The following is a 281595-nucleotide window of genomic DNA, read 5'->3' as shown; positions in this document are numbered from 1 at the left end:
AACCCAGTTTTCGGTTAACTGGTTTTTAAAAGAGGCCGGTTTAACCGATCCAGAAAAGAAGAAAAAATAAAATAAAAATGACAAAAACAGAAGCAGTGTGAGGAGTAACGAAACGCTGAACTGACTCACTACGTCACTATAAAGTGCTGGCATAAAATTCAAGTGACTGAAACTGTTTTGATTTTAACCAATAAATTAAAAAACCGAAAAAGGCGGTACTCCGGATTTGAGCAAGGCGACCCAAGGGCTCGTAATAGTAGCCACATCGTACCGTAATTAACAGGCGTACAGAAAAAATTTGAGTGAATAGCCCCTCGATGCGCTTTAACTGTTGTAAAATTATTACTTAAATTTTTTAACTTCTGTTATAATTATAATAGTGTGACACGAACGGAAAACGTGAGTGAGTACCCCCACGATGCGCATCCTTTAACAGTGGTAAAACGATATACCAGAAAACACCAATCCAGTCTTGGAAATAAGGATTTTTTTGAAACTAGTCCTCGGGACCAGTGACCCCCCGAGTCTACAATATTAAACTGGTCCTTGGGACCAGTGACCCTATCCCTAATTAATTTTTTACTAATCCTGATAAAAAATTAACGGAGTATTTCGTTGACGTACAGCCCACTCGATCACGCTTCACGGGCTATAGAAGCGAAATACACATTTTGAGTCAAAAATTAGCTTTTAACATAGCCGTCTATAGGAGGAACAGTTTTTTTGGCCCTAATTTTGAAAATATTGGCTCAAATCTTTTGAAATTTTAATGAGATGTGCAAAATTGAGTTTGGTATTTTGTGCAAAGTTGCAAATGTTTCTCTCTCATAGATTTTTGTAAAAACATTAAAACAAAAATTAACCACAATTTAAGGGCTCAGTCTCAAACGGTTTAAAATTGTTTCCTTCAATTTCACTTGTTCGAATCTCTTGAAATTTTAGTGAGAGGCGTATTGAAAGGTTTTAAATTATCGTGTAAAGTTTCGAAGTTTTAAAACGAATAGTTGTTTTCCTAAAAATTCCCTAAGCAACTAAGTAGGTGGTAGGATTATGCACAAACAAAATTTTAATGACTTTTTAGGAAATTAATTGTTCGTTTAAAAACTTTGAAACTTTGTATCATAATTTAAAACCCTTTAATATGCCTCTCACTAAAATTTCAAGAGATTTGAACCATTAGTTTCAAAATTGGAGCTAAAAAAACTGTGTTCCTCCCATAGCCAGCCATGTTAAAAGCTGAATCCTTGGATTTTTCAAGCTAAAAAGCAAAAAATTCCCGATACGCGCTTTTACGTAGGAAAATAATTGTTTGGAGGGGCTTCTATAGCGTGTGAAGCCAAAGCGTGATCGAGTGGGCTATGGTTGTTGCAAGGAAGGCAAGAATGAGAACCAGTCAAGGCTAGGAGTCTATATCCGTGGAGTAGAAACTTATAATGACTTGAATTTTTAAACTGGTCCCTCCTCAATTTTCATTGAAGTTCTCAATTAATAAACTGGTCCCTAGGACCAGTAACCCCTAGATTTCGAATAAAAAAACTGGTCCGAGCAATTAATAAACTGGTTTTGGACCTGTGGACTTGTGCTATTTCCAAGACTGCGTGACCAATCCGCCTTATTCCCTTTCGCCGGAAGTTAGGCTTAGCTCGGGATTCATGGGGGTGAGTAACGGGAAGAAATTGGTCTGTCGTCCGCTACAGTACATATTTTTGGCTTATGTAGCAGACGACAGACGAATTTCTTCCCGTTACTCACCCCATGAATCCCGAGCTAAGCCTAACTTCCGGCGAAAGGGAATAAGGTGGATTAAAATAAGTACTGAAGATCAGAGTGAATAGCCCCTCGATGCCCTAACAAAAAATTATAACCCTTTTAATCCTTTACTTACGTTATAATTGTAATATCTGACAGTGTTCGTACGGGGTGTGATTTTAGTCGGGGTCGGGGAGTAAAAAACCCCCGAAAAACCGGGTCGGGTCGGGTCAGGTCGGGGTTTATTGAAAAAAAAAAATATATATATTTTCAAAATTTTATGCTTTTAATTGAAAAAGAATTGCAATCAGAAGATAAATCATAAACCTTCAGTTTCTGCCTCTATTTCCGTTGAAACCAAAGCTGCCAATGTAAAACTAAAACTTATCCTAAAATCAAGAAGAGAATCAACCAGGGCGAGTCGAAAATGCGTGTCTCGTTTGAACAGGGGTGATAGCCAGGAAGCTTATAATTTTGCCCTTTCTGTATTGGTTCTCGTTATCGAACGTTTTTAACGTTTTATAATTGTATTGTTTATAAAGTTAAGTTGGTAACTTGGTCCAAACTCCAAATTCCAAAACCCGACTATTAAAAAAAACCCGACTTCAAAATTGGCCACCCCGACCCGATCGGGGTCGGGGTTCAAAACCCGGGGATCCCCGACTTGTCGGGTCGGGGACCCCGTACGATCACTGATTATCTGAGGCCCCAAGCTAGTACCTTCTTTTAAAACTCTTCTCGATTTTTGGAGAAATAGACGTAACTTCCAATAATAAACACCGCCTTAAAACCAAAGAAGAGGGAAATTTCCCTCCTCTTTGTTAAAACCATTCTAAATATAACGTCGGTATATACTTCCTTTTGCTTCTTAAAAATCCCCCTCGATTTCTTTGAATTTTTTAATAGGGGAGCGAGATAAAAAGCGTGAAACCCTTGTTGTCGACGGGTGACAGGAATTTTAAAGGGACTATTTAACCGTCCATTTAAATTAAGGCAATACCATAATCCACTCTCTCGCTTTAAATATATCGAGCAAACGTAAAACACAATGTTTAACTTTACTAGGCTAGTACAAATAAATCCTTTCTTAAACTTACTGTTATAATTCCCTTCCTTCTAAAATACACGAACGAAAAATACCCCCTCACCACAATTCTCTCCCATTCACTCTCCCTTCAATGACGATCGAAAATTTTTATACTGTCTAAGGCAGTTCTCTTTCACGATGCCGCCATCACCACCACCACAGCCAACAACAGGCCAGGTCAAACTAAGACCCACATCGTAGATGTTCATCATACGATGAGGCTAAAAACGGTTTTTGGTTAAATCGGGCTGTTTTTTATATCCCTAATATAAATATTGGTGTCTTTAAATATCAGGATATAAAATTCAGTAAAATCAACTGTAGATAAAATAGTTTAGTCTTATAACCAACTAAATAAGAGAGAATTTCTGTATTATTAATTTTGGCAAGAAATAAATTACCGATGAAAATAACTATGCATTTTAATGAATACAGAAACAAATAAAAAAATTGGAACTTACCTATACCAGGCCTTGTTTCAACATCGGCACCATTCTGCATAAGACTAAATTCGCATGCTACATACAAGGGACTAAACCTGTCACACTCTAATGGATTGACGTCACTTCCGGCTTCTATTAGCTTTTTGACGATTTCGGTATAACCAAACCGGCAAGCCAAGTACAAAGGCGAAAAGAATCCACGGGAGCTATCAGATTCCCACCATTCAACTTTTTCGTTTTGTCTTTCCCGATACTGAACTAAAAGCTTTAACAGACTTTGGTTATCTTTGGATAAAACGTCGATAAAGTTGCTGAGTGTGTCAAGTTGACCTTCGCGGATTAGTACGTGTAGAACGGTTTCTTTCGAGGCATTGTGGCAAGCTGGTGGATTTGTGGGATAATTTTCATCTAAAACTTTTACGTAACTTTGTAAAATCTTCTCAGTTTCCTCGCATTTTTTGCCATTTCGAACAAGCACATCAAGGAAATTTCGAACCACTGCAAATTCCTTTTTTAACATTATTTCTCGAGTCAAAATTGACAATTTATTCCAGGCGCCTGCGTTTTTTTCCGTATTTTTAGCTAGGTTCAAAAGGTAATCCACTACGAAATATTCAGCAAAGGTTCGATGTATAAACGTCAGATTTCCAATATAAACTCCGACCTTTAAAAGTGAATCCTCAAGTAGGCCTTCTTCGTCCTCAAATTCGGGATAATCCAATTCTTCATTTAAGTTTTCAGACAATAAAAGTTGAAGAGCGTATTGTCTGTGATTCTGAAGTATTAGTTTTTCCGCAATTTCTTGTGCGTTGGTCAAAGGTACGTTACCGTCCGTCGAGGCACTTTTTTGAGTATAGTAAATTTCTATTTTACTTTTGATAAAATTTTCGTATAAATCCATTAACGATACGTTGCCAATAATTGCGGATTGATTATTTGAAATGTTACGGAGCATATATGACGCTAATAATCTGCATTGTAATGGTACTCCCATGAAACGTCTTTCGTTATCTTTTATAGATTTGGATAAATTGTCAATTGATGTTGAGACGTATTTGTTCATATCTTCAAGCGTTCCCGGGAATTTTATATTCACAATATTAAATTGTTTTTGCAAATATTTAACAATGAACTCCACTTGATCTTCTTTCGAAAATGGTACCATAGTATGGGCCCAAGTGCTCAAACAATCTTCCAACTGTTCCTTGGTATATGGCCTAGTTGATATTATAATTTTCTCGACACGAGTTTTCGTCAACGCTTCTAGAATTTTTACAACCTGGCTATCATAAGTCGGACTAATTTCGTCAAATCCGTCGAAAAGTAACACCAGTCTCCCGTAATTGGTTAACGAATTTTCGAACAACTTTTTTTCAAATGGGTTTTTCAATGTCGTGTTTTCGCTGCCAGGTAAGATATATTTCAGCATAAAATCCGATAACTCTTTCGGATTGGCGATGGAAATTTCCTCTTCTTCTAGCGTTTTTAAAGTCTTGGTGCACTCGTTTAAGTTGACTCTAATTACCCAATAATTTGGATATTTAAGTTTGATTTTTTGTCCCAATAAAGAAAGCACGGTTGATTTTCCCATCCCAGGAGTGTCGGAAATAATCAGTGATTTGCCGGATTTTTCAATCAAGGTTTCTTCAGAATAGGAAGAACTCTGATCTTCGACCAAGTACTTTTGTAAATAATCCAGTGTACCACGTGACTTGTACAAAATTAACTTTGAATTTGAATCATACTTTAACCAATGAATGTTCTTATTTGGATATTGTTCGCATAACAGTTGAAAATCCTCATCCTCCGTTATTTGAACGCAGTTTTCTTGATTTGCGAAACGCGGATCGTTTAGAGCTATTAATTCGGAAGAGTCTATTTTGTTTAAACATTCTTTATCAATAACATCTTTTAGTTGGAACTCTCGTTGAATATAATAATCCTCGACGTCACCCAGACTCTCGAGCTCCTTTCCGACAGTTATGTCTTTATTTTTAATCAAATTAACCAGAATTTCGCCTTTCAGAACATCTTCAAATTGAAAAATATCCTCTTCGAAAATGAGATCTTTCAAACTCGAGTTTTCATTTTCTTGAAATTTGATTACTTTTCTCTTCATTAGATCTTCCTGAGCTTCAGTGGTCAACTCGCCCCACGTGATTCCGCCATGTTTTATCACGTGCTCTATCTTCAAATCTTGGTTATTCCCATCCGTTATTAAAACTAATTTGATATTTGTTTTAGTATATTTAATTTCGTCTCGCAAATCTTGTAGAAATTTCCAACGTTCGGTATTCGAGCCGAGTTCGCCATCGCATTCGATTAATATTATCGTTTCTCCCAAATTTTCGTGTTTTAAAAATTCCTTCAAAGTGAAGAAAGTTTCCGTTGTTAATAAACTTTGCAATTCAAAGGCCAAAATTAAATTATTTCCCTGTGAACTTGGAATTGTCGTCAGAGCCTTTGCCATAGCGATATCGGTTCCGTACTGAGCCTGAATTTGACACACTTTGTCTGGTTTATTTTCGAAAAATCTTATTAAAGCATGCCAAGGACCTTTGGAGTCTCCGACCTTTAATTTGATTAAATCGTTGATTTGTTTTCGGTATGTTTGAGATAGGTCGAAGTAAGTCGTTTTCCTGACTTCAAAATCGGTTAAGGCAACTTCGGCTTTCTCATTTAATTTGGGATAAAGTCGAAGCAAGCATTTAACGTATGGCACAAGTTGACGGATATCCGAATCAGTGTCGCATTTAACGATATCACCTTGAAGACATAATTGTTCTAATTTACGTTTTATCTTGTCTTGTAATTGATCTGAAATTTGACTGTAGTCAAAAATTCTATTCGGGATTATTTTCAATTGCTGGAAACGCTGCAAAAACTTCAATTCCGAATCGGTGAAAACTCTGGAGTGAAATTCATTTTTCGCAACAGGTTTCAATTGATAGCGAACTTTTATTGTTTTGTGGACTTTTGAATCAGTTCCATCGGTTATTGTTACCTCTACCGCCACTTCCTCGGGATTTGGGTCAAATTTCGTTGTTTTGGCCCAATCGAAAAAATTGGAGTATTCGTTACCTAAAAGTGACTTCCGGATTTTCCAAACTGTGCAGAAATTCCACATATGGACTCCAATTTTGGGCCAATCAACCACTTCCATTATTTCAACCCATGATGAATTTTCCAATGTTTTTAAGATCCCGTCAATACTGTGAGAACTTAACGTGTAACTTATATACTCCTCGGATTTAATTTCAGGAAAAATTCGGTACAATTTTCCAACGTGCAAATTGCAACAGTTGACAAAATTTGGTGACGAGATATAGGTCGTTATGTCCAGGCGATCTACGTCGACTATTTTCCCATCATATCGCACGTCAAAATCACTGGCCATTTGTAGCAACATATTTCTGCAACCTGGGCTATCAAAAACTTCAGTGCGCGTGTGGTAACCTTTGTAAGTCGCGCCTGCATCTTCTTGGTTTCGAATTTGGCTGAAAAATCTTCTTTGACGCTTGAAGAACTTGACGAAATACGTCGATTCTTCAACCACCATCAAGTACTTGAGTGAAAATGTCGTTATTTGGGCCAACCAACCTCCCAGGGAATGTCCCGTGAAATATATTTCGAATTTGACGTTGTATTCTTTCTCAACTGAACAAACGGCTTCGTAGACTTTGTGCGTAAATGTGCAAGCTGCGTTCATCTGTTTAACATATTGATTCCTGACGATTCCATTTACATCGGCTCTTAGCGCGTCAAAGTTTAAGATATCGGTTCCTCTGTGGGCTATGGCAATTCTGCGTTGCTCTGGATGCCAAAATGCGGCGCCAAAATATCCCCAGATTGCACCCTTGAGCGCCTTACTTTTAGCTGTTGTAAGAAGTTTCCAATCTTCAGGTATGTCTTCTTCAGTTTTATTCTTTTCCAAGTCTTTGTAGGCCTTTGCTGCGAATAGTGCGAGTGTTTTACGATCCAAGAAAGCGGTGACGTTGTCCAGCTGTTCTTCTTTAGAGCTTTGCTCTTTTGTCGTTCCAGCTTTGAGGTCGTTCAGAAAATTGTCGTTGCTTAATTTTAATTCTTCGTCAAAAATTATTTTGTCGCAATAGATTGGTAAGGGATTTCTCGCTTTTGAATCTGACGCTGTTAAAGAATCCCGATTCAATGTATTTAGATATTTAAAATAATACCATGGTCATCTAATCTCGATGGTCATAGCAAGGAGAATAAAAAGATATTAGGGAAAGCATTTTTTTTTTCACTCTATTAAAAATAAATTGTCTTTGAAAGTTCAAAGGAAAAGGTTTTCAATTGTTTTTAAATTTAAGTAGTTCAAATTTAAAAACAATTATAAAATATCGATTCTATTAATATACAACTTTTTCTAAAAAAAAATTTATATTATTTTTATTATTGTTTTAACTTTAAAAACTAAACAAGGTAAAAGAAACTACAAGACGCTCTTTACCTAAAACGTAAGTGGAGGGAGTTTCCTACCCTCACCATTGTAAGCGACAGTTTTCGCACTATGACCACCTAGCTTAAAGGACTATGAAACTACATTCGGAGCGAATTATAAAATATCCTACCTGGCCCTGCCATTGTAGAATTTATTAATTTTTCCCAGAAACTCGAAAACCAAACACGGCAAGCTTATGTTATAATTTTACACTACAAAAAAAGAAGAGAAAAACATGTAAATTCATTGAAAACTAAATTAAAAGAGAATAAACATGTTTCAATTTAAAATAGTAATGAGATCACTCACGTGACGTGGAATTATTCTATCCAAATTCTTCACCCGCCATTAATGGAGTGCAATTTCTATTGGTTAAGAACTATACATCAACATGACGTCGTTAATTGTAAATCATGTTTCAAATACTGAAATCTAAACTTACTTTTTATCTTGCTAATCCTTTTCACGAACAATCTCCGGAATCTTGAATATTACGCGTTCATATTAGCGAAAGAACAGAGCAGATTAAAATAACTTTTAACAATCTTTAAAATGTTCTTACTGAACGATCTACATCTATTTCAATTAATTTTAAGCAATTAAACTAAATATTCCGAATTTAGCGTTAATTTCCTGTAATAAGGATATGGACACGACTGAACTAATTTAATCTTTTAAAGTCCTTATCCGCTTGCCAAACTTCACTTCATTGTGAAATAAAATCAGCTGAGGTTTGTCACGCGGTGAAACTTACCTTAAAAGGTACAAAAGAAGATAAAACTATAATTTGATTTTATCACGAGGAGATAGCAACGGTCTAATCCAATTAAAAAGAACAATGAATGTATTGTTACTAAGGCAAAAAAAAATAATTGTCTTTGACATTTGAAAAAGTATGGCACAAGTTGCTAGCAATTCCCAAGAATAGCAAACAAAAGCAAACTTGACTGTTACACTTATTGTTGTTATGTTTCTTAAAGGGAGGGTGAAGTAGAAAATCAAGTGATTTTTTATCAATTCTTCTACTAATTATAAGGCCAGTCTGCATAGCCAAACATTCAGGAAATTCTTCCGAATGATTTTAAAATTCAAATTAGGTTCAGATTTTAAGGATAATTTTGAAGAAGGTCCTCTGGCCAATCGCGTAACGCCCTGCCTTTTTAGTAACAAAATTGTCGTGGCACGCTTCGTATTGAATGAAATTTGTCACAAGATTTGATAAAATTAAGCGCGCGACGTGATAATCGTGGCGCGAGACACGGAGCTTGCCACGAGAATTTTGTTAATAAAAAGGCAGGGCGTTACGCGATTGGCCGGAGGACCTTCTTCAAAATTATCCTTAAAATCTGAACCTAATTTGAATTTTAAAATCATTCGGAAGTATTTCCTGAATGTTTCACTATGCAGACTGGTCTTATAATTCTTAGGAGAATCGATAAAAAGTCACTTGATTTTCTACTTCACCCTCCCTTTAAAAAATTGCAATAAATATAGAATTAATATTATTTATTTAAAATTTAAATGTAGTACAATAGATCGTTAATGCTACCCCTTTGTACAGAATCAAGGATGGTTAAGAATGGAGCGGGAATAAGACGTCATAAAACATTAAACAAAGGATAATTAAGAATAGGGTGGAATTGAATAAGTCCTGTCCTATAACGAGATGACTTTATAGAAATAAAGAACTTACTCCAATACAACATATTGGCAACGATTCCCTTTAAATCGGCTGTTAGTACGGTAAAGTTGGTTATATTGCAATTCCTTTATGGGATATGACGATTTTGCCCCAAAATATCCCCCACCTTGTATTTATGAAGGCCCTGATCCTCGCGGTTGTAAGACTTGCAAAAGTTCTTGGTATTTATTTCCTTATCTTCCTCAACCCTTTCAGCGAATTGAGCAAGTGTGTACGCATCCGCAGGTCATTGTCCAACCGTTCTACGTTGGTCCCTGTTTCTTTAATCCTTCGAGATTTAAGGTTTTCGAGAAAATCGAAGTTTCTTAACACTAAGCCTTTGTCTAAAATTAATCTCTCATTTTAGGGTGGTGGAATGGAATGGGATTTCCCGCCTTTAAATCTGACGCTAATAATGAAATATATCGAGCAAAAGTAAAACACAATTCACAATGCTTGACCTTACCAGTACAATTAAATGCAATGCTTAAACTTACTATTATAATTCCCATCCTTTTAAAATACACGAACGAAAAATATCACCACCTCGCCACAATCCTCTCTCATTCACTCTCCCTTCAATGACGAACGAAAAATTTCATACTGCCAAAGGCGGTACTCTTTCACGACGACGACGCCAACAACAGGGCAGGTCAAACTAATACCCACATCGTAGATGTACATCATACAATGTGGATAAAAAACCCTACAGTCGCTAAAATTTCAACAACTTTCCAATTGATCCATGTCCAAAATGTTCAGTAACCAACCTTATGACCTTTCAACTACAATACCCGTAACATTTCTCGGAATTTAATTACTTAACCTTCACTCATTTTCTATAATCCTGAAACATCCCCAAGATTTTAGAACAAACAAATTTAATTACCGTCTAAAGGACGCCCAATATTTCAATCCAATTAAAATTGCAAATTAAATAATCAGAGAAATAATCTAAAAAATACTTACGGCGCAACAAACACACTTCGCCTGTCCCGTTGAACCACGCAAAACTGATCAAACCCTTAATCACTTCATGGGACGCTCGACGAGACAACCGCTAAATTCACCACAGAGAGACGACATTTCCCGCAAAAAATGCCCACACACAAATAAAGCGGGAAATTAAAGAATACCGCCAATTTGAGAGAGAAAAATTAATTACACCGAGAGCGGCAGCAAATGGACTTTGAAGTTTATCTTCAAGATATTCTTTATTCTTTAAGTCCACTAAACGCCAACTGGCTTTGTTGCGCAATTAAGTGTACCTAGTCATTGAAGGGAAAAGGAGGTTTACTTGGGTGGTGACAGAAGGGGGTGTATGAGGTCAAGTCACCACCGGGAGGGACAGACGGAACTGTCACCATGTGTCGTATGCCTCCAAACTTTGTCGCTCAGAAGTTTGGCTTACAGGAGCGCGTAACACTCCAGACAAATTCGAGATAATTAAGTACACGTGGCTTTGTGGCGCCACACGAGCGCCCGGGGTTAAAGTTCACTACAGAGAGATAGCGCCCTGATTTTTTAGAATGGTTAAAAAATAATTGGGTGGGATTAAAATTAGTCTTTGGAAATCCCCCGTTGTTATTTGAATAGGGGGGAGGAATTAGGTGAAAGAATAATAATGCCAAATATTGGTTCTTTTGTTCAAGGTTACCAAAGGTCAGGGAAAAATCCCGTAAAGAGTGCAACACTTCACGTGCTGCAAGTAAAAGCGTGAAAAATAAATGGCAGAAACGATTCAAATTGATATAAATTTATTAATGAAACATTTCGCGTAATTAATTTTCGTTTGTTAATATTGATTACAAGTTAAGCAAAAAAATAGTACAAAAGTAAATATAAACTAGGTACAGTTTCGATTGTGTATTAATTGTTTAAAGAAAACCCTAAAAGAAAATTTTCCACACAACATTTTCACGTAAACCATATTTGAAAGCAAGAATTTAATCAGAGTAGAATTTAATTTCAATTAACCTTGATTATATTAAGATTAACTAATTTTTATATAATAAAATTAATATCAAGAAATTTAAATTTATATTTGTGATTGTATCATTAGTTAACAAGGTTAATTTAAAAAGATAATATAGCGTTATGAAGAAATCATTAAATTTTGTATTGAAATATTTAAAGCCCATATTATAATAAAAATAAAGCATTGTATATGTATAATAAAAAAGATAGTACCAATTAAAAACCAAAATTAAATTTCGTATTCCATTTATTAATTTTAGAATTTAATACCAAAAATAATAGTACATAAATCAAAGAATGAAGTCGATATTCGTGTTTTAAACATTCAAAATATCTAGAAACAATTGAGAACTTTCGTCGGAAAATTTGTTTAATAAAACCCAATAAAATAAAAGTATATCTTTTAAAGTGAAATATTTTTTTCAAAAAGTACGATCTTAACTTAACCTAATCTAAACCTAGCCCAAGACTCACGCGCTTTCATTCTTTAATTATTATTAATGAAGACTTGGGATTTCTAAACGGCTTAGGTCAAAAGGTTCAGATAATTTCTTTTTACTAACCAAAACATTTTCAGTCAAACAAATTGCATTGCTTCTGACTAATTTAATTTGAAGGTGCTGAACACGAATATCGACTTAATTTTTAATTTAATTAAGTGCCCGGTAAACTGCACTTATACTCTTTCGCATAAGACCGAACCGCCATTTTAATTACGGGTTATTATTTTAAAATCGAATTATCATAAAGAAATCGTTTTCATGAAAATGAAAAATACACGAGTGGCTAAAAGTGCGCCTCTTCTTAGTTTTGAAAGAAACAAGAAGAACAATTTTGTGGAAAAGGTGTCAATAAACAAAGCTAATTAGGAATAATTTGGAATAAGTATCAATATTTAGGGGTAAAAACATGTCCAATTTAGTAATATTTTGGAAAAGGTAGAAATTTATTCAGTTGATAATATCAAAAACAGGCGCGCATTTAGTCGCTCATAAAAAACATGAACCAGTGAAAACTTTAACGGAAATTTCAGGTAACATAACAGATTAAACCTTAAAAGTCCGGCTTTTTTAAGAATATAAAAGGAATTCAATATTAAAAATTAATGAATAAACAATCTCTTATTACAATATGATAATTAGTACATTTAATTAGTCTTAAAAACTATCAAGGACTATTACGCCATTCCCCCGCCAATGCTGTAGTGACGTCTGCTAAATCGAACCTCTTACCCCTTACCTCTCTCAGCCTGTGAGACTTCAACTAATCCCATAACGGTAAGGGGTCTGGCTAGCAGACACCATGAACTAAACCAATGGCGGGGGAATGGCACAGTAGTCCTTGATAGTTTTTAATCATGACTAATTAAATGTAATAATTATCATATTTTAATAAGAGATAATTAATTTTAATATTTAATTCCTTTTATATTTAGAAAATGCAGCCGTTCTTTTAATTAAGGTATAATCAGTTATGTTACGTGAAACCTGGGCTTAAGAGTGAACTAAAAGGAAGGCTTTCAGGGCGGTAGTGTCTCGTGTAATCATGAGTTAATAATATGTTAGCTCCCTATAAGTTACTCAGGCAATTAATTTTTATACTCCAGCGTTTTCTCCCGCGCCGCCGGCTTCCCAATTATATGCGACGCTCTGCGGCCGCCACGTGAACGACAATCTTATTTACTCTTCTTTCCGGTTTTTCCCCGGAAGCACGTGTAGTGGAAGCTAGCCAATGATATCGGAGCTATTTAAGCAGCCGAATATTTCGCTCGGTTAAGAAAGCAGTGAAGTGTATTGGATTTAGCTTAGTTGTATAATTTTCTGGTTTCAAGTCACAATAACAACTCTTATCTTTAGAATTCTTTATCAATATCCGCAAATTGCATTGAGTTCCTGCATTTTTTTGTCTCAGGACTGACACAAACGCCATGATTTAATGTTAAATTGTTAAAACATAAACATTCACGACTAAAACACTCCCTTGGTGAAAAAGCAGCCGACGATTCGAGGTCGAGGAGCCGTACGAGCGGGGTTTTTTTCGACCAGAGAGAGCGCAACATTCGGATTTTTTTTTTCCCGCGCGGGCGAAATGAGAAGAAATCGCTGGATACATACGCCTATGGAGCCTGAGTAACTTATAGGGAGCTAACATAATATTCACTCATGATTACATCTATTTTTTAGTACCCGACAACCATTTTTCCTAGAATTGGGGGTAATGGGGGATATTCCCGGGAAATTTTACCGAATTTACTCCCCTTAGGACGGCCCTGATATTTTCCCAGAAATGGGGAAACTGTTTTTGAGGGTAATGGGGAAGATTCCCGGGAAATTTTACCGAATTTACTCCCCTTAGGACGGTCCTGGTCAATATGCCCACTAAGCAATTCCACTATAACATCATGTTTAAGTCGAAGTGCTATCTCTAATGGAGTTTTTTCTTTTTTATTTTCTAATTGGGGATTAGCGTGGTGTTCCAGTAACAATTTCACGACCTCAACGTGGCCCCCATAAGCGGCACAGTGCATTGGCGTTTCACCCCTGTCATTCTTTAAATCGCAATTAGCGCCGTGTTCCAGTAACAATTTCACGACATCAACTTGGCCCCCATAAGCGGCACAGTGCATTGGCGTTTCACCCCTGTCATTCTTTAAATCGCAATTAGCGCCGCGTTCCAGTAACAATTTCACGACATCAACTTGGCCCCCATAAGCGGCATAGTACATTGGCGTTTCACCCCTGTCACTCTTTAAATCGCAATTAGCGCCGCGTTCTATTAACAATGTCACGACATCAACGTGGCCCCCATAAGCGGCACAGTGCATTGGCGTTTCACCCCTGTCATTCTTTAAATCGCAATTAGCGCCGCGTTCCAGTAACAATTTCACGACATCAACGTGGCCCCTATCAGCGGCACAGTGCATTGGCGTTTCGCCCCGATCAGTCTTTAAATCGAAATTAGCACCGTGTTTCAGTAACAATTTCACGACGTCAATTTGCCCCTTGTATGAAACAAGGTGTAACGGGGTCTCTTTATCCTCAGAGTCTACACAGTTCACGTCAGCACCGGCATTTATTAAAATTTCTATAATTTTAACGTGGTTGTTTGAAGAGGCAGGGTGTTTTCGAGTCATGTCTAGTTAAAAAAAGAGAATGTATAACTAATCACGCACCGAAGTATAGCCAAGGTCAGGAGTTCATAATAACCCCCTTGTTATTTAATTTAACTGCGGAATTCTCACTCACACCATGACCAACTTAGATAACCTTCTTTCGGCGGTAGAAGGCCTGCCAGCTTTACCCGAGCCCCATGTTAAGAAACGACTAGCAAAAGCGCCCTTAATTCCGACTTTCGCCATTAGGTGCGTTACCAACCCAGTTTTCCTCGTAATGCTTTTTCTATGGGAAAAAAATTCGGAAGTGGACTCAGTTTTAGAGCATTTTTAATACATTTACCGATTTTTTCGTTTCCAAATTTTAAATGAGAAGTCAAGTAAGTTCTAATTTACATTTTGAGACCCATTTCATAATTTTCCGTCCGTTATTTGACGAATAATCACCATTCAAAGTTGGAGTTGTTTTTAAGGCGGACTCGCTGAGAAATGCCTTGGTCCAAAGGCGCCACTATACTTTAATGTAAACTTCCTTCAGACAAAGGCTTAATTCTAGACGGCGCATTTCTCCGCCTTAAAAACAACTCCAACTCTGAATGTTGATTACTCGCGAAATAACGGATGGAAAATTATGAAATCGTTCCCAAAATGTAAATTAGAACTTACTTGACTTCTCATTTAAAATTCGACCACGAAAAAAATCGGTAAATATATTTAAAACTCTCTGAAACAGAGTCCACTTCCAAAATATTTTTCTCATAGAAAAAGCATCACGAGGAAAACTGGGTTAATAGCGCACCTAACGGCGAAAGTCGGAACTAGAGGTACCGATTTGGCTAGTCGTTTTTTAACATGGGGCTCGAGTAAAGCTGGCAGGCCTTCTACCACCGGTAATCTAAGTTGGCCATACTCACACATATCACAACAAAACATTAATGACGATCATTTATATGTTTTGTATAAAACTAGAAACCATCGGATCGAAAAACCAACTTCTTAGCCAAGGCTTATTTTTCACCGCGCCGACAGACGCCGCGAAGCGAGTCATTTTCGCTCCCAAAATCACAAGATAAAAATAGTGCTAAACTTGAAGTAAGTTAATGCGCGTGGGCGCTAAAATTGGGGTATTATAAGACCAGCGTGCGTAGTGAAACATCCAGGAAATATCTCTGAATGATTATAAAATTCAAATTAGGTTGAGATTTCATGGATAATTTTAAATAAGGACCTCTGATCAATCACGTAACGCCCTGCCTTCTTGTTAACAAAATTCTCGTGGCACGCTCCATGCCAAATGAAATTTATCGCGAGATTTGATAAAATTTACGCGCGATATGATAATAATGGCGCGAGATGTAGAGCGTGCAACTGGGATTTTGTTAACAGGAAGGCAGGGCGTTACGCGATTGGTCAGAGGTCCTTATTTCAAATTATCCGTAAAATCTCAACCTAATTTGGATTTTAAAATCATTCAGAGGTATTTCCTGAATGTTTCACTATGCAGACTGGTCTTATAATTACCGATTGGCGGTTTTTTGGGCTTGTTTCCAATTTGATTTTGGCGGGTTCAAGGTTTTAAATCTGGCATCCCTGAGTGCTGGGCATAAAATAAAAAAGTGACTGAAACGTGAATAGTGATGCTGGAGAACAACGGAAAACGGGCCTTTTTTCAATTTTATAAACTCGAAAAAAAAAAAAACCATTTCGATTTTAACCAAAGAATTAAAAAACCGAGAAAGGCGGTGGTCCGGATTTGAAAAACGGTTTTCGGTTAAATCGGGCTGTTTTTGATATCCCTAATATAAATATTGGTGTCTTTAAATATAATTATATAAAATTGAGTAAAAACAATCAGTAGATAAAATATTTTAGTCTTATAACCAACTATATAAGAGAGAATTTCTGTATCATTAATTTTGGCAAGAAATAAATTACCGATGAAAAAACAATGTATTTTAATGGATGCAGAAACGAAAACATTGGAACTTACCTATATCAGGCCTTGTTTCAACATCGGCACCATTCTCCATAAGACTAAATTCGCATGCTGCATACAATGGACTAAATCTGTCACACTCTAGTGGATCGACGCCACTTCCGGCTTCTATTAGCTTTTTGACGATTTCGGTATAACCAAACCGGCAAGCCAAGTACAAAGGCGAAAAGAATCCAGCTGAGCCATCGGAATTCCACCGTTCAACTTTTTCGTCTTGTCTTTCCAGATACTGAACTAAAAGCTTTAACAGACTTTGGTTATCTTTGGATAAAATGTCGATCAAGTTGCTCAGTGTATCAAGTTGACCTTCGCGGATTAGTACGTGTAGAACGGTTTCTTTGGAGGCATTGTGGCACGCTGGTGGATTTGTGGGATAATTTTCATTTAAAAATTTGACGTAACTTTGTAATATCTTCTCAGTTTCCTCGGAATTTTTGGCATTTCGAATGAGACCATCGAGGAAGGTTCGAATCACTATAAATTCCTCTTTTAACAATATTTCTCGAGTCAAAATTGACAGCTTATTCCACTCGTCATCGTTTCTGTTCGTAATTTTAGCCAGGTACGAAAGGTAATCCACTACGAAATATTCAGCAAAGGTTCGATGTATATCTGTCAAATTTCCTATATAAACTCCCGCCTTTAAAAGTGAATCCTCAACTTGACCTTCTTCGTCCTCAAGTAGGCCTTCTTTGTCCTCAAGTTCAGGGTAATTAAATTCTTCATATACGTTTTCAGACAGTAAAAGTTGAAGAGCGTGTTGTCTGTGTTTCTGAAGTATTAGTGTTTTCATACTTTTTTGAGCACTGTTCGCAGCTACGTTACCGTCCGTCGAGGAAACCTTTTCGGTACCGTAAATTCCCATTTTACCATCAATGAAATTTGAATCGCAATTAGCGCCGCGTTCCAGTAACAATTTCACGACATCAACGTGGCCCCCATAAGCGGCACAGTGCATTGGCGTTTCACCACTGTCATTCTTTAAATCGCAATTAGCGCCGCGTTCCAGTAACAATTTCACGACATCAATGTGGTCCCCATAAGCGGCATGATGCATTGGCGTTTCACCCCAATAAGTCTTTAAATCGCAATTAGCGCCGCGTTCCAGTAACAATTTCACGACATCAGCGTGGCCACAAAAAGCGGCACAGTGCATTGGCGTTTCGCCCCGATCAGTCTTTAAATCGAAATTAGCACCGTGTTTCAGTAACAATTTCACGACGTCAATTTGCCCCTTGTATGAAACAAGGTGTAACGGGGTCTCTTTATCCTCAGAGTCTCCACAGTTCACGTCAGCACCGGCATTTATTAAAATTTCTATAATTTTAACGTGGTTGTTTGAAGAGGCAGGGTGTTTTCGAGTCATGTCTAGTTAAAAAAAGAGAATGTATAACTAATCACGCACCGAAGTATAGCCAAGGTCAGGAGTTCATAATAACCCCCTTGTTATTTAATTTAACTGCGGAATTCTCACTCACACCATGACCAACTTAGATAACCTTCTTTCGGCGGTAGAAGGCCTGCCAGCTTTACCCGAGCCCCATGTTAAGAAACGACTAGCAAAAGCGCCCTTAATTCCAACTTTCGCCATTAGGTGCGTTACCAACCCAGTTTTCCTCGTAATGCTTTTTCTATGGGAAAAAAATTCGGAAGTGGACTCAGTTTTAGAGCATTTTTAATACATTTACCGATTTTTTCGTTTCCAAATTTTAAATGAGAAGTCAAGTAAGTTCTAATTTACATTTTGAGACCCATTTCATAATTTTCCGTCCGTTATTTGACGAATAATCACCATTCAAAGTTGGAGTTGTTTTTAAGGCGGACTCGCTGAGAAATGCCTTGGTCCAAAGGCGCCACTATACTTTAATGTAAACTTCCTTCAGACAAAGGCTTAATTCTAGACGGCGCATTTCTCCGCCTTAAAAACAACTCCAACTCTGAATGTTGATTACTCGCGAAATAACGGATGGAAAATTATGAAATCGTTCCCAAAATGTAAATTAGAACTTACTTGACTTCTCATTTAAAATTCGACCACGAAAAAAATCGGTAAATATATTTAAAACTCTCTGAAACAGAGTCCACTTCCAAAATATTTTTCTCATAGAAAAAGCATCACGAGGAAAACTGGGTTAATAGCGCACCTAACGGCGAAAGTCGGAACTAGAGGTACCGATTTGGCTAGTCGTTTTTTAACATGGGGCTCGAGTAAAGCTGGCAGGCCTTCTACCACCGGTAATCTAAGTTGGCCATACTCACACATATCACAACAAAACATTAATGACGATCATTTATATGTTTTGTATAAAACTAGAAACCATCGGATCGAAAAACCAACTTCTTAGCCAAGGCTTATTTTTCACCGCGCCGACAGACGCCGCGAAGCGAGTCATTTTCGCTCCCAAAATCACAAGATAAAAATAGTGCTAAACTTGAAGTAAGTTAATGCGCGTGGGCGCTAAAATTGGGGTATTATAAGACCAGCGTGCGTAGTGAAACATCCAGGAAATATCTCTGAATGATTATAAAATTCAAATTAGGTTGAGATTTCATGGATAATTTTAAATAAGGACCTCTGATCAATCACGTAACGCCCTGCCTTCTTGTTAACAAAATTCTCGTGGCACGCTCCATGCCAAATGAAATTTATCGCGAGATTTGATAAAATTTACGCGCGATATGATAATAATGGCGCGAGATGTAGAGCGTGCAACTGGGATTTTGTTAACAGGAAGGCAGGGCGTTACGCGATTGGTCAGAGGTCCTTATTTCAAATTATCCGTAAAATCTCAACCTAATTTGGATTTTAAAATCATTCAGAGGTATTTCCTGAATGTTTCACTATGCAGACTGGTCTTATAATTACCGATTGGCGGTTTTTTGGGCTTGTTTCCAATTTGATTTTGGCGGGTTCAAGGTTTTAAATCTGGCATCCCTGAGTGCTGGGCATAAAATAAAAAAGTGACTGAAACGTGAATAGTGATGCTGGAGAACAACGGAAAACGGGCCTTTTTTCAATTTTATAAACTCGAAAAAAAAAAAAACCATTTCGATTTTAACCAAAGAATTAAAAAACCGAGAAAGGCGGTGGTCCGGATTTGAAAAACGGTTTTCGGTTAAATCGGGCTGTTTTTGATATCCCTAATATAAATATTGGTGTCTTTAAATATAATTATATAAAATTGAGTAAAAACAATCAGTAGATAAAATATTTTAGTCTTATAACCAACTATATAAGAGAGAATTTCTGTATCATTAATTTTGGCAAGAAATAAATTACCGATGAAAAAACAATGTATTTTAATGGATGCAGAAACGAAAACATTGGAACTTACCTATATCAGGCCTTGTTTCAACATCGGCACCATTCTCCATAAGACTAAATTCGCATGCTGCATACAATGGACTAAATCTGTCACACTCTAGTGGATCGACGCCACTTCCGGCTTCTATTAGCTTTTTGACGATTTCGGTATAACCAAACCGGCAAGCCAAGTACAAAGGCGAAAAGAATCCAGCTGAGCCATCGGAATTCCACCGTTCAACTTTTTCGTCTTGTCTTTCCAGATACTGAACTAAAAGCTTTAACAGACTTTGGTTATCTTTGGATAAAATGTCGATCAAGTTGCTCAGTGTATCAAGTTGACCTTCGCGGATTAGTACGTGTAGAACGGTTTCTTTGGAGGCATTGTGGCACGCTGGTGGATTTGTGGGATAATTTTCATTTAAAAATTTGACGTAACTTTGTAATATCTTCTCAGTTTCCTCGGAATTTTTGGCATTTCGAATGAGACCATCGAGGAAGGTTCGAATCACTATAAATTCCACTTTTAACAATATTTCTCGAGTCAAAATTGACAGCTTATTCCACTCGTCATCGTTTCTGTTCGTAATTTTAGCCAGATACGAAAGGTAATTCACTACGAAATATTCAGCAAAGGTTCGATGTATAAACGTCAGGTTTCCAATATAAATTCCCGCCTTTAAAAGCGAATTCTCAACTAGACCTTCTTCGTCCTCAGGTTCGGGGTAATTAAATTCTTCATATACGTTTTCAGGCAGTAAAAGTCGAAGAGCGTATTGTCTGTGTTTCTGAAGTATTAGTGTTTTCATAATTTTTAGCGCATTGGTCAAAGGTATGTTATCGTCTGTCGAGGAACCTTTTTGGGTATCGTAAATTCCCATTTTACCTTCAATGAAATTTTCGTATAAATCCATTAACGATACGCTGTCAATCATTGCCATTTGTCCATTTGAACTGTCACGGAGCATATATGACGCTAATAATCTGCATTGTAATGGGACTCCCATGAACTGTCTTTCGTTATCTTTTATAGAGTTGGATAAATTGTCAATTGATGTTAAGACGTAATTCTTCAAATCTTCTAGCGTTCCCGGGAATTCTATATTCGCAATATTATGATATTTTTGTAAATATTTTACAATGAACTCAACTTGATCTTCTTTCGAAAATGGGATCATAGTATGGGCCCAACAGCTGAAACAATTTTCCAACTGTTCCTTGGTGTATGGCCTAGTTGATATTATAATTTTCTCGACACGAGTTTTCATCAACGCTTCTAGAATTTTTATGACCTGCCTATCATAAGTCGGACTAATTTCGTCAAATCCGTCGAAAAGTAACACCAATCTCCCGTAATTGGTTAACGAATTTTCAAACAACTTTTCTTCAAACGGAGTTTCTAATTTCGTGTTTTCGCTGCCAGGTAAGATATATTTCAGCATAAAATCCGATAACTGTTTCGGATTTGCGATGGAAATTTCCTGTTCTTCTAGCGTTTTTAAAGTCTTTGTGCACTCGTTTAAGTTGACTCTAATTACCCAATAATCCGGATATTTAAGTTTGATTTTTTGTCCCAATACAGAAAGCACGGTTGATTTTCCCATCCCGGGAGTGTCGGAAATTATCAATGATTTGCCAGATTTTTCAATCAAGGTTTTTTCAGAATAGGAAGAACTCTGATCTTTGACCAAGTACTTTCGTAAATAATCCAGTTCACCACGTGACTTGTACAAAATTAACTTGGAATTTGAATCATACTTTAACCAATGAATGTTCTTCTTTGGATTTTCTTCGCATAAACGTTGAAAATCCTCATCTTCCGTTATTTGAGCGCAGTTTTCTTGATTTGAGAAACGCGGATCGTTTAGAGCTATTAATTCGGAAGAGTCTATTTTGTTTAAACATTTTTCATCAATAACTTCTTTTAGTTGGAACTCTCGTGGAATATAATAATCCTCGACGTCACCCAGACTCTGGAGCTCTTTTCCGACAGTTATGACTTTATTTTTAATCAAATTAACTAGAATTTCCCCTTTCAGAACTTCTTCATATTGAATAAAATCATCATCGAAAAAGAGATCTTTCAAACTCAAATTTTCTTTTCCTTGAAATTTGATTACTTTTCTCTTCATTAGATCTTGCTGAGTTTCAATGGTCAACTCGCCCCACTTGATTCCGTCATGTCCTATCACATGCTCAATCTTTAAATCTTGGTTATTCCCATCCGTTATTAAAACTAATTTGATATTAGTCTTAATAGATTTAATTTCGCCTCGCAAATCTTGTAGAAATTTCCAACGTTCGCTGTTCGAGCCGAGTTCGCCAGCGCATTCGATTAATATTATCGTTTCTCCCAAATTTTCGTGTTTTAAAAATTCCTTCAAAGTGAAGAAATTTTCCGTTGTTAATAAACTTTGCAATTCAAAGGCCAAAATTAAATAATTTCCTTGTGAACTTGGAATTGTCGTCAGAGCCTTTGCCATAGCGATATCGGTTCCGTACTGAGCCTGAATTTGACACACTTTGTCATGCTCATTCTCGAAAAATTTTAATAAAGCATGCCAAGGATCTTTGGTGTCTTCGACCTTTAATTTGATTAAATCGTTGATTTGTTTTCGGTATGTTTGGGATATGTCGTTGTAAATCTTTTTCCTGACTTCATAATCGGTTAAGGCATGTTTGGTTTTCTCACTTAATTCAGGATAAAGTCGAAGCAAGCACTTAACGTATGGTACAAGTTGACGGATATCCGAATCAGAGTCGCATTTAACGATATCACCTTGAAGACATAATTGTTTCAATTGACCTGAAATTTGAAAGGCAAAATTTCTTTTCTGGATTATTTCCAATTGCTGGAAACGCCGCAGAAACTTGAATTCCAAATCATTAAAAACTCTGGAGTGTAATTCATTTTTCGCAAAACGTTTCAATTGATAGCGAACTTTTATTGTTTTGTGGACTTTTGAATCAGTTCCATCGGTTATTGTTACCTCTACCGCCATTTCCTCGGGATTTGGGTCAAATTTCGTTGTTTTGGCAAAATGGAAAAAATTGGAGTATTCTTTACCCAAAATAGACTCTCGGATTTTCCAATCTGTGCAGAAACTCCACATATCGACTTCAATTTTGGGCCAATCGACCACTTCCATTATTTCAACCGATGATGAATCTTCCAATGTTTTTAAGATCCCGTCAATGCTGTGAGAACTTAAAGTGTGACTTATATAATTCTCGGATGTAATTTCTGGGAAAATTCGGTACAATTTTCCAACGTGCAACTTGCAACAGTTGACCAAATTCGGTGACGAGAGATAAGTCGTAATGTCCAAGCGATCTACGTCGACTATTTTCCCATCATATCGCACGTCAAAATCACTGGCCATTTGTAGCAACATATCTCTGCAACCTGGGCTATCAAAAACTTCAGTGCGCGCGTGGTAACCTCTGTAAGTCGCGCCTTTATCTTCTTGATTTCGAATTTGGCTGAAAAATCTTCTTTGACGCTTGAAGTACTTCATGACGAAATGCGGCGGTTCTTGGACCACCATCAAGTACTTGAGTGAAAATGTCGTTATTTGGGCTAACCAACCACCCAAGGAATGTCCGGTGAAATATATTTCGAATTGGACGTTGTAGTCGTTCTCAACTGACCGAACGGCTTCGTAGACTAGGTGCGTAAATGTGCAAGCGGCATTCATCTGTTTAACATATTGATTCAGAACAATACCCTTTACATCGGCTTTTAGAGCGTCTATGTTAAAGGTGTCGGTTCCTCTATGCGTTATGACAATTCTGCGATGTTCTGGATGCCAAAATGCAGAGCCAAAATATCCCCATGTCCTCTTAAGGAGCGCTAAACCGCTAGCGGTTGTAAGAAGTTGCCAACCTTGAGGTAGTTGCAAGCGTTCCTCGTAGTCCTTATCAGTATCCTCTTCCTTTCGGTCTTTGTAAGCACTGTTAGCGAATAGCGCAAGCGTGTAACGGTCCAGGAAAGGCAATACGCTCTCCAGCTGTTCTTCTTTAGCCCTGGTTTCTTTTGGTGTTTTAGTTTTGAGGTCGTTGAGAAAATTTTCGTTGCTGAATTCTAAGCTATCCTCGAACGTTAACTTGTATGAGCCCTCTTTAAATGTTAAATTGTCAATGTCGTTGTAAATCGTTTTCCTGACTTCATAATCGGTTAAGGCATCTTCGGTTTTCTCATTTAATTTGGGATAAAGTCGAAGCAAGCATTTAACGTATGGCACAAGTTGACGGATATCCGAATCAGGGGCGCCTCTAACGATATCACCTTGAAGACATAATTGTTCCAATTTACGTTTTATCTTGCCTTGTAATCGATCCAAAATTTGATGGTTGTCAAAAATTCTATTTGGGATTATTTTCAATTGCTGGAAAAGTTGCAAAAACTTTAATTCCGAATCAGTGAAAATGCTGACGTGGCATTCATTTTTCCCAACAGGTTTCGTTTGATAGCGAAAAACGATTGCTCTTTTTACTTCAAAACCAGTTCCATCGGTTATTGTTACATCTACCTTCATATCTTTGGGTTTTGGGTCAAATCTATTGATTTTTTTTGACCAATCCAAAAAATTGCCGTATCCTTTACGCAAAAGTAACTTCGGGATTTTCCAGAATGTACAACTATCCCACAAATCGAATTCAATTTTGGGCCAATCAACTACTTCGTTCATTTCAACCGATGATGTATTTTCCAATGTTTTTACAATTCTTTTAATGCTGTGAGACGACATCGTGTAGTCAACATAACTTTCGGTGTGGATTTCTGGAAAAATTCGGTATAATTTTCCAACGTGTAAATTGCAACAGTTGACAAAATTCGGTGACGAGAGATAGGTCGTTATGTCCAGGCGATCTACGTCGACTATTTTCCCATCATATCGCACGTCAAAGTCACTGGCCATTTGTAGCAACATATCTCTGCAACCTGGGCTATCAAAAACTTCAGTGTGCGCGTGGTAACCTTTGTAAATCGCGCCGACATCATCTTGGTTGGGAATTCGTCTGAAAAATCTTTTTGGTGGCTTGAAGTAATTCATGGGGAAATATGTCGGTTCTTCTTCCAACTTCAAGTACTTGAGGGAAAATGTCGTTACTTGGGCTAACCAACCACCCAAGGAATGTCCGGTGAAATATATTTCGAATTGGATGTTGCATTCTTGCTCAACTGAAGTGACAGCTTCGTAAACTTTGTGCGAAAACGTGCAAGCAGTGTTCATCTGTTCAACATATTTATTCCTAACGATATCCTTAAAAGTTGGTCTTATCGCGTCGTAGTTGGTTAATTTGGCTCCCCTGTGAGCTATGACAATTCTGCGTTCCTCTGGATGCCAAAATGCAGCGCCAAAATATCCCCATGCCATCTTAAGGAGCGCTGAACTTCTAGCGGTTGTAAGAAGTTCCCAACCTTGAGGTAGTTGCAAACGTTCCTCGTAGTCCTCTTCAGTTTCATTTTTCTTCTTGTCTTTGTAAGCCCTTTTAGCAAATAGCGCAAGCGTGTAACAATCCAGGAGAGGCAAAACGCTCTCCAGCTGTTCTTCTTTAGTCCTTGTTTCTTTTCTTGTTAGAGATTTGAGGTCGTTTCGAAAATCCTCGTTGCTTAATATTAAGCTTTGGTCACAAGTTAATTTGTCATAGCAGGGTTGTATGGGATTTCCCGCATTTGAATCTGACTCTGAGAAAGAGACCACATTCAACATTCTAATAAATTTATATACAGGGTGATTCTGATATGTATGCGTTCTTATAACCGTAGATTCCTTTGCAAAATTTGGAGTCTAAATTTCGTGAGCCGTTTTGCTCTAAACTGAATAGTTTCGGGTGTACCTCGTATCAGCGGTTCCCAGAACAGCAGTTCTCGAAATAGCAACCGCGATTCCAAAAAAAAAACAGCGGTGTTTTTCAAAATTGCTGTTTTAGAAATAGCGGCTGCTATTTTGGGAAATAGCAGTGTTTGTCTTGAGTTTTGAGCATTTCTTAACAATACAGTTATGTTCGTTGGTTTTTGATGTTAGCTTTTTCTGTGATCAGTAAGACTGAACTTGTCCGGGGAGTTCAAAATTAAGAGTAAAAAATTTTAAACCCCTGCAAGTTGGTAAAATAAACTTTGGAAAATTTAGAAATTTCATGTTGAGTCCGCTGCACGACAAAGCATTTAAATTTTAAACAACCGCTTAAACATTTACAATTCTTATACCAGGATAGAAAATTAATTCGAGAAAGCTTATTTTACTTCGGAAGTAAATAAATGTAAACAATATTTTTTTTGGAAAAGGCAAATTATGATTTGGGAAGTCAATGAAGAATAAACAACCATATTTTGGAAAAGGCGTAACATTGTTACATTAATTCCAAAATATTACTGACCTAACTCAAACCAAACAAAACAAAACCTTAAAAATCCAACCGAACCCAACTCAACCTGACCTGACCTAATACTATTCAGTTCAAATAATCAACTTTAACCTAACCAAATTATCCATATCTGACCTAATTCTATTTGAGTTCATATAACCCAGCCTACACCATAATAAACAAGTATCGTTTTTCGCATCCCTGCTCTTTAGAGGACTGCTGTAACCGTGCGCCGCGTTTACGAGAACCGCTGTGTCGGTAACTGCTGTAACGGGTAAACTGTCAATTTGGGAAACCGCTATTTAGGGAACCGCTGTTATGAGGACCGCTATTTTGGAATCCGCTCATACGGGAACCACTCATGTGAGGGCTTCCCACAGTTTCAGCCTTTAAACTTGGGCCCTAATACCTTGTTCAGACGAGGCGTAAAATCTTGGTTTAATAAGACATATCTTGTTTAATACTGTTGTTATTTTGAAAAAAAAAAAAAATATACAGATGGTAAACCAATTTTAGTTTAAAGGAATTAAGGTTTTCAGAAGAAAATCAGGATTTGTAACAATGCCTCTCACTACCTTTTCCAAACAATTAAGCTTTGGTTTTAAGTTTTAACGTGTCGTCTGAAGAGGGTATTAAACAAGTGATAAAGGAAAACTTTAAATGAGATATCATCGGTGATTGTCAAATTAAGAAGTTCTTGCAAATCATCATTCTAATTTCTACGTCAAAGCCTCAGCTGATAGGCAGCTACTGCTAGAGCTTTACACACGCTTCAGACGAAGCATAAAAAATATTTCAATACGTCAGAGTTTGTTTAAGTCGAGGAGGAGGATCAAATTAAGAGGCCAAACATGCAGGCTTTACTGTCAATAAAAGACCACAATTTTTAAAATTTCGGTGCACCAAAAAAAGGAAGTTTAAAAAAGGTCTTTAACGTCATATTAAATAAGTTACTCAAAATGCACCAGGGGCGAGCCAACATGAGCGAACATTTTCTACCAGAGCGGGGGCAAAGGCAAAATGACTGCCTAATGTTAAGTCCCATAGAGTTGAAAATTTGAGGGGGGCCTTCGCTGTCCCCGTGGTTGGCACGCCCCTGAAATGCGCACCATTAGTGTTGATGCATGCCTGAGCCCGACGTCGGAAAAGACTCTTGAACACTACAATCGTGCGGTTCGGGAATCGGGACTTTCTTAACGCAGAATACCCAGGAAGATGGATAGGGCGCACTGGACCAGTGCTATGGCCTCCCCGTTTTTCAGATTTAAACTCACTGGATTTTTTTCTTGTGGGGAACCATGAAGTCAATGGATTATTTTTCACCCGTGACAATCAGAGACGTTCCTTGGGAGAGCATTCAACATGCTACTAAGCAGTGTTCACGGGTCTTTTAGACCTCAGGCTCAGGCATGCATCAACGCAAATGGTGCGCATTTTGAGCAACTTATTTAATATGACGTTAAAGACCACTTTTCTATTTAATTTTTTGGTTACACTGAAATTAAGAAATTTCAAAAAATTCTGGTTTTTTATTGACAGTGGCCTCTTAATTTGATCCTCACAAAATAGCATCTCGACTTAAATAAACTCTGACGTTTTGAAATATTTTTTATGCTTCGTCTGAAGCGTGTGTAGAGCTCTAGCAGTAGCTGCCTATCAGCAGAGGCTTTGACGTAGAATGATAATTTGCAAGAACTTCTTAATTTGGCAATCACCGATGATATCTCGCTTAAAACTTTCCTTTACCTCTTGTTTAATACCCTCTTCAGTCGACACTCAAGGTAGTATTGTTACATATCCTGATTTTCTTCAGAAAACCTAAATTCCTTTAAACTAAAATTAGTTTACAATCGGTTTCCTTTTCAAAATAACAACAGTATGAAACAAGATGGCCCCGGTCAGATTAGAGCCCCATCGTTTGTAAGGCTCCATCTATCGAGAACATTCTATCTTCGGAATAGGTATTAGTTACCATTAATCCCCATCCATTTTAAATGATCAATAAATCCCTATCACATTTAAAAGCATCAATAAAAAACACCAATGAAAGAAAATCTTCATTATTGAATAGCCCCTCGACGCGTTGCTTTTAACAGTGCTAAAATGATTGCTCGGAACCACTAAATAACCCCTATTTCCAATCGGCAATGACTTTTTAGTGAGTAGCCCCTCGACGCGCTACATTTAACGTTTCTAAAATAATTACACATAAGTAACCCTTAAACAAATTCCCTTTTAAAATCACTTATAAAAATCCCTAATGAATGAAAATTACCGTTAGTGAATAGCTCCTCGACGCGTTGTCTTTAACAGTGCTAAGATGATTACCCGTAACCTCTAAGTATACCTTAATCCCAATTCAGTTTCAAATCGACGAGTGAGTAGCACCTCGATGATTAACTGTAATCCAGACATAACCCCTAATCCTCATCCAATTTAAATCACCAATGAATCCCTATCCCTTATAAAGCATTAATGAAAATCACCGATAAATCCCTAACCCTTTTAAAAGTATCAATGGAAATCACCAATTGAACGAAGATTTTCATTAGTGCATAGCCCTTCGACACCTTTAACAGTGCTAAAATGATAACCCGTAACATCTAAGTGGACCTTAACAGAAGAACAAAGTTTTAGTGATTATCTCCTCGATGAGTTACCTTTAACAGTGCCAAAATTATTAAACACGTAACGTTCAATTAATACACGCACTGAAAATTTAAGTTTACAACATATAGACTTATACCCACGCGTATTTATAAATGTTTAACATTGACTTATGTCCAGGAGCGTTTGAAAGAGAAAGAATTCGGTAAAACACCCAACTCGAGTTCTTTCTTTGTGTAAACCCCGTAGTTTTTATTTTATAGAAAGTTGTTCGGGTTCTTAGAATATTTATGGCTTGAAATGTGAGAAATTTTAAAGAGAGTATGAAATTGGCAATTTTATGTAGGGCAATATGACAAATTTGTGTGTTCACAAAAGACATACAGATACTAGTGTTTGTTCATTAATATTCTTACAGAGCATCCGCATTGTACTGTTATAGATAAATCATGAGCCTTTCTCCTTTAAATCACCAATGAATGAAAAATATCACCCTAACACAATTTATCCCTTTTCACTCTGTGTTAATTTATATGTGCAGAGTACATTCCCAATGCACTGTTATAGAAAAATCATAATTCTCTCCCTTTGAAAATCAATCACTCTTTTCATTCTACCATTAAAAAGACGAACAATACTTCTTCTTTTGCCCCTTCTACATCTTCAAACTAATACCCCCATCGTTAGATGTTCATCAAACGATGTGGCTAAAAAGCTATGTCTTATTAAACCAAGATTTTATGCCTCGTCTGAACAAGGTATTAGGGCCCAAGTTAAAGGCTGAAACTTATAGTACATGTTGGTATGATAAGACTATAACAGTTCACTCGTAATCAGTTACTTCACATCCATATTTCACTCAATGTCCAAACTGATACCATCGACATTCGGCAGTAAGCATAGATCTTCTATTTTATGTTCGTCAAGGGTACAATTTCAGTAGCAATGCAATGAATGCATGGTTCGGGAATATATTTTCACATTGAAGGGCGCGCCAACCCCAAAACCCGAGTAAAGAGAAAATATTTTAATTTGAAACGCTTTCAACAAATGGGCTTCGCCACAGCTGTCAATCAAATTAAACCAAAATTTGGGGGTTGTCTCAATCTAACCGGGTGAATTCTTTGACAATGCCCATATTGTTTCTTTCCGAATACTTCGAAGAGCCCGAAGAGGATCTTTTCTTAACTATAGGTCCAGACAAACTTGTTTTACGTCCATCCGAAGTCCGAAAACTGCTGTTATCTCACACCATAGCGCTAATGTACTTGCTTTCGCAATTCTTTCACATTAAGAGCTCCAAAGTGGTAGTGGATCTTTCCTTAATCGGTTTCTATCTATGCTTGTTTTTCGTGTAGCCGGGGTTAACTCACAAACACACACACAATCCATCAGCGCAAGGACTTGGTGTGATTACATAACCACACCTATATAGCTTAAAACCGATGTGAAGTAACTGATTACGAGTAAACTGTTTTAGTCTTATAATACCAACATGTAATAAACAAATTCAACTACTAGCAAATTTTAGACTGTCATATCATGGCCTTTGATTTAAAATTAATATGCAAAAGTGGTAATCCTTTCCTTTAAAATTTGTAATATGGTACAGTAGTACAGTATGATGCGTTTTCTAGGTGGTAAGCGCGAAATTTGGTTTCTATTTTTCAGCAGTTTTTTTTCGGAGAGCAAAGCGGTGGCCAATAGGAATTGTGAACTACAGTTTTCGCGCTAGGACCATCCAGCTTAAAGAACTATGAAACTAATATCTGTGCCCATTATATAATATTTCACCTGCCATTGTCTAATTTCTCAATTTCTCGCAGAAACTCGAAAAAACTACGGCAAGCTTATGTTATAATTTCACACTACCAAAAAAAAAAAATTCTGTGTAAACTAAGCTAAAAGCATAAGTCTATTATGTAAGGTCCCCATAAGTCTGAAACATAGTCAATTTAAGTCATTGACATTGGCAAATGCCCCTAATGAAGGAAGCAGGTAAGGATATTTCATCGCCCCCTGTTGGACACTGGAGGTACCACAAAGTGGTACTGATGTAATCGAATTTCGTACTGCGCATGTCTTAGGTTTAAAAATGGCGGCGGCCAGGAATGGAGCTGGGATGAATTTGACTAAAGTTATATTTAGTTTAAGAAGTGCATTTAATTAACACAGAAAGAGGTAGAATGTATTCAAGGTTAGTATAAAACCATTTGCACGAAAAGTATCTAGTGTTACCATAAGTCTATTATGTAAGGTCCCCATAAGTCAGAAACAAAGTCAATTTAAGTCAAGAGCAAATGCCCCTAATGAAGGAAGCAGGTAAGGAAATTTCATCGCCCCCTGTCGGACTCTGGAGGTACCACAAAGCGGAGCTGACGTAATCGAATTTCTTATTGCGCATGTCTTAGTCTTAAAGATTGAGTCGTTGTCAGGTTTAAAAATGGCGGCGGCCAGGAATTTAATTAACACATAAAGAGGTAGAATGTATTCAAGGTTAGTTGAAAACAATTTGCACGAAAAGTATCTAGTGTTACTATTAGATTATCTTCTTAACACCGCTAAAGATGTTCAATCTGAAGTTAGGCCTTGTCATTTAAAGGCATCAAGAAAAACTGCCAGATCCATTACTTCAGTCAGTTAACTGAAAGTGTTGCTTGTTTTCATCTTGTAACTTAACTTAACCCTCCACGTAAAGATAACAATGACCGCTTTTATTTGTCTCCGCCATTATATTTAAAGTATGTGACATGATTTTACCAAATAAACAGCAATGTAAACGGTACCCGCCGCCATTCCCCAATTGTTGAAAACGTTGAAAGTTCTATCCTAACTTCCGGTATAAGCAAACAGCCTAGGAATTATAGATGGCGCTTTTATCGTACCCGCCAAATTTTCAAAATGCTAATACGAGTACAATGCCGGTAGTATAGGACCTAATTGGGGACTCATACTTATGGGGACCTTACATAGACTTATGGTGTTACTATTTGATTATCTTCTAAACGCCGTTAAAGATGTTCAATCTGAACTTAAGCCTTGCCATTTGAAGTCTTATCAAGAAAAACTGCCAAATCTATTACCTCAGTCAGTTAAATGAAAGTGTAGCTTGTTTTCATCTTGTAACTTAACTTAATTCTCCACGTAAAGATGACAATGACCGCTTTTATTTGTCTCCGCCGTTATATTTAAAATATGTGACATGATTTTACCAAATAAACTGCAATGTAAACGATACCTTACATAATAGACTTATGCTAAAAGTGAAATGCGTGTTTCTATTTAAAGATGCATTAAAATCACTCACGTGACGTAGAATTATTCAAAACAAATTCTTCATCCGCCATTAATGGAGTGCAATTTCTATTGGTTAAGAACTAGGTATCAACATGACGTCGTTAATTATAAACAATGTTTCAAATATTGAAATCAAGACCTACCTTTTATCTTGCTAAGCCTTTGCACGAACAATCTCCGGAATCATTAGCCGTTTAGAATAGCGAAATAACAGCGCACATTAAAATAACTTTTAACCACAATTACAATGTTCTTACTGAACGATCTATATCTATTTCAACTAATTTTAAGCAATTAAACTAAATACTCCGAACTTAGCGTTAATTTGCGTTAACAAGACCTTGTACACGACTGAACTAATTTAATCTTTCTTTCAACGTCCTTATCAGCTTGCAAATTTCATATCATTGTGAAATAACATCAGCGAAGGTTAGTAACGCGGTGAAACCAGAAGTAAATAATGGTGAAACTTACCTTAAAGGGAGGGTGAAGTGGAAAATCAAGTGATTTTTTATCGATTCTTCTTCGAATGATAAGACCGGTCTGCACAGTGAAACATTCAGGAAATATCTCCGAATGATTTTAAAATTCAAATTAGGTTCCAATTTTAAGAATAATTTGAAGTATCCCCCTCCGACCAATCGCGTAACGTCCTGCCTTTTTATTAATAAAATTCTCGTGGCACGCTCCGTGTCGAATGAAATTTATCGCGAGATTTGATAAAATTAGGCGCGCGATGTGACAATCGTGGCGCGAGACATGGAGCGTGCCACGAGAATTTTGTTAACAAAAAGGCAGGGCGTTACGCGATTGGTCGGAGGGGGATACATCAAATTATTCATAAAATCGGAACCTAATTTGAATTTTAAAATCATTCGGTGGTATTTTTTGAATGTTTCACTATGCAGACTGGTCTTATAATTAGAAGAAGAATCGATAAAAAATCACTTAATTTTCTACTTCACCCTCCCTTTAAAAGGTAAAAATAAGATAAGACTATAACACGCAGAGTTTGGTTTTATCATGATTAGATAGCAACGGCATAATCCAATTAAAAACAGTTTCAACAATGAATTTCTTGTTACTTAGGCAATATATAAGCGGAGCCTCCGAAGTAGGCCCGTGCTTGTCGATTTTTATGTGGGGAAATATCCAGTTTCATCATTTCATCGAGGAAATATTTTCACCCTATGTGTGAACTAGATGGCGCTTTTATTACGTTGCGACCGGGGTCTTCCATAATTTATCGTTGATAATTTAGGGGCCAATTATAAAAAAAATTATGAAAGAGAAAGGTTGCACCCTTAAATTAACGTAATTTTTCTATTGAATACTTTGGTTGGATTGAGTGGACAACAAAATTAATTATGAGATTTTAACATTGTTGTTTTTTTAGTAAAACAAAACTTCTTTAAGTTACTAATTCACAGTTTTATTATACCATAAGAGGAATTTTTTCACCCCTTCATAACCTTAGCTTTTTTATCTTTTACTTCTTTGGCATGATTGTTTAATAAAGGTCTTCGGAATTTTAGCTCTCCGAGCCAAAAGGAGGACTACCTACTGCTACAAACTTATTTACCTACATTTAATTATTGCTCTTTATTGACAAACAATTGCAGAAGTTAAAATAAATGAATTAATAAAGCATTATTCATAGCGAATCTACAGTAAAGCAGACGACATTTATCATCCAATAAGCATATGTCTTGTACACACCGCAGTCCCCAGGTGTGTAACAAGAGACAGACAGAGAGACAGGTCTAAAATAGAACCTCTCCGTGACATACGTCACTCGGACAATACGTCGCAACAATTTAAAACCCTACCGAACTTTGTAGGAAAGCTATTTAAATGTACGTGGCGATCGGTTAGGGTTTGGAGAAAAGTCTAGCCTCCCAATGGCAGGGCTTTCACCAACGGATCAACCAATTGCGGCTTTTCTTGTCATTTACTGTGAATCAATCGCCTTATATAAGCTTAAAGGGATACTCTCAATTTTTTGGATTAGTATTAGATGGCGGCAGTTTTTTGTAGAAAAATGAGCCTAAAATTATGTGTGATACAAAAAATCTCGACTTAAAGCCTTACAAATTAAGAAAAGTACGTTAGATATTTTGGAATTCAAACCAACCGCGAAATACTAGCTATCTTGTTTTCCCCGATACGACGTCATAAAGGGGCTTTTGTTTCCTTTTTCATTGGTTGTTTGTAAATAGGAGAATATAGGGTACTCTAGACGACTGTATAGTAGTTTTCCCTTATACAGGGAAGCGTCGCATGTTTGAGAAGTCTTTTGTAAACATAATTTTGAGTTTTCGTGTTTATTCATTGTTCTCTTAACTCTTGGTTAAGTTGTAGAGTAAGGACGATAGCGTTTTGACCAAATTGTCCACAGGTAATGTCCAAAACACTACATTTTTTATGCTATTTTGGAAAAGGCTTAGGTTCCATGTATAATAACAAAAGTGGATGAGAGGAAAAGTATGAAAACGGCCAAAAGTCGCGAGTCATCAGAGTTTCGCCGTAGTTGACCGTTTTATTGGCGTAGCTATACTGGGCCTGTTCACTCCCTTAAAATAGGTCTTGTGTTAATTCGCGGTTACGCGGTTACCGTCGTCTGCTATTGTGTATGCTAGAACTTCCTCGATTTGAGTTTGTAGTCAGAAACAGTAGCTGGTAATGTTTTAAAAGGTATTTGAAGGTATAATATGGATTTAAGTAAGGTTATCGAAGCAATAGAAGAGCGCATAAAACTAGATACGTTTAAAACCAATCTCGGTAATTTAGCTATAGCGCGAGCAGCTTGCGTCGTGATGCGCGTGATCGATTGGGCTATGGTTAAACCAAGGAGCATAAATGTCTGAACTACTTTCAGTCGCGAGTTTGCAAGTCCATCAGTCACTAGTAAACTAAATAGTTATTGGCGAAACTTTGATGTCCGCGTTTTTTAACACAGGCTCTATGGCCATTGCCATACTTTCCCTCTCATCCACATTTGATAATAATGACATTTGTTTATTTAAGCGTAATGAATAATATAAAATTGGCGAAAATGCAAAATAGTAGAAAAACTACTTTTAGGTGTAATTCTACTGTATCTCCAAGTGAGAGGAGGATAGCGGGAGTAATGTAGATGTTTCGCTTGTGTTTTTGGCGAACGACTGTAGGGGGAGCAGTGATCGAAGCGTCGCCAAAAACAAAAACTAATACTTTTAAAAATCAATTAAAAATATTTAAGTCATTAAAACTATCAATTTATATATATATTTGAAACCGTAATTTTAGGTTCTATCTGATTTAAAAAAATGAAAGGTTTTCATTGAAAGATTGATTCTATCCCTTTAACTAATTTTAACGAGCTAAACCAATTAGGCTAAATTTAACGCGAAACCGTTGAGAAGACTACTGATAACCAAGCAGACGGACAATCTTAACAAGACTGAACCCCAAAAAGCTCTACGACGATTGCAAAATTATCTTGAACCTTTGGAACCACTTCACCTGAGCTTATCATCGTTTGATAGTTAGCAAGGACGTAATCCACTTGAAAAATCAAAATGCATTGTTACTAAGAGAAAAAATATCAATTAATAGAAGGAGTTTATAAAAGAGGGATGCCGCTCTGTATCCTCTTAATACGTTAGTTATGTAACCAGATAGATAATCTTAACAAGACTGAACTTCAAAAAGCTCTACGACGATTGTAATATTACCTTGAACACTTGAGACTACAACACCTGAGCTTATCATCGTGGAATATTTTGCAACTCGTAAGACAATCGTTATATTTCGTTCAAGTAACAAATTTTTAAGAACTTCCCTGTTGAAACTCTTTTCTATTAGATCATGCAATTGTTATCTCACTACGATAAAAGCAATCCCAAAGTGTCGTAGTTTTATCTTATTTTTAGGAAAATTTGGGTTACTAACCTCAGCTCAGGGATATTAGATGTTTTAAGAGGGATTCGAAGGGAGGGGGAATTGTTGACGCGTTATCGGCGTGTGAAGCGCAGTAGGGTAAACCGGATTTCTAGTTCGCCACATAGTTTGATGTACATCTAACGATGAGGGTATTAGTTTGGCTTGGTCCGAAGAAGAAGATGTATCGTTCGTCTTTTTAAAGGGAGAGTGAAAAGAGGGATTGAAAGGGAGAGAATTATGATTTGTCTATAACAGTGAATTGCGAATGTACTATGTACATATTAATGAACGCACTTAGAGTGAAAAGGGATAAATTGTGTTAAGGTGATATTTTTCATTCATTGGTGATTTTAAAGGAGAAAGGCTCATGATTTATCTATAACAGTACAATGCGGATGCACTGTAAAGATATTAATGAACAAACAGTAATGTCTGTATGTCTTTTATGAAAACACAAATTTGTCATAATTACCTTACCTATAATGAGAAATTTTATTCTCTCTTTAAAATTTTTCACACTTTAAGCCATTTCTATTCTAAGAATCTGAACAACTTTCATACAATAAAAAGTTCGGGATTCATTTAAGAAAGAACTCAAGTTGGGTGTTTTACCGAATTCTTTTTCTTTCAAAAGGTTTTGGTCCATATTAGAAATTTATAAGGTGCGATACGTATATATCGGTATATATCGGCATAAGCTTATGTTGTAATCACTAAAACTTTCATATTTGTAAGATGCGATAAGTACGCGTCGGCATAAGTTTATGTTGTTAAGTTCATTGAGCGTTATGCGTGTGATCATTTTAGCATTGTTAAAGGTAACTCATAATAATAATCACTAAAATGGATAATTACTACAACTAAACTTTCTCTTTCAAAGTCTATGTTAGAAATTTATAAGGTGCGATAAGTATGCATTGGCTTAAACCCAGGGTAGAAATTTATAACAAGCGATAAGTGTGCATCGGCATAAGCCTATGCTGTAAACTCATCGAGGGGATATTTTAAAAGAAAGTACTAGCGTGTGGCCCCGGATACTACAATTATTACGCAAGTAAATTTATTGAAGTAAGGATGAAGGGTTATAATTTTTTGATAGGGCATCGAGGGCTATTCACTCTGATTTTCTGTACTTCTTTTAATGGGTATTTTTTAAGCAAATTCATCGTGGTTTAGCCTTGATTATTTTTAGCCACATCGTAGAATACGATAGGCTCTAAGTTTGACCCGAGCCTTAGTAGTAGTAGTTGTGGCCGGAGTTTTCGCTTTCGTTATCGTTATTTTTAGCTTAAAAGGAACTCGATAGTACCTGAACCCACCCATAGGGGTTACTGGGCTCGGTTAGAGATTTAATTATAATTAAAATCTTTTCAGATCGCACCCGGGTCGCTCGCGCAGTAGTATGACACTCCATCACTGTACCATTGAGACTCGATAAGAACTTAGAGTTTTCATCTAAAGTGTCGGGGATGGGGGGAGGCACCTCTCTATCCGCGGGGTCGGATACTTTTGAATTTTTATCTGTGGGGTCGGCCACTTCTGAATTTTTTAGGGTCTTTGAATTTTTTTTTTTCTTTTTATTTATGTGCTAATTAAATAGATAACGATACATGGCTACTATTAAGGCCCAGCCCTTGGGCCATCTTGTTTTTAGTATCATTCAAGGTCAAATCAAGGATGATGGGAAATCTGAGAGAAATAGGCGCGCTAACTGTGAAACGGCTTGGGTCCGGTGGGACGCAAAAAATGGGGGAGGAATACTCCCGTTAAAATAACCCTCTGCCGCAGGCTCGTCGGAATGTACGTGAAAACGCTCGAGCTGCTCGTCCCTCTTAAACCATCTAATATCCCTACTCTACTGGTGTTATTTCACAATGATGTGAAATTTTACAAGTAGATAAGGACTTTGAATGATGCGCGTAGGGAACCATTTCTTCAATATGGACAAGAATGAACTAAAGCGGCCTTTTCACGCTCAATGTTTTGCACAAATTAAGTGGGGGACATTTATAAAATTCATCATCTTGTAAATTATTCTCAAGACTTCACTAATTGTGCAAATAAAAATCTATCATGATATTGAAAGCTCAATATGTAGAACAAAAATTTAAAATTTTATTGGACAAATATAATGATCAGATTCCACACGATTTATTCAATTATATTGAATATGGTTTATCACAATAAAAATGTTGATGTTGAGTCCATGGACCTTGTACAATTTTATTGACCAAACATAACATTTAAATCGTTAAACACACAGACATTAGTTTTAATCGAATGCGAAATATTGTTCGTATTTTGAATAACATTTTGAGCAATAAAAATTCACTCAATATATAGGTTCAGTTTCTTACGAAAATATTGTCCAAAATTTACCGCAATATTATTTTCCATTTCCTAAAACATATTGTAGCATTATATTTGAACTTTTCACAAAAATTAGTCTGGATAACGTTTTATTTATACTTTGTAACTTAAATAACGGGCCCCACGTTTTTTGCGCAAATTATTGAGCGTGTAGGGTGCCCTTAATTTTATCATTCAAAGTCCTTATCTGCTTGGAAAATTTCACTTCATTGTGAAATAACATCAGCCGAGTTTAGTAAGGGGGTGAAACTTACCATCAAAGCAACGCCGCCTGCACTATATAATATTGGCGGCGTTGTTTATATATGGAATAAAGTAATGGACTTTTGGTTTTATCATGAGGAGATTGCAACGGCATGATTCAATTAAAATGAGTTTCTTGTTACGAAGGAAAATATAAGAATTGTCGGGAATTTTTAAGAATAGGTCCAGGCGGCCAATTTGATTTTTTTTTCTTTTCTTTGAAAAAATAACGTGTAAGATAAAATATGACGCAAGAATTTTTGTCCGCAAATGTATATTAAAGCCCCAATTTTAAAAAGAAAAATTAAAAATGGCGGAAAATTTAATTAATAGGAGAATATTTTGGAAAAGGTGGCAGCTAATTAATAGGAGAATATTTTGGAAAAGGTGCCAGCTAATTAATAGGAGAATATTTTGGAAAAGGTGGCAGCTAATTAACAGGAGAATATTTTGGAAAAGGTGCCAGCTAATTTAAAAATGGCGGGGTATATTATCACAACCAAACCTGAACTAACCAAACCTAACCAAACCTAACCTAACCAAACCTAACCAAACCTAAGCCAACACCGGTACCCTCTAGTTATATATAGGTACTATATAGTAGGATGTATAAGATTTTAATATACATTTGCGGACAGAAATTCTTGCGTCATATTTTTTCTTACGCGTTATTCTTTCAAAAAAAGAAAAAAAAAATCAAATTGGCCGCCTGGACCTATTCTTAAAAATGAATGTCTTATGCCTCGATCAGATTTGAAAAAGTGTGACTAAGAATAGCAAATAAACGAAAACTTTAGTGTTATACTTATTGTTGTTGTGTTTCTTTTAAAATTAATAATATTGCAATAAATATAGTAATAATATAATAATATTATTACTATATTTATTGCAATATTATTATTTTTAAAAGAAACACTATTACATATCGTTCAATGGATCGTTAATACTACCCCGTTGTAAAGAAACAAGGATGGTTAAAACATGAGGAACTGAAACAGAATGTAGTCAAAAAAGTACTAAGGTAGGGAGGGCTTAGAGTAATCCTTGTTGTTAGCCAGGTCATGACCGCCGCATTACGGAAAGGCTTACGAGTTTCCATTAATTCTAAATCGCCGGCGCAGAATTCCAGCCATTGATGACTCGGGAGGTGAAGCGGATTTTGTTTGGCGCTCGTGCCCACCTTTGACTTCCTTAGTTTGAAGGAAAGACCTTTGTTATGTGACAAAGGGGCGGGAGTGAAATACTCCATAATGGCGCCGAGGGTGAAGCTATGCTCAAATTGCCAAGTCTTAAAACTATCAATTTATATAGTATATATTTGAAACCTTAATTTTAGGTTCTATCTGATTTAAAAAAATGAAAGGTTGTCATTAGTAGCCAAAAGATTGATTCTAACTCTTTAACTAATTTTAAACAGCTAAAACAATTACGCTAAATTTAACGCGAAACCGTTGAAAAGACTACCGATAACCAAGGACAATCTTAACAAGACGATTGTAAAATTACCTTGAACACTTGAGACTACAACACCTGAGCTTATCATCGTGGGATAGTTAGCAACTCGTAAGACAATCGCTATATTTCGTTCTAGTAACATTTTTTTAAGAACTTCCCTGTTGAAACTCTTTTCTATTAGATCATGCAATTGTTATCTCACTACGATAAAAGCAAACCCAGCGTGTTGCAGTTTTATCTTATTTTTAGGAAAATTTAGGTCAGGGATATTAGATGTTTAAATGTAGATGTAAAAATCAAAAAACAAAATCCTGCCTATATATAATATCACTTCAAACAACTTCCACGTAAAATATTCGGCAATACTTCAAAGGGAAAACCTACAGTCGCTAAAATTTCAACAACTTTCCAAGTGATCCGTGTCCTAAAATTTCAATGACTTATCAATGTCCCTAGGCCGTTAAATTTCAGTAACCAACCTTATAACCTTTGAACTACAATACCCATAACACTTCTCGGAAATTAATTGATTATACTTTACTCATTTTCCAAATACTCACGAAATATCTCCAGAGACGCTTACAGCAGAATAATTTTCAACGGTTCTATCTACGGCTTACATTATCTTCAATGTATTTTAATTTCCAAAAATTGTGGAAAAAGAGTTCGCATTATGTTTACCCCTGTAATTCACACTTCTCCTCTGGCTATTTCTGTATCGGTCTATAGCTATGTTTAAAATGATTTTAGGAATAACGTTTCTTAAAACGACTTAACTAGAATTAAGCTAAATTACTGACGATTAATATAACTAATATCAATTATATTTATTTAATTATTTAAGAAAAACCACTTAATTGGGTAGACAGCCCTCGTCTCGACTCGGAGAGGTTCTTTTTGGTTTCCCAACTCGTTTCTCTTTCCTTATCACTTAGAAAATCAACATAAATAAATCCTTGCAGTAACAAATTTCTCGTAATAGTACTATCCACATCGTACCGTACTTAACAGGCGTACAGAAAATTTGAGTGAATAGCCTCTCGATGCGCTACCATTATTTCTGGGTTTTTTAGCCAAAGTGGTAAAGCTACTTGTAGCGCATAGACCTATACACACTTATGACCGCGCATGAGCAGTTGCAATGTTTGGGGGCATGAGTTTTCCGCTTCTATGGAGTTAACGTGTAAACTAAATTATGATGGACGTGTGGGAGAACTTTTTGTAAATTAAAATTAAAATAAAATATATTATTGTAAAATGTCTTTCTAAAAGTTTTGTGACCTAAAAGAAAAACACTCCTTGTTCAAATTCTCTAGGAGAAGGGTCAACTCCAAATTTTACCGAGTAAAATAAAATATAGAACTTATTTTTGAAATAGATTCTTGTGGTGGATTGTTTCAGTCAGTCAGCCGCAAGAGAAAAAAATTAATAAGTCTCTCCCAAGAGCTGTTAAAGAATTATAACGCAAATTCACGCTTCTTCAAAAAAATTAATAGTGCGGAGCGATTAAAAAATAAATAATAAATTAAATGAAAAATATACAAGAAAAAATCTACAATACTGAACTTCAAAACCGTCCTCAATTTTTTTAACTATAACAAGTCGGGAAAACCAAAATATTACCTCTCCGTGTCGAGAAGATTAAATAACCTTAAGTATCCAATGAAAACGTCGACCTTTTTGCCCTCATCCTTTCCCGCGCTTTGCGCTTCCGCATTTCATCCTTACTCTCAACATTATCTTCCTCTATTTTACATATAAAAATCAAATACTCACAAAAAGAAGTGGCAAAAACCTGCTGGCTCTTTACAACCACTTAATTTGACTTGATATCCAATTTCCAACAACAATAATATACCGGTAGTTTAATTGACAACCTACTAGCATCGAAATTCTCATTAAGAATGGCTCCCGCGGATAAAAAACGGCAATTTTCAACTAGGTGGGCGTTATCTCATTAGATTTGAAAAATATCATTTGTCTTTTTTACCAATGCCTAACCGTTTGGATTTTTTAAAGCAATCTTAGCACCAAAAAATATTTTTGAATGAGGATAAAAAAGGTCTGTCCTCTCGTAATTTTTTAAGCTTTTCTCATGATTACTCTATACAACAGTAACAAGGAGTATAAACCCATTAGTGGAAGCAGTATTTTTTTCCCAAAACAATCTCGCTTATGTTTATGCAATGAATGAAATATATCACAATGCACGGGCCTTGATAGATATAGGAGGCAATGAAGGAAATATATCGCATGCACGGGCCTTGGTAGATATAGGAGGCAATAATAATCTCTCTCTTTGCACGAGAGGTTTATCTTTAATATTTAAATAAATATAATTATTTTTAATTATTTTAATCTTCAATAATTAACATTAATAATAGTTAAATCGTTTAAAATAAAGTTATACCTATTATCTTCTCAAACTTTGCTAATATTGACGTTTAAAGTGAAGGGTACCCCTCTTCCCGCTTTCTTCAAATTTTGGGGTATATATACGATTCGTTTCCATTATAATAGTAAGGAAAAACCGCAAATGCGAAAACATTTGGTAGCGATCCTACCTTAGGGAGGCTAGACGTTTCTCGTAACCCTAGCTGATCGCCGCGTATATCCTAAAACCAAACGATGATAATGGAGTAGAAGCCAATGATACAGATTGGTGTCTATGTGGAATAGACGGAAGACCAGTGGATGGTGGTGTTAGAAGGCAGTGTAAGTGCAGACGGGTGTCAATGTGGGATTGACAAAGAACAGAAGATGGTGGTGATTGGAAGCCAGTATGTACAGACTGGTGTCCACGTGGAATGGACGAAGACCAGAAGATGGTGGTGTGAGAACTCAAGTAGAGGAGCCATTTCCGTGACTGTGAAAGCAGTTCGGAAATGGCGAACACGTTTGCTCCGATACGCAAACTGCGAACGCGGTCACGTGGGTGTAACAACAGACAGACACACAGACAGACACACAGACACACAGACACGGCCGTTACAGAACCTCTCCTGGACTACGTCACACGGAGAGGTAAAAAGCTGTCACGCTTACCAGTTGCATTGTCCATGGAATCTCGTGCACTGCCTTTTCACGTACATCACAATATACTAACTAAATAACAAACTCGGTATCAGCGCATAACTCAGTGGGTAATTACATACACGGAGTAAAAATTTGCCTATTTTACTTCGGAGATCAGTTTTTAATCAATTGCCCATTTGTTTGCGCAGTTTAAAAGCAACTAAACTAGTTATAAAGTGTCCCCAATTCAAAGTGGTTTATATACTATATACACCTGATAAAAAAATTAACATAAATTAACAGTAATTTTATCTTTCCCTAAATTAGAGTTTGTCTTAGCAAGTCCACTTTTGTAACTTTGAATAATTATATAAAATTAACGGAAAGCGTTAGATAAGTTTTCTCCATGATTTTGAAATTTTATCAATTAAATCGATTAAGAATGGTTGTCTGAAAATTTCATTGAATTAATTTCGATTCAATTAATTTCGATTCAAATAATTTCGATAATTTCAATAGAATCAATACAAATCATTTCAATACAAATCATTTCAATACAATTCATTTCAATACAATTCATTTCAATACAATTCATTTCAATACAATTCATTTCAATACAATTCATTTCAATACAATTCATTTCAATACAATTCATTTCAATACAATTCATTTCAATACAATTCATTTCAATACAATTCATTTCAATACAATTCATTTCAATACAATTCATTTCAATACAAATCATTTCAATACAATTCATTTCAATACAAATCATTTCAATACAATTCATTTCAATACAAATCATTTCAATACAAATCATTTCAATACAAATCATTTCAATACAAATCATTTCAATTCAAGTAATTTCAATTCAATTAATTTCAATTCAATTAATTTCAATTCAATTAATTTCAATTCAATTAATTTCAATTCAATTAATTTCAATTCAATTAATTTCAATTCAATTAATTTCAATTCAATTAATTTCAATTCAATTAATTTCAATTCAATTAATTTCAATACAAATAATTTCAATTTCATTAATTACTTTCCCCGAAACATTTCTGACATTCTTTCACTTTATTAATCATCAACACCTACTTAGCAATTGAACTACATCGTTACGTCTATATTTCTTAGCTACGTCTAATGGCGTTTCACCACGGCTGTTCTTTAACTCTTGATTAGCGGACTGTTCTAGTAACAATTTCACGACATCAACGTGGCCCTCTTGAGCGGCAAGGTGCATTGAAGTTTCGCCTAGTTTAAATTTTATGTATAATTAAAGTACCGAAGTTAGCCAAAGCCCCTAGTTACTTGGGTAATTAATGCAGTTTGAACTGTCAAATGGATATTCATGGAAAATATTTAAGCGAATAATTAATTGTAAGATTTCAAGAAATTGAGGATGCTATACAGGGGAAGCAGAAACAAACTAAAACATCGGAACCCACCTATATCAGAACTTGCGTCAACTTCGGCACCATTTGAAAGTAAATTCTCAACAATCTGCGCATGACCCTGGACAGACGCTATTAACAATGGACTCCATTCGTTAAGACTACTTGCATTGACGTTACTTCCGGAATTCAAGAGTATTTTGACGATTTCAGTATAACCAAACTGGCAAGCCAAGTACAAAGGCGAGTAACCTAGGTTGGAGCAAAAGTCGGCATTAGCTTCATGACCATTCAATAACTCCTCGCATCGTACAAGCGAGGGGCTTATCACTCTCATAGTCTTTGTACACCGATTACGGATTATGCGTCATAATTTTAAAACTGTCGATGACAGAACTTTTAAAGATTACGCATACTCCATTTAGTACAGTCAACAATTACACTGAGTGACTGGTCCCTCGCGTACAAGGCTGTTTTACCATCTCTATCCTGATGCTGAACCAAAGAATGTAACAATTTTTGTTCATTTTCGTTTTGACTTTTGGATAAAGTGTCGATCAACTTGCTGAGTATATGAAGTTGCTTTTCGCGGATTAGAATGTGTAGCACGGTTTCTTTCGAGTCGTTACAGCACGCTGCCCAATTTTTCCCACAATTCGCATCTAGGTATTTGACGTAGCTTCGTAAAATGTTCACAGTTTCCTGAGAGTTTTCGCCGTCTCGAATAAGCCCATCGAGGAAGGTTCGAATTACTCCAAATTCAGTTTTCACCATAATTTCTCCAGTCAAAATTGACAATTTCTCCTTGGTGTCAGTATTTTTGGCTAGATGTAATAGGTAATCCAGTAAGAAGTATTCAGCGAAGACTCGATGTGTAAAAGTCGGGTTTTTTCCTATTTTATATACTAATCCCGCCTTTAAAACATTAGTGTCGACTTCGCCTTCTTCGTCCTCTGGGAATTCGAATTTTTCAAATACGTTTTTTGACAGTAAAAATTGAAGAGCGTATTGTATATGTTTGTTAGGTATTCCAGTTTTTTCATCCACGGCTATGTTATAACCATTGTCTTCAACCCAAACACCATCGTCCAAGGTGGTTTGGTCATCATCCAAGGTGGTTTGGTCATCATCCCTATTTAGAAGGCTAGCTATTTCACCTTCGACGAATTCTTTGTATAAATCCATTAACGATATCTTGCTAATCGGATGCCATTTATTTTTATTTTTCAAATTTTTACGGGAAATGTAATCGGCTAAAATTTTGCATTGTAATGGGAAACCCATAAGTTGTCTATCGTTATAGTTTATAGAGCTGGATAAAATGTCAATTGTTGTTGAGACATATTTATTCAAATCTTCAATCCTTCCCGGGAAATCTATATTCAGGATATTGAAATGTTTTTGCAAATAATTAACGATGAAATCCATTTGATCTTCTTTCGAAAATGGTACCATAGTATGGGCCCAAGTGCTCAAACAATTTTCTAACTGTTCCTTGGTATGTGGTCTAGTTGATATTACAATTTTCGAAACACGAGTCATCATCAACGCTCCCAGCATTTTTATAATCACGCATTCGTAACTCGGGCAAATTGCGTCAAATCCGTCGAAAATTAATACCAGTCCCTCGTAATTGGTTAACGAATTTTCGAATAGCTTTTCTTCAAACGGAGTCTCTAATTTCGTATTTTCGCTGCAAGGTAAGATATATTTCAGCATAAAATCCGATAAATCTTTATGATTTTCGAATGCCATTTCGTTAACGTTTGTCGTTTCTAAAGTCTTTGCGCACTCGTTTAAGTCGACTCTAATTACCCACAAATGAGGATATTTCGATTTCATTTTTGTGGCCAATGAGGAAAGCACGGTTGATTTTCCCATCCCGGGAGTGTCGGAAATTATCAATGATTTGTTGGAATTTTCTATCAAGGTATCTTCAGAACAGCTCTGATCTTCGACCAAGTACTTTCGTAAATAATCCAGCTTACCACGTGACTTGTACCAAATTAACTTTGAATTTGAGTCATACTTTAACCAATGAATGTTCTTCTTTGGATATTGTTCGCATAAACGTTGAAAATCCTCATCTTTCGTTACTTGAACGCAGTTTTCTTGATTTGCGAAACGCGGATCGTTTAGAGCTATTAATTCGGAAGAGTCTATGTTGTTTAAACATTCTTCATCAATAAACGGTTTTAATTTGAACTTTCGTGGAATATAATAACCCTCGAAGACATCCAACTTCTTTCCAACAACTATGGCTTCATCTTTAATCAAATTAACTATCGTTAATGAATCCAAAAATTGACTGAAGTCGACCTGGCCAAAGAAATATTCCAGATTGAATTCTTCTTTTCCTTGCAGTTCGATTACGCCTTTCTTCATTAAATCTTCCTGAGCTTTAGTGGTCAACTCGTCCCACGTGATTCCGTCATGTTTTATCACAGGCTCTATCAAATCTTGGTCATTTTCATTCGTTATTAAAATTAATTTAATATTAGATTTAAGTTTAATTGCTTCCCTCAAATCTTGTAGAAATTTCACACCCTCTGGGTTCGAGCTAAGTTCGCCAGCGCATTCGATTAATATTATGGTTTTTCCCAAATTTTCGTGTTTTAAAAATTCCATCAAATAGGGGTAAGTTTCCGTTGTTAATAAACTTTGCAAATCAAAGGTCAAAATTGAATCATTTTCTTGTGAACTTGGAATTGTCGTCAAAGCCTTTGCCATAGCGACATCGGTTCCGTACACTGGAAAAAATAGGAGTTTAAAATGGGTTTCAAAATGATTTAATGAACCATGAACGTGTTTAATTTAAATTTTAAGCCACTGCTGGTTTTAAGCCGTTGGTGGACTTTGAGGCTATTTCTACATGCTCTGATACGAAACCATTAATAACTTTACATCATAACAGTAAGTTTCTCACCACCGTCTATTTGAAAACCATTTCTTAAGTTCCTAGATATAGTCTGTTTGCAAGCCATATTCAAATGTCATATTTCTAGTTTCTCGCCATGGACAATTTACACACCATATTTAATCTCATTTTTATATAGATTAAATTAAAATAATCCAATTTTTTCTTATTATTCAAATAATTTGTATAGTAACATATTTTCTAGCTTAAAAGTACCTTAAAGGGCCAGAATAATTCAAAACGCACTTCTTAAATCCAATTTAATGAGATAGGGTGTATTTTTCTCTTTAAACGTTGCGCCGATTTTTATTTTTCGTTTGACATTTAAATTGCCGGATTCTCTCAACCGAGAACGCTGCGAGCTGGACTTAAAGGGAGGGTGAAGTGGAAAATCAAGTGATTTTTTATCGATTCTTCTTCTAATTATAAGACCATGCAGTCTGTATAGTGAAATATCCAGGAACTATATCTCCGAATGAATTTAACGTTCAAATTAAGTTCAGATTTTAAGGATAATTTGAAATTAAGACTTCCGACCAATCGCATAACGCCCTGCCTTTTTGTTAACAAAATTCTCGTGGCACGCTCCGTGTCGAATGAAATTTATCACGAGATTTGATAAAATTTGCTCGCGATGTGTCAATCGTGGCGCTAGACATGGAGCGTGCCACGATAATTTTATATAGCCAAAATGTGAAGTTTTATGATCATAAATTTAGGATGGTATTTAACGATAGATTTATTTTTAATGCAGTTTTTATAAACGGAATTAAAAACGCTTCTTTTATTTATTCATTGTTTTAACAAAAACACACTTGTTTTTATGCTTACGTCTTTCGTTACACTTTCCTATATCGATACTGATATTTCAATCGTCAAATCACAAGTTTAATAGCAAGCCTCTATTGTAACATAACATAACCTAACGAAACATAATGTAACTTAACACTTACATAACCCGACCTAACGTAACCCTAAAAACGTTGCGGAAATGGGTTATGGTAAAAAATGGTGAGTTAAAATTTCTATGTAAAAACTGATTCTCGAAAATGGTGCGAAAATGGGCATCCTCGATTTTGTGAAACAGAATTTTTCATTTTAAAAATTAGTTTATGCCCATTATTTTAACTACTTAAATTTAATTATTACTTATTTATTTTAGCTATTTAAATTTAATTATTTTAAGAATTAATTTATGTATTATTTTAATTATTTAAGTGCTGCAATGCTATTTTAAAAATTAGCTTATTTAATATATGTAATGCAATATTTAGCATTGCATATTTCGTTAAATTTTCACGTAGAATATCTAAAAATGCTCAAGCTCGCAATCCTCGCATACAAGCGGTTTTGATTAAGCTTTTTTAATTTTAACCTTGTAGAGGGGCCAGTCACTTAGCGTAATCAGTATAGACTGTAATAAAATGATTACGCTTTCTCTTCAATCAGAATAATTGATAAAATAATTCATGACAAACTATGGAATCGAGGTGGCAAAAGCCCAAAATTAAAAAAAATAAAACTTTTTTTCGAATTTCAAATTGTTAGCAGAGCCTTCGCCATAGCTATGTCGGTTCCATACCGAGTCTTAATTTGACATACTTGGTTAGTATTACTTTCGAAAAATTCTACCAAATCGCGCCAAGAAACGTTTGAATCTTTAGCCATTAATTTGATTATTCCATTTATTTTATTACGGTAAAATTGGTTCATGTCTTTGCAAATTTTTTCCCTATCTCCGGCTCGCAAACTTAATTCAGGATAAAGTCTAAGCACGGATTTAACATATGGCACAAGTTGACGGATATCCGACTCAGAGTCACATGTAACGATATCACCTTGAAGGCATAATTGTTGCAGTTTCTTCATTATCTCGCTTTGATCTTTCTTCTTCATGTCAAAAATGCTATTCTCGAGTACTTTCAATTGCTGTATAAACTTCAATTGCGAATCAGTGAACACGTTGGTGTAGCATTGGTTTTCCGGAATTCGTTTCGTTTTATATTCAGTTCCATCCCTTGACATATGTTGATCGTGTTCTATGTGAAATTCATTGGATAGGTTGGCAAATTTAAAAAAATTGTAATAGTCTTCACCGAAAGCTTTCCTTCTTTCATTCTTAAACAATAATCGTTTTCCATAAACGAAACCCTTAAATTTAATTTCGATCCAACGAACTACTTCAATTATACTATTAGGTATTGAATTTTTCAAGGATTCTAAAATTCCTTCAATGCTGTGAGACTGTTTTGTGTAAGAAAATTCGTCCACGCTTTTAATTTCTGGAAAAATTCGGTACAATTTTCCAACATGTTTATTGCAACAGTTGATGATATTTGGCGACGATACATGGTTGGTTATGTCCAGACGATGTAGTTGGATCTTTCTATCAGCATATCGAACGTCAAAATCATCTTCCATCTTTGCCAGCATATTCTTGCAACCTGGGCTATCAAAAACTTCAGTGTGTGCGTGGTAACCTTTGTAAGTCTTGTCTGCATCCTCTTGGTCTCGAATGTTGATGAAAATTTCATTTTCCATCTTCAAGTACTTGAGGGAAAATGTCGTCACTTGGGCTAACCAACCACCCAAGGAATGTCCAGTGAAATATATTTCAAATTGGACGTCGTATTTTTCCTCAACTGAACAGACAGCTTCGTAGACTAGGTGCGTAAACGTGCAAGCGGCGTTCATCTGTTTTACATATTGATTCTTAACGATTCCTTTTACATCGGTATATAATGCGTGAAAGTTGGTTAATGCGGTTCCTCTATGGGCTATAACAATTCTGCGTTCCTCTGGATGCCAAAATGCAGCGCCAAAATATCCCTCATCCCAGAGCATACCCGGTAAAAATCCCTCACTTTTGGCGGTTGTTAGAACTTCCCAGCCCAGAGGTAGTTCCAAACCTTTAAAGTAGTCACATTTTTTTTCACGTCCCAATAAATTCCCCAATAAACCCCAAACTGTTTTCACGAGCGTCATAATTAGGTCTATTCGAAAAAGTACCAAACGATCCTCTTCCATGTTACAATAAGCCTTTGCAGCGAATTTCGCAAATTGTAAACGATTCGGGAAGGCCGTTACGCTGTTTAGCTGATCTTCTCTAGACATTTCTTCTATTTCCATTCCAATTTTGAATAGATCTTCACGAAAATCTTCGTTGCTTAATACTAAGGTCTCGTCAAAAGTTATAGTATTTGCCGCGTTTGAATCTGACTCTGAGAAAGAAACCAGATTCAATATTGCTTATATTTAACATAATACCATGGTCTTTAAGCTAGATGGTCATAGTGAGGAGAACCAAAACGGAAAAATTTCATGTAAATACCCTTCCCTTTACTCGAATATGGTGATTATTATGAGCGTGAAAACGCGTCTTAATAGCCCATTCCATTAATTCCTGGCTTTCCTGCAGCAATACAAAAACACAGCTAGAGGCGGGGCCACTTTCTTGGGTTTGGATTATTTCCCTCGCGCCAAGTAGGACCGCTAGAGACAGTGCGAGTTGGCACGTGTAGGGAACTTTGGCACCGTCTGGCGTCGTTTCTTGGCGCATGAACGGTCAATTATAGAGGACTAGAATTCGCTAGCCTCACGTGGTACCGTACATTCTCACTCGAGAGAAGATACGCACGCGGTATTGGGGGGAAAACAATCATTGTCCATAGTCGTTGGTACCACGTGATATTTGGACCTTTTCATTCTCAGCGCTTAGCTTTTTTTTACCAAAGATCGGGAGTATCAAGAAGGGGATTTAAAGCTAGCAGCTTTAGCACGGCATTTTGGGAGTTGTCGCTTTTCTTTTTTATTTATTTGTTATATTTTCCTTCTAATATCCGGTTCACCGCGTTTCAACCAATAAGAGGACAGTGAAAGATGCGCGCAAAGCGAGTACATCCAGCCAAGCCCTCTACTCCCCTCTTTATACCCTCTTTGTTCTATACTCTCTTTGCGTCCACACTCCACACTCAGGGCCGGATTAAGCATTTTCGCACCCGGGGGCCGAGATAGTGTGCGCCCCCTTAAGTCGGAAAAAACGGAGCAGTAAATGTCGCTAAGGGGGAATAGTTTAACTCAATGCGCCAGTGCCCCCTCGCCCCCCCCCCCTTTAATCCGGCCCTGTCCACACTTGTACTAATGGGACTGAAAGTTCAACAAGGACCGTTGCCTACGCTATAATTGGAGGGAGCGTGCATAAATATAATGAGCGAAATATTTCAATAAAAAATAAAATTTTTCCTGCGTTTTAATGCTAATAAATTAATAATACGTAATTATTATTCAAATATTCTAATATTTATTATATATTTTTATTATTTTAGAAAAATTTATAATAATAATAATTTTTATTTTAATTGAAACTATTCATTTAGGCTATTGGTTTATGAGACGAAACATAAGCCTGTCGATTGTTTTTCATTTAAGAAGTAAACTTCTTGCAATTACCATTTAATTATTTATTCACACTTTTAAAATCTTTCGGATAGTGAATTAATAAATTAGTGTTTTTCTGATTTCAAGAAGATCCGAGGTGTCGCGAGCATGATTGTGTAACAACGGCCTAAAATATTTTTCTAGAATGTCCCAAACTCCCAATCCACGCCGAAACTGCTCCCTCGGGCCTAGAGATGTGAAATTACCGTAATTTTTCAAAATGGTAATTTACCGGGTAAATTACTGATAAAAATTTTGGAATAACAAAAATTACCGTAATTTATGGTATTTTATATTTTCACGGGCTTATTACCGCGGTAATTTACGTAATTTACCGGTAAATTACCATTTTAAAATTACGGTAAGATATAAATCGGTAATTTACGCGGTATTTGATTAACTACCGGTAATTTACGGACGGTAAATTACCGATTCACATCTCTAGTCGGGCCTCATTCCCACTGGGAGCTACTCGCCAGTGTCTCGCCCCTTTGCTCGCCCTTTCTAGCGCGGGAAACTAAGTATTTCAAATAATAGGACGTCACACAGGTCCTGCTAAAAGCGTTCCTGGTGGGGAAAACGACGAATTAAATTTCCAATTTTTTATTGCAAATTGGGTGCCGTACTCTATCGTGAAACGGTTTTCAAAATTCAAAGCAATATATTTTTAATTATTTTCATAATTTTTTTTTAACTTTGAACTGAGTAACAAACAAACAAAAAACGAGATGAGTCTGTTTACCCAGAATGTTAGTGGAAACGAAACATTTCCCTTCTTCCACCGCAAAGAGGCCCCACCCATTGCTGCGAACATGTTTCGGACTCGGACCGCCTAGCTTAAATAGTATCCGAGCATGTTATAAAATATCCTACCTTCTCCCATGGTACAATCACTTCGAAACTCAAAAACCCAGCTGACTTGACGTGAAAATATTCAATCCAAATTCTTCGCCCGGAGTAAAATTTCTATTCGTTCAGAACGGGGTATCATGATGACGTGACTCATTATACATTACGTTTCAAATATACCTACTTTTAATAATAAAAATCTTGCAGTCTTTTCACGAAATATATCCAGAATGTTGAATATCAGCCGTTGTAATTCGAATAGGCGAAAGATCCACCCGTAATATCGTAAGATAGTTCTTACTAACTTTTACCTGCTTAACTAATATTCTCAAGCCGGAGATTTTTTTTTTTTTTTTTTTTTTTTGGATTATCTAAAACGATTGAACTCAGGCCGCTTCGCCGCTCGTTATGAAATTTCATCGAAGAGTTACATTACATTACGGGAGCTTTTATCAGGAGATAGTAAAATCCTTGAAACTTGAGACATTATTACTTATGAATTAAGGTAGCCCGACTCGTTTTCAGGCTAGGAGGATTCATACCATTCAAGTAAGAATTTGTAACAAATTCTTAATTTGGCAATCACGGATGATATCTCATTTAAAACTTTTCTTTACCACTTGTTTAATGCCCTCTTCAGACAACACGTTAAAAACAAAGCTCGTTAGAAAAAGGCCTTGTTAGATATCGTGAGTTTCTTCGGGAAACCTGAATTGCGTTAAACCAGAAGTAAGATGAGACTAGAAGTAAAGAGCTCTTGCATTGGTAGTAGATCCTGGCACTAGTGAACAAATTTGAGGATTTTATTCGCCGCTTCCCACGCGCCTACAATAGAGAGAGAAAAAATTGGTCGAGTTCCAAAAACATTTCCTACCCCCCTTCCCCTCAACCTAAAGCCGCGGAATACGGACGCGGGTGCTTGAATCTAGTTGGGCCGTCTACCGCCGCGAGCGTCTCACGTTTTGGAAGGGAAATTCTGAAACCGCCACCAGAGGGCCAACCGTTGGTGTCTTATCAAGAATATTCACTTTCGCCGAGTGAAGAATTTTAGTAAACTCGATACTTCTAGTCCCTTATCTTATTTCTGGTTAAACTTAAATCGGTTTACAATTATATTTTTTTCTTTTTCAGAAGTAACAACAGTCTTATTAGACCAAGATTTTACGCCTCGTCTGAAGAGGGGTATTAGGGCCCAAATTCAAAGGGTGAAACGGTTTGGTTTAGAGTAAACAGCTCAGGAAATTTCGATTCCAAATTTTGCAATGAATCTATACTGTTATAAAGAACGCGTATATCTCTGAATCAGAGACCTGCACGGGCCGAATTTTTCAGGCCCGATTCGAGCCCGGCCCGGGATTTAGCATTTTGAAAATGTCCAAAACCCGGCCCGGGTCCAAGAATTTAGTCGGTTTTCCGGCCCGGCCCGTTACACGCATAAGCCAAGCTCGGCCCGGCCCGACGCATTGCGTGAATTGAACAGGCCCGACCCGTTACACGTAGTGCAGTTAATTTTATATTTTTTTTACATAACATCAATGAATTGAATTCATATTTGCTTTAGTGTCGTGTATTATTCATTTCTTTCAAAATTGCTCGTCACAACGTCACATTTGTTCTTAGAAGCTTATACTCATACAAATAATCTTTCATTTGAATTTCGGATTAAAGGAGAATCAAGTTCGACCCAGCCCGAATTTTGAAAAGCCCGACCCGGTCCGGCCCGGCCCCTTAATTTCCAAAATTTGAAAAGCCCGACCCGACCCGGTCCGGCCCGGCCCCTTAATTTCCAAAATTTGAAAAGCCCGACCCGACCCGGTCCGGCCCGGCCCCTTAATTTCCAAAATTTGAAAAGCCCGACCCGACCCGGTCCGGCCCGGCCCCTTAATTTCCAAAATTTGAAAAGCCCGACCCGACCCGGTCCGGCCCGGCCCCTTAATTTCCAAAATTTGAAAAGCCCGACCCGACCCGGTCCGGCCCGGCCCCTTAATTTCCAAAATTTGAAAAGCCCGACCCGACCCGGTCCGGCCCGGCCCCTTAATTTCCAAAATTTGAAAAGCCCGACCCGACCCGGTCCGGCCCGGCCCCATAATTTCCAAAATTTGAAAAGCCCGACTCGGTCCGGCCCGATAAAATTTTCAAATGTGGAAAGCCCGGCTCGGGTCGGGCCGAGCCGAGCTTGAGCTCTGAATCACCCTGTTCAAAAACGGAAGCCCTGTTATATACAGTATATTTGAATGTTTGATCTTTATGATCTACGTACTAACAGTTACTTTGCGAATTTAGCCTACCAAAGTGCATGGGTTATATCAATAACGGTAGGGGAAGGTTCATTAGAAGTGGTTTGGTGGTTGAACTTTTCCTCAACGTTGGGACGGAGGCAAAGCCCTAGACAAACTTTCCGTGAACTTTAGTGATTTCTAGGTGTTCTATTTTTCTTCAGTTTTTTTGGGAGAGCAAAGCGACGGCCAATAGATTGTGACCAACACTTTTCGCACTAGGACCATCCAGCTTAAAGAACTATATCTGTGCACATTATAAAATATCCCACCTAACATTGTAGAATTTCTTAATTTACCACGGAAACTCGAAAACCAACCAAGGAAAACGTATGTCATAATTTTACAAATTCATTGACAACCAAACTAAAAGTGAAATGCGTGTATATCTAAAAAAGCATTGAAATCGCTCACGTGACGTTCTTCATCCGCAATTAATGGAGTACAGCTTCTATTGGTTGGGAACTAGGTATCAACATGACTTGGTTAATTATAAACAATGCTTCAAATATTGAAATCAAAACCAACTTTTTATAAAAAAAAACTTTGCTGAGTCTTTTCACGAACAGTCTCTGGAATCTTGATGATTACGCGTTCAGATTAAAGAAAGAACAGAGCATATTAAAATAGCTTTTAACTGTCATTACTATGTTCTTAATAAACGCTCTATATCTACGCTATTTTCCTTCTATTTCAATTAATTTTGTGCAATTAAACTAAATATTCCAAATTTAGGGCGAAACCTCTAAAAGGTCTATGGATAACCAAGTAGCTGGATAATCTTAATATGACTAAACTAATTTTATCATTCAAAGACCTTATCTGCTTGCAATTTCTCATCACCAGAGGTTGGTATATAACGCGCTGAAACTTACCTTAAAAAAGGTAAAAATAAGATAAAACTGTAAGATGGTTTTTTATCATCGAGATAGCAACGTCATAACTAATTGCAGAAGTATATAATACTTCTCTTCGAGATAAGTATTCCACAAAGTGGGGTAAATGTAACGTCATTCTTCCCAACATCGGAACATTTGGAGCAAGGTTACTAAACCGAATCACATACGCGAAAAATAGTTCCCTCATTATTACTCTATTAGCGTTTAACTATTTGGCAAGGCGCGCTTGTGGATTTTTGTCCCACCCCAACACGACGTTTGTGTCTTCATTGCTGGGGATTTAGTGCCAAACAATTATAAAATTTGCCTTACGGTGCGATGCCCATCTGGAGTTTGATGAGTGGGAAAGCAAACAAAAAAGGTGAGCCTGGGAAGAATGACGTTACATAACTAAAGTATTAGGAGGATACAGAGTGTCATCCTTCTTCTATTATCCCCTTCTGCTAATTGTAAGAGTTGAAGTAATTTCTTGTTACTAAGACAAAATAAAACAAGACGACCCAAGGGCTGGGCACATAATTTTAGCCACATCGTACCTGATTTAACAGGTGTACAGAATATTTTAGTGAATAGCCCCATCGATGTGCTACCTTTAAGTGTGATATAATGATTACTAGTAACCCTAACTTCAATTCATATACTTCTGTTATAATTATAATAGTGTGACACAAATAGAAAACTTGAGTGATTACCCCCTCCACGCGCACCCTTTAACAGTGCAAAAACGATTAATCGTAACGCATAAGTAAACCCTTAATTGAAGTACAGAAAATCAGATTGATTGGTCCCACTATCTTTTACAGTGCTAAAATCATTACCCGTATCGTAAATCTGAGTCAATATCCCCTCGATGTGGTATCTTTAACTGTGCTAAAATGATTGCCCGTAATCTGTACATCAATATTTTACCGTCTTTTATAATTGTAATAGTGCGACACAAACAGAAAACTTGAGTGGGTAGCCCCACGATGCGCAGCCTTTAAAGTGCTAAAACAATTATCAGTAACGCATACCTAAACCTTATTTGGAGTACAGAAAATCTGAGTGATTAGCCCCTCGTTTGCCTGACTTAAAAAATAATTACCTGGGTCGTAATCGTAATCCTTACTTTCATAAATTTACTTATGTTAAAATTGTAATATATTATATATCGAGAAAACGTAAAACACAATTCACAATCATTAACCTCACTTGTAAGTGCTTAAACTTACTATTATAATCCCCATCCATGTAAAATACACGAACGAAAAATATCACCTCACCACAATCCTCTCCCATTCACTCTCCCTTCAAAGACGAACGAAACATTTTACACTACTACTACGACGAGAATGACCTAACACTTACGATATTACCAAAAGCAAATAAATAAAATAGAAAAAAGTACGATAAAAATAATCTATACAGGCACAGGGTGTTCTTTAAGCAATTTCGAGTCGAAAATGTTCTATGACATTTTGTCGTCCGGGCCACTGTTTTCGAGTTATAATTTGATGAGTGTTTGAGGGATTTTATTTTAGAAAACAAAAATAATTCGTGGATGTTTAGAAATAACATAAAAAATAGGTAAAAGTTAACGGTATAAGTGAACTAAATTAAGTTCTACAGTTGAACTAAAGATAAGAAAGAAATCCTTCCTATTGTTATCTACAGTTAGTCTTGCAACCCTGAGGCAAAAACCAGGAACTTATCCCATATTCCGTAGATATTGTGAAAGAGGAAATAATACTATAAAAGGGTCTGTAAGTTCCCCGGACAGTTGAATTATTTTTATTATTTTTTTTTTTTTTCAAATTGACGTCATAACCCCCCGGGGGGGGGGGGCTAGAAAAACGAAAGTCTTTCCTTCTTTCCACGAAAATAGTGTCAAGGCATTTTCCTATTTTTGTGTTATTCAGCCTTATCCGGCAGGTGGTACAATAAGGCCAATCACAGCGCCTTTGCTATTGCTACAGTCGACGGTTCTAGCAACAGCAGCGGGGTCTCGGACTCCCGGGAGTGGGGACTAGCGAAACACCGTTGTGGGGCGGCTAACAACCAATCACAAGAGATATTAACCCAGACGTAGGAACCGCTTCACGACCACAAAACAATTCCTCTTTGACGCGTTTTACATCAGCTTCTAACGTCTATAACAACGGGAAAAAAAATCAACAGTCCGACGACTGCTTTACAGTCCCTTTAAAGTCAAACTGGTTAATCCCCCTCCCCCAAGCAACCATTATGAGCTTTCATTTTGGCGGGAAAAAAGGGTGGTACATTTTCAAGTTAACCAAGAGCGTCTGTCTGTCTGGTCGTGGGTATTGTTATACGGTAAACGTCTAGACTGTCTTACACTCAAACTAAGAACAACAATCGAAACCAAAGCGCGATGGACCGCAAACCTGAAGGTAAATTAATTTGGTCAGTGGATTAATAATTTTACATGAATTTCATTTATTTTGGTTAAAACTCTACTAAAAGGAGGACCACTTCAAGGGCCGGTATGAATAGCACTTTTAATTAAAATTAAATAATTATTTAATTATTTAATTAGTTAATTATTATAATTATAATTAATTAAATATGATTAAAGGATATACTTAAAAACTTACGCAATTACTTTTATTTTATTTTTTTTTTTATTATTATTAAACCAGGAATACATAAAGCTAAATAGGAATCATTGTGTTCCCCCATAAATATATCCCTTGTTAATTTCTATGAATTCGGGTTTTGTGGGTATACCGGGCTTGAGAACTAAGTATCGCCTCACGTCTCTCATAATTCTGATGGCGTCTTTTTAATTTTACACGGAATTTTAATTCCGTTAAAATTTAAGAAAGGGCACCAAACCCCTGTCCCTGTGCCGGACGCGTCCGCGAAACGAACGCTTACGATGAGAGAGAGAGATCGCTAGCGTACGCGGTGGCGGTACGAAGCTCCGCGTAGAGAGAGAACTGCCTGCGGCCCAGGGCCGGAAATAAGAAAAATTTGTTATAGGACATGTGTCCAGTGACCCCCTGTTTGACTGGAAAATTTATAGGACATTGTCCACTGGAGTGTTCAAAAATGGTGTCGCTTCTCCATAGTCAAGGTATCAAAACTTCGGAAAATTTATAGGTCAAAGTGTCCAGTGACCCCCTTAGTTTTTAAAAATATTATGGGACATCTTAAAATTTTATTGGACAATGTCCAGTGTCCTGTGCTTATTTCCGGCCCTGTGCCTGCCTGGTATATTAGGGAGAGGGGGAAGAGGGAGAGGGGGCATCCCGCTCGGAGAGAGACGAAAGAAAGGTAGTTTAAATCTCGCGGGCTTTTTTGAGTGAAGGGAAACAAGATGATAATTTTCGTGCACTACTGCACTTTGTGCGCGTGATACATCAGAGATTATGCTGGATGGTTAGGTTAGGTTTCGTAAAATAGAGGGGACGCTTTACGGTCATAGTGATTTCTGGTTTAGGGGCAGGGTTGCCATATTGGGCTGGAAAGCCGCCAATTGGGCTTCTTCTCAAAAATATTGGCTTGAAATAAAAGGGTTGGCTGTTGGCTGGAAATTGGGCTTGTCGGGGTTTTTCTTTGGCTTTCTGTACTTAAAATACCGCCAATAGGGGAAGATCATTAGAATGCCCAAAAAACTGACAAATGGTGCTGTCAAACCTTTTGAGCGGCTTATAATTCATGATTAAATAAAATGATTTCATTTTGTTTTGCGTTTTAAAAATGGTGCCAGTATAGAATTTGCATTAAAATTTCTAAAAAAAAACTAATTTCAAATTTTCACGATAAATTTTTGGCTTGTTTTTGGGCTGGATAGTTTAGATCTTAGGCAGTTTTTGGGCTTCTTTTCGAAACACCGATTGGCGGTTTTTTGGGCTTGTTTCCAATTTGATTTTGGCGGGTTGAAGCTTTTCAATCTGGCATCCCTGTTTAGGGGATCCAGGGTTTTGTTTAAATACATTATTTGATTCGTATGGTTTTTAAAAATTATACTTTAGTGGGGTGCACAATTTAGTTTCATTAATATTATTTGAAATGTGACGTTATTAGAAATTAAAGGGATACACGATTGTGTTTCAGAAATGTTTTTAGTTGTACGATTTATTGGAGATCAACTATACGGGGGGTCACGTGAGCCGTGTAAAATTACTATTAAGGCCCAGCCCTTGGGCCATCTTGTTACTGTGATATTTTCATTGGTTGGTTGGGTAGCAACGCGAGTTCCAAGGCACGATCACTAGGTGCAACAGGCAGCGAGATAGATTATACATTCGCCAGGGTAAGATTCGTCATAGATAATGATTAGTCTAGCTAGCTCCTCCCACAAATAAAACTGCCTAGATACGTTAAGTGAAAATGGCTGGTTACACAATGATTCCAATTACCTTATGTATTCCTGAATCCTGGTTGAATTAAATATCGAAATTAAGATGGTATTACTAAGTAATTAATGGTGTAATTTTGCAGCAACACGTTAAAGCTCCTAACCCACCCACACCGGATAATACTGACAAAGAAGGGCAGAAGAAATCTAATTCAAATTAATAATTAAAGATAATTAAGTGGATTGTTAATCTCATTAATAAAATTGCATTAAAATTTGTTTGATTGTCTAAATTAAAATTAATTTAGTTAGAGTAATGGCGTCCTTGCAAAACTAGGTTCATCCTTCTAGATTAAGCGGTTTAGGCAAAGAGGGGGAGTTGAAGCTAGCACTGCAGCTTTGGCAACGCATTGTTTTTGAGTTCTCGCATTTCTTTTTTATTTATTTGTTATATTTTCCTCGGTTAACCGTATTTCGACCAATAAGAGGGCAGAGAAAGATTCGTGCGCACACCTGAGGCTTAGAGGGAAAACTTTCAAAGCGAGAACACCCCAGCCAAGCCTTCTACTCCCCCTCTTTCTATTCTCTTTGGTTTGGGTTAGGCCATGATTATCAGTCTGTCAGCTCGACTTCATGATAAAGTAAATTAACTTTTGAGGTAAATTAACACGACCTCGGCTTCCATATTTTAAAAATGGCCGCTAGTTAAGTAACTAAAAATGTCCCTTTACTTACAATTAGCAAATTATAAACAAAATAATTAAGTATTTATCAAACCTAAATTAATACGAATGAATACACAAACTAAGACTTCGAAATTTGGATAAAATCAGGGATAGATTTAATTTTAGAAGCAGGAATGGAGAACAGAGTAATCTAGACGCGCGTCAAAGTCCCGGACCCCCTTCCACGGGACGGGGGGGGGGGTATGAAAGAAGAGGCGGGTCATAGCGATAGAGGTAAAAAGGAATTACGTATTTTTCGCCGCCGTCCCCGTCAGCAACGTCATCAAAACTTAGTTTAAGTGAGCAGCCAATAAGATAATTTGAAATTTTCATTACGTGTAGGAGGGAGGGGGCTCTATACTGGGTGGTCTATGAGTCGGACTGAAGTAAATACGAACCGTTCTCCATTCCTACTTCTAAAATTACATCTATCTCTAATAAAATAAAATCCGGTAAATATGTTCAGCTGCGGTTTTATGCATGTACATTATATAACAATTTCATAGCGTTGAGCAACAACCAGTCACATCACATGACGGTTAGTCACGCATACGTTGGTATAGAAAAATAAGATAACACAATATAATACGCCGCGTATTCGCATCGCATATTTCAAGATAAGAAGTACACTTAAGAACTTCACAAACAAGTTTGGACGCGAAAACCATTTACAATTAATCACAAAAAAATGTAAGTATTGCCTGTGATTACAAAATCACGTGATTTTAAAATTGATGAGTCACGCTCAATAAAAATAATATTATATAAGATACGATTTAGTATTTATAAGAGACAAACTTATTTTTCAATAACAGAGATAGAGGAATCGTCTTGTTGAAATAACGTATTCAGCTATAACGGTTCGCAACATGAGTGTTCACGGTAAATTAAATGTTTTTCTTGATTTATTTATTTAATAATTAATTTGATCAGGGTTGTGTGCCCGATTTGAAATAATATTTAGGTCATAAAATTCCCAGATGACTTTAAAACTAGTTTTTCCATGATGATTTCCTTAATTTAATTTTCCCAAATAATTTTTTAAAATAAACAAATGTTAGTTGTCAATAATAATAAACAGCATGTTTGTTAATAATATTATTTGTTATTAAAAATTATTAACAACTCATAAATTTTTAAATTTCGTTTAAAAACATGTTTATTGCAAAGTTGTAATTTTCATAAACGCAAGATATTTTCCCAACTATAATCAAATTCCCTGACCTTGTAGGCCCTTTTGTTGCATTTTAAATTTCCCTGACCTTATAGGCCCCTCATTTTAAAATTTTCCTGACTCATAATTCCCTGACTTTTCCAGGTTTTCCCTGAACTATAGCAGCTCACCTTGCTAATTAAAATGAACGAATCTTAAATATTTTAATTAACTTTTCAGATTGTCCCACGTGTTCTCAAAGGTCATCACCATCTCCCAACGTTGCAACGGCACCCACCCCGCTTGACAATACTAATATGGAAGCGTGTGAATCAACACCACCCCAGGAAGATCCAATAATAGTTGAAGAACATCATGTAAATCTTAATCTTTCAATTTTTAGAAATAATTTTATCAAATGTAATATCAGGGATAGATTTAATTTTAGAAGTAGGAATGGAGAACGGTTAGTATTTACTTCAGTCCGACTCATAGCCCAGTAAAGAGCCCCTCCCTCCAACATGTAACGAACAGCTTAAATTATTTTATTGGCTCACTTATTAAACTACGTTTTGATGACGTTGCTGACGGGGACGGCGAAAAATATATAATTCCTTTTCACCTCTGTCGCTATGACCCGCCTCTTCTTTCATACCCCCGTCCCCTGGAAGGGGGTCCGGGACTTTGACGCGCGCCCAGATTACTCTGTTCTCCATTCCTACTTCTAAAATTAAATCTATCCCTTGTAATATTCAAAAATTAATTCTAATATTATATCTTCTATTTGATAGCGATGCAGACCACGTATGGGTGTAATTGCCGCAATGGGCCACGCCCTAAGACGCAAACACCATCACCACCATCATCATGAACACCATGGTCACGGTGGAAAACGCCATTTTATGAAGAAACACTTTCATGGTTTTGAGAAATTTAAATCCCATCATTGTGGAGGGCATTTTGACCACCATCATGGTGGACATCATAAATTACACCGTCGCCATCATGGGGGACATCACGGAGGACATCATGGTCACAAAAGAGGACCTCATGGTCACCATGGAGGACCACACCATGATTCGTGCGAACATGGACATGGACCTATTGGATGTCACTGATGTTAATTAATGATTTTACTAACCAATATATAATATTTTAACTATATTCAGCAAGTTTCTAATTAAAACCTGTACACTAGTTTTGTTTTTCTTTGTGTTCAATATGAACATAATATTGAAATTCACGTTATGTTATAATATAATATTGTAATATCGATTGTACTTCATGTGTTCTAATAATAATAACAACAACATTGTAATTTATGTTATAATAAAATATGTTTAAAATACTTATTGTTGATTAGATATTAACATAAGCTTATAAGATATGTTCCATAAGTATGACACTACCTATACGATTCGTAATGCTACTGAGAGACTTACAGCAGCTCGAGATAACTAGTTCTATAGAAGGAGAACGAGGGGGAGCGAGTCAATTGAAGTCCTAAGTACACTCGGAGGTGGTTAATTAATTTTGCAGCTAAGACCTATTCCATCTAGATCCTATTTAGTCTGCATTACTAAGCCCCCTTTGACAGCAGCGCCCCACTCACTCACCAGGCCTCCCTCGCTTTACCTCCTCGAATCTATGACCTACCTCACTCACTCACTTCAAAATTACAAGCCTTTCAGTTTGTCATAACCAGAGATTAATTAAACAAACTTATGGTAGGAACATATCTTATGAACTTATGATGTAATATACAGCTGTAAAACAGTATTTTTCAAATAGTTGCGCAACTTGTTGAAAATATCACATGATTATTAGTCTTTGTGTGTTATGGTACAGTTATACGAGGTGAAATAGAACGATATCACATCGGATAATAGCGAGTACAATTAGTTTCAGCTGCGATTAAAAATTTCTCCTGATAACGAAAACAATATATTCGAGATTTTAAAAGATATAATATAATTTCTTCATATAATAAAAGCGATAAATTATTACTCTTTCAGAATAACAATTAGTTTTGTGGCTGTTCCAACATACGAAAATTATTCGGATAAAAAACACCCAACTATGAGTTGTAAGTTAATATTTCTTAATAAAATTAATTTAACCATAATTACCTAAACAACCGTTATTAGTAAAATTAGTTTAATTGTAATTGTGTTACCAATCGTGTTAGTAAAATTAATTAAACCGCGATTATTTTTTCTTTATAAAATTAATTAAACTGCGATTATTTTTTCTTTATAAAATTAATTAAACTGCGATTATTTTTTCTTTATAAAATTAATTAAACTGCGATTATTTTTTCTTTATAAAATTAATTAAACTGCGATTATTTTTTCTTTATAAAATTAATTAAACTGCGATTATTTTTTCTTTATAAAATTAATTAAACTGCGATTATTTTTTCTTTATAAAATTAATTAAATTGCGATTATTTTTTCTTTATAAAATTAATTAAACTGCGATTATTTTTTCTTTATAAAATTAATTAAACTGCGATTATTTTTTCTTTATAAAATTAATTAAACTGCGATTATTTTTTCTTTATAAAATTAATTAAACTGCGATTATTTTTTCTTTATAAAATTAATTAAACTGCGATTAGTTTTTCTTTATAAAATTAATTAAACTGCGATTAGTTTTTCTTTATAAAATTAATTGAACTGTGATTAGTTTTTCTTTATAAAATTAATTGAACTGTGATTATTTTTTCCTATTAAAATTAATTAAACTGCGATTAGTTTTTCTTTATAAAATTAATTAAAATGCAATTATTTTTTCTTTATAAAATTAATTAAAATGCGATTATTTTTTCTTTATAAAATTAATTAAAATGCGATTATTTTTTCTTTATAAAATTAATTAAAATGCGATTATTTTTTCTTTAACCTAAACGTCCATTCTTTGTAAAATTAGTTTAATTGCAATTATGTTACCAATTATCTTATTAAAATTAATTAAACTATAACTGTTTTTTATTTTTCCCAGATTATCCAACTGGTCCCCAAAACCCACCGGGTGTGTATTACCCACCTCAACAGCCGCCCCATATTACGGTTGTACCTCCTCAGTACGGTGGTGCCACAGTGGTGGTACAAGAAACCAGACCACCTCAACAAAATACTATTATAGTTGAAGAACATCACCGTGTAAGTTCAATAACTCAGATAATTTTTAAAATTAGAAATTATAATTAATCGACAGATAGTGAGCAATACAAGTGTTGCCAGTTATGGTATATCAAGGTCTTTCCACTAATTTCGATTTATTTTCTGTAATTTCAATTACTCTTAATTATTATTCTAGAGACCACGTGTTGGTGTAGTCGGTGCAATTGCGGGTGCTATAAGCCACGCCCTAACACCGAACCATCATCACCATCATGGTGGGCATCATATTGCGCATCACAGCCCACCTAGACACCACCACAGTCCGCCTAGACACCACCACCAGCACCATCATAGCCCACCACGTCACCATCATGGTGGCCATCACGGGGGTCCTCATCACGTAGGACCTCCACACCACGGGCATCATGGGGGACCGCACCATAATCCATGGGAACACGGACATCACGGTCACCACTAAAACCGGGAATGTATAACCTTACTTGGAATAATGTACAATTAGCGCAAGGTTAGGTTAAGATAAAGAAATAAAAAACATAAAATTTGAAATTCTAAAATAACTGCAGAGTTTATTAACACACTTTACAGGGAATTACAAGAACGGAGGTTAATTATAGTTTGCCTAACTTTAAACATGCAGTGGGATGCATCCAGGGATGGTAAGTTCTATGGGAAATCAATCAATCTCAAGTCCGAAAATGTTCAATACATCTATACTTCTATGACCACACCGATTTTGTTTGACCCCCCATAAGGGACATGTACTGTAAACCCCCTTAACACAAGTTAAAGTTATGAACGTTGATTGGAAACAGTGTTTTTTGGATGACCCCCTGAGAAACTATAAGTAAATGATTACTAATTTAATTAAGGAGGTCATCCCTAAAACACTGTTTCCAATCAATGTTCATAACTTTAACTAGTGTCAGGCGGTGTACAGTACATGTCCCTAATTGGGGGGGGGGGTCAAACAAAATCGGTGTGGTCATAGATGTTAAATACATTTTCGGACTTGAGATTGATTGATTGATTTCCCATAGAACTTACCATCCCTGGATGCATCCCACTGCATGAATGTACTTATACTGCTAACTATAATTACCCCTTAACCCCTTTTTTGGAAACCACCCTTTATAACAGACATAAAACCAAACTGTATGAAATATTATACAATACATTAAAATGTGTTTAAATAAAGTTTAAAGTGTTATTCTTCTTGTCTGGGTCTGTTTTGTGCAAACGAGAACGGGAAACTAGTGCCAGCGGCGTTATTGGTCAGTCTTTCGTTACTTTCAAAACCAAATCCAACCATTCTTCGAGTATTCATTAGGTCACTACGTCTGGCAGTAACGGTCGTTGCAGGAGATCGCAACGATTCGTCGACATATCGGGGTCCAGATCTAATAAATCGGTTGTAGAAGCTCGGATGTTCGTAAGGTAGAGCTTGGTGCGATGGTTTTGCTTGTCCCCATTGACGGTGGTAACCTCTAGATCGAGTGACGTTAGATTTTAAATTCCTGAATGAGGACGGTGGAGGTAAATTCATGATGGAAGTTGTGTCAACTTTGTTAGCAATTTCCTTCAATTTGGCGTTGATCTTCTGTCGCTCTTCAAATGCCTGTTGCTCTTTGAACAGTACCATTTGGGCATCGTCGATTGGCACCACATTAGATAGTTCCTCATTGTTATCAGCGACGCGTTTGGCGACTTGGGAACTAAGACCATACTGAAGACCGTAAGGAGCAGCCAAACTTGAACTTCGGATCAATTCTTGACCTAAGCCTACTCGGAGTTTTCCCTTGTTACGCGATTTAGACGCTTCGTAAGAGATTTCATTTAATTTGGTGTTCATCTTTTGTCTCTCTTCGAATTGTTGATCTTTGTTCAACACCATTTGGGCGTCGTCCATTGGAATTACATCCCATAATTCCCATCCCTCGCTGTTATCAGTATCTCGTTCGGAGGCTTGCGGACTAAGATCGTACTGAAGACCGTATTGCGATATTTGGATCAGTTCCTGATTCTCTTGGATATTCAATGTAAATTCCTCCAAGCTATCCATTTTTAGGCTTTCTGGTTTTTACTTCGATTTCTTAAGCCTAATTTTAAAATAATTGGGAAAAGTATTTAAGCAGAGCTACGAGTTAGGCTTAGCGAACGTTAGGCCTATTTTGTTGGCCCTAACCTTGAAATTATGTCGGAATTGGCGGAAATTTAAAAAAACCGCCCGGTAACAGATTGATTTAATGATTTTGCACGACAGCTGCTGCCACCTATTTGAATTTAGGGATACTAGTGTTTCGCGCCAAAAACAAGGAAGGAAAGTTCAATTTATGTGATTGGCTCAATACAACCCACACGTGCTAAATTCAGCCAATGAAAACGCCTCTACTATCCCGATCACCAGATAAGTTTTAATTTAAAAAACCGCCCGGTAACAGATTGATTTTGCAGGACAGCTGCTGCCACCTATTTGAATTTAGGGATACTAAAGTTTCGCGCCAAAAACAAGGAAGGAAAGTTCAATTTATGTGATTGGCTCAATACAACCCACACGTGCTAAATTCATCCAATGAAAACGCCTCTACTATCCCGATCACCAGATAAGTTTTAATTTAAAAAACCGCCCGGTAACAGATTGATTTTGCAGGACAGCTGCTGCCACCTATTTGAATTTAGGGATACTAAAGTTTCGCGCCAAAAACAAGGAAGGAAAGTTCAATTTATGTGATTGGCTCAATACAACCCTCACGTGCTAAATTCAGCCAATGAAAACGCCTCTACTTACGCAATGACCCCAATCACCAGACAAGTGACGTCACGAAATAGGGAGGGGAAAGTAAATACCAACGTGACTCATTCTGCTTCTGCGAAGCTCAAATTGTTAGAAAAAAAAAACAAACATCAAAAGTATTTTTAAAGGAATCATTTTCTTAAAAGTTTGTTAACCAGGAAACAGTGTCTTTAAAAATATGTTGACTTAAACAAATTTGAAAAGATCCCATTATATTTAAAGGTACGTTGACGTTTATTGTGTAAATAATAGCGGTTTTTCGTTAAGCCTAACTGAATTATAAATTGGGTCTGGGTAACGAAATTGACCTTGAAATTATAAAAACTACGTAATTAAAATTAATTTTAGGTTTAATTTCGTTACAGAATATGGAATATTCGGTGGGAAAACTTGGGGCATTAACTGTCAGTGACGTTTACGAATTAGCTGCTCAAATTGGAAAAGAATTTGAAGAAATAATAGACCATTATGGTTTGGAGGTTGTTACGAGTTTAATGCCCAAAGTTATAAATTCGCTAGAGCATTTAGAAGCCTGCGCTATTAAATCCGAACAAAAAGATGATGAAGTTAGCGATTTACAAGCTGTGATAAATAAATTAGAAGCTGAAAAAATTGAAAGGGCAGAATATAGGTTGAAATTTGAACAGGTAAGTCCCATTAATTCAGTTTTTAAACATACAAATGTTATGAAATTTGAACAGGTAAGTCATATATTATCTTTTAGTTTTTAAGTATAAATGTTGTAAAATTTGCGTTATTTTTGATTCTAATTTGAATATATGGCTTATAAAATATTAGTAAATGTACTAAACACTGAAAAAAAATAGGTACCTGTGTTATGTTAAGTGTTTTCAAAAAATCATGCATGTTCTTGATTTGTTTTGATAATATTAATTTTTTCATGTAATTCATGAAAAACAAATTAAACTTAATGAATAGTAATTAAGTATTTAGCTGGTTAATAAATGCATTGAAATAGGCCATTTTAGTTGTCTTGTCATAGTCTATTTAGAGTAATGGCACCACCCTGCCTTTGACTGTATTAAACTCTATGGGTAGTTAACACAGAGTGCCACTACTCTATCTCTATTAAGTATATCATCAGATTTATATCATATCTATTTTATGGAGAAATTTCCTTTAAATACAGTAATGGCAGTCTCCCGCCTTTGACTGTATTAAGGTCTATAGGGAAATTAATATGGGGTGTCACTAGTTAGGTTAAGGTTGCCGATTTTCAAATGAAATTCCATTTTAATATAGTAATGGCAGTCCCCCACCTTAGACAGTATTAACATGGATAAAGAATGCGCGTGAGGAAATTTGTTTTCACGCTATAGGATAGGCAACTCCCTATCTCGAACGAAAACTTATTCTGTATATACTCTATTACAACATCGGTTGTCAGCACGCGCAAAGCTAGGTCTCTATGTAACGTAGCTTTGTACATGCTGTCAAGAGACAAAAAACTTGAGAATTTTCAGGATTTAAAATATCCGCGAGGTTTTTAGCTCGAGTGCACGGACCTCTACTCTAGGCCTTGGTTTCAAATAGGTGTAGTGTAGTAGGCTGTAGGCAATTTCACACGTATTTGAAACCAAGGCCTAGAGTAGAGGTCCGTGCACTCGAGCTAAAAAAACTCGCGGATATTTTAAATCCGGAATATCCTGAAGGTTTTTCGTCTCTTGTCAGCACGTACAAAGCTAGGTTACATAGAGACCTAGCTTTGCGCGTGCTGACAACCGACGTTGTAACAGAGTATATACAGAATAAGCTGTCGTTCGAGATAGGGAGTTGCCTATCCTATAGCGTGAAAACAAATTTCCTCACGCGCATTGATTCTTTATCCATGGTATTAAGGTCTATGGGAAATTAACACGCGGACCGTGCCAGTAGTCAAGGTTAACTTAAGATTACCAATTTTGAAATTAGCTAATTTAAATTTGAAGGAAGTTGAACAAATTGAGGAAAATTGGCGCAAAGAAGCTGCGCAACTTTCCGATTTAGTCTCGCGTTTACAAGACGAAAATCAGCGTCTCAGTAACTTACTAGCGGAGAAAGAATCTTTCAATTCTGATAAGTCGAAAGGTACTTGATAAACATTAACAATTAAGTTAATTATATAACTTAAACAATGAACATCGCGTTTAAATACTTCCTTATACAGTCGAATCAGTAACAGACGATGTCAAATTAGCCCAAAAATTAAAAGAATTGGTTGATAAACAACGCGAACAATTACACGCAAAAGATCGCGAACTTTTGCATCGTACAGCAGATATTGACAAGGTAAAAACAGTACTTACCAAGAAGCGATATCTAGTTTATTAGGGAGAAGGTTTAAGATGCCTATAAGTATTCCCGCGCGCCATAGTCCTGCAGTCCCCCTTTCAAAATACAAGGGGGGGGGGACGTAAAAGGAGGAGGCGCCGGGCTATTTCGCCTCCTCTCCTCAGTCTGAAAATATGACTGTAATTTTCGTACTCATTCGCGTCGCGCTGACGTGCACGAGTTTTCAAGAACCAATGAGATACTGCGGTTGTAATTAATTTAGAGGCGGGGATTAACTCCGGACACTTATACATTTTGACTGGAGATAAAGCTGCATGGAAATGTGCGCGCGAATTTATAACCTTCTCCCTAATAAACTATAGATATCGCTTCTTGTTAATACCGCGAACATACAAAATTAAAGGTAAAAAAACGGACTTACAGCTTCGCGAACAATCAAACGAATTATCCCAATCCAATTCCGAACATTCCCGACGAGCCCGTAACTTGCAAGCTCAAATAAGAGTCTTAGTTGAGGAAAAATCTGATCTTCAAGCGCAAGTACAAGATCAACAGCGCGAATTACAAGTCCTCCAAAAGCAGCTACATGATGCTAAAAAAGAAAATATGGATTTAGTTGAGGTACACAAAAAGAATAAACCCTTATCCTTAAACGCGTTACGGTCATCGTTAAACGTTAAACTTTAATTCTAACACAATTAAAATTAGGGAAGTCCTCAAATGGACTTAAGACGGAAACTAGTCATTGATCCAGATGACCCAAATCGCCCTCGTTTTACTCTAGAGGAGTTACGTAATCTCTTATTCGAAAAGAATGACTTAAAAGCAAGAGTTAGCGAGTTAGAAGATGAATTGTCACTTTATAGACCAAAGTAAATTTTTTAATTAATTAATTTATTTAATTTTAGCGGGGAAAGGTTTAATTTCTCTTTAATTAGGAAACAAGAACTGCCTCCTAAATCTCCCGTAGTAGATGAGGAAAATCCTTACGATGACGAAACAGATCTTCCAGTTCAGGGTCCCATAAATCGTGAACCAGAAGATAAGCTTTATCCTCGGAAAAAATCATTGGGCATTCGGAGATTGTGAGTAGAACTAATTTTATTATTGCTGTTACTGTTTTGGTTTCGTTTGTTTGTTTATTCGTTGTTTAAGCTTATTGTGTAGTTAATTATTACCTGTTGGTCTAGAACAAAGTAAAAAGTAGTAGTTGAATTCTTAAACCAAGGCCCAAATACTAGGGTTAAAGTGCCTTACTAACTTAACCTTAAAAGTTCGTAATCTTTTTAATGCTTGGAAGTTTATAAGTGAAATTAGTTGAATTAAGACTTAATTTCGTTTAAAATTAGCGTTAACTCTAAATTATCGCGATTAGTTATGAGAAATTAGTGTCCCCTAAAGTTTTCCGATGGCCACTGTCAACGTGGCACAATAGAAAATGGCGGGAATACTGCGCCATTTTGAAATGAAACGGGAGATTAACACGTGGTTTTACATGGAGAAAATATAAAAAATTATAGAAAAGGGGGCGCCCTATCACTGACATATAGACAGAGTAGCGTTAATAGGCCAAAAGTGACGTCAAGGTCTTAAAAAATAGGCCAAAAATGACGGCAAGGTCTTTTAAAATAGGCCAAAAGTGACGGCAAGGTCTTTTAAAATAGGCCAAAAGTGACGGCAAGGTCTTTTAAAATAGGCCAAAAGTGACGGCAAGGTCTTTAAAAATAGGCCAAAAGTGACGGCAAGGTCTTTAAAAATAGGCCAAAAGTGACGGCAATGTCTTTAAAAATAGGCCAAATGTGACGTCAATGTCTTTAAAAATAGGCCAAAAATGACGTCAAGGTCTTTTAAAATAGGCCAAAAATGACGTCAACGTCTTTAAAATAGGCCAAAAGTGACGTCAATGTCTTTTAAAATAGGCCAAAATAGACGTCAATGTCTTTTAAAATAGGCCAAAATAGACGTCAATGTCTTTTAAAATAGGCCAAAATAGACGTCAATGTCTTTTAAAATAGGCCAAAATAGACGTCAATGTCTTTTAAAATAGGCCAAAAGTGACGTCAATGTCTTTTAAAATAGGCCAAAAGTGACGTCAATGTCTTTTAAAATAGGCCAAAAGTGACGTCAATGTCTTTTAAAATAGGCCAAAAATGACGTCAATGTCTTTTAAAATAGGCCAAAATAGACGTCAATGTCTTTTAAAATAGGCCAAAATAGACGTCAAGGTCTTTTAAAATAGGCCAAAATAGACGTCAATGTCTTTTAAAATAGGCCAAAATAGACGTCAAGGTCTTTTAAAATAGGCCAAAATAGACGTCAAGGTCTTTAAAAATAGACCAAAAATGACGTCAAGGTCTTTAAAAATAGACCAAAGTGACGTCAAGGTCTTTTAAAATAGGCCAAAAAATGACGTCAAGGTCTTTAAAAATAGACCAAAAATGACGTCAAGGTCTTATAAAATAGGTCAAAAATGACATCAATGGAATAAAATGCATATCGACTAAGGCCTATTTTGGTCTAAAAGGATTACTACATTAATTTTAGCGCACTTTAACCCTGAATTTAGCGCACTTTAACCCTTAATTTAGTTTTTTAAGTCATCATAATGTTGTACAGTGTGTAGCTCAATGTTGTAAATTGATATAATTATTATTATAATTTAATTTTTTTGGCTAATATTTTATTATTGTGCGGGCTTTTTTGAGCACAGGTTTTTGAAACCAAGTTTTTTCCGTTCACTTTATAGGTTTTCCTTATGGTTTTAAATAAGCCAATCAATTTTAGCCAAAAATTCAATTGGGACAACTTAGAAACAATTCCAAAAAAACTTGCCAAAAACAAACACACACAAATTTAAGGCATGTGATCGTTAAATAATTCCAAGAAATTATGTTTTCATGACAGTTATGTGCCAAAAAAAATTTTAAATTTAAAATTAAAAATTAAAATTATTTTTTAAATATTAATTTGTTTGAGCAGCTTTGTTGCTACATGCAGTGCACTGCGCAGTAGCTTTTGATTTTTGTCTCCGTATTCATGAAATAAATAGTTTAAATTTTGAATTCATGGACAATTATTCAATTTTTAATAAATTTCTATATTAAAATTTATTAGTTGTCAGGTTTCATGAGTACATTAGGGTTAAGGTAGCTGAAATATTTTATAATAATTTTGATTTGAAATAGAGTATTTTAATTTTAATGAAAATAGGGGCCGCTATACTCGGTTAATTTAGGTTGAGTTTTCCGCCATTTTGTTGAAAAGGGGAGGAGTTAATCTTAAGCCTTATTCCTATGCCCAACTCCCGCTAATGGTCACTTTAGGTCAACTGGCCTATTAATATATAGTTTCGTGTTTTAAACTTGGGATATTTGGCTTCATTTCATTCTCAAATTTAGTTTTATTGAAACGGTTTAATGGGGGTCAATAGGTCAAAGCGCCATCCTTCAGCCCTTTCCTTGAAGGGGTCACTAACTATAGGTCAACTGGCCAGTATAGTTTCATGTTTTAAACTAGGGATATTTGGCTTCATTTCACTTTCAAATTTATTAATGTTGAAACGTTTTAATGGGGGTCATAAGGTCAATAGGTCACCGTCCCATTCTTCAGCCCTTTCCCTGTCAACTGGCTAGTATAGTTTCATGTTTTAAACTTGGGATATTTGGCTTCATTTCATTCTCAAATTTATTAATATTGAAACGTTTTAATGGGGGTCAAAGGGTCAATAGGTCAAAATTTATACATAAGTTCTAAATTTTAAATTAGATTACGTTTTTCTATCTCAAAAATGAAGCTGCAATATTTCAGCTACCTTAACAAAGTTATTTATTATTAGCAAATGTCTACTTAGAAAATTGCACGAGCGTAGTTTGTAGTTTAAAGCTTAAAGAAAGCAGCTTAATTTTGGCTTATTTATGATTTTCCTATTATTATTATTATTATTATTATTTGATTTTGTTTACGTTTTATTCTTTTACGCATGATATAAAAAATTTTCAGTTTTCGTACGCTATGGAGGGGTATTGAATCTGAAACTAGTGCAATCACTGCTGTGCCATTTCCAGTTTTCCGTCAATAACTTGGTGCCGCTTGAAGCCGCCTTTGGTAGCGACAGAGATTTTGAATACGGTTACGGGGGGCCTTGGCTGACTAAGGACTACGGTCACAGCTACTACGGAATCGGATTACGCGGAAAATCAAAACCTCATCATAAAGACTACTGCAGCGGCAGCAGTCTCTTCAAAACCGACGTAGCGTTAATGTGGCCAAATATGAAATAATAAAGACATATTTTCTTTTTCTCTCTCGTAGTTTAATTAATTAATTATTTAATTAATATAATAAATAAACTGTGATTTATATGAAGTATTATTTCATAGACGCACGCACCTTTCCCGCTCCCCCTTTCCAATCTTAGGCTTACACAAAGACAAAGTTAACGTAGTTTTAGGTTTTTAAAATTTAAAAATTTATATTATATAATTTTATATATGTAAAAACTATATAATTATTTTTGTTAAACGGGCAGTTTTTTTATATAGAGTTTTTAATTAAAAATATACACCTAATTATTAATTAATTAATTAATGTTAAGTTTGTTTTTCCTACGCCCGCGAAAAATGTTTAATAAACCAAGGCCCAAAATGCAATTACTTAATTGCTTAATTGCATAATTGCTCGCATGCGCATCTTTATTATTTTTGAAATTTTTATAATGCAAAGTAAGAAATTGATTGTTTTCCAAAATATATATACTATATACTATAAAAGAAATTTATATACCTGAATATATACCCTTAGGTAGGTTTATTAATTATATATACCGAAAAAATTTAATTGGATGTTTTTCCGCTAATGTTAATGCTTCTAGCTCCGGTATTTTCAATGTTATACTCAAGAAATGTATGTTATATAATAGACGCAACAAAAGAAAAATCTAAAATTTTAAGCAATTATCACTGGCAATCATGTTATTTGCCTTTTATTAAGCCGTTTGAACACATATTCAGTAATCAGTATGACTTTTAGAAACACTTATCTAGTTTGGCAACGAATTGTTTTTTTCTAATCTAATTGGTGCTGTTTCATATTAATCACGCGTAAATTAATTGTAAACCGTTTGAAATGAAGCCAATTTACCCATATGACCCACTAATACTATTAGGCTAAAGTTAGGGTTAAGTTTAAGCCTTGGCTGATAACATTTACCTGTCCGCTCCTTCAATGTTGTGCCACAAATGATTACGTCCCAAGTTGATAAATAACTACATCAAAATAAAAAATATGTTGCTTGTTAAAAATTACACGCTTAAAATGTAGAAATAAAATTGTTTTATTGCCAAAAAATGTCTACTTACTGTTTGTTGAAACTCGAAAATCAGACAAATGGCGGTAAAAGGCATCGACTTGGTGCCACGAGGCCGGGAAACGTTATGGTTTTTTTTGGGCTGAATTCCATGCACTTCTAATTAACCCGCACTAATTTGCAAAACTAATACCAATTACGCCGAATTTCGTCAAGATATGGTGTTCTTCAAAGATTTTTCGTGAAAATATCGAAACACCAGTCTCCATAAGCTTGGCTACTTTCCAGCACCTTCACGAGTTCCTCCAATCACAGCGATGGACCAAAAACTCAAAATGGCGGGAAACGTTTTCCAAGGCTTACCAAATGGCGGGAAAATTTTCCAAGACGTATCAAATGGCGGGAAAATTTTCCAAGACGTATCAAATGGCGGGAAATCTTTTCGAAGGCTTACTAAATGGCGGGAAATCTTTTCCAAGGCTTACTAAATGGCGGGAAATCTTTTCCAGGGCTTACTAAATGGCGGGAAATCTTTTCCAAGGCTTACCAAATGGCGGGAAATTTTTCCAAGGCTTACCAAATGGCGGGAAATTTTTCCAAGGTGTATCAAATGGCGGCAAATTTAACCTTGAAACATACATACCCGTTTTTTGCCTGTTTATTAACGATATAATGGAGAAGATATAGCACTTTAACGATAATAAAGTAGTTTTCTGTTTGAAATAAGTAATCTTTAAACATTCATTTAAAAAACTTCGAGGGGTTTAATAAATCGAACTTTCAAAGAACTACAATGGTATATGGGTTACAGGTTTACTTGTTTGGTTGCTTTTTATAGGGATCTGTAAATATGATATATTTAAACTACAGAAATCGTTTGATCATGATACCTACTAGAAGCTTCGTAGAGCGAGTAAATAGAAACATCTTTTTAATGGGGAATGGAGGGGAAGTTAAGTTTTTTTGGGGAAGGGGGCAACTATTTAAAGAACATTTTCTTAAATACATACACCGTAACATGGAAACAAAAACAAATTATTTTTTCATCAAAGAAATATATCACAAACTGCTGAGATATCCTATTTCGTATAAGATTAAAAACCGAAAACAGCAGTATATTTTATAATAAGGAAGTTTGAATATTATTTAGTCTATAATTTTAGTTTTTTTTTTCTTTTTGTATATCGGACACGAAAGTTATTCCAATTTATCTCGATTGATTTTAATTTCTTCTTTTTTTCTTTAATAATAAATCTATAGAATACTATCAATATATTTTCACATAGCACGTATTTTTTTTTTTTTTATTTTTTTCACACTTAAAAAAAGTCTCGATTCGACACCGGCCGCCATGTTTTTTATTTTTTCTTTTTTTAAAAAGTTTCGGAGATTTTTTTATGTTTGCGACAGTTTAATAAAAATTAACAATGACGAAGAAACTACGTAGTAACCGCACGGCACAAAGGGTTTTTTTTGTTTATTTAATTACCATAAATGATTTTATGGTAATTTTAACCGAAATTTCTAATTGGGTTATATTAATTATGTGTTTTAAAAAATAGATGTAGTTGGGATAATCGGATACGTACATTTAAAAACCAAACTAAACGGAATGAACGATGAAGTTCTAAGTTTGGGAAAATGATTTTGGTGCTCGGGTTTTCAAATGTTTTTTTTTTTGTTTTTTTTTTGTTTTTTTTTTTTTGCTAATATCGGGTTTGTTATGATTTAATGAGCATTTACTGGCATTGTTTATAATTAATATTATAAACTTATTACTGGTTAAGCTCATACTTAACTGCCTACATCAAAACTATTTTTAATTATTAAATACCAACCAAGGCTTATCGCTAAAGACAATTAATGAATTAAGGCTTCAAGGCTTAGCTCTAAAAACAAAGCATTAAAGCAAAGGCTTACCGTTAATGCCAACCAAGTCTTAATTAAGTAACTGAAAATTATATTACCTACATTTTGCAACTAAAGATTTCAGAGGGAAACTAAGTATTATAAACCAAGGCTTAACCTAAACGCCAAGTCCTAGCTAAGTAACTGAAATTTATATTACATTTTGCGAATAAATACTTCAGATTAAACTAAGTTCTATAAGCCAAGGCTTAGGTCTAAATGTCAAGTAGTAACTGAAATTTATATTATCTTTTGCAACTAAAGAAAGATTTCGGTGGAAACTATGTTCTATAAACCAAGGCTTAGCCTAAACGCCAAGTCCTAAGTAATTGAAATTTATATTACATTTTGGGACTTAAATATTTCAGATTAAACTAAGTTCTATAAACCAAGGCTTAGGCCTAAACGCCAAGTAGTAACTTAAATTTATATTATCTTCTGCAACTAAAGAAAGATTTCGGTGGAAACTAAGTTCTATAAAGTATAAACCAAGGCTTAGGTCTAAATGGCAAGTCCTAAGTTAAAATAACTGAAATTTAAACATCCTTTTGGAACTAAAGATTTCGGGATGAACTAATCAATCAATTTCAATTAAAAAAATCAGTAATGATAGTGGAAATGCTAGATAGTTATCATTTCTTGGCCAATGCCGAAAAATAAACGGTGGTCTAACAAAACAAAATGTGAAAAAAATATTTTTTTTTGGTCACAAAGAAGAAAAAACAAAACATACTTACGATGTTCATTTTTTCGTTTTTTTTGTTAGAAGAACGCGTTATACTATAAATAAATTGTTTTAAAACTAATTTTAAATAAAAAGATTGTTTGCTTTTGTGTTATACTTCAGCACCTAAAAGTTTTTTTCTTATGTTTTTCTTTATATAACAGAAGAAATCAGAACAGAAGTTCAGAGTTACGATAAAAAATGACGAAGAAGAGATAGATTGATAAAGTTTCTTACAGCAATGATGAAGCGCGTGATACAAAAATCCTTCCAATTTAGAGAATGTTTTTTTTTACTCACCCATATCGCGCAAATTTTACATGAAAATGAATTTAAGTGTTTTGTTTGTTTTAATGAAAAGATCATCATTTTCGTGAATTTCTGCCGCTACTTCTGGTGCCACTATTTCTAGTCGGGCGTTTGTTGTGAGTTTTTTTTCTATCATCATCACTGTCACTTTGATCTTCATCATCGTCATCATCTTCTTCATCCTCCTCCTCATCTTCCTCCTCCTCTTCTTCCTCATCTTCATCTTCTTTCACATCCTCTTCTTCATCTTCATCATCATCGTCACTGCTATCGTCACTCAAGTTAATTTCTTCTTTAATTTCTTTTAAACACTCGGCCTTGATTGTTTTCAGGTCCTTTTTATCCTTTTTATCAATTTTGACATTCTTTTTATCATCTTCCTCTTTTTGATATTCTTCTACGTAAGTTTTCATCGCGTCTTGGCTCAACACGGTTATAAGTGGTTGTATACAACTACTAGGAATGATACTACCTGTTTTCGTTGTTTTTTTTTGGTTTTTTTTAAGGGTGTGAAAATAATTTAGCGTCAATGAAGGAATTGATTGGAAAGTAGGCTTAACTTCATGCTAATATCATATGGAAATAGAGGAAATGAAGGGTTAAGTATAGGGGGAAAGGTTTATTGATGTTAGACGAAAGTAGGGTTAGTAGTAGGGCGATGGAAATAGACGAAAGTAGGGTTAGCACCATGGCAATGGAAATAAACGAAAGTAGGCTTAGTAGTAGGGCAATGGAAATAGATTAAAGTAGCCTTAGTAGTAGGGCAATGGAAATAGACTAAAGTAGGCTTAGTAGTAGGGCAATGGAAATAGATTAAAGTAGGCTTAGTAGTAGGGCAATGGAAATAGACTAAAGTAGGCTTAGTAGTAGGGCAATGGAAATAGACTAAAGTAGGCTTAGTAGTAGGGCAATGGAAATAGACTAAAGTAGGCTTAAATCTAGTAGCAACGAAAATAGACTGAAGTAGGCTTAAATCTAGTAGCAACAAAAATAGACTAAAGTAGGCTTAAATCTAGTAGCAACGAAAATAGACGAAACTAGGCTTAACTCTAGTAGCAACGAAAATAGACGAAACTATGCTAAACTCTAGTAGCAACGAAAATAGACGAAACTAGGCTTAACTCTAGTAGCAATAAAAATAGACGAAAGTAGTCTTAACTCTGGTTGCAACGAAAATAGACGAAACTAGGCTTAACTCTAGTCTCTAGTAGCAATAAAAATTGACGAAACTAGGCTTAACTCTAGTCTCTAGCAGCAACGAAAATAGCCGAAACTAGGCTTAACTCTAGTCTCTAGGGATGCAACGATGCATCGGCCAAGAATCGGCTTCGGCCAGAATCGGCCACTTGGCCGAATAATCGAATCGGCCGATTTTTCTAAGGTAATCGGCCGATTTTTTTCGGCCGACTCTTTTTGGTTAGATCTAATCTTTTGAGCTAGTATAAAGGAACTACAAGTTTGCCAATTAACAAATAACGTAATTTAACCAAATTCTCCGTCAGCCCCCCCCTTTCAAAAATGTTACCAGTACCAGTCGCTCTCTAAGAGCGTGGCGCACATGCGCAATCGGCGCAACCGAGAGAAAAAAAATCAGAGAAGTTTGTTTACGTTATTACAAAGCTACGGTAACAACGCTGAATGCTGATCTCTCTAGTCTAGTGTGAGCCTCTAACCGTATTTTCGGGTTTACCCTTTTTGAATTTCCTTCTCAACGGATCACGTGACGTCTTACTCCTCGGCTGTGCGCCGAGGTAGGTGCGCGGGAGAGCCATGGTAGCCGGCCGTTATGGTTTGCCTTCCCCTTCTATCTTTGACTCTCCTTTCGATTTGTGCGCACTGCTACTTCCCACCAAAGAGAATATACCAAGAGGAGTGGTAACTTTGTAAATAGGGACCGGGACTGATTTTGAGAAACAAGTTCCGGTTGTTCACGCGACCGTGTCGTCTACTTAAAAATTACCTTTTGTACGTCAACGGTCAAACCAGAGATCAACCCTTTGCCACCACCAAAAATAAGCAGCCGACATAATTTGACCAATAAAAGGCGTCGCGGCTTAGCCACTAAACAAAAACCGGATCTAGTTACTCCAAAACCGTGGCCGGGCTTTTCAAAAGCCCTGTGGAAGGCTAGACTTTTTGCTCCTCTTGGTATATTTCTCTTTGTTCCCACCCGTTCCACAAACAATGTCGCTCTATCACAGTCTGGATTTTATTATTGTCAGCTATCCCTCTAATGTGTTTGGCCTCATTGTCTCTAGCGTGTATTCCTGCAGTCCCTTGTTTACTTAAAGTAATAATACTTGAAGTCTTGAATGCTACTTCTTGTTTTTAAAAGGATGAGAAAGGAACTTAAAACTCACGCTTAAAATTATTTTTTCCTATCCGGAATGCAAAGAAAGAACTAATCAAAAACAAGTTGTAGCAGAAAGAATGGACAAAATGTGTGTTGAACTAAATGAACTAGTATCACGGAAACCAAACCAGATCGATTAATGTCCTTAAACATTTTTGACAAGTAGCACTCCTATACTAATGCCTAAAACGTATAACCTTGAGGCTTCGGCCGATTAATCGGCCGAAGCCGATTTTTTAGAGACCGATGCATCGAATCGGCCGATTCCGAAAAATTACGAATCGTTGCATCCCTACTAGTCTCTAGCAGCAATAAAAATTGACGAAACTAGGCTTAACTCTAGTCTCTAGTAGCAATAAAAATTGACGAAACTAGGCTTAACTCTAGTCTCTAGCAGCAATAAAAATTGACGAAACTAGGCTTAACTCTAGTCTCTAGCAGCAACGAAAATAGCCGAAACTAGGCTTAACTCTAGTCTCTAGTAGCAATAAAAATTGACGAAACTAGGCTTAACTCTAGTCTCTAGTAGCAATAAAAATTGACGAAACTAGGCTTAACTCTAGTCTCTAGTAGCAATAAAAATTGACGAAACTAGGCTTAACTCTAGTCTCTAGCAGCAACGAAAATAGCCGAAACTAGGCTTAACTCTAGTCTCTATTAGCAATAAAAATTGACGAAACTAGGCTTAACTCTAGTCTCTAGTAGCAATAAAAATTGACGAAACTAGGCTTAACTCTAGTCTCTAGTAGCAATAAAAATTTACGAAACTAGGCTTAACTCTAGTCTCTAGTAGCAATAAAAATTGACGAAACTAGGCTTAACTCTAGTCTCTAGCAGCAACGAAAATAGACGAAAGTAGGCTTAACTCTAGTCTCTAGTAGCAATAAAAATTGACGAAACTAGGCTTAACTCTAGTCTCTAGCAGCAACGAAAATAGGCTTAACTCTAGTCTCTAGCAGCAACGAAAATAGACGAAAGTAGGCTTAAATCTAGGGGACAACAGACCCATTCAATGTTAAAGTTACCCATAATAAAATCAACTTACCAACAATCCTTAATCCTTCTTCTGTCCTCATTCGGACAACTTGAAGTTTTGACGAATGCGTTCCAGGAACTGAAGAAAGAACACTTTCCACCTTATTCCAAATGGACAAAACAGATCCAGATAGGACGTGGTAGACTCGACTTCTTAAGCCAACTTCGCAATGGAAACCGACTATTGTACGACGACACGTGCCATACCAATAATTATGGCTGCACGTTTTTTCCGCGGCATCAAACTGCTCCTCCCAATGTCGTTGAGCAGTTTCGTTTGTGGCCTATTCGGTTTTGAATAATTTAGAAAACAACCCCCAGCCATAATTTTAAATTTCTTATAGGATAAATAGGCAATTTTATGGGAGAAAAAAACCATAGACCAATAAGACTAAAGTAGGCTTAACGTCGGGTCAATGCAAATAGACTAAAGTAGGCTTAACGTCGGCTCAATGCAAATAGACTAAAGTAGGCTTAACGTCGGCTCAATGCAAATAGACTAAAGTAGGCTTAACGTCGGCTCAATGCAAATAGACTAAAGTAGGCTTAACGTCGGCTCAATGCAAATAGACTAAAGTAGGCTTAACGTCGGCTCAATGCAAATAGACTAAAGTAGGCTTAACGTCGGCTCAATGCAAATAGACTAAAGTAGGCTTAACGTCGGCTCAATGCAAATAGACTAAAGTAGGCTTAACGCGGGCTCAATGCAAATAGACTTAAGTAGGCTTAACACCGGCTCAATGGAAATAGACTAAAGTAGGCTTAACACCGGCTCAATGGAAATAGACTAATGTAGGCTTAACACCGGCTCAATGGAAATAGACTAAAGTAGGCTTAACACCGGCTCAATGGAAATAGACTAAAGTAGGCTTAACACAGGCTCAATGCAAATAGACTAAAGTAGGCTTAACACAGGCTCAATGCAAATAGACTAAAGTAGGCTTAACACAGGCTCAATGCAAATAGACTAAAGTAGGCTTAACACAGGCTCAATGCAAATAGACTAAAGTAGGCTTAACACAGGCTCAATGCAAATAGACTAAAGTAGGCTTAACACAGGCTCAATGCAAATAGACTAAAGTAGGCTTAACACCGGCTCAATGGAAATAGACTAAAGTAGGCATTATGGGACAGGTTAAAAAATATAGTTTTTTATAGGAATTATGGGACAACTGGGCTCCCTAGAACCAACACGAACAAATAAACAATTACAAAAAAACAGCACTAACCTTTTTATACTTGGCTTTGATTTCCACTAAGGACTCGTGTTTGGCTTGTAATCCAGTATTAGGCCTATATAACCTAAAGTACTTGTCCTTATCTGACTTTTCACTCTTCCCTCTTCGTCCTTGCATATCAGCGACGACAAGAACGGCATTTTTGTGATTATTACGAACCAAATTGGAAATATAAAAGCCTTCGTCTTTTCCCGTTAGATCCTTCCATATCTCCATGGCGTCTAACCAACTGAGACCACGTTCGACACTAACGGTGTGCAATTCGGTACTGGCCGTTCCAGTGGCGTGTTTTTGGACAAAAGTGTTCTTTCTAACGGGTTTAACTTTATCTCCACCGGCTCCTAAATCCAAGATTCCCAAATCGAATCTTCCCGCTTTTTTGGCTTGACTTATAATAGCTTCCAAAGTATCGGTAAAGTACTTGAAAAGCATGTTTTGAAGTTTAACGGGCATTCCGAGAATACGATTAAGGAACTTGCTCATGTTGTTGTAGTCTGAATATTAATTAATTATATAATGGGGTTTTACGGTTGGTTGGTTGGAGAAATTTTAATTTAATTAAATTTGGCCTAAAAATTGGTCTATTTTGATTTACCTTTGTCTAGGGATTGGAAATGCGAAATGGCATCGTCCGTAACCAATCCGACACCAACTAAGGCCTTGCGAATGTCTGTTGGTAATCATTTTCATTATTAATTTATAGGTGAAATGATTTAGAACACGCCATGTTAGGCTTAGTTATGTTTTGGTGTTAGGTGAAGTTAGGGTTAGCTTTTATAATAAATAGGCCGAGTTAGGGTTAGTTTATATAATAATCGTAATAGGCCAAGTTAGGGTTAGCTTTTATAATAATCGTAATAGGCCAAGTTAGGGTTAGCTTTTATAATAATCGTAATAGGCCAAGTTAGGGTTAGCCATTATAACAGGCGTAATAGGCCAAGTTAGGGTTAGCCATTATAATAATCGTAATAGGCCAAGTTAGGGTTAGCTTATATAATACACGTAATGGCCAAGTTAGGGTTAGCTACTATAACAGGCGTAATAGACCAAGTTAGGGTTAGCTATTATAATACACGTAATAGACCAAGTTAGGGTTAGCTATTATAATACACGTAATAGGCCAAGTTAGGGTTAGCTATTATAATACACGTAATAGGCCAAGTTAGGGTTAGCTATTATAATACACGTAATAGGCCAAGTTAGGGTTAGCTATTATAATACACGTAATAGGCCAAGTTAGGGTTAGCCATTATAATAGGCGTAAAAGACAAAGTTAGGGTTAGCTAATATAAAAGGTGTAATAGGCCAAGTTAGGGTTAGCAATTATAATAGTCGTAATAGACCAAGTTAGGGTTAACTATTATAATAGTCGTAATAGGCCAAGTTAGGGTTAACTATTATAAGTCGTAATAGGCCAAGTTAGGGTTAGCTATTATAATAGTCGTAATAGGCCAAGTTAGGGTTAGCTATTATAAAAGGCGTAATGGTCAAAATAGGGTTAGCAATTATAATAGGCCAAATTAGGCTTAGCTATTATAAAAGGCGTAATGGTAAAATAGGGTTAGCAATTATAATAGGCCAAATTAGGCTTAGCTATTATAAAAGGCGTAATGGTAAAATAGGGTTAGCAGTTATAATAGGCCAAATTAGGCTTAGCTCCTATAATAGGTCAAATTAGGCTTAACAATACTCTTTGCTGAAAACAAAACGATATTAATCCATACCTGCGAAGAAATCTCCATCATAATCTGTAGGAGGAGCTACCAATGGAGTTTCCATTTCCATAACAGCTCTCATGACAGTTTCCAAAGCAGTTCGACCATACTATACCATTCAACATTCGATAAACAAACAAACAAAACCAAAACCCCAACCCAAACCCCACAAACACCTTTAACATTTTTACCTTATTATCAATATTAAATCGACTCAAATCTCGACTTTCCGTCGCCCTTCTATCACCATGTGTCAAAGCCCCTAAACTTTCGAGTCTCTTAGCCACAATAGAAGCGAACCTTCGTTCTCCGGCTAAATCTGATATCAAAAAGAGATATTCGGGTGCTGTAACTTGATTGGATCTATGCGTTCGTCCAAATTGTTGTATGGCTCGATCGGCGCTCCATGGTAACTCCAAAGTAAGGTGAACACGTCGAGACTGATTCTTGACTCTTCTATCAGCTTGTAACGAAATACCGGAACTAGCAGCTTCCGATATGATAGCTATTCTTTTTTCCCCATCCATGAAACGTTGTTTTTCCGTGATATTTAACGTTTCTAAGGGTGCATCGACTTCGGATCGACTTTCGTATTGAATTGAGCCATCTTCGTTACTAACTACGCGACCTTTACGACCTGTCATCTATTTTTAATAGAACCCAAACCAAGGCTTAGCAAATACATCCCAAAGCATGTAAATATCTGCAAAAAGTTATATTCTAACCTCGGCAACATTATCAGTGCCTCCTAAATCATCTATAAGTTGGTCCAATGTATTAGGGGGTAATTTATCACCGAGCTTTTCAAGTTTATTCAATAAACTTTCTTTCATTGAAATAGCTCTTTCAACCGCATCTGGAGGCGGAGATCTAACAGGTTCGGCTATTTATTTATTTAGTATTCATTAGAATCGGCCATTTTGGGAGAGAGAGATAAAAGGAAAATAAATTGTAGTCAGTAGTGATGACTATACAGATAAACTATAAATTCAAAATGGCGGCCAATCCTTCACCAAGTTTTGACCTTTGTTGGCGGCCATCTTGGATTTATGTCTATTTGTAGGGTTATAACTACTGGCGTGGTAAATTACTTGTACCGGTATTTCCATTTTCTCGTTTTTGTTTGGGTTTTTTCTTTTTCTCTTTCTTCTTTTTGCCTTTTTGTTTTCTCGTCGTCCATGGATCTTCTGTAGATCGAATGGAACATTAGGGACAACGAGACAATTCACCATTTTTCTAGTTCGTAACTTGAAGTTTACTATTATTCAGCAATAATTAAAGTAAAATAAACCACTGAATACCGGCCATGTGCGAATACCCAGTATCCTGAAATTACCCACATGATCGAACATTTATTTCTTAGTACTCGGAAGTATTCTTTGTCTAAAATTTTCCCGCCAATTACCCGTCACAAGGCTTAGGTAAAGCGGGAAGTATTGATTCTTTGTCTAAAATTTTCCCACCAATTACCCATCACAAGGCTTAGGTAAAGCGGGAAGTATTGATTCTTTGTCTAAAATTTTCCCGCCAATTACCCGTCACAAGGCTTAGGTAAAGCGGGAAGTATTCTTTGTCTAAAATTTTCCCGCTAATTATCCGTCACAAGGCTTAGGTAAAGCGGGAAGTATTCTTTGTCTAAAATGTTCCCGCTAATTATCCGTCACAAGGCTTAGGTAAAGCGGGAAGTATTCTTTGTCTAAAATGTTCCCGCCAATTTTATGTGACAAGGCTTAGGTAAAGCGGGAACTATTCTTTGTCTAAAATGTTCCCGCCAATTTTATGTGACAAGGCTTAGTCCAATCGGGTATTCATTAGGCACTCAGAGAAGAGGGAATATGAAAAATAATTTATACTTTTAGTTTTTAAAGTGCATTTTTCCACAAATAAAAATATTTCGACCCGATAAGTACTCGATATGACTTTTGTTTCCCTAAAAGTACCCGACAATCGATACTTCAGCTAAGCCTAATTGAGTACCCAACAATCTTACTTTAGCTAGGCCTAATTATTCGAAAACTCGTGAAATACCCGGGTATCCGACTCGACAATCGGTACTCTAGCTAACAGTAATCAGAGTACCCATAAAATATCCGGGTACCCGACACGACAATCGTTACTTCAGCTACCCCTTATAATTAGAGTACAGCTAACCCTAATCATTATAATCCCCATCAAATACCCGGGTACCCGACGCGACACGTAATATATCAAAATACCCGTACACAACCTCGAAAAAACCTAAAAAAAATCACTAGAAGCCACAGGGGCAACTGAATACCTTCAAATTACGAACATCCATCAAAACTTATCAAATTATTTCTTTACCATAGCATGATTTTAAGCAAGTGAGGGCATAGAAAAGGTGATTTTGTTTTTTATTACACAATTAATGGAAATGTAGGTAAGGAATATGAGCGTATAAGCCAAAAAAAAAACTACAAAGTAAAAAAAGAATCATTCATACCATCGCTATCGGAATCCTCTCCGAATGGATTAAAATCATCACTGCCTTCTTCGGCATTGGACACATTTGGACTGAAGTCATCGTCACTTTCCTCGACTTCGGAATTATTATTAGACGGTGCAAAATCGCTGTCACCATCCATGCTACTTTCGTCCGACAAAACGTACTCCTTATATCGTTTCACACCTTGTCTGGCTTGACGTACTGGTTTTCTCTTAACTCCGGATGACGTAGTCGGACCAGGAGATTTTGGAGGACTTTTTTCCCTATCCAAAAACGAATCTAGCCCTAAAATACGAAGCATTTTCCTTCGATTCGGTGCTGGAAAGTGTTTTTCGACTAAGGTTTGGAATACACCTCTGAAAAGAAGGTTTTAACGTTACATTAACACCCGGAAACGACACCAACACGTGTCTTGTGTGAGTTTCCATCGTACTTGGCAGTAGAAACAAAATCTGTTAATTCTCCGCCAGCTTCTTCGAGTTGTTCGAGAGTTCTGGCTTCTCCCGTTGATTGTAAACCAATGACAACGCATTTGCCATTTTTGACAGCTTCCCTGGCGAGGGACACAGCGTGTCGAACTTTGGAGGCGATACAGAGATATTTGAAAAACCTTTGATGCGAGGCCCAAAATTGACCCCACATTGTTTTCTTTGAGCGGTTATCTCCGTCCATTATTTCAATTGCTTGTTGAAATTTGGCTCTGGCATCAACCCACTAAGAAACAATTAAGGCGTCGAAATTTGAATTACTGCCGATTTCACGCATTTCTTAGGGTTCATACAACTTTATGGAAAACCGATTTCCCTGACATTTAACGATTCTTCGCGATTTCCCTGACATTTCCACGATTTTTTTTAGATTTCCCTAACATTTCCACTATTTTTTTCGATTTCCCTGACATTTCCACGATTTCCCTGACATTTCCACGATTTTTTCCCCCGATTTTCCTGACAATTCTACAATTTTTTCCCGATTTCCCTGACATTTCCTTGATTTTTTCCCGATTTTCCTGACATTTCCAGGGTTTTTCCCCGATTTCCCTGACATTTCCAGGATTTTTTCCCGATTTCCGTGACATTTCAGGATTTTTCCCCGATTTCCCACGATTTTTTTCCCCGATTTCCCTGACATTTCCAGGATTTTTTTCCCTGATTTCCCTGACATTTCCACGATTTTTTTCCCCGATTTCCCTGACATTTCCACGATTTTTTTCCCCGATTTCCCTGACATTTCCACGATTTTTTTACCCATTTTCCTGACATTTCCACGATTTTTTACCCGATTTTCCTGACATTTCCACGATTTTTTCCCCGATTTTCCTGACATTTCCAGGATTTTTCCCCGATTTCCCTGACATTTCCACGATTTTTCCCCGATTTCCCTGACATTTCCACGATTTTTCCCCGATTTCCCTGACATTTCCACGATTTTTCCCCGATTTCCCTGACATTTCCAGGATTTTTCCCCGATTTCCCTGACATTTCCAGGATTTTTCCCCGATTTCCCTGACATTTCCAGGATTTTTCCCCGATTTCCCTGACATTTCCTTGATTTTTTCCCGATTTTCCTGACATTTCCACGATTTTTTCTCGATTTTCCTGACATTTCAACAATTTTTTCCCGATTTCCCTGACATTTCCACGATTTTTTCCCGATTTCCCTGACATTTCCAAGATTTTTTCCCGATTTCCCCGACATTCCCACGATTTTTCCCCGATTTCCCTGACATTTCCAGGATTTTTCCCCGATTTCCCTGACAATTCCAGGATTTTTCCAGTGTCACGTGTTCACGACCAACTACGACCTCTCTTGTTATACAGTTGGCGTGTTTAAGTTGGCCCCTTTGCGAAAAAAGGACCCATTCAGCCAAGGACCCGGGTACCAACACTCTAGTCATGAACTCATGACTCATAAAGCTCACCTCGGGTAACTTTACACTTGGTCAGGGACCCGGATAGTCGGGTACCTGTACCAGTCCTAGAGTACTCCGACTCGGGTACCCGCATAGGCCTAATTTTCAGTCAACAATTGATTCCCCTGACATTTCCAGGTTTGTATGAACCCTGTTTCTTAACTATTACAAAAAAAAATTAAAAAACCCTTACAAGATCAACAGAGGCATCGTACATCTCGACAAAATCTTTAGTAAGAGGAATTTCCTCAATTTTGAAAGTTACGCCTGCGAAACTGAGCTGCCTGGCTATGTACATTCCTCGTAACTATCAGTAATAATCAACCCGTTAACCAAAACCTTTGAAGGTCTAATTTTGGCCTATTTAAGGGAGCCCAGCCAAAAATTTAAACTCCTACAGAAAAAATTGGAATTTTTTTCTTTCAGGAATTATGGGATTTTATAGGGAGAAAAAAATCACGTGTTTTTATAAGAAAATATAGGAATAAAAATGCATACTCATATATATATAATACTAACTATTTTGGCTTAAACTATATTATAGTAAAATCTCAAATAAATAAAAAATAAATAACAAATTGGGGATTTTACTTTGAATTAAATTCAGAGGAACTTAATTAAATTAAATTAAATGATATAATATAATTAAAATAATAATCCTGAGCACAAACTCCGCCTGATCAATCTCGGTCAAATCTAGTCCCAAATGTCATCTCTATTTTAATTAAAAGAGCCATAACTAAATTTTAATTAAAATAAATTTGATAATGCTAAATTATAAACGAAAACTAAGATCCCAAACTAAGCATCAAAAATATATAGGAAATATTATAGGACATACCTTTCATGAAATTATAGGATATTATAGGACATACCTTTCATGAAATTATAGGATATTATAGGACATACCTTTCATGAAATTATAGGATAATATAGGACATACCTTTCATGAAATTATAGGATATTATAGGACATACCTTTCATGAAATTATAGGATAATATAGGGCATACCTTTCATGAAATTATAGGATAATATAGGACATACCTTTCATGAAATTATAGGATATTATAGGACATACCTTTCATGAAATTATAGGATAATATAGGACATACCTTTCTTGAAATTATAGGATATTATAGGACATACCTTTCATGATATTATAGGATATTATAGGACATACCTTTCATGAAATTATAGGATATTATAGGACATACCTTTCATGATATTATAGGATATTATAGGACATACCTTTCATGAAATTATAGGATATTATAGGACATACCTTTCATGAAATTATAGGATATTATAGGACATACCTTTCATGAAATTATAGGATAATAATATAGGTAGAACAGTTTCAAAGAAATATATAATATTTTAAAGGAATTAAAGGACTACTAGGCTCCCTGAGCTATTATTTACACAGAAACCCTATTTTACCTTCATATCCATAGCAACGAGTTCCATGGCTCCGACTCCTCTCTTTTCAACAGCGGCAATAAAGTCTGTAAACTCCCTAAAAGGTGTGCCTTCCCCCCATAAACCTAATCGCGTCATATAGGCCATATTCTTTGGTTCGGACGCGCCCGTAGCGCTAGCGTAAACTACTCTAGCTTTTGGAAGCCTATTTTGTAATTCCAAAACGGTTAAACCAGTTTTGGAGGGTTTCCCCGAACCTGTAGGACAAAGATTCTTGGCTTTGTGACATTCGTCAAAAACAATCTTTGTTAGAAAAAAAATTACAGAATTAAGGAAAACTTTCGTTAAATACTTATTTTAAAGTTCAGTTAATATAACATTATACCTTAAAAGAACAATGGTTCGGGTTAGCAGACGCCACTAAACCAAGGCGGGGTTTTGACTAACAGACGCCACTATACCAATGGCCTAACCCCACCAAACCAATGGCGGGATAAGTGGTTCTGACTAGCAGACGTCACAAAACCAATGGCGGGGGGTAAGTGGTTCTGACTAACAGACGCCACTAAACCAATGGCGGTGGATAACTGGTTCGGACTAGCAGACGCCACTAAACCAATGGCGCGGTAAGTGGTTATGACTAGCAGACGCCACTAAACCAATGGCGGGGTAAAGGGTTCTGACTAGCAGACGACACTAAACCAATGGCGCGGTAAGTGGTTATGACTAGCAGACGCCACTAAACCAATGGCGGGGTAAAGGGTACGGACTAGCAGACGCCACTAAACTTATGGCGAGTTAAGTGGTTTGGGATAGCAGACGGCACTAAACTTATGGCGAGTTAAGTGGTTTGGGATAACAGACGCCACTAAACCAATGGCGGGATAAGTGGTTCTGACTAGCAGACGACACTATACCAATGGCGGAGTAAGTGGTTCTAACTAACAGACGCCACTAAACTAATGCCGCGGTAAGTGGTTCTGACTAGCAGACGCCACTAAACCAATGTCGGTGGATAACTGGTTCGGACTAACAGACGCCACAAAACCGATGTCGGTGGATAACTGGTTCGGACTAACAGACGCCACAAAACCAATGGCGGGGGAATGGCTCAGTAATCCTTGATAGTTTTTAATCATGACTAATTAAATGCATGCATGCTAATTATCATATTGCAATAAGAGATAATTCATTTTATTTTGATATTTAATTCCTTTTATATTTAGAAAAAGGCAGCCGTTCTTTTAAGCTATAATGTTATGTTATTTGACCTATTTCCTTTAGGCCTGAATAGACAGAATTTGTTAAGGATACAACTCCATCAAAATCATCTCCGCACCAATGTAGTAATTGCTTCAATCTGGTCCTGTATTTCCCCCCAGATTGACTTTCACCAATTAAGGAAGAGTATGTTGCGAAAATGACTCCTTTTTTACAACTTCCATTGACTTTAGAAGAAATCTTAGCGTATTTAAATTTATTTAAAGCGTTAACTTCAATCTTAGAAGCTCCGATATCTTTTAAATCCCTCTCGGAATCGTATTTTAAATCATTGGAAACACTCAACCTATTCCATAAGCATAAACACGTGTAAAAACGTTATCCCAATTGCTTAATTAAAGGTAATTAACTTAATTATTACCATAAAGCGCGTTTACGTCCCAATAAGTAATTTTCATAAATAATTCCCGCTAACGTTCTACCTTTACCTACACCAGCTCCGTCACCTAAAATGTTAAGAACACATTTTGGAACACGTCGTTTTAGTTTCAGTTTTCACGTGTAGAACACTTTTACCTATAAGAAAGCCCGCCCTGGAACCATCAGGTAAAAGTTTCTCGTGTTGTTGAGACGCGTATGTTATAGCTTCAAGTTGCAACGCGGAAAGTAAGGTTCTGTCCATAACCTCTTCAGGAATTGCTAGGGAATACCATACATCTGGTGGTGTGACGCTAGACAAGGAACTTGTTTCTACAACAGGATCAGGGTGACGTTGTCCAACTTTCACTGTGGAAAGTTATTGGTGTTTAACATTAATTACTGGTAGGCCAGGGTTCATGCAACCTTTGGAAAACGAACTTCTCTGATTTTTACCATATATTAACCCGAGTTATCCACGTTTTCCCCCCATATATTTCCCCTAGTTATCCACGTTTTCCCCCATATATTCCTCCTAGTTATCCACGTTTTCCCCCATATATTACCCAGAGTTACCCACGTTTTCCCCCATATATTACCCAGAGTTATCCACGTTTTCCCCCATATATTACCCAGAGTTATCCACGTTTTCCCCCCATATATTTCCCCTAGTTATCCACGTTTTCCCCCCCATATATTTCCCCGAGTTATCCACGTTTTTTCCCATATCTTTCCCCTAGTTATCCACGTTTTTTCCCATATCTTTCCCCTAGTTATCCACGTTTTTTCCCATATCTTTCCCCTAGTTATCCACGTTTTCCCCCCATATTTCCCCCAGTTATCCACGTTTTCCCCCATATCTTTCCCCCAGTTATCCACGTTTTCCCCCATATCTTTCCCCCAGTTATCCACGTTTTTTCCCCATATCTTTCCCCCAGTTATCCATGTGTTTTTCCCATATCTTTCCCCCAGTTATCCACGTTTTTTCCCCCATATCTTTCCCCAAGTTTTCCCCCCATATCTTTCCCCAAGTTTTCCCCCCATATCTTTCCCCAAGTTTTCCCCCCCATATCTTTCCCCAAGTTTCCCCCCCCATATCTTTCCCCAAGTTTTCCCCCCCATATCTTTCCCCAAGTTTTCCCCCCCATATCTTTCCCCAAGTTTTCCCCCCCATATCTTTCCCCAAGTTTTCCCCCCCATATCTTTCCCCAAGTTTTCCCCCCATATCTTTCCCCAAGTTTTCCCCCCATATCTTTCCCCAAGTTTTCCCCCCATATCTTTCCCCAAGTTTTCCCCCCCATATCTTTCCCCAAGTTTTCCCCCCATATCTTTCCCCAAGTTTTCCCCCCATATCTTTCCCCAAGTTTTCCCCCCCATATCTTTCCCCAAGTTTTCCCCCCCATATCTTTCCCCAAGTTTTCCCCCCCATATCTTTCCCCAAGTTTTCCCCCCCATATCTTTCCCCAAGTTTTCCCCCCCATATCTTTCCCCAAGTTTTCCCCCCCATATCTTTCCCCAAGTTTTCTTCCAGGTTATTTCCCATATATTTACTTGAGTTTTCCAGGGTTTTTCCCCTGTGCATTTAACCCAAGTTTCCATGTTCTTTCACATACATTTACTTGAATTTCCCAAAGTTTTCCCATATATGGAGTAATAACAACAGGAGTGGTTTTTTTTATAGAGCTATTTCAGAGGGGGTAATGGCTACGTCACCAATGCTATTTGCCCATAGAGAAACCCTCACAAAATGGCCGCCCTCTACACTCAAAGGCAGGCCCAATTTTCGTAGCAGACGAAATTTTTCCCCCACTGAAATAGCTCTATAGTTGAAGCAAATTCTTCAGAGAAAATTTACTCTAAACCTTACAAATTTCCCTGAACTTTACTTAAAAAAAATTCCTAAATTTCCCTGAGCTTTTATTGTCAAAAATTAATTCCCCGACCGAGTTTTCCAATCAGGTTTGCATGAACCCTGTAAATTAATTAATTTGTCTTTACGGAGCAATAAGTACTGTACATTTTGCTGGCATATAATCAGCATAAGTCTCCGCGTGTCCTAACTCCTCCTCTTCTTCATCACCTTCCTCGGTTTCATTTTTAACTAACTCATTCTGAGAAATCATACTAATTAGCTGATAATTAATTAATTAAAAATGTTAAAATTATCATACAGCATATGAGTTCTTGGCTCTTTCAGCAGCCCAGGCCTTTGTCATATAATCAGGCCTCATTGATTGAAGCATGAGACTGTTCATCATCATACTACGAACATAGGGACTCGAAGGATCCATATAATCCTGCATTGAACCCTTGGGCATACGCCCGGCTTGTTGCATTATCTGGTAACTCTTATAAATATTGGCCATTATCGCGGGATTCATCATGTTCTGCATGTTTAAGCTATTTCCCATCATTCCTGGGTGCATCATGTTCATATTCATATTCATATTTGCTCCCAACATTTGACTCATCTGAGTCATGGGATTCATATAAGGCTAAGAAACAAAATAGAAGTATTTGTTTAACGCTGACCATTGAGTTGAGAAAATTACCACTAGAGTGGTCTTCCATCCCCTAGGATATTAGACCCAATTAACTATATCACGCCGCTTGTGGCGCCATCCCGGTGCAACCAAGGGAACTAAAAGAAAAGGCGGGAAATTTGACCCAATTAACTATATCACGAGCTTGTGGCGCCATCCCGGTGCAACCAAAGGGACTAAAATAAAAGGCGGGAACACCCCCATTTAACTATATCACGCCGCGTGTGTCGCCATCCCGATGCAACCAAGGGAACTAAAAGAAAAGGCGGGAACACCCAATTACAGTCTGGGAAATAAGGATAATTTTTAAACTAGTCCTTGGGACCAGTGACCCCCTAGTGTCCTAAATAATAAACTGGTCTCCGGAGTGGTCCCAGCCTTTGTTCTCCAATAGATTTCCAATTAATAAACTGGTCTCGAGGACCAGTAACCCCCACTTTCTGAATTAAAAAACTAGTCCAAGCAATTAATAAACTGGTTTTGGACCAGAGGAAGTGTGCTATTTCCCAGACTGCCCAATTAACTATATGACGCGCTTGTGGCGCCATCCCGGTGCAACCAAGGGAACTAAAATAAAAGGCGGGAAGACCCAGTCACCCATTTAACTATATCACGAGCTTGTGGCGCCATCCCGGTGCAACCAAGGGAACTAAAAAAAAAGGCGGGAAACTTGACTGATTTCAAAAATACATGTATTTATACATTTCTTATCTAGGCTTCGAGATGGCGACACCATCGCGTGATAAACTTGGAACCTGTCTGTCCGTCCCAATGTTTTCAAGTGTGTCCCACCTACCCCAATAGGCATATTAAGGCAACTCTAGTGGTAATTTTCTCAACTTAATGTCCCTGACTAACAACAACCCCTTAATCTATTGAGATAAAAAACAATTTCACTGATTTAGATTAGGCCTAGCCTACATGAAATTCTTTCTCAATTTTCAAAGAATTTTCCCCCCAAGCAAGTTATTTTAATTTTAATTCACAGTTTTAAGGTTTTAAACTTTGACTTACATAATAAGATGATGCTAAATGACTTCCGTCACTGGCAGCTGCCAGGCTAGCCGCTCCACCAGTCGACATTTCTTCCGGTTTAAGTCCGGATTGATTCAAAGCAGCTGAGAGTAAATCATTCACTTCCATTTTTAAAGCTTTTTAGTAAGAAGGTTTACTGGTATTTTCAAATTCAAACAGACAATCATTGTTTTTCTAGGTTTATGGAATGAATAAAAATTGTTTTTCATATTAAACACTTTTCCCCTAAAACCAAAACTATACTAAAACGTTAAGCCTAATTTACCTGACAATCTAATAAATATTTAATAACATTTTTTCTCTTCTCATATTTTTTTCCAATTTTGGCATCCACAAGTTAAAAAAACACAAAAGATCGTTTCTGATAAAAATTTAAAAAATGCGCTAATTGATTACAATGGATGCCAAGGCCTAATTCTGTAACCAAGCTCCCCGAGTTAACTTTTAAATATTTAATTATAGAATCTATATTATTGATTAAATCTTACATAGGGCGTTGATTTTATGCTTCGATGAACTAAATGTTATATTAAATATGATAATTACTAGTTATTTTATAAGTAACTAAATGAAAATATGTATTTACACAGAAAATGTGTACACACGTTTTGATAGAAAAATAATACATAGGGATCATAGGAATATTAAATTATCGTGACAAGGCTTAGCGTTTCGCCGTCCGTCTCTCGCTTAGGATTCCGCTACGCATTTAGGTTTTGTAGAATTTTTTTCAAACTAAATTCGTTTGATTTTAGGCCTATTCCGCTTTGATTTAAATATAATTAATAATAATTTACCTGTATAGTAACTCGGGAAATTCATCATATTCGTGGGATCGCGCAAAAAACAACAATGCAACTTCGATTCGTTATAAAAAGATGTGTTTATGACAAAAATCTGTATGCCGCCACTGCCGCGAAACGCCGCTGCCCGCTGATTCTTTCGGTTTCGGCTAATCGGCTTACGAAATAAGACAGCGGGCGCAAGAGGGCGCCGCGAAAACCACGTGTCATGCGGCATAATAACCAATCAAAAGCCGGGAATTGTTTTACTTTCCTATAACTGACCAATGGGAGTAAAGCTAGTTAATACGTCACGAATAAAATGGCGTAATTTTGTCTTGGGAAATTTTAATTAAAAATAATTTAAAAAAATAGTTAAATTTTAAGAAACAGTGTAAAAATCGGTAAGAAATCGAAATATAACTTATACAAAGGATTGCAGTAAATATTTTAATATATTTGATTAATATTAATGTATTTAGTTTACTTATTTTTATTGGCCAAGGGTTAAGTATTTTTAAGTAGGGTGGGGGGATGGGTTAAGGATCGTCACGCCTATAAATAAAATTTTAAATTTAACATTAATTTTAATTATAGAACAAAATGCCGAAACGAAAACTGCCTTCAACTTTACAGAATGTGTGTTATAACAGCGTTGTCACGCACATTGACGATTATTGGTCAGCAGATTACTTATCAAATTGTTCCGATAACCACACAACACCTTTACATATATTAGGACCTTTTGATAATACTCGTTAGTAAAATTAATTTAATTTAAAACTAGGCATACGTTAAATTAAATTAAATTAAATTAAATTAAATTTAAAACTTAAAGATTAAATTTTACAGCGCCAAAATTCCTGGAAAATATTTTGGAGCAACTTTTAAAAAGAAATCGTTTACGCAAACATCATTTAGACCTATTATTATTGACATCGGTTAAAAAATTAAAATTAAACAAATGGAATGGTTTAAACACCTTTTTTTCTAAGTCGCATTATAAAGAAAAACTACAAAATTTAACGTACCTTGATCTTTCATTGTGTCAAATCCCAAAGAAAATGTTCTTATCATTAGCGGAAAGCATTCCTAACATCGAAACGTTAATTTTAAAAGGAACGAAATGCGATGATAAAGTTCTTTCCATTTTAGGCTCTAATTGCCCTAATCTACAAACATTCGATATTGAGAACTGTTCCTCAATTACCGATATCGGAATTTATAGCTTGATATTATCGTTAAATGATTTAGAACAAGAAATGTTCCGTTGCGTTAAAATAAAAGATCTAAACATTCACTATACTAATGTAACTCGTAAAGGAGCAGCATGCGCTTTAGTTAACTTACCAAATTTAGTTCAATTTAATAACCAAAACACTTTAGAAGCTTTAGAATACGCATTGAATAGTTCACACGCTAACAAAACCTACAAATTGGAAGAATTGGTCGTTACGTCAGATAGCGATGGTTGGGATATAACTCACATTTCTATTAAACAACTTCAATTGGCAATTAAACATTTACCCAATGTTAAGAGTATAATGTTGCATCAAGTCCGTTTCGCGCATAAAATTGAATTTGACGCAACGTTAGATAGAAATTTGCTTAATTATCTTACGGTTTTGTCGCAAGAATTGGCTAAGTTTGAAAACTTAAAAGAATTTTCCATGACTGGGGTTCCTTATGATGATGGTTACACTTTTTTACAATTTTACGACTTCATTAATATACGTGGCGCCAATTTAACACACTTAAATATAGTCGCTTTTAATTTTAATGTCAATTTAGTCGGGTTATACTGCCCTAATTTAATCTCCCTTCATTTGGAAACAATTTTGAATTACGAATTTATGGATTTAACTCAAAAATGTCCATTACCGTATTCAAAATTAGAGAATTTATCAATTAGCTGCAATTCTACAACAGTTAACACCGTGGCTTCTTATAATATACTCTATACTTACCATCAATGTCATATAGAAGAACGTGATTTGCTTACTTTACTCGGTAATTGTCACGGGTTAAAGAAACTAAGTTTGCGTATGATTAATGAGCTTGTTGATGAGCTAGTAATGTCTGTATTACTTTCTAATCCATTATTGGAACTGGAATCTTTAGAATTAAGAGACTGTATAAGAATTACGGATAAATCTATAGCTAAATTTGTCGAAAATGGTCAGAATTCTCTTAAAAAATTAACTTACTTGCATTGTTCCGAAACAACAAAAGCAAATTATCAAAAATTTGTCAAACTCTGTGAAGAAAAAAATTATGATATTAAAATTGTATGGGAGTAATTTTGTACCAAACTTAATTTATTAATTATTATTTAATGTAATATTAATCTTTGTGAAAATTTAGCTAAAATAAATTAATTTTTCGCTAAAATAATTGTCTCTTCATTGTCTACTACTACAACTACATGTACAACCATCATTAACCACGACATCAACGACCACGACATCATCGACCACGACATCATCGACCACGACATCATCGACCACGACATCATCGACCACGACAACATCGGCCACGACAACATCGGCCACGACAACATCGGCCACGACATCAACGACCACGACATCAACGACCACGACATCATCGGCCACGACATCATCGGCCACGACATCATCGGCCACGACATCCACGACCACGACATAAAGGACCACAACATTAACGGCGACAACATCATCGACCACAACATTAACGGCGACAACATCATCGACCACAACATCAACAACTTACATTAAATTGAGAACAACGTAAGTGTCTAAAATCCATTGAAAACAAGCTGGGCAGTTCCACCAATAAATCTAGTTACACTCCCCAATTAAAACAAAAACAAAAAACAAGCTGGACAACCCGTTACTATTACCAGTTTCACACCCTAATCCCGATCTGTAAATTAAAGAAAATATATTTTATAAGTATTTTGGTTTTCGTTTTATTTGGAAATCTGACTTAGAAGTTAAAAGCTTATTACAAAAACTAATATTTATTTCTTATATTAAATACAAATGTGCAATTTAAGTTGCATCTTAGAGCGAGAGGGCCAGGAACACAAAAAAAATGAGGTTCATTCAACAAATTCGCTGCGCGTGAGTTGAAATATAATATATATAGGAATATTGGCACTGAGAATCAAAAGTAGTTTAAAAAAATTCTATTAACCAATGATTTAATTAAAAACACGTCGTAAGTATGGCTTCTCTTTTTTTCTTTGTAAAATATTGCCCATAAGGTATTTATTACAATCTGTATTGTCATTTTTTATTTATTAAATAAGTTAGAAAAAATGATACGCCTTTTAATTGATATTTTAATGATATAGTGATAGGCGTTAATAGTTATGATCGCTTATTGAAATATTTGCACCAAATTCTGGCTGGGCAATTGCATTTGCAATTAAGATATTTTTATTTATAAGCCAAGGCCCGATAATGCAAAGGCTTAGTTGTTTTAAGATTTAAGCTAGGCGGCTCTAAATTATTAATTTTTAAAAAAGGCCTAGCTATAATCACATTAATTAATTAATTGTACTTTGAGATGTATTGATTGATTGATTGATTGGATAATTAATTAATACTAATTTTATTTAATGGCTTTGTTTAAATTTTTTAGGCCTTTGCTTACGTCCTGGGAACGTCAAAAATTAATGACGTCATTAATATCATTTTAGGAAAATGGCGCGAAATTTTTAGGCCTTTGCTTATGTCCTGGGAACGTCAAAATTAATGACGTCATTTTAGGAAAATGGCGCGAAAAAATGGATGGTTTCAACGTAAATATAAAAAACTTTGGCGGGAACGTTGTATAAATAATCCGATTCTATTTTTTAATTAATAATTATTACCTGGGACAACAACTTCTTTTAAAAATAATTAATTAAAAAAGTGTTGTTTAATTGGACGTAGGTTGTCAATCCCATTCTTCGTAGAGTAGGTAATTAACGAGCCTTTTTGGAATGAACAACTTTTCAACATCATCGTGTTTTACGTGGCGACGAATGTTAAGTCGACACAGGAAGAGCAAAGGCTTAACAGCCATCGAGGCTTGCCAAAAACTCACGGTTCCAGTACGAGTTCTGAAATGATAAGCGAAAAATATTTGAAGAAAATCTTCCAGTTTAAAATATTCATAATGATGGTTTATATAGTCCCGATTTATTTATTCATTAATTAATTAATAAAACATGCATTTATTTAACTATTAAATAAAAAGCCAATTAAATTTAAATGTGGTATAATTATACTTCGTTTCTTATTAACCAGGTAAACCTTTATATTTTTCAGGAAAGATTTTGCTAAGCCTAACTCAAATTTGGCCAGTCATCGGCTGCTAAAAGTTTTTAAGCCTAACTCAAATTTGGCCAGTCATCGGCTGCTAAAAGTTTCTAAGCCTAACTCAAATTTGGCCAGTCATCGGCTGCTAAAAGTTTCTAAGCCTAACTCAAATTTGGCCAGTCATCGCCTTTAAGTTTCTAAGCCTAACTCAAATTTGGCCAGTCATCGGCTGCTAAAAGTTTCTAAGCCTAATTCAAATTTGGCCAGTCATCGGCTGCTAAAAGTTTCTAAGCCTAACTCAAATTTGGCCAGTCATCGGCTGCTAAAAGTTTCTAAGCCTAACTCAAATTTGGCCAGTCATCGCCTAAAAGTATCTTTCTAAGCCTAACTCAAATTTGGCCAGTCATCGCCTAAAAGTATCTTTCTAAGCCTAACTCAAATTTGGCCAGTCATCGCCTAAAAGTATCTTTCTAAGCCTAACTCAAATTTGGCCAGTCATCGCCTAAAAGTATCTTTCTAAGCCTAACTCAAATTTGGCCAGTCATCGCCTAAAAGTTTCTAAGCCTAACTCAAATTTGGCCAGTCATCGCCTGAAAGTTTCTAAGCCTACCTCAAATTTGGCCAGTCATCGCCTAAAAGTTTCTAAGCCTAACTCAAATTTGGCCAGTCATCACCTAAAAGTTTCTAAGCCTAACTCAAATTTGGCCAGTCATCACCTAAAAGTTTCTAAGCCTAACTCAAATTTGGCCAGTCATCACCTAAAAGTTTCTAAGCCTAACTCAAATTTGGCCAGTCATCGTCTAAAACTTTCTAAGCCTAACTCAAATTTGGCCAGTCATCGTCTAAAACTTTCTAAGCCTAACTCAAATTTGGCCAGTCATCGTCTAAAACTTTCTAAGCCTAACTCAAATTTGGCCAGTCATCGTCTAAAAGTATCTAAGCCTAACTCAAATTTGGCCAGTCATCATCTATAAGTATCTAAGCCTAATTCTAATTTACGACAACATAAATTCATCGACGTTAAGCCTAAGCCTAATTTACGTCGACTTTAATTCACCAACGTTAACCCTAACTCAAACTCAATAGTTCTAATTTGAATATTTTATGCCAAGTCATCCATCGCTAAGCCTAACGATTTACCTGGTTAATAATTACTTCAAAATTTTGTAAAAACTAATTAAAATTAATCCTATTCGAAACATTTAAACCAGATCGTCATTTTAGATATAGGTTTTGTTCTTTAAAATCTTAAATTTTCTAGAACAAGAACCTTTTTGTTTGGAAAATGGCAAAAAACCTGCCGAAGCAGAGTGAGAGTGTGAACCAATAACGTTTTGGGTTAACCGTTGGGGTTGGTTCAACGCTGATTGGCTGGAATGCTGCCCGTTTTTTTCCGACCTCCAGGCACCTTTGACCCCCGTAGAAATCCCAACCAAGACTTAATCACTGCAAAGGGAAATTTATCAAAGACAAGACGCCTTGACACACACATAAATCTTGCTACCAGACAGAATAATTAGCCAATTGAATAATTAACATTACTTATAGAGGTCAAACAATGCTTGGCTGTTAAATAGTTCGATATTTAGGCTTAGGGCGGAGAATTAGGCCTAATTTGATTTATAATTTAGTCTAAAGGCATAGAACACATGTAGAAACCAAGAATTGAAATTAGGCTTATTTTCGTTCGCAATTCGATCATAAACATTAAATAGGCTTTAAAATGTAATGCTACTACATTATGAAGGATTTGCCATGATTATTTCAACTACTTTCATCAATAAATTGCTAAGCCTTGGCTACTGACCAAAAATAGTCCTAAGGCATATGCATTAAAAGTAACCAAAATCTTATCGTCCGTGTTACATTTGGCACGAAAAAATGTTTACTTGGATCCTTGCAATGTTTTCAGGGACCTATAAATGTTGAAAGTTCAACGACCGATGTTGACCCAGAAATAAACAATGGCGGTACAGTCTGTCTCACAGCTAAATAAAATGTTCCTAAGTTTTAAATTTAAAATCTAATGGCTGCTCAACGGCAATTTCGGAAATACATCAACAGCGTTGCTAAAAATGCTTAAAAAGAGGCTATGCACATCTAATTATAGTTAATTTACACATTAATATACATAATAAGGTATTTAAATTAAGTTAATAGGCGATTAAAAAGTTTATCTTCAATTAAAATAGTTTTAGGCCAATAATTTGGCCAAAAACGAAGGGTATAAAAATAGCCTATTAACCTACGACTCAATTGTGCATAGCCTTCTTATCATTACAATTAAATTAAATTAATTACGACAGTTAAAAGTTTATTATTAGAGATTTTGAGCAGCCAACCTATCTTAAACATACATTAGAAAAATAATTTACATTAATTAAATTTAAAGGTATTTAATGCATATGCGGTAGGAAAGTAATTGTCCATGACTAAACTGCGAACTTAAAATTAAATTTTAATTTTCGGGGGTAATTAAATCGCGTAACTACGAATTTTAAGTTAAGTGTGGTAGCAAAATTCGATTGATTCATTCTTTCAAAAATTCATATTTTTATCACTATTGTTACATACATACGGCAACTTAAGAATAAAATAAAAAATTGTATGTTTGACCTTGAACTTAATTTTAAAAAATAGAAGGTTGAACTCACCCTACAGCTAGAACTCGACCCGAAGGTGAATATGTACAACATAAAGCATCCTCAACTGTTCCAACAGCTACAGGGTCTTCATGGTTAACTATATCCCAGAATCTCAGATACCTTTAACAAAAGATATCAACCAATCATTAACGTTCCCTAATAACCTTCAAGCTTATTGGCTTGCCCTTAAACTACGCTCTAAAACTATTGGTTCGTTTTAATTTGACCTTGGAACAATCTCGTTACGCGATTGGTTGGTTTAAAATGAAACCTTGAAATAACCTCTTCCCTATTGGTTGCGATAAGTAATTCTTCCTCTAAAAACTCCATTTGATTGGAGGGTTTAAATTCAACCTTCAAAATTCCCCCTATTCTATTGGTCAGTTTAATTCAACCTTGAAATAACATGTTTCTTATTGGTTGGGTTAAAAATGACGTCAATAATGAGATTGGTTAGTTTAAATTCGACCTTGAAATTCGCTCTACGTTATTGGTCGTTTTAATCCGACCTTGAAGTAGCATCTTTCCAATTGGTTAGGTTAAAACTACGTCAAAAATCCCCCACACTGAGATTGATTGGTTTAAATAAATTCGCCCTTGAAATTCTCCCATTTCTATTGGTCAGACTTTGAAATACATTCCCCCTGATTGGATAGTAAAAAGGATATTTACCCATCATCAGCGACGGTAGCAATATGAGCACCATCTCTGGAGAAGGATAGGCCCCGTACAAATGCCCCATTGGCCCCACTAGCGTATATTAAACTTGGGGTCGGGTGCAAATGTCTAAAAAAGAAAAAAAAATAAACCCGAAAAGACAACCATGTAGCGGAATCCACCATTAACCCAAATTAGTTAGCAATTTATGTATAATAATTAAGTCTCACCCGAAGATTTTGAGCATTTTCCCTGAATGAGAATCCCACAGGATGACGCTAGTATCGAAGGAGGCAGTGGCTATCAAACAGCCATCTGGTGAAAAATCACCAGAAACAATATCGTGGTGATGTCCTTCTAGTTTCAGTTTTAATTTGTACGTTACGATGTCCCACACATAGGCCTAAATGAATGAAACGCGCAAATATTGTAAAGAGTTCAAACACAAATGACTTTGTAGTAGTATAATTTGACCTTCAACCCTTCCCTCTCGTGATGCGCGAGCCAAAGCTTATAGCCCAAATTTTAATCTTAAGCAGACGACCCATAATTTTAACCCTGATTTGTCACTAAGCCTTGGCACACGCATCGGGAATAAGACTGACAATTTCAAAGATGTGCTTACAGATTTTGAAGCTCCCACAGAGAGCAATGACTTGGCATCAGGCGACCACGAGCAAGCGTAGATCTGATTATTGTTAACTTTGTTGTTAACTTTAAGTGTTTTAACCATATTCCCGTCATCGTTGAGGTCCCATAACTTAACAGAACCATCATACGACGCCGAGGCAAGTAGCAAACTGCCATCATTGGCGAAACAGAGGTCAGCTACCACATCTCTGTGGTCCATAAGCTCCAACATCAACTTTCCTAATATGTACCGATGTTAGATGACGTAATTACCGAAAATATTCTGGGAAACCCATACCAGTATAAACATCCCATGTTCTAACCCGACCGTTACTATGTCCAGTGGCCAAAACTAAACCCTTGGAGACGCTAAAACGTGTCCAGAATGCCGTGGAAGACAAATCAGATTTTTCGGCAGTCGATGACCCAAATGCAACCGATCGTACCAAGTTACCAGTATCAATTGTAATTGGTTTTTGTGTTAATTGATGACCCTCGTCATCAGTGCTATCAATGTTAGCTCTGAAATTAATAATTAATTTATTTACTAAATTAAAATCAGCTAATCTCTTCATTAGAAGTTTTATTTTAGACAGAACGTCAAGCCTAAACCTAGAAAATATGTCTAAACAATTTAATATTGTACATAATAGTGATCATTAATAAATTCTTGCAAGTTACTACCTAATTAACATCTTTGTGCCTAAACACCGTCCCTATTAATTAGACTCTACTGCGCCCAATTTCTATAATGTCTAAAATCATAAACTAAAAAAAACCCGCACACGACAGTCAGCCAGCCAGCCAGATATGGTCAAACCATAACTTCTCAACCCACGCATTTCGGCAAAAGTAAAATAACGGTACCGCCTGTAGAAATGTTTTAACGGCTTCGCACCAATGCTCAGAGGGGAAAACAAACTACAGGGGAAGTATAACGCGCATATTTACGAATAAAGTAGACATATTTAGGCCTAAATTAATCAGGTTATTAGGTCAATTTCCGTGACCTTTACTGCCAACAGGGGTGTGTGGCAGATTGGAAATCAATGAAATATTAAGAGAGGGAACACAACAGCTTTTAGAGTCGGTGGAGAAGGAGCTAGAAGATGCGGTTCGGTTACCATGGAAACAAACTTCCGTAAAAATACGGTAGTCAGTGACGTCAATATACCCAGCCACCATCCCCTATCCTTGAGACACATTAGTCTCAACTTCACAGACGCGCGAGGATATAAATAGTACTTTTCAGAAACCCATTAACTCGAAGCTCTCAAAAGCATTTTAAATAAAAAATAAAAAATAAACCAAGGTCAAAGACAAAACATTTCGAGTGTTGCCTTATACTTCCAAAAGTAATATTTTGTGCAGTACCTGAGAATCGCAATATGCTGCATTTCTCAGGGCCGTGTAATGCAACCGATTTTGTTACCAGGAATAAATACAGCTACTAGGAATTATTGTGTTGTCAATCATCCATTTTCACTCAACGTATCTAGGCGCAGCTATTGTGGGAGGAGCTAGCTAGACTAATCATTCTGTATGACGAATTTTACCATGGCGAATTTATAATCTATCTAGATGCCTGTTTCACCTTGCAACGGTGCGCATATAACCTCGCATTGCTACCCAACCAATGAAAAATATCAGTTAGAGACGTCAGAATTATAAGGTGTTGACGGATAGCATGCAAGTTCTCAAACCCGACATAGAAATTACCATGGGATATATTTGGGTGCATAATGATTCCTAGTATAGCTGTGTGCATTCCTAACGTTACTAAAAAGGCTAGTCAGTAGCTCACTTTTCACCAGAATTTCATTGACCTGGCAACAATGCACTTAAGTTGCAACATAACTAAGATAACGGTGGAATTTTCTCAAACTATATATTGTAATGTATAAATTAGAATCTTGTTTTAAACTATGCAGTTCCACGTCACATTATCTGTTGTAAAAATCCTAAAAATGTTCTATAAACACATTCGAAAAAGAATAGGCAATTTGCCAGAAAACCTCGGAAACTGGGAAGCCATAATACCCTTCTCATTTGCATATAGACATTATACAAAAACCCACAAAGGCATATTTTGATATACAATAACACGTATTTGTCTAGACAGTGGTGTTAGCTAGCTATGCCTAACTCTTCAGGTTTCGTTTATACAGACTCAGGTATGTGTTTTATCGCAGATTCGCAGTACAGTAGAGGTTAGTTTTCCAACAACAGATATGCAATAAAACAAACGCCTACTATGGAATAATAAAGATTATGAACTTACCGTGTTCCAGGTTTGGGCAGCACTAGTCCTTTTAACAATTGTGATCTAAACCCAACCAAAATTAAAATTAAAATTAAGTTAATCAAAATGTTGAAGGATTGTCAAGCCGTGTTAAAATAACTAACAAAACGTACGACAAGACACTTAAATGACATGGTTACAGCAAGAAGCGATATCTAGTTTATTAGGGAGAAGGTTTAAGATGCCTCCTAAGTATACACGCGCGCCATAGTCCTGCAGTCCCCCTTTCAAAATACAAGGGGGACGTAAAAGGAGGAGGCCCCGGGCTATTTCTCCTGTCCTCAGTCGGAAAATATGACTGTAATTTTTTTTTGTCATTCGCGTCGCGCTGACGTGCACGAGTTTTCAAGAACCAATGAGATGCTACTTGTAATTTAGAGACGGCTGGGATTAACTCCGGACATGTCTACGTTTGGACTGGAGATAAAGCTAGAAACGTGGCGCGAATTTACACCTTCTCCCTAATAAACTAGATATCGCTTCTTGATTACGGCAATGTCATATTTGTATTATTTAATTCACGATATTAATTAAAATAACTTGATATGAACCTAATTTCGAAGAAACTAATTTGAATTATTTTAAAGTTTTTAAATAATTTCGACAATTAAGAGTAACCCTTTAATTAATATCAATCTTCAATTTAATTATAGTACTAATTAAAATATTAACTCTAAATTAACCAAACTGCTCAGAAACTAATTTAATTATTTTAAGTATTTAATTTCGACACTTAAGAGTATTCCTTTAATTAATTAACCAATGCTTAATTTAATTATCATACTTAAGAATCAAAAAAAATAATAAAAAAAAATAAATTAAACTATCAAAACAAACCCTGAACATAACATAACCTTCCATAAATTAAACTTAAGGTTTAAGAGATAAGATATGGTTCAAATTTCGTTTTTATGTCGTTTGTTTTATCTCTCCGTATCTAAGTAACAAATCTAGCCAATCACAGCGCAGAAAACTCACTCCCACTATAAATCTAGGAGGTCAGATAGCTACAATAACATAATAATACACCGGAAATTGAACTGGTTTTATTTCAGTTTATCTCAATAAAAAAAAATTAATAAAACTATAAATAATAAATAAATACATCAATTTTATATAGAAGGCTTCCCTGATAGTCTGATACGACACTAGACAAATTAAGTGATAAAGATATGTTTATAAGTGATATGTTCGCTCCATAAGTATGATATGCACTACTTATACTATTCGTAATGGTACTGAGAGACTTTTAGCAGCTCGAGATAACTAGTTCGAGAAGGAGAACGAGGGGGACCGAGAATTCAATTGAAGTCCTAAGTACACTCGGTGGTGGTTAATTAATTTTGCAGCTAGGATCTATTCCATCTAGGCACTCCTATTTAGTCTGCATTACTAAGCCCCCTTTGACAGCAGCGCCCCACTCACTCACCAGGCCTCCCTCGCTCGCTTTACCTCCTCGAATCTATGACCTACCTCACTCACTCACTCACTTCAAAATTACAAGCCTTTCAGTTTGTCACGACCAGATATTAATTAAACAAACTTATGGAAGGAACATATCTTTTGAACTTATGAGTATGAAAATACTGCACTAAAGTTAAGGCTACGAAGTTTGGCCTTGATAATCTGCGACTATCACTTTACTTATTTATTTTTTATTAAGTTTTCAAGGTCCAATATTCAAATAATAATATAAGAAGTTCATTAAGTAATAATGCTTAACTGCGGGATATTTTGCATATTTTTAAATAAATTAGAAATTAAAATAATAATGATAATAAAAATCATTACAGCTAAATCACCAATTTAAACTTTTCAAGGAAAATTAGCAATTACTTTTTCGGTGTTATGGTGAACAATTATAAAATCACGTTTCCCTTATCTTTAACATAAGTTTATAAGATATGTTCCTTCCATAAGTTTGTTTAATTAATATCTGGTCATGACAAACTGAAAGTCTTGTAATTTTGAAGTGAGTGAGTGAGGTAGGTCATAGATTTGAGGAGGTAAAGCGAGGGAGGGGCCTGGTGAGTGAGTGGGGGCGCTGCTGTCAAAGGGGGCTTAGTAATGCAGACTAAATAGGAGTGCCTAGATGGAATAGGTCCTAGCTGCAAAATTAATTAACCACCACCGAGTGTACTAGGACTTCAATTCACTCGCTCCCCCTCGTTCTCCTTCTCGAACTAGTTATCTCGAGCTGCTCTAAGTCTCTCAGTAGCATTACGAATCGTAATATATAGTGCAAATCATACTTATGGATGGAACGTATCACTTATAAACTTATGCTTAAAGTACAATAAAATCTAAAGACACGTGCTGCATTTATTTAGGCCTGTGATAAAAAAATTAAAATTCAGGTTTGTTTTAGACTTACAAAGTTGATTTGCAACGATTCCAGGGTACCAAAGTGACGACGCGATTTCCACAAGACCAAGCGAAGTAAGATTCATCGGGGGCAAAGGCACAATGCCATGATTCAGAACTGCCGTAAACCGGATAGTGTTGGTCACTCTTAATTGGGGTTAATTGGGCTATCAATGTTGCGGACGCTGCAAAGATTACACGTCGATTTTAGAGACTATAATTTTGGAGTCGTATAACTCTGGTTCTTTAAGAGATACGAGGATGTCCTTTGAGTATGTTATAGCCCTATTTCTTAGCTTTCCAACGATACTAAATAATTGGGGTTACAATAATCAGGGCCCGAGTAATTAAGCAAAATATTAATTAACGTCCTCTCCATGGGATTAAAATGGGATTATTTACACAACTTTTAACTAGGGTTCTATAAGAGATGCATTGAAATCCTTTGAGTATGTTTATAGCCCTATTTCTTAGCTTTCCAACGATGCTAAATACTTGGGGGTCATAACAATTTGGGCCCGAGTAATTAAGAAAAATGTTAATTAACTCCTCTCCATAGGATTAAAATGGGCTTATTTACACGACACTTTTAACTCTAGTTCTATAAGAGATACAGCATAATCCTTTGAGTATATTATAGCCCTACCAATTTCCTTTCTATAAATACTAAATACTTGTAGTTAATTAAAACAGGGCTATAGTAATAAAGAAAATTAGAAAAAGATACAAGCCCAAATAGTCCTTCATATAAAACCGTAACGGCTACCCACGTACTAAAACAGCCCGACAATATAATATTACACAATAAGACTGTACTATCACCATAACCTAAATAACCACCTTCCCCCACTATATCTGTAGTCTAGACTATCCCTGAACAATTTCGTCTAAAGATGTAAGCTCTCTTCCGAAGGCCAGGTGTGGAGAACACTTTCATAAGTACACTACAATGCCTCAGTGAGTCAACTACACTATACCTCATCATTATTTACACAAAAGGTTAAAACCCTCATAAAAGAAACATATTTCAAAAGGAAATTCAATAGACTAAACAAACTACACAACTAACCACGAGTAATTTAAGACATAGTCAAAAAATAAAACTAGTTTCTGGCTTCATTCCAAAATAAGCCTTATACAATTAATCAGATGATTTACTAAATATTTCAAGCGTGACGCGCGCTGTTTCACACCTAATTATTCAAATTATGCAATGATTTATTCATAATTAGATGTAGAAAATCGATTATAATTAATCTACTTAGGACTAGACACGATATTTTGGTGATCTAGACAGATATTTGACCCCTAGTAACCTCAATTACGTAAAAATCAATGGAATGCATCAAATAGGTCATATTTGACAGATTCACTACCCACACTTAAGCCGCGTTTACACGAGACACTTTGAAACCGTTTTAAACCGTTTTGGAATGTACAAAAAATAATATTACGCTGTTAAAACGAGATATCTTTCACAACGAAATGCAAATATTATTTTTAAAAAAGTGTTAGGCCTTTCCAAAACGGTTGAAAACGGTTCCAAAGTGGCTCGTGTAAACGCGGCTTAAGTCCCATAGGCGCCCTTAAGCAATAAGCTCGCTTAAACTCATAAAAAATCAACTAGAGGTTGCAATAGGGCTAACTGGCTTCCAATTTAGCTTAAGGGCTCTATAGTGAAGTAATTTTTGGGCGTTTCAAACCCCGAAGTGTCAACGGACCCCCTTATTAAGAAATATAATAAATCAACAAAAAACAAGACTTACCAATTTCATCTCTAGATTTATTCTTGAAACTTGCCATTAAATTTCACGAACTTTTTATTAAACCGTTCTTCTTTGTACTTCAATAAACTAATTAATAATTACTCTCACGTTCTTGTCTAATTAAGAGGTTGTTGGTAATTAACACTATTTTCCCGCCGTTTAATTACCGTAACGGGCGGAAATTAGCCAAGGCCTAAGGTCAAATTGACTAAAATGGATTATAAACGACTTTTAAATCCTATAATCAAACCTAACCCGCGATTAATTAGGCTTAATTAACAACCCGGAACGTTTCCAAAACGATTCTAAATAGAAATTACTTCAGTATTTCCGTCGCGAATCGGAAGATAAAACGCAACTTTTTCCCGCAAAACAGCAAAGCGCGACTTCACTTCACTCCGTTTCCGAGCGGAACCAACACTGAACTGCGTGTTTTACTGAGCTGCTGTCCTGCCCCGTTTTGAGCCTCCACGTTATTTTTTTTACAACGTTGCTTCAATAAATAGATTTTTTTTTTTAATTTTTAAATCCCCCTATGCTTAGTGCTTTGGTAGGAGTATTTTGAGCAGGGATAAGGGAGTCAGATGGATTGGAAATGATGATGGGCGACCTGCGGCACCATATCTCTCCCAGTGTACCTCGCGCACGCCCCTACCCTTCCGTAGGCGATTGCCAAGTGCTGCCGCGTAGCGCCATTTTATTTGAATGAGAACTAGCTTCTATTTTTGAGATAGAGGGAGCGTCCTTTACGATTTCGTCCGGCACGACCCTACCTAACCGCTGGGGATGATGGGAGGACTATGGTGCCGTAGGTGGGGGTACAAAGGCAACGCTTAAGGTATGGGGGTTTCCACTCCATTACTCTCTCCTTCAAGTTTTGAGGAGTCTGACTAGTCTGAAAAGAGGGATATTTTGGGGAGAGGGGGGTAAGCGCAAAGTATAGCTGAGGTTAGAGGGCCGCAAAAGGGTGTGACATGGGCGGGAAGCTTCCTGATTGGTTGGCCGGAATCCAACTTCCGTTGATAGGCCCTGGCTCCTATTACTTTCCCTCTTCCTTTTATATAGGCCAAAAATAAAAAGGCCTATTTTGTTCCGAGGCGTTGTATTGTTGGACTGTCGATCTAACTTAAATATGAACTTTAACCTCTTAATTCAGCCTTGAAATTTATAATCTGGCCACCAAATACATTGGAATTGTGCCTAATGTTTCCAGATTGATAGCTTTGACGTGTATTTTTCTTTATATCAATATAATAATTTCAGTTCCAACTATAAATATATTATAAAACACTATACGTTATTATCTAATTAGCGTATACCAGCTTTCAAAACAAAGGCGTTGACTGATGACAAATAAAACTAATTATAATAGATATAATGGGCTGTTTCGCAACAGGACACCATATAAATAATTGGCGCCAATTTATATTAGAAATGACACATTCGCAAATAGGCCTAATTAATTCAATTTATTTAGTTGTTAAATTACATGCCAGTCTCGAATGAAATTCACCTTTTAACTCAACACAAAGCAGAAGTTCTCATAGGCAAAAAATTGTAGCCGTATGCCTAGACTTTTCTTCTATTAATAAGCCTCAGCTCTAATCAGAAAACACTCTAGTTCAACTACCGGAACAAACTCCTAAGCCTGATAAGAAAAAGAAAGATAATTTGTAATCTTTCGGTAGTAATTAAGTTTTAAATTACTCCCAGCTTAAATTACACGTCACTTTTATCTCAAACCGTGACTATTTTTGTCAAAATTTAGATGTTTGTTTATATTTATCAACCGCTTCAAATGTTTTGACGAGATACGCAACTTTTAACTCCAAATACCAATTCTGAATTTCCCGCCAAATATAACGCATATTAATTGGCCAGACGATTCCCGCCAAATTTAATACATTTTGATAGGCCAGACGTTTCCCGCGTAAAAAAACTATACTCCGTACCCTACACGAACGAAAACCGGTTTTTCTATGGGGATATTTGCAGGTTAAATTAAGTCAAACGTGAGGCATTAAATCACTATAATTCACAAAATGTAATTATAGTAATTCTTTGTTGAAAATTAAAAGCTATATATTATACAAATAGCCTCAAGTTAATCTTTGCCCGAGGGGTTTAAATTAAAAATATCGTTAAGGTAGCACAATCTTATCTTAGGTCTTATTGATATTTTTAAGTATGTCTGTCTGACCTTGGTCTAAGAATCGTCTAGAAATGAATTTCCTAGACAGATGGAAAAACACTGACAATCTAAGGTTGCATTTTTTGGCAGGCCTACCTATTTTACCTGAAAGGTTTTGATTGTAAAAATAGGCTTAACCTAGTCCTAATTATCGCGCCAAATAGTTTGTAGGGGGACCTTGTTTAAAATTCAAATTAAACAAGCTGCACGACGCCTCTAAGCCTAACCACTTTAAATAGCTTATTTTCTTAAACTGTTATCAAGCACTTCGGCTAAAAATACATATATCTTGTTTATTTTTCGTTCATATTTGCGACGCTTGAATGCCCCAAAAAACCAAGGCTTAACAAAACTAATTTATGAGCATTTTTATTCCCGATCAAGATTGCAACTTCACTTAGCGTTCGCTTTATTTAAAGAACTACTAAAAAATATTTGGCATATATTCAAATTTGTTACTATGGAACTACCCTGAAAAAGGCTTAGCAAAGAAAGAAAGAAAACCCTTTTGTTCTTGGGCTTCTTAGCTTTTGAAGTTCAGGGTTGTTACTGTAATACCAAGGCTTAAATACAAAATAGTCTATTATTATAAAGTAAAATGTGATAAACAATGTGTTGTTTACAAGGTAGGAATAAAAATAGATTCAATCTAACCCTATTTTAGTTTTGTGTACAATCTCTAAGCCTTTATAAATAAAACTAAATTAAAAATTGAGAAATTTGCCTAAAAACATAAGCAAAGTGTACTTTCTCAAAAATAGTCTTGTCACCATGTGCTTAAACCGATTTTGAATTTCCCACCATACCAACGAACCTTACTCCTAGGCCTTGGCGCCTCGTGGTTAAACAAATTTTGAATTTCCCGGCAACTCAACCAACTTTTCTCCTAGGCCTTGGCACCACGTGCTTAAACACATTTTGAATTTCCCGCCAACCCAACGAACCTTACTCCTAGGCCTTGGCACCACGTGCTTAAACTCATTTTGAATTTCCCGCCAACCCAACGAACCTTACTCATAGGCCTTGGCACCACGTGGTTCAAACTCATGTTGAATTTCCCGCCCAAAAACCCGTGTAACATTAAAATAAGACGATAAATTCTAATTTTAATGAAATATTTAATCAAAAAAATGGGATTGTTTAGTTTCAAAGACTGCAATCAATTTTTCTCCTTATAAGGCACTGTCATAGACACACAAAACTACGCAGTCTTTTTATCTTCAAGTTTTTAGCGTATAAACAAAAAAAATTGAATTTTTTCACAAAGACAAAACTTGTAATGAAAAATTATGAAATATTTACAAAGAGAAACGAAAAAAACAAAAAACAACATTTAGTTATTATTATCATTAATTATTATTTTCTAAACACGTTTAATTAAGTCTAAATATTTATGAAAAAATTGTTTATATTGTTCAATTATTTTGGATTATTTTTGGGGCTTACAGATTTTTGGAATAAAAACATTTTCACACAGAATTTGATGTGAAAAAACACGACATTTACGTAAATTTACAATTACTTATCCTTACATATTTATGTTTTTATTTTACAATTGGGTTTGTTTGTTTGTTTGTTTGTTTGTAAGGATAGAAGAAAATGCCAAAAAAACTCTAGCTATTAATTGCATATATTATCGTTAAAAAAAGTATAACTAATTTTCATTTTAACGAATTAACGTGCCAGTATATTTTTAAGTATACGTTTCTCGTTAAAAATAAAATAAATCTATCAATGTGTAAATACTCAGGGGCGTGCTTTTACTGCTTTTGCTCTTTATGGGTAATAATTAGCTGTGTTCTGTTAATTAATGTTAATTTCATTGTGTTTTAAATATTAATGAACGTGAATTCATTTTTAAATTAATGTAAATATTGGTATAATTTATATTTATCCTCCAAACTTTTAAATACGCGTTTAAAAGTTCAAAAATGGCTGCAACAATAAGATTCTTACCTTTATTTCATTTGTAAGTCCGTAAATATTTGAAAAATTTATTGAAAAAACACAAAAGTGACGAAACAAACACAAAATATTTATTTACAAATAAACACTAAATCTTAATCTATAAGAAAAATAATAATAATGCAATGAAAAATGTATGTAGGCATAGAACACAGTCTTAAATATGAACTGAATTGAACTGAACCGGAAAAACCCCATGGCATATTAAAAAAAAATAATTCTTATAGCACACCCCTTTGTCTAAATTCAAAAATTCAAAATTCTAAAATAAAAACAGCAAACACATGAATTGAAAAACTGACAACTCATAACTCAAAACTCATAAATTAATGAATGAATAAAGATGAATGAAGTTTTGAATGAAACAAAATAAATTGTGATCAAACTTTTCTTTTCATTTCTTTTTCAAGCCTTAGTAAAATCATAGCAAGATTTAAAATGAACGCTGCCTTGAAGTTATTACTAGGTAATTTACTAATTAGTTAAAAATACTAATTAGTAATTAGCGACTGAAGAATGAAATAAATACAGTTATGTTATGTATAACTTAGTTACAATTTTTTTTTAGGGAATTCATTGAGAAAAAAGGGAAAGAATTTATAGAGGAAAATATTAAAGTATAATTAATTAATTGAAGGGTTTATGATGAAAGAAAGATATGTTACGTAGCTAGCCATGGATAGTATTCCAATGACCTTTTGCTACGATCTCCGTAGTCATATAAGAGTTCTTCCCCCGGTTGTATGTCACGATCCGCGACTAGGATTAAATGAGGAGTGTTTTCGACTAGAAAAGGTTTTGTTTTCAGGTTGCCCTTTTTACTGTGGTTAACCAGCCTTCCTAAGCGATGGCTCTCTTTGGTAGCATCAACACTGACAACAAATTTCCCATTGTTATTAGATTTTGAAAACCGAAATGTCAAATATGGAGGGAGGTACAGGGTTCAAACAACTTTTGGAAAACCTATTTCACGGAAATTCCCCCCCCTATTCTCATAGGATTTTTGCCCCCTATTCTCATAGGATTTTTGCCCCCTATTCTCACAGTATTTTTGCCCCCTATTCTCACAGTATTTTTCCCCCTATTCTCACAGTATTTTCCCCCCTATTCTCACAGTATTTTCCCCCCTATTCTCACAGTATTTTCCCCCCTATTCTCACAGTATTTTCCCCCCTATTCTCACAGTATTTTTCCCCCGCCCCCATTCTCATAGGATTCCCGCCCCCATTCTCATAGGATTCCCGCCCCCATTCTCATAGGATTCCCGCCCCCATTCTCATAGGATTCCCGCCCCCATTCTCATAGGATTCCCGCCCCCATTCTCATAGGATTCCCGCCCCCATTCTCATAGGATTCCCGCCCCCATTCTCATAGGATTCCCGCCCCCATTCTCATAGGATTCCCGCCCCCATTCTCATAGGATTCCCGCCCCCATTCTCATAGGATTCCCGCCCCCATTCTCATAGGATTCCCGCCCCCCATTCTCATAGGATTCCCGCCCCCCCTTCTCATAGGATTCCCGCCCCCCCTTCTCATAGGATTCCCGCCCCCCATTCTCATAGGATTTTTCCCCCTATCCTCATAGGATTTTTCCCCCTATCCTCATAGGATTTTTCCCCCTATCCTCATAGGATTTTTCCCCCTATCCTCATAGGATTTTTCCCCCTATCCTCATAGGATTTTTCCCCCTATCCTCATAGGATTTTTCCCCCTATCCTCATAGGATTTTTCCCCCTATCCTCATAGGATTTTTCCCCCTATTCACATAGAATTTTTCCCCCTATTCACATAGAATTTTTCCCCCTATCCTCATAGAATTTTTCCCTCTATCCTCACAGAATTTTCCCCCCTATCCTCACAGAATTTTCCCCCCTATCCTCACAGAATTTTTCCCCCTATCCTCACAGAATTTTTCCCCCTATTCTCATAGTATTTTTCCCCCTATCCTCACAGAATTTTTCCCCCTATCCTCACAGAATTTTTCCCCCTATCCTCACAGAATTTTTCCCCCTATCCTCACAGAATTTTTCCCCCTATCCTCACAGAATTTTTCCCCCTATCCTCACAGAATTTTTCCCCCTATCCTCACAGAATTTTTCCCCCTATCCTCACAGAAATTTTCCCCCTATCCTCACAGAAATTTTCCCCCTATCCTCACAGAAATTTTCCCCCTATCCTCACAGAAATTTTCCCCCTATCCTCACAGAATTTTTCCCCCTATCCTCACAGAATTTTTCCCCCTATCCTCATAGGAATTTTCAAAGGATTTTCCCCTTAAATGTAAAGGTTTTCTACCCATCAAAAAATGAAATAAATAGAAAAACAAACTCACCAGTATTGTCTATTTTGAAACATGAAATAATACATGTAGCAGCCTACATTTTCGATGCTCGCGTAATATTGTTCACGTCTTTTTGCCTCATCCATGCTTATCAGATCTCCAGAATATTCCAAAACAAAATCCCCTTTTTTGATTTTTTTATTTGTGACCACGCACCTTCCTTTTTCCCTCGTTTCTAAAACCTATTTTTTTTTTTAACAAAGATAACTTACATTAAACTATCGCGAAACTTTGAAAAAACTTACAACAACAACTAACATACCTCAAACCCTTCTTCAACTCCCGATAAAATAAATTCCTCAAACTGTTTTAGTTTCTCTTTTTCTATCATAACGGAAGTTTTTCGTTTACTTCTTTGCGAAGGAAAATAATCTGTTATCGTTTTGGATTTGACTTCAATTTTTCTATGATTTAACGAAGTTTAATTAGGCTTAGGATGTACGATGTCAACTCCGTTAACGAAAACTAACAAACTCACGGTTTAATATTTTTAGAAGCACGTCTTTTAGGTGGAGGTCTATAATTAACCTGTATTTCTTTAAAATCTAAGTTGACATTCTCTTTTTTGCATTTTAATGCCTTATTTCTAGAACGAGTCTTAATTCTCGGACTGAGCGTCATTTCACGAGTACATGGTTCTTCCTTAATTTCAATTTTGTGATTTATGGGGGTTTGTTCGCTAACTTTAAACGTGATTAAAGTTAATTAAGTACTTAAAGGTGCGTCTTTACGTTAAGAATAACGAGAGGTTGACCCTACCTTGACCCAAGACGGGAGCCCGCGATGTACAACTTAAGTAAGGCAACATTATGTCAGGTTTAATGTCAACAGGGACGCCAAATTTTGAATCAAAAAGTATTACGGGTGCATCGGTTACGAAATACTGTTCGCCGTTATTAAAGTCGGTGGAAGATTCACTCAAATCATTAGGAACATAAGTTAAAGTAACGGGCTCCAAATAAAAAGTTAAAACTTCGCATTCCCCCTCTAAGTCTAATCCCTCGTTGCTTTCATTAATGTTAACACCTGAAAACAATTACCGCGCTGTTTCAATTACAATACGCGTAAAATTAACCTTGAAATAATTAACACGATGTCTAATTATCATATTTTGAAAGGCTTAGGTTAGGGTCATCGCGGAAATTGGTTGGGAAAACAAAAACAAATACAATAAAGGCTTACGTTACTTTTCCAGTTAAGCCTTGGTAAGTAAATCACTTTCCCGCCCGATGTTGGAAGAATAATAATAAATTACCACTTACCATCCACCATTGTAATCAGCACCGTAATTTTTTACACGAAAGCATCTCTAAGCCGCTTAATTTTTTATTAATTTTGACGTTAATTACATTTACATTCGGAAACTTTTAAAAAAATGAGCAACCCATAAAACGACTCGGGCCACCAGCCTGAGAAGTTTGGTTTGGCAATCCCACGCTGTCACGTGAACACGAATTAGCCAATGAGGAAGGTTTGCAGGATATTTGAATTTTTAAGTAACGAACTTTTTAGGCTTAGCTAAGATCTTATTGGAAATTATTTAAAAACCAACTTTTTCCATAATTAACGACTAAAATTAATAGGCCTATGTAATTTTATTCAATTAGGCCTAAAAATTTGAAGATATTTTTAAAATAAACCACACAATTCTACATAATAAAATTAACCAATGAGGAACCTTTGCAGGCTATTTGAATTTTTAAGTAAAAGGAACTTTTTAGGCTTAGCTACGATGATTTAAAAAAACACCTTTTTCCATAATTAACGACTAAAATTAATAGGCCTATGTAATTTTATTCATTTAGGCCTAAAAATTTGAAGATATTTTTAAAATAAACCACACAATTCTACATAATAAAATCAATTTATTTCTATAAATTAACCTTGGCTTTAGATTTCTTGATTTTCTTTTTCTTTTTAATTTTTGGATTGGAAACGTTTGTTTCATTCGCAGATTCACTCGAAAGTCCGCCATTAACCAATAATAAATTTCCTTCTTAAAAAATAATTAGCAAAGGCTTAACATTTTTTAAAAACGTCTAAGCAGTGATGGAAATTGGAAAACATACCTTTGCCTTTATTTTTCTGTTTATTCTTTTTGTTTTTCTTCTTTTTAGTTGGCGTGTTTGTGGACGTATCCTCTTCAATTTCATCTTTTTCATGCATATTTCCATTTAAAATCGTCAAACTGTCCTCAATTTTAACAGTTTTATTGGGAATTTTTGATTCATCCGATTCGGAATTCTTTCTCTTTCCATTCAATTCCGTTGGATTGTTCTCTGTTTTTCTGCGAATAGGTAATTGAAAATAGGCTTAACTGAGATGTGTTGGCGAAAATAGGCTGAACTGAGATGTGTTGGCGAAAATAGGCTTAACTTAGCTGTGTTGGCGAAAATAGGCTTAACTTAGCTGTGTTGGCGAAAATAGACTTAACTTATATGTGTAGGCGAAAATAGGCTTAACTGACTGAGATGTGTAGGCGAAAATAGGCTTAACTGACTGAGATGTGTAGGCGAAAATACTAAATAGGCTTAACTTAGATGTGTAGGCGAAAATAGGCTTAACTGACTGAGATGTGTAGGCGAAAATAGGCTTAACTGACTGAGATGTGTAGGCGAAAATACTAAATAGGCTTAACTTAGATGTGTAGGCGAAAATAGGCTTAACTGACTGAGATGTGTAGGCGAAAATAGGCTTAACTGACTGAGATGTGTAGGCGAAAATAGGCTTAACTGACTGAGATGTGTAGGCGAAAATAGGCTTAACTTACCTTGTAAGCGAAAATTAACTAAAATAATATAACAAATACTTACATTCCCAACAGTTTTTTTAAGTCTTTTAAAGTTTTCCTAATCCTCTGATCAAGTTTTGTGTTTTGAACATTTTTAATAGCTTCCGAAAATTCATTACTAACGTCGATATTATTGGTTAGATTTTTTCGAATTTGGAGTAAAGTCAAAGCAGACGACAGAAGCTCAAACATATAGGCCAATTTCACATCTTTGGACATTTCTTTCAAGGCTTCTACAAATCTTGGCATTAAACTAGACCACATTGTTGACCAATATTTCTTATTTGTGCAAATTTCCAACTTGGCCTACAATCAAAAATTAATTAATTTAAATTAATCATTCAAAAATAATTAAAAGATTAATCATACTTGAGTTATGGAATTTGCAGCAGTATGCAAGAACTTAAGAGCTTTAGTTCTCTGAAATAACCGTAGTTTTTCACTAAAAGCATAATTAGTTAATGATTCTAAAACTTCACTGGCGGCTTCCTAAAAATATTGAAAGTTATTAATGATTATGTTAGTTAATATCTACATTAAGAACGAATTAAACATTTAAAATTAAACTTACAGGACATTGAATGAAAAGTTTAGTGAAAAACTCCTGGTTTATATGAGAGTTCCTGTAAACATAAATGGCAAGGCTTAGTTAGCTGAGATGTGTAGGCGAAAATAGGCTTAGCATGAATGTAGACGAAAATAGGCTTAACTGAAATATAGACCAAAATAGGCTTAACTGAAATATAGACCAAAATAGGTTTAACTGAAATATAGACCAAAATAGGTTTAACTGAAATATAGACCAAAATAGGTTTAACTGAAATATAGACCAAAATAGGTTTAACTGAAATATAGACCAAAATAGGTTTAACTGAAATATAGACCAAAATAGGTTTAACTGAAATATAGACCAAAATAGGCTTAACTGAAATATAGACCAAAATAGGCTTAACTGAAATATAGACCAAAATAAGCTGAGATGTGTAGGCCAAAATAGGCTTAGCATAGATGTGTAGGCTTAACTGAAATATAGACCAAAATAGGCTTAAATGTGGAGGCCAAAATAGGCTTAGCATAGATGTGTAGACGAAAATAGGCTTAGCATAGACGTGTAGACGAAAATAGGCTTAGCTGAGATGTGTAGACGAAAATAGGCTTAGCATAGACGTGTAGACGAAAATAGGCTTAGCTGAGATGTGTAGACGAAAATAGGCTTAGCATAGACGTGTAGACGAAAATAGGCTTAGCATAGACGTGTAGACGAAAATAGGCTTAGCATAGACGTGTAGACGAAAATAGGCTTAGCATAGACGTGTAGACGAAAATAGGCTTAGCATAGACGTGTAGACGAAAATAGGCTTAGCATAGACGTGTAGACGAAAATAGGCTTAGCATAGACGTGTAGACGAAAATAGGCTTAGCATAGACGTGTAGACGAAAATAGACTTAGCTGAGATGTAGACGAAAATAGGCTTAGTTAGCATAGATGTAGACGAAAATAGGCTTAGCATAGATGTAGACGAAAATAGGGTTAGAATAGATGTAGACGAAAATAGGCTTAGCATAGATGTAGACGAAAATAGGCTTAGCATAGATGTAGACGAAAATAGGCTTAGCATAGATGTAGACGAAAATAGGCTTAGCATAGATGTAGACGAAAATAGGCTTAGCATAGATGTAGACGAAAATAGGCTTAGCATAGATGTAGACGAAAATAGGCTTAGTTAGCTGCGATGTAGACTAAAATAGGCTTAAGAATACCAAAACCCAAACACTTACACATTCTCAAAATATTCCTTTAGAAGTTTCTCAAAAGCACCAGCATACCACTTTAAATTTAAATTAAACAATTAAATTAAATCTAAATAACAACTTAGTAAATATAATTTCAACTTACAGCATCCTCGTCATCACTGTTGTCGTCATCAGAAAGTTTCTTAGTACAAACAACCAAATAAACGCAAACATTGCTAATCTCCTTAGATATCCTGAGATCAGTGGCAAGCTTTAATTTCTCAATTAATTCAGTGAATAACTTTTCCAAATCAGTTTGGCTGACATTGTCAACATTACGGAACTTTAATTATTAATTAAGAAGAAAATTAAGTTAAATTAATTAACGTAAAAACTTTGTCGGAAAGATAGAAAATTATACCTTATTGGCGCTCGTTAGATTTTCCAAAGTCTTTACAATCTTTTCTAAAAACAATGTTTGATTCTTATTTCCAACTGCAAAATGGAGTCCCGAAATTAATGGCGGAATACACTGCAGAATATGGCTTAACGGAGGTTCCAATTTGATATATTTTATAATCAAATCCAAGCACTTCATTCTAAAATTCATTATAAACTGTTCCCCTTCATCCATTTTCTTGGATTTAACTCTTCCTCTAAAAGCTGCCGAAATAGCGTTATCCAGTTTAAACATTTCAGAATCTGATAGATATTCTTCGTCCGAATCTTCATCCTTATCGGCAGCCGGACCCAAAGCTTTTGCTACTTTATCAATAAATTCTTTATCTGGTTCAGTAGTAATGCTAGAAATGACACTAGATTCATCATCAGAACAGCTTGCTGATTCAAATTCAACTTCTTCGTCATCTGGAATAATTTTAGGCTTAATGACTCGGCAAAATCTTTAAATAAGCCAAGGCTTAATGACGCAGCATATAAAAAAAAATTGAGCCAAGGTTTAATGACGCAGCATTATAAAAAAAATTGAGCCAAGGTTTAATGACTCAGCATTATAAAAAAAATTGAGCCAAGGTTTAATGACTCAGCATTATAAAAAAAATTGAGCCAAGGCTTAATGACGCAGCATTATAAAAAAAATTGAGCCAAGGTTTAATGACTCAGCATTATAAAAAAAAATGAGCGAAGGCTTAATGACTCAGCATTATAAAAAAAAATTGAGCCAAGGTTTAATGACTCAGCATTATAAAAAAATTGAGCCAAAATTTAATGACTCAGCATAAAAAATACGCCAAGATTTAATGACTCAGCATAAAAAATACGCCAAGATTTAATGACTCAGCATAAAAAATACGCCAAGATTTAATGACTCAGCATAAAAAATACGCCAAGATTTAATGACTCAGCATAAAAAATACGCCAAGATTTAATGACTCAGCATAAAAAATACGCCAAGATTTAATGACTCAGCATAAAAAATACGCCAAGATTTAATGACTCAGCATAAAAAATACGCCAAGATTTAATGACTCAGCATAAAAAATACGCCAAGGTTTAATGACTCAGCATAAAAAATACGCCAAGGTTTAATGACTCAGCATAAAAAAATAACAGCTAAGGCTTAATGACTCAGCATAAAAAGATAAACCACGGCTTAATGACTCAACATAAAAACATAACAGCTAAGGCTTAATGACTCAGCATAAAAAAAAACAGCTAAGGCTCAATGACGCAGCAAAAATTAATAAAAAAAAGTCAAGGCTTACCACTTTCATCCACTTCCTCATCTTCTCCAACCAAATCTTTCTCTTTCTCGGGTAATATAACATCCAGTATCTGTTGCAACACCTTTTGATCAATTCTTGGTCCAAGAAGAGGAAAAACGGATCCAATAATATCCCGAATATAAGCAGAACCCTCAGAAAGTAGCGTCAAAAAGATATCTACAAGTACAGCAACCCAAGGAGGTTCATCCTGATCAACTGCGGCAGACCCCTTTTCTGTACTCTGTTTCTCTTTAATGGCGCGTTTGGCACATTCTTCGAGTTCCCCTATATTTTCCCCCGCTTTATTCTTTTCACTCTCAAAAAACAGAAGAAATCCAATTTGGATAAACAACGTGATAAAGATTTTATAATCTTCATCTTTTGGATTTTTCTTGCTAAGTTTAGTAAGTTTTTCGACTAAAGCGTACATGGAACTCCATTGTTCCATAATCTAAATAAATAAATAAATGAATAAAGAAATAAATAAAGAAAGAAATAAATAAAGAAATAAAGAAATAAATAAATAAAGAAAGAAAGAAATAAAGAAAGAAAGAAAGAAATAAAGAAAGAAAGAAATAAAGAAAGAAATAAAGAAAGAAAGAAAGAAAGAAAGAAAGAAAGAAAGAAAGAAAGAAAGAAAGAAAGAAAGAAAGAAAGAAATAAATAAAGAAATGAATAAATAAATAAAGAAATGAATAAATAAATAAAGAAATGAATAAATAAATAAAGAAATGAATAAATAAATAAATAAATAAATAAAGAAAGAAATAAATAAAGAAATAAATAAATAAAGAAATAAATAAAGAAAGAAAGAAATAAATAAAAATAAAGAAAGAAAGAAATAAATAAAAATAAAGAAATAAATAAATAAAGAAATGAATAAATAAAAAAATAAATAAATAAATAAAAAATAAATAAATTAATAAATAAGCAATTGAATTAATTAAGGTTTAGATTTGTATGAAACTAATTAATTACCAATTCTAGTTCAATTTGGGGCTCAAAGTTTCCGTGCGATTCCAAAATTCCATTTATTCTTCCCAATAATGGGATTAAACTATCACAAGATTGATTTAATCGTCCGTGATATCCTTGTTTTTCTTTTGGTTTTAGATATAAACTAATTCCTCTAAAAAAATTCTGACGAGAAGCTTGGACTAATGATAAAGACAAGTCGGGAATGATTTCTTTCTTCTAATTATTAAAGAAAAGATAAAATAATAATTAATTAAATTAACAATTAAGAAACGCATATTTAAATATCTCATCAAAAATTCAAATAAGCCAAGGTTTAATGACTCAGCATAAAATAAAAAAGTACGCCAAGGCTTAAGGACCACAAAAAAAATGGGTCAAGGCTTAAGGACGGAAGGAAAAAAATAGGCCAAGGCTTAAGGACAAATCAAAAAAAATAGGCCAAGGCTTAAGGATGGAACGAAAAAAATAGGCCAAGGCTTAAGGACGGCACATAAGAATAAGTCAAGCCTTAATGACTGTTGACTTGGCATTTAAACTGTCAAAAAAGTAATCTTACGCCGGATTTGTTAGGTTTTTCAGTGAAAAAACCCCATAAAAATAATTTCTCCAATAAATTAACTTTCCAATCATTATCAAGCTTATTATTGCTTATTAAAGACGTCAATTCTCTTAAAGCAAAACATTGGATTGTTCCTGAAAGTATTTTATCAGACTTTATAGCACCACCATTTTTAAAAGTCTTTTCCAATATTGAACCATATTCAACCAAACTTTCAGGAAACAGCTAGAGAAAAATTAAAATTAACAATAATTATTAATTAACAATAACAAAACTTAAGTTATTAATATTAAAAATAAATAATTATATTAATCTAATAAATCTTACATTACGAACTATTCCAGACAAATATTTAGTTCTGGTTTCATTGTCTGTTAATAAAGTTCCAGGTCTAAATAAATAGATGTGAAATTTAATTAAATTTGAATTAAATTAGTACAATTAATTAAGTACAAAGATAATCAAGAGAAACATACGGAAGTAATAGTGCATTAAGAATAACTAATTGTTTAGAGGAATCCTTTGATTCTTTCACAGAATTGACCAAGAATTCAAGCTAGAATATAATTTGATAAATAATATTTAATTTGATATTTAATTATATAAATTAATATTTAATTATATAAATTAATATTTAATTATATAAATTAATATTTAATTATATAAATTAATATTTAATTATATAAATTAATATTTAATTATATAAATTAATATTTAATTATATAAATTAATATTTAATTATATAAATTAATATTTAATTATATAAATTAATATTTAATTATATAAATTAATATTTAATTATATAAATTAATATTTAATTATATAAATTAATATTTAATTATATAAATTAATATTTAATTATATAAATTAATATTTAATTATATAAATTAATATTTAATTATATAAATTAATATTTAATTATATAAATTAATATTTAATTAAATAATTAATTAATTAATTATATAATTAATTAATTTGATAATTAACTAATTAATTATATAATTAATTAATTATATAATTAATTAATTATATAATTAATTAATATATAATTATAAAATTAATTAATATTTAATTAATTACTTAACCAAAATTAATAGGATTTTATTATTACCAATTGTTTAGAAGCGGAAAATAATGGATGATGATTAATCTTAACACTTTTCATAACAACAGTTACCAGATTAGCTGATAAAATTGTTTTTAACTAAAAAATAGACGAAAAATAGGTTTAGAATGATCAAAACTGAAAGGTACCATCTACTTCTATTCTAAAACAAATGAAAACATACTTTATCAACTTTTATATCTACTGACATCAACATCTTAACCAATTCAAAGATTAAAAATGTTCTTTCAAATTGATTCTTCTCCATTAAATTTTCACCAACGGCAGTTTTCCAAAATTCATTAAAATACTCAGATTTATAAACATTATTGACAATTTCTTTCCATAATGGATGAAGTACGGGGTAAACGTTAATAGTTTGTTTCAAAACATTGGCAACATCGTTATAACTCTCTTGATTAATTATGGGGTTATAACCCCAATATTCCAAGACATATTCATTGTCAATTACACTCTAAAGAAAGTTTAAGTTTTTAACATTTTTATTAAGCCCTGCGTGTTATTATTTAACATGGGAGTAAATAAAACATACCCCAAAACATTTTTGACACGTTAAAATTAGCCATAAATCCTGTGGAGTACAATTTTGCCATCCAACAGTTAATTTATCCTCAATTGCAGGTTTGACAAACGTTTCAAAGTTCTCAGGGGTAATTTGATGCAATAAATCATTAAAAATATTGATCACCGCTACTTGGATGTAACTTCTTTTAGAGGCAATTTCAAATAGTGTTTGAACCAAGGATGTTAAGAGTGAAGGTTCATTCTTAAGCCTATTAGAGCGGACAATAGCCTCATATGCTAAAGCTCTACCTATAAATGTTTGCCCCTTTTCCTTTAAAACAATAGAAATTAAACTAATTAGCTTAAACACGAACAACTAAAGTTAACTGTACTCTAACTCACAGCTTTGGAGCCTGCAATAGGTTGATATTTCTCAAGATATTCAAGTATTTGTGTAAGACTAATTACAGGGAACTTTTTTAATAGCTATAAAACGATAGCAATGAAGATTAATTGTTATAAATTAAACTAAATGAGATTAAAGTTTGTTTATCTTACAAGAGTTAATGTAACAGAAAAACCCTGCCTTGCAGCATCTCTATACGAACTAATTCCTTTTATTAATCTTTCTACGGTGTATTGTAAATCATCTGATACTTCACCAGCCTTTAATTACATATTTTAATCAAGATTAAATTATATTTTATCAAAATTAGATAGCTAACACGCAGTTGAGAAGTTAAGCCTTGGTCACTTACCTTGCAACCTTTTTGTTTTTCGATTAAAATCTTTATTATTTTTTCAGCATTTTGTAGCCTAATATTTTTATCGGTCGTTGCGATCTTCCAGAATGATTTTAATAAATGTTCATTAGTACTTCTAACCGTAAAAGCGGCTACAGGTTCATTAAATTCAGAGTCCGAATCCATTATTGTTTCTCAAGAAAAATTGCCATGCGGTCAGGAACGAAGGAAGCACGTTTCAAACTAGAGTTACGAGTATCGCCATTTTGAAATTTACAGTCACGTGATATTAAAGCGCCAATCATTGGGAGTTTATTTATAACCTAAATTTTGGACAACCAATAAAATTATAAAGACCTTTGAACCCAAGAACTTAAGCAGACGATAATTAAAAAGTCTTGTGATCAGCGGACTTAGGATTAACTTTTTATTATTAAAAACAAGTATTTAAATTAATTAAGTTAATAATAATGGAATCAACTGATATTAAATTCAAACTTTCCCAAGAACTAAGGTCAGGAAACGAAGCACGTTTCAAACTAGGGTTACTAGAGTATCGCCATTTTGAAATTTACGATCATGTGATATAAAAGCGCCAATCATTGCGAGTTTATTTATAACCTAAATTTTGGACAACCAATCAAATTATAAAGAGCTTTGAACCCAAGAACTTAAGCAGACGATAATTTAAAAGTCTTGTGATCCGCGGGTTAGGATTAACTTTTTATTATTAAAAACAAGTATTTAAATTAAGTTAACTATAATGGAATCAACTGATATTAAATTCAAACTTTCCCAAGAACTAACTGAATCAATTAAAGATAAAATGGAAGTTTTAGACACGAATTTGCGAAAGAAATTTAGGGAAAAACTTCAAAACAAAGTGTTGACCTATGAACAAATCCGCGAACTCTACCAAAATTTTTGTTTAAAAAACGAACATATAGGTACATTTAACCAAAATTAATTATATTTAAACCCTAATTAACTTAATTAAACGTAGAAAACTTCAAATACTTCCATGAATGGGTTGAAAACAGTGAAATTATTTATCCTTCCATACCAATCCCAAAAAGAGTAAGCCTTGGACTTAAGCCTTGGTTTTAAAACCTAATTAAACGTTTTAATTTAATTTAATTTAAATTAAGAGCGCTGAATATGAAGCTAGAATCGAAAGATTAAAGAAAGAACAAGCCCAAAGAGACTATAACAAAATGACACTTAATGTGGATAACAAAGCTTTGAAGGAAACACACGGACCAGTTATAAATGAAGTCAAATTATTAAGATCTCAGATGTTTGCTGTCATGAATTTTATTCTAACTGTTGGAGGAACGTTTATGTTTGGTTATAAAGCTGTAGAATATTCTTTAAACACTCCCATCATTCCTGCAGTAAGTTTAATTAATTAACAGTTAAGGCTTAATTAATTATTTTAATTAAAATAATAATTATTAATATTATTATTTCATTATAGCAAGTCATGACTGGCATGATTTTAGCTACCATTGTTGCCGTTGCGGAATTATATTTCTTAGCAAAAATAATTTAAATAAATGTAATAAGTCATATTTTGTATAATTGTAAATCATCCTTTATTAATTAATAAATATATAATTATTTATTTAAAAAACATTAATTATACATAATCAAGAATATTAATAAACATCGATTCAAAAATATCTGTTATAAATTAATTTTCTGGTCAATTATTTCACAAACACTATTTAACTACACTCCTAAACCCTGTCACAAAGTTTCACAAAACCTTTAAAAATTATTTGGAAACATTCTTAAAATTTGGATGTATCTCTTCCAAAAAGAATTGTTTTTAACCAATCCATAGGAACCTGCATTCTTAAACGCCAACTTCCCAAACGCGTTAAATAAGCAGAACGCCATAAAAACCAAGATGTAACACCTAAGAGCTTACTAATTAGGCTTAACTAAATGTTTTAAAACTAAAAGTTCATATAACATAACTGATTATAGTTTAAAAGAATGGCTGCTTTGCTTTTTCTAAATATAAAAGGAATTAAATATTAAAATTAAATAAATGATCCCTTATTACAAATTAATTATCATTTAATTAGTCTTAAAAACGAGGACCACTGCGCCGCCATTTTGTTTAGTGGTATCTGCTACAGGATTGGCTGAATCTCTCTGCCAATGAGAATTCAGCCAATCCTGTTTCTGTAGCAGACGCCACTAAACAAAATGTCCGCGCAGTAGTCCCCGTTTTTTAATGCTAATTATAATATTGTAATAAGAGATAATTCATTTTATTTTAATTTTAATATTTAAATTAAATAAATGATCTCTTATTACAAATTAATTAACATTTAATTAGTCTTAAAAAGTTAAAAACGAGGACCACTGCGCCGCCATTTTGTTTAGTGGCATCTGCTACAGGATTGGCTGAATTCTCTCTGCCAATGAGAATTCAGCCAATCCTGTTCCTGTAGCAGACGACACTAAACAAATGGCGGCGCAGTAGTCCCCGTTTTTTAATGCTAATTATCATATTGTAATAAGAGATAATTCATTTTATTTTAATTTTAATATTTAATTCCTTTTATTTAAGGTATAATCTGTTATGTTACCCAAACTTTTAATTGAACCTGATCTCTTACCTTGTAGTTTGAAGTCAGGTAAATCAGTCAGAGCTTTATAACCACCGATATAAGCCAACATTCCCATAGATTGGAATTTGAAGGGTTCAACTTTACTTGTCGCTAAATCTTTGTTTGTAATACTCTTGTTAAGTATGTTCTCTGCCAAATATCGACCTTGTCTCTCGGCAACTTGGGCTGTCATTGGTAGGGGTCCATCTGTGACGCAAGAACAATCTCCCAAGGCAAAAACATTGCCTGAAGGATCTCCTTGAACTCTTAAATAGTTGTCAACGAGAATTTGACCTTGTTTATTTTTGGGAAGGTCAAGTGATTTCGTGAAAGGTTGGGGAGCTAAGCCTGTGCTCCATACAACTAGACCACATGGTATTTCAGAACCATCAGCTAAAACAACTCTGTCTTTTTTAACTTCTGTGGGGACAAATATCAAATACTTTCATTAATTTAGTGTTAGGCTAAGTGGCAGGGCTCTTTGTTAGGCCAAAGTAGGCTTAGTGACAGGACTCTTTGTTAGACCAAAGTAGGCTTAGTGAGTCGGCTCTTTGTTAGACTTAAGTAGGCTTAGTGACAGGGCTCTTTTCTAGACCAAAGTAGGCTTAGTGGCCGGGCTCTTTGTTAGGCCAAAGTAGGCTTAGTAGCCGGGCTCTTTGTTAGGCCAAAGTAGGCTTAGTGACAGGGCTCTTTGTTAGACCAAAGTAGGCTTAGTGACAGGACTCTTTGTTAGGCCAAAGTAGGCTTAGTGAGTCGGCTCTTTGTTAGGCCAAAGTAGGCTTAGTGAATCGGCTCTTTGTTAGACCAAAGTAGGCTTAGTGAGTCGGCTCTTTGTTAGGCCAAAGTAGGCTTAGTGAATCGGCTCTTTGTTAGACCAAAGTAGACTTAGTGACCGGGCTCTTTGTTAGACCTAAGTAGGCTCAGTGACCGGGCTCTTTGTTAGGCCAAAGTAGGCTTAGTGACAGGGCTCTTTGTTAGACCAAAGTAGACTTAGTGACCGGGCTCTTTGTTAGACCTAAGTAGGCTCAGTGACCGGGCTCTTTGTTAGGCCAAAGTAGGCTTAGTGACAGGGCTCTTTGTTAGACCAAAGTAGGCTTAGTGACAGGGCTCTTTGTTAGACCTAAGTAATCTTAGTGAGCCGGCGCTTTGTTAGACCTAAGTAGGCTTAGTGACAGGGCTCTTTGTTAGACCTAAGTAGGCTTAGTGAGTCGGCTCTTTGTTAGACCTAAGTAGGCTTAGTGAGTCGGCTCTTTGTTAGACCAAAGTAGGCTTAGTGGCCGGGCTCTTTGTTAGGCCAAAGTAGGCTTAGTGACCGCGCTCTTTGTTAGACCAAAGTAGGCTTAGTGACAGGACTCTTTGTTAGGCCAAAGTAGGCTTAGTGAGTCGGCTCTTTGTTAGACCAAAGTAGGCTTAGTGGCCGGGCTCTTTGTTAGGCCAAAGTAGGCTTAGTGGCCGGGCTCTTTGTTAGGCCAAAGTAGGCTTAGTGGCCGGGCTCTTTGTTAGACCAAAGTAGGCTTAGTGAGCCGGCGCTTTGTTAGACCTAAGTAGGCTTAGTAACTGAGTTATTTGTTAGGCCTAAGTAGTCTGAATGACTATAACAAACCTATAACTGAAGATTTCACCAAATGAAACCTTTCCCTTTGTTGAATTTTCTTCTCTGCATAAGACCTAAGCCGGTTGTCAAAGTTCCTAAGAATGGCGTCTGACTCAACAAGAGTTACTTGAATAAGTTTTTGCTCGTGCTTATAGAGCCTTGAAACATCCTGCTGCACAAAATCATATAATTCGGCACCAAATTCGACTCCAGTTGGTCCACCACCAACTATAACTGTGTGTAGGAGTCTTAACCTCTCTGATACTGAAATTCCAGGCTCACTAGCCAACTCGAAATTACTAAGGATACGATTACGTATCTCTCTGGCATGGTGTAGTTCCTGAAACAGTGGAAAAACCATAAGAAAACTGTTAAAATTATCAAATTTAATAATTTACTTTTAAGAAGAAAGCATGCTCTGCCACACCAGGGACTCCAAAAGTGTTATTTAGACTTCCAACACCGATGACAAGCTTGTCATAGTTGCAAGTATACTTTAATTGAGGATTGACTTGGTTTTCACAAGTCAGTTGTTGTTTGGTTAAATCAAGACCAGTAGCATATGCAAGACGAAATTGGTCATCATCCTCGAAGCCCAGGTTACGTACTGGCTCCACAATCGATCTAAAAGGATATTATTTGAAATGATCACAATATTAAATCACCTACGGATGGTTTTACCTGAACTCCAACGTCCCAACTGTCGTACTACACAACAAGGGTGTGAATAAAAAATGATTTCGTGGTGAAACTACGATTACTTTGTACATTTTACGATTAACACTACGTAAAACACTGTAACCTCCCCATCCAGTACCTAAAATAACTAAAGTTTTGCTCATTTTTGTAAAGTTTAGGTAAAATCACGTGTTTTCAACCGGTTTTAATAAAATTCAATGTTATGTCCAAGGCCTAAGTATTTCTGAGTTTTGACGCTTGATAAGCAGACGATTTTTCTCTTTAAAAATGGCCGGCAAGTCCGGCAACTTATGAAAGTTTACATTTTACGATTTACACTACGTAAAACACTGTAACCTCCCCATCCAGTACCTAAAATAACTAAAGTTTTGCTCATTTTTGTAAAGTTTATGTAAAAACACGTGCTTTCAACCGGCTTAAATAAAATTCAATGTTATGACCAAGGCCTAAAGCTTTGAACTTTTGAACTTTTGACACTTGATAAGCAGACGATTCGATTTTCGTCTTTAAAAATGGCCGGCAACTTATGAAATTTTCCCCGACGTTATTGAATAATTTCAAATTATTTAGTAAATATTTTTATTTCTTAACTCTTTAACCTGTTATAAAAGTTGTAATTTAGTTATAAAATAATAATAATTCGGAAAATTTATAGGGTTACTAACGAGTGACCAATATTTGTACTCTTTTAGCTAAGCCTTGGTCATAATAATGATGAATGCCCTATGGAAAATCGCCGGTTCGAGGTCGAGGTGTTTACCCCGAATAAATTGCAGATTTTTGCAAACAACTAGTACAAATCGTTTTGCTGACCCTCACGAACCCGAATATTTAGAGCTTCTAAAACCACAAATCCCCGTTTACGAACTTATAAATATTCAAATTAAAGGCTATGACTTCACCACATTGGAACATTACGCTCAATATGTCCATAACATTGTAAACAAATTTAATATTAAAGTTGTTAACGCCTGGGCTACCCCTAACCAATCCCTAAATGTATCAACATTTAAACCTCACAGCACATCAGTCCTTAGTTCATACCAAATTAAAATCTATGAACGTAATGTTCAAGTTGAAAACTTGCCAGCAGTTACAACTCCGTTACTTATTGAAATGATACAAAATGCTCTTCCCGAGGGTGTTACATTAAGTTTAATCCCTCATAATCAAGAGATAGAAGATGATTTATACATACCTGATTTGGAATTAGAGTCATTACGAAAACAATTAGACGAAATTGAGAATCCCTTTGTTCACGGAAAGAAGAAATAGGCTTAGGAAAAAATGTATGATAAATAAATAAACCTTCAATTAATGCTGTTTTGAAGTGTTAGACCCCCTTTTTGGTTTGAATTTAAGTAAATATGACGTGAAACTACACTAATCTCTAAGTTGAGCATTAAAAATAACCCGAAAATGATTATTTCCTGACCTAATGACCTTCAATGCTAAGCCTTTGTAATTATTTATTTTTAAGCCAAGGCTTAATGTAAGCCTTGGTTAGGAAATAAAAGAATGGAAAGAAGAAATAGACTAAAATGTATTTGAAAAATAGGCTTAGGAAACAAACAAATGTATAATAAATAAATAAATAAACCTTGAATTAATGCTGTTTTGAATATTTATTCAACATTTTTCTACAAACATTGGTTTTCTCTGTACAAGCTTTATCACATATAAATGATTTTTTTTTTTTAAATAACGGAAATTGCGTTCTTCTAAGTGTTAGACCCCCTTTTATGTTTGAATTTAAGTAAATATGACGTGAAACTACACTAATCTCTAAGTTTGAGCATTAAAAATTAAGATTATAACCCGAAAATGATTATTCCCTGACCTAATGACCTTCAACGCTAAGCCTTTGTAATTATTTTATTTTAAGCCTTGGTTAGGAAATAAAAGAATGGAAAGAAGAAATAGACAATGTATTTGAAAAATAGGCTTAGGAAATACAAATGTAAAATAAATAAATGAATAAACCTTTAATTAATGCTGTTTTGAATATTTATTCAACATTTTTCTACAAACATTGGTTTTCTCTGTACAAGCTTTATCACATATAAATGATTTTTTTTTTTTTTAAATAACGGAAATTGCGTTCTTCTAAGTGTTAGACCCCCTTTTATGTTTGAATTTAAGTAAATATGACGTGAAACTACACTAATCTCTAAGTTTGAGCATTAAAAATTAAGATTATAACCCGAAAATGATTATTTCCTGACCTAATGGCCTTCAACGCTAAGCCTTTGTAACTAAGTTTTTAAGCCAAGGCTTAATGTAAGCCTTGGTTAGGAAATAAAAGAATGGATGGTAAACTATTGCAGCTATAAAGTAATAATGAAATATGTTAATAAAGTAATTAAAAAGGAGTATTTCCTGACCTAATGACCTTCAAAGCTAAGCCTTTGTAACTATATTTCATTTTAAGCCAAGGCTTAATGTAAGCCTTGGTTAGGAAATAAAAGAATGAATGGAAAACTATTGCAGCTATTCAGTAATAATGAAATATGTTAAGAAAGTAATTAAAAAGGAGGTTTTACACTTTAAAGAAGTTAATTAACCGTTAAATGTCTTTTTTTTTTTGTATTATTTTGTTTAAAATTAAAAGAAAAATCGCTAAACTTTCACTTCGGCGATTTTCTTTCAGTTTTTTTGTTAAAAAAAAGGAAACCCCAAGGAAAGTCAATGTTTTTTTTTTTTACTCTTTCAGTTTCAGAACAACATGGATTGTGCCTGACTGTATTGAGTCAGATGTTGGTATTGAGGTCGGTCTTCTAGTCGATCATAGTCTAGATGGAACTCCTTGGCAACTTTTCTCCAATTAACAGCGTCAAAGAAGTAGTACGTGCCCCTTTCATAGGTAGACGTCTTTTCCGTTGGAACCATACCAGGAGCTCGAGTAATCCAGACTCGATCGTCTTTATGGAACCTCCAGTCTCGATTATGTCTAAAAAAATTAGATGAATTTGCTGCAAGGTTTCCAAATCACCGACTTCCCCCCCCCCCTTACCAACTTCCAGTTCCGTTTTAGCCTAAAACTGATCTAAATCCCTCAAGTACTGAACTGAATCCATTCCCTTAAGCCATAGTCAACTCAATCACGCAATATCAAACTGAGTCTTTTCAGTTCAGACAAACCCAACTTCAAAACACAGATCTGAACTAAACCCTTTCAGTTCAGCCATAGCCAACTCGATCACACAATACTGAACTAAAACCTTCCAGTTCAGCCATAGCCAACAGGATAAAGGAGTATTGAACTGAATCCAAAGCCAACTCAATCACACAATACTGAACTAAACCCTTTCAGTTTAGCCATAGCCAACTCGATCACACAATACTGAACTAAATCCTTTCAGTTTAGCCATAGCCAACAGGATCAAGGAGTACTGCACTGAACCCATTACTTTAACCTATAGCCAACCCGATCACACTGTACTGAACAGAATCCTTTCAATTAACCCATAGCCAACCCACTCACGCTTTCACATCCCCAAGAGCTGCTAGGCCTTTACCCTTTACTTACAATTCAGCTGCCGACATGACTTGCAGGATATCACCTCCATACATATAGAAGAGAAAGAAGAGCAAATCTTCACCGTATCGATTTAACTTAACCGTTGCTAGCTTTTCCCTGTTAGCGGGACTCATTAAATACTCCTGAGGTATCATATACTCTAAAAAACAAACGGAAAAACAATAAAAACAACCCTAAACCCAACAAAAACAAACACATCAAGTTCATACCAATATCTTGAGGCCTACAAGGATGATCGGCCCATGGTCCCGCAAAAGTTGGATAAAGATTACTGCCAAAAACAATTTTAATGAAAAATGAAGAGGGATATTCTCTGAGGGGAAACTCGGACAAATACATTTGATCATACTCGGGGGAATTGAGGTTCAAACCGAGTGTGGTTAAATCACTCCCCAACGCCAATGAAACTAAATTAGGATCCGTTTCAGCCACCCTGATGAATGTTAAGAGTCCCACCATTCCAAACTGATCCGTTACCATACCACTGGGAATATTCATGACTCGACCTATTATTTATAGAGAGAGAGAGAGAGAAAAAACAAGAAATGGCCTCCAAAGATTAATGTGTACTTGAGCTATGGACTAAATTGGGAAATATAATATTATAATTGGGAGATAATTTGATATTTTATTTATTTATTTATTTGGAGTGTTGGGAATTGTTTTTTTACGAACCATCTTTTGTTGTTTGAATTCCTCGTTTTTGATTCTGTGATTTCTCACCATGGAATCGTAGACTATCCTTAGAATCATTTAAACTCTGAAATTGGAATGGTTTTTCGTGTTCAGGTAATGTTTTAAGGGATTCTTTGCATGTTCAGGTGTGTTTTAAGGCAATATTTAAGTTCGGAGACGTTTTAATATAACTTTCAAAGTTCAGGGATGTTTTTAAAATTAAATTTGCAAGTCCAGGGATGTTAAGGGATTTTTTGGAAAAACCTTTGATGTTCAGGAATTATTGGGGTAAACCTTTTGATGTTCAGGGATTTTTTTTAATTAAACCTTTTGATGTTCAGGGATTTTTTTTAATTAAACCTTTTGATGTTCAGGGATTTTTTTTTAATTAAACCTTTAAGATGATCACGGATATGTTTTTATTAAACCTTTAAGATGTCCAGGGTGTTTTTTTTAAAAAACCCTTTAAGATGTTCAGGGATTTTTTTTTTAAAAAACCCTTTAAGATGTTCAGGGATTTTTTTTAAAAAAAAAACCTTTAAGATGTTCAGGGATTTTTTTTTAAAAAAAACCTTTAAATGTTCAGGGATTTTTTTTAAAAAAAAACCTTTAAGATGTTCAGGGATGATTTTTTATTAAACCTTTAAGATGTTCAGGGATGATTTTTTATCAAACCTTTAAGATGTTCAGGGATTTTTTTTATTAAACCTTTTGATGTTCAGGGATTTTTTTTATTAAACCTTTTGATGTTCAGGGATTTTTCATTAAACCTTTTGATGTTCAGGGATTTTTCATTAAACCTTTAAGATGTTCAGGGATTTTTTTATTAAACCATTGAGATGTTCAGGGATTTTTTTATCAAACCATTAAGATGCTCTGGGACTTTTTTTTATTAAACCTTTAAGATGTTCAGGGATTTTTTTAAAAAACCTTTAAGACGTTCAAGGATTTAAAAAAAAACCTTTAAGATGTTCAGGGATTTTTTTAAAAAACCTTTAAGACGTTCAAGGATTTAAAAAAAAAAACCTTTAAGATGTTCAGGGATTTTTTAAAAAAAAAAACCTTTAAGATGTTCAGGGATTTTTTGAGGAAAAAAAACCTTTAAGATGTTCAGGGATTTTTTTTAAAAAAAAAACCTTTAAGATGTTCAGGGATTTAAAAAAAAAAACCTTTAAGATGTTCAGGGATATTTCAAAGAAATGTTGCAGACATTCAAAGAACTTATTTTTACTAAACTTAAATTAAATTAGATTCTCAGCAAAGCTTTAAAGTGAACATTAGATGTTCAGGGACGGTCCCATACTTACAGATTTATTGAGATCTTGATTGATTTCTTGCGCTATAAAACACAACCAAAAACAAATCCATACCATTAACAACTCCTACCACCGTAAACAAATAAAATAGCGGCTAAAAAATACAAAATAAACAAAACGAAACTAACTTTGAGAACCAGGTAAGGCAGGAAAATCTTCATTATGAATTTGGAACTCATTAGACTCGCTAGTCGGCTGCTTAACCATCCCAACTAAAATCAAATTTCATTAAGGAAAAGGGACAAAACAAAACAAAAAAGAAACTCGAGTTAAAACAAAACATCGCATCCTTTGATCCGAAAACCAGTCGTTTTCAGTTTAAATTATTATTTTTCTACCATAAGGTGGTCTACCAGCCATAGGATTCGATGGTAAATTTGATCCTAAGCCTTCTTGTTGTCCTCTATTCGTCAAAACTGGAAATTCTGATAAGTCGAGAGCTATGATGAGAATATTGTGAGATTCCCACATTTCTCCGAGAAATATCTCGACTCTCTTTTCTAAAATTGAAAACTTCCTTCTTACCTGTTCCCATTAGACCGTGATGTAATCCCCTACCACTATGAGATAATCCAAACCCTGTCAAACTGGTACTACTAAACCAAATTTAATTTTGTACTAATTAGTTTTACTAAACGGTAAATTAAACAGCTTTTTCCAAAATGGGGTAGAGTCAAGTGAAAATGGGTGGGTTGAAGTTGAAATTTAACTAAACATCTTTAAAAAGGGTTGCTAACATAAAGTGAACAGGAAATTGGTCTAAAATGATCTAAATTTAACTGTTTCCAACATCAAAATACAGTATGATACAAAACTAATTTAGATTACAAATATATTTTATATATTCTGTATCAACTATGTACATTGTCTTAGACAGGGTTCATATAACTTTTGGAAAACTTATGTCCCTGAGTTTTCCAGGTTTTTTCCCCATATATTTCCAAGAGTTTCCAGGATTTTTTCCCCATATATTTCCAAGAGTTTCCAGGATTTTTTCCCCATATATTTCCCAGAGTTTTCCAGGTTTTTTCCCCATATATTTCCAAGAGTTTCCAGGATTTTTTCCCCATATATTTCCAAGAGTTTCCAGGATTTTTTCCCCCTATATATTTCCAAGAGTTTCCAGGATTTTTCCCCCTATATATTTCCAAGAGTTTCCAGGATTTTTTCCCCATATATATTTCCAAGAGTTTCCAGGATTTTTTCCCCCTATATTTCCAAGAGTTTCCAGGATTTTTTCCCCATATATTTCCAAGAGTTTCCAGGATTTTTTCCCCATATATTTCCAAGAGTTTGCAGGATTTTTTCCCCATATATTTCCAAGAGTTTCCAGGATTTTTTCCCCATATATATTTCCAAGAGTTTCCAGGATTTTTTCCCCATATATTTCCAAGAGTTTCCAGGATTTTTTCCCCATATATTTCCCAGAGTTTTCCAGGTTTTTCCCCCATATATTTCCAAGAGTTTCCAGGATTTTTTCCCCATATATTTCCCAGAGTTTTCCAGGTTTTTTCCCCCATATATTTCCCAGAGTTTTCCAGGTTTTTCCCCCCATATATTTCCCAGAATTTCTCTTCCCCCCCCCCCAAATATTTCCCAGAATTTCTCTTTCCCCCCCCCCCCAAATATTTCCCAGAGTTTCTCTTTTTTCCCCCCAAATATTTCCCAGAGTTTTCCAGGTTTGAAGCAACCCCTTCAGAGCAAACTTACCTCACTAGTTTCCCTGAGATTTTTGTCATTTATTTATTTCCCTGTTTTCCAGGTTTGTATGAACCTTGTTAGATATGGGATATTTTATTTTCAAATAGTGAAGGACCTTATTTACAACTTAAGATAATTTCAAAGTCACAAAAGTCAAGGCTACCAAAGATTTTTGTCAAGATAATACTAACTGGACTTATCATTTTTAAACTTGTTTGTACTGAAACAGAGGAAGTTTCCCCCCCCCCCCATTAAGACAGTAAGTTGAAAGTTCAAATTTAAGTTAAAATTTTCAAAGAAACTGTGTCACATTTTGGCCTATTTTTGGATTCATTAGGTTAATTTTGCCCATTTTCGGACTACTTTAAGCTAAGTATAAGTATTCTGGGTAAGTCTTAGGAGATATTTTGAATTAAATCACATGTTGCAAGGGACTTAATTAAAATTAATTAGACTTTATAGCGAGTTTTGGAAATTCCCTATGCATCTAACAGTGCCTTAATACTCTCCCTTCAATGCACAGTTCTTCACTAAAGGTTTCTTTTTCTTCTTTTGGCATTTCCAGTGCTGCCAGACCGTTTTAAAGCCGATAAAGAAGACTTAACAGTTCAATTTGAGTCAGTACTTGACCAACTTGACTCACAAATGGCCTGACAACACTTTAATGAAGTTAAATCTGAGAGAATGGGGTAAGGAATGTTCTCTAACCCCTTTTGTGAATAAACTATACTCTAATGTCACAACATGTTAACTTCCCATACTCTAATAGTAATGATAGATTTGTATCAAGAATTTATACCAATTCACACCTTTTTAAGGTTTTTGTGTAACAAACCTCATTTTCACAAAACTCTCCCCTTAATCAACATTAATTTATGCAATTAAAATTAATTTAATTACCCTGGAACAGATATCCCAATACCCATCAGCCTCTTCATCTCATGATTAATACCAGGAGCATTTAACCCCCTACTCGACAACCCTCTTGATAACAGACTAAGAATACAATCATTAATTAATTAATTTAATTAATTAATCCCAAATTCTAAGCCTAAATTAATTAAAAATAACTATAACTATAATATTCACCTATTCGGAGATGCTTGTTGAGACGGAAGATTATTTGGCAGACTTGTAGGAAAATTAGGAATCCCTGAACTAGTTGGCGTTACGTGACCCGGTAAATGACTCCCCCCTGCGTTAAGCCTACCGGGAAACTGCTGAACTCCGATATTACGTAGGGATTGTTGTAAACCTGACGCTCCCATGGCTAAAATTAGTTTAATTACCTTCATAAAAGCCTTTAATTAATTATAATTAACGTACATAAAGTTGAGTTTCCAGGTTGACCATAACCACCAAATGGTTGAGATGGTGATGGTGAGGCCATAAAATTGGTATCTACAATTGTCTGTGAATAATAATAATACATGATATATTTAACTTTAATTAATGTACGTAATAATTAAACTCATTATTCATTAATAAATGCTGGTTTGAACTCTCAAACAAAGCTTTTGATATAAGTGACTTGACAAGAATAAAAATACATCGATATATGACAAAGGCTTAGAAATTCTTACAGAAGGTAGCCAAGGCTTAGCCCCAGCGTTTAAACTCATATTAGGTTAGGGTTAAGAAATAAACTATTTATTTAATTAATATAAAAGTAAATATGCATAATATACAGTAAGAATGTTTTAGATAAAATGGATAATCAGATTTTAAAACAGGAATATGAGTTGATTTTGATTTAAATATAATAATATTAGGCTTACATTTCTAATTTCTTTCGGTAAAAAAAAACATCCAGCTGCAAAAATATCGCTATTAAACAAGATGGCTTCCAATTGCGCTATTTTTTTACCTTCCCGAACAGCTGGAGCAAAAATCTTGACTTATGATTGGTTGATTTGTATCACGTGCGGTAAAAACGGTTAGCCCGGAACAGGACCGGAAATAAGAAAAATTTCTTATAGGACATTTGACTGCAAAATTTATAGGACATTGTCCACTGGAGTGTGCAAAAATAGTGTTGCATCTTCATAGTCAACCTAACAAAACTTTGAAAAATTTATTGGTCAAACTGTCCAGTGACCCCCTTAGTTTTTAAAAAAATTATGGGACATTTTAAAGTTTTATTGGACAATGTCCAGTGTCCTGTGCTTGTTTCCGGCCCTGGCCCGGAATTCTTTGTTATATTTCGACACTAGTGACATCTTATATCATTAAATTGAAATAAAAACGTAAACAAAAGTGATATATGGGCATCGTTATGACTTGGGATTGTCTTTAAATAAATTAATTAAAAATCAAGTAATTAATCCTTTAGCTAGCTTTTTAATTGCTCAAATTAGCAATCCACAAATAGTCCTTATATGATATGCTAAAATTAGGCCTACTAGATTAGGCTTAACACCTTCTATGGAGGTAGGCGGTCCTATGTTACCTGCAATTGCAACCAGGGTCCCGTTCCCACTGTTTTGCATAATAAACCATAATGTTCTTGGATAATTAATTAATTTATTTACTAATTAATTATTTGAGCAGAAAAATACCTCAGTTGTACCAGCTGATGTCTACAATCCCACGCTACCTCTAGCAGCCATAATAATATTGGGTACATCGGGTTACATATTATTTGTTACAATGTTGCTCTTTTTCCGCAAGTGTTTAAAGGTATAGCTCAGAATAGTTTAGGCAATATAGCAATTTTTTTCATACTAAAATTCGTATTAGACGAAAGGGTACCTTCAAAATTGCTGCGCGGATGACTACAGTTGCAATTGCTGCTACTGTTGTCAAGTTTGTGCTGAAGCTTGTGATTGCAAAGTACCAACTCTCAATCATTGTTTAGATGCAATTTGTCCGACAAAAGAGGTACAAACCTCATGAATTTCAATTAAAAGTTGATTGAAATGTTTAATTTTTAGAGTTTTCTACTTTTCTTTTGAGCAGCAATGCAATTGCGATTCATTATGGAGAACTTGTGATGGTTGTGGACCATCATGTCAACTTCAGTCCCCTAATTGTTCAGAGATTAATTGCGGTTGTTGCCAAGTTTCTTTTAAAAGCGCTTCCTAATCTTATATAATAGAATTATTTATGTTTATGTTTACACAATAACATCCTGGTGATTTTAGCTTGACAGTTGACAATGCACTGAATCATGTGTTCCATAATATTATTATTATTATTTGTATGAATTGCAGTTATTTATTGTCTAAATAAAAACCAATTTTTTTATACCCAAGTATGTTGTCACGTGTTTTTCGTTAAAAGTCATCATGACCTTGAAAATGGTCGATGAAGGTCGTCAAGTATACATGATTGGTGAAATCATGTCTCAGACACGTGTATTACATGTTCTAGTTTGATTGGTACTTATCTGATGTAGCTTCACTCTATAAAACTTATTTCCATCACGACCTTGAATTACATTTTCGTCACAACCTTGAAGTATATTTTCGTCACGACCTTGAAGTATATTCTAGTCACGACCTTGAAGTATGTTTCCGTATCACGACCTTGAAGTATATTCCCATAACGACCTTGAAATGTTTCCGTATCACGACCTTGAAGTATATTCCCGTCACGACCTTGAAGTATACTTACGAATCATGACCTTGAAGTATACTTACGAATCATGACCTTGAAGTATACTTACATATCATGACCTTGAAGTATACTTACGTATCATGACCTTGAAGTATACTTACGTATCATGACCTTGAAGTATACTTACGTATCATGACCTTAAAAGTATATTTCCATCACGACCTTGAAGTATATTTCCATCACGACCTTTAAGTATATATTCCCGTCATGACCTTGAATAATATTTCCATCACGACCTTGGAATTATATTCCCATCACGACCTTGAAGAAGCATACTCATCACGACCTTGAAGAATATTCCCATAACGACTTTGAAGAAACATTCAAAATTAAAAGATCAAATGAAAGAAATAGAAATTTCAAATTAAAAACGTGTTTTAATTCTCGAAATCTTATGACTGCACGAAGCATAATTTTTTTTTCTTTTGGTTTCTCTTCTTTTTATATTTCGCTATTTCTTTTACAAATCATTCCTTAATTTAATTAAATTAAATTAATTAATTTATACTATATTTTTTTTTGGTTTTTTTAAATCTTCCCAATCTATTTTTTATCCTGCCCTAAAAGTATTTCTTAAAAATATCACAGTGCAAAAATGGTATAAAAATTTTGGTTATTAATAATTTTTTCTTCATACTTCGTTTATAGAAACTTATCTACATAATTAAAGTAGGGACATATGTATGTTTAGATCGATGTAAACATAAAAATTAATTAAAAATAAACACGTACGATACAATTATGGGGGGACTAATTTATATATAAAAAAGAATTATAATATACAAAATTTTACACGAAATTAATTAATAATTATATATATATATTTATGAACTACACATTTTATGAAAATTTTTATTAACGATATTTTTAAAATGGTTCCAGGATGGCTTAATTGATTTGGTTTGTTTTTTCAATTTTTCTAATTAGTTTTTAATGACTGAAGATTCTAAATTCTCCGTTCGCTGATATGTGTGCCATTAAGGGTTATATTAAGCCTAAAATATGGGGCACCATTAATTAATAAGTGGATTAATTAAGCTTTGTTAATTATGTGTGCTAATTCGGAGTTTAATTTTTGTAATAACTATCAGGTTTTTTTAGTTTTACGGATTTTCTATTTTCCATAATTAGCATAGGCGATGTATTTATTAATTTGCATGTTTTCGGGATTTTTTTATTGATTGATTGTAAAATATGTTTCTGCATAAAAGGGCATATTTTTCTTTGCAATAACTGCAACGATATTGCAAGATTTATCTTTTTCTTTGTGTTATTGCTGATGCAAATAATATCTGTTCAATAATTCAATCCACCGCTTATTCCCAAAGAATCCCAATTTCCCATGCCCAAAGCGTGGGCCGAGGCTTAGAGCATGATTTAAATTTCAAATTTTAACTGAGATTCTGAGAAATATCCGTTAAAATAATGCGTCGTCTGCTTCATAGTCAAAAACGGTTAAACGCTGAAGCGTTGCCTACGTTAGTAGGCAACGGCTGAAGCATACGACGCAAAATTTTATTATGAAATATGAACAAGCTTTGTTTCAGGCTTTCAGTTAAAATTCGCGTGTTAAGCCTCGGGCCTCGGCACACGCAGTGTTAAGCCTCGGGCCTCGGCACACGCAGTGACGCATCGGATTCGGATTTGGGATTAAGCATTAAGGTGGATTGGGCACGTCACGCGAAATCCATTCAAATAATATCTTGGGTCACGTGACATTCATTCAAGTAAATTCTAGGTCACGTGACATCCATTCAAATAAATCCTTGGAGGGGTCACGTAAAATCCAAATTTTAGCCTTAACATTCATATCAGCTAAATATGTTAGTATGTTACAATAAAACTGCGTGGAAGGTATGAATATAATAATAAATCCATTTAACACTACTAATTGCATCTGTTAATTCTTAATTTAAGTGTTAATTCCTATATATATATAAAAAAAAACTAAGCTAAGAGCAGTTAATCCATTTCGACGTCGACGACTTGTAAAGGGAATATTACCTCTAACGATGAAAGAAATTAAGAAATAGGCCTAACAAATGTAGAGATTACATTCCCTTTGATCAGTTTGATGATAAATTAAAATAAACTTCAGTCTCGCGTGGCCCGTTAACGATAGCAGCAGGTTAATTGTTTCGCAAAATTCTTTATAAATTGTTTATATTTTAATTGCCGAGAAACTTTTTATTTATTTATTTCGCAGGCACATTAATTAGTTCAGTACCATCCATTAATTAATTAATTAATTAATTTAACTTTACGAAGACAGCGGCATTTCAAAGCATCGTAACATATTTACTTTTCCGTTAGCGATAACTCCAATATTTTATTTAGCATCTCTTCCTCTTCCTGACGACGTAATTCCTCTTCTTCCTGATATTGTTGAGATAATTTGAGAGCAAGTTGAAGCTGAGAATCAGACGGGGTTAGGCCTACAGTCTTGTCTTGTCTTAGTAACAATGACGTAGGAGATGTGGTGTTATTATCGGCTGCGCTAATGTTTTCATATTCGTCTATTACTAATTCTTCTTCGGGATTAATATCTTCGGTGGTGGTGGTGGGTGTTAGGCCTAATCTAGATGATGGAGTTGTTGTCATGGTAACTGGTGAACTGGCATTATTTAAAGCGGCGAGATCGGTGGAGTCGGAAAGATCACTTTGAGAAGCTTGAAACGCGCACATACTTTCTTGGATGGCCCTGAAAATGACGCGATTTGTTTTTGATTTTAAGTCTGGAAACACACAAAACCAAAACTAAATTATGATAATGGTATTGGTACATAGTTTTTTTCATTTTCTTTTGTTTGGGGACATTTAGTTTTTGGCGTGTAATTGCGGGCGCGGTTGGTTTGTGTGTAAATGTAATTCAGTTTAGTTTTAGTTTTGCGGTGCATTTTATTGTGGAAAGCTTTTGGATTTGGAGACAGACCATTTTGTTCCGTGATTTACATTGAATCATAAGTTTATAAGTGATATGTTCCGTTCCATTCATAAGCTTTGCACTACCTATACTTTGTCGTAATGCTACTGAGAGACTTCCAGCAGCTCGAGATAACTAGTTCGAATCAAGGAGAACGACGGAAGCGAGTCAATTGAAGTCCTACACTCGGTATTGCAGGACTTCGATCTATGACTTACCTTACTCACTTCATGTCAAGTTCTCAGTAACTAACCAATGACCAACTTATGGTTGGACCATATCTTATGAACTTATGGATGAATGTACACACGAAACACGTAGCAATCAAATTAAGCTTCATGAACGATTACATTCAAAATTCACCCCGAAATTGTTGCTTCTTTTTTACCCATCGATCATTCAATTTTAAAGCCATTAACAAGAAACGATGCTTAATTAACAAAAGACTAATTAATAACAATGATATGCAGTAAACGTTAATAATTAAGGTGTGTTTCCAAGTAAAAGCCGATTTCGGCCAACCCAACTTGCTTTTGTTGTCCCCGACAATAAACATCTCCGTTTTCAACAAAATGCCTATCATTGGAACCATGCAAGAACACGTACAGAAATTTCCTCAACGTATGATCTAGGCGGATTTTGTGGTAGACTAATCATTATATATGACCAGAATTTTACCCATTGGGAATTTATAATCTATCTCGTTGCCTGTTGCAGTCGCGTTAATTGCTGACAACAATTCCAGCTAAGACAACAACGCTCTAAGCAACCGGGACCAATATTATACGAAAACCGTGAGTGACGTGCTAAGCTAACTTAAAATTACTTACCCAGGGCTACCACTTCAAATAAAACATAACACTTCGAAGCACACTAGGCCTAAGTACCGCGCACGTATTAAAGCATAATCTAATGACAAACTGCCACTCACTGAACGCATCAATCACTTCAAAACAAATCACAAACACGACAAACAAACGCAACAATCGAAGAAACAGTACCTCTGTAAATCGCGTTCTTCATCAGATGCATGAAGAGGTAGATTTGTAGGGGGTCTTTCGGCTCTCAATGCTTCCCAAATAGTGACCTTTACGCAATTGCAATATTAAATTAAATGCATTACAAAGCAATTAAAGCATCAATTAAATTGAATAAATCTCTTAATATAAATAATACCTGATCCTCTTCACTGCCCGCCTCCATGAGGGATTGTTGGATTGCGAATTGAAGGAGCTCGTCCTCCTCATCGACTCGACTTTGTCTTGGTTCGTCGCCTCCTGCAAACGCGTACGCAAAATTGTTAAGTCTTTCTTGACAACCTTAAGTGGACGCTACCGCTACTTAAATTATAATAAAGATATGTCTTTAAACGTGTCTGATAATAGTTTGTAGACAGGATGTTGTTTAATTTAGAGTTTGGTACGGTTTAACGCAATTCGATGGTAAACTTAGTCTTTTTGGACAACTTACGAAGACTTACCATCATCCACTTCCATTTTAAGTTAATGAATATATTTAAGTTTAATTTTGAATTTTAGAATCGTAGATAATTAAGGCTTTTTTAAACAACCGAAATCTCAAAATAAACATCGCATTTCAGAAAAAAAATTTATAACAATTAAAAACTAGACGTTCATTTTTAATTAAAAAATTAACTTAATTATTACGTAAAATAAAATAAAGAAGAGGTATTCGTTTTCTTAAATGAGAGTGTAGGTCGCTAAGTGCAATTAAGAACCCATTTAAAAGCTGAGAACATTGACGGGTAGAGAGACGCGAATTTGTCTGTAATACCGGTATTTTCCCCATCTCAAGCATCGTTGCATAGAGAGCTATCTCAGTTGTGACGTCAGTGTCTAGGTAAAACGTCACGGGCTTAGTTTTGGCACGGAGGGGGGCATGTTTGGTACCCTTTGGTTCTAAGGGCAAACAACAAGAATGACGTCACACTAAGGCTTAAGAGATAGCTCTATCACGGAGGAGTAGAGAAGGAGAAGCAATGTGAAAAGTCTAGCATACTACACCATGAGCCCAACCTCCTCGCTGGGAGAATGGGGGTTAGCAAAGAAAAGGGGGATAAACTTGGTTAGTTTTTGTCACATGATTTCCTGCTGGAATATCGACCCACTATTGCGCGCCCTCTCTTGATGCAACCAGGAAGTTACATAGTCTGCTCTTTTCAAAATGATCCAAGCCACGGCTCAATGTATTTCATTTATTTTCGATCCCATCTACGATGGATCATAATTATTACCAACTTAAATCAGGGCGAATTACAAAGGCTCAACAACAAAAAAGAGATTCAGGCAAGATCTATTTACCAACTAGCATTTGAATGTTAAATTGATATTGGCAAACTATTATGCTAAGTTTAGCCTTTGCTAAATTTTTTCCCTTCTTGATTTTTAGGTATTGCTTTCAAACAATTTTTGATTAACAATTTGAGTATTATCCTTGCTAATGCCTCAGAATTACAGAAGGTAACTTTTGTAGGAAGACCAAATTCCGTTATTGTAAATAAAACAGGCCACATCACCCACGAGTTAGTTCATTGAGTTTTAAAAACTCGAAGCTGCTCACAGACTTATTCGAATATTATTTTCTCGATACGTTTTTGTCAGGATGCAATACAAGAAATAAGAAGTACAAACATTTCTCATTTAACTGACGAAGCTTTCGATCATCTGTCAATTTTTTTGGACGATAAAAGAGGAATTATGGACAAACCGAAGTTTACGGTCAATAGACACAAGCTTATGACCGACAATGAATTTTCTTCAGAATTGAAGAAGTCTTTTATAAATATACCTACGTTTAATGCTCTTGAAAGCAAGGAACAGAATGTGGTAATGGCCATATTTAGCAAACATCTTTTTAATGAGATAGAGACAAATTATCTGAATGAAGAAAATAAAGAAGCCACTCATCCGATGGAGAAAGCTCCTACAACGATTAAATTAAGCCCAAAAGAAAAAAGAAGCAAAGAGGTGAAAGCTGTCCATCAAATTGGAGGATATGTAATGAACCAAGTAATTGGTTTCTTCGATTGTCCAGTATTTTGGGGTAATTGTCTAGTACCAAAATCACAAGCTGAGGAAGACTTTCACAAATGGTCAATCAAACAGGACAACGGAGGGTTACTTTACTTATCCATCAAGGCATTTTATTTCTTTGATTATATTTATATTTTAAAAATAATTGGAAGTTTCTTAAACTTAAACCATCCCTTTTTGGATAATGAAATTCGAAAAGAAAGTCTTATAAAATATTTAAACAATGATGGTCGTGCTAGCGAAACATGGGGAAATTTATGGGGTGAGGAAACCGAAAATTCTGATTCTGCTAAGCGAAAGGGTTTCCAAATACTCATTAATTGCCATTTAAAAGGTTAAACCCGTTGCATTAAAAATACATTCCAGGCCCTAAAAAGGGACTCCTTAAATAGCTCTGGAATTAGAAAAGAACTTAAAGTTCTAACACAAAAAAAGAAATTATAGAAGGAAAAAATATTTTTATAGAAAATTATTATTTTATTTATTTTTAGTTTGATTTCGAAAATGATCTCGTACAGCTTTTCTCCTTTTCAATATTTTTTTTCGTGGCGGTGCAATTACCATTTGTTACTTTTTTCATTAAAGTTTTCATAAGTTTAATTCGTTTTGTGCCTTTACCATATTGTTTGACGGTTGGGTTTTCTCCAGAGCCACAAGCGCCTCGCTGCGTGCCAAAATAATTTTCAAGTATGTCTTGATTTAATCTTGACGTCAATACGAAAGGTGCTCCTTTATCTAATAGAAACTTGATAATTTCGATAGTAGAGAATACTGAAAGTGTAATGGTTAATAATTTTATTACCAGTGACCGATTAAATAATCATACATTTTTAGAATCACGAAACATACCAGTTATTCGGATACCCTCCAATGTTTCCCTGCTGAGGAGCATTTTGGATTTTTCAAAATCACCATCCACAACTAATCCGTCCACTTCAGCCTGCCATTCATCCAAATACCCCAGAAAGTCACGTTCAAGCCACTGGAAAAAACAATTATTAGATCGCTTGTAGAAATATCGTAGACAAGTTTGAGTAATTATGATGTACCTGAAATCGCCAATCATCTTTACTTCTAAAAGGTGCGAGAGCTGGTTTCCTTTTGAAACTACACGCTGATACGTTGGTAACATTTAAAATATCAAAAAAAGTATCAAAATATCGCAAGAACTTCACAGTTTCCGAAGCGTCGTCTCCAACCAATATTTCCATGGCATTAGAAACACTGCTACTCATAACTTGTACAGCTAGTTTAACTCTCATACAAGTGAACGCGTTTGGGTGGACATGATTATAAGTCAGCTTCGGTGCCAGTCGGAGAATAGAAGTGGAATCCTTATCGTAGGTGTCAAGTACATGCTGCCAAAGGAGCAACTTCCCATTTTTTTTTAATAGTCTAACTGCTCTGAAAGTTCCGTCTTTTTGTTTGACCATCTTGCCACTATTACTTAAACAAGTTCTAGCTGTTTTAACATTGTGGCAAATATCAGACACGAAATAAACTGGCTCTCCATTGTTAAATGGGTTTTTACTTCGGAAGCCTACTTTGTGATTGTTTAGCCTTTTTTCGCTTTCGGTGCAGATCTTTATTAATTTTTGGTTTGAGCTAGCCTTATCACAAACAATAGCGAGAATAAGGAATCCAGCTGCTTGCAAGTTTTCTATTGCATCCCAAACTATCGAGTACAGATCTTCGGCGTGATTATTGCCAGATGGGAAATAAGCATAAGGATACTTGAAATTGGTTGTGATTCCTCGCACCATTAACTGAAGGATATGAGAAGCTAGGTTTAATTTGTTCGCATTCTCAGAAACTCCTTTAATCTTGTTTTCCATTTCTTTCACCTTGTTAAAGAAAGGGAATTATTTTCGGATTCCCGCACAAGATCAACTGACCAATCACATTTATCAAAAGTATTCGCCAAATATGACAAAAATCAAGAGCTACTTTTTTTTAAAGTGTCCACGCCTTTTTCTAGAACTTCAACTTGTGTAGGCAATGTATCGCCATTTCCATTTTCCAAAAGAGTATTGGTCACCCTTTGGTCACAAAACTCCATGTCCAACCTTCGAACTAATTGATTCTCCAATTCTATAACAAGATGACCCTCCGTTCTTGCAATTAATTCTTCCTCTGTTCTTTCAATTAATTCTTCCTCTGTTCTTTCAATCAATTTTTCCTCCGTTCTTTCCCTTAATGTTTCCTCTGTTCTTTCGACTATTTCTACCTCCGTTCTTCCGATAAATTCTTTATCTAGTACGGCTATTTCTTCTTGCGATGTTATGACAAATTGTTTTTGCACTTCAGTAGCCAATCAAATCAGTTTCCACTCTTTCAAATAATTGTTCCTGTAATAGAGAGAGTTCGACTGTTCCTGCCTCACCAACATCATCGTCAAAGTAGGCATAGTTGTGGTCAAGCCGTATTGAAGTCTATTTAAAAATGTTTTAATATGAGAAAACGTTGATAGAATATGTATAATTTTATTTTAAAAATACATTACCTGTTTCATATCTATAATTGGGTTTGGATATTCAGCAGTTGGACCATTTTCATTTATGAAATGTTTTGAACATATATACATAATGATGCGCTTTAATGTTAATTGTCCTGATATCATCTCTGTTAATTGCATTTACCCATATAAGACATTTTTCATAGTTTCTTGTTGGTTTTGGAACAGGGAAAAATACAATATCCTGTCCGCGCGAGTCTTTAGATTTTGAACGATTGTTACACGATCTATATATACAATATTTCACCATTTTAAATGGACTAATTTCATTTAAATCAAACTAAACCTATCTCCAAACCTTCCCTTGCTTTGCTATTAAGCCTTGTACTTATGGCGCTATTCCAGCAGAATATAGCTATTCAGGCAACGCTCACGAGAGGGCAGTTCGTCGTGCACGTTTACAGGATATGACGATGCCGATCGCTACGTCACCACACGTGATAAGTTCTAACCAGTTCTTTCCCCCATTCCCCTTTACTCCCGTTGTGGGCACGAGCCTTATCGGTTAGCAGTCTACAAAGCGCGTCTCTGCCCCTCCGTCTCTACTCCTCCCTGGCTCTATTGGCAACCCAGTCCATATTAGAACAAGGTCATGGAAACCCACAGAATCTACTCATACGTTCTCAAGTATTATATGGGTTCTTGGATAAAACTACCCTACGAAATTTGAAATAGTTAAAAAATTGTATGTATATTTCGAGATTTTAGTTATGCACCTGTTTCCAACCCTTTATCAGACACATTAATTAATTAATTAAATAATACTATAATAAAAATATATTATCAATATAGACCAATGCATTAATTCCTGCAGTGAAGCAAACACCACAGAGGGCGTTTATTTCTCTGCAAGTTTTTAATGGAACGGTCTATTATAGTCTATTCTAGAAACCTGCTAATTAAGTTTGCACAATCTAGTGCATAGTAAAATTAAAATTAAAATAGATATACATATGCAAATACTATACCATGCAATGTGCCAATATAAAATTAATGCACATGCTAAGCGCTGGCATTAAAAAAGCATGGTTTTTCAATTATTAAAATTTACCAAGTCATTGGTTTTGGGAACCCGTTTTCTGAGCAGGAATAAAACACTTGTGCTACACACATAAACATTGAAAAACACTTTGTTGTTTCTTTGTTATTTTGTTTGTTTTTTGACGTTGAAATAAAAATTAAAAAAAAATAATAATAATAAATAAAAAAACGGTATTTTTATTAATTTCTTTTCCCTAATTAAAATTAATTTGTAAGCCATTTAAACACTTTAAAATTAACTTAATGATGTAGGCCTATCAGCGCATTCACACAATCATTCATAAATTGCATTTGAAACGAAAATTTAAAAATAAATTAAATATTTCTACCTTTCAACTAAATCAAGCCTGTTTCGAATTTCGTTAATTACAATTAAATTAAATTAAATTTAATTTTTTAAGCTTATTTTTCAAGTTACTATCGTCTAAGGAGAGGCGAGGGGAGGGGGTAACATTTAAGCATGCCTAAAGGGGAAGGGTCAAAAATTATTATTTTGGTATGATGTGCGAATTGTTGTTCATGCTACGGCAAGTTTAACATTTGTTTTTCATAATGTTAATTTTTTTTGGAGTTTGATATGTACGGTCCCATATTAATTTTAATATCGGAATTTAAATTAATGCTGGGAAAAAATTAACTATAATTAAGTTTCCTATGAATTACGTTACGAAAGGGGGGAGGGGTAGTATCGTCTGCTTGATATAGAACGCTTTCGTTTGTGGGAGGAGTTAAGATTCGGAGATAATTTACTCGGTATTATTGGTGGGTTCAATGCGGAAGAAAAGTTGAACACCACCACCAATATGGCTGCCAGAACCGTGGAAAGACTTAGGATAGTGTGATGTACTACTCAGCTGATGTGAGTGAGTAGTACGTCATACACTCCTAAGTCTTAGCACGGTTTTGGCAGCCATATTGGTGGTGGTTTTCATTTACGCAAGAAATTATTTATTTATTTCAGTAATTCATGGAACCATAGGGACAAAAATGAGTCTACCGAAGGGACAAAATAAAACATCGTCAAAATTTCCTACAGGCCAAAAAAGGGGGAAAAAAAACAGGCGGGTATTTAATTCTAATTAATTTACGTTAATGATTCTTTCAAAGAACGCACCTGACCCGATATTGTAAACTTAGAAAGAATCCTGCGACCATTAAACAACTGTACAAAATTGAGACTTTGGGCTGTCAGACTAAAGCAATAAAAAAAATATACGGAATCAAGTTCAACATCAAAACTGATATAGATTTACATCCGACGAAGTCACTTCTAAAAAAAAGTAACCAATTGTTTCCATCAAAAATGAACAAAATATGACGATTATTTTGGGTTGTTATAATAATAAACACCTGTTAACACAGTCAATCTCCAAGTACACAGTAATATATAAACCCAAAGTGTATGGTTGTATTCATGATGGACATCGGACATTATGTTCACTAATGTCATATTGCGACAGTTACGTACTTGTCACATTGTTATAACTTACTTGGGATTCTGATGTTATGGATTGAACGAGTCAAGTATTTACGATTTATGGTGAAATAATAAAGACATTTTCACACAAATTCTAAGCAACAAAAAAGCATGGATTAACTAGTTAGTTAATCCATGAAAAAAGCAACATTGAAAAGCCATGCTCTATAGTTGACACAATTAACGACAATCGCAGTATCCCCTCGACTTCATCAAAAACGAATTGAAATAAACGAGAGTGAGGCATAGATAGAGAGACTCAACAAATAAATACTTAATCAAATAGATAACATAAGTTTATAAGTGATATGTTCGTTCCATAAGTATGATATGCACGATTCGTAATGCTACTGAGAGACTTACAGCAGCTCGAGATAACTAGTTCGACTCAAGGAGAACGAGGGGGAGCGAGTCAATTGAAGTCCTAAGTACACTCGGTGGAGGTTAATTAATTTTGCAGCTAGGACCTATTCCATCTAGGCACTCCTATTTAGTCCGCATTACTAAGCCCCCTTTGACAGCAGCGCCTCACTCACTCACCAGGCCTCCCTCGCTTTACCTCCTCGAATCTATGACAACTACCTCACTCACTCACTTCAAAATTACAAGCTCCAGTTTGTAACCAGAGTCTCCAGAGATTAATTAAACAAACTTATGGAAGGAACATATCTTATGAACTTATGCTCACCTTCTAAAACTTAAATTAGCCTATCATGTTAATACCGACAACTGACAAACTTCTTTCAAATGACGTCAACTAATTAAATCAAGTTGATAGAAAACGCCGCGATGATTAGGAATTTGGGAAACAAGCAGAGTTATTTATGTTTTTTGTTCTCCGTTAACATAATTAATGAAACACACCGAATTTCATGCTTCGTGTTAATCAATTGTTAATTATGTCTCGCGAGTTAAGTAATTAATAGAGTAGATATAGAGATTTACCGGCGGCGGGGCATGCTTGTGGATGTTATATTTCGCGAGCACATCTCTTCGTTTCTGTTGTCTCTGCTGGCGTTCCCAGTCCCTGATTCGCTCTTCTTGCATTTCAGCCGATTCCATCCGGCTGCCTAATAACCGTAACAAGCAACATACAACCAACCACCAAGAGAAACGCTGCTAACCACCATTTTAAACTAACCAACATAATAAAAATACAATAAGCCTAACACAGAGCATTTTGAAACGGAATAAACGACTGAAACAGAGACATTCAAAACTCAAGACTTAAAAATAATTAATTAAATGAATTAATTAATTAATTAATTACGATGCAGTAAATAATTTTGGGGGATTACTGAAATAATTTGAAAAATATTTATCAAATTTTCAGTTCTAATTTCGTTGGTTTAAAAATTAGTTTTTAAACTAATTTTTTGATGTTAAAATGAAAAACTGTCAAACAACTATTTTATAAAAAAAAATGCCGTCTAAATTTAACAATTCCAACTGCTACACAATCGACTATTTTCACGCAATTTCGGAGTATTACGCAACGTAAATTTTTTTCGGCGCAATTCGCATTATAAAATAATAATTTCCGCACAGCAATTCGCATTATAAAATAATAATTTCCGCACAATTCTCGATATAAAATAATTATTTCCGCACAATTCTCGATATAAAATAATAATTTGCGCGCAATTCTCGATATAAAATAATTATTTCGGCTCAATTCACGTTATAAAATAATTCTCGTTATAAAATATTACTCAGAAGCAATTCGCGTTACAAAATAATTATTTCGGCGCAAACCACACAGCAAAGTATAGTTCCTGCAAAATCAGAGTCGTCTAAATACCTTCTGCATAAATTATAAAATGAAGTGTTCCCACTACACAAACTAATTACTTATAACATTTAAAATAATATCCACGAGTTAAAACCTCGAAAATAAATTAATCTGCAACGATATTCCCTTAAAAATTGCACAGAGCGACTCATATACCATAAAGCAACATGCTAACACGAATAAAAACCCTAAATAATACCTCCAAAATAAATTATTTTCTAATTAACATGCCGAACAAAATACGGCCAATACCCAAAATATGAAGAAGCCTTTGCCATAATTAATTACATTATCTACAAATACTAGGTACTAACTATAAAGTGCGCTTTAAAAAAGCAAAGAAATGAAAATAAAAAAATTGCAACTCACCTAATCTGACATAACCGGACGGTGGTTCGAAGCAAGAATCATCTAAAACGCAAGCTGCAACATCGGGATCTTTGATTGGCGTAACACCTTGAACTTCTTCGTCCAAGGCGAATATGTTCCCGAATGTAATGCGAGCGTTTAACACGTGAAATAGAGGAATTTCTTAAAGAAAAGATGTTCAAATAGATATTTTGAACATACTTCACGATCATCTACGATGGGGGGGGGGGGGGTCAAGTTGCACAAATATTATTAATTATTTTTTACCAATTTTAACAGGAAAGCCCGAAGGTAATTGCAGCGTTATAAAATCTCTGAGTTTGGCAAAATGCGTACTGCTAATCGCCATTAAGTCTACAATTGGCAAAATCTTCAAAGAAAATTAGCAAAATCGTTCATTAATGGCGGGAAGATAATATTAATCATTGTCTGTATCCATTTTTCACTCAAGAAGTGATATCTAGTTTATTAGGGAGAAGGTATAAATTCGCGACACATTTCCATGCAGCTTTATCTCCAGTCCAAACGTCGTAGGTCCGGAGTTAATCCCCGCCGCCTCTAAATTACAACCAGCCAGCATCTGATTGGTTCTTGAAAACTTGTGCACGTGCGCGAGACGCGAATGAGGAAAAAAATTACAGTCATATTTTCCGACTGAGGAGACAGAGGCGAAATAGCCCGGCCTCCTTTTACGTCCCCCCTTGTATTTTGAAAGGGGGACTGCAGGACTAAGGCGCGCGCGTACACTTAGGAGGCATCTTATACCTTCTCCCTAATAAACTAGATATCGCTTCTTGGTAAAAAGCAAGAAGCGATATCTAGTTTATTAGGGCGAAGGTTATAAATTCGCGCCACGTTTCCATGCAGCTTTATCTCCAGTCCAAACGTAGTAGGTCCGGAGTTAATCCCCGCCGCCTCTAATTTACAACCAGCATCTCATTGGTTCTTGAAAACTCGTGCACGTCAGCGCGACGCGAATGACAAAAAAATTACAGTCATATTTCCGACTGACGAGAGGCAGCGAAATAGCCCGGGGCCTCCTTTTACGTCCCCCCTTGTATTTTGAAAGGGGGACTGCAGGACTAAGGCGCGCGGGAATACTTAGGCATCTTATACCTTCTCCCTAATAAACTAGAAAACTCGTGCACGTCAGCGCGACGCGAATAACGAAAATTACAGTCATATTTTCCGACTGAGGAGAGGAGGCGAAATAGCCCGGCGCCTCCTCCTTTTACGTCCCCCCTTGTATTTTGAAAGGGGGACTGCAGGACTATGGCGCGCGCGTATACTTAGGAGGCATCTTATACCTTCTCCCTAATAAACTAGATATCGCTTCTTGCTGTAATAGCTTAAGGAACACACACAGGTTAACATACCTGTTCTTGCAAGGACAACGGATACTCTTCGCATAACCATAGTGTAGCTTTAAATTTTTGTACTTTAGAATTAACTTCTTTGGGCCGGCCAACATCTTGACCATTTAAATCAACTTCATCGTCCAAATAATCTTCGACGGACAAATTGCAAGGGTTCCCCCTATTCTCTTCTTCGGGCATGCCATTCATAATAGCGTTATTCGTATCAATATTATTGGCATTTAAACCCGAGCCATCTTGAGTCTCAACCATTCCTAAGAATGATTGAATGGGGGATTTGGCTAAACGTTGCCGATTTTTATCGGCGTCTGTTAGATGCTCCGTTCTCGTTCTAGTGACTAGTTCAACGTTGTTCGCGCTAAATACCTTAATTTCGGAATAATGTAATTACTCCAGTTAAATTATGCTTTTAAATTAAATAATTATGTTAATGCATCGCAGACTTTAACTCACTTTACAATTGCAATTATTAACCATTTCAAATTTATCACTGCGCCAGCCCCATATTCCCGATTTGTTTCTTTAAAATTAATTAAAATTATTAAGCCGATGTGATATCGGGATCGATGACCAATATGGCACGTTAACCGATATATCAGTTCGAGCTTAATTTATCGATTTTACCGATTAATCGGTCGGTTCGAGATTATTTTACCGATATACAAGATAATAATCGGTAAAAATCGGTTGACAATCGGTAAATATCTCTTGATAATCGATAAATAACGGTTTATAATTGTTAAACATCGGTTGATAATTGTTAAACATCGGTTGATAATTGCTAAACATCGGTTGATAATCAATAAAAATCGATTGCTAATTGCTAAAAATAGATTGATAATTGCTAAACATCGGTTGATAATTGCTAAACATCGGTTGATAATTGCTAAACATCGGTTGATAATTGCTAAACATCGGTTGATAATCAATAAAAATCGATTGCTAATTGCTAAAAATAGATTGATAATTGCTAAAAAAAATCGGTTGATAATCGCTAAAAACGGTTGGTAATAGCTAAAATCGGTTGATAATTGTTAAAAATGGGATGATAATCGGTTGATAATTGCTAAACATCGGTCGATATCAGTTTCATAGGATGAAATAATCGGTTAAAATCGGTATAGATTCAATATCGTCATCGGTTAATTTACGATATCAGTCATCACTACAAATTAGTGTCTTCATTTCTACATCTGGAAGAATTGGTAGGTATACCTTTCAAAACTAATTTTTTCAGTATCAACATAAGTCGTTACAATGGGCGACGTTAACCTCGCGGCAATTGCCTTTGTCGACGGTCGAAGACTACCGGTAAATTCGGCAATTTCCGGCGGTAAAACGCGCATTTGTTCAACGAAGACCTGACCAGCTTCGTGATCAACTTCCATCATAACGGCAGTTTCATCATGACCCTTAAAAATAAAGCTACGACTTCCTCTTTGCCAACTCGCTTGATCAAATCCTAATAACGTTGTGTCAATTCGAACGCAAGAACCTAAAAGGTATTTCAAATTTTGGAGATTGTACGTGTCGTCTTAGTTCCGTTTTCCGTTTGATCTTACCGCTTTTATAGACTTTATAAGTGTCACTTGGACACATTCTGGAGACTAGAGGTACTAATTGTGAAAGATGAACATATCCGTTAAGTGAGTACAAGTTTTACAAGATATTTGTGGTGAATTGGGAAATTTTAAAGTGAAGTTTGTTTGTGATTGGTTTTTATTGTATTTTGGCTTCTTTTTTTTATTATTTTTTGAAGTTTTATGTATTAAGATGATGTTTGGTTGAAACCACGAAATGGCAATTAGAAATTAAGAACACTTGTTGAAAATGTTTTCAAAAAACTTCGAACACTTTGATTTCCATTTTAATAGGAACATTTCCAATGAGAAGAAATATTTTTAAAAATATCTGAAACACTGCATACGTGCTCAAAATAAGTAATGCAACACTTCTAAAGTAGCGAATGTTTTTCATCAAAACTTGGAACACACATTGTGATGAGAATTTTCTTCATAAAAGTTTGAAGTTGCCAAGAATTGTTTTTAAAGATGTTGACAAAATTTTTCTTTGTGAAACTTTGAACACTTCTGATGTTGATAATTTTTAATGCGAAACTTTGAACACTTCTCATATTGATAATTTTCGATATGAAACTTGGAACACTCCCGATGATAATTTTCTGTATGAAACTTTGAACACTTCTCATATTGATAATTTGCCATATGAAACTTGGAACACTTCCGATGATAATTTTCTGTATGAAACTTTGAACACTATTGATGTTGCAGACTTTTTCTTCGAAAGTTGGAATATTGAACTCTTTTCGTAAAAATTGGAACACTTGGCACATTTCGAACATTGCCGTAACTCTTTTCATAAAAATTGGAACACTTCGAATCATTGATCATTCTTTTCGTAAAATTGGAACACTTCGAATCATTTGATAACTCTTTTCAGAAAAATGGAACACTTTGAATCATTGATGTCTTTCCATGAAAATTGGAACACTTCGAATATTGATAAGCCTTTTCATAAAAAATTGGATCAATTCAGATGGTATTGGAAAGATGTCAACCAAATTCGGATCAATTCAGATGACAATGTAACGGTTTCAACAGAAAATGGAACAATTCAGATGATATCGGAAAAATTTCAACAAAAAATGGATCAACTCAGACGGGATTGGGAAGATTTCAACAAAAAACTGAAACACACAAAACATTTAGTAAGTTGCGAAAATGTTTCTTAAACCAAGAAGAACGAACACTTGAAGATACAATATATTTCAAACAATTCCACAACCGCGATTTAATCACAAACAAACAACTTCCACTTTAATTTCCCTCATCAAACCAATAAAATCCCTTACCCCAACTTGTAAACTCCCATTTCATCTCAACATAAAAATCTGGAGTCTAAAAGAAATCACCAAAGCATAAATTGAAAATACTCTTTACAAGTCACGAAATAAAGTAACAAACACAATTTAACAACCTCTCTTATTCTTTTGAGCAACTCTGGTATTCCACCGATACGACTATAATGCCTTTGATAGTCCCTTCGTTCCAGAACTTCTTGCAAAAGTTCCGGATCACCGGTACTAACGGCTTCGTGGACAACAGTAAAACCATCTAAATCTTCTACACCAACTGTCGCGTTATGGTTTAAAAGGACTTTGGTCGATTCTAAGTGGCCAAGGGCAACGGAGAGCATCAACGCTGTACGACCTCTAGGGTCTCTTTTCTCTATTTCAACCTTTGTTTTAAACAATTACGAGGAGGGGGGTAAAAATCAATCCTAATTCGTAGCAGCCACATTAATAATTAGTTTCAAGATATGTTCCATAAGTTACTGAGAGCTTGTCATGAAGTGACGTAGGTTATAGATTCGAGGTAAAACGACGCCTGTTCAGGCACTGTCAAAGGCTTAGTAGTTAGTACAGACTAAATAGAGTACTGTCGGGTTTATACAACTTTTGGAAAACAAATTTCCCTGAGATTTCCATGAGGCTTTTCCCCATATACTTCCATGAGGCTTTTCCCCATATACTTCCCTGAGTTTTCCAGGTTTTTCCCGTATGAGGAGTATCCTATGGTGCCAATGTTAACGAAGGAGGGGAGGGGCAAATGGGACTAATACATAATCAAAGGACATCCCCGTATCTCTAGTAGAACCAGTTTTATGAGCCTCCAAAGTATAGTGTAATGTTAATCCTATGGAGGGTATGTTTATGAACATTATGCTTAATTACTCGGCCCCTGTTTGAGGCAAATTTCCCTGAACGTTACTAAAAATTTTGAATATCCCTGAGGTTTTTGTCAACTATTTATTTCCCTGATTTTTCCAGGTTTGTATGAACCCTGTATGCGCCTGTATGCGTATGCAAACGTCATATCCTTCTACCTCTTGGTTCAGTGTCATCCCCCTACTAGGCGCGTACAGAATCCCCTCTTACAATGAGCGCGCCTAGAGGGAGAGATACAGAGTCTCTACAGTCTACACCCCCTTTCTAATGGACTGCAGAGCAGAGAACCGCGTATAGTCAATTCTCGCGTCGCTCTCCCTCAAAACTATCTCTCAGTAAATCTCTAGCATTACGAAGTATAGTTAATGTCATACTTATGGAACATATCACTTATAAACTTATGATTTGTTTCACTAATAGCCTAATATATTCATTAAAACGGACACTTTATAACCAAAACAATAAAATAAAAATAAAATGAAAATAAACAACACAAATTTGGTTTCTACAAACAATTTTTTTTTCTTCTTAAAACTTCGCCAATAATCAAAGATAAAGTTTAATTTGATTTAATTAATTTATAATAGGAAAATTTCCTCAACTGTAAAAAAAGCATTTCCCTAAATATTTCAAAATAGTTTACACGTAATTATCTTGACTTTTATCCTTATTATCGTCTGGTAAACAAAAACTCAAAATTTCCTCCTCTTAAGTTAAAACTGCTTTTTATCTTTCTTTCAAATATTCTAAACACTCTTTAAATATAGCATTAAAGAAATGTAGAGGTCCAAAAACCTTTTGGAATGAGGAAATATTTACATTTGCCTATTTATCTTAAACAGCTGCTTGCACCTGCTACAATACCCACAAAAATTCTAGATATAGACTAATGGCACCCCATGTTATTTCCCCATAGAGCTTAATACAGTCGAAGGTAGAGGGCTGCCATTACCCTATATATCGATAATTCCGAGGTCACCTCTGGAAATGAAGACTTAGGTTTCTTTTTCTCATAATCTTATTATAATTTAGTTGCCAATTACAAGGCAGAAAAAAAAATGTAACTGTAGAATAGTCTGGTTGGTTCTGCATGGGTAGATGCAAATTTGGAAAAATGCCAAATAGTTTAAGGTGATTGACCATTCTGACCACATCTACTCACTATATTAATTGCATTTATAACGGGGGCTTAAAGATATCCCTATATATTCATATTTTGCTGATGAAACTAACGGTACCTGATATTTAACACAAGCAATTTGTAACTTTAACTCTTATAAAAAACATAAGTATAAAAAACCAATTTGTAGGTTTTACTAGCCAATATGAACACAAATATACACAATATTCAGTGTTTGAATTTGCATATCAAATTATAATCATTCCCAATATTATAATACGGACCTCTGGGATACCCATTGAATCATTGTAAGCTTAACCCATTTTATGTACCAGGCATCAACACTCAACAGAGATTAGAATTAATTAGACACCCTTCCCGAGTTTAATTATTTGCGATATTCTAAAGCATTACTACATTTAAACACGCGTTAATTTAATGCTAAATTATAATTAAATTAGCTTAGATTTAATTTAATAAGCCCCGATCACCATAAACGAAAAAAATCCCCTCCCAATTTTACTTTCAGTGGCAATTTTAATTTTAGCTGGTTAAGCCTTGGCCTACCTTATTAGTCTTCAAGGCTTTCTCCAATTCTCTGAAATCGTTGTGCCAAACGTGCCAATGTAAGGGATATAGGGTTTTTAACCTTTCGGCTCTATTATTTAACGACATTTTCGTTAATTTAATAAATTAAAACTTTGCCTAATTATAAAAAATTACAAAAATTGAACGCGGGATTTTCACAGTGAGTACCTCACCCTCACTTCGGCCATTTTCATTTTGCCTTTCCTCTAGATTGAATTAGCTTATGATTGGACGGAAAAATCGGAAATGCCATGACGTCATAAATTAACCAAAAGTTAATTTATTTTTATTTTCTTGCATGGTTACGCCATCTAGGCTAGAGTTTTGAAGCTTTTGTTAATGAATGCATTAGTACCAGGGCCGGAAATAAAATTTTAAAATGTCCCATAACTTTTTAAAAAACTAAGGGGGTCACTGGACATTTTGACCAATAAATTTTCCGAAGTTTTGATAGCTTGACTATGAAGATGCGACACTATTTTAGCACACTCCAGTGGACAATGTCGAATAAATTTTCCAGTAAAATGGGGGGTCACTGGACACATGTCCTATAAGATTTTTTTCTTATTTCCGTCCCTGATTAGTACGTGGGACGGTGGCCTACGGTCTAAGCAGACGATGTTGTTGTCGTACGCGGTCGGTAGTGTCGGCTCTTATTAAGCAATTTAGTTACTTTTTTCATTAATTACGAACAATTAAATTATTGACTATAATTCTAACATGATCACAGTGTAAAATTGCATCAAAATTCAGTGTTAAATTTAATTTTCAGTGAATAAAACCAAAGTTTAGGTGTTAAAATACCCCATCATGTCTGCGGCAGCGATGAAATACAGCGTTTCTTCCGAAACATTCAACGCAATACAACAAGTTAACATTGAAGCACTATCATATTTAAGCGAACATGATATTAAACCTATCCTTCCATGTCTGGTTCGTATGTCGCTATGCGCTCCGCTTGACCAGAGTGCGGAATGGGTTAGAAAGAGACAGATAATCCTAAAAATACTATCAGGTATCGAACCAGTTAATTCTTTAGTAGCCTTATTAAGTATCGACTTTCACGCGTTAGAAATTGACGTTAAGAAAGAACAGCAGTTAAGAATGAAAATTGGGGGTTACAGTTGTGAAAGCATTCTAGTTTCTTCACTCATGCGCGGGTTGGCGTTAGATTTTGAACAGAGCGAACCTGCTAGGCGGTTACGTCTTTTACTTAGTGAACTGTTAGTTCTCATGGCTATGGTTAAAGAAAATCGGGAATTTGGTTTAAGACCGTCGGAACTATTTGATAATGACGTCTACTTAGAAGAGGTCTCGGACGTACTTTGCATTGCGCAAGCCGAACTTCCGGGTCTTTTACAAATACAGGAAGTCGCTGAAGCATTGCTTCACGTTAAAAATGGATCGACCATGATCTGTAGAATGGTCGCGAACTCACCAGATTCTTTTAAAGAGGGTATTTACGAGCAAAAGTATATAGATATAAAAACAAAAAGTACACTTCGTCCAAGCTTGATCGCGATGCGTGATACGAGACACGCCCCCTTTACCTATAAGAATAGGGAGCTAACAGCTGGCTGGGGGGAAGAGCCTGACGTCACGCAGCCCCCCCCCTCTGGTTGGCATTTTTGCGCGGAAAAAAATACTGTTTCCAACCGTTAGAGGGATGAAACTCCAGTAAGAGATAGAAGGGTGTGACGTTTCAGGGTCAGAACTGTTAACTCCCTATAATGTCGACCCCCGCCCCTATGCGTATGATTATCTTCCCGATCGTGGCACAGTTGTGAATAGATCTAGCTCAGTTGTGACGTCGTCGCCTAAGTAAACTTCACGGGGTTAGCTTTGGCAGTAGACGCACCATGTTTGGTACCACCTTGGTTCTATGGGCAAATAGCATAGGTGACGTCACACTAAGGCTTCTGAGATAAAGTAGCGTATGCTAGCTCTAGTACCGAAAATAAATGTTTGGATCGCCAGCGTAACGTACTAGCCTACTTTCTATAAAGCTATGACGTCAAGAAGTTCTTCCCTGATAGGGGAGTTCCTGTAGGAGGTTTAGCTTAGGGTAGTTTGCTTCTCCGTTTACATAGACAGAGAAATCTTGATAAAGTGTACTTTTTGATTTTATATCTACACACTTTTGATAAGACCATGCAAGATTTTTAAATAATCACGTACCGCTTTCATTTTCAACAAATTTCAATATAGTATGCCTAAGTTTATTAGTAAATGGTGAAAAACAAGATGAGGACAGCCCGAACGGTCGCATTAGAATGACGGCATTGAGACAATTATGTCAAATGAATATGAGCCAAGCATTGGCAATTCGTTCTAAAGCTGTAGAAATGTGTACAATGCCCGGATTGGCTATAATGCTCACGTTAGATTACTGTCGTAAAGAACACGGCGAAATGGGAGACTTTGATTCCGTTGTTGGGGACTTGGTCGCTTTTATAAGTGGACTTTTACTTGGTTCCGATGATAAAATACGAACCTGGTTCGCCCAGTATGTCCGAAACTGTCAGAAGGTTCGTTATAATCAACCTTAAAGGGGCTGTTCGGACCTTGGGACAAAATACGATCTAATTCATAGAACTTAGCATAGCGGGTGGGTAAAACAACATAGGGGGGTCGGCAGCCCCTTTAACCCCCGAAATCTGATATCTTCTAACCTCAACATCGATTCAATTCCTACACTTTATAGAAAAATGAAAGTGGTGGTCACTGGACGCTACAACCCCTAAGAGACGAACTTCTTCAACGCTTACAAAACTTGGTTTTGTTTAGCATCGACGAGCGTAACTTACCTGACTCTAAAGTAGTCCAAGCTAGCTCATTATTACGTCTTTATTGCGCCTTACGAGGAATTGCGGGTTTAAAGTACTTACCTAAGCTTTATGGGAAGCAATTCTGCAATGACTTACATCTAAAATCTAACCCCCCAATCTTAGATTCCACGATGATGAAGTTAATCTTCTACTGCAATTACTTACCTCTCATCCTCCCGCGAGTCCATCCGGGATACGTTTCGTCTCATTAGGGTTATGTATGCTATTGGCTTGTCCTACGTTGCTTTCTTCAAACGAGCAAGAACGTAAAGCCATTGATTGGATAAGATGGTTGTTGAAAGAGGAGGGTTATTTCGGACGGTATAACGCATTAAGTTCTGTTGGAAACCCAATTAAGCAGTTAAATACAATTAACTCCCTAAATCTTTATAGGGTTAGCGGAGTTAGCGCATCTTTTGGTGAAATGTTATTGCTGATCGCAATTCATTTCCATAGCAACCAAATGAGTTCCATAACGGACTTGGTTTGCTCGACATTAGGCATGAAAGTCATGTTAAGAGCCAATACTCTTGCTAGAATGAAGACAATATTTACTCAAGAGATCTTCACTGATCAAGTAGTTACCGCGCATGCTGTTAAGGTTCCAGTTACACCAAAATTAAGTGGCAATACGCCAGGGTTTCTACCCGTTCATTGCATACATCAGTTGCTAAAAAGCAGAGCGTTTACAAAATATAAGGTGCCGTTTTCAAAACCTTAAAACAAATTACCAATCAATCAATTAACGATTTAACGTAGGTACCAATTAAAAACTGGATTTACAAACAACTGTGCAACACAGTCGCGCCATTACATCCAGTTTTACCAGCATTAGTTGAAGTTTACGTAAACTCGGTTCTGGTACCGAGTTCAAAAGCATCCCTCGATACCACAAACGAACCAATAACGGAAGAGGAAATTTTGAACGTCTTTCAACATTCAATATTAGTTCAAAGTTCAAATTCCCCTAATCAGGGATCGCCCAATAACACAAGAAGTAACATATCATCGGGTCGTAACACTCCGACTGCAATTGCCATGGATGTAGATGAATCACCCGCTTCATTGTCGTCCCAACTACTCATGTTGTATTATCTTCTGTTGTACGAAGATACGCGATTGAACAACATGAAAGTACGACGATTAACTTCGTGTTTAACTTAATTAAGATTGAATGGTTCTAATTGCAATACAGGTTATAGTATCATCAAATCGAAAGGTTAAACGATACTCGGCTCAGTTTATGTCGCATCTACCAATATTTTATTTGGTGCAACAAGCGCAACAAAAACCGGAACACTTTGCCGGCATTTTTGCGCCATTATTACGTTTAATCGCGACTCATTATCCTCATTTGTGTTTGGTGCAAGATTGGTTGTCCGGAGATACTAGTTCCGAACTTGCCGAAGGTAATAGGCCATTAGTTGTTCGAACACGAACGAATTACAACAAACATTCGTTAGCAAGAGGTAAGTAACGATGGTGACCCGAACAAGATATGTTCCACGAAACAACTTACAATTCTAAAACCCAACATTAATTGATTGATTATTACAGCTTTCAGCGCCATTCAAAGTTGTCCCATTGAACTCCTGTCCCATTTAGAATACCTTTTATCCATCCCATTACAACAATTATGGCCTTACGCTTTAACGTTCATCGAACGATTACCCATGTTGCTTAATTCGGGAATCCCCCGGCAAGTTCTTGAGAAATCTAAGCAAATCTGGCAAAGATTGAACGCAGTCTTCCCCAGACGACTTTGGGTTATGACCGTTAATTCTTTTCGATACAAAGCACCCAAAGATATACCAGTTCCAGTTAAACCCTTAGGATGGGATGAAATAGTTCTGGATCCATTACACGTTCTACGATGCGACGAAAGGGTCTTTCGTTGCGCGCCTTTGCTAGAAATAACCCTTCATATGCTTAGAGCGTTTTTAGCAGCTTCTAAAACGCATTTTAATAATCATATGCTGGAACATCCGTTATTGGAGAAAACTGGCCAATTAGAGAGCGAGAAAGAACGTGAGGAACTTTGTATTACGTTAGTGGCTGCGCAGGAAAGTGCCGCAGTTCAAATACTATTGGAAAGTTGTTTAACTTTAACAGAGGAAAAGGTATATATGAAGGTCCCTGCTATCTGATTCAAGTTAAGTTAATTTAATTTCAATTAAATTAAATTAATTTCAAAGGGAGGTCCTTTAATGTCAAGTTTACGCGAAGTTCAAAGTTTGATTTCGTCGCATTTACATCAAGTTTTCATTGCCGATCCTGGATTGGTTAAATTAGTTCACTTTCAAGGGTACAACAGTGAACTGTTGCCCGTAACAGTGTCTTCCATTCCTTCAATGCATATTTGTTTGGATTTTATACCAGAACTATTGAGTCAACCTCATACCGAGAAACAAGTACATTAACGATAACGATGTTGTTCAAATGTACGTAAGAACATGATTTAACCTTAAAATGTTCTTGCAGGTTTTCGCAATTGAACTTTCATCGTATTTATGCATCCAATACGCGATACCCAAGTCTTTAAGCATCGCAAAATTATGTTTGAATGTATCGCATACGTTATTGGGTGTTTTAACAAGCGAAAAGCGGCCATCTTTCTTTTTGCCGGTGTTACCGGCGCTGGTTCGAATGTGTAAGGCGTTTCCGCCATTATGCGAAGACGTGGTTTGTCTTTTGACGCAATTAGGCAAGATTTGCTTGTCAAATGCATGCGTGACGTCGCATATTGCGCCTTTAGTTTCCACAGCGGGTAAGATGACGTTTAAGGTGAGTTGTGTAACGAATTAACGCTTTTAATTAATTGTTGCGTTGCAGATCTTTTCGTGCAATTTCCTGATTTGGAGCAATTCGGGGATGCAAAGGCAACGATACAAAAGCTGCCTTCAAATATCGCGTTGTGTAAAATGATACAAACTTCCTTTTCGAATTTGTGCGATATAATTTTGCTTGAACGTTTGATTTACTAAAAAAATAAAATACTTCTTGCGACTTGTACCTAGAAGTTTTGCGAATGAATAAAATTGAAACATTTTGAAAAAATATTTGTAATTTTATTATGAATTAAACACTTTGCAAACATTATGATCGAACTTGTGAACATCAAATTAAAAACTTGTAACTTGTAGTAGAGGTTTTACGAATAAAATTGGAACATTTTGAAAAATAGTTGAATTTTATTATGAATTAAACACTTGCAAACATTTTATGAAATTAGAAATTTGTGAACATCAAAATTTAACATATTTTGTTTACATTGAGACACTTCGATTCAATAATCTTTTGACGATCGATTTTCATGCCATATTATTTCTTTTTGTACGATGATTGAATTTTATTATGAATTAAACACTTGCAAAAAATATGAACTTAGACATTTGTGAACATCAAAATTTAACATATTTTGTTTACTTCGAAACACTTCGATTCAATAATCTTTTGACAATCGATTTTCATGCCATATTATTTCTTTTTGTAAGATGATTGAATTTTATTATGAATTGAACACTTGCAAAAATTATGAACTTTAGAAATTTGTGAACATCGAATTTTTTTATATTGTGTTCACCTGCGAAACACTTCCATTATGATTCAGTTCGATTCAATAATCTTTTGACGATCCATTTTCATGCCATATTATTTCTTTTTGTACGATGATTGAATTTTATTATGAGTTAAACACTTGCAAAAATTATGAACTGAAACATTTGTGAACATAAGAAAATTTAACAAATTGTGTTCACTGCGGAACATTTCCATTCGATTCAATGATCTTTTGACAATTTTCATGCCATGTTATTTCATTTACTACGATGTTTGAATTTTACGATGAATTAAAAACTTGCAAAAATTATGAACTTGTAAATTTGTGAACATCGAAAAACTTCACAAATCGTGCTCCAAGCGAAAAGCCTCCAATCTAATTCTATTCGCTTCAATAATCTTTTCACGCTTTTCACGCCATATTATTTCTTTCTCTAAAATGGCTCTCGGAACATTTTTATAAGTAATTGATTCTTGCCAATGCAAGGTATTTTCAGGATCCAAAAGTCGCACAAATTTCGCAAAGAAAAGCATGTTCTTCTTCACAGTGAGCGATTTGAAATAAGTCGCGTCTAAAATACGAGCCCATGGCCAAAGAATGTCTTTCTTGCGTCCAGACAAAATTTGCATAAAAACGGCCAATTTAGAATCGCACGCAACATGACGCCAAGATGGACAGTAATAATCGAAAAAATCGTTAAATCGAGTACCAGATTCCTTGGTTTCGGGATCAGTATCAAATTGCAAGATTACAATGCTTGTTAAGAAATCATGTTCACGCCCATCATCTTTATGTCTCAGACTATTCTGCATCATTAAATGCAGAATGTACAAGCCATTACAAGCTGTCGTTGATAACAGAGCTGACGCGACGATATCAGTTTTTTCAGTAGGCCTAGTTTCGAATGCCACAAATGGCTTCGAGTACTCAGTGTAATAAGCATCGAGGCAATTAGCGTAGAAGTTTGAGCATATGGTGGTTTGCAGTTGAAATTGCTCTTTCAATTTCGTTAGGAACTTCAAACTCGGAATGGCAATTGCTTCAGGGAAAGGGGTATATCGCCCATAAAATCTTTCTAAGTTATCTTCGAGATGTCTTTTCATGTAACCCTCAATGGAAGTTGGATTTTTGCAACCAACTCTCAAAGATACTGTTGCAACATAAGCGGTAATCGCAACTTGAACTTTAAAATGTTGTTTCATCAACCAAGTTCCATATTCATTCCAAACAACATCAGTTGCAAAATAATCCCTAAGTCTATCGTCTAACAATTCGTTTGAAAGCTCAGGGACGACTTTTGGGTCACTAATGTAACTGGGGTAAACCACAGTGTCAATGTTTGGTTGGTATTTATCATTGCCGGAGGTCAAACAAGGGGTAAGGTGTGTGGTCTTTAATTGAGAAGCAATGGCAACTGTTATCTCGGCAATGTTTATAGGACGACTAAAAGGTCTCTCTGGTAAGAATTCCGGGTTGCACGAGCACAGGTTAAATAATTTAACAAGTCTAATGGAGGTTTTCTCGGGTAGCTCTTTGTATTTGTGGGTTTTGAATTTGGCAAGGTCTGCGTCAGACCACGTTTTCTCTTTTACAAAAATATCGGCGAATTCTTGAGGTATATCTCCCATTTTAAATCGATGTTTAAGTTTAACCTTAATATAATTTATTAAACATAATTATGCATTACGATTTAGAAACCTAACGAGCGGGGATCGTAATTTCGTTAACTAATGCGAAAGCTTAAGGGACCAAGGCTTAATATAGACTGATGGCACCCCATGTTATTTCCCCATAGAGCTTAATACAGTCGAAGGCGAAGGGCTGCCATTACCCTATTAAGAATCTGAGTCTCAGTCCGACAACCACAAATGATTTTTAAAACATATTATTTCTAATGGCTGCCGCTTAGTATAAAAATTACAACAAAGAAAAATTGAACAATTTTGTAAAAGTTCAACAAATTATGTACTTAAGACATAATTAACTATAGAATATAACAAAATTCTTACCTGACTCCTAATCAGTCCTCACACAATGGTCAACTTGGTCAAACACGTTTCGATCTTTGCCGGACTTCTTGGAATTTCCGAAAAACTTTTTGAACAAAGGAACAATAGACACTACCAGAGAGAATTTAGAAGGGGAGTGGAAGGGGTGGTTTGGAATGTAGCGCAACGTCGTCTGCTAAACGTTATCTAGGCAGGTCGATTTCCGGTATGATGCGTTTGTAACAGAGAGATTTTAGAACATGTGACCGGAAACTCACCTACCCCAAAAAGCTCAACGCGACATCTTGTTTGGGCGTCATCACGTTTAATAGAGTCAAAGGGGGGGGCCTTCACTCCCCTTCTAAATTCTCTCTGACACTACGCAGTTCATGCTTAGCTCCACCCAGCGCCATTATGGATGGAATTTTTATTTTTTTTTTACATGATGAAATCTATTTAAGCCCCGCCTTCTAGTATTTTTTTTTAGCACTAGTGGAATCTAGCGTGACGTTTCATGACGAATTAATGCCAAGTCCCTTATTCTATTGCTTGGATTGACCAATAGGGTCACAGGAAGAAAAAAAGAGCGGGAAATTTAAAATTTAGATTCCGAAGATAACGAAAATTTTTTTAACAAATATTTTTATTTGAATAAAATTATAAAATAAACGTTTTCAAAACTAGTTTGAATTTTATTAAGAAACAATTTTATGAAAAATAATATAATTAAACATAATACACAGCTTACGAAGAATTTGTGAAAAATTCAAATACAGGATATTCATCAAAAGCGGCACATATTCTATCAATTACACTAAGAGTAGGTTCATGATTTTGATGCCATATTATTCCTTTTTCATCAATTTCTTTTGGAATATTTTTGTAATTTATTGATTCCTGCCAATTTAAAGTGTTTCCTGCATCCAAATCTCTAATGAATTTAACAAAAAACGTAGCATTTTTTTCCACACTTAATGATTTAAAATAAGTTGCATCCAAAATACGAGACCAAGGCCAAAGGATGCCTTTACCCCCAGGAATCAAATAACGATGGCATGTAACGTGATGCCAATTTGGACTATAATTCTCAAAGAATTCTAAGAATCTTAGAGCAGATGCTCTACTTTCAGCATCAACATCATCTTTCAAAACTTTTGTGCAAGCTAAATATTTTTGATGCTTAAATTTACGTTCATATTGTGTGAAAATCTGTAGTATGTATAAGCCGTTACAAGCTGTAGATGCTAAGAGAGCTGTCGCGACAATATCAGTTTTATCAGTACGTTTAATGATTTCGCAGGGCAAAATTGGTTTCAGGTACTCAGTGTAATAGGCATCGAGACAATTAGCGTAGAAGTTTGAGCATATGGTGGTTTGTAGTTGGAATTGCTCTTTCAATTTCGTTAGGAACTTCAAACTCGGAACGGCAATTGGTTTTGTGAAATTGGCATGTTGGCCATAAAATCTTTTTAACTTATTTTCAAGATTTCGGTTCATGTAACCCTCAATGGTAGTTGGATTTTTGCAACAAACTCTCAAAGATACTGTTGCAATATAAGCGGTTATCGCAACTTGAACTTTAATAGGTTGGTTTATCAACCAAGAACTATATTCTTTCCAGACATTATCGGTTTCTAAATAAGCCCGAAATCTATCGTCTATCAATTCATTTGAAAGCTCAGGGACGGCTTTTGGGTCACTAATGTAACTGGGATAAACCACAGTGTCAATGTTTGGTTGGTATTTATCATTGTCGGAGATCAAACAAGGGGTAAGGTGTGTGGTCTTTAATTGAGAAGCTATGGCGACTGTTATTTCTGCAATGTTTATAGGACGACTAAATGGTCTCTCTGGTAAGAATTCCGGGTCACACGAGCACAAGTTAAATATTTTAACAAGTCTATGGGCCGTTTTCTCCGGCAGTTCTTTGTATTTGTGGGTTTTGTATTTGACTAAGTCTGTATCAGACCATCTTTTCTCTTTTACAAAAATATCGGCGTATTCTTGAGGCAAATCTCCCATTTTTAATCGATGTTTAAGTTTAACCTTAATATATTTTATTAAATATTAACATGGGTTAGGATTTTAAAACCCGTTCTGTAGGACCATGGACAAAAACTAACAAAAGACAAGGCCAAGGCTTAAGAATGGGAACCACCCACTCCCAGAGTCCTAGGCTACAACTTTAACTTCCATTAAAAATGACAATAAAGAAAACTAGTACAATTAAACAAATTATGTACTTTGAAAATTAATTACGATTAAAATTTAATATAATTATTACCTCACTTCTCAATAAATGTTGTAAACAACACCGAGAACCGACAAAGCGGAAGTCACAATCACAAGTTTCAGAGAAAACCTTTTCATTGGTTGAAATATGGACCAATCCGGTCACAGGAATAAAAACGCGGGAAACTTTCAAGAAGTAGTTTTTGAGAAGTTAGGCTTAGGGTAGATTTCAACTATTCAAGCAGTTGTAAGGACGGTAAAGCTCGATTTAATTTTTTTAAATTAATTAACTACGGATTATTACGAGTAAAAATGAAATGCATAGTTTGTAAAAGAACTGGAGATGGAAAAGATAGACATTTAGTTCACAAGTTTCCAAAGAAATTGGACACTAGGCTTAAGTGGCTTCTCAGTATTGGCCAACCCATGGAACTAGCCGAGGGTGACATTCTGGATAAGGCTAATTACGGAGTGTGTTCCATGCATTTCAGCGATAATGACTACCCGATTCTTTGCAATTATAATCGAGGAGAAACATACAAACGTTGTTTAAGTCATTCGGCTCTACCAACTTTGAACGCGATTTTTGACAGAAAATGGCCAGAATTCAAGCGTCCGAAGCCTAAAATCATAGACCAGGCTTTGGAATCGGTAATCAACTCAGCAATAATTACCACCGTCCTTGGTCTAATTATTATTTTCAGCTTCCAGTTGTTCTCTCCAAAGATAAAGTTGCCCAGTATTTGAACCTACACACCTACTCCAAAAAGCCTATGGGCAGCAGTCCTTACGTCATGAAGCTAGCTCGAGACAATGTTCTGAATATGCCAAGTACAAGCTATGGACCGAAAATGTTACCAGTCAGATGTATTATCGTTATGACATCTGCTGGCACTCCATTTGCCGCCAATATGCCAACTGGCGCCACTTTGACTACTGTTCAAAATGAAGTACCACCAGTAGCCGACATAAATAACAATAATAGCTTCATAGAATCGGGGTCCCTCGTTAGTGGATTCTAAAATCTTTAATGTACATAATATTTGTTTTAAAGTAGTTTTAAACTCAAACTACATTGGTTTTATTTAATTTAACATAAAAATGATGTTAAATTCCTCTTAACATCCATTGTATATCATTAACCTATATAGTTTTTATTCTTAAATATTTTATGTATCACATGTTCAAATAAAACATATTCGTTCAAGTTCAAAAATTCAATAAAATATTAATTTACAAACGTAATGTAGGCCTTAATTTTAATAGTTTCAAAGCCTACGAAAAATTTCTTTCAAATATCGATCATTAATAATAGTGAAGTGAACTGAACTAACTTGTTTTCGAGGCACGCAGTCGCAGAGGCGGCAGAGAGGTGGACTGTCGTCTGCTCTATCTTATTGATGATACATACATATGAAATATTAATTTACAAAGGTAATGTAGGCCTTAATTTTAATAGTTTCAAAGCCTACGAAAAATTTCTTTCAAATATCGATCATTAATAATAGTGAAGTGAACTGAACTAGCTTGTTTTCGACGCACGCAGTCGCATCGCAGAGAGGCGGCAGAGCGGGATTGTCACTGTCGTCTGCTCGATCTTATTGACGCTACATCCATATGTTGAATCCATTAATAATACTATTTTTCAGACGATTTAACGTATAATTTGGGATTAATCTACAACTAAAAGACTACTAAAACTTTAATAACCCCTTTATCAATGTAAAACTCTACAATATTTCCAGTAAATTTAATCCTTTTAGTAATTTCCGTAAATATTAGCCAAGGCTTAAAAAAACAATAAGATGAGTAACAGCCTAAGATGTATCAAGTGTTGTAATGTAAAAAGTGACAGTGCGACCGTACATTATTTCCCACGAGATGCAAATAAGTTAGCTGCTTGGAGAAATGCCTTAAAAATTCCCCCTAAAACCCGAATCCATCCTGGAGATGGTGTATGCTCTGCTCATTTCAGTAATGAGTCTTACAGATGCATGCCAACTACTCGCCTAAAAAAGCCCAATTGTTGGTTATTGAAAGAAGAAACTGTTCCAGTATTAGATACTGTATACATTAGAGAATGGATGAAAAGTGATACAGACGAAGTGCTAATATGCATTAGTTCATGCGAGTTCAACAATAAATACACTTACGTTAATGATAATCTCCTCAGAAGGACCAAAACAGTGGGTGTTCAAGTTAACATGGATAAAGGTGTGGTTGGTGGTGGTGATTGTAGGACTTAATTAATTTTAATTATTAAGTTTAATTACTTTTTATTGTTTTTAGTTGATAAAAAATATCAAGAAACTGCTTCTCAATGCTTCACAAAAAAATCCACTAGATCTTGTGAAACAACAAGAATTCAATGAATTTTGTGTATTTTTAAATTTTTGTACTTTTCTAATAAATAAATCAAAACAATTTTTCGGATTCTGCGTCAATTTTTTTACTATATTATTAATCAACCAATAAGATAAATTGTTGAAAAAAGGCGGGAAAACTATCTCAACCAATGAGATAAAAGAACAAAATTGGCGGGAAATTTAAAGGTCAAAAACTGAGCGACATCTTTCTGACGACATGTTGTAACCCTTTTTACTATATTATTAATCAACCAATAAGATGAACGGTTGAAAAAAGCGGGAAAACCGACTCAACCAATGAGATAAAAGAATAAAATTGGCGGGAAATTTACAGGTCAAAAACGGAGCGACATCTTTCCCAATAAATGTTGTAACCCTTTTTACTATATTATTAATCAACCAATAAGATGAACGGTTGAAAAAAGCGGAAAAACTGTCTCAACCAATGAGATAAAAGAACCAAATTGGCGGGAAATTTAAAGGTCAAAAACGGGCGACATCTTTCTATAAAACAAGTTGCTCAATACACCCTTTCAAAATAAAAATATTATTCTTAAAATTTATCAAAACGTTTAGGTAACTACAAGGATAATAAAATGCAAATAGATTTCGGGTATCTCTTGGTTTTCTAGTTCAGTTTTAACTTGAAATATCTGACGTTGAAGGCGTGTATGTTACACGTTAACCTCATAGCGCGTACAAGATGGGGGAAATTTTGTGTTTTGTTTTAGAGCTGGAAAACGAAAATAAACCGTATCTAAGCAACCACATTTAGGCAGACAGTAGAGAGAGGGAGGACAAAGGACAGTATATCATTACTCAAGAGAAAACATTATTTGAAACAATACGTATTTTCGACATGATACCCAAGTATCTCGTTAACCCTAAGCCTTGGCTATTCAATATAAGCACTTCGTGACTTTCCAATGAATATAAATTTATTCTATTGATACTGAAGGGTTTTTAGACCTTTTGCTCTACATTTATTGATTGCAAAATTATTTCGTAATTTCCAAAATATTCAATAACTTTTGATCTAAATGAGATCCGCTAAATATATTGGTAAAAAGAACATGGTAAGGGTTGGGCCTTTGCTTAGGGAAGCCACGTGACTAAAATTATAATTAAAGCGGGGGTAAAATATTGAGAGACGGTTTATGATAATTTTTGAGGGTTTTTCGGTTTTCCCCAATAATGGGTTCAGTATAAAAAAAATTCGTAAGTTGGAAAAGGTACATGTTAACTTTGAAATTGCCCAACTCTAGTTTAAACAGTGGACAATAGCGGACAATATGATTATCGTTGGATAGTCTAACTTTTGATTTACAAGGAGACCAATCAAGAATTTAAATTCCTTATAGGAAAAATAGGATTTATTTTTTTATTGGAATTATAGGATTTTATAGGAGAAAAAAAATCACCTGTTTTTATAGGAAAATATAGGAATAAAAATGCATGATCATATATAATACTAACTATTTTGGCTTAAACTATATTATAGAAAAATCTCAAATAAATAAATAACAAATTGGGGATTTTACTTTGAATTAAATTCAGAGGAACTTAATTAAATTAAATTATATAATATAATTAAAAAATAATCCTGAGCAAACTCCGCCTGATCAATTTCGGTCAAATCTAGTCAAATCTGTCATCTCTATTTTAAAAGAGCCATAACTAAATTTTAATTAAAATAAATTTGATAATGCTAAACTATAAACGAAAACTAAGACCCCAAACTAAGCATCAAAAATATATAGGGAATATTATATCATAGTCTGACCTTTCATGAAATTATAGGATAATATAGGACAGGTTCAAAAATATAGGATATTATAGGACCTTTCATGAAATTATAGCATAATAATATAGGACAGGTTCAAAAATATAGGATTTTATAAAAATTATAGGACCGCTGGACTCCCTGAAAGGCTTCATCCAATAAAACCAACAAAACAAGGGTCAATTAAACTACAAATAATTAATGTAATATTATATTCAGAATATGTTTACAATTTGATATATAAATTAAAACAGCGCTCGTCTACTAGACATTGGGACCTAAATAACTACACATATTAAAATTCCAATCAATTGTTAAAAATAAGGGTTGTGGTTGCCCGGTTGGATGAGTCCGTTATACATAGAACTACTCAGTTCTTCTTGAACTTAATAGTCCATTAAAATGTCGATCTAATTTTAAAAGATAAATTCCCACCGAAAAAAACATCCGCATATTTCAAGCAAAGCCAGACTAGCTACCTTTCAGGATAGAGAGAGATAAAAAACTTTTATCAAGATTCGAGAGAAAAATTTTTATAGGACAGAGAAAATCCTTTTCAATGTCCTTCCTTTCCCCCTTTCCGTTCTAGTCGATCGCAGTTTTTAGAAGTAAAAAGAATTTTATGTTATATTATATTATATTATATTATATTTTATTTTATCAACTTTATTGTTTTCGTGTCATCTACCCTTTAAATAAAATAAATATGTAGGTTCAAAACTATATTGTTTTCGTGTCATCTACCCTTTAAATGATATAAATATGAAAAGTCTATCTATCCCTGTTAAAATTAAATAAATAACTAAATAAAAATAAGTAATTGATGTTCAAAGACGTTTTTTTAATGGAATTGAGACGATGAAGATTTAGCAACAGGTTTTACGAAATTTAATTGATTAAGGTGTGTCTAAATGTATTGTTAGCGGTCATATTTTGTTCAAGTGGTTTTATCTAACCATTAAAATGATTTCCCACTTAATTTTTAACTAATTAATGTCTTCTATGCAATGGGTTTGTTAGCCTATGAAATGTTTAGTGTCCAATGGATTTGTTAACTAATAAAATTATGTCCCACTGAGTTTGTTAACCAATAAGATTATGCCCACAGAGTTTAACCAATAATATTCTGCCAAAAGAGTTTGTTAACCAATAAAATTCTGACCCACTGAGTTTGTTAACCAATAAAATTCTGTCCCACTGAGTTTGTTAACCAATAAGATTCTGCCAAAGAGTTTGTTAACCAATAGAAATCTGTCCCACTGAGTTTGTTAACCAATAGAAATCTGTCCCAATGAGTTTGTTAACCAATAAAAATCTCATAGGTTTGTTGTTAAAGCATGTCTAGAGACAGAGCTTTGTTGGAGCTCCTGACGTTCGCGTTTGGCTCACCAAATATTCTCTTAACTAATTTGTCACTTGATTTAATTTAACACAAGGAGGTTACTATTCAACACGATTTCAGTGAGGTTTTAATACGGATAACATATTATTATCGAAGAAGAAGATATTATAAACAGAAATTGTGGGAAAAGTAACGCGAGACGTATTGGCCCCACCGTAAGAAAATATGTAAATTCACAATAAAAAAAATATTAGTAAAATTATTCGTCGCTATTTAAAGCTCGTGTAAAAAACTAAAGGGGGAAATACTTTTCAAGGTCCGTTTCGGATGATAGCGACCTCAAAACGCTAACCCACTTGTGCATTGGAGAAAAAGCCATTTTGAGAAACTAGAACCGGATATAAAATAGTGTGTTTTTCTTTAGTTTTTATTTTATTTTTTACAAGGGCTGCCTGGAAACTGGTCCGTTTTTGTAAATGTACGGTCCGTATGCCTAAATGAAGACCAGCGCATCCTTTCCCTAACCCTAAATAAGATGCTCGCATTCAATATCAAATCCATCATAATCTTGTCAAAATGTAGACAAATTGCGTAAAACAATCAAACTCAAGATATATTAGGCCTAAGTTATCAGTATATTAACTTATCTCCAGCCCTTAGTCATTCAAGAGCCAATCAAAACAAATGGCGGGAAATTAGTTAAGCCTACTTTGAAAAGTTAAACCTAATATGGACCAAAAAATGAAACTGTGGAAATATGGCCTAAAATCTTCATTTTAATTTACTTCCAGCCCTAACAGAGCCAATCAAAAAAATGGCGGGAAATTAGTTAAGCCTACTTTGAAAAGTTAACCCTAATATGGACTAAAAATGATATTTGCTTGTAAAACTGTGGAAAAATGGCGCAATTTTGGCCTAATACCTTCATTTTAACTTACTTCCAGCCCTTCCTAACTCACTCTCGCGCCAATCAAAACAAATGGCGGGAAATTAGTTAAGCCTAATTGAAAAAAAATAAGCCTAATATGGACTAAAAATGAAACTAGAAATATGGCGCAATTTTGGCCTAATACCTTCATTTTAACTTACTTCCAGCCCTAACTCACTCACTCACTCACGCGCCAATTAAAACAAATTGCGGGAAATTAGTTAAGCCTACTTTTGAAAAATGTTAGGCCTAATACGGAGTAAAAAAAATGAAATTTGATCGTAAAACTATGGAAATATGGCGCAATTGGGGCCTAAAATCTTCTGGAAGATTAACGTAACCCTCAAAATATAAAAACCAACAGGATTTTACCCGAAGAAATAAAAATATTTTATATAAAAAGGGGGAAGGGGGAAGAGCAATATAAAAATTCTTGTGACGTCAAGCGCGCGCCAAAATCTGGGACGGAACTTTGGCGGAGGAGAAAAAATAAAATAAAAAAAAAATCATTCCGGACGTATAAGTTGTGACGTAGTAAAGAGGGGGGAAAGAAAAATACGCTAATCTTTCAGCGGCCAACGACTTTTGGGTTCATTCAACGCCGCGATTCTGTTAGGAAGAGGCACACGGTGTTTCTTCTTTTAACAGTTAAAGACGTTTTTCGAGTTAGTTTTTTAACGGAACGGGTATCACTCACTCACTTCACTACCTGTTCAGCGGGCTTGTACGCGTCTCACACTCATTTAAGCGTATCCCCCTAACTCAAGGTCGTACAAGGCTACCTCTTTGTTAAAATATTCCAAAAATTAGAGCTCTGCATATAAACCGGTGCGCTCCCTAGCTCGGTCGGTCGGTCTATAACGTTAACGGCACATGTTAGTTCATACCCCCCCCCTTTTTCCTTACCCCAAGTGTATCCCCGCCCATATTTATGGTTGGTCTAGGCCAGTAACCGGACTATACTTCCATTTGTGATATTAGTTCAGTGATGAACTGATCGGGTTTGATCTCCTGATGTGAACTTCTTATTCTTCTTTAAGTGTTACCGGATTGAAGTTTTTGATTTTTAATTTAATTTCTAATTTTTAAATTTAATTTTAAAATCTTTAAAAATAAACTCGTGTTGAAACTAAAATATATAGTTTTGGGTTTTTATTCGTCACATTTCTGTGTGGTGGTTGGATTTGATTCAAAAAGGCGGCCTCTCTAGTAAAGTAAGTTTGGACCGATATTTGATACTTTTATAGATTGTAACTTTGTTTTTATCAAAATTATAACGGTTTCAAGTTACTATAGCGTTCTGATAATCAAGTTTTGGTTTTTACGTTAGCGGATTATTTTACAATGTGTTTATTTTTTATATACAATTTATTTTGTTTTTTGGCGGAAGTTATATACTTCTACGTTTACGCACTTCTGTTAGCCTAAAAAGTAAAAACTAAAGTATTGCGCTGTATTTCTCGCAATTTAATGTTCACAAATTTTATTTTATTACTATTTTTTGGCGGAAGTTATATACTTCTACGTTTACGCACTTCTGTTAGCCTGAAACCTAAGTATTGCGCTGTATTTTGAGCAATTTAATGTTCACAAATTATAATTTATTACTGAAACCTAAGTATTGCGCTGTATTTTGAGCAATTTAATGTTCACAAATTATAATTTATTACTATTTTTGCGGAAGTTATATACTTCTACGTTTACGCACTTCTGTTAGCCTAAAAATTAAAGTATTGCGCTGTATTTTGAGCGATTTAATGTTCGGAAATATATTATATTTGCTTTAAATGTTGCTTTAAATATTTATATTTGAAACGTTTATTGAAAGTACAATATGGCTTGTTTAAACTCATCAATATACGTTAGTTGTTATGAGCTTCTGGTGTTCAAATTAAATGTTTTAAGCTAAAATTATACTTAACTAATATAGATAAGTGTGCATGCACCAAGGGATGATTCAGGGTTGCCAGTATTTTGTTATTACTGGCATCTCCTGCATCATTCAGATTTAGAACTGATTTAATGATCCAGTACTGAATCGAGTCCAATTTTACAAGTGTTTAATTCATTCTGTTGTGTAGATAGGGGTTGAATCGAACTCATTAATAACTGGCAACACTTATCCATGCTTATATATAGTTTGTAGATAAGTGTTGCCGGTCATTTGATGACGTAACTTAAATATCGCGCAATATTCGCAATCAGAAGTTTATAAATTGAAGTGTTCAAAACATTTCAAATATATAGAAATCCACAAAAATAGGTATTTTCTTCAATATTTATCAAATTATTCCTAACATTAATAAGTATTCCACCATATATATAAAACGTGTTCATTTAGTTTCATTTAGCCGCCATTGGGGGTATTCTCCCTCTTGCAGAGAATCACCACTAGAGGCAGTATAGTGGCTCCATCTGGCGGCGATTCTTGGCGCAATCTATAATACCCCAATAGCGGCCTCTCCCCTGTATGTTAATTTCTCTGTATATAATTTCCGAAATGGTCTATACCTCCAAAACAACCCCCAAAAAATGGTATAAGCCTATTTGTAAAATTAACTAACTTCCGGAATAACTTTCTAGATTCTAATCTGAACCAAGTAGTATAGAGTATATACTGATTTGCACAAATAAATCCTAAAAGAAAATTTAAATAAATAGATAACCCTACATATAGTCAGTCTTCTAACTTAAACCTATTTCCAGCCCCTCTATTCCTACCAACAGTTGACTTACTGAAAACGTTGTACACGTTTAAGGCGGACCCCTTCGATTTAAGATTAACGCAAAAGAAGCATTAATAAAGCTTTATATATCTCTCTCAGAGTTCATGAGAGTTATATACAATATAACCTCTTTTTTATTATATATATTTGATCTTATGACCAGTAGCTATTATTTAAGGAGATAGAAGTACCTATAACCAATAGATAAAGAGTACATTATACCTCTTAGCACGCGATGGTATATCATTGCCTCGATCCCCCATATCAAACTACCCTCTCAGTAAAATTGCTGAGTCATTGATCTAACTATAGGTCTAAACGATATGTCAATAACTAGAACCCCCTCTCTCTATTTTATATACAAGACTTTTAAATTAATATTAAGAAGGTTAGAGTTCATTTAATATTTACTACCTGTTCATCAATCAATCAATATTAAAGAAGTTAAGCCTTGGTTAAGCCTAATTTAAAGTTACGACCGTTGCGTTAACTTGCGTAGGGTGATTTGAATAACTTGAGCTAACACTCTGTGATTTAACGGGGAAGTACTAATCGTTTTATTGCTCTAAAATACTAAAATAAAAAAAGGATTTTTCTTTTAAAAAAATATTTGAATATTTATGTCATTGTTCTCTCCCCTAACTGTAACCCAACCAAGGCTTAACTTATTGTTTCAAATAATGGCGCCTTGTCTGAAACGGTTGGTTGCCATGGTTACCAAACTTTAAACACAAACTGTACCAGTTACAAACTTAGCAATGATTCGATAGGGTATCATTATCTATTGTGTTTCATTTAAAACGTATTGTTAACTTTTTCGATTAAAATAAAGAGATACATGGACATTTGGGGACGGTTGGGGAAGTCGGAATTTTTAATGGTTTCTTGCATAAGCAAAGGCTTAGGAAGGGACGAAACCACGTGGTACTTTATATCCCGCCAAAAACTAACCTCTTTGTCAGAAAGCTTTCATGATTATTAATGATGCATGGCTTCAATATATAATTGAACTTAAACGGGGCTTAATTTAAGCCTTTGTAAAGATCTATTACATTACCAAGGCTTACCAACGTAACCTAAAACAGAGTTTATTTTTTTTTATTTTGAAAGAATAGGCTTAGGTTACCTTTGAAAGTTCAGCATGGGCCCATAACCGAGGCTTAGCAACGTAACCTAAAACAGCGTTTATTTTATTGAAAAAATAGGCTTAGGTTGCTTTTGAAAGTTCAAAAAGGGCCCATAACCGAGGCCTAGAAACTCCGTAAAAGTTTAACAGAAGTATAAACTAAAAACTAGGCTAAACTTTAGACGATTTTTTGAAAGTTCCATCAACATTTTTATGGTCAATAAAAATATGAACACAATTAATCAGAATCTAAAAATAGGCTTAACATTGTACGGTGGTTAATGGTTGGAATAGAAATAGTTGGTATTTTTTGGGCTCACATAGAGCATCGTACAGTACACCCAACATCTCTTAACTCCTAAAACACATTATATTGGTGGCTAGGGCGGGCCATTCATTGTTAGAAACTTTGCGCCACCTAACGTTGGAATGCGTCAACAAAACGTCATCCTTTTTTAATATTCTCAAATTTGGAATTCTTTCCGTGGCTTCCTGGACCGTCGCACAAAAGGTCGGACTTTTGGTGAAACAGAAAGCAGGGAGAGAGAAAACTTCCTAAACTATGACGTCATTTGGGTGTATGGGGTGCCTCTTTATATTTATTTGCCCGTCTTGGGTTGGTTTTGATCAAGTTGAATGGGTATAGGAACGAAACCGAGAATAAAGGGGTAGCTTATGCGGGTTTTGTTATAAACTGTCAGGAATTTAAGGGCACAAAAATAATATACAAGCTTTGTTTTTCAATTAAATAACAGTTAAAACTAAATAATTATAGAAATTAGCGGCTTTTTTTAATACTAAAATGCCAGAGGGGAAAATTAAAGTGGATATGTAACCCTAAAAATTAATTATCAAAATTTAATTTAAATGCCAAAATTTTGTTTTCAATTGATTACAGTTAACTTTAATATAACGTACGTAGGTTTTAATTAATCTAAGTTAACTTAAATAACTGCAGAGAAGGATAAAAAATAATTAACGATAATTAATTATTTACCGTCGGTCTAAATTAAATTAATTTTAATTATGTTAATTTGATTTAAAGTGAAACGTATTGCATATCTACTTCAGGGTAAAATTAACGCACCCTAAAATATTTCGTTCTTAAAAACGCAAGGTTGATAAATTCTCAAAGTTTCTGGGAAAATTTCAGTTTAATATTTTGTACCTCAAGGTTATAATGTAATTACTATGCTATGCAATACCGTAAAGAACATTATGTTTAATAAGTATGACTCTATCGTGATTTCCGTAATACTAAACTTCTTAAATTAAGGTTTGTTTCCATAGGAATACATAAAGCTACTAGGAATAATTTGGCCCCCATTATTTCCCATGTTATTCTCAACTTATCCGTTTTACCATAAGTTTATAAGTGATATGTTCGTTCCATAAGTATGATATGCACTACCTATACTATTCGTAATGCTACTGAGAGACTTAGAGCAGCTCGAGATAACTAGTTCGAGAAGGAGAACGACGGAAGCGAGAATTCAATTTAAGTCCCAAGTACACTCGGTGCATGGTGGTTAATTAATTTTGCAGCTAGGACCTATTCAATTTAGTCACTCCTATTTAGTCTGCATTACTAAGCCCCCTTTAACAGCAGCGCCCCACTCACTCACCAGGCCTCCCTCGCTTTACCTCCTCGAATCTATGACCTACCTCACTCACTCACTCACTTCAAATTCATTACAAGCCTTTCAGTTTGTCATAACCAGAGATTAATTAAACAAACTTATGAAAGGAACACATCTAATAAACTTATGCTTATATAAACTCAGAAATTAACGTATTAAATTAAAAGTCACACTTAAGCCTATTATATTACTTATACCTCGATAAATAACATTAATATCGCATGAATCATTTTCAAAAGAAACTTAAAACCCGAGTTGATAAAATGAAATTCCGTCATGTTTATTATTATTAATCTATAGGCGTTAATATTTGGAAATAGTTAACATACGTCATAAGCCTAATTTAGTTAATTAGGGCTTAGTATGTTGGGGGGTTTTTTTTTCTTCTTTATCGAGAATCAATTTGTTATTATTGATAAGACAAGATTTGTTTGTATTAATAATATTTGGGGGAAAAAGAATGTGGTTGAAAAATGCTGGAGGGCATTGCTCTGTTTATATATCACTTTACTGCCTACGCTGTGTAACACAAAATTTTTTGGTTAGCGACAAATGTTGGGAAATATTTTTATGCTTGTGTCATTTGAGTCGCTTTTAACCCAAGGTTTGAGTTCATTTACGTCTATTTTATATTATTTTAATTTTAATTTTATATTAACTTAATTTTAATTGATACATCGCAAGCGCAATGACACAAGATTCCCACTGCGAGATGGAAAGTAGTAAGTTTATTAGAGTTTACTTTTGACTCTCGTAACAAGGAGAAAAGAGGTAAGTAAGATGGAGTGGTATTGATGAAGGGGCCTTGTGAGGCGGCAACGTAACTCTCCCAGTGTACCTCGCGCATGCACGCCCCTACCTTTCGGTTGTTCGATTAATAAGTGCTGCCGCGTAGCCCCATACACCCTTTCGACGAGTCTAAAGAGGGAAAGGCGCGGGGGTAAAACTGCCTTCCATCTCGCTTTTTAGCGCCTGCACTGTAGGCATTTTGGATCTGAGAGTGCGCAAACACGGCACTGGAGCAACCCCCTTGTATCTCCCAATACTAAGGGTTGCCTACCCCCTTTTCCCGTCGAAAGGGTGCATTGTATTTGTACGAGAAGTTGCTTATATTTTTATGATAGAGGGGGAGCGTCCTTTAGGATTTTGTACTGTACGACCCCTACCTAAACGACACTGAGGATGCTGGGAGGACTTTGGTGCCGTTTCGACGGTTCCGTAGTAGATGGGGGTATAGAGGCACCGTTATAGGTATGGGGGTTACTACTCCATCCCTCTCTCCTTCATGGATTACGAGTCAACTCCGCACGCGCTATTAAATGGCGCGCCAAAATTTTAAACGTGTTTAGCCACGTGCGTACCTTTACTAAAATATTCCCGCTTTATTTTTCAGATGCCGCCATCTTGTTCAAAACTACGATAGCTAGTACGGTACCCGGGCGAATTTGTCGCCGGCCTTAAAGTTTTAAAAATTGGTCGGTGGGATTTTCGTCCGTCTACTTTACGGTACAATTCAACTTTTGCAGCATCAATAATCATTTGCCAAGGCCCAAAAACAACCCAATAAATAAATAAACAAGTGATATCTAGTTTACTAGGGAGAAGGTATAAATTCGCGCACCACATTTCTAGCAGCTTTATCTCCAGTCCAAACGTAGTAGGTCCGGAGTTAATCCCCGCCGCCTCTAAATTAATTACAACCAGCCAGCATCTCATTGGTTCTTGAAAACTCGTGCACGTCAGCGCGACGCGAATGAGAAAAAATTACAGTCATATTTTCCGACTGAGGAGAGGAGGCGAAATAGCCCGGCGGCATCCTTTTACGTCCCCCCTTGTATTTTGAAAGTGGGAATGGGACTATGGGACGCGGCGCGCGAATACTTAGGCAGGCATCTTATACCTTCTCCCTAATAAACTAGATATCACTTCTTGAATTGAAATAAACAAACTCGGTAATTTTCGTAGTAAAAATCTATAGTAGGCATAAATTTTTTTTAATAAATTAACTTTTCTTTCTTTAAAAGTTTTTTTTGACTGATAGATACACTGTGCAGTAAAAATTTTACATAACCGATTTTAAAATTTTCTTGTACGATTGTTTTGTTAAAACATTAATAAAATGTTGTGTGTATTTATTTTTAAAACATGTTTTTAATTAAAATTTGTTCTTTTTCGCCTTAAGTTGTGTCTAGCCTTATAAGTCTTAACTTGTGACGATCTGCAAGAACGCAAGCGGCCTCGTTGGACCCACCGCAATAATGCGAGCTCGAGAACACAGTCAGCAATTTGCCATTCATTTGAACCTTGCATTTACATTAATTGCGGTTTAAATTGCAATAATGCGCAAGTGCAAGTCTTATTTTAGTATGCCTAGCTGAGCTTAAAAGTATCGCTGTGACAACAGTCACAAAATGTTCCCAACAAGGTATAGTAAGCTTAAAAGTAGCGCTGTGACAATAGTCACAAAATGTTCCCAAACAGAGTAATTTAAATGCGTCCTACCTGAAATCCATTTTGTTTGACTTCGTGAGCTCTGATGACGTGTGATAGTCCGTTGCGAGTAAGAAACTCCTTTAAGGCATCCTCGCTGAAGGCGTGACCAGTTCCGCGGTTAACATTTGCGACAAAACCTCGAGTGTCTGTGATGTCATCGCTAAGATCCAATAAACTCCGTTCGGGGCTTTAAGTACAATGAATAAATTTCGATTTTTACTTTTAAACCATAACTTTTCCGTTGTTCTTAAGCCTTGTCAAGACAAAGGCTTAGCAAGTACACGAGAAATTCTTTAAACTCGCAACGAATTAACAAAGACAGATAAAAATGGGCGGTTCATTAAGCCTTGTCATTTTATAGAGAATAATTTATAATGCGATTGCCAAGGCTTCAAATTAACTTTAGCAAAGGCTTAACAAGTATACGAGAAATAAGGCCTAGAACCCGCAAAAATCAACAGAGATTGATAAAATGATAAGTTCGTTAAGAATTGTCATTTTGTAGAGAAGAATAATAGATTAGGATTGCCAAAACTTAAATTAAATCCACTTTAGCAAAGGCTTAACTTAAAACTACTATAAACTCCACAAGGCTTAACTTAAAACTACTATAAACTGCACAAGGCTTAACTTAAAACTACTATAAAGTCCACAAGGCTTAATTTAAAACTACTATAAAGTCCACAAGGCTTAATTTAAAACTACTATAAAGTCCACAAGGCTTAATTTAAAACTACTATAAAGTCCACAAGGCTTAATTTAAAACTACTATAAAGTCCACAAGGCTTAACTTAAAAACTACTATAAACTCCACAAGGCTTAACTTAAAAACTACTACACACTTCACAAGGCTTAACTTAAAAACTACTACACACTTCACAAGGCTTAACTTAAAAACTACTACACACTTCACAAGGCTTAAGACAAAGACAATCTACAACTACCCCAAGTCAAATTAGGCCTAAATCAACAAATCCAAACATTTTTTAAACCCAAAAAAAAAGAAAGAAAATCAAGTACTCACTTCAATGGATCATTCCAAAGTAATTCCCAGACTAAGGGCGCCATTCCTTGAGGATCCCGCAATGGACATGGAGTTTCCAAAATGGAGGATATTTTCCCGCTTCCATTTGTAGGTGGTGGAATTCCACCGTGAACGCAAAATATCTTATTATCAATAACCGCGGCAACCGGCATGACGTCGAAACACTGATTAATGCTTTCCCATAATTCATCTCCTGACTCTCCAAACTTTTCCAAACACTCTCTAAGCAAACCAAACATAAATTTAAATATTTAAAGCCCAGCCATTTAATTTAAATTCCATAGGAATCTTTCTTAGGGAATTATAGGATTTTATGGGAGAGAAAAAAATCACGTGTTTTTATAGGAAATTATAGGACTAAAAATGCATGCACATATATAATAATACTATTTTGGCTTAAACCAGGGATAGATTTAATTTTAGAAGTAGGAATGGAGAACAGAGTAATGTGGCTGGGCGCGCGTCAAAGTCCCGGACCCCCTTCCACGGGACGGGGGGGGGTATGAAAGAAGAGGCGGGGGTCATAGCGACAGAGGTAAAAACGGAATCACGTATTTTTCGCCGTCCCCGTCAGCAACGTCATCAAAATGTAGGGTTTAAGTGAGCAGCCAATAAGATAATTTAAGCTTTTCGTTACGTGTTGGAGGGAGGGAGGGAGGGAGGGGCTCTATACTGGGTGGTCAATGAGTCGGACTACTGAATTAAATACTAACCGTTCCGTTCTCCATTCCTACTTCTAAAATTAAATCTATCCCTGGTATATATAAGGTTAAATTTAGAAATTACCAATTGCTAATTGTATTTACAAGTAGGCCTACTAAGAAATAGACGAAAAGAGGAAAAACAAATCTGGCAAAACTTACTGATAAAACGTGAACATCTTCTGAATATGTCTCAATTCGTGATTCCCACGTAGCAGAAAAAACTTATCAGGCGCCATAACCTTCTGGGCAAAGAGGTAAGCGACCACTTCAACCCCGTAACTCCCCCGATCCACGTAATCTCCCAAGAACAAAAAGCTAGCGGGTGTCAAAACTGGTCCCATTCTCCATAAAGCCTTCTCAAAACAGACCAAATCATGGTAATTTCCATGAATATCGCCCAAGATGTAAGTAGGGGAGTTAAGCTTCAAAAGCCTTGGTTCATTGGCCATTATATCTTTAACTTGAAGACACAAGGATTGAAGACATCGAAACAAGGCTTGCATATCAACTTCGCCCCATGTAAAGGCGTCTTTTGGCAATTGCATGGCGGAATTAGGGTTCCTATCAATGTGTTCTTGCAATATTGAACGCTCGAAGTAACGTAGGCCTGATAAAAGTTCGTGTGCTCGGTTTTTAACATTGAAAGCGTCCATTGATGATAGACGATGGAAACGGAGTTCTTTGAATGTAGAGTTTGGGGTGGCTTGGGCGTCTAATTAATTAAGATTTAATTACCTCAAAATTTATTAGTTAATTTGTTAATTAAGCCTTTGAACCAGCTAGGGAGCCCAGTCAAAAATTTAAATTCCTTAAACAGGGTTCGAAAGAAATTTTTATATTGAAAATCCCCGACTTTTCCAGCTTATTCCTAAGGAGTCTACCAGAGCCAGTCCCGCCAGCCGGACTGCGTTACACCAAACTTTCGAGGCTCATAACTCTGGTTCTACTAGAGATGCGGGGATGTCCTTTGAGTATGTTATAGTCCTATTTGCCCCCCATCCAGCCGTACTAAAAACGTAAAGCTACGACAAACAGGGGCCGAGTAATTAAGGAAAATGTTCGTAAACATACCCTCCATAGTAATAGCAATACACCCAACTTTGGAGGCTCATAACTCTGGTTCTACTACAGATACGGGGATGCCCTTTGAGTATGTTATAGTCCTATTTGCCCCCCATCCAACCATACTAAAAACCTAGGGCTACGACAAAGAGGGGCCGAGTAATTAAGGAAAATGTTCGTAAACATACCCTCCATAGTAATAGCAATACACCCAACTTTGGAGGCTCATAACTCTGGTTCTACTACAGATACGGGGATGTCCTTTGAGTATGTTATAGTCCTATTTGTCCCCCATCCAACCGCACTAAAAACTTAGGGCTACGACAAACAGGGGCCGAGTAATTAAGCAAAATGTTCAAAAACATACCACCTTCCATAGGAATAGCATTACACCCAACTTTGGAGGCTCATAACTCTGGTTCTACTAGAGATACGGGGATGCCCTTTGAGTATGTTATAGTCCTATTTGCCCCCCATCCAACCGTACTAAAAACCTAGGGCTACGACAAAGAGGGGCCGAGTAATTAAGCAAAATGTTCAAAAACATACCACCTTCCATAGGAATAGCATTACACCCAACTTTGGAGGCTCATAACTCTGGTTCTACTAGAGATACGGGGATGTCCTTTGAGTATGTAATAGTCCTATTTGCCCCCCATCCAGCCGTACTAAAAACGTAAAGCTACGACAAACAGGGGCCGAGTAATTAAGGAAAATGTTCAAAAACATAGCCCCCTCCATAGGAATAGCGTTACACCCAACTTTCGAGGCTCATAACTCTGGTTCTACTACAGATACGCGGATGTCCTTTGAGTATGTTATAGTCCAATTTGCCCCCCATCCAACCATAGTAAAATCTTAGGGCTACGACAAACAGGGGCCGAGTAATTAAACAAAATGTTCAAAAACATACCCCCTACATAGGAATAGCGTTACACCCAACTTTGGAGGCTCATAACTCTGGTTCTACTAGAGATACGGGGATGTCCTTTGAGTATGTTATAGTCCAATTTGCCCCCCATCCAACCATACTAAAAACTTAGGGCTACGACAAACAGGGGCCGAGTAATTAAGGAAAATGTTCAAAAACATAGCCCCCTCCATAGGCATAGCGTTACACCCAACTTTCGAGGCTCATAACTCTGGTTCTACTACAGATACGGGGATGTCCTTTGAGTATGTTATAGTCCAATTTCCCCCCCATCGAACCATACTAAAAACGTAGGGCTACGACAAACAGGGGCCGAGTAATTAAACAAAATGTTCAAAAACATACCCCCCTACATAGGAATAGCGTTACACCCAACTTTGGAGGCTCATAACTCTGGTTCTACTAGAGATACGGGGATGTCCTTTGAGTATGTTATAGTCCAATTTGTCCCCCATCCAACCGTACTAAAAACTTGGGGCTACGACAAACAGGGGCCGAGTAATTAAGTAAAATGTTCAAAAACATACCCCCGCCCCTTCCGTAGAAATAGCGTCACACCCAACATTGGAGGCTCATAACTCTGGTTATATTAGAGATACGGGGATGACCTTTGACTATGTTATAGTCCTATTTGCCCCCCATCCAACCGTAATAAAAACTTAGGGCTACGACAAACAGAGGCCGAGTAATTAAGGAAAATGTTCATCCCACCGGACCTGAGTCGTTCAACAGTTAGCGTCCCAGTCCCCCATTATCCTTATAGGAAAAATAGGATTTTGTAGGAATTATAGGCTTACCCCTGGGCTCCCTGCGCTTTCATTTCAGAAATAAAAATATTGTCCCTTCCCAAACTTATCTCTTAAAAATTACCATTGAAATCCCACAATGTTAGAACATCAACCAATGTTCCACTTCTTTTAACTTTAACTGCATGTGTGGCCAATTCGTAGCACATATCATCAACACGTTTTTCACTAACAACTTCCTCGACTGTAAAATTCTTATCGGAAGTTCCACTAAGTTTGGGGCATTTAGAATTATCAGGCACTTTCCTTCTTTTAGACGTTTCGGAAGAATGGTCAAGGTTACTGCAACTAAAACCACCCCCGACAATGTTAATTACTAACAAACTACATTATTGTGTCTCAGACTTAAGCCTCGGTTAAAATTTACCCCCATTTGCGAATTGTTGTAAGCGTAGAGGAAGGAGCTCTAAGTAGTAAAGAAGTGCCTCTAAATTTCAACTGTCCTATTGCGGTTAAGAATTCGTTCAATGGTAATGGTCCTCCGGCGGCAGTGCCGAAAGCTTGGGCGCTTTTTATTGCGCTAGATAATACCGTTGCTTCGTCAGTTGGAAGACCTTTAAGTCTGTTTATATCCATGATCAATCGTCTGGGAAGCGAATTGTAAAAAAAAAAAACAAAGAAATTCCTAAGCCTCGGCATTGTAAAATGGAAATTCTCGCGTCTTGGAAGCGTAAAAAACAAATTCCTAAAGGCCGGGCGCCGTAAAAAACAAATTCCCAAAGGCCGGGCGCCGTAAAAAACAAATTCCCAAAGGCCGGGCGCCGTAAAAAACAAATTCCCAAAGGCCGGGCGCCGTAAAAAACAAATTCCCAAAGGCCGGGCGCCGTAAAAAACAAATTCCCAAAGGCCGGGCGCCGTAAAAAACAAATTCCTAAAGGCCGGGCGCCGTAAAAAACAAATTCCTTAAGGCCGGGCGCCGTAAAAAACAAATTCCTAAAGGCCGGTCGCCGTAAAAAACAAATTCCTAAAGGCCGGTCGCCGTAAAAAACAAATTCCTAAAGGCCGGGCGCCGTAAAAAACAAATTCCTAAAGGCCGGGCGCCGTAAAAAACAAATTCCTTAAGACCGGGCGCCGCAAAAAACAAATTCCCAAAGGCCGGGCGCCGTAAAAAACAAATTACTTAAGGCCGGGCGCCGTAAAAAACAAATTCCTAAAGTCCGGGCGCCGTAAAAAAACAAATTCCTAAAGTCCGGGCGCCGTAAAAAAACAAATTCCTAAAGTCCGGGCGCCGTAAAAAAACAAATTCCTAAAGTCCGGGCGCCGTAAAAAAACAAATTCCTAAAGTCCGGGCGCCGTAAAAAAACAAATTCCTAAAGTCCGGGCGCCGTAAAAAAACAAATTCCTAAAGTCCGGGCGCCGTAAAAAAACAAATTCCTAAAGACCGGGCGCCGTAAAAAAACAAATTCCTAAAGACCGGGCGCCGTAAAAAAACAAATTCCTAAAGGCCGGGCGCCGTAAAAAAACAAATTCCCAAAGGCCGGGCGCCGTAAAAAACAAATTCCCAAAGGCCGGGCGCCGTAAAAAACAAATTCCCAAAGGCCGGGCGCCGTAAAAAACAAATTCCCAAAGGCCGGGCGCCGTAAAAAACAAATTCCCAAAGGCCGGGCGCCGTAAAAAACAAATTCCCAAAGGCCGGGCGCCGTAAAAAACAAATTCCTAAAGCCCGGGCGCCGTAAAAAACAAATTCCTAAAGCCCGGGCGCCGTAAAAAACAAATTCCTAAAGCCCGGGCGCCGTAAAAAACAAAGTCCTAAAGCCCGGGCGCCGTAAAAAACAAACCAGCAAAGCCTTGGACAGTAAGTAAACTTACAGGAACTCAGAATACTCCATGATGCCTTCAGACGTCCTGCTATAATACCGGAAGATATATCGACACCTTAACTCGGCAGGAGGTCCACCATGTTGAGTACAAGGTTCCATCGCGGCCAATCCCAAAAGTAAATCTCTAAAGGTCAGGAAGTTCAGACTTTGCGCGTCAAAAGACCGAAATAAGTCAGGAATTCTATGGGATTCCTCCCAACCAAGGCTTATAACAAATTCCCTAAAGGTCTGAAGACTCATGGTTTCCGATGGAAGGCAAAAGTGTAGGAAAACATGGAATAGTTGTAATTGTTCTTGTTCCGTGAACTTGGCGGATTCGAGTAACATATCGTAAACGGATTTAACAGAGTTGGAGGATCTCGTGGCTTCTTTGTGATTGGCTTTGGTGACTAAAGCGTTCATATCGGGCTTTACTTCGACCATCGCGAGTTGGAAGATATTTTGACTGGCTTGTTTTAGGAATTCCAATATTTCAGGACCAAAAAGAATGGCCGGTTTCTCTTTAAAAAGTTGGATAACTTCGTCTAAAGAATACCATTCGATTGGGGAGAGAGCGGACTGCGAAAGTATGAGAAGAAAAAGAAAGGGGGACCAAGGCTTAACAAATTTTGATTAAAAATAATCGAAAGGGAATTCAACTTGTAAAATAATTATTTATCTTTAAGAATATGTCTAAAATCGGCTCAATTTTTGTATATTATTGGTATTAAACCGAAGAAAACTAATGATGCATTTCGATTTGTTGCTTGAACTACATAAATATTGGTTTGTCAGTTAGACAACGAGGCTAGAAGTCTAGAACAAAGTTCGTCTAACCAAGGCTTAGCAAATTCTGATTAAAAATTTTAACTTTGTTAAATAATTATTTATCTTTAAGAATATGTCTAAAATCAGCTGAATTGCTGTCTATTATAGCTATTAAACCGAATAACACTAGTGATATATTTCGATTTGTTGCTTGAACTACATAAATATTGGTTTGTCAGTTAGACAACGAGGCTAAAAGTCTAAAACCAAGTTCGGCTGATTAGACCAAGGCTTAACAAATTTTGATAAAAAATAATTAAAACGGCATTCAACTGTTAAAATAATTATTAATCTAGAAAAGTATGTCTAAAATCAGCTAAATTTCTGTGTAATATAGCTTTTTAACCGAAGAATAATTATGATGTATTTCGATTTGTTACTTGAACTAAATCAATCTTGGTCGGTTATCAGTTTGACAACTAGGAAAAATATAGAACAAAGTTCGTCTGCTAAGACCAAGACTTACCAAATTTGATTAAAAATAATTTAAAGGGCTTTCAATAGGTAAAATAATTATTTATCTTGAATAATATGCCTAAAATCAGCTAAATTATTGTATATTATAGCTAATAAACTATAAAACACTAATGATGTATTTCGATTTGACAGTTTAACTAAATAAACCTCGGTTTTCAGTTAGACAAAGAGGATAGAAGTCTAGAACAAAGTTCGTCTGCTAAGACCAAGGCTTAACTTAAAATAACTAAAATTGCCGTTTATACTTAAATCTATGAGTAGTTTTTTTAAATTTAATGAATATTTCACTCACCTTGTCATCATCAATCTCTACAGTGCCAGGAATATCAGCAAGATAACAGACTCTGGCATAGTATGTTGAATTAGGAACTAACTGAAACCTAGTTAACTGTAGCACCCCTAATATTTTGGCTTGTGCATGGACTTGTTGCGCCAGTTGCTCAGCTTTAAATAGCCAGTTATCACAGGGCGCCGTTTTCCCATAGGGTAGCCAAAGGCCTTTAAGATTGTCACTGTGCTTCAAGACAAACTTGATTTTATTAGCATTGTCAATGCTTTTAACATAACGGACAAGCACTGCTACGCAATCCACTATTTCACCAAGACAGTTGGACGCCAAGTTTGTGGTTCTATTGTTCTGCATGACTAGAATCTAAAATGGTAAAAAATAATTAATAATTTGTTTTTTAATAATTTTGAAATTTTGGAATCTAGCCAACAATATGCCAAAAGCAGATAAACTAGGTTAAGCCTTGGTTCATCATACCTTTATTGCTTTCTAGCTAATTCAACATCAGTTTAAGTAGTTAATACGCATCCTTTGTTCATTTATGAGATATAATTATTTAACATAAATAAACACTGTCATTAAAATACAATGATAAGTGTTAAAATTTAATAATGTTCTCTTCTAAAACCGCGTTGAACTTCACGCGGGTCAACGGTCAACCATCATTCTAATTTCCTTTTCCTGAACAGTGCTGGACATGAGATTTTCACATATTGACACAAATAAAGTAAAAAATTGTAATACTACCTAAATAATCCTGGAAATTTAAAAATTTTAAGTTTTTATACGATATTTATCAATTTTTACAGTAAACTTTGTAAAATTTATCAAAAAAATTACCAAAATTAAAATGTCCAATTTTTTGAAGTCTTATGTCTAGCTCTGTTAGTAAACTTGTAACGATGTTACTTGACACTGCGCAACCTTTGAAAACAGTAGTATATAAGCTTACACACACTGTCAAGCAACACAAATAAAAGAAAAAATAGATCTTTCGCGAAATTTCATTGTTGTGATACTACTTTACTAGAGACTCAGAGAGTGGCGAATTTGAAATCATATTTCGACTTTTTAAATAATAATCGTCTAAAATTAGAAATAATCTTGAAATAAAGTGAGTAAATTTAAAATAAATAAATAAATAAACACCGGGTTTTAAAAACTTATAAATAAAATACAGTTGTTTTATCTTTTATAATTAAAAGAAATAAATGTGCTAAGCCTTGGCTATAATTAAAGCTACTTCCGATTCCCGAAAAATACGAAACCAATTTCAAAAAATCTGAAAACAAATTAGAATTAATTAAATAAACAAATAAATACATATAAAAATTTATTTTGTACAATAAATCTGGCCAATGCAAAACGACGTTTTCAAACAAAGGTAACTAATAAATATAAGAGAACTAAGGACAAGTTATCTTTAAACTTTCTACTTAAATCTTTCTAGTTACTTTCCAAACATATTAGGCCAAACATACCCGCCAACAAGTATCTCTGAAAATGTATTAACAACAGCTAGTTACTCATCAGGAACAAGTTCTGTAAATGTTGGACCAGCCAGTATATTTTCTTGGGCACATACAGTCCCAACCTACATGCCCTGGGCCCCTAAACACCCTGATTGCTTAAATCCCAGTGGAAATATCACGCTGGCAGCGAGTCCAATTGTCCAAACTCCCTCAAATAAATCTAGCGTAGTTCGTTTTACAGCCCCACAACCTTGCACCTCCCAAACAGCTTCCGATTGGGAACTATATAACCTCGGTAACACTTGCAATGGAACTACCCATAGTTCCAATCAACATCTTAAACGAAGAAGTGATGATTTTGAAGAGTATGAATGAAACAATTAAAATGTACTTAAAAACACGGAGTTAATTAAAAAAAAATAATCATAATTAGATGGCGTCCTACAAAACAATACATTAGTGAAGAAAAAATGGCCGCTAAACTCGGGAAATTATCGTTAAATGAGGATAATGTAACTGTAACTGTTCCTCTTGAGAGTTCAAGTATTCCAGCTATTCCGTCTACAAGTCGTGATGGAATGTAATTAAATATATTGTATATTAAAGATTTTATATAAATTTAATGTTAATTTTGCTGCAGAAAATTTGATTATGAATCAGACAGTGACGAAAGTTTTGAGGAACGTGTTAAACCAAAAGGGAGTATTGATTTTTCAGAGGAACTTAAAAGATTATTGCAACCCGATGCATTGATGGTTAAATCACTTGTTAAAGAAATGTTAGTATTTCCTATAAAATCCTATATTTCATATAATTTCCTATAAAATCCTATGTTTCATACAATTTACTATAAAATTCTATATTTCATATAATTTCCTATAAAATCCTATATTTCATATAATTTCCTATAAAATCCCATATTACATATAATTTCCTATAAAATCCTATATTTCATATAATATCCTATAAAATCCTATATTTCATATAATATCCTATAAAATCCTATATTTCATATAATATCCTATAAAATCCTATATTTCATATAATTTCCGATAAAATCCTATATTATTGAACCTATCCTATAATTTCATGAAAGGTCCTATAATAATTCTTATATTTTTGACATAATCCAAGTTTTCCTATAGTTTAGCATAAAATCCTATACATTTTTGAGCCTGCCCTATATTATCCTATAATTTCATGAAAGGTCCTATAATATCCTATAATTTCATGAAAGTTCCTATAATATCCTATTATTTCATGAAAGGTCTTATAATATCCTATAATTTCATGAAAGGTCTTATAATATCCTATAATTTCATGAAAGGTCCTATAATATCCTATAATTTCATGAAAGTTCCTATAATTTCATGAAAGTTCCTATAATTTCATAAAAGTTCCTATAATATCCTATAATTTCATGAAAGATCCTATATTATCCTATAATATCATGAAAGGTCCTACAATATCCTATATTTTTGACTTAAAAATTTGGGTATCTTTTGCAGTAATAAGCCTAATATGGCTTTGGTACTTTGGGAACCACCCGGTAGCGGAATTCGGGATAAAATATGGCAAAACCCTCCACCAGAAACAACAAGGGAATCCTCATCTTCAGATTCATCTACAACAACAGTTACAAATACAGATTCAATTTTCACTCCATTAAGAGGGAGAAATTTAGGAGCTGCCGATGTTGGAATGGTTTTTGCTGAGGCATTGAATAATAATAACAGTTCTAACATACCTAATCTAAACTCGGTTAATAGCGACAGGTAATTTAAAAAAATAGGCCTAAAATTCACCTACCTTATTCCCTATGCGCAAAGAGAAGGCTTAAGGTCCTCGCCAAGGCTTAAGGTCCTCGCCAAGGCTTAAGGTCCTCGCCAAGGCTTAAGGTCCTCGCCAAGGCTTAAGGTCCTCGCCAAGGCTTAAGGTCCTCGCCAAGGCTTGAAGTCCTCGCCAAGGCTTAAAGTCCTCGCCAAGGCTTAAAGTCCTCGCCAAGGCTTAGTCTGGATTTTAGCTAAGGAATCTGGGAAGGGCTGAAAATAAGCATAGGACACACTGGAGTCCAACTAAATATTAAAATGGTCCATATTTTTTTTAAAAAAACTAAGGGGGTCACTGGACATTTTGACCAATAACTTGATGATTATACACTTTAATAAATTAAATGCTTGTGGATCAAGTTCAACTGGTCAACTTAATCAATTAAAAACGGTCAAAGGTTAACCATTTTTAGTGGACAATGTCCAGTCAGTTTTTTAATTTAAAGTTCTGGGGCTTTACTGGTCACATGTTCGTTTTAAAAGAGTATTTATTTCCCGCCCTGGACCCTGATATAGCAGTTGTTAAGCCTTGGCACACATGGGGTATAATAAGCCTTGGATCTATAGCTTTAACATTGAAAATTTAAATTTCAGGTTGCCATCTGCGTTTGTTCCTTCATCAAGTGTAACAACTGAAATTGATGATGAAATGGAGTTATAAAAAAACAAAATTAACATCGGAAAACCTTCAAACTACGAAGGAACAATATTATAAAATAGAATATCAGAATTTACGTGTATATTTTGAGTACTTGTGTGTGAAAGAGTGAATGAACATATGTGAAATTACATGATAAAAGTTGCAAAGAAAGCAACAATTTATAGAAATCATCATCTCTTAACGTGTGATTGTTTCCATCACAAAAGCATTTTTTGTTTTCTTATTTTTTCGTTTTAATGATAATTAATCAAAGTTGGTTGGTTAATTAATTAATTTCTAAACTTTTCCCGAGTTTTTTAATTAATTAATTTCTTTATTAATTAATTAATTAAGCATTCATTAAATCATCTTATATTCAAAAAAAAAAAGTGTTGAAAATTAATTTCATTTTCATGATATTCTTTACAAAAACAAACAAAGTGTTTTTTGATCTAAAAATAAATTAATTTTTCATATCATAATTATTGTAATTTAATTTAATTACCGTGATTTAATTATTTTCAGTAATTATTTTTAGGGATTTTTATCTTCTAGATTTTCAAATAGAGAAGATAGGAATGTGTTGCCGTTAATAATGCTTGTTGTCATAACAAAGTATTCCATTGGAGCTGGGATTAAAGTTAATTAATTAAGTTAATTTAATTTAAAAGGTTATTAAGGGATTGTTTACCATCATCTTGTTGTGATAGAAATCTAAGTGCAGCAATTTCAGCAAAGGTACAACCGCCTAAGAAAACGACTAGAGTTGTTCGTTGTTCCTCTAGACTAGATTGAATTGATGAGCCAGAACCACCTTTATTTGAGAAAAAGGGGAATTTTCAGGGTTTAGAGTTGATTAAAGGGGGATTTTTCAGGGTTTAAGGGTTGACAAAGGGGATTTTTCAGGGTTTAGAGTTGATATAAGGGGATTTTTCAAGGTTTAGAGTTGATGTAAGGGGATTTTTCAGGGTTTAGAGTTGATATAAGGGGAATTTTTCAGGGTTTAGAGTTGATAATAGGAGATTTTCCAGGGTTTAAAGTTGATAATAGGGGATTTTCCAGGGTTTAGAGTCGATACAGGGGATTTTTCAGGGTTTAGAGTTGACAAAAGGGGATTTTTCAGGGTTTAGAGTTGATATAAGGGGATTTTACAGGGTTTAGAGTTGATATAAGGGGATTTTTCAGGGTTTAGAGTTGATATAAGGGGATTTTTCAGGGTTTAGAGTTGATATAAGGGGATTTTTCAGGGTTTAGAGTTGATATAAGGAGATTTTTCAGGGTTTAGAGTTGATATACAGATGGGGAATTTTCAGGGTTTAGAGTTGATATACAGATGGGGAATTTTCAGGGTTTAGAGTTGATATACAGATGGGGAATTTTCAGGGTTTAGAGTTGATATACAGATGGGGAATTTTCAGGGTTTAGAGTTGATATACAGATGGGGAATTTTCAGGGTTTAGAGTTGATATACAGATGGGGAATTTTCAGGGTTTAGAGTTGATATACAGATGGGGAATTTTCAGGGTTTAGAGTTGATAAAATGATGGGGAATTTCCAGGGTTTAGAGTTGGTTAAAGGATGGGGAATTTTCAGGGTTTAGAGTTGATAAAAGGATGGGGAATTTCCAGGGTTTAGAGTTGGTTAAAGGATGGGGAATTTTCAGGGTTTAGAGTTGATAAAAGGATGGGGAATTTCCAGGGTTTAGAGTTGGTTAAAGGATGGGGAATTTTCAGGGTTTAGAGTTGATAAAAGGATGGGGAATTTCCAGGGTTTAGAGTTGGTTAAAGGATGGGGAATTTTCAGGGTTTAGAGTTGATAAAAGGATGGGGAATTTCCGGGGTTTAGAGTTGATAAAAGGATGGGGAATTTCCGGGGTTTAGAGTTGATAAAAGGATGGGGAATTTCCGGGGTTTAGAGTTGATAAAAGGATGGGGAATTTCCGGGGTTTAGAGTTGGTTAAAGGATGGGGAATTTCCAGGGTTTAGAGTTGATAAAAGGATGGGGAATTTCCAGGGTTTAGAGTTGATAAAAGGATGGGGAATTTCCGGGGTTTAGAGTTGATAAAAGGATGGGGAATTTCCGGGGTTTAGAGTTGGTTAAAGGATGGGGAATTTCCAGGGTTTAGAGTTGATAAAAGGATGGGGAATTTCCAGGGTTTAGAGTTGATAAAAGGATGGGGAATTTCCGGGGTTTAGAGTTGATTAAAGGATGGGGAATTTCCAGGGTTAGAGTTCACCAAAGGGGATTTTCAAGGGTTTAGAGTTGACTAAAGGGGGATTTTCAAGGGTTTAGAGTTGACTAAAAGGGGATTTTCAAGGGTTTAGAAAATTATAAATTAGAAGAAGCATAATTACGCCGTCTACGAAGTCCCATTGGAATAATCTGCTTCTCTTCCACAGTAGGTCCAGGTAAAATATTCAAAATATCTGTAATCGCTCTCCAACCAGGTTGAGTTACAAATTGTACTAATCTAATACTAAGAGGAGCATAAACACTGTGAACATAAGCAATATCCGTTGGTTTTTGCTCATTAACATCTTCAACCAATAACCGCAAAGTTTTCTTTATAGTAGAAAAGGTCTTGTTCCCTTGAACTTTAAGAAGTCCCGCTTGTTCCAAATTGCTCAAAGTAAGCAAATATTGAAAACCATAAGTTTGAAGTATTTCTCTTCTATAATAATCCAAGGTTTTCTGTTTCAAGCCTCCATTTATAACAGATTGTATGCAAATTAGTCTCAAAACCTTAAAAAAATTAAAATTAATTAAATTAATTTAATTTAATTAGATTAAAGAAAGTTAATTGAATAACTAACTTTAAGTATTTTCTCTTGTTTTGCAATACAATCATCAATGTACGCGTTAATTTTATCAGTTTCCAAACCATTCATGAATTCTATAATTAATATTAAACTAATTAATTAATATTAAACTAATTAATTAATATTAAACTAATTAATTAATATTAAACTAATTAATTAATATTAAACTAATTAATTAATATTAAACTAATTAATTAATATTAAACTAATTAATTAATATTAAACTAATTAATTAATATTAAACTAATTAATTAATATTAAACTAATTAATTAATATTAAACTAATTAATTAATATTAAACTAATTAATTAATATTAAACTAATTAATTAATATTAAAACTAATTAATTAATATTAAAACTAATTAATTAATATTAAAACTAATTAATTAATATTAAAACTAATTAATTAATATTAAAACTAATTAATTAATATTAAAACTAATTAATTAATATTAAAACTAATTAATTAATATTAAATTAATTAATTAATATTAAACTAATTAATTAATATTAAATTAATTAATTAATATTAAATTAATTAATTAATATTAAATTAATTAATTAATAATTAAGTTTAATTATAAGTCTTTAATTAACCTTGCTCTAATTGTAAACCTTCCAAAAAATCTTCAGAATCAGTTCTTTCCTTGATTAACTCGGCAATTGCAGTATCTAAATCATCCCAAATTAATCTCAATTAAATTAAAATCTAATATTAATTAATTAGTTAGTTAATTAACAAAAGCCTACGCATAGCTAGGGACTTCTTTGCAGCTTGCAATTGCGGTAATCTACCAACAAATTGCTTTATTTCACTGACTGATTTTGCTCCGTGTCTTTCCTACAAAATTCAATTTAATTCTTACTCCAATTAAATTAATTTAAATCTTAATTTGGATTAATTAAAATTTACATCAAATTGCGACGATAATTGTTTGGCCTTTTTACTTAAAATAGGACCAACTGCGTTAAAATTCTTGTCCCTTAATTCGGCATATAATTCATCTGCAGAGCTTAAAGCAATTTGTTTATATTCATTGCAGATTTCTTCCGAGGCTGCCGTCTCTTCAGAACCAAATTTCTCGGGTGGAACCTTAGACGAATCTAAATATGATCATTATTTTATGTATTTTATGCTAAGTAATTTGGATGAAAACCGATTGAAACACTCTGTTTCAGATTAAAAATGACAAACCGAGGCTTAGAAATTGACAAACCGAGGTTTAAAAAATTGACAAACCGAGGTTTAAAAAATTGACAAACCGAGGTTTAAAAAATTGACAAACCGAGGTTTAAAAAATTGACAAACCGAGGTTTAAAAAATTGACAAACCGAGGTTTAAAAAATTGACAAACCGAGGTTTAAAAAATTGACAAACCGAGGTTTAAAAAATTGACAAACCGAGGTTTAAAAAATTGACAAACCGAGGTTTAAAAAATTGACAAACCGAGGTTTAAAAAATTGACAAACCGAGGTTTAAAAAATTGACAAACCGAGGTTTAAAAAATTGACAAACCGAGGTTTAAAAAATTGACAAACCGAGGTTTAAAAAATTGACAAACCGAGGTTTAAAAAATTGACAAACCGAGGTTTAAAAAATTGACAAACCGAGGTTTAAAAAATTGACAAACCGAGGTTTAAAAAATTGACAAACCGAGGTTTAAAAAATTGACAAACCGAGGTTTAAAAAATTGACAAACCGAGGTTTAAAAAATTGACAAACCGAGGTTTAAAAAATTGACAAACCGAGGTTTAAAAAATTGACAAACCGAGGTTTAAAAAATTGACAAACCGAGGTTTAAAAAATTGACAAACCGAGGTTTAAAAAATTGACAAACCGAGGTTTAAAAAATTGACAAACCGAGGTTTAAAAAATTGACAAACCGAGGTTTAAAAAATTGACAAACCGAGGTTTAAAAAATTGACAAACCGAGGTTTAAAAAATTGACAAACCGAGGTTTAAAAAATTGACAAACCGAGGTTTAAAAAATTGACAAACCGAGGTTTAAAAAATTGACAAACCGAGGTTTAAAAAATTGACAAACCGAGGTTTAAAAAATTGACAAACCGAGGTTTAAAAAATTGACAAACCGAGGTTTAAAAAATTGACAAACCGAGGTTTAAAAAATTGACAAACCGAGGTTTAAAAAATTGACAAACCGAGGTTTAAAAAATTGACAAACCGAGGTTTAAAAAATTGACAAACCGAGGTTTAAAAAATTGACAAACCGAGGTTTAAAAAATTGACAAACCGAGGTTTAAAAAATTGACAAACCGAGGTTTAAAAAATTGACAAACCGAGGTTTAAAAAATTGACAAACCGAGGTTTAAAAAATTGACAAACCGAGGTTTAAAAAATTGACAAACCGAGGTTTAAAAAATTGACAAACCGAGGTTTAAAAATGTCAAACCAAGGCTTAAAAATGTCAAACCAAGGCTTAAAAAATGACAAACCAAGGCTTAAAAATGACAACCAAGGCTTAACAACATTGTTCCCTCTAACTTACTGTTCTCAATTCCAAAAAAATGATCAATTAATCCTTCATAAGTCAACTGAGTTGCTAAAGGAGTTAGCAAATCAACAGACCGATCCAAAAGTATAAGATTATCAATTTTGGGTGGAACTTGTGGTTCATTTCCAGCTTGTTCTCGTCGGATACGCGTCATAAGATCAAAAACTTGCTATTTTAAACAAAATTTATAAATTAATTATCTTTAGTTTAAAAGTCAGGTTACTTTTCATGTACTTTTGCACATTTTCCTTTTCCATACACATTAGGTATGACACCATACAAAAACTGCATTGTCACTAAAGCACGCGCAACATTTAACATGTTTGTCATGACATTTTCAACATGACATTCTTTAAAAGTCTCCGGAAGTTCCAGAGACAATACATCACTGTCAACTGGGAATAAATCAACGGCATAATCATCTATATTCCTAAAATTCCCATAGACTCCTCTATCCTATTAATATTTTTAATTATTAAGTTAATTTTAAATTAATTTCAGATTTAATTAATGTACTTTAAGCTTTGTTTCACACAGAAAACATTTTCTAGGGACAAAGAATATGTGGTAATCCTTTTTCTTTGTTTGTTTATCACGATCTTCTCTATAAAATCATGATTATTTAATTTAATCATATTAAGATTAAGATTAAAATTAATTTAATTTAATTTAATTCATACTTTAATATATAATCCGCTATTAAATCCATTAGTTTTAATTTTCCGCGTACAAGAAAGATTATATTTTGAACGTCAGATTTTTGGTGACGTTCAGAATGTAGATGAAACATTTTAATGACATTATGTTCCTAATTATACGCGGATGTTTAATTTGACATTTATTATGTTTGTAATTAAAGAATACCGGAAAAACTTTACTTTAGCTCGCGCATTTTAAATACAGTTTTTTCAACAAATATCATTTCTTGGAGGTTAATCATATGATAATTAAATACATTTGAGGTGCGGAAACTATTTTAATCAATGTTTTCATGGCTTTCTTCATCCATATCAACAGTTTATCGGAAGGATTTCTGTGTTAGTGTTAAGCGGATTATAAAGTTCCCCAGCCATTTTAAAAAAAGTTATGGTTGGGTCTAATGATTTGGAAAAGGAGCAATATTTTGAGGTAAAAAAGCATACAAAATTTAGTAATATTTTGGAAAAGGGGATATTTATGCAGTTGATAAGCCTTGACAATAACAAAAGCACGAATGACTAAAAGTGCGCCTCTTTTTAGGGTAGAAAGAAACTACAAATAATAATTTTTTGGAAAAGGTGGCAATAAACAAGCTAATTAGCCATAATTTGGAAAGGTATCAATAATTAGGGGTAAAAACATATTCTATTTAGTAAAATTTTGGAAAAGGGGAAATTTATTCAGTTGATAAAACTTGATAATAACAAAAACAGGCGCACATCTACCCGCTCATGGATAAGGGAATAAGAGGGAATAAATTACAAAAAACATGGGAAATATTGATGTAAGTTAGTTTCCGCACCTTAAATTAAATTAATTATCATATAATTAACCTCCCAGAAAAGATATTTATTGAAAAAACTGTATTTAAAATGCGCGAGCTAAAGTAAAGTTTAGCCAGAATACCTTTAATAAGGCGTATTCCGCAATTAATCCAATAGGTCCAATAAGATCTTCGTCCCAAATAATCGCCTAATTAAGATTAAGTGTAATTTTAATAGCCAAGGCTTAGCGTGTTTTTTGGATAAAAATTCGTTTCCGTACCTTAGTTCCACTGCATTTATCGAGACAATCTAATAACCTTCGTCTAGCATCATCCCTTAATAATGAAACATTAATTCCATTCGTTAAATGTGACATTTTAACACTTAATTATTAAAAAAACAAATTTATTAGTAAATAGCTCGAGTCCTAACGCCGCCATTAACGGTAACCAGCTCCCCATTGTGTAATGTCGTCACGTGACTGACAGAAGAAGTTAAAATCGACGCTGATTGGTTAAAATAAAGAATAATAAAATTATCGGCTAATTTGAACGTTAAACATTAGTTTATTATTTTAAATTTATTTTTTCAACTTCAATGATTACAAAATTCAGAAATATCAAACATTTTTAAGATTGATACAAATATTTTCGTTCTAACGCCGCCATTAACCAACAACTCTCCACCCCTTGCGTAATGCCACCCACGTGACTGACAGAAGAAGTTAAAATTCACGCTGATTGGTTAAAATAAAGAATAATAAAATTAAGTGCTAATTTGAACGGTACACATTAGCCACGTGGCTGACAGAAGAAGTTAAAATCCACGCTGATTGGTTAAAATAAAGAATAATAAAATTAAGTGCTAATTTGAACGTTACACATTAGCCACGTGGCTGACAGAAGAAGTTAAAATCCACGCTGATTGGTTAAAATAAAGAATAATAAAATTAAGTGCTAATTTGAACGGTACACATTAGCCACGTGGCTGACAGAATTAGTTAAAATCCACGCTGATTGGTTAAAATAAAGAATAATAAAATTAAGTGCTAATTTGAACGGTACACATTAGCCACGTGACTGACAGAAGAAGTTAAAATCCACGCTGATTGGTTAAAATAAAGAATAATAAAATTAAGTGCTAATTTGAACGTTACTCATTAGCCACGTGGCTGACAGAAGAAGTTAATATCCACGCTGATTGGTTAAAATAAAGAATAATAAAATAATGTGCTAATTTGAACGTTTTTTATTATTTTACATTTATTTTTTAACTTCAAGGTTTACAAAATTCAGAAATATCAAACATTTTTATGATTGATACAAATATTTTCCAATTCCATTTTTTCATTGGAATCTTTCAAACATTTCCGGATAAGCATTAACAAACTTTCTTTTAGTACATCAGTTTGAATATAATTAGTAAGGAACTGTTGTAATATTGAAGTTATTAGAACTTGGGGTGCATTTTCAAAAATTTTCAATACAATATAAATTTCGCCTTCACGTAACAATTTCTTAACCAAACTGATACAATTTGGATTGACAAGAAAATCAATCCGCTGCGACTGTTTCATTTCTCGGCAAATGTAAAGCGTTATTGTTGCTTTAGTGGAATTTTTTCTTATAGAACTTTCTAATAGTGAACAAATATGGTTCTCATCCAAAATATCAACAGTTAATTTAAAAGTTTTGAAAAATAATGGATGCCAAGGATGACATAAGAACTTTTCCAGAAAAAACAATGGACAACTATGAATGACTTCAAGTTGTTGCTTCTTTTCCATTTGATTTAACAATAAACAAATTATTTCTACGGTGTAACTACGTGAAGCTGCACACCGTATTCTAGAGATACTAGTTTGTTTCTCCTCCACGTTCATTTTATTCCAAAAATACTTCGCTGCGTGTTCGTTTCTAGCTACTTCAAAAGCATAATCATAACCAGATTGAGACTGAACTTTTGGAAGTTTTCCGGATATTTTATAACACCAAAATGTGGTTAAGGCATTGGCCGCATTGTTCTTTTTCTCAATAATATCTAAATCTTTATTATGGAAGTCTTCAGGATTCAATTCTTCCCACAGGCTATATATCTTGTTTTCCAAACAATACCGACAAGCAATTTTAAAACGCGAAGCTACATCAATCCTAGCATCATTGACAATAAGTGACGCCATTTTCAGGTGGTTAACTGTCCCATACTGAGTCCAAATTAACTTAGTTGAGTACTCCGAATCAAAAGGAGAGGGTAGATTCAAGTTCAGGTTCATGTAAACACCAACTGCTTTTTGCCATTCATTACCAACTGCATTTATAAAGAAGTCAAGTTTATCTCGAACCGAGAAAGGTATTCTTAGTTTAACGACTTCGCTACGGACTATTTTCTTCATTTTATATACTTTATATGTTTCAAATACATTATTAGAATGGCGATTAAGTACATTTTGAACTTTTGGAGAATTCCATAACATGGCTACAAGTTTAATAAGGGCTAAGTCTTCTAAGGTATACATGCCAAGGCTGCTGAAATCCATTTTCTCTGGTTTCTCAACCATTTTGAGGCTTCTTCTTAACCCAAAATGTTAAGATTTTATGGATTAGTGCTTGATTAACACGCTTTAGTATATATTTTTAACAGTAATTAAATTGAAACGAGCTAAATACAATCGTTTTCAAGGATACTGGATTATACGTTATTCCCTTTGTCCAGTACTACTAACTCCACGACTGACGAATCCACTCCACCAAAGAGAATATAAGGGATGAGTGGAAGCTCCCCCGCTCCACAAGCGTAAATAGTTATGTCTCGCTTAAATTATACTAGCGGCAAGGCTAGCGGTACGAGGGAGTTTCCGGCTCAATAGCGCCACCTACGATACCATTTAATGTCTCAAACGGAAATGCCTCGAGACAAGTTTTGCCCCTCTTTCCACTCCTCCCCTATACTCTCTTTGACTCCACGAGACCACGAGTCCACGACTGGCGAATGGACGAATCCACTCCACGACTGACGAATGGACGAATAAACTCCACGACTGACGATTGAATCCACTCCACGACCAGAGAGAATTTAGAAGGGGAGTGGAAAGGGTGATTTGGAGTTGGAATGTAGCGCAACGTCGTCTGCTAAACGTTATCTAGGCAGGTCGACTTCCGGTATGATGCGTTTGTAACAGAGAGATTTTAGAACATGTGACCGGAAACTCGCCTACCCCAAAAAGCTCAACGCGACAGATCTTGTTTGGGCGTCATCACGTTTAATAGAGTCAAAGGGGGGGGCTTCTACTCCTCTTCTAAATTCTATCTGACCCCATATTGCGTAATACCACGTGACTGACAGAAGAAGTTAAAATCCACGCTGATTGGTTAAAATAAAGAATAATAAAATGAAGCGCGAATTTGAACGTTAAACATTAGTTTATAATTTTACATTTATTTTTTTAACTTCAAGGATTACAAAATTCAGAAAAAATCAAACATTTTTAAGATTGATACAAATATTTTCTAATTCCATTTTTTCATTGGAATCTTTCAAACATTTCCGGATAACCATTAACAAACTTTCTTTTTTTACATCAGTTTGAATATAATTAGTAAGGAACTGTCGTAAAATTGAAGTTATAAGAACTTGGGGCGCATTTTCAAAAATTCTCACAACAATATAAATTTCGCCTTGACGTAAAAATTTCTTAACCAAACTGATACCATTTGGATTGACAAGAAAATCAAACCGCTGTGATTGTTTCATTTCTCGGCAAATGTAAAGCGTTATTGCTTTAGTGGAATTTTTTCTTGTAGAGCTTTCTAATAGCGAACAAATATGATTCTCATCCAAAATATCAACAGTTAACGGAAAAGTTTTGAAAAATAATGGATGCCAAGGATGCCGTAAGAACTTTTCCAGAAAAAACAACGGACAACTATGAATGACTTCAAGTTGTTGCTTCTTTTCCATTTGATTTAACAAGAAACAAATTATTTCTATGGTGTAACTACGTGAAGCTGCACACCGTATTCTAGAGATACTAGTCTGTTTCTCTTCCACGTTCATTTTATTCCAAAAATACTTCGCTGCGTGTTCATTTCTAGCAACTTCATCGTGAATAGCCACTTCAAAAGCATAATCATAACCAGATTGAGTCTGAACTTTTGGTAGTTCACGGGATATTTTATAACACCAAAATGTGGTTAATGCATTGTTCTCTTTCTCAATAATGTCTAAATCTTTGTTATGGAAGTCTTCGGGATTCATTTCTTCCCATAGACTATATATTTGGTTTTCCAAACAATATTGACAAGCAATTCTAAAACGCGAAGCTACATCAATCCTAGCATCATTGACAATAAGTGACGCCATTTCCAAAAGGTTAATTGTCCCATACTGAGTCCAAATTAACTTATTGGAGTACTCTGATTTAAAAGGAGACGGTAGATTGAAGTTGTAGTTCATGTGAACAAAAACTGCTTTTTGCCATTCTATACTAATTGCATTTATAAAAACGCCAAGTTTATCGCGAACTGAGAAAGGTATTCTTAGCTTATCGACTTCGCTAAGGACTATTTTCTCCATTTCATGGCGGTTAAGTACATATTGAACTTTTGGAGAATTCCATAACGCAACTGCAACTTTAATAAGGGCCAAGTCCTCCAAGGTATACACGCCAAGGCTAAAATCGACTTTCTCATCCATTTTGAGGCTTATTATTAACCCTAAATGTTGCGATTTTATGGATTAATACTCGGGTAACACGTTTTAAAATATATTTTTCACGGTAATTAATTTTAAACGACTTAAATATGCTCGTTTTAAAGGATACCGAGCCGCTAACCCTAATACAACATTGGATTGGAGGCGCCATATTGCACCAACGCCGCCGATTTGGCGCCAAATTGAAACCGATTTGATTGGTCTAGGCTATAGAACGTGTTTTAAATTTTGGCCAATGAAATTGAGGCAATAAATTGGCGGGAAATTCAAAATAATTTTGTTTCAAAATTCTCGCAGATTTTGAAATTTCAAATAAATAAAATTTCTTATAAATTATTAAACTAGCTGAAATATGAATTCAAATATTGCTTATTCTTTAACCTTTCGAGAATCTCACCTTACAGCAAAACCTTATAAACAACTTATAATAATATAAAATTCAGTTAGGCTTAAGTACGATAATAAATTCAACTCATACAACCAGAACAGAAGTGCCAACTGTCAAGAGCACACACCCACTTATCACCCGTTATCCAATTAAAACCCTCTAATAAAGCCAATTAAAATCATATCAATTTCCAAAAACCCTTCCTTAACCATCTGTTACAGCCAGCTAGAGGTAGTGTACGAGCGGGAAACGAAGTACAGGTGAGGTGAAACCAAGCCCTAACAGTCAGCAAATCGACACACACACTATATTTAACTTCCGCTTTCCCAATCTAATCCGGAAGTAACTTACGTATCACTTCCCAGTACAAAAACCGAAAAAATGAAAAAACCGCCGGTACCAGCATAAGCTTTATGATAGAGCGGCATATCAGTCCATAAATTTATATTTCAAACAAAGGCTTAGTAATGTGAGTTAGGCTTAACAATAATCTTATTTTAAATTAAATATTGCAAAGTTTTCTAGAGTGAAAAAGTGTAGCGCGTTTCATCCTATAGTACTAGTATTTAACAGTGTAGCTTGAAAAGGCCCGATCAATACTCACACCTGATTGGTTGAGATAAATCGCCGTTAGAGCGCTTTCACAGCACAGCACAGCTCGCGACCCCGTTATTCAGCTTTCTCTGCCAGACCCAGAAAGAATTTTAGGTTAAAATGGCCGACATGTTAGCAGGTACATGAAAAATCAAATCTGTTACACCAAAAAACATCACATCATCGTGTTTAGTATTATTTAATTATAATTAAGTTTATTTAAAATATGGCGCGTAGATTATCTTTGAGTTTAGGTTTTATGTTTGTTGCAGAAAAAGAATATGCCGAAAAATTACTAAGAATGGTCAAAAAAGAGGTATGTATTTATCTATCCATGTATCATATGGATTACATTTTAACCTAATTATAATTAATTTTAATTAATATTTAATTAGAGTTAATGATAAGGAGTGTATTTAAAACGCGTATAAATAATACAAGCATTTTTATAGTAGCTTTAAGTGATAACATACGATACAATATAACCATGCCCGTTAGTAAGGGGGTTATGACCCCATAAAATGCCTGAAAAATGTCAGATGGAACCCATAGAAATTAATTTAATTTGATTTTGTGTTAAGGGGTGTTGTGTATTAAGGTTAAGGACGATTTTATAGTAACGTGTGTTTGAAAGGGTTATGACCTCGATATAAAAAGGCGGGAAAACCTTGACAGGTGACAGAGATACAATAATTGGTTTGAAACGAAAAAAAAAAATGAAATAAAATCCCTAACAAAATGTGCAAAAATATTCAATATTCAATATTGAAATAAAGGGTTAAGGGTTTAGATTGGATATTAATATTAATATTTAAAATCAGATAAATTTATATTTAGCACCCTTATTTAGTTTTATTGTAAAATAAAAATTGAAGAATCTACTACATAGATTATAGGTTACCTTCCCTTTAACAATTCCTTGCCAAGAAACAGAAGCTCGTAACTCCCAATACTCGCAATATATAAATCAAGTCAACTTCAAATGTATCAATTTCCCTAATTTTTAAAACGATGTACTTCATTAGTTTATTGTATCGTAAACATCGGACAAATAATAATAATAATAATAACAACATTTTAAAAATAACAATTGAAGTATAAAGAATAAAGCCATTTCCTAATCATTTCTAGACAAGTCACGTCTTCACGTAGTAGTAAAAGTTCATAGTGAAAGTATACAAAAAGTATACTTCGTAAGCCATGTAAAATGATAAGCAAACGAACCTCTTCTAAACCCCTACACGAACCATCAAATCAGATAAGAGCTTTCTTTGTGCAGTAGAAGTTTTATAAAAAAAGTACTCTATGGTCTCGATCCAAACGTTTATTTTAAAGCATCGGCTGCAATAAAAAACCTATTCACTCATGCTCTCTGTGCTACGGTCATGAAGGCTCAGACCACCTAACCAAACCCTAGTAAAATTGGGCGATAAATTGCGGTCGGTAGACGCCTGAGGGCGCGTGCTACGCATTGCAATTTGCGAGTTTAACACGCACGGCTTTGCCTTTCCATGGTTACTTGGTCTGAGATGAAGGTAATCTTACGCAGAGAAGGTGGGTCGAAACTATTCTGAGAGAGGTAAAGGGGTGTGTCTCATACTACACATCGCGTGGAAGCTTCACTGAAGTACACTTTTGGTTTTTATCTACGAGCTTTTGGTAGTTGGAACCCTTTAGACTAAGTTAGTATGCAAAAACACGTTTTCCTCATAAAATCTATTGCTTCTCCGGACGTTTCCAAAAGCAAGTGACCGAAAGGTTCAAACTCCTGTCCTCCAGGACATACACTCATAAATATTCAATTGCGATTTCCGACTCAAAACCAAAAGGACTTGCGAATGGGGAGTAGGCTTAGGCTAGTCCATTAAGTAAAATTTCTGTTCGTAAGAGTCACGTGACGTGTGCACGAGGGGATATCAACTACATTATTCAGATTCTTGTACACTGATTAAGTGCAATTACCATCAACAGGAATGCATACAGCCACTAGGAATCATTGCGTCCACATCCATTTTCTTTCAACGTATCTTACACGGATTTTATGGGAGGAGCCAGCTAGACTAATCATTATATATGACCAATTTATAATATATCTCGCGCGCCTAGGAACTCGCGTTGACTTGCTACACAACCAATGAAAAAAAAATCACAGTTAGAAAGACGCCATCAGAATTATGAACAGCGTGACGGGGATAGTAAGTTCTCAAGCCCGGTATACCCACAAACACGAATTCATAGTTATCAACATGGGATATCTTTATGGGGGAACACAATGATTCCAATTAGCTATATGTATTCCAGCTGCAAAAAAGGCTATGCCTTTTAAGGATTACGTGCCGCTTTAGTACAACCATGCCCAACTTGTATTACTTTCTTTACTTCAACTTATGGGTTTCTAAACTGCATGGGGAGGGGGATTTTAGTGACATAAAGCAATGGGGTCACGGTACCCCGCCCTTTCGAACAGATGTCACTAAAACAAAGGCCCCCTCCCAACTATATAAGGGCTCTTAAAATTCGAGTGGCATTTCTCGAAAATCCATCTCGCACTTAATTAAGGATTAACTCATTATCATTAGTTTAATTACGGCAGGCATTTAAGTGATCACCTTGGTTTGTGTTGAAAAGCCGCGTGCGTGGGATTGCGGTATTAAGTTTCGTGTGTTAATTAAGACCTAATTTGAATGTTTTATATGCATATAATCATAAGTTTATAAGATTATATGTTTCATCCATAAGTATGATATGCACTACCTATACGATTCGTAATGCTTCTGAGAGACTTACAGCAGCTCGAGATAACTAGTTCGAGAAGGAGAACGACGGAAGCGAGTCAATTGAAATCCTAAGTACACTCGGGGGTGGTTAATTAATTTTGCAGCTAGGACCTATTCCATCTAGGTCCTATTTAGTCCGCATTACTAAGCCCCCTTTGACCGCAGCGCCCCACTCACTCACCAGGCCTCCCTCGCTCGCTTTACCTCCTCGAATCTATGACCTACCTGACTCACTCACTCACTTAAAAATTACAAGCCTTTCAGTTTGTCATGACCAGATATTAATTAAACAAACTTATGGAAGGAACATATCTTATGAACTTATGCTATAACCAAATTCATGAGATTGTAGAAATTTTCACGAGATTCTATCAAAATTTCACCGAACTCAATAAAATTGCAGGTGTTTTGTCAACTATATAACATGATAACAATTCCTTAGGTTTTTAAAAAAATCATCTAACTACTAAAATATTAATTTCAAATTCAGAAAATAAATAAAATATAGAAAACAAACCGACAGAATCCAATTTCAAAATTTAAGATTGGAACTAAATATAACATAAGCATCCATAACATAACTCGTTTTTTCCAATATTTGCTATCTCTGATACAAAAGTGGATCGCTTAAATAACCTTTGGGATTTAAGGTGCACATATATAACATATATATTAAAGTCAATAAAGTTGTACGGGTTGATATTACCCTTAAAGATAAAGGTACACATTGAAAAGAAAAATAGGTTTGTAAAAGCAACAATCCATACATAAACTAAGGCCATGGCTAGACGGGTTTTACCGGATTTTTTTATATCCACGCCTAATCATAAGTTCATAAGATATGTTCCTTCCATAAGTTTGTTTAATTAATATCTGGTCATGACAAACTGAAAGGCTTGTAATTTTGAAGTGAGTGAGTGAGTGAGGTAGGTCATAGATTCGAGAGGAGGTAAAGCGAGCGAGGGTGGTCTGGTGAGTGAGTGAGGCGCTGCTGTCAAAGGGGGCTTAGTAATGCAGACTAAATAGGAGTGTCTAGATGGAAATAGGTCCTAGCTGCAAAATTACTTAGGACTTCAATTGACTCGCTCCCCCTCGTTCTCCTTCTCGAACTAGTTATCTCGAGCTGTATCTCAGTAGCATTGCTAATCGTATAAGTAGTGCATGTATACTTATGGAGCGAACATCACTGATAAACCTATGGTCAAATTGATATTGATAGTCCTGTTAACTTTTGACCTTTGTACTTTGCTCGCAGGTGAAACAAATCATGGAGGAAGCTGTTACCAGAAAATTTGTTCACGAGGAGAGCAGTAGCATAACATCCTTATGCGGTAAGCGTCAAACTAAACAGAGGAAGTGTGCTATTTCCCAGACTGTTCGTTTTAGCAGACGACACAAAAAAATGGCGGTTGGCGACACAGTAGTCCTTGATAGTTTTAGGAGTAATTAAATACTAATTATCATATTGTAATAAGAGATAATTCATATCATTTTATTTTAATTTTAATATTTAATTCCTTTTATATTAAGAAAAAGCAGCCGTTATTTTAAGCTATAATGTTATATTGCGTGACCCCTGTCCTTTAACAAATCGAATTTTTACTAAATAAACTTCAAAATATATAACATTTTCGATTTTCAAAATGTCAAAAATGCCATTTGTATTATCTTTTTACATTTCCTAGACTATATAGTGACAGCTAAATGTCTTGAAATATATATTTCTAAAGATATGATATTTCTCGCGTCGCAAATTCAATATCGAAATAGATTTTTTAACACTAGACGGCAGTAGTGTATATAGACAGAATTTGGCGCCATTGTCTTTTCCCGCCAAATAAATAACACAAATAACGCGGTGGGATAAAGCGCGCCCTTTTTTTGGCGCGTGAGATTTTCCAGAGAAAAGAGCGGGTTATAAGCACGTTGGTTGTCATAGCAACGATCACGAGGGGTCACAGACGTTGCCTGGGTTGCCCCCAGCTTTATTGTTGTTGTTGTGAGAGTAGGATAGCGATAAAAGGGGTTGGATAGCGTAGTACGCTTTAGTGACGGTATTGGTTTACGTTAGGCCTAACCAGAGTTAAGAAAGGGAGCGGAAGGTAGGGGGGAAAATGTAGCTCTAAAAATCACGTGATCAGTTATAACAGGCCAGGTCAATTTCCGGTACGTCTGCTCCCTCTCACTTCTGTCACCTCCCTCTAAGGCGTGTCCCAATGTAGAGCCGTTGAAACAAAATTTGAAAATTGGCTCGAAAGCCTCGAGTCGAGAGTAAGCCAAGCCATGACAGACGTCTTGAAAGGTATGTTATTTTGATGTTTTCTTAATTATTATTAATTTATCATAAATTGGCTTTAATTACCATAATTATCGGTTAATTTTATTCGTTTTAATATTTACTTAGGTGTTGTAAACCAATGTTTACAATATACTTTGAAGCAGCTTCAAATTCAGAAATTTGTATTCCGAATTGAAAAAGAAGCGGTATCAGCATTTTTAAGTGGCATTAATTCAATAGACAGAGAACCTCTGGAATCCTTTCTTCTGGCTAGAATTAGTAAAGTAACATTTAAACGTACAACCAGGGATGCATTTCTAAGCGAAACGCATAAAATCTCTGAAAGCGAACGTCGAGAAGCTGGTCTTCGATATGCATTGATTAGGGCATGTCCAAACTTTAACAAAGTTTCAGAACCCATCCAAAAAAATCTAGTCAGTAGACTACTTCATATATTCTTCCATGAATTAATGGCAAAAATGGAAGTTGGAGTTGACAGTGCAATTGCAAAGGAAGACACTAAAGTTCAGAGAGAGGAGAAGAAAAAGGAGCTTCTCGGGTTAGATGTTAAAAAGCTTACACCGCTAACAACTATCACAAATAAGAAAATTGAAGAAAACCTTCCCGTAACCAGGTATGTGGCTGGCTTTGCCGCATATGCTTTAGTAAAGAGGAAATGCCCAACAGAATTGGCAAAAAGAATAATTAAAGTACAAACTACAACTAATTTGGATACCACAATAGACTTAACGGAGTCATGGACCGACAAATTATCAAGGGGTGGATTGGCTCATGTTACCGATGAATTTTTTGAACTTGTTAAAATCATTAAACGTGTATCAGATTTAATATATGTTACTGACATTAAACGGATTAGGCATCAAAATTTAAAAACCAAAGCTATTCAGCACATTCTGCAAAATGAGGAAATTTGTAGGCGATGGAAGTTGTTGTACAATAACCCTGACAGCAAGAAATGGCTATTAAAACTTCTAGATGTATTTTTAAATACTAGAGGGAAATGTTTGGTGCGAGACATGTTAGAGCAATATCAACATGACACAAAAGAAACTCTGAAAGCCAAGAAAGCATTGCGAAAAGGACTCAAGGAAAAGAGTCAAGAGTCTGAAAAATCAATGTCTCCGAAGAAAAAGAGAGCCAAGATTCAGGAGCCTAATAACCCCTCACAAATGAAGAACCCAAGTGGGAAAACGCTGAACTCAGATGGAGATAAATATCCAAAAAATAAAATCGGCGAAAGAAAAACAAATAACAGCCAAACACTAAAGGCGATTCCAACGCTTCACATTCCTGACCCCCACCCCAAATCCAGCTCATCTCGAAGTTTACTTGAAAAGGAATCAAAGGAAAATTTAAGTGGAACATATGCCTTTTTAGAAGGGGATCCTGACTGTGATATTTATTTGCAATTTTTACCTCAAGAAAGTGTGGAGCAACAATCAATTGATGCCATATCCCCTCCTGGAATTCTAATAGCAAATACCTGCAACTCATCTCAAAATTTAGGCCAAATTGAAAGGAAGCAATGTTTAAACGCGTCGTATGACTTTTTAAATGGGGACCCAGACTGTGATATATTTATGCAATTTTTATCTGACTAAAAATTGTGATATATTTGTGGAATTTTTATATGACGAAACATTGTGATATATTTGTGCAATTTTTATCTGACGAAATATTACGAGATTAGTCTTTGCTAATGCTGCATAGTTACGTTTATGATTACCAGATAGTTCAAAATATTTTGTGAATGCCCTTATGATTTAACATATTATTTACACTGGTAGAATAGTTACTAAGCTGCATCAAAATTAATTTCCATTTTAATAAATCGGATCAAAAACAACAAATATATGAATAAAACATAGTTCATGCGCTAAATCGTTTAGAAAATTTAATTATCAAGCTTGTCAGACATTGAAGTATTGCCATTAACTGCTTCTAAGGCAAGTCCGGTTAGGGCTTTCAACTTGTCCATATTGGCTTCAAAGAGGGCCACTGAGGGATTACAGTTACGCCCCCCTGAACATCGCTGCCTTCCAAAATATTGCTCGAGAGGATCTTGGTTAAGGTGTTGCGTCAAAACGTACTTTGCGCCTTTTTTAAGTAGGTATTTTACAATTGCTACAGTTGAGAGAGCTATAATCAAGAATTGGTCTATGTTTAAAATGTTTGATGTGGACATATTTATAGGTAGAAACTATGCCCATACCTGTCATTCGTAGACCTTCAATGGTTTCTTTGCTCAAAAGCATTCGGTTTTTTTCTTCTTTTGAAAATGTCCCTGGCCGATTTTCAACATCTTTCTCCCAGTCCTCCAAATAATTGATGAAGTCTCCCTCCAGCCACTAAAATATATAAGTGCATTAATAGATATTTACTTTTTCGTTATATCATGAATCTATATAACCGTATAATATAGATTCATGGTTATATTAAAAACCAATGATGGTGAGTTTCATTACTTTCAGTCGCTCATCATCCTCATTTTCATAGGCTCTTTTGTTAGGTTTTCTTTTCCTCAGTGATTCGTTACAATTCTTGACATTACATAAGTCGAAGAATTTATCGAAGACCCTAATAAATTTAACTGTTTCGGGGTATTTTTCATTCCCAAAAAGCGTTTCTATCGCTGAGGCAACAGTTTCGCTCATAACTTGGGTGGCCAAATTGACTTTCATTTTAGAATATCCATTTAAAAATACGTGCCCGTAAGTTAATTTGGAGGCATTTTTAAACTGACCCTTCATTCTAAGTTGAGTGTAGTATAGCCGCAAAATGACCTTCCAAGATAAATCCTCGCCATTTTTCCACATACTTCGCGACTTAGAATGCGCTCCACTGTTGCTAATACAGTTCCGTACAGTTTTTATGAGATGAGGTGCATCGGAAAGAAAAAATATATCTCTTTCTTCATCAGCTGCGTGTAAATTAGGAGTGACATAGGGAGGGCTATTCTTCTCGTTACTGGTGCACATTCGAAAAAACTTCCTATTAGTCGAAGCTCCATCTCCTACAACAGCTAATATTCGGAAACCACTATTTTCTAATAAACTAATGGCCTCCCAGATTATAGAATAAAGTTCACCACTGGTAGCTCCCTTAGTGGGGAAATGTGCAAATGGTATTTTAATGTTTGTTGTAATTCCACGAAGCATAAGTTGTAGAATGCTTGTAGCGAGAGGTGGTGATGTAGTCCCCTTTACTTTTAGCTCAATATCATCAAGCGTATTATGATGCTCATCAACATCAATAAATCCCGTCAAGCACCCAGTATCTTTGTGACAAATTACATCAGGCTTGATAGTCATTTCATCTAACAAAAGTGCAAAATATTTTTGGTGTTCCGGCAGATTGTCAAGGTCTGTTAATTCAACCATTTCGTTGAAAACGTCTTCTTGAAATCCAGATGTATTTTTTAAAGTGTGATCATGTTTATATAATGTGCGAGTTGTTGGTAAGATTACAATTCCACTTTTCTTCAATGTCTCATAAGCTGATTTGGATTTATTTTTCATGTAAGAGCACCACTTAAGGAAGAAACTATCCCACCTCATGCCATATTTAGATCTTTCCAAAGCCCTTAATTGCTGTTTTATGAAAATTGACATAAAAGAGCCAGGGGTTTCGTTTTTCATTTTTTCTTTAAAAACTTGCTTTAGTGCGTCTCTTTCTTTCTTCCCTTTGTTAGATAAAATGAGGTTTGTTTTAAATTTTTTCTTGGGATGCCTAATTTTTGAGTCAATTTGATAGGAAACTGATTTGGTTAATGTTTTGCTACGCAAACGCAGGGTTCGTAGGCTAGATCGGTACAAATGACAAGCAATACATCGCTTCTTATATACCGGAATAAGAGCTTGGCATTTGTCGCTATATATTGTTTTTAGGTGTTCTGAGTAATAGCTACTGGTTCGGTGCTTATTTGGTTGTCTCGCTTTATAGAGCTTGATGAGATCTTCATCGTTATTTCCCGGGCAAATTTTGAAATGATTCATTCTTGACAAGAAGTTATATATGTCATCATTAGTAGTATTTTCACCAATTTGAAGGTTGTTCTCTATTCTATTTAGGGGTATATTTTTATCCAACGCAGTGATTATCACTGAACTCAATTCACTGGAAACAAATTTGCATGATAGCACAATGTGTCTATTTATATGCTTCATAAACACAACACCATCTTCGAGAGTTTCCATTGACCATCCACTTGGTGGAGATAAGGCTCCCAATTCCAAGTTTGATTTTGAATTATTCTCATCTATTATCTACAAAAACATTTAATTTAAGAAAGGACTACCGTGGTTAAATGTTTCAATGTATTTACGTTAAGTTCTTTTAATTGAAGATTTTCCTCCGGTTTCATGGCAACTGTAATTTCTTTCTATAAACACACGCAATATATTTTAATGTAGTTCAACATACTTCAAAAGCAAGGGAATCTTGAAATGAGATACTTACATTTGGATTTCTAAGACTAGCCAGTGAAATTGGGTCAGGATTTTCTTCAGTCGGTCCATTTAGATCATGAAAATGCCTTGAACAAATGTAGGTCCCACGAGAAACATCAGATATTTGGAAATCATTCCGTCCACAAGCCTGAACCCAACGTTGGCATTTTTCTGTCTCTTTTTTTACAGAAGGAAACTTGATAAAACGTACTCCTGGGGCTCCATTAACTTGTCTATTTGTGGAATTTTGTTTAGAGGTGCAAGAACCATATTTGCAGGCTATTCGTTGAGGCATTCCTGAAGTTAATGGATTAACGCAGGCAACGGGTGAACAGACCAATGCAGAACCGGACTAAACCAAAATTACACTTTCAATATAAATTTTCTTATATTCAAGCCTGATACATTTACTTACGTTTGAATATTCTCTTTGAATATATTCTTCTAATATTTTTTAACGTAATTTTTAAAGTAATTTCACATTTCCATGTTCAAAATTTTTCAAGTAAGCGCGCTTCCTTAACCTCCCATCCATAACCGTTACGGTAACGTTAGGCTCGTTAGCACTTGGCAGAAGCAGCAGACGACAAAAAAAGTTATCTTGATTATTATTGGTTACTGTCACCCTCACGGTAACCAATAAAAATCTAGAGATTTTTTTTTTTCAAAGTGGTCATGTGACCGGAACTTAGCCTGGCCTGTTATTCGAAACGCGCCTGCTCGTTTGAGCTACATCCTGTTTTGCACTGCCAAAGGCAGGAGCTTCCGCTCCCTTTCTTAATTCTCTCTGGCCTAACTCTCCAGTAATTTTAAAAGTTTGGAAGGTAATGTCCAGCCCTTTGAAATAGATGCTGAGTCACAAAGGCTTAAGGACATTCTCGTTACTCGTGTATTGAGTACGTTTGCGCAATTTTAAATTCAAAATCATTAGAACTATAATAATAAAGGCGAATTTCATCAAAGTTTTACAACCCAATTGTTTTTTTAATGATACCTCTAAAATAGCCTATTTTCGTTTTTGGCCAAGGCCTAATTATTACGTTAAGCCTTGGAAAAATAGAAAACCTTCATTACAAATAAAGGTGAAGTACAGAAGAAAAATAAAGAAAATATTGGGTTTTGGCTAAAGTGAAATTGATGATTAGGCTTAAGAGGTTGGTTAGGTTGGGACTTGGTTGGTTCAGGTGATGATGTCACTCGGGAGTTGTAATGACGTCTTTAGAGAGTCAACTCAAAATGAAGCGTGGATGAAAATGGGTTCTTTAATGTATTGTGACGTTCTGTAGACTTAGATTAGGCTTAAGTGCAAAACTAGGTAATTGTTAGTAGTTTATAAAAAAAATAGCTCATTCGATCACGCAAGTTTGCTATAATGCGTGATTGAGTGAGTGGTAAAGAATTATGGGTAAAATCCTGACGCTAAACGTGATTGTACTAAGCCTTTGACAGCAGCCCCTCACTCACCAGGCCTCCCTCGCTTTACCTCCTCGAATCTATGACCTACCTCACTCACTCACTCACTTCAAATTCATTACAAGCCTTTCAGTTTGTCATGACCAGAGATTAATTAAACAAACTTATGGAAGGAACATATCACTTATAAACTTATGCTAAGACTAAATAAATATTTTCATAACTGTTCTAAAATTTAAGATATATAAATATAAATTCTATATTAAATCCTTTGAGGCTGAATACTCTATCAATACTCAACAAGATAAAATTCAAAATATGAAAAGATTTCAAAAAGGTAGCTGAAAAAATAAATAAATAAATAATAAAAAAATAAGAAAAGTCTCTGAAGATTTCAAAAAGGAAATCATAGATTTGGAAAAAGAGTATCACAAGGATTTACGATCCATACGTGCAATTCAAAAAGAAACACGTACTGCCCTTTCCGGAAAAGTACTTGAAAAATATCACTTCCTAAGCCTAACCTAGTAACCCTAGTAAAGGGAAGATGAACTATACAGGGTGTACATTCATTCCAAAAAGGGTTAAGGGTGATTATAGTTTGCCGAATTCGGTACAATCATGCAGTGGGAGCATCCAGGGATGGTAAGTATTATGGGAAATCAATCAATCAATCTAGAGTCCGAAAATGTTCAATACATCTATACCAGTTCTATGACCACACCGATTTTGTTTGACCCCCCCCACCCCCATAAGGCATGCATGTACTGTACACCCCCTAACACAAGTTAAAGTTATTAACATTGATTGGAAACTGTGTTTTACCTTTGACCCCCCACCCCCCATAAGGGATGCATGTACTGTACACCCCTAACACAAGTTAAAGTTATGAACATTGATTGGAAACTGTGTTTTACCTTTGACCCCCTTAATTACATTAGTTATCAATGGTCTGTACTGTACAGTTTCTTTGATTTAAATATAAAGGGGTTTTCCATAAAACACTGTTTCCAATCAATGTTCACAACTTTAACTGGAAACAGTGTTTTAATGATGACCCCCTTAATTACATTAGATATCATTCGTCTGTACAGTTTCTTTGATTTAAATATAAAGGGGTCATCCGTAAAACACTGTTTCCAATCAATGTTCATAACTTTAACTTGTGTTAGGGGGTGTACAGTACATGTCCCTTATGGGAGGGGGTCAAACAAAATCGGTGTGGTCATAGAAGTATAGATGTTACAGAACATTTTCGGACTCTAGATTGATTGATTTCCCATAGACCTTACCATCCCTGGATGCATCCCACTGCATGAACATGTACTTCGGCAAACTATGATTACAAGCTCCTTTTTGGGAAAAATTCCTGTACTTACTACAACTTCCATAATTTTCCCCACCAAAACTAGAGTGTCCATAGCACCCTTTCATATAAATAATTGTACTAAGCGACAAACTCCTCCAATAACGATGCATACATGTCAGAAAAATCATATTATCCAGTAAGAAAAAAAAAGAAAAAACAGCTTTACACATCCGGTTGTTATAAACCAATTTCCGGTTGAGCGGAAGTAAAGAATGCCAACGAAAGAGAGGGTTAGGGGGAAGTAAGGGGGAAATACCCCCATAGCAGTCGTAAATCCTTAAGCATTCTCGATTACTTCAATTTCAGTTCGGTTAAAGAAAAATAATAGCTGCAGTCTAGGACTATGGTCAGATTGATCGTACTGCCTAACCAAAAGTTTATAGAAAGGACATAAAGTATGCATTTTGTTGAAGCTTCCTCGCGATGCGTAATACGAGACACGCCCAATTTATCTCTCAGAATAGTGTAGAGCCCCGTCTGAGTTTGATTACCTTCACGAGCGTAGTACAAGGTACATAGGTGAATAGACCATTTTGGTATAACTAAGAGGGGAAGACACAGGGGGATCTTTGTCTTTCATCTCGCTTTTTGGCGCCTGCGCTGTAGTAGTTTTATATCGTGAGAGTAGTGCGTAGAGACGGATGGCAATGTATCAACCCCCTTGTATATCTCAGTACCCTCTTTTTTTTATCGAAAACGTCTCCTAAATTAACAGATGCTGGCTCTAGTACCAATAATTAACGTTTATATCGCCACTATAAAGTACTATTTTCTATATATCTTTGACCGCAAAAAAGCTCTTACATGATTGGTTGGTTCGTGTAGAGGTTGATAGGAGGGTCGTTTGCTTCTCATAGCTAGGGAACTATAAACGTAGTACACTTTTGGTTTTATGTATGGTCTTTTGGTTCTGCGTTATTTTTTCCTGAACACTTTTCATCAAGGCTAGTAGACGTTGAATGTATGTGTGCAAGGATGCAAAGAAAACCCCCCGGGATCCGGCCCATCCGGGCCCTTCAGAACAAGTACTTGAGTAAGAAAATCTTACAAAGAAAAAAGAATTTGTACAAAACCCCCTAAGAAAATTGTAACACCAATCTTTTTGTAATTAATCTTAAACCGGGGTAATTAGCGAAAGAAGAAATTATTGTTGCCACCATACAAATTAGCATATACAGAGTGTTTCTTAGTCTGGCATAAATTAAGGGGGATGTTCAATTTTAGCTAGGCAATATTCGTGGATAGTTTTAATGGATTCCTAAGTTCCAAGATGGTTTTTTTCTTCGCCGCGTATCATTGATTTTGGGTTCCTAAAATTCCAGACCTAAGGTGAAAACCAAGAAGGAATGGTGGTATGCAGTGGCCTTGGTTCCTATTCTGGGTGGGTGAAATATTGTTAAGCATCATTGAAAAGCAATTTGATGATGACGTCATACCACCATACGTAGGGGTTAAAAATGAAATCATGGACTTAGTAATCTTAAAGCGGAACAGAAATAATTTTTCTGCCATGATGCAAATCTATTCTATCAAGAAGCGACGCCGATATCTAATTTATAAGGGAGAAGGTTTAAATTCGCGCCACATTTCCATGCAGCTTTATATCCAGTCCAAATTAACGTAGACGTGTCCGGAGTTAATCCCCGCCGCCTCTAAATTACAACCAGCATCTCATTGGTTCTTGAAAATTCATGCACGTCAGCGCGAAGCGAATGACGACGAAAATACAGTCATATTTTCCGACTGAAGAGAGGAGGCGAAATAGCCCGGCCTCTTTTTACTTGCCCCCTTGTATTTTGAAAGGGGGACTGTAGGACTACGGCGCGCGGGAATACTTAGGCATCTTATACCTTCTCCCTAATAAACTAGATATCACTTCTTGATTCTATATAAGGCAAAAGTTCTGTGTTACTGACTTATTGCTCTTGCTACTAGCAGGGAGGAGAGACTTGAGTTCCTTACTCCCTGCTACTAGCATAAGTACGCGCATTGCCCTGTTTTCCTGTCCTCTATATGAAATATATTTATAAGGTCCATTATTGAACTAAAAATAGCGCTTTTAGCGACTTGCCCGGGAACAAAATTTCTCATCGTTTCTTAAGATCTTTTGAAATCGAAGTCAACATATTTTTTTTTTGAAATATTTCTTCAGAGCTTTTAATAGAAAATTTAATAATTATTTTGATGTGATTAAAATCTATTTGCAGCTGCGGTAGATGCTTGTTTATCTCATGGTCTCAAACGAAGAGCCTTGGGTCTTTTTAAAACTAATTCCACGACGGCCCTGCTACAGAAAGTTGCCAAAAATTACGAACCAGCCGCTGAAATAGCCAAAATGGTGGCCGATATTGAAAACGCCGATCCGAACAAGTAAGATAAGTATTTAACTTTATGACGTCATGTAATGAACATGATGACGTCATGAAATAAATCATGCCTTGTAAGTACTCTAATAAAAGGCGGGAACGTGACTAAGACGATGGTTTAACTGACGTCATCGCGTTAACCCTCTGAAACTAAAAAAATCGTAACTTGGTTTCCTGGGAACCCAAAATAAACATGATGTCACTAAATGGGCATGATGACGTAATTTAAACGAACCATGCCTTGTAAGTACTCAAATAAAAGGCGAGGAGGTGACTAAGACAATGGTTTAACTGTCGTCATCATGTAAAGCCTCAGAAACTAAAAAAAAAACAGAAATTTGGTCCTGGTAAACCGAAATGAACACGATGATGTCATTAAATGGGCATGATGACGTAATTTAAACGAACCCTGCCTTGTAAGTACTCAAATAAAAGGCGGGGAGGTGACTAAGACGATGGTTTAACTGTCGTCATCGCGTGAATCCCCATAAACTAAAAAAAAAACTAATTTCGTCATGGGAGCCCGAAGTGAACATGATGACGTCATTAAATCGACTTTATGACGTCATTAAAACAAACCATGCCTTGTAAGTACTCTAATAAAAGACGGGGGCGTGACTAAGACGATGGTTTAACCTACGTCACCGCGTAAGAAAAAAAAATAAAAATTAATTCGATCCTGGAAAGCAATAACAAAACTCCCAAGTTAATAAAGACTTTTTTGAGTGATGGGTATTGCCCTAGAACTAATAATACTCTAACGCCAAATAAACTTGACCCCCATTACCAAGCCAGAAAAAAAACATACACCCATAAACTCTGCAAAGGTACCGCAGTTTAAACTGAATTAAAGCATAATCCTACCTTAAAAAAGAAAAAAAAAATAAATCAACACCAGTATTGATTAGAAGAAAAAAAGGGTTCTTCTCCGTTACCATAGCAACGGGTGATTAAGGCTTAGTATAGATTTAGGTTGAACTCTAGCTTATTCCCTAAAGAGATTATCAACAAATCTCTATTCTGGATCAATACAAGATGGAGAGACAGGGGAAAGGCAACCATGGCGATTGAGAACAATGTAAGTTGACAGTAGAGAAAGGGTTGGGAGTCATCGGGTTAATCTTTAAGATTTGGGTCAAGTTCAGCTAGGGTTGACACAGATTTGAAAGTTTCAAACTTCCCCCCCCTTTCCCTCTCTCTCAGTTTAAAGTTCAATGCAGTGTTGTCAGGCCCTCCACGAGTCAAGTAAGACAAGTACTAAGTGAAACTGAACTGGTAGTAGTCTTTCTTGACTCAAAATCGTCCAGGCAACACTGGCTACTCTGACGTTACACTGTCTAGTTCAGTAACCTTCAAACCCCCCCCCCCCCAAAACCCATTAATTGAAACATCCCTATACACCAAAGACTAATTAATACAAACGGGGCTACTGTTAATTACCCAACATTAATTACACCCTTGTGTAAATTACGAATGGTTAATTGGAAAATCGAAAAAAAGGCCCAAAGTACAATGCGATGGCCTTGTGGGATTTTACGCTACGTTTTAACAATCCTACATTGAAATAATAAATTGTAAATACCAAGAATGCATACAGCTACTAGGAATCATTGCGCTTCCATATTAATTTAATTTCTATGACTCCGCCCTAGATACGTTTAGTGAAAATGACTCACTTGGTCATTTTATTTTTGTGCAGAAGATCATCCTCAAGTAGCGACAGTACTTGCAAATTAAAATCATCGCCATCACAAACCAGAAGAAACCCAACCACAGTCAACCCTAGATATATGTGGATTAGACTAGCGCTATTTGAAAAATTATTAGCCAAAATTGTGGACCATTTAGTCCAAAATAGCAGGTATTTAAATTAAACTTAGAGAACTCAAAGTGACAATTCAAATTTACCACGCTTATGTTTTTTTAAAGTAAATATTACGAAAAAGAAGCTTTGATATCGGATCCGGTCACGGGACAAATTCTAGCTTCTCTATTGGGTAAACCATAATAACCATAAGCTTATAAGATATGTTCCTTCCATAAGTTTGTTTGGTCATGACAAACTGAAAGGCTTGTAATGAATTTGAAGTGAGTGAGTGAGTGAGGTAGGTCATAGATTCGAGAGGAGGTAAAGCGAGGGAGGCCTGGTGAGTGAGTGGGGCGCTGCTGTCAAAGGGGGCTTAGTAATGCGGACTAAATAGGAGTGCCTAGATGGAATTAGGTCCTAGCTGCAAAATTCATTTATCACCACACACTTGGGACTTCAATTGACTCGCTTCCGTCTTTCTCCTTCTCGAACTAGTTATCTCGAGCTGCTGTAAGTCTCTCAGTAGCATTACGAATCGTATAGGTAGTGCAAATCATACTTATGGAAGGAACATATCACTTATAAACTTATGCTTTAACCAATAACGAAAAAGATATAATAATAAATAAATATTTTAAAATCAAGTTGGTCCTTGCGCCTTGGACTATTCGCGAATGAAAACCCAGGACCATTTCTGGACCGATCCCCCAGCCGATGAATTAGTCCAACGTCACAGACTGTCCTCGACGCACCCAATGTCTAACGGACCTTCAACACCACCTTCTGCCAAACGACCTGGTTTACAGGTTGGCAAATAATACAGCTCAAAACTAATTTAACGCTTCTAAACCCCGCCCACATTTTAGTACCGACGTGACGTCAGAACCTCGGGTAGTTCCGAAGATCGCGTCTTCCCATTGGTGGCCAGAGATTACGTCGAATCCTTGCACCAAAATGCCAAATCAACCTTGCTTTACGGAAAGAATAACGTACTAGTTCAACCGGTAAGTCACAAAACGGTTCTTTTCAAACGTGTCACAATGTGACATTTGTGACTCAAAATAAAATCCCTTCCCAATAACAGAGGGAAAACTTAGAAGCCATGCCGGGTTACTTGTCCTTGCACCAAACACCCGAAAGTTTGACCATCAAATGGACACCGAATCAACTAATGAATGGATGCTGTAGCATCAGCGAAAATCCAGCTGATCCCAAAGCTAGTCCAGTTCAGGATAAAAGGTAAGTCAGGTATTTAAAATACTGATTAAACTTAAATAACTTTTTTAATTTAACAGTATCTATTGGGAATATGCAATGTGTTTCAACGTTGAGGACATAGTTTACCTTCATTGTCACCAGCAAGGTAAATATTTAATCACGTGACCAGGAATGCATACAGCTACTAGGAATCATTATGCCGCGAAACAGAATTAACCCTAAAACCTTTTATTTCACAGCTGATACTGGAGGCACTATCGTCCTGGTAGGTCAAGATGGCGTTCAACGTCCACCAATACATTTCCCTAAAGGTGGTCACATGTTAGCCCTATTATCATGTTTGGAAAATGGTTTACTACCCCATGGACAATTGGATCCACCTTTATGGTCGCAAAAAGGGAAAGGTAGGCTTACTTATAAACATGTTAGGCTTAATACTAAGCCTAACGCTGATTTAACGTAATGCACAGGTAAAGTTTTCCCTAAACTTCGACGAAAAGGTCGAGGATCAGTTAGAAAATTAAAGGAAACTGATAGCGATTCCTCGGGAGCTTCCGCGGAAAGCGGAAGTAAAAGTCTCGGAGGAGGTTCCGTCGCTTCCGAAGATGTGCCATTAACAAATGGTCGCACGACCTATGACCCCAATGAGGAAGAGGCCTCTGATTATGTCTTCCGTATAATAACCTCCCTCAAACCAGAAACCATATGTAAGTATAATTGATAATTCTGTCAGGAATGCATACAGCCACTAGGAATCATTGTGTCCCCATGTTAATTTCCATGCTGGTTTTGTGGGCCGGGCTTGAGAACTTACTATTACTACTCATCTAGCTCAAGAAATGATGGACCCCAAAATGACCCAAGGAACATTTCCGTGGCAGACAAAGGGTCACCCACCCGCATCTGAACCAATGGGAATCGTGCCAAGCGCTAAGCCTCGTCTCAAACACAAATTTTCATCCTCATCTTCCACTTCTACGTCCAGTTCGCGTTCAATGGCGGACGATATGACGGGTGTGGCCACGCCTACTCTAACGCACGCTCCGCCTCCTAATACACCGTGTAACAGCGTTGATGGTTCCGCCCCTCCTCAAGTTACGCCCTCATCGTCCCCGGCAAAAAACGCAGCCGCTGCACTCTTATTGGCCAATAAGGGAAACCCCGCTAATTTAGCCAAATATGAAAGTTCTACGAGTCCTGGTTCGGGGTAAGCGAATTCTCTAACCATAAGTTTATATGATATGTTCCTTCCATAAGTTTGTTTTATTAATATCTGGTCATGACAAACTGAAAGGCTTGTAATTTTGAAGTGAGTGAGTGAGTGAGGTCATAGATTCGAGGAGGTAAAGCGAGGGAGGCCTGGTGAGTGAATGAAGCGCTGCTGTCAAATTTGGGCTTAGTAATGCAGACTAAATAGGAGTGCCTAGATGGAATTAAGACCTAGCTGCAAAATTAATTAACCACCACCGAGTGTACTTAGGACTTCAATTGAATTCTCGCTCCCCCTCGTTCTCCTTCTCGAACTAGTTATCTCGAGCTGCTCTAAGACTCAGTAGCATTACGATAAAGTATAGGTAGTGCATATCATACTTATGGAAGGAACATATCTCAAATAACAGAAAGTAAGCCATAAGGCATACACTTTCCGTTATTTTCTATTTACTTTTGTTGTTGTAAAAACAAATTGAGCATTTTAAGAATGAATTTGATCGCTTTAGCAGGCTTTCAATACAAATGTTGTGCGATACAATGAAGAGACAAATTATATCTAGGGCTTTCTATGGCTGTAAGTTATTTCTTACAAGTTCTAACAATTTATTCAAATTTAAAAATGAATAATTAATAATAATAATTATTATTAGATCCATTTTAAATTATATATTTCGGTTAATTTTTCCAAGGGCTCGCGCATTGTCGCCACTTACAAACAGTTCGAACGCACCTCGCTGGTTTGGTACACCAAAACATTATATCACCTAGCGAACCGACTGACGCTACAGCCGGTTTAACCCCCGAAATATGGCGTTCAATGCAAGCTGAACATTCCAGAACCAAGGCGACCAGTGGTCAAAGTAACGTGGCCGAATATACAATGGAACTTTATAGACTAACGTATTTTGGCGGAGTTGACCATACAATTCGAAAAGAGGTAAATACACATATTTTCAAACTCGAGATTGATTGATTGATTGATTGATTTCCCACGGAACCATGAATCCCACAATTCCCACTGCATGTACTTCGGCAAACTATAATTACCCTTAATTTTAGAAGTAGGAATGGAGAACGGTTAGTCTTTACTTCAGTCCAATACATAGCCAAGTATAGAGCCCCTCCCTCCAACACGTAACGATACGTTTAAATTATCTTATTGGCTGCTCACTTAAACTACGTTTTAATGACGTTGCTGACGGGGACGGCGAAAAATACGTAATTCCTTTTTACCTCTGTCGCTATGACCCCCGCCTCTTCTTTCATACCCCCCGGTTCCGGGGAAGGAGGTCCGGGACTTTGACGCGCGCCCACATTACTAGCTCTGTTCTCCATTCCTACTTCTAAAATTAAATCTATCCCTGTATATATATTAAAAATAAATTTATGTCTTCAGATATGGCCGTATTTATTGGGTCACTACCAGTTTGGCAGCACTGCGGAAGAACGGGCGGATCAAGATAAACATTTGCATACTACTTATGAAACTACAATGTCAGAATGGTTAGCAGTCGAAGCTATCGTTAGACAACGCGATAAAGAGATCATGGCGGCAAATATAGCGAAATTATCGTCGGAAAGCACAAATAGCGAGATACCATTAGTTGGTATGTATTTATTTATTTCTAACCCCTCCCTATTTCAAGCAGTTGACGCCGCAGCCACGCCCCCTTTTGAAGAGGAGGGTATATTATGTGACGTAATTATGACTTAATTTTATTAAAGGTCCTAAGGATGCTAACTTCAGTAACGAGGTTTTCGAGGACATGAGCACGGAAGAATCGTTTGATCAACCGGACGACGATATACCGGAACTTCCGGAAGAGGAAGTGAACGATAAAGAGCAACAAGAAGTAAGAAGTTATTTATTACTTCCGTTTATGTTTTAAATTAATCAATTGACCGTTTATGCTTTAAATGCAATAATCAATTAACAGCCTATGTTTTTAATTAATTAAAAATAATTAACCGCCTACGTTTTTAATTAATTAATTAATTAAATAATTAACCGCCTACGTTTTAAATTAATTAAATAATTAACCGCCTACGTTTTAAATTAATTAAATAATTAACCGCCTACGTTTTAAATTAATTAAATAATTAACCGCCTACGTTTTAAATTAATTAAATAATTAACCGCCTACGTTTTAAATTAATTAAATAATTAACCGCCTACGTTTTAAATTAATTAAATAATTAACCGCCTACGTTTTAAATTAATTAAATAATTAACCGCCTACGTTTTAAATTAATTAAATAATTAACCGCCTACGTTTTAAATTAATTAAATAATTAACCGCCTACGTTTTAAATTAATTAAATAATTAACCGCCTACGTTTTAAATTAATTAAATAATTAACCGCCTACGTTTTAAATTAATTAATTAACCACTTAAGTTTTTAATTAATTAGTTTACCGCCTACGTTTTAAATTAATCAATTAACCACCTAAGTTTTTAATTAATTAATTAACCACCTAAGTTTTTAATTAATTAATTAACCACCTAAGTTTTTAATTAATTAGTTTACCACCTACGTTTTTAATTAATTAGTAAACCGCCCATGTCTTAAAATAATTAATTGCTTAACCGCCTATGTCTTAAAATAATTAATTGTTTACAATATTTTTTAATTATCTTAAAGAACGATAAAGATTCCACTGTTCGAGGCCCGTTACTAAGACTGCATAATGGTAAGCAATCTCTGATTGGCTACGGGTTTTTACTCCCTCAACCAATAAAAAAATCATTTAACAGTTAACAGCCAAAGTATCATACTCGTCACAAACGCGTCAGTCGATCTACCAAACGGCGGCCCATCTCCTACAACCGAATCAAAACAAGAACAACAACACGGGCTAGATGACGTCACAGAGGAAGGGGCGGAGTTAACTGACAAACCGGAAGTGTTAAAAAAATCAGTCGAATCCGAAAAAGAAATGGCGGAAAAGGAAGTAAAGGAAATTAACGATTTAAAAGCGGAAATAATGCCCAAAACGACGGGGGAAGAAAAACATCCACAAACGGAAGTGGAAAATAAGAAGGCTGAATTAGACCCAAAGGATATTGAAAATTCGGGTCAATTATCAGCTGGTTCAAGATCATCTTGTATCAGCCCCGCTTCTTCTAGTGGCGGAGTATATTCTGTAAGTTATATTCCTATAATTCCTATAAAATGATATATTTTTTAAACCTGTCCTATATTATTATTATGCTATAATTTCATGAAAGGTCAGACTATAATATTTCCAATATATTTTTGATGCTTAGTTTGGGGTCTTAGTTTTCGTTTATAGTTTAGCATTATCAAATTTATTTTAATTAAAATTTAGTTATGGTTCTTTTAATTAAAATAGAGATGGCATTTGGGACTAGATTTGACCGAAATTGATCAGGCGGAGTTTGTGCTCAGGATTATTTTTTTAATTATATAATATCATTTAATTTAATTTAATTAAGTTCCTCTGAATTTAATTCAAAGTAAAATTCCCAATTTATTATTACTTTTTATTTATTTATTTGAGATTTTTCTATAGTATATAGTTTAAGCCAAAATAGTTAGTATTATATATGAGCATGCATTTTTATTCCTATATTTAATCCTATAAAACACGTGATTTTTTCTCCTATAAAATCCTATAATTCCATAAGAAAAAAAATTCCTATTTTTCTTATAAGTAATTTAAATTTAATAATTTAATTTCAACAAATTTTCACTTTTATAAATTTATTTTTTGAAGTTGGAATTACTGGACCTATTTTCGCTAAACTTACATCGCATAGATAAAGACGTGCAACGTTGCGACCGCAATTATTACTACTTTACAAACGAAAATTTGGAGAAATTACGCAACGTAATGTGCACATATGTTTGGGAACATTTGGAAATCGGTTACGTTCAAGGGATGTGCGATTTAGTCGCTCCCTTATTGGTCATCTTTGACGATGGTAAGTTACGTCATAATTATTTGCACGTGACATATTAATCGCTCCCTTATTGGTCATCTTTGACGATGGTAAGTTACGTCATAATTATTTGCACGTAATATATTAATAGAGCTTAAAACAAGCTTAAAAATGAGACCAAAAACTCCGAAATCGGACTAAAACTAGGAAAGTTACAAATATTTTTCAATTTTAGGATAATTTTTAATTTAAAGTTTAAAAAAAACTTTAAAATTCAATAACTTCCTTATTTTTAGCCCGATTTTGATGAACTTTGTCTTAATTTGAAGCTTTTTAAAGGTTCTACCTAAATATGTTTGAATATAAATGCTAACGTTTGTAGAAATAACCTAAATTAATATTTAAAAAAAAAATAATAATAAAATTTAAAAACATTTTCATTGATGGCCCCTGTAAGTTAGCTTCTCCCTGAACACCGGTGTGTAGCGTGATAAACATTTCTACAGGGGCTATGGGGAAATACATGGGGTTGTTTCACCCTTAATGTTGGCTTTCCATAAACACATTAAATAAATAAATAAAATAAGGAATGCATACCGCCAATAGGAATTATATAATGCATTTTTGACAAAACTTAATTAAAACCTTTCTTAATTAAATTCTATTTTAGAGGTGCTAACTTATAGCTGTTTCTGCGAGCTAATGAAACGTATGGCAGCAAATTTCCCACATGGTGGAGCTATGGATACTCATTTTGCTAATATGAGATCCCTAATTCAAGTAATTAGTTACTAATTACATTTTTTAATTATAATTAGATTTTAATTTTAATTTTAATTAATTAATATTAATGATAGATTCTCGACGCTGAGATGTTCGAGCTAATGCATCAAAATGGCGACTACACTCATTTCTATTTTTGTTATCGTTGGTTTTTACTCGATTTTAAAAGAGGTTAGTACTTATATATAGTAGTAAATAGACCATTTCGATGGAATGTAAGGTTTGCCTTCCATAACGATAATTGTTTTCCGAGATTAAATGTATAGTAAAGGCTGCAGTGGAATAGCTTGTTTCTAATATTGGAATGCTCTATGGTTTAAAAGGGGTACTGAAGTGGGGAATTTGTTTTTTTTTTGTGAAATTTTCAGAATTAGTCTATGATGACGTGTTTAGCGTCTGGGAGACAATCTGGGCAGCGCAGCACATTGCCAGTTCACATTTCGTTTTGTTCATAGCTCTAGCATTGGTGGAATACTATAGAGATATTATTTTAGAAAATAATATGGATTTTACCGATATCATCAAATTTTTTAATGGTAAGTTGATTATTTTTTCTTTTTGTCACAATTTGTGACCATACGGTGTGCATAATCATATTCTACGCAATCTAAGCTTCAGTTTGACATGTCACATGACATACTTTAGCTAATTTTATTAATGAGTAATCCCCAGTTGTGACATTTTTCACAAATTGAAAAATTCAGTTTCTCGTTCACAATTTGTGACTATGGTTTACAAAATCCTATTCTACGCAATCTAAGCTCCTATTTGATATGTCACATGACATAGTTTGCCTAATTATATTAATGAGAAACCACCAGTTGTGACATTTTTCACAAATATTTAAAATATTTTCAGAAATGGCGGAAAGACACGACGCCAAATCAGTTTTGAAAATATCCCGTGACCTCGTTTTACAAATTCAAACTTTGATAGACAATAAATAGCCCTAAATATTTAAAATTAGGCTGATATTTTGTTCCCCCCCCCCTTTAAAAAATTTCACAAAAAATTAGAGATTTGTGAAAAAGATAAAAAAAATATTTTAGGCCTATCAGAGAGAGCGTAAAAAAAATAAATATATTATTAAAAATATATATTTGTTAAAAATGGAAGAAAATATATTAATATAAATATATATAATTAGTATTATAAAATTAGCAATTAAATATTAGGCCACAAATTTTGCGCAAATTGTTATAAAAATTAATTTTGAAAATTTAAGTTTTATATTAAATAAATATTAAAATGTAACGTGTATATGTGTTTTTTCAAAATCTAATTTCTTCAAAACTTGTTTTTTGAATGTCGTATTAAATAAAAAAAAAAAAAAAAAAAACAACGTAGATTTTTGTTCTCTTAAATTGTCGCTAATTAGTTTAATTAGTAACTAATTGCAAACTAGGAATTATCTTCCAATTTAGCCTTTATATTCTAGTTAAAAATTATAAATTAGCATAATAGACAAGAGTACAAATATTGTCTATTAAAATCATGATTAAAATTAATTTTTCTGATATAAATTTAATTAATTTAGTGCTTGTATTAAAATTAAAATTAAAATGACTATATCAATGTATATAAGAGTATTTTTGACTTTAAAATCAACAAGCGGTATTTTTATGAGCTAAATTAAACCAAAATATTTGAAAAAAAAATAAACCCGATTTTGCTTCAAATATGTTTAAACTGGCGACGTACTATTACTTAATTATTAAGCTATTTATCAAATTTTTAAATTTCTAAACACTTAAGCCTTTGTTTATGTTAAGTAATATTTGGTGCTAAGTATTTATGTCCATAAAAAAAGAATTGTTTCATATTGAAGAAGTTGAAAAATAAATAAAAACGTTTTAAAAAAAGTATTTAATTTATGTTTGTTAAAATTTGTATTGAAATCCGGGGAATGGGTCTCTGTAGTCACGTGATTCATAGGTTTAACCCTTGACCTTCATAAGGTCACGAGACTCGCGCCCCTTTTGAGATAACCCCCAGGTTTTAAAAACAATATGGCGGCGCCAAGGCTTAGTGTATTTCTTAAGAAACTTACCCCAAAATGCAATTTTAACTTTAATTGCATTTACCCGAACGTAATTTAACATTTCTTAATTAATTTAAGTAACTTAAACTTACTTTAATTGAGATGCTGCTTGCATTGCAATCGACGGAGTTGGATACGGTTTTTTACGACGATTCGGATGTGTATTTACAAATTCCTTTTTTGGCGAATGAAATTATGAAACCGATGAAACCAAAGGACACCAGCCATAGATTTTGATCCGAAGACACCCACTTTGCTAATTTTTTTATTAAATAACTTAAAATTAAATACCTATTAATATAATTAATTATAATTAACCTACAGGGTCTTCGCCGGCAAAGTTTACAAAGAGATAGATAACAATCTACCTACGACTACGAGATTTTGGCGATAGCCACTTGAAATCTATCACATGGCTAATCAGTGACTCACGGGAGTCACGGGACTCACGGCGCTTATTAGATCAGTTCAGTTCAGTTCTGTTTGTGAAAACGTTTTGAAGGTTATTCCCGCCAATTTTTAAAGCAGTAAAGATCACGTTAATTTAGGATTCATATAACACATTTTATTCACATTTTACAAACATTTTGAATAGCAAAACATTTGAAATAATAAAAACTCATAAATATTAATTTGAGATACTTAAAACTGAGCAAGTTAATGCTCATATTTTTGGAAGAACGATGTTTTTCTCACCTACAACGGACATTTAAGCATATAACGTCAAATAACATTAAAATACTGAAGGCCTTGTTTTTAAGCCTTGGTCATTTCAGGGTCCAGTAGTTTTTGACATATATATTAAGAGTTAAATCTTTGGTTTAACTAGTTAGGAATTATGATTCATGGGACATATGAATAAGCTCCACTTAAAAATGATTAAAAACCGTCCTAAAACTAATATAAAACCGTAAACCAAGACCAGCTTGGTTATGATAATAAAATCCGAGGCTAAACTAACATTTGTTCGCATTATCATTTGTTTGAAATGAATTTGAAAACGTCACAATTTCAACTACGGGAGATGATGGGTTAGAATTATCCATCTTTGAAATTTGATTGGCTGATGAGATATTATCATTTGTATCATTGGAATTATTAATAATCTCGTCAGGCCTACTATGACTTAAGTAGGTTAAATCATTAGCCGCAGCTAACCAATCAGATTCCAGAATACTCTGTTGGGGCTCATCACTCTGATTGGTTAAATTATTGTTTATAATCTCTGAGGCAGATAATTCATCGGATACTTTTACCCAATTAGATTCAAGGACCTCATTTGACCTTGCTATCTCATTGGTTGGAACATTACCGCGTGTATGAAAGTCAATAGGACACGCTGTACCCTTTCCCATTGGTCCAATGACGCACAAATGTGCGTCAAGACTTAGGGAATGCACTATACGTCTCTTAGCATCCGCTGATGGTGCGACCTTTTCGTTATCAAAACTAAACGAATGCAAAACCCTTCTTCGAATCCTCATTTCGCACAACTCGGTGAAACCGGAACTGTCTTTCCTGTAAGCTGACGTCATGACTGACGTATCAGCCGCGTCGAGATCATTGGAAGACGAATCATTTTCGTTGGTCCACTCCACGGCACCCGCGTCTAAATCATCCTTAACGAAACCCTGGTTGACCAAATCGTAGCTCAATTCCTGACCGTTCAATTCGGTCAATGAGCAACGTCTCATAACCGGAAATACGTCATTACCAGACACCGATACACCTTCCGCCATTTCGGGAACCTCGGATAAACGCGGGTGTTCACCACGTGGTTTACAAGTCCCAATCACAGGTTGAGAATGTGACAATGATGACACTAATCCGTTGGCTTTAACCACGTGACCCGATAAAGAGTTTAGTTCAATACCACGACCTTTAACCTTGGGTTTAACCCTAAAGATATGTTTCTTCAACGCATCTCTAAAGTCCCTCATATGGTAGGCGTAGAGAAATGGGTTCACAGCCGAATTGGCGTGGGATAGTACTATGAAAGTGTCTAGTACGATTTGAGGAAAGGTGCAAGAACTGCAGAAAGCTTGTACGCAGTTGACGGTGTACAATGGTACCCAACATACCATAAATACTATGACAATTATGGACAATGTTTTGGCTTTCTTAACCTCTCTCTTTGAGGTTCGGTTGACGTGACGGTTCCCCATAGGATGACTGTTAATGCTTCCAGCACCGTTAGGGTTACTGCTGCAAGATGGTGGAATGGTTCTGATGGAACTACTGAGACTCCCTGATACGCTGCGATGTCCATTACGGGAATTGCAACGGTTGAGGGTTGTTATGCTGCCATTGTTCGAGTGGTTTAACTGGTTTTCTATCATAGCGATCTGACGTAGCTGAAAAGATACATTCGGAAACGTTAGATTAGGCTTAGCAAAGAGTTATTGTGTTAACCCTAATTTGAAACCAAGTCCTAACTATTTTTAAAATTTTTCTCGCTATTATTATAAGTGTTTGGTTAATAGTTTAAATCCAAGTGTACAAAACACAGAATTAATGCTACAAAGCATTAGATTAGGCTTAGCAAAGAGTTGACTATGTTATTGTTTTAACCCTAATTTGAGACCAAGTCTTAAATATTTTCACATTTTTAGCGCCTTCATTTTAAGTCAACACCATTGTGATTTATTAATAGTTTAAATCCAAGTGTACAAAACACAGTATTAATTCTGCAAAGCTTAATAAAAAAACAGCTGCAACGTCAATCAAAGTTCAAAAGAACCCTTAAAAGTCTATTCTTATTTGTTCAGTTGAAAGGAGCTTTCTCTCTCAATGTCATTCTTGAGTGACAGACACTTTAAAACAAAGTCAAACTTGTCACTCATTCTCAATGACTCTAACTCAAACCCTAAAGTTCTTTTAAGCTAAAAAGAATTACATTGCAACTTCAGATCATAAAACTCCGCAAGAGTCATCACGTTTTCAAGTAAATCACCGTAGATCATTATCACCCTAATGATTAGGCTTAGGTTGTTAGAAAAACGTTAGGCTTATCAAACGAACTGAAGTAGATAGGTTAGTTGTAATGTTGTCATGGTAACACCAACAAATTTCCAAAGATTTTATTCCAAAATTTATGGTCCCCGTAATCAGTCAAGTTTAATGAAGTAAGGGATATGTTATTAAAAATAATATTTTTGTAATCTTTTGGATTCCAAGAATAAAGAGTCAATCAACTGGGAGTATCAGGGTGCGAAAATATCTCGTTCGAGGTACAGTGAATCACACGTTCATAAGATATATTCCTTAAGTATGACACTATCTATACGATTCTTAATGTTACTGAGAGACTTACAGCTCGAGATAACTAGTTCGAGAAGCAGAACGAGGGGGAGCGAGTCAATTGAAGTCCTAAGTACAACTCACTTCAAAATTACAAGCCCTTCAGTTTGTCATGACCAGAGATTAATTAAACAAACTTATGGTGAACATATCTTATGAACTTATGATAAGAAAAGGTTTGGTTGGGATTAGGTTAGGTTTAGTTAGGGTTCAATAGGGGTCAGGTTGCCGTCTTCTAGCACTTTTTATATGCTTTAACATTATGTATATACTTCATCTCAATTCACTCTTGCTTTAACACAAATACTATAGCGTGCCAAAAGTTTGAAGTTTTAAAACTTTTACAAAAGCAAACAATACAAGTACAGTTAAGTTTCCATAAGCAAGGAGGCTCAACAAGTAGGTGTTTGAAGGCCATACCATAGCGTTTAATATGGATTTTTATGCACTATACTATACCGGTTCTCTGTTCCTAGAAAACGACTTATTTCAACATAACAAAAGAGGACTTTATATTGATTTTTGTTAGGGTTATAAAGCTAGGGCTAATGCACTATTGTTAATGAATAAGAAACTATATTACAATTTTTTTCTCCTATCTTATTACTGTCATAAACAGACTGTTTTGGGTTTTGTTCCGTAAGCGGCGTAGGTGTTGAGTGGTTAAGCCTTTTCTGATGATTTTGGGATAATATTTGGTAAATTTCACGCATGCCATAGTGTCATTAGACGCAGCTCGGAATGACCTTTCATTTGAGTACAAACACGTTAAGGTTAACCTTAAGGGAATGCGTTGAAAATGCATTTTTTGCTAAGCCTTGGTTAAGCTAAGCCTAATATCCAATAAAGGTTGATAAACCGGCTTATGTCTATAAATATGATGTTTATGAATAAAAAATATGTTATTATTTTAGGATTTATTTAGGGTTAACCTTAAGGGCATGTATTGAAAAATGCATATTTTCCTAAGCCTTGGTTTAGCTAAGCCTAATATTAAAAAAGGTTGATAAACCGGCTTATGTCTAAAAACATGCTGTATAAAACACTAGTGAATACAAAATATGTTATAATCTTAGGCTTAATGTTTTGCTGTATTTAAACTTTAACCTTTTTAAAGAATTAGGCCTAACGTTATCCCTATTTAAACTTTAACCTTTCTGAATATATTAGGTCACCATTACGAAACAGTTTATTGACACCTTGACGACAATCAAAACAACACAAAACAGAACAAAAGTCATAAACCCATGAATAATTAATCATGGGAAACTTCAATGTGTCACGGTTTAGGTTAGAAAGACGGGAAAACGTTCAAGGTTAATGTTAATATTCCATTTTTTGAAGCTTCATTTCGATCCAGTTTTATTTTCCAAGAAAATCTAATAGTCGTTTTAGATTAATGTATCGTTCATTTACTTTTATGGGCGTTGCTATTTTTATTACATAGGAAATCAATAGAATTCAATTTGTTTCAAGTTGACATGGGCCAAGTCAAATTGTACTTAAGTAAGGAACGACCTAACTTCTTTCTGGGATTAAGAATGCAATCGCTTTTCATTTGATATACATATAACACCATAACCCTATTACAATCCATGTAAGTATAAGTCCCTTGGCTATGAGTACTTTCTTTATCATAAGGGTACAGAGCGACACCTGACAGTGTGTTTCTCGTAAAGAGGAATTTGCTGCCATCTATATAACTTGTTTATAAGTGATATGTTCCATCCATAAGTATGATTTGCACTACCTATACTTTTCTTAATGCTAAGTACTGAGAGACTTACAGCTCGAGATAACTAGTTCGAGAAGGAGAACGAGGGGGAGCGAGTCAATTGAAGTCCTAAGTACACTCGGTGGTGGTTAATTAATTTTGCAGCTAGGACCTATTCCATCTAGGTCCTATTTAGTCCGCATTACTAAGCCCCCTTTGACAGCAGAGCCTCACTCACTCACCAGGCCTCCCTCCCTGGCTTTACCTCTTCGAATTTATGACCTACCTCACTCACTCACTCACTCACTTTCAGTTTGTCATATGACCTATACTCACTCCCTCACTTCAAAATTACAAGCCTTTCAGTTTGTCATGACCAGAGATTAATTAAACAAACTTATGGAAGGAACATATCTTATAAGCCCATATGGTAGACACACACTTATGGATTTTATAGGGTTACGATGAAACAAGCCCTTTTGCAAAACAAATACCATGCACTTTCCGACTGCTATCGCAATCCTTTCTCGGTATTCATTCGTTACTAGGAAAGTCAGAAGAAACTAATTTAAAGGAAGACCGTCAGTCAGCCGGAAAAACAATTTGCAGTGGCAGAGGTCACGTGATTGTATCGCGCGCGACACTGTCACGCCATCAGAAGGTTATATAGGCATTTACTACTAGATTGCGCCAATCTAATATCCCTTTGATTTGAATTTCGGTCTTTCATTCTTTCAAGGGGATTAGTTGAGTGACAGAACACATGGGCCTTCAATGCCTAATTTCCCGCCTAGTGTTTCGTAATGGGGTCGTTTAGATCCTTAAAATGATTAGATGACCTTATGCCTATATACAGAGGTCAAATTTTACCAAATAAATCAGACTAGAAAGGTTATAAAAGTTTAAGTTTTACTTTTATGATTGTAAATACTTATTAAGTGTGGGTTAGTTAGTTTAATAAGTACTTATGGGATATCAGGTTGTCAAAAATCAGAAGTATATAATACTTCTCTTCGAGAGAAGTGTACCACCACAAAGCGGGTACAGTACTAAACCGAATCATGCACATACGCCATTTTAAATAGTTCCCTCATCATTACTATATCTATTAGAGCTGCTTAACTATTTGCCAAGGCGCATGCATGCATACGCTTGTGGGTTAATTTTTGTCCCGCCACGTCAAGACAATCAAGGTTTGTGCCCGGTTGATTGCTGAATGGGGATTTTGTAAATACCACCAAACAGTTATAGAATTCACCCTAGCACGGTGCGATGTAATTACACCCATCTTAATTAAGTTTGATGAGCGGGAGAGCAAATTAACAAAAAGGGTAATTCCTTCGCCTGGGAAGAATAATTCATGCTACATAACTAAAGCATATTAAGAGGATACCGAGTGTCCATTCACACTTCTTCCATTATCCCCTTCTGTTAATATAAAACCCATACCGAAAGTTGAAGTCAATACTTCAACTTCAAGATATGAACTTTAACCTCGTTTCCATTTCAGAATAAAACGTGAAAGAACAAAAATTGAAGTTAAGTCTATTTATTTCTACTGGCCGTCAAAATAAAAATAAAAAATAAACAGGTCACGTGAATGTACCTTTGGAATAACTCAATCCACGTGACGTGATCTACTACACCTTCCCCGCCCAAATCAATACCTTTATCAACAGTAAAAGCGCGCGAAAAACCCCTCTTATGGGCGGAACTAACACGACACCGTTATAACTTCTAAGAGCTATAGGGTCTTCTTAAACCGGAACAGCCAAACTAAATATTACCCTTTTTTACGGTATAAAAAGCCGATGTTGGGTCCTTCTTCAATTTAGTACGCAATTCTAAACTCTTCCGGTTTGTTTCTTAAGCAAAATTGCTTCTTTACTTCCGACCAACACGATAAAGAGGGTCTTGACATGTTGATCTTGCAATTTTAAGCCGAATTATGGCCGAAATTGTAATGGGAAACCTATTTTAATGGCCTATTTTTTAGCCATATCGTAGTATACGATAGGCTCTTAGTTTGACCCGAGCCGTAGTAGTAATAGTAGTAGTAGTAGTAGTAGTAGTAGTAGTAGTAGTACTAGTAGTAGTCGTGGCCGGAGTTTTCGCTTTCGTTATCGTCAGATTTTAGCTTAAAAGGAACTTTATATTACCCACAACCCACCCATAGGGGTTACTGGGCTCGGTTAGAGATTTAATTTCAATTAAAATTTTTTCAGGTCAGACCCGGGAATTGAACCCGGGACGCTGGCGCAGTAGACAAACAGTCTAACCACTAAACCATAGAGACTTGATAAAAACCTCGAGTTTTTTATTATTTATTTTTATCTCTAAAATGTCGGGGTGATGTGGGGTGGGGTACCTCTTAATCTGTGGGGTCGGATACTTTTGAATTTTTATCTGTGGGGTCGGATACTTATGAATTTGTATGTTTGGGGTTTTTATATTTATTTTCTTTTTATGTATGTGCTAATTAAATAGATAACGATTTTCCCCGTTTCCTACCGCGCTCATGTGTTTCGTTCTCGTTTGGTAGCTATCGTCATCTATGTTATGTTTGACTGGAACGTTTTGGCGGTTAATTCAAATGTGGGTTTAGATAGAGCTAACATAGTGCTAAATGAGCGTTATGCGTTTGATCATTTAGCATTACTAAAGGTAATTCGAGGGGATAATCACTAAAATGCGTAATCACTATAACTAAACTTTCTCTTTCAAAAGTTTCTGGGCATAAGTCCTTGTTAGAAATTTATAAGATGCGATAAGTGTGCATCGGCAAATTCGGCATAAGTCTATGTTGTAAGCTCATCGAGGGGATTATCACTAAAAACTATCTGTTCTTCGATTCGCCGGAATATTAGAATTAAACCATAAGTAAATTTATACGGTTATAATTTAATCACTGTTTAGAGAGTAGGGAATCGAGGGGCTATTCACTCTGATTTTATGCAAAGTAAATCATTTAAGCATTGAAAAAGATAGCGCTATTCACTCATTAGGGTAAGGTATAGAGGGGTTATCCACTCGTTAGGGTAGGGTATAGAGGGGCTATTCACTCGTACGATATGGCTACTATTACGAGCCCTTGGGCCGTCTTGTTTATTCTGAAGTAAGAATGGTTTATATTTGCAAGTAATAAAGGGCATATATAGTTTTAATCTAATGTTTTTGAAGTCGTTTATAATTTAAGTTTGATTTTAGTTTCTTTAGATGCAGTTGAAGTAGATCTATCGATTGAGTACAAACAGTGTTGGGTTACTTATTGAACTCTGACCTTAAAGGTGAAATATTGTTAAGCCTTGGTTGATTACTATTTAGGCCTAATTTATTGTTTAAAATTATGCTTAACGCGAAACACAAATTATCGAGTTTGTAACAAATATAAACAAACTTATAGGTTAAAGTTTAATTAGGGCTAGGTTAGGTTCAGCTTCAATTAGGGCTAAGTTCAGTTTAGGTTCAATTAGGGTTAGGTTAGGTTTAAGTTCAATTAGGGTTTGGTTAGGTTCAGCTTCATTTAGGGCTAAGTTCGGTTTAGGTTCAACATGTGATAGATAAAATTATCATCTTTATAACGGTACCAAGAACTTGGATTTACACCAATCTGAACCAGACTTAATAAGGTTCAAAGAAAAACTGTTGGGTCAAAACATAAAAAGGCCAAGGCATAAAAATTTCACGAGAAACTAAGTGACAATCAGTAAAGGTTTCGTGTCATGCAGTGCACCTACAACCTTTATTTCAAGAGTCTGGTACACACGCTATGTAAAGTAACACCGTCCAAACACGTAAGACATCCAAGAGAAAAACCAACATCACTTGACCCTACTCTACAGTACCGTAACAAATAAACCAACCAAGCAGACACACTTAACTCTAACCAAAACGTCTACATCGCAATAAGGACCCAGAACATTGATTTATCGTAGTGGCTAGCAAATTAAATAGTGCCAGGAACAAATTACAAGGCATGGAGCTAAGCCTAATACTCATTTTATGTCACTGCACACATACACCTAAGCCTTGGTCAGGAAATCAAAGTGGCCTTGAAGTTATACTTCAGATTGGGACCGTAAAAAAATAATAGCCTTGTTTGTTCACTTGAGGTTAATTAATGAAAGAATATTGCAGGAAATAGGTTAAACTAATTCTTAGTAAGAATATGATTTTATGAATTAATTATTTCAAGAGTTGTTTTCGAGTCTCACGCGTGTTAGGCTTAGCTTTTATGGGTCTGAGAGCACGCGATGCTCTAAGCCTTGGTTTAAGAACTAGGCACGTTCGGGGGTAATACAGGAAAAGGCCGGGTATAATTAACAGCCAATCAACATTGAGAATCGAGAGATACTTTTTGGGAATGGCGGGAATTGCAAGGCTGCCATAATGTCTTGATATTATTATTATTATTTATTTTATTGTTATTATTATTGTCATCATAAAATCCGAGCTAGATATTAATTAAATTTCAATTTTATGGCCATTTATAGAGCAAACGGGGAAGCCAACTATCAGGGTAAATAAACCAATGTATTTCCCTATAGCCCCTGTAGAAGTGTTTATCACGCAGTACACCCGCGTTCAGGGCAAAGATGCCTTACAGGGGCTAGGAAATTATTTTTTTTTCTTAAGGAATTATAGGATTTTATTATTTTTATAGGAGAAAAAAATCACGTGTTTTTATAGGAAAATATAGGAATAAAAATGCATGCTCATATATAATACTATCTATTTTGGCTTAAACTATATTATAGAAAAATCTCAAATAAATAAATAACAAATTGGGGATTTTACTTTGAATTAAATTCAGAGGAACTTAATTAAATTAAATGATATAATATAATATAATTAAAAAATAATCCTGAGCAAACTCTGCCTGATCAATTTCGGTCAAATCTAGACTCAAATGTCATCACTATTTTAAAAGAGCCATAACTAAATTTTAATTAAAATAAATTTGATAATACATAGGAAGACCTATTTTCCAATGAATACTAGCATATAAACAAAAACCTTCAATAACCCTTTACCAAGAATTAAGTTGCCTACGTGATAGGGGCAACGTATAGTATATAATAAATTCCGATTAAATTTCATAATTACTACGAAATTGAAACCCTCCCAATGGTTCCACGTAATCGACTTAATGAACTAACAACTAATAGCAGCTATCAGTAGAGAATAATGGGAAAATAATACGTGCTGCCATTGCTTCAACTATTAGCCTAAAACAAAGAAATTCATTGATAAAATGAACCGCCTCGCTACGTCACACAAAAACCTCTATAAGCGTCACTGGAGAGAGAACTCCAATATGTTTTAAATCATTAACAAAGTGTTTATGTGGTATTCAGTTTCGTTGTTTTTTGGTGGAAATTATTTGTAGTTGTTTGTGGTGTGACCTCGGCCCAAATTGACCTAGCCACTATGGTAAGGGCGTTTACTGAATTTTACTATTTGATATTGGGACAGTTTTAGGTGATTGAATAGTTTATTTGTTCATCAGGGTTATGAATACAGCTCTGCATAAGTTGATAAGATATGTTCCTAAAATAAGTTTGTTTAATTAATATCTGGTCATGACAAACTGAACTTGAGGCTTGTAATTTTGAAGCGAGTGAGTGAGTGAGGTAGGTCATAGATTCGAGGAGGTAAAGCGAGCGAGGGAGGCCTGGTGAGTGAGTGGGGCGCTGCTGTCAAAGGGGGCTTAGTAATGCAGACTAAATAGGACCTAGATGGAATTAGGTCCTAGCTGCAAAATTAATTAACCACCACCACCGAGTGTACTTAGGACTTCAATTGACTCGCTCCCCCTCGTTCTCCTTCTCGAACTAGTTATCTCGAGCTGCTCTAAGTCTCTCAGTAGCATTACGAATCGTATAGGTAGTTCAAATCATACTTATGGAACGGAAAATATTACTTATAGACTTATAATAGTCTTTAACATTTATTCCTTGAATAAACACTTCACGGTTTTCTAAGAAAATCTTTAACCTTAGTATTTAAATTTATTTGAATCTCATTAAAATATTTAATTATGAAACGAAAATTCTTATTTATTCTATTGAGACAGGGAAAGTGTTTTAATTTTCTTATATTAATTTCAAGGTCGAGTGGAGCATAATTTAAGCCTCATTTAGTTGGTTATTTATGAAGAAAAAAATAATAAAAAAATTAAAAAACGACTTAACACTAAACAGTAACACTGCTGGTGGTTGAGAGGCTATTAATTTCTAATTTATTTTTAAACAAAAAAAATTAATTGTAATTTCATACTTTAAAGGTCAAAAACTTGTGAGACGCCGGCACTTGAGTAGCGTTTGTGTCAAGAAAGAGGGAGAGAGAATTTGCAACAATTAATTATAAGAAAAACCGCTTAAATCTCTACAGTTTAAGTCAGGAACCAGTTAAGTTTTAAATAAACTTTTAAATAATGTTTAAGTATGACTTGTCTATTGTAAATTATATTATCTTGCTATGGGTTGTTCAAATTCAAAACGTGATTAGAAGTGTTTTTAATCTACTTAAATATTTACTAGGCTACCATAAGTTGATAAGATATGTTCCTACCATAAGTTTGTTTAATTAATCTCTGGTCATGACAAACTGAAAGGCTTGTAATTTTGAAGTGAGTGAGTGAGGTAGGTCATAGATTCGAGAGGAGGTAAAGCGAGGGAGGCCTGGTGAGTGAGGTGGCGCTGCTGTCAAAGGGGGCTTAGTAATGCGGACTAAATAGGAGTGCCTAGATGGAATAGGTCCTAGCTGCAAAATTAATTAACCACCACCGAGTGTACTTAGGACTTCAATTTAATTCTCGCTTCCGTCGTTCTCCTTCTCGAACTAGTTATCTCGAGCTGCTCTAAGTCTCTCAGTAGCATTACGAATCGTATACGTAGTGCATGTCATACTTATGGAACATACTTATCTTATAAACTTATGGGCTACGTATAAATATATATTTGTTTATGGTAGTAAACACTTATTATTCGGGTTATTCTACAATATCACACTTAGCAAATAAATCAACCCGTGGGAAATATTCACTACGCAGTTGATGAATAATTAGGCTTAACAATACCGTGGTTTAACCGTTGCTAAGCAACACGAAATAATATTATAAATACATCTACTCGACTAGCTGCTTAACCGTAAAAAATGAAATTGAATCAACACAAAGAATTTTTAGGGCTTCTTTGGAATTGAGATATTTTCATATAAAATTACTAAAAAAACCAAAGTTAAGCCTTGGTCACTGAAATTTTAACTTCAAACTAAACGAAAACTTTAATTTAGGATATTATAGGACCTTTCTTGAAATTATAGCATAAGACAGGTTCACAATATAGGGCTATATAGGACCGCTGGACTCCCTGCTTAAAATCCAAATACGTAACATATCAACATTGTTTGAAACGAAATTTATAACAGGTGCAATACAAGCATCTACTTTCACTTTTGCTTTTAATAACAGAACGTAGCTTATACGTCGATGGAATTCAGCGGAATTCCCAGCTGTTAAGAATTTTCCGATACATTTAACTGAGTTTTTTCAGGCGAATATAAATCGAAGTCGCGGTGACTGGGGCGGAAAAGTCCTTTTAAATGAGAAATAACTTGAAGTCAATTGATTTCAACTACATTAAGAATAAGAGGTAATGCTTTAATCAAGAAGCGATATCTATAGTTTATTATCAGGGAGAAGGTATAAATTCGCGTCACATTTCCATGCAGCTTTATCTCCAGTCCAAACGTAGACGTGTCCGGAGGTAATCCCCGCCGCCTCTAAATTACAACCACCAGCATCTCATTGGTTCTTGAAAACTCCTGCACGTCAGCGCGACGCGAATGAGAAAAAATTACAGTCATATTTTCCGACTGAGGAGAGGAGGCGAAATAGCCCGGCGCTTCCTCCTTTTACCTTCCCCCCCTTTTATTTTGAAAGGGGGACTGCATGACCATGGCGCGCCAATACTTTGGCATCTTATATCTTCTCCCTAGTAAACTAAATATCGCTTCTTGCTTTAATATAAAGGTAAAATTCAAACTTGCGTTTTGATACTCTGATAGCTGTGACTAAATTTAAAAGGGTTTATATGAAAGTGTATGTAACTATAAGAACCCGGAATACATACAGCTACTTGGAATAATTGTGTATCCAGCCATTTTTACTCAATGTACCTAGGCGGGCTTTGTGGGAGAAGCTAGCTAGACTAATCATTACGTATGACGAATTTTACCCATAGCGACTTTATAATCATTCTCACTGCTAACTTTACCTTGAAAAAGTTCATAGTTTTATGGAGTACACCAAAATATAGTATAATATAATATACACGTTTCGCATATTAATAACATTGTAGACAATTACGTAAAGTGCATATCGGTATTATTATACTATACAGGGTATTCCTGATAAGTCTGGTTTTACATAAATTAAGGGGGATGTTAATTGTTCTTTGGGAAATCAATAAATTTTGAGTCGAAAATTATGTAACTTCTATTTATCTCCATTTTGTTAATTTGCCACAAGGGACACTCACTGTTTTCGAGTTAAGATTGAATTGGAGTATTTTACGGATGGCCCCCTTAAATTTAATCACGAAACTGAATTTAATTTAATTAAGGGGGTCATCCCTAAAACACTCCAATCAAATCACAATTCTCGAAAACAGTGATTTCCCTTGTGGCAAATTAACAAAATGGAGATAAATAGAAGTATAGAACATTTTCGACTCAAAATTGATTGATTTCCCAAAGAACAATTAACATCCCCCTTAATTTATGTAAGGCAGACTTATCAGAAACACCCTGTGCACTCACTACACTATTAAATGCCTCTACCAAAAAGTGGGGTGTGTTCCCATATGTAACGAACTTGCATACGTGCATCCAACAAAATGACAATTGCACTTAAATGAGTATCGGTATAAAAATTTCAATTTAACTTGGTACCAAGAAACGTGTTAGTTTAATTAGTTTTTACAACTTTCGAAGCTTCCAATACAATACAAAGTTAAGTTGACTATAAGAGTTCAAACGGGTCCAGGAGAGGAGACAACCCTTTATCTGTTAATTCAATTATTCCTGACTGGTTAATTAACGATTTTAATTAAAACTTTTGGGAAATTTATTTTTTAAATCGTTTCATTGATGAGCATTACTTAATTTAATTCCAAGGTTTCAAGGATTCTAGAAATATTTGGCCTTAGGGCAGCACGATCTCATTAAACCTTCAAATTCAATGCCAAAATATTTTTAAGTTTAAAAGTGATTTAATAATTGAATATAAAAAAAAGTTAGGCCTAAAGTTAGACCTAAATTTTTGAAGGTATTTCCAACGTATTATCGGCATGTTACATGCCTTAGTGTTTAAATGACCATGGGAAGTTAACAAAGGGTGCTACTACCGTATTAAAATTAGCTTCATATCTTTATGTAACGGATGCAAAGTAAAAAAATTCTATAACTTTTATCTTCACGATTACTTAGTTAATTCAATTGAACAGAAGTAAATTAAAGTTATCAAATGCAATTAAAATAAACGATACAACATAAATATATTTATGGGAAAAATAGATTTTTCACGCTAAAAATTGATGGGGTTAACTGTAAGAATTAATGAAATACGGACTAAATTTACATGCGCGTGTTTAAGGATATTTTGAAAATTTGGGGTTCAAAACACCGATTTCAAGGTGGTTTAGGGGCATTGTGTAAGCTATGGTAAGCCGTAATTAGTGTTTTAAGAGTGATTAGCCCTTCACTTTCTACAGTATTCATGTAAAACACCCATAATTGCTGATAAAAAGACGACAACCATAACAAACATTTATGGTGCATTTGGACTAAATTTACATGCGCGTGTTTAGGGATTATTTTGAAAATTTGGGGTTCAAAACACCCATTTCAAGGTGGTTTAGGGGCTTTGTGTGAGGTATGCTAAGCAGTAATTAGTGTTTAAGAGTGATTAGCCCCTTACTCTCTACAATATTCATGTAAAACACCCATAATTGCTGATAAAAAGACGACAACCATAACAAAAATTATTAGGTGAAATTCAGATTGTCGTCTGCTAGCCCAATAATTCATAAAAAAAGTGCTTTTTAAACTTAAATTTAATTTAATTTAATTTAAGTGTCTTTAGAGGCAACCTAACTCTATCTTAGAAAGGAATTGGCCATATGTCTAATCAGCGCCACTAGCGGATGGTCTGAAAACTACTCCCATAGAGTCTAGGTATATTTAAGCGGGTTTGCAGAATTTCCGTCAGATGGCGCGGCGTTCGAGCCACCTGGCGGAAATTCTGCAAACCCGCTTAAATATACCTAGACTCTATGGGAGTAGTTTTCAGACCATCCGCTAGTGGCGCTGATTAGACATATGGCCAATTAGGCTTAAGTATGATCAAGGTAAAAATCCTAAAACTTTAATAAACACTTTGATGATAACTTCTAAACTAATCTACTTTGAAAGAATAAATAAAAATGATTTGACAAACCTGTTTTAAAACGACCAAATAAATTCTTCCATAGAAGAAGGCCATCATAACAGCGGGATAGACGATAGTAGCGAAATAAATAAACACCAAAAAGTTGTAATTCATTATGGGAATAAATGTACACTCTCCATCGGGAGCGGGGCCATTGTTCCAACCAAATAACGGTAAAGACCCTAAAAACGTGCCCAAAATCCAGCAGGCAAATATAATACCGGCAACCGCACGACCGGACATAAGTCTATGATAAGCTAATGGATGTAAAATAGCCCAATATCTGTCCACTGATACGGCTAATAAGTTCAAAATTGAAACGGTACATAAAACTAACAGCATACCCAACATGGCTAAACAAGGTATAAACGCGTTCTTAGGGTACCCTAGTCTAGTCAAAATAGCAGACGGAATCCCCACGAGTCCCACAAGAAGGTCCGAAACCGCCAGGCTTAAAATATACAAGTTCGTTAGACGTCTAATTCTTCTTTCGGCCGTAAACACGATAATCACTAATAAATTGCCTAAAATCGCCATAATACCGACACTTATTTCCAGTCCCGTGTAGACTACGTAGTCTAATTGAGTTTCCAGACTCGTGCTTATGCTGGAATTGTTAAACACCGACATTTTGAAGTAACGCGTTTATGCCAACTGACCTTGTACTTGTGGTTTGGGTTTTCCCTGCTGGTACATTCGCAATTTTAGATTCAGTACACTGGTTTTTGTAATAACCGAAATAACCATGTACACCGGCAGATGTTAACATCTGTCCGCCTTGCGACATTTGCCGTTTGAAAGTGAAGGCTCGAAAATGCGCGCAAACGCTTTTACTGGCGGGAAAGAACGTCACAAACGCAACTCTTTGACATCGGTTCGGAACTGGCGCCATCTAGACTTACAACTTGAGTTTATTGGATGGATGTACACGAGGTTTTGGGGGTTTTCCGTGAAAGATTAAGATCTGTTATACTCCCACATGTATATAATTACTTAATTCTGACTTCTTAATTACGTATTTTTACCTTATAAATATAAGTTTGAAATTTTCCATTAATTTGCTGCTTATTTCCGGGCCTGTTACTAACCATCGTTTTTCCCGCCATTTATCTGCAAAACCTAATGCATTGCTAAATCCCCATAAACTAATTTAAATTATTCATCTCGCCAATTCTAGAAACATCTAAGCCTAATTTTTATTAACGATCACATACTAGGCCTACATTCCAATTAATATGTATCGCACGTTTTAATTTTTACATAGGTACTTCCTGAATAAATAATTAGCGAGCGGAGTTTCGCGCCTTTTTTGTTCTCAGCTTTCTCGCTAAGCCTAACTATTAGCATATTAGGCCTAATTGTGATTTATAAGAATAGGAAACGTCTTAAAAACCGTAATAACATATTATTCAACCAATTTTTGCCATAAATTGTCCAACAAAGGGGTTGTTAGGTGCGGTTTCTTTAATTTAACAATAGATTTCCCGTTGTTAACATCGTTACTATGGCAAGCACGAATGGTTTCATGCAGTAATACCACGCCTATTTGAATTCTAATGACATCTAACTATAATTAAATTAACCATTTCTATAGCATCAAACTTTCCCATAAAGTTGTGTGTTTAACGGAAACATCCGTTAAGCCTAATTACGTCTATATCTTGGAATAAAAACAAAATGGCGTATGCCACGAGTTTTCTTTCCACATCCCACGAGCAATTTTTAAAAGCACTAAATTCTAAGGAGTATGCCTGCATTTAAGCCTAAATTAATGGCATTTAAAGCTCGCAAAACATTAAAAAACGGCGCACCAATCTTTAGATTGAAGATTAGGCTATATTTGCCAACATATTAAAGAAAACAAACGAGTGTCTGTTTACCCACAATTCCTCGAAAAAAAGCCCCGGTTTCACCATCATTTACGTGTAATTAAGACCATAAGTTTATGAGATATGTTCCATAAGTATAAGAGGAATAAAATTATCAAAAAGAAAGAGTCAAATTTAAAAAAACCTTTTCAGAACTGACATTTATTTGTTATTTGTTTTTTTACAATAAAAAGTTTTACACCTTTGTCGTCGCAGCTGGTACAGGGTTTATAAATGTCGCGATGATGAATATTAAACATAGTTATGGAGAACAAAATGTACATAATTTAAATTTTCGTTTTAAAGTTTTTAAAGAAAAAACAAACGGAAATTATTAAGTGCGTCTGTGAAAGGATTGGCGTGATTTAATGATGTTGAAAAAAAAAAAAAATAATTAACCCTACAATTACGAATTTTTTTATTTTTTTTCTTAATTAGTAGGGCCTGGACCTCCTATCGCCTCCTCGATCGCCGCTAAAATTAAATAAGTTTTATTTAAGCACGTGTTCCGTCGTCTGCTACTATGATAAGCCTTGGAAGTTGGTATCAGCTCAAATCAGGGTCGGAAATAAGTAAGGGGCACTAGACATTGTCCGATAAGATGTCCCATAATAGTTTAACAAACTAAAGGGGTCACTGGACACTTTGACCAATAAATTGAACAATTCAGTAGACAATGCCCTATAAATTTTCCGGTCAAGGGGGGGGGGTCACTGGACACTTGTCCTATAATAAATTCTTATTTCCAGCCCTGGCTCAAATTTTAAATATAACGTCATGGGTACGTCGACTCCAACTACTAACACTAAGCCTCGGGTATCAGCTAGTAAATTATGAATACAACGAAACTTATGGTCTACTACTTCTACTACTACTACTACAACTACTACAACGCGAACTCTAACTCTAGGCCTTTGCAAACGCATTAAGACTATGCATGGCGCAAAAATAACAATAAAACTGTACATACCCTCTCATGGATCCACCGCCTCCTCCTCTGGGACCACCTCGTCCGCCTCCTCCAAATCCACCACCACCACCACCTCCACGTGGTCCGCCACGTCCACCGCGACCTCCTCTATCTCCACCTCCACGACCGCCTCTCATTCCACCTCCTCCTCGTCCACCACGCATTCCTCCGCCGCCGCCATCCATACCGCGGTCATCTCCGCCTCCCATACCTTCCGGTTTAGGGGCTTTGCATCGATTACAGGCTTGACGCCATGAGAAATTATTGTTCCCGCATTCAGGGTTGGGGCACTTCCAATCTCCTTCTCGGCCAGGACCACCTGGTGGGCCTCCTCCCCCACCTCCACCCATACCTCCCCCGCCGCCTCCTCCTCCCATACCACCTCCGCGACCACCTGAAGGAAAAAAGAAACGGAACTTATGCTTAAAAAAGGGACTGAATATACCATTGTTAATTCCTTATAAGAAGAATAGGAATTTTTTTTCACGGAATTCTATAGGATTTTGTAGGAGAGAAAAATCACGTGTTTTTATAGGAAAATATAGGAATAAAAATACACGCTCATATATAATACTAACTATTTTGGCTTAAACTATATTATAGAAAAATCTCAAATAAATCAAAAATTAGAACAAATTGGGGATTTTACTTTGAATTAAATTCAGAGGAACTTAATTAAATTAATTTAAATGATATAATATAATTAAAAAATAATCCTGAGCACAAACTCCGCCTGGTCAATTTCGGTCAAATCTAGTCCCAAATGTCATCTCGATTTTAAAAGAGCCATAACTAAATTTTAATTAAAATAAATTTGATAATTCTAAACTATAAACGAAAACTAAGACCCCAAACTAAGCATCAAAAATATATAGGAAATATTATATTATAGTCTGACCTTTCATGAAATTATAGCATAATAATAATATAGGACAGGTTCAAAAATATATAGGATTTTAAAGAAACTATAGGACCGCTATAAGATAAATGTAGTAGAGCGACTTTCACGAGTCCCAAATATAAACTTTAAGACCAGTACTTGGATATTCTCTACCAATCAACATTTTAATTTACTTTCTCTTTGTCAAGAGACAGCCAATGGCAAAAGCGCTTGGCAACTCCCAAAGATGAGAAAGACCCTCCCCCAAAATGCAACCAATAAACGGAAAGCCTACCTCTCATTCCACCGCCTCTATCGCCACCTCCTCGAGATCCTCCTCTACCAAAACCTCCACCACCTCCCTGTCCATCTGGTTGGACTTTACGTTGAGCTAACTGCACGGAGATTTTGCCACCACTGAAGTCCTTTCCTGAAATTATACAGAAGAAAACAAGGACTCCAGGTGTTATTAAAAGGCTTTAAAACTTCATTAATTCCCACGGGACATGATAAATAAATGGATAAGTGAAAGTATCTCACCATCGAACCAATCAATGGCCGATAAGGCAGTTGGAGGGTCATCATATGTTACAGTTGCCTCTCCTTTACCTTTCCCACTGTTTTTGTCGCGATAGATCCAGATTTTTTGCTTGTTGTGTTTTTTATCAATCTGGTGAAGGTTGGAGAAAATTGTTTCAGGGACTTATGGAAAGTCGCTCAAGAACTATAATAGGGTTGCCACGAAATTTTCTGATTCAAATTCTCTAACTTTTCCCTGACCCTTTTATTGCGATTTTCCCTGACGTTTTATAGGCCCAATTGTCATTGTTCTAAATATAAATAAATTCCCAGACCTTTTTGGCCCACTTCGAAATTCCCAGACTTTTCCCGAACCTTTTTGGCCCACTTAATTCCCAGACTTTTCCCGGACCTTTTTGGCCCACTTTGAAATTCCCAGACTTTTCCCTAACCTTTTGGGCCCACTTTGAAATTCCCAGACTTTTCCCTAACCTTTTGGGCCCACTTTGAAATTCCCAGCATTTTCCCGAACCTTTTTGTCCCACTTTCGAAATCCCAGACGTTTCCCGAACCTTTTTGTCCCACTTTCGAAATCCCAGACGTTTCCCGAACCTTTTTGTCCCACTTTCGAAATCCCAGACGTTTCCCTAACCTTTTTGTCCCACTTTCGAAATCCCAGACGTTTCCCTAAGCTTTTTGTCCCACTTTCGAAATCCCAGACGTTTCCCTAACCTTTTTGTCCCACTTTCGAAATCCCAGACGTTTCCCTAACCTTTTTGTCCCACTTTCGAAATCCCAGACGTTTCCCTAACCTTTTTGTCCCACTTTCGAAATCCCAGACCTTTCCCTAACCTTTTTGGCCCACTTTGAAATTCCCCGACTTTTCCCGAACCTTTTTGTCAAACTTTGAAATTCCTCGACTCTTCCCGAACCTTTTTGAAATTGCCTGAATTTTCCCAGACCTTTTTGGCCCTTTATCAAAATCCCAGACTTTTCCCGAACCCTTTTAACCCACTTTCAACATCCCCTAACCTGTGGCAACCCTGTATTGTACAACATCGCGGCAACTAAAATACCTTTATAACTCCGATAGACCCAAAATGATCAGAAATTTGTTGTTCGGTAACTTCTTCGGGTAAACCTTGCACGAAAATAGTGTCCGCTATCTCTTCACCGTACTGCGCAGATTGGCCTACAATTACCCACCAACCCAAAACACAATTTAAAAAAGAAACTCAACCCTGAACAAACGAAAGACATCTATGACAAGATGACTTACGTCCACCCCCAAATCCACCTCCGCCTTGAGAAAACCCTCCACCTCGACCTCCTACATGATCAAAAATTGAAAGATTTCCGTAAATACAAGTGAAAATCTCTAAAAATATTATGTTAACTACAATTAGGCCTAAAACACCGCGTGTAGTTAAGTTAAGAAGTTAAACCCAACAGATACAGATAAACCTAAGGGGATTTGAAATTTATACCAAGGGAAGTTAACAGTACACCTTAACGAGAAGCTAAACTGAAACTGAAGGGGCGTAGAGCTTGGCTGCATTTCTATGAACCTTTACATTTAAACCATTTTTAAGTACTTTTAATTTATTTACACATTTCTTTATTTAAAACTAACTTAACACCAGTTTGTTCATGCTTTAATTGTCACCAGATGATTGATTGAACAAATTTCATGATAATGAAGTTCGTATGTACATTATTACACATTTGTAGCAAAGCGACGTGACCAACTAGACACTTATGTTCAAGACCTAGTTGATGGTTTTGCTTTACAACCATTTTATTAATATTCGAAACTTAAATATCCCATTAGAGGCAATTTGTTTGCCGCCTTATGGGCTTTGGAGAAAGCTTCGATACTTGCATGAGTACACATGGTTTTTTCATGGAAATTTCAATGAAACGATTTGCGAAAATGAAGAAGGGGGTAACCACCACTTAAGGATGTTTGATGATAAGTTTTCTAAATATGTTAAAACTTCGAAGGGAATTTTGAAAGATTGTAGTTATGTTTCTTCGATACATTTCTTGCTGTTACCATGTGCAAAATGAAGCGGATTTTTTTTTTCTATGATAGAATTCTTAAACTTCCAAAGACCATAATTTCTTCGATAATTTCTTGCTGTTACCACTTATTCTTAACCCTACTACCAAAGTTCATAAGTGATATGTTCGCTCCATAAGTATGATATGAACTACCTATACGATTCGTAATGCTACTGAGAGACTTACAGCAGCTCGAGATAACTAGTTCGACTCAAGGAGAACGAGGGGGAGCGAGTCAATTGAAGTCCTAAGTACACTCGGTGGTGGTTAATTAATTTTGCAGCTAGGACCTAATTCCATCTAGGTCCTATTTAGTCCGCATTACTAAGCCCCCTTTGACAGCAGCGCCCCCCACTCACTCACCAACCAGGCCTCCCTCGCTTTACCTCCTCGAATCTATGACCTACCTCACTCACTCACTCACTTCAAAATTACAAGCCTTTCAGTTTGTCATGACCAGATATTAACAAACTTATGGAAGGAACATATCTTATGAACTAGTGGTAGGCAACAACCCAATAACCGATTTTCTTCTACACGTAATTTACACATTTCGATTAGACACTCTTAAACATTTAAATTAAATTATTACATCAGTTTGATTGCCCCGCGATTACCACAAGGAAAATTCTCATTTTACTCTTTAGTATAACACCGCGAAGAATTACTGATCGTAAAATTTCAACTTTACTCATAAAAAACACCTTAATTCAAAGTTGAAATAGTAACGACCAAATTCAAGAAACCGTATGTAACACCGTCGACAATACCTTCTACTTAAAATTGTAATTATACAATCGTTTGAAAACTTAGGACGCAAGAAATGCATTGACCAAGCTCTAGCAATGTTCTTATCAACCAATATCATCTTCGAAACCATTACTTAAGAAAACCCCTAGCACTAAAGACACGGAATTTGCTGCCAAATTTAACTGGAACAAATTCCTCTAAAAGTGAGCTATGTACGTCAACGGAAGGTAACGCATCGTACCTCAACAATCAAGTACATAACTGGCTTTTAGATTAAAGACCATTCCATCAATAGACCTTTTAAAATAAAGGACAAGCAACCTTCAGAAGTACCGGGACATCCCAGCCCCGCCCATGTTGTGGTCTTCGTTTAATGGAACAGTCTATTGCCCTAATCTAACTAAGATTAACTCCCACCCGAACCGTAGGACAGATAAGATGAAAAAGGGGGAACAATTAAATGTGTAATTTTATGTTATGTGAATATTTGATCAGCATTTTGCTGTTACCTTTGTTGAAACCACCTCCCCGTCCACCTGGACCACCTTGATTACTATAAATGAAGATTTGCATTGTTCAGAATTAAACTCGCTCCAACACACTCCTACACAACGAGTCTGAATTACTTAATACATCCCCGGTCACTTCACAGAAGGACCGTACGATGATAAATACCAAAATATTTTCTACCAATTATCTTCTTTTCAAAATAAACAGAATTTAACCATAAATAACACACCTGCTATATGTATATATTATTATTATTGGCAAAACGTTAAAAACAGTAACAAACCATAATTTTAACGCAATAACCATGCAGAATCAAAAATTTGTACCAACCTTAGGGGGGATTTGTTTCGAACAACATTTTGTTGTCGAAAGATTAGAGCTAACTAACCATAAGAACGAAATACCAACCTAAGGGGGTTGTTTGTTACAAAGAACATTTTGCTATCGAAGGATTCGAACAAACTAAATCATAAGACGGAAATTCCTAACCAAAGACCTGTAAACTAAACAATGAACAACTCTTGTGGTTGGACTCTAGTTATTTTACAACATGACAACGCAATCTTATGCCCAACGCAACTGAACATTATGAGAATAGGTAATCATGATCACAGTAAACCATGTTTTGACTTTAGCTAAGACATAATTCATGGGGATCATGGAGCGTTTCCACCACATGTATCATTAGAAAGACTACAAATAGGACTATAACATACTCAAATGACATCGATGTACCTCTAATAGAACCAGAGTTATGAGCCTCCAAAGGTGCGTCTAATTAAGCCCATGTTAATAACAACGAGACTGCTTTTTTTATAGTTGAAGCAACCACTTGGGACCAAACTTAAACGGTAAACCTCACAAATTAACCCTAGTTTTCAAGGTTTGTATAAACCCTGTTAAACCTTTTTAATTCACTTGGGACATGTTGAAAATGGTCGAAACCCAACAACATCGCATGATGAAATAAACCTCGTGAAATGGTACCTACTACATCACTCAACACTATTCATTAACTTTAACCACAAGCTAACTTTGAAAAACACCTTGTGTATCATTTCTGCGAAATTCGTAGTACCATGCTTATACCCGATTATTTCGAAGTACTATAAACTCAAATATATAACCATAAAGGTAACCGTAATGTTTTGTATAACGCGTATTAATGAATGCCGATAAATGTAAGCCAATTAAAATTAAGGTTGAAAAAGATATTGAACTAACCCAAATCCTCCTCCTCGTCCGCCACCTCCTCTGTCACCAAATGAACCAGGGCCACCTGCACGACGGAAAAACATCTTTTAAACGTAAACTTTGAAACAATGTGTCTAAAATCATCCTCGGGCCACCATAATTAACAAATTGGAAAGGTCAAAGGCCAATAGAATAAGCTTAACACTTCTACAAACTCTTTTAAGATACGTTTCACAACTCCTTTTACAACCCTAGCTTTATACTGAACTTCAAAACCATCCTAGTGTCACGATTTTTGTCACAAGTCTCCTTTACAACTGAATTATCGATGAAATCGCGTCCACTAACTTTTCGCGTGCATCACCACTAAATAACAAACTAACAAACTGGGTATCAGCGCATAACTCCCGTTGGTTATAACCACACGTAGTTAAAAGGAAAGGACAATGGAATAAGCTTAAAATTAGGTTAATTTACTTCAAAACTGAAACGTTTTGGCCTATTTTCTTGTCTAAAACCCCTCCCCCCTAAATTATGCCTAACCTTAACTGATATTACGTTAATGTTTAGTGTAAAAACTAAATAATAATCAACATTCAAAAAATAAATCACACCAAAAACACCCCACCACAGAAAAAACCCCAAATTTTTTTCTTTCTTTTTCTCAACAATAGATTACCTGGTCCACTAAAACCTCCTCTCATGGGAGGTCCACCAAAACCCCCAGGTGGTGGACCACCAAATCCGCCTGGTCCTTGTGCCATATTGGGCATTCCTTGAGAAGATTGCAAGGGTGAGGCATTTCCACCTGTGACAGGAGGTCCACCAGCAAAACGTCCAAAATCTTGAGGTGGTGGCGCCCCACCAAACCCACCAACCGGAGGTGGTACTCCACCAGGTAATGGTTGAGATTGTGGTCCAGGAACTTGTTGGGGAGGCATAACTCCAGTAGGTGGGACACCAGCCGGAACCCCAGTTGGAGGCATAGGCGGTGGTTGATTGGGGTATTGTTGGCCATAGTTTGGGGCAGTGCTTCCGGTAAAGGACCCATAAGGAGCTTGGGTTGTGGCACCGTACGCTGGTTGAGCTGGGGTTGTGGTAGCTGTTGTACCATAATTAGCTGCCTGTCCGTAACCAGGTTGTGTTTGTTGAGTGGCGGATGGTTGAGTGAAGGTTGAAGGGGTTACGGGTTGGGTTCCGTACGTGTTTGCAGCTTGGGCACCATAAGCTGTCGGAAATGTTCCAGTTGGTGCTGGAAAAACGGGAATTTTTGGCGTTAATTAAGATTTAAATTGTTGCTAATTATGTAGGGAAAACTATTAAATCATTTTGCAACTTAAGAGATTCATTATTTCGTACGTTAATTATAATTTCAATGTTGATACAATATCAAAGAGAGTAGTAGTAATAGTACATTAGGAAACAGGGACCACACTTTCGAGGTTTGTTAAGTTACTTAACACCAAATGAGCCACAAACAAGGATTTTCTACACCCTTAGTTTGCACCCCGTTTTAGGTGCAAACCAAGCTGCTCAAAGCCTATATATAGATAGTGTGCATGCACAAAAGGGGCCAGGGAAATTCGACCTCCTTTCCCTATCCCTTAACTTTAACTGCAAACACTTCAGGCATAGTTGGAACTGAATGATCCAGTACTGAACTGAACGGGAATTCTACAAGATTTTTAGACTATTGTAGACAGGGCCAGAAATAAGATAATTTTCTTATAGGACATGTGTCCAGTGACCCCCTTTTGACGGGTAAAAATTACAGGACATTGTCCACTGGAGTGTGCAAAAATAGTGTCGCATCTTCATACCCAAGCTATTAAAACTTCGGAAGAATTTATTGGTCAAGTGTCCAGTGACCCCCTTAGTTTTTAAAAACGTTATGGGACATTTTAAAATTTTATTGGACAATGTCCAGTGTCCTGTGCTTATTTCCGGCCCTGATTGTAGATAGGGGTTGAAATGCACTTGCACAAACGAAACTTTTACACCTAAAATCCCTGACTTTTCAAGCAATTTAAGGAGGTGTTCGTTACACTAAATCCCTGACTTATCCAGGTTTCCTACGAACCCTGAAATAACTGGCACCACTTATTTGCACACTATCTATATAAAATATGTTTAATCCCAACACCTGTCACAAAAAAGGCGGGTCTTTCCTCAAACCCCACATAAAACGAGAGCAGACATTTCATAACTTTATTTATTTAATTTTTTTTTTTGCAAATATTTAACGTCTTAATTTTAAAGTTTTAAACAATAATTATTTTAAAAAGCATCACAGGCCATAAAATTATTTCAATTAACACGATAATTAAAATTACATTACCACCCTTACCCAATTAATTGAGTTAATCTAACTTCAAACTTTAAATTTAATTATTTTAGGTGATTAAGCTGATAAACCCTATCTTAATTAATTAATTAAGCTTAATTGATTTATAATTTTTTATTAAATCTAAATGTATTTTGGTTTTTTTAGACACTTACCAAATAAACAACGGTAGGAGAGACACGTTTTTTCCACACGAATTTTTAGTAGCAACTTCTTCCTCTTTAAAAACGGTTTGAACAGCAAAATCATTAACATACGTAAATGTCCACTCAAATTTTACGTGAGATTAGGAAGAGACCCGTGAAGACCGACCGTGACATACGCGTGACGCGTATGATCTACCGACAACTCCCCTCCCCTTAAACCAAACTTCAGTGAAATTAAATTATATATGCATGAATGGACAAAGAATCAATGCGAGTGAGGAAATTTGTTTTCACGCTATAGAATAGGCAACTCCCTATCTCGGACGACAGCTTATTCTGTATATACTCTGTTACTACATCAGTTGTCAGCACGCGCAAAGCTAGGTCAGGGTTCATACAACTTTTGAAAAACAAATTTCCCTGAGATTACCAGGTTTTTCCCCATATACTTGTTTTTCACGTAAATTGAGCATCCTATGGAGCACATGTTAACGAAGGAGGGGGGGGGACAAATTGGACTACAACATACTCAAAGGACATCCCCGTATCTCTAATATAACCAGAGTTATGAGCCTCCAAAGTATAGTGTAATGTTAATCCTATGGAGGGTACGTTTATGAACATTTTGCTTAATTACTCGGCCCCTGTTTGACGCAAATTTCCCTGAATTTTACTAAAAATTCTAAATTTCCCTGAGTTTTCCCTCAGGTTTTTGTCAACTATTTATTTCCCTGATTTTTCCAGATTTGTATGAACCCTGTAGATCTCTATAAAACGTGGCTTTGTGCGTGCTGACAAGAGACGAAAGAACTACTCAAATTTTCAAGATCTAATTCTCGATAAATATATACTCTGTTCCAACTTCGGTTGTCAGAACGCGCAAAGCTAGGTCTATATAAAACGTCGCTTTGTGCGTGCTGACAACCGACAAAAGAAATACTCAAAAAATTCTCAAGGTCAAAATATCGATATATACTCTCTTTCAAGTTCGGTTGTCAGCACGTGCAAAGCTGGGTCTCTATAAAACATAGGCTTTAGCGTGCTGACAACAGACTTAAGAGAATACTCATTTTCAGGATTTAATCAAAAATCCCGAGATTTAAATCACGAAAACGAGAATTTTACTTTTGTCTCTTGTCAGTACGTACAAAGCTAGGTTACATAGAGACCTAGGTTTGCGCGTGCTGACAACTAATGTTGTAACAGAGTATATAAAGAATAAGCTGTCGTTCGAGATAGGGAGTTGCCTATCCTATAGCGCGAAAACAAATTTCAGCACAAACAAAGCTACATTACATAGAGACCTAGCTTTGCGCGTGCTGACAACCTATGTTGTAACAGAGTATATACGGAATAAGCTGTCGTCCGAGATAGGGAGTTGCCTATTCTATAGCGTGAAAACAAATTTCCCCACACGCATTCTTTATCCATAATACATTGACGTGTATTTAACTAACAAACTTATATCAAAATGGGGTTTTTAAATGAAATTTTAATGGTTAAGTGCATATTGCAGATGTTTAGGACAATTTAGGGGTGGATGTAGCAGGCTTTGTGATCAATTAAGCAATAAATACTCAATCGACGCATAAGAACAAGCAATTTTATCTCCGAAAACTTTTAGCGCCCAAAAAGGTAACAATAAACCTTATGGGTAACTCTATAAGCTTCGAAATTACGGGATTTTTTTTACAAGTACTAAGTGATCTTTGACCTCAAGTGATAGGTGTTAAAATTAATGATAACTTTTGCTTACATACATAATTTTAATTCCATGGGATTTGCAAAATATTATAATAAGGCTTAGCAACAGCTTATTAAACTAAGTAAAATTAATAGAACAATAATTAGGCTTAGCAATTCCTTATCAAACTAAGGAGAAAATTAATGGAACAATAATTAGGCTTAGCAGTTCCTTTTCAAACTTGCAGGGAAATTAATTTATCAATAATTAGGCTTAGCAATTCCTTATCAAACTAGCAGGGAAATTAATTAAAAAATAATTAGGCTTAGCAATTCCTTATCAAACTTACAGTAAAATTAATTTATCAATAATTAGGCTTAGCAATGCCTTATCAGACTAGCAGGGAAATTAATTAAAAAATAATTAGGCTTAGCAATTCCTTATCAAACTTACAGTAAAATTAATTTATCAATAATTAGGCTTAGCAATGCCTTATCAGACTAGCAGGGAAATTAATTTAACAATAATTAGGCTTAGCAATACTTTATCAAACTTGCAGGTAAATTAATGGAACCAAAATTAGGCTTAGCAATTCCTTATCAAAATTTCAGGTAAATTAATGGAAAAATAATTAGGCTTAGCAATGCTTTATCAAATTTTCAGGGGAATTAATTTAACAATAATTAGGTTTAGCAATGCTTTATCAAACTTGCAGTTAAATTAATTTAACAATAATAAGGCTTAGCAGTTCCTTATCAAACTAGCAGGGGAATTAATTTATCAATAATTAGGCTTAGCAATTCCTTATCAAATTTTCAGGGGAATTAATTTAACAATAATTACGCTTAGCAATTCCTTATCTAACTTGCAGGGGAATTAATTTATCAATAATTAGGCTTAGCAATAGCTTATCAAACTTACAAGAAAATTAATTGAATCAAAATTAGGCTTACCAAACATCCACAAATGGCCATTTAAACTAGGCTTAGCAACTCAATCTTTTAGGGCTAATTATTCTACAGTCTATCATATTCTATTAAAATTAACAACTTTATCAGTTTACATTAACATTAAGCCTATATGACCTTTGCCCTTTGTCTAAAAGAAATTGAAACTGACCTAATTGTAATTCTATATTTAATGATTATATATTTAATTAAATAACTATTTCAGCTTTAAACTTAATACTTTTTAAGCCTATGACCTTTGACCTTTCTAAAAATCAACAAAAAATGATGTTCTTTACCGAAACTGAGATTGTTACTATTCTACTTGTAATTATTTTATAGTAAAATTAATAGTTATTTCAGATTTAAATTAAGTCTATGACCTTTGACCTTGTCTAAAATCAAATAGAAATTAATTAAATTTTCCTTACCCTGTGTATAGGCAGCTCCTGCTTGTGGAGGTTGCTGTTGTTGACCATAAGCATACTGTTGGGGTTGTCCTCCAGGTTGTTGACCATACTGGTCTTGACCATAACCACCTCCATAAGCAGCATTAGGGGCATTACCAGTAGGTTGGCTCCAATTACCAGCCTATGAAGAACAAATACATAATTTTGTTTGTTAGTTATTACCCCCAAAAATATGCAAATTTGGTGTTTAATTGTTAAAAAGCATTAGAAAGGGTTCTTTTTTGGTGTTTAATTATTGAAAAAGCAGCAGAAAGGGTTCTTATTGGTGTTTAATTATTGAAAAAGCAGCAGAAAGGGTTCTTTTTGGTGTTTAATTAATTAAAAAGCAGCAGAAAGGGTTCTTTTTGGTGTTTAATTAATTAAAAAGCAGCAGAAAGGGTTCTTATTGGTGTTTAATGAATGAAAAAGCAGCAGAAAGGGTTCTTATTGGTGTTTAATGAATGAAAACGCAGCAGAAAGGGTTCTTTTTTGGTGTTTAATTATTGAAAAAGCAGCAGAAAGGGTTCTTATTGGTGTTTAATTAATGAAAAAGCAGCAGAAAGGGTTCTTATTGGTGTTTAATGAATGAAAACGCAGCAGAAAGGGTTCTTTTTTGGTGTTTAATTATTGAAAAAGCAGCAGAAAGGGTTCTTATTGGTGTTTAATTAATGAAAAAGCAGCAGAAAGGGTTCTTATTGGTGTTTAATGAATGAAAACGCAGCAGAAAGGGTTCTTTTTTGGTGTTTAATGAATGAAAAAGCAGCAGAAAGGGTTCTTACTAGTGTTTAATTAATGAAAAAGCAGCAGAAAGGGTTCTTTTTGGTGTTTAATTAATGAAAAACGATCATAAAGGGTTCTTTTTGGTGTTTAATTAATGAAAAAGCAGCAAAAAGGGTTCTTACCGCGTAATTTTGGGTTGGTTGGGCTCCAGGCTGAGGCGCTGGATTACTGCCGTAGTTGCCTTGAGCATATGCATTTGCATCAGCTCCATAACCACCGTAGTTACCATAACCTTGTTGAGGAGCCGCACCCCCGTAATTTTGATACTCTGTTAAGTAACCACGATCATAATTAAGTTTAATTATACCGGAATTAATTATAATTATACTAAAACGTAAGCCTAATTAGGCCTAAAAGTGTAGCGAGTTGAAAAAATTGGTTATTTCATAATGAAATCAACCAATGCATAATCAAGCATTTTATCTTCGAAACTTTAAGCGCCCATAAATGTAAATTGGTTTAAAACATTATGGGTAACTCTATAAGATTCGGTTTAAATTTAATTTAATTGAGATTAAAATAATCTATTCCTAACAAATTTATACGAGCCGGCCCGTTTTTGGCGCGCTCTGTAAAATGGCGGCAATAAGAGAATAAGACAGCCATTTTAAACATAACAAGAATCTGATTTCATCGACAATAATTGCTATTATTAATCAAAATAAACTTAATAAAATTGGTCCGCGATTAATAAACAAGTATTAATTAACACTTACGTGTATCACCCATGATTATTTCCAATTAAAATAATTCGATTTTTAATCCAAAATGAATGCACAAAACGCCTTTGTCGGCGCTTACTATTAATGGCGTCCCGTTTGTCAAAATCTCTCGTGATTGGCCAAGGACTAAAGAAAACTACCGCCGCGGCTACAATCAGTAGACTGGTAACCGAATTTTCAATAAGGGCTGAAAATAAGCAGATTATAAATTGGACATAAAATCAAATTTTGTTAGGCCTAAACAATAACACACGCCTAATAAATATGAGTAAATAATTAAAAAGTTTTATTAATTTAACTATTTTTGATAGAAATCCTCATAATTACAAACATAGATATAGTAAAACTATAAAGGGTCTAGATCCACTTCGCTGGCTTAGGCTTAACGAAAAAAACGTGGAAGGGGCAACGAGCAGACAGCCGCTATTTTCTGGGGGTAGCCGTATAAAACGCCATCTATCGGGAACTTTCGAAACTAAATTAAGGGATGAGCTTAGAGTAGTGGCACTCTATGTTAACCCCCTATAGGGCATAATAAGTCAAACCCTCGGAGATGCCATTACTCCATTTTATACGAGCTAAGAGCAGAAAAACGTATTTTATAAATTTTACACCTGTAAAATCGTTTCAAAAACACTTGGAACTTGTATTTCTACTTACTTTCGAGGAAATACCACCGTTTTCTGAAGGTAAGAGTCTTTTTTTATACATTTATTAGTAATAAAAACATTTAAGGCGAGCTAAGCCTTGGTCATGGCCATAATGTAGATTTGATTTGCACATAGAGAAAAGAGGCTGTACTTTTGTGACTTGGAAAATTTATTTTTTAGGCTTTTCGAACATTTCTATGGCAAAATGAGGTAGGCCTAGGAGACTAATGAAATATTTAGAGGATAATTTTGGAAGCAAGGTATCATTGATGAATTGGTTGTCTTTCACTATCATCAAGATTTCGATGTTATCGGGTGGCACAAATACTGCCCAAAAGCATACGGGTACGTTACACACGAAAAGCTGACCCTGACCCTGAATCTGATGATAGACGTTCCAGTTCATCCGTTTCTTCGTCAATGTAAAGGTAAAAGTTACCCGAAGCTGCTTTTCCTCTGATAGTTTCTTTATTCTTGAAAATAGTGTAAGGGCATTTGATCTCCACTAAGTACAGCTGGTCCTCAACCAGTATAAGGCAATCGGGGCTTGCCCCAAGGAAGAAAAATTGTGGATTAACAATCAAACCCACAGAGGTGTGACACTGGGTATTGATGTGTTGCCTGAATATTTGAAAAAGCAGCGGGTTCATGCTTCAATCCATGATCAAAGGACAACGCTCCCATTTCTTCTAATGCTTCAGATTGTTGCTCGAGAGTCAAATTACGGAGAGTCAGTTTAGGGATAATTTCATCGGTTACATTAATTTGATCTCCAAATTAGGATGGAATCGCGAACCGTACGGTTTGAGCGCTCTACGTAGTCTCTTTCCAGTGGTGGGAAAGAAATCTGATTTTGTAAAATGTTTTGAACAAATCCGTAAACTGGAGATATCAGTGGACAGAGGTCCTACAGCTGTTGTTATAGAATTAATCCACTTCTTTCTAGTGGCAGTCTCTTTCGGAAAGTTGTGGTAAGAAAGAAAACGTTCTTTACACCTACAGTTTGAACGCAGCAAACATGAGTTGAAGCCATGATTGTTACATAAATAAGTAAATAAAAACGTTTATGTTATATTTTGTTTTATGCCTTTAAATATAGAGACACACACTTATCAAAGTTTGTTATGGTGGGCACCATTATCGACTCTTATTTTAAGAATATGTAACAGTTTAATGTCCGGATATTTAAATATCAGTACCTTAAAACGTTGCAAACGTTTTTTTAACATGATAAAATAACGTTTTTCAACGCTGAAAACAACGCTAATCACTAATCTGCCGTGTTTTACAAGACCAAGGCTTAGCTCGCCTTAAATGTTTTTATTACTAATAAATGTATAAAAAAAGACTCTTACCTTCAGAAAACGGTGGTATTTCCTCGAAAGTAAGTAGAAATACAAGTTCCAAGTGTTTTTTAAACGATTTTACAGGTGTAAAATTTATAAAATACGTTTTTCTGCTCTTAGCTCGTATAAAATGGAGTAATGGCATCTCCGAGGGTTTGACTTATTATGCCCTATAGGGGGTTAACATAGAGTGCCACTACTCTAAGCTCATCCTTTAATTTAGTTTCGAAAGTTCCCGATAGATGGCGTTTTATACGGCTACCCCCCAGAAAATAGCGGCTGTCTGCTCGTTGCCCCTTCCACGTCGACCTCCCATTGAATTGTGTATCTACCCTTTTAACATATCTATGATTACAAATTATTATTCAAACTGTTACAGTCTTACAGACAACCATGAAGACTGGCAACGGAATTTTCAATAAGGGCTGGAAATAAGTAGATTATAAATTGGACATAAATTCAAATTTGGTTAGGCCTAAACAATAACATACGATTAATCAATTTGAGTAAATAATTAAAAAGCTTTATTAATTTAACTATTTCTGATAAAAATCCTCATAATTACAAATTATTATTCAACCAAAAAGCTGCTTGAACTGGTGGCAACACAATTTTAAATAAGGGCTGGAAATAAGTAGATTATAAATCGGACATACATTCATATTACATTAGGCATAAAATTAAGCCTAATAAATAAAATAATAAGAAAACGTATTAAAAAGCTTTATTTATTTAAATATTTCTGATTAAAATCCTCATAATTACATATTATTATTCAAACAAAATAAATGATTACCGAAGGAATAAATATTCTAGGATTTTTTTTTTCCAAATAATAATAATAAACACAAAATAGTTAACCGCGCTTTTCAAAATCTGTCACAAATATCGCGCTGGCTATTTACTTACTAAACGAACTAAAGTGGAACAAAAAACATTCTAAACTACGCCAAATTCACCAATCCGATTAATTCTTAATTAAAACTAATTAAAAACCCCAAGATATTTAATTTAAATTAGAATTAGTCTTAAGATTTAAATCTGACTAAGTTGCATGTGAAAAAAATATCCTAAACATGTTTTTTTTTTGTTTTTCTTTTTAAACTTTTACAAAACATGTTTTCTATATTATTATTATTAATTTCCCTTAATTAAATTTAAGGCTTATTCTTATCACTTCTTTAACTCTATAATATTGTCACAAAAGTCACAACAACCGCGGTGTTTGTGACAAAGTTCCTTATCTTCCCATATATTTAATTTTATGACTGTTTTTTGATTTTACAAAGCGGTTGATAATATTATTATAAGAATAATGATTAAAATGACGGCAATGATAATACATATTATGATTATCTTTTTCTGGAAGAAGAAAAAATAGAAAAGGGTTTTTGAAAGTAACGTGTTATCATTTTGTTTGAGACCTTTTGTGGTTTTCAATTGGAATATATTAAGTTATATATATAAATCTTTTTTATTCTACACGTTGATGTGAAGATTTTTGTGAATTATTTGTGAATTGTTTCTAAAGTAAGTTAGATAAGACTATAATAAGAATTATGATAACTATAACAGCCAGGATTATGCCAATTATGCAAATCTTCTTCTGAAAATTTCAAAATTTATGGGAAAAGGGGCGTTTATTATATTGTTACTGTCATAAATGATGACGGTTATCAAGCAATGGACATAAATGGAAATGGATTGATTTGCTAATGGAAGAGTCACAAATTTTCACAAAGAAAAAAGGTTAGACTAGAGGGTTCATGCAACTTTTGGAAAACCGATTTCCCCAGAGTTTTCCCATATATTCCCCTGAGTTTTAAGGTTTTTCCCAGACTTTTTCGTGTTTTCTTTTTTCCCATATATATTTACTCAGATTTCCAGGTTTTTTCCCATACATTTCCCAGGTTTTTCCCCCATAAGGGTCCATATATTTCCCAGGTTTTTTTCCCATACATTTCCCAGGTTTTTTCCCATATATTTTCAGGTTTATTTCCCATACATTTCCCCGGGTTTTTCCCATACATTTCCCAGGCTTTTTCCCATACATTTCCCAGGGTTTTTCCCATACATTTCCCAGGTTTTTTTCCCATACATTTCCCAGGTTTTTTCCCCCCATATATTTCCCAGGTTTTTTCCCCCATATATTTCCCAGGTTTTTTCCCCCATATATTTCCCAGGTTTTTTCCCCCATATATTTCCCAGGTTTTTTCCCCCATATATTTCCCAGGTTTTTTCCCCCCATATATTTCCCAGGTTTTTCCCCCATATATTTCCCAGGTTTTTTCCCATATATTTCCCAGGTTTTTTCCCATATATTTCCCAGGTTTTTTCCCATATATTTCCCAGGTTCTTTCCCATATATTTCCCAAGTTTTTTCCCATATATTTCCCAAGTTTTTTCCCATATAACTCCCAGGTTTTTTCCCATATATTTCCCAGGTTTTTTCCCATATCTTTCCCAGGTTTTTTCCCCATACATTTCCTAGAATTTCCCAGGTTTATTCCCCCATACATTTCCTAGAATTTTCCCTGAATTTTCCCCATATATTTCCCTGGGTTTTCCAGGTTTGTATGAACCCTGAGGATTATAGGCTGCATTAACATATTTCATTTTATTGCGTCACAAAATCATTTACTATAATTGTGACAAAAGCTGCTAAATACTTATCACAATACATAATTACTTACTATACTTCACAAAAAGCAGCATTGTTTTAAAACAATACCAATTGAATTTAAATTAATTAACTTTCAAGTGACAATTAACGATGTCACAAACTGTCACAAATTTAAGCTTACACTAAGAAAATAATTAAACGAACAGAGGAAACTCACCTTTCTCGCAGATTTCTGGAACTTGATGGCTTTTTTAGTCGTTTCTTTGGCGTTTTCAACATATTCAGCGGTATTATGCACTTGGAACTCAATTTGGTCCACCATTTTCCCCTGTGAAACGGAATATCACGTGTCACAAACGGGTGGGTCAAAGGTTATTTAAGAAGAAGAATAGTACCTGTTCTTCAACCATGACTGCCATATCAACAAACATTTCATGTAAATCACGTATGCTCTTCTCAAGTTTCATGATATCAGCGTGCCGCGCTTTAATATCAGACAGCATTTGTTTGGCAACTTTCTCTTCTGTATTAATCTGTGAAAAATGATAATTACTACGTCACAAATTTTGTGAAAAATGATAATTACGACGTGACATATTGTGAAAAATGTTAATTACGACGTCACGAATTCTGAAAATTGTTAATTACGACGTCACGAATTGTGTGAAAAATGATAATTACTACGTCACAAATTGTGTGAAAAATGATAATTACGACGTCACATATTGTGAAAAATGTTAATTATTACGTCACAAATTGTGAAAAATGTTAATTACTGCGTTACATATTGTGAAAAATATTAATTACTGCGTCACATATTATGAAAAATATTAATTACTGCATCACATATTATGAAAAATGTTAATTACTGCGTCACGAATTGTGAAAAATGTTAATTACGACGTCACATATTGTGAAAAATGTTAATTACGACGTCACGAATAGTGTAAAATGCTAATAACGACGTCACAAATTGTGAAATGTGTTAATTAATACGTCACGAAGTGGGAAAAATATTAATTACTACATCACAAATTGTGAAAAATATTAATTATTACGTCACAAATTGTGAAAAATATTAATTACGACGTCACGAATTGTGAAAAATGATAATTACGACGTCACAAATTGTGAAAAATATTTATTTTGTCATAAATTATGACATACTTACACTTTGGGTAAATATAGCAGCATTTCCGGTTTCTAACATATCTTCTACTTCTTCATCAGTTAGTTTTCTACCGGCTGTGAAAAATAATTGTGAATAATGTCACAAAGGGTTGTAAGTAAGTTATAATTTGTAAGTAAATAAATAAATACAAACTTATTTCAAGTTGTCTGATAATACGCTGTTTGCATTTTTCCCTGTGTTCAACTTGAATGCTGTTATAAGCTACCATTATGTCCATGAATTTGTGCGTTAATGTCGCGTGCTGTCAAATTAATTAAATTAAATTTAAAATTAATTAAAAAATTAATGTCACAAAATGTCACAAACTTGAATTCTCCGAATTCTAGTTTTGGCTGAAACTCCATCTTTTTTCTCATCAAGCTCAATGTTATAGTCCATTGCTTATTAGTAATTAAAATTAATTTAAGTGTCAAAATTAACTTAATTAAATTAAATTAATTAAACTTACTATTAAGTCTTTTTCTAATTCCATCAATTAAACTTTTAACATCAGCCATAATTTCCTCAATTTCTTTCTTAAGTTCTTTAATAATATTTAATAATAATTAAAATTAAACTTAATTATGATTAAATTAAGGTTAATTAATTATTTACTTTCATCAAGAGATGGATCAGTTAATAGATCACTTTGTTTTTTATCAACTAAATTAACTTTTTGCTCAGTGAAATCAATTTTGGCAGTAAGATCTTCAACCTTATATCCCAACCAATTAATAGTTAATTTTTAATTATAAGCTTATAATTAAAATTAAAGTTAATTAATTTAAACTGTTACCTCTTGAAAAAAGGCATCCATAAAGCCTTTTTCTTGTTCAAGATTAATTCTAACTTCATTTTCAGATTCATCAAGTGAACCATACTCTTCAGCAGCCTTTTAACACAAATTTAATCATAAATACCTTAATTATAACCATAAACCCAACTAACTATTCATAAACTAAACAAAATAAGTAAAGAAAATCATAAAAACTAAATAAAACTTACAACACGAAAGGCTGCTGTACGATCTTTAGTCATTTTTAAAGATTTATGTAAAAGGTTTAAGGTAAATAAACAGAAATAACTGAAAAAAGGGTTTACAGTAAAATTATAATCCTATATTTATAATCCCTAATTATTAATTAAGTTTAAATAATATTAAAATCTACTGGTACCCTTATCAAATCAAAGATTATATAGTATTGAGACTTACTTACTTGTTATTGAAGAATTAGAGCAGAAGAAATGGACGAATTTGTTGAAAAATTAATCCACAGGCACAATTAACCACATTACTAATGGTATTTTAATTATTTAAAATAATGAAATTCCTTGTTTGCAATATTGCACCACGTTAACTTAAAATATTACTGAAACTTCCAAGGCACACCTCAAAAAATAAAAGTGGGGGCCGTTCTCTTACTTGCTTATCTAACCGGTAAGTTATTTTCTACATCTACCGAAACTAAAATAAAGATTACTCATTTTAACCCGGACATTATCTTTACAATGATACGGCTAAATTAGAAAATAATAACCAGTAATTAGTTTAAATCATAATTAAACTCAAACATTCTTATCAAAAACAGTCAAAAAAGGCGTTTTTCGTGAGACATTTTTATCACAATTTTCATTCCGGAAGTAAGGCTTAATCTTATTTTACTTGTTGAAGTTGTTGTTCTTCTTAGGGTACCGTTTTTCGCGCCACATTTGAGCGATGGCGGTACTAAAACTTAATCGGTTCAGTTCTGTTCATGTATTTTGGAGTGGATGATAAAATGCATGGAGGAATGATAACTGTAGTCGCTGTATATGACTTTCTGAAGGAAGGATGAACAACTGGTCAACTGGGGATATCTTATTTTTGGATTAACATCCGAGCAGGACAGAGAAGTTTAAAATCAGGGGCAATGGTTAAAAGTAAGGATCTTGAAAATCCAGTCGCTTCGGGTAAGTTTTTAAAAGATTTTGAACTATTTTGAAATTTTAAAAGTAGCGACGCCATTTTGAAATTAAAATTAAATGAATAAACTTAAAAAAATTAGTGAAATGAATCAAATTAAATTTAAAAAGTATGACGTGACGTCATTATTAAGACTAGATGAAGTTATAAAACCGCGTGAAACAATACAGTGACGTCACAGTTGTAATTATAGCAGTAGGACAAATTAGGCTTAACAGGTGGTTGCTACTGCCGTTTCGTTTTCTCTTATAAGTTATATCTTTTTAATTAAAATCACGTGTATAAATTAATTAGCGCTAATGGAATTTATTATTAATCCCCAATAGAACTTCTTATAATTAATGAACGTTAACGCCCCTCTAGAGAAAAGGCGGGAACCTTTTTTTTTCAAAAAAGGCGTTAAGCCTAATTAGAAATTTGATGGGATCAAGGGATAAGAAGGGGGTTGTCATGGCAACTGTTCTTACCCAATGGTGCGACGCAACACCCTAATAAAACACTATCTCGGTCCTTTTATCCGGATATTTGTCCAAAGTAATGGATATTTAAAAGGTTCCAGTAAAGAACGAGCTAGAAAAAAAATTGACCAAGGCCTAGCACGCGATAGTCCATCTGCTCATCAATTTGCGGATGGCGTCCCAGTGGGTGACACGCAATAAAACGGAAGTCGCAATTTCGTTCGCGTGCCAAGGCTTAAAAGCTTTGACAAGGCTTAACAATGTAAAAACCTCATTACAGTTCAACGCGAGGCTTTTAAGAAAGCGGCGTTGTTGGCCCACAATTACTTAAGGTCCCTGCATGGTGTCAAAGCTTTGATATTGTCACCGGAACTATGCGAGACTGCGCAGTTGTCAGCCGAAAAGATAGCCGAAAGAGGTCACGTGATTTACAGCGATAGCATCGGTATTTAAGTTGAAAATTGGCACGCCATTTTAGGGTTAAAGTCAATTTTTAGTTTTTTTTTTCAGCCATTGGAGAGAATATAAGCATTCTACCAATGGAATCACGGCGTTTTTTCGCTAATGACGTCATTCAGCATTGGTACGATGAAATTGTGAACTATGATTTTGCCAAACCAGGTTGGAAACAAGGTTTGTGGACTAGCTTAGGTCCGTCTGAACTGCCCTTTAACCTCCACATAGAGATTTAAAATTAGGCTCAACCAGTCTAAGATTGGGCTTAACTAGTTTAAAATTAGGCTTAACCAGTTTAAAATTAGGTTTAACCGGTTTAAAAATTAGGTTTAACCAGTTTAAAAATTAGGCTTAACGAGTTTAAAATTAGGCTTAACTAGTTTAAAATTAGGCTTAACTAGTTTAAAATTGGGCTTAACTAGTTTAAAATTGGGCTTAACTAGTTTAAAATTGGGCTTAACTAGTTTAAAATTGGGCTTAACTAGTTTAAAATTGGGCTTAACTAGTTTAAAAATTAGGCTTAACCAGTTTAAAAATTAGGCTTAACCAGTTTAAAAATTAGGCTTAACCAGTTTAAAAATTAGGCTCAACCAGTTTAAAAATTAGGCTTAACCAGTTTAAAAATTAGGCTTAACCAGTTTAAAATTAGGCTTAACCAGTTTATAAATTAGGATTAACCTGTTTAAAATTAGACTTAACGAGGTCGTAATCTTCTTTAAATGTTTTTCAAGGAGCAATCCGATTTACCCAGTTAATTTGGCGATCCAGTTGCGAGATGGGAGTTGGTATTGTACGTCAGGAAGATAAGAAAAAGGCTGTGGTTGTTGTCCATTATAGACCAGCCGGAAACGGAAATATGCCCGGCGAATTTGAGCGAAATGTCCTTCCTGTCAAACAAGAATCACCCAAAAAATTAAGCTACCGCAGCGGATAAAGAAATAAAATCAATGATTATGTACCATCTGTAGATTTCGTAGATTAAAGTCGATTAAATAAATTAATTTTTGTTTTATTTTTGTTGTAAACATTTATTATTGGCGGGAAAAGCTAATATTATTTTTGGCGGGAAATGTTAATATTTTTGGCGGGAAAAAGCTAATATTTTTGGCGGGAAAAAGCTAATATTTTTGGCGGGAAAAGCTAATATTTTTGGCGGTAAATGTTAATATTTTTGGCGGGAAAAGCTAATATTTTTGGCGGGAAATATTATTATTTTTGGCGGTAAAAGCTAATATTTTTGGCGGGAAAAGTTATTATTTTTAGCCGGTACAGAAAAAAAATTTTCTGGAGAAGACAGCATTCAGGGTGAAACGAACTAATGTATTTTTTACGAGCGCCTGTACAAAAGTTTGCGAGCATAGCGCCAAGGCCTTCATACTTAGTAGACTAAATAATATTATTCCAATATATTTATAATATATTAAATACCTCAAACAGTCTCAGAAGTCATCAAAAATATAATATACTAGTGAAAATTTTCTTTCTGTTTTTGTTTTTCGTAAAAACCTCGAATTTATAAAGTTGAAAATGCTTCCTGGTGCATGATTAATGACTTAAAAGGTAAAAGCTAACTGACACCTAGAATTATACCAAGCAAAGTGTAACCGACAACAAAGCATTTTCATTTACACGCTTCGTACAAAATCCCTGCCAACCAATGAGAGAGTTGAAAAGTAAAGGTGTCGTGTCATTGTTTAGAAGCACACTGAAGCTTGCTACACTTTTTGTATAAAAAAGACGATATCCCAAGCATACCGAACATATCCAGCTTGAAGGCTTCGCTATTCAACTTCTCAACTTCAGTTACTTTTTGACGACTTGCAACAGAAAAATGGGATTCAAAACTCTATTCTTTGGTTTGGTATTAGTTACGGTTGTCGTTTCGGCTACTTTTGCCCGGGATCCACCAAAACGTAAGAATACCTTTAGCTTTTAATTAATCATGAATTTCTAAAAACTTATATGAATTTTAAAATCATTCAATGTTTCAATATACGCAGATTGGTCTTATAATTAGCAATATTAAATCTATCCCTGTAATTAGTAAAAGAATCGATAAAAAAATTACTTGAATTTTAAAGCGTAAACTTAAGGCTCTTTCAGACGATCCAACTTTTTGACTCAGCTCGATGGGTCAAAAAGTTGTATAAACTTGCCCAACTTTTGAAGGGAAAAGTGAAATAAATCCTTCCTATTCACGCGACTAAACTTTTACCGCCAAATGAAACTTTTTAAGCGCCACCTACCGTGGCACTTACGAAATAGCCCGTGAAAAAAGCGTTTTTTGGAATTCATTTTGATTGGCTGAAGAAATGAACTTAAGGCTCTTTCAGACGATCCAACTTTTTGACTCAGCTCGACGGGTCAAAAAGTTGTAACAACTTGCCCAACTTTTGAAGGGAAAAATGAAATAAATCCTTCCTATTCACGCGACTAAACTTTTACCGCCAAATGAAACTTTTTAAGCGCCACCTACCGTGGAACTTACGAAATAGCCCGTGAAAAAATCTTTTTTTGGAATTCATTTTGATTGGCTGGAGAAATGAACTTTAAAAGTTGAGTCAGCACTGATCCAATTTTTCCTTGCCAACTTTTTTGGTGACTCAACTCATCCAGCGGCGTCTATTCACACGATCCAACTAATTAATTCAACTCGAGTTGACCCATCAAGCTGAGTCAAAAAGTTGGATCGTCTGAAAGAGCCTTTAGTTATGGGACCATAAAAATAATAATTAAAACTATGTTTATATCTTTATCACGTGTATCATATAAAATTAAATTCTCTTCACTTTTAGCGTGCACAAGCGATGGTCAATGCAGTGATCTATTTTGTG

General features: G+C 35.3%; 29 protein-coding genes and 3 long non-coding RNA genes across 62 annotated transcripts; 17 read left to right on the top strand and 15 right to left on the bottom strand.

The window, feature by feature from the left end:
- Positions 1-59316: 59316 nt before the first annotated feature.
- Positions 59317-59777, bottom strand: LOC149615803 (uncharacterized). The gene is made up of 2 exons (XR_016375960.1): positions 59512-59777; positions 59317-59438 (listed from the first exon to the last, which is right to left on the bottom strand). It is a non-coding gene; the product is annotated as an uncharacterized LOC149615803 (long non-coding RNA).
- Positions 59778-61275: 1498 nt separating this feature from the next.
- Positions 61276-63333, top strand: LOC149615802 (uncharacterized). The gene is made up of 3 exons (XM_089856842.1): positions 61276-61782; positions 62294-62430; positions 62845-63333. Exons 1-3 carry the CDS (start codon positions 61770-61772, stop codon positions 63169-63171), a joined length of 477 nt encoding a protein of 158 aa, XP_089712968.1. The 5' UTR covers positions 61276-61769; the 3' UTR covers positions 63172-63333.
- A 799-nt stretch (positions 63334-64132) lies between these two features.
- Positions 64133-65803, top strand: LOC149615801 (uncharacterized). The gene is made up of 3 exons (XM_089856093.1): positions 64133-64139; positions 65057-65217; positions 65375-65803. The coding sequence occupies exons 1-3, from the start codon at positions 64133-64135 to the stop codon at positions 65654-65656; spliced, it is 450 nt and encodes a 149-aa protein (XP_089712219.1). The 3' UTR covers positions 65657-65803.
- Positions 65804-68031: 2228 nt separating this feature from the next.
- LOC149615800 (RILP-like protein homolog) lies at positions 68032-75628 on the top strand. Of its 4 annotated transcripts, XR_016375954.1 has the most exons (9): positions 68032-68212; positions 68356-68691; positions 69940-70078; positions 70158-70279; positions 70706-70903; positions 70991-71154; positions 71221-71367; positions 73029-73140; positions 74282-75628. XR_016375954.1 is itself a non-coding variant. In XM_089856834.1 (8 exons), exons 2-8 carry the CDS (start codon positions 68359-68361, stop codon positions 73045-73047), a joined length of 1122 nt encoding a protein of 373 aa, XP_089712960.1. In that variant the 5' UTR covers positions 68032-68212; positions 68356-68358; the 3' UTR covers positions 73048-73344. The 4 variants fall into 4 exon arrangements, 3 of the variants coding, with proteins under 3 accessions (XP_089712960.1, XP_089712958.1, XP_089712959.1); XM_089856834.1 differs by lacking the exon at positions 74282-75628 and having other exon boundaries at positions 73029-73344; XM_089856832.1 differs by lacking the exon at positions 73029-73140 and having other exon boundaries at positions 68033-68212.
- A 699-nt stretch (positions 75629-76327) lies between these two features.
- Positions 76328-96840, bottom strand: sno (Protein strawberry notch). 6 transcript variants are annotated; one of them, XM_089856816.1, is made up of 20 exons: positions 96682-96829; positions 95864-95967; positions 94478-94801; positions 94324-94417; positions 92466-92675; positions 92311-92395; positions 91983-92235; positions 90690-90971; positions 89442-89555; positions 87770-88050; positions 87334-87692; positions 85961-86056; positions 85595-85752; positions 85061-85513; positions 84879-84978; positions 83750-83824; positions 83146-83648; positions 81927-82200; positions 77803-79000; positions 76328-77613 (listed from the first exon to the last, which is right to left on the bottom strand). In XM_089856816.1, exons 1-19 carry the CDS (start codon positions 96707-96709, stop codon positions 78585-78587), a joined length of 4209 nt encoding a protein of 1402 aa, XP_089712942.1. In that variant the 5' UTR covers positions 96710-96829; the 3' UTR covers positions 76328-77613; positions 77803-78584. The 6 variants fall into 6 exon arrangements, with proteins under 6 accessions (XP_089712942.1, XP_089712944.1, XP_089712945.1 ...); XM_089856818.1 differs by lacking the exon at positions 76328-77613 and adding an exon at positions 96150-96245 and having other exon boundaries at positions 78366-79000; positions 95864-96058; positions 96682-96840; XM_089856819.1 differs by lacking the exons at positions 76328-77613; positions 96682-96829 and adding exons at positions 96150-96245; positions 96373-96393 and having other exon boundaries at positions 78366-79000; positions 95864-96058.
- A 106-nt stretch (positions 96841-96946) lies between these two features.
- On the top strand, positions 96947-98983 carry LOC149615798 (uncharacterized). 2 transcript variants are annotated; one of them, XM_089856826.1, is made up of 3 exons: positions 96947-97107; positions 97264-97423; positions 97519-98983. In XM_089856826.1, exons 2-3 carry the CDS (start codon positions 97270-97272, stop codon positions 98964-98966), a joined length of 1602 nt encoding a protein of 533 aa, XP_089712952.1. In that variant the 5' UTR covers positions 96947-97107; positions 97264-97269; the 3' UTR covers positions 98967-98983. The 2 variants fall into 2 exon arrangements, with proteins under 2 accessions (XP_089712952.1, XP_089712953.1); XM_089856827.1 differs by having other exon boundaries at positions 96950-97070.
- A 661-nt stretch (positions 98984-99644) lies between these two features.
- Positions 99645-112205, bottom strand: LOC149615797 (WD repeat and SOCS box-containing protein 1-like). 6 transcript variants are annotated; one of them, XR_016376021.1, is made up of 10 exons: positions 111317-112204; positions 109561-109735; positions 107166-107210; positions 105183-105406; positions 104880-105124; positions 104485-104657; positions 104270-104383; positions 103607-103717; positions 100373-100753; positions 99645-100292 (listed from the first exon to the last, which is right to left on the bottom strand). XR_016376021.1 is itself a non-coding variant. In XM_089857195.1 (9 exons), the coding sequence occupies exons 1-9, from the start codon at positions 111351-111353 to the stop codon at positions 100588-100590; spliced, it is 1290 nt and encodes a 429-aa protein (XP_089713321.1). In that variant the 5' UTR covers positions 111354-112204; the 3' UTR covers positions 99645-100587. The 6 variants fall into 6 exon arrangements, 2 of the variants coding, with proteins under 2 accessions (XP_089713321.1, XP_089713322.1); XR_016376022.1 differs by lacking the exon at positions 99645-100292 and adding an exon at positions 102223-102398 and having other exon boundaries at positions 100615-100753; positions 111317-112205; XR_016376023.1 differs by lacking the exon at positions 99645-100292 and adding an exon at positions 102250-102398 and having other exon boundaries at positions 100624-100753; positions 111317-112205.
- A 2400-nt stretch (positions 112206-114605) lies between these two features.
- On the bottom strand, positions 114606-119244 carry LOC149615796 (histone-lysine N-methyltransferase set-1-like). Of its 2 annotated transcripts, XR_016376025.1 has the most exons (7): positions 119076-119244; positions 118573-118839; positions 118292-118496; positions 118076-118217; positions 117805-117995; positions 115922-116344; positions 114606-115883 (listed from the first exon to the last, which is right to left on the bottom strand). XR_016376025.1 is itself a non-coding variant. In XM_089857198.1 (6 exons), exons 1-6 carry the CDS (start codon positions 119083-119085, stop codon positions 116134-116136), a joined length of 1026 nt encoding a protein of 341 aa, XP_089713324.1. In that variant the 5' UTR covers positions 119086-119244; the 3' UTR covers positions 114606-116133. The 2 variants fall into 2 exon arrangements, 1 of the variants encoding a protein (XP_089713324.1); XM_089857198.1 differs by having other exon boundaries at positions 114606-116344.
- A 414-nt stretch (positions 119245-119658) lies between these two features.
- Positions 119659-128293, bottom strand: LOC149615795 (myb-binding protein 1A-like protein). Of its 2 annotated transcripts, none has more exons than XM_089856732.1 (19): positions 127988-128293; positions 127788-127895; positions 127632-127715; positions 127258-127560; positions 126889-127179; positions 126711-126803; positions 126076-126155; positions 125927-125990; positions 125597-125824; positions 125041-125256; positions 124063-124513; positions 122760-123205; positions 122502-122681; positions 122384-122433; positions 121176-121227; positions 120974-121093; positions 120627-120910; positions 119883-120100; positions 119659-119806 (listed from the first exon to the last, which is right to left on the bottom strand). In XM_089856732.1, exons 1-19 carry the CDS (start codon positions 128156-128158, stop codon positions 119685-119687), a joined length of 3561 nt encoding a protein of 1186 aa, XP_089712858.1. In that variant the 5' UTR covers positions 128159-128293; the 3' UTR covers positions 119659-119684. The 2 variants fall into 2 exon arrangements, with proteins under 2 accessions (XP_089712858.1, XP_089712857.1); XM_089856731.1 differs by having other exon boundaries at positions 119659-119809; positions 127988-128290.
- A 353-nt stretch (positions 128294-128646) lies between these two features.
- Positions 128647-129656, top strand: LOC149615794 (vacuolar ATPase assembly protein VMA12). The gene is made up of 4 exons (XM_089856742.1): positions 128647-128919; positions 128976-129049; positions 129121-129366; positions 129450-129656. The coding sequence occupies exons 1-4, from the start codon at positions 128736-128738 to the stop codon at positions 129522-129524; spliced, it is 579 nt and encodes a 192-aa protein (XP_089712868.1). The 5' UTR covers positions 128647-128735; the 3' UTR covers positions 129525-129656.
- On the bottom strand, positions 129544-133291 carry LOC149615793 (uncharacterized). The gene is made up of 5 exons (XM_089856741.1): positions 132872-133291; positions 132589-132814; positions 132200-132530; positions 130606-131016; positions 129544-129893 (listed from the first exon to the last, which is right to left on the bottom strand). Exons 1-5 carry the CDS (start codon positions 133030-133032, stop codon positions 129766-129768), a joined length of 1257 nt encoding a protein of 418 aa, XP_089712867.1. The 5' UTR covers positions 133033-133291; the 3' UTR covers positions 129544-129765.
- A 21-nt stretch (positions 133292-133312) lies between these two features.
- Positions 133313-134502, top strand: mRpL48 (mitochondrial ribosomal protein L48). Its single transcript, XM_089856743.1, has 2 exons — positions 133313-133458; positions 133582-134502. The coding sequence occupies exon 2, from the start codon at positions 133601-133603 to the stop codon at positions 134162-134164; it is 564 nt and encodes a 187-aa protein (XP_089712869.1). The 5' UTR covers positions 133313-133458; positions 133582-133600; the 3' UTR covers positions 134165-134502.
- Positions 134496-142055, bottom strand: Rga (CCR4-NOT transcription complex subunit regena). 7 transcript variants are annotated; one of them, XM_089856736.1, is made up of 13 exons: positions 141901-142055; positions 141449-141533; positions 141212-141392; positions 141023-141118; positions 138947-139017; positions 138775-138861; positions 138550-138633; positions 138413-138444; positions 137106-137190; positions 136768-136936; positions 136640-136701; positions 136419-136569; positions 134496-135839 (listed from the first exon to the last, which is right to left on the bottom strand). In XM_089856736.1, the coding sequence occupies exons 2-13, from the start codon at positions 141510-141512 to the stop codon at positions 135605-135607; spliced, it is 1317 nt and encodes a 438-aa protein (XP_089712862.1). In that variant the 5' UTR covers positions 141513-141533; positions 141901-142055; the 3' UTR covers positions 134496-135604. The 7 variants fall into 7 exon arrangements, with proteins under 7 accessions (XP_089712862.1, XP_089712863.1, XP_089712865.1 ...); XM_089856737.1 differs by having other exon boundaries at positions 138760-138846; XM_089856739.1 differs by having other exon boundaries at positions 138775-138846.
- LOC149615791 (uncharacterized) lies at positions 140413-140811 on the top strand. The gene is made up of 2 exons (XR_016375919.1): positions 140413-140510; positions 140688-140811. It is a non-coding gene; the product is annotated as an uncharacterized LOC149615791 (long non-coding RNA).
- Positions 142056-142345: 290 nt separating the features above from the next.
- Positions 142346-143367, top strand: LOC149615789 (uncharacterized). Its single transcript, XM_089856744.1, has 4 exons — positions 142346-142552; positions 142673-142801; positions 142862-143002; positions 143081-143367. Exons 1-4 carry the CDS (start codon positions 142547-142549, stop codon positions 143204-143206), a joined length of 402 nt encoding a protein of 133 aa, XP_089712870.1. The 5' UTR covers positions 142346-142546; the 3' UTR covers positions 143207-143367.
- Positions 143368-144097: 730 nt separating this feature from the next.
- On the bottom strand, positions 144098-163963 carry LOC149615787 (ankyrin repeat domain-containing protein 13D). Of its 2 annotated transcripts, none has more exons than XM_089857459.1 (12): positions 163722-163962; positions 161284-161544; positions 161159-161204; positions 159849-159902; positions 159502-159781; positions 158740-158806; positions 158287-158652; positions 157178-157280; positions 156911-157072; positions 147840-147940; positions 147665-147750; positions 144098-146441 (listed from the first exon to the last, which is right to left on the bottom strand). In XM_089857459.1, the coding sequence occupies exons 1-12, from the start codon at positions 163827-163829 to the stop codon at positions 146039-146041; spliced, it is 2037 nt and encodes a 678-aa protein (XP_089713585.1). In that variant the 5' UTR covers positions 163830-163962; the 3' UTR covers positions 144098-146038. The 2 variants fall into 2 exon arrangements, with proteins under 2 accessions (XP_089713585.1, XP_089713586.1); XM_089857460.1 differs by having other exon boundaries at positions 146257-146475; positions 163722-163963.
- Positions 148694-150055, top strand: LOC149615788 (uncharacterized). The gene is made up of 3 exons (XM_089857466.1): positions 148694-148969; positions 149141-149176; positions 149285-150055. The coding sequence occupies exons 1-3, from the start codon at positions 148811-148813 to the stop codon at positions 150053-150055; spliced, it is 966 nt and encodes a 321-aa protein (XP_089713592.1). The 5' UTR covers positions 148694-148810.
- A 395-nt stretch (positions 163964-164358) lies between the features above and the next one.
- On the top strand, positions 164359-169753 carry IntS2 (integrator complex subunit 2). Its single transcript, XM_089857458.1, has 11 exons — positions 164359-165198; positions 165951-166270; positions 166447-166622; positions 166694-166891; positions 166964-167270; positions 167330-167704; positions 167766-168039; positions 168128-168690; positions 168766-168981; positions 169052-169337; positions 169403-169753. The coding sequence occupies exons 1-11, from the start codon at positions 164553-164555 to the stop codon at positions 169552-169554; spliced, it is 3513 nt and encodes a 1170-aa protein (XP_089713584.1). The 5' UTR covers positions 164359-164552; the 3' UTR covers positions 169555-169753.
- Positions 169742-172438, bottom strand: LOC149615785 (uncharacterized). Its single transcript, XM_089857465.1, has 2 exons — positions 172139-172438; positions 169742-171781 (listed from the first exon to the last, which is right to left on the bottom strand). The coding sequence occupies exon 2, from the start codon at positions 171755-171757 to the stop codon at positions 170471-170473; it is 1287 nt and encodes a 428-aa protein (XP_089713591.1). The 5' UTR covers positions 171758-171781; positions 172139-172438; the 3' UTR covers positions 169742-170470.
- Positions 172439-172788: 350 nt separating this feature from the next.
- Positions 172789-174550, bottom strand: LOC149615784 (uncharacterized). The gene is made up of 2 exons (XM_089857471.1): positions 174402-174550; positions 172789-174163 (listed from the first exon to the last, which is right to left on the bottom strand). The coding sequence occupies exon 2, from the start codon at positions 174137-174139 to the stop codon at positions 172862-172864; it is 1278 nt and encodes a 425-aa protein (XP_089713597.1). The 5' UTR covers positions 174140-174163; positions 174402-174550; the 3' UTR covers positions 172789-172861.
- On the top strand, positions 174472-175487 carry LOC149615783 (uncharacterized). The gene is made up of 2 exons (XM_089857473.1): positions 174472-175000; positions 175054-175487. Exons 1-2 carry the CDS (start codon positions 174662-174664, stop codon positions 175369-175371), a joined length of 657 nt encoding a protein of 218 aa, XP_089713599.1. The 5' UTR covers positions 174472-174661; the 3' UTR covers positions 175372-175487.
- A 430-nt stretch (positions 175488-175917) lies between these two features.
- Positions 175918-176780, top strand: LOC149615782 (uncharacterized). Its single transcript, XM_089857476.1, has 2 exons — positions 175918-176563; positions 176639-176780. The coding sequence occupies exons 1-2, from the start codon at positions 176155-176157 to the stop codon at positions 176719-176721; spliced, it is 492 nt and encodes a 163-aa protein (XP_089713602.1). The 5' UTR covers positions 175918-176154; the 3' UTR covers positions 176722-176780.
- An 11436-nt stretch (positions 176781-188216) lies between these two features.
- Positions 188217-197380, bottom strand: LOC149615781 (uncharacterized). The gene is made up of 9 exons (XM_089856990.1): positions 197172-197380; positions 196698-197057; positions 195111-195679; positions 193669-193887; positions 193366-193589; positions 190662-191214; positions 189778-190020; positions 188763-188940; positions 188217-188563 (listed from the first exon to the last, which is right to left on the bottom strand). The coding sequence occupies exons 2-9, from the start codon at positions 197046-197048 to the stop codon at positions 188438-188440; spliced, it is 2463 nt and encodes an 820-aa protein (XP_089713116.1). The 5' UTR covers positions 197049-197057; positions 197172-197380; the 3' UTR covers positions 188217-188437.
- Positions 197381-197659: 279 nt separating this feature from the next.
- On the top strand, positions 197660-201117 carry LOC149615780 (uncharacterized). 2 transcript variants are annotated; one of them, XM_089856993.1, is made up of 7 exons: positions 197660-197808; positions 197900-198078; positions 198145-198531; positions 198600-198746; positions 198807-198944; positions 199675-199941; positions 200590-201117. In XM_089856993.1, the coding sequence occupies exons 2-7, from the start codon at positions 198053-198055 to the stop codon at positions 200654-200656; spliced, it is 1032 nt and encodes a 343-aa protein (XP_089713119.1). In that variant the 5' UTR covers positions 197660-197808; positions 197900-198052; the 3' UTR covers positions 200657-201117. The 2 variants fall into 2 exon arrangements, with proteins under 2 accessions (XP_089713119.1, XP_089713120.1); XM_089856994.1 differs by lacking the exon at positions 197660-197808 and having other exon boundaries at positions 197881-198078.
- Positions 200705-207898, bottom strand: LOC149615779 (vacuolar protein sorting-associated protein 33A-like). 2 transcript variants are annotated; one of them, XM_089856992.1, is made up of 14 exons: positions 207712-207898; positions 207574-207639; positions 206649-206776; positions 206485-206572; positions 206203-206424; positions 205963-206137; positions 204369-204559; positions 204206-204296; positions 204053-204127; positions 203449-203528; positions 202990-203377; positions 201327-201449; positions 201141-201264; positions 200705-201087 (listed from the first exon to the last, which is right to left on the bottom strand). In XM_089856992.1, the coding sequence occupies exons 1-13, from the start codon at positions 207805-207807 to the stop codon at positions 201170-201172; spliced, it is 1818 nt and encodes a 605-aa protein (XP_089713118.1). In that variant the 5' UTR covers positions 207808-207898; the 3' UTR covers positions 200705-201087; positions 201141-201169. The 2 variants fall into 2 exon arrangements, with proteins under 2 accessions (XP_089713118.1, XP_089713117.1); XM_089856991.1 differs by having other exon boundaries at positions 200705-201264.
- Positions 207899-212956: 5058 nt separating this feature from the next.
- LOC149615777 (small G protein signaling modulator 1-like) lies at positions 212957-237849 on the top strand. 2 transcript variants are annotated; one of them, XM_089857673.1, is made up of 23 exons: positions 212957-213439; positions 217156-217231; positions 227637-227799; positions 229495-229656; positions 229725-229792; positions 230248-230408; positions 230469-230606; positions 230687-230841; positions 230898-230965; positions 231060-231224; positions 231291-231527; positions 231652-232027; positions 232542-232606; positions 232722-232969; positions 233429-233639; positions 233758-233885; positions 234676-234724; positions 234789-235177; positions 235772-235979; positions 236608-236717; positions 236795-236891; positions 237089-237256; positions 237579-237849. In XM_089857673.1, exons 1-23 carry the CDS (start codon positions 213350-213352, stop codon positions 237665-237667), a joined length of 3621 nt encoding a protein of 1206 aa, XP_089713799.1. In that variant the 5' UTR covers positions 212957-213349; the 3' UTR covers positions 237668-237849. The 2 variants fall into 2 exon arrangements, with proteins under 2 accessions (XP_089713799.1, XP_089713798.1); XM_089857672.1 differs by having other exon boundaries at positions 232539-232606.
- LOC149615778 (uncharacterized) lies at positions 217986-219860 on the top strand. The gene is made up of 2 exons (XM_089856433.1): positions 217986-218202; positions 218305-219860. The coding sequence occupies exons 1-2, from the start codon at positions 218184-218186 to the stop codon at positions 219798-219800; spliced, it is 1515 nt and encodes a 504-aa protein (XP_089712559.1). The 5' UTR covers positions 217986-218183; the 3' UTR covers positions 219801-219860.
- Positions 237850-239304: 1455 nt separating the features above from the next.
- Positions 239305-255151, bottom strand: AdoR (Adenosine receptor). The gene is made up of 2 exons (XM_089857462.1): positions 254277-255151; positions 239305-241115 (listed from the first exon to the last, which is right to left on the bottom strand). Exons 1-2 carry the CDS (start codon positions 254895-254897, stop codon positions 239718-239720), a joined length of 2019 nt encoding a protein of 672 aa, XP_089713588.1. The 5' UTR covers positions 254898-255151; the 3' UTR covers positions 239305-239717.
- A 1118-nt stretch (positions 255152-256269) lies between these two features.
- On the bottom strand, positions 256270-270249 carry LOC149615775 (uncharacterized). Of its 2 annotated transcripts, none has more exons than XM_089857464.1 (12): positions 270089-270249; positions 269495-269640; positions 268575-268734; positions 263702-264274; positions 263053-263107; positions 261828-261871; positions 259784-259834; positions 259581-259696; positions 258526-258655; positions 258281-258415; positions 257106-257499; positions 256270-256609 (listed from the first exon to the last, which is right to left on the bottom strand). In XM_089857464.1, the coding sequence occupies exons 1-12, from the start codon at positions 270099-270101 to the stop codon at positions 256570-256572; spliced, it is 1857 nt and encodes a 618-aa protein (XP_089713590.1). In that variant the 5' UTR covers positions 270102-270249; the 3' UTR covers positions 256270-256569. The 2 variants fall into 2 exon arrangements, with proteins under 2 accessions (XP_089713590.1, XP_089713589.1); XM_089857463.1 differs by having other exon boundaries at positions 259784-259844; positions 261829-261871.
- Positions 270250-270316: 67 nt separating this feature from the next.
- LOC149615774 (uncharacterized) lies at positions 270317-271816 on the top strand. Its single transcript, XR_016376089.1, has 2 exons — positions 270317-271166; positions 271229-271816. It is a non-coding gene; the product is annotated as an uncharacterized LOC149615774 (long non-coding RNA).
- A 982-nt stretch (positions 271817-272798) lies between these two features.
- Positions 272799-277555, bottom strand: LOC149615773 (syntaxin-1A-like). Of its 3 annotated transcripts, none has more exons than XM_089857470.1 (11): positions 277098-277555; positions 276890-276968; positions 276681-276776; positions 276500-276599; positions 276354-276428; positions 276212-276285; positions 276038-276146; positions 275885-275958; positions 275109-275246; positions 274931-275041; positions 272799-273452 (listed from the first exon to the last, which is right to left on the bottom strand). In XM_089857470.1, the coding sequence occupies exons 2-11, from the start codon at positions 276920-276922 to the stop codon at positions 273372-273374; spliced, it is 891 nt and encodes a 296-aa protein (XP_089713596.1). In that variant the 5' UTR covers positions 276923-276968; positions 277098-277555; the 3' UTR covers positions 272799-273371. The 3 variants fall into 3 exon arrangements, with proteins under 3 accessions (XP_089713596.1, XP_089713594.1, XP_089713593.1); XM_089857468.1 differs by having other exon boundaries at positions 272799-273696; positions 277102-277555; XM_089857467.1 differs by having other exon boundaries at positions 277102-277555.
- Positions 277556-277562: 7 nt separating this feature from the next.
- On the top strand, positions 277563-279762 carry LOC149615772 (Golgi-associated plant pathogenesis-related protein 1-like). Of its 2 annotated transcripts, none has more exons than XM_089857474.1 (4): positions 277563-277834; positions 278586-278750; positions 278816-278938; positions 279493-279762. In XM_089857474.1, exons 1-4 carry the CDS (start codon positions 277795-277797, stop codon positions 279693-279695), a joined length of 531 nt encoding a protein of 176 aa, XP_089713600.1. In that variant the 5' UTR covers positions 277563-277794; the 3' UTR covers positions 279696-279762. The 2 variants fall into 2 exon arrangements, with proteins under 2 accessions (XP_089713600.1, XP_089713601.1); XM_089857475.1 differs by having other exon boundaries at positions 278816-278985; positions 279509-279640.
- Positions 279763-281595: the final 1833 nt, after the last annotated feature.

The sequence above is a fragment of the Phalangium opilio genome, unplaced genomic scaffold (genome assembly GCF_054372755.1).
Source record: "Phalangium opilio isolate 3A_F unplaced genomic scaffold, DU_Popi_V2 ptg000217l_1, whole genome shotgun sequence".
NCBI lineage: Eukaryota > Metazoa > Arthropoda > Arachnida > Opiliones > Phalangiidae > Phalangium > Phalangium opilio.
Note: the sequence above shows the minus strand (reverse complement) of the source record. Positions and strands in the feature narration are given on the sequence as shown.

Bases quoted from the DNA above. Each gene is read 5' to 3' on its own strand.
- LOC149615802 (XM_089856842.1), top strand. The intron at 62,431-62,844 runs GTAAATCTTAAT...TCTATTTGATAG, and splicing joins TAATAGTTGAAGAACATCAT to CGATGCAGACCACGTATGGG.
- LOC149615801 (XM_089856093.1), top strand. The intron at 65,218-65,374 runs GTAAGTTCAATA...TTATTATTCTAG, and splicing joins TAGTTGAAGAACATCACCGT to AGACCACGTGTTGGTGTAGT.
- LOC149615800 (XM_089856832.1), top strand. From the start codon at position 68,359: ATGGAATATTCGGTGGGAAAACTTGGGGCATTAACTGTCAGTGACGTT. The intron at 68,692-69,939 runs GTAAGTCATATA...TTAAATTTGAAG, and splicing joins ATGTTATGAAATTTGAACAG to GAAGTTGAACAAATTGAGGA. The intron at 71,155-71,220 runs GTAAATTTTTTA...CTCTTTAATTAG, and splicing joins TTGTCACTTTATAGACCAAA to GAAACAAGAACTGCCTCCTA.
- sno (XM_089856816.1), bottom strand. From the start codon at position 96,709: ATGATGAATTTCCCGAGTTACTATACAG. The intron at 95,968-96,681 runs GTAAATTATTAT...ATTTACTCTCAG, and splicing joins TTTCCCGAGTTACTATACAG to CTGCTTTGAATCAATCCGGA. The intron at 92,396-92,465 runs GTAAAAGTGTTC...TTAACATTTTAG, and splicing joins CAGGGCGGGCTTTCTTATAG to GTGACGGAGCTGGTGTAGGT.
- LOC149615798 (XM_089856826.1), top strand. From the start codon at position 97,270: ATGCCGAAACGAAAACTGCCTTCAACTTTACAGAATGTGTGTTATAAC. The intron at 97,424-97,518 runs GTTAGTAAAATT...TAAATTTTACAG, and splicing joins AGGACCTTTTGATAATACTC to CGCCAAAATTCCTGGAAAAT.
- LOC149615797 (XM_089857195.1), bottom strand. From the start codon at position 111,353: ATGGCAAGTTTCAAGAATAAATCTAGAGATGAAATTG. The intron at 109,736-111,316 runs GTAAGTCTTGTT...TAATCTTTGCAG, and splicing joins TAAATCTAGAGATGAAATTG to CGTCCGCAACATTGATAGCC. The intron at 100,754-103,606 runs GTGAGTTCAACC...TTATCATTTCAG, and splicing joins GGTCGAGTTCTAGCTGTAGG to AACTCGTACTGGAACCGTGA.
- LOC149615796 (XM_089857198.1), bottom strand. The intron at 118,218-118,291 runs GTGAGTTTGTTA...GTTAAATCATAG, and splicing joins GCTTCTAAAAATATTAAACC to AAAAATTGAAGTCAAATCCA. The intron at 116,345-117,804 runs GTGAGTTTGTTT...ATTTGTTGTCAG, and splicing joins TTTCAAAATAGACAATACTG to TGTTGATGCTACCAAAGAGA.
- LOC149615795 (XM_089856731.1), bottom strand. From the start codon at position 128,158: ATGGATTCGGACTCTGAATTTAATGAACCTGTAGCCGCTTTTACGGTT. The intron at 122,682-122,759 runs GTATAATTTTCT...TAATAATTAAAG, and splicing joins ATCTAACGAGCGCCAATAAG to TTCCGTAATGTTGACAATGT. The intron at 122,434-122,501 runs GTAAGTTGAAAT...TTAAATTTAAAG, and splicing joins ACAGTGATGACGAGGATGCT to TGGTATGCTGGTGCTTTTGA.
- LOC149615794 (XM_089856742.1), top strand. From the start codon at position 128,736: ATGGAATCAACTGATATTAAATTCAAACTTTCCCAAGAACTAACTGAA. The intron at 129,050-129,120 runs GTAAGCCTTGGA...ATTTAAATTAAG, and splicing joins CCATACCAATCCCAAAAAGA to AGCGCTGAATATGAAGCTAG. The intron at 129,367-129,449 runs GTAAGTTTAATT...ATTTCATTATAG, and splicing joins ACACTCCCATCATTCCTGCA to CAAGTCATGACTGGCATGAT.
- LOC149615793 (XM_089856741.1), bottom strand. From the start codon at position 133,032: ATGAGCAAAACTTTAGTTATTTTAGGTACTGGATGGGGAGGTTACAGT. The intron at 132,531-132,588 runs GTAAATTATTAA...CCACTGTTTCAG, and splicing joins AGCATGCTTTCTTCTTAAAA to GAACTACACCATGCCAGAGA. The intron at 131,017-132,199 runs GTTTGTTATAGT...TTGTCCCCACAG, and splicing joins GGTGAAATCTTCAGTTATAG to AAGTTAAAAAAGACAGAGTT.
- mRpL48 (XM_089856743.1), top strand. From the start codon at position 133,601: ATGATGAATGCCCTATGGAAAATCGCCGGTTCGAGGTCGAGGTGTTTA.
- Rga (XM_089856733.1), bottom strand. From the start codon at position 141,512: ATGGCCTCACCATCACCATCTCAACCATTTGGTGGTTATGGTCAACCT. The intron at 136,702-136,767 runs GTATTTGTCCGA...TGTTTTTGGCAG, and splicing joins TCCCCCGAGTATGATCAAAT to TAATCTTTATCCAACTTTTG. The intron at 136,570-136,639 runs GTATGAACTTGA...TTTGTTTTTTAG, and splicing joins TTGTAGGCCTCAAGATATTG to AGTATATGATACCTCAGGAG.
- LOC149615789 (XM_089856744.1), top strand. The intron at 142,802-142,861 runs GTATAGCTCAGA...AATTCGTATTAG, and splicing joins TTTTCCGCAAGTGTTTAAAG to ACGAAAGGGTACCTTCAAAA. The intron at 143,003-143,080 runs GTACAAACCTCA...TCTTTTGAGCAG, and splicing joins CAATTTGTCCGACAAAAGAG to CAATGCAATTGCGATTCATT.
- LOC149615788 (XM_089857466.1), top strand. From the start codon at position 148,811: ATGCAACCAGGAAGTTACATAGTCTGCTCTTTTCAAAATGATCCAAGC. The intron at 148,970-149,140 runs GCAAGATCTATT...TCAGAATTACAG, and splicing joins ACAACAAAAAAGAGATTCAG to AAGGTAACTTTTGTAGGAAG. The intron at 149,177-149,284 runs GTAAATAAAACA...CGTTTTTGTCAG, and splicing joins GAAGACCAAATTCCGTTATT to GATGCAATACAAGAAATAAG.
- LOC149615787 (XM_089857459.1), bottom strand. From the start codon at position 163,829: ATGTCGTTAAATAATAGAGCCGAAAGGTTAAAAACCCTATATCCCTTA. The intron at 159,903-161,158 runs GTAAGGGATTTT...TTTCACAATTAG, and splicing joins ATGGGAGTTTACAAGTTGGG to TACCTCTAGTCTCCAGAATG. The intron at 158,653-158,739 runs GTGAGTTAAAGT...TCCGAAATTAAG, and splicing joins TTAATAATTGCAATTGTAAA to GTATTTAGCGCGAACAACGT.
- IntS2 (XM_089857458.1), top strand. From the start codon at position 164,553: ATGTCTGCGGCAGCGATGAAATACAGCGTTTCTTCCGAAACATTCAAC. The intron at 166,623-166,693 runs GTACTTACCTAA...CCCCAATCTTAG, and splicing joins CGAGGAATTGCGGGTTTAAA to ATTCCACGATGATGAAGTTA. The intron at 168,982-169,051 runs GTACATTAACGA...ATGTTCTTGCAG, and splicing joins AACCTCATACCGAGAAACAA to GTTTTCGCAATTGAACTTTC.
- LOC149615785 (XM_089857465.1), bottom strand. From the start codon at position 171,757: ATGGGAGATATACCTCAAGAATTCGCCGATATTTTTGTAAAAGAGAAA.
- LOC149615784 (XM_089857471.1), bottom strand. From the start codon at position 174,139: ATGGGAGATTTGCCTCAAGAATACGCCGATATTTTTGTAAAAGAGAAA.
- LOC149615783 (XM_089857473.1), top strand. From the start codon at position 174,662: ATGAAATGCATAGTTTGTAAAAGAACTGGAGATGGAAAAGATAGACAT. The intron at 175,001-175,053 runs GTAATCAACTCA...TATTATTTTCAG, and splicing joins TAGACCAGGCTTTGGAATCG to CTTCCAGTTGTTCTCTCCAA.
- LOC149615782 (XM_089857476.1), top strand. From the start codon at position 176,155: ATGAGTAACAGCCTAAGATGTATCAAGTGTTGTAATGTAAAAAGTGAC. The intron at 176,564-176,638 runs GTGTGGTTGGTG...TATTGTTTTTAG, and splicing joins TCAAGTTAACATGGATAAAG to TTGATAAAAAATATCAAGAA.
- LOC149615781 (XM_089856990.1), bottom strand. From the start codon at position 197,048: ATGCAGAACAATAGAACCACAAACTTGGCGTCCAACTGTCTTGGTGAA. The intron at 193,590-193,668 runs GTAAATTTTAAC...GGGTGGTTTTAG, and splicing joins ACAACAATTCGCAAATGGGG to TTGCAGTAACCTTGACCATT. The intron at 188,564-188,762 runs GTAGGACGCATT...TGTAAATGCAAG, and splicing joins TCAAACAAAATGGATTTCAG to GTTCAAATGAATGGCAAATT.
- LOC149615780 (XM_089856993.1), top strand. From the start codon at position 198,053: ATGCAAAACGACGTTTTCAAACAAAG. The intron at 198,532-198,599 runs GTATGAATGAAA...AATCATAATTAG, and splicing joins AGAAGTGATGATTTTGAAGA to ATGGCGTCCTACAAAACAAT. The intron at 198,945-199,674 runs GTTAGTATTTCC...TATCTTTTGCAG, and splicing joins AAATCACTTGTTAAAGAAAT to TAATAAGCCTAATATGGCTT.
- LOC149615779 (XM_089856991.1), bottom strand. From the start codon at position 207,807: ATGTCACATTTAACGAATGGAATTAATGTTTCATTATTAAGGGATGAT. The intron at 206,425-206,484 runs GTACATTAATTA...AAATATTAATAG, and splicing joins TGTGTGAAACAAAGCTTAAA to GATAGAGGAGTCTATGGGAA. The intron at 203,529-204,052 runs GTTAATTAAAGA...TATTAATTATAG, and splicing joins AGGTTTACAATTAGAGCAAG to AATTCATGAATGGTTTGGAA.
- LOC149615777 (XM_089857672.1), top strand. From the start codon at position 213,350: ATGGCGCGTAGATTATCTTTGAGTTTAGGTTTTATGTTTGTTGCAGAA. The intron at 230,409-230,468 runs GTTGGCAAATAA...CCCACATTTTAG, and splicing joins CCAAACGACCTGGTTTACAG to TACCGACGTGACGTCAGAAC. The intron at 230,607-230,686 runs GTAAGTCACAAA...TCCCAATAACAG, and splicing joins ATAACGTACTAGTTCAACCG to AGGGAAAACTTAGAAGCCAT.
- AdoR (XM_089857462.1), bottom strand. From the start codon at position 254,897: ATGTCGGTGTTTAACAATTCCAGCATAAGCACGAGTCTGGAAACTCAA. The intron at 241,116-254,276 runs GTTTGTCAAATC...GTATCTTTTCAG, and splicing joins ATTTGGTCGTTTTAAAACAG to CTACGTCAGATCGCTATGAT.
- LOC149615775 (XM_089857463.1), bottom strand. The intron at 258,656-259,580 runs GTATTTTAGTTG...AACCTTCACCAG, and splicing joins GGTCTATCGGAGTTATAAAG to ATTGATAAAAAACACAACAA. The intron at 257,500-258,280 runs GTAGGCTTTCCG...TTTTTCCTTCAG, and splicing joins TAGAGGCGGTGGAATGAGAG to GTGGTCGCGGAGGTGGTATG.
- LOC149615773 (XM_089857470.1), bottom strand. From the start codon at position 276,922: ATGACTAAAGATCGTACAGCAGCCTTTCGTGTT. The intron at 276,600-276,680 runs GTAACAGTTTAA...TTGGGATATAAG, and splicing joins TGGATGCCTTTTTTCAAGAG to GTTGAAGATCTTACTGCCAA. The intron at 275,042-275,108 runs GTACTATTCTTC...TCCGTTTCACAG, and splicing joins CAGTCATGGTTGAAGAACAG to GGGAAAATGGTGGACCAAAT.
- LOC149615772 (XM_089857474.1), top strand. From the start codon at position 277,795: ATGGTTAAAAGTAAGGATCTTGAAAATCCAGTCGCTTCGG. The intron at 278,751-278,815 runs GTATTTAAGTTG...TTTTTTTTTCAG, and splicing joins GATTTACAGCGATAGCATCG to CCATTGGAGAGAATATAAGC. The intron at 278,939-279,492 runs GTTTGTGGACTA...ATGTTTTTCAAG, and splicing joins CAAACCAGGTTGGAAACAAG to GAGCAATCCGATTTACCCAG.